At 44.0% G+C, this 229,671-nt stretch overlaps 1 protein-coding gene across 3 annotated transcripts; it reads right to left on the reverse strand.

Moving 5' to 3' along the window:
- Positions 1–51,717: 51,717 nt before the first annotated feature.
- On the reverse strand, positions 51,718–160,406 carry KCNK10 (potassium two pore domain channel subfamily K member 10). 3 transcript variants are annotated; one of them, XM_084884212.1, is made up of 7 exons: positions 159,910–160,406; positions 117,888–118,222; positions 99,335–99,452; positions 89,202–89,362; positions 64,330–64,516; positions 59,869–60,011; positions 51,718–57,763 (listed from the first exon to the last, which is right to left on the reverse strand). In XM_084884212.1, the coding sequence occupies exons 1-7, from the start codon at positions 159,950–159,952 to the stop codon at positions 57,140–57,142; spliced, it is 1,611 nt and encodes a 536-aa protein (XP_084740338.1). In that variant the 5' UTR covers positions 159,953–160,406; the 3' UTR covers positions 51,718–57,139. The 3 variants fall into 3 exon arrangements, with proteins under 3 accessions (XP_084740338.1, XP_084740340.1, XP_084740339.1); XM_084884214.1 differs by lacking the exon at positions 159,910–160,406 and adding an exon at positions 157,183–157,744; XM_084884213.1 differs by lacking the exon at positions 159,910–160,406 and adding an exon at positions 124,708–124,822.
- Positions 160,407–229,671: the final 69,265 nt, after the last annotated feature.

A 229,671-nucleotide genomic window follows, 5' to 3' on the forward strand; every position in this document is an offset into this window, starting at 1 on the left:
GTGTACATTTTAAGTCGTAGCCACAATAATCCGGCTGCATTTCCTTCCTTCTCACTGTGCTCTTCCCTCTTACCACTTCTCCTTCCCAACTTTGCCCTATTCTTGTCTTGAGGCTTCCATCTGTTTTCCTTTATGATGGAAGAGAGTTGCTACATCAACAAGGAGTTGATTTATCCATGGCTTTGTACAATTTAATTTTGAAGCAGAAACCCTTGAATTCTCCTTGGAAATAAGTCAGACCAGGGCAGGGAGCATTCTGTAACGGAGCGTCACACGACAGCTGCTCTACTGACATTTGGGGTTGGATGCATTTTTTTGTTGGGGGTGGGGGGTGGCGGGTGGGTGGTGGGTAGTGGTTGTCATGTGCACTGTAGAACCTTCAACAGCATCCCTGGCTTCTCCAGTAGCAACCCGGCCACTTCACTCTGGTGGTGACAAAAATGTCCCCAGCCAGTGCTGGTGCCAAATGTCTCGAGTATAGGAGGGGGACAGAATTTGCACACATATCCACCTCGGTTGAGAACCACTGCTGTGATGGGAAATGTACTGTCTTTGGAGCCAGGAATGTCGAGTTTGTGAGTGTTCTGCCACTTGCCAGCAGCATCTTGAATTAGTTTCTAAACCAGAGGTTCCCAAACTTGTTTTTGCCGTAGACTCCTTGCCATGTTTTTCGGTTTTGGGTAGACCCCCTACTTACCTGATATTGATTTTTTTGTAAATTTCTAACTGTAGTGAAGTTTAGTGTTAAAAACTTGAAATAAAAACACATGTTAAGTTTTATACATTTATTTATTGAATTTAAATTAAAACTACTCAAAATAAAATTTTGTATCTGTTATATAAAATATACGTAACATAAAATTTAATAAAAAATAATGTACCTACTTTTCTCCGGCATTCTCAAACAAAATAACACTGATTCACTATAATTTGTATGATAAACTACCAGTTTATATATTTTTAAATGTTTTCTCAGCACTTTCCTATTCAAGATTCAGGAAACGAATGAACGTATTTTTCTCACATTCATATTTAAAGAGTGACGAATTGAACAAGTTGGTGCAAGTTCGCGAAGCTTTGAGACAAAAATTGGCAAGAATGTTTACTGCGCGTATGCTTGTAACAAGATGATACTGGTATATCATTATGTGCAGGTTTTTATCCTACAACTTACACAATTTTATAAACATATATAATAAATTTTTTACTTCATAGGTACTTTTATAAATAATTTATGTTTTTATATTATAAGATAATATGATGTAAGTAAATAGGTACTATCAGTGTATGTTGAGATCCACTATCGTGGACCCCCATTTTCATTTCATGGACCCCCAAATTTTTTTTTCGCTGACGTAGACCCCTTGCAGGTTGTCATAGACCCCTGGGGGTCGATATAGACCACTTTGGGAATCACTGCTCTAAAATGTAAAAGATACAACTTTGTAGTTGCAAGCATTAATATATGCAGTGCCTGGCAAATAAAGCAAGCTGCTCGACAAATAATGGTTTTTCTCTCCTCTAAGACTTCTGTCTCAGAAGAACTGGAGTATCAGGGTATTCAGGCATAACCTAGTAAGTCAGGACCCTATGACAAAGGAATAAGCAGAAAACCTGTTATAGTTTTCGAAGTTCTGGTTCTCGAAGACTCCAGGAAAAGGAGAAAATTAGGTTCAATACCAAGGAGGGTGGAAGTCTGTGTGTGTCCCAAACAAGGGCCTAAATGGTATCGGGGCAGAAAAGTTCTTAGAGAACAAAAACTCTTACAGCCCTGGCTGTGTAGCTCAGTTAAGAGTGTCATCCTGATACGCCAAGGTTTCGGGTTCCATCCTGGTTAGGACACATACAAGAATCAGCCAATGAGTGCACGGATAGGGGGAACAACAAATTGATCTTTCTCTCTCATCAATTAAACAAACTCTTTTGCCTACCTACTCACTAATGCTTGATATCCCTACTTAAGAATATAAAGCCTTGCCTCGCCAGTATGGCTCAGTGGTTGAGCATGGGCCCATGAACCAGGAGGTCAGGGCACATGCCCAGGTTTTAGGCTCAATCCCCAGTAAGGGGTGGGGGGGAGGGAGTGTGCAGGAGGCAGCCAATCAATGATTCTCATCATTGATGTTTCTCTCTCCCTCCCTCTCCCTCCCTTTCTCTGAAATCAATTTAAAACAACATCTTTAAAAAGAACATAAAGCCTTTCATTGTACTACTAGCATCCGGAAAGTTCCTTGCATATAATAGGCATTCAGTAAACATTTGTTAAGTTAGAGCTAAAGCTTAAAAGGCAAACACCTCTGGGAGAAGCAAAACAGTGACTTGATTCACACAAAGGTGATGCCAGCTCCTCTTATGGAAAGCAGATTTTGGGATGAAAAGTAGGTTTTTCTTTGAAATAGGAAATGATTGGGAGAGAACAGCACAATGGGAAAGGATCCTGATGACAATATTGCTTGGTATCCGACTTCAACCGAAGCCATCACTTCATTATTTGTATTTTGTTTGAATTGTTTCAAGAAGTGCACACTGGGATTTTCTCTCTCTCCAATGTTAGCAGTGAACAGGTCCTAAATGCAATTTAATTTGTCCTTGGCCTCTACTCTGTGTGTATAAACAAGACGGAGAACTTCCTTCCGGGTTGTTATTCCCAAGAGGTAATCCATAGGCAGATGCACGGCGCCAGATATGCTTATTGTAGGTAGCTCTCAGGAACACCCTTCCATTGGGAGAATCGCCACAGCGCAGTGGTCTCGGAGAGAAAGTGTTCCTGAAGACCTCCTGTTGACTATTTAATATGAACTTCACTTTATTTAGAAATTATCCCAATGGTGTATTTTTGTGACTGATGTCTAGAAATTTGGATATCTGTATTTTAGAAGGAAAACCTCTTACTCTCCTTATAAGTTGGAATGAGTCCTTTTATGATTGGGTTTCTCTTTTTTAGTGACAGGAAGGCCAAAACTAATATTTGTGCTCAGTTGCAATAGCTATTCATAGCCGATTTTTCTATTTATCTCTTTAATGCTCTCTACTAGCAAGTGGCTTTATTCTGTTACTTTTATTTTAATGGCCCAGTTGCACCTATACTTTATAAGCCCTTTGGAAATGGAGATATAAAATAAATTACATATTACACATACCATAATAGTGATACACAGTTTATTTTAATACATATTATTTAAAAATGTATTGTGGTATTATATATACATTTGATCTCTACTATTATAGATGACCTTTAGTTTCATAACCCAGAACATTCCTGCAAGTTATATTTACTTGGACATGCTTAGCACCATCAATGAAAATTATCCAATAAATGCAGTAAGAACAATAAGATAAAGGCCAAGATACGAGGTTGCAGAGAAAAAGGAACCCTCGTGCACTGCTGGTGGGAATGTAGACTGGTGCAACCACTGTGGAGAACAGTATGGAGTTTCCTCAAAAAACTGAAAATGGAACTCCCATTTGACCCAGTAATCCCACTCCTAGGAATATATCCCAAGAAACTAGAAACACCAATCAGAAAGGATATATGCACCCCTATGTTCATAGCAGCACAGTCTACAATAGCTAGAATCTGGAAACAGCCTAGGTGCCCGTCAGCAGATGATTGGATCAAAAAACTTTGGTACATCTACACAATGGAATACTATGCTGCCATAAAAAAGAAGGAATTCTCATCATTTGCAGCAACCTGGATAGAACTAGAGAACATCATGCTGAGTGAAATAAGCCTGTCAATGAAAGAGAAATACCACATGGCCTCACTCATTTATGGATATTAAAAAACATTATAAACTGACAAACCAAAAGATAGATATAGAGACAGTAAAGCAACAGGTAGACTGTAAAATTACAGCGGGGAGAGTAGGGAGATCTGGGGGAGATAAGAGATCAACCAAAGGACTTGTATACATGCATATAAGTACAACCAATGGACACAAAACTCTGGGGAGGGAGGGTATGTATGGGGGGGGCAATGTTAAAATATGTACACAGATAATAATTTAATAAAAAAAGAAAAAAAAAAAGAAAAAAAAAAAAAAAGATAAAGGCCAAGATAATCTTCTTTCACTCAGTGGGTTATTAGGAACATACTTTAATCTTTAAAGTCCCCAAAGGACAAAACCGAAGAGCATTCAGGAAACATTTTTTAAGGACCACATACTAGGGCAGAATAAGAGAAACAAATAGTATATGTGCCCTTTGTAGTGCCTCAGCGTCAAAACAGAATCCCTGAGGTTTTACGACTGCCTGAGGAATGTTTAAGGAGTCAAGCTAATGATTATCTTATTCTCCAATCAAAAAGACTATCACTATTGATTCATCTAATCATGGAGGACGTGGAGCGTTAGAGCTTGGAGGTATGTTGTGAAGTAATGGATTAATTTGCTGTTTGTCACTAGAGGGGGCTTTAGGAAAGTTTTAAGTTGTTTCCCTGTGAGAGAGACTGCCAAGCCAAGGCAATATAAACCTACAGTTCTTACTCCAGCTGTGTAAAGAATGAGAAACATGCTGAAACCGGTTTGGCTCAATGGATAGAGCCTCGGCCTGAGGACTGAAAGGTCCCGGGTTCGATTCCGGTCAAGGGATGTGCAAGAGGCAGCTGGTCGATATTTCTCTCTCATTGATGTTTCTAACTCTTTATCCCTCTCAATTCCTCTCTGTGTAAAATCAATATATATATAAAATCAATATATATTAAAAAAAAAAAAAAAAAGAATGAGCCGAAACCGGTTTAGCTCAATGGATAGAGCGTCGGCTTGGGGACTGAAAGGTCCCGGGTTCGATTCCGGTCAAGGACATGTACCTTGGTTGCGGGCATATCCCCAGTAGGGGGTGTGCAAGAGGCAGCTGATCGATGACTCTTTCATCGATGTTTCTAACTCTCTCTCTCTCTCCCTTCCACTCTGTACAAAATCAATAAAAAATATATTTTTAAAAAAGTAAATAATAAAAAAAAAAAGAATGAGAAACACTTTGAAAAGTCATGCCAAGGTAAAGTTTCTCCAATTATAGTTGGTGACATACACTTTTTTTTTTTTTTTTTTTTTTTTTTTTGGTAGCTCAGGAAGAAATTACTGTATTATCTAAAGGCCCTTGATGGACTAAATAAATAAATAAATAAATAAAATAAATCATTGTCAACCTGTAAGTTGATTTTTCTTAATTTTGTTGTTAAAACAGGAGAGAATAGGAATGTCCATAATTCCCTATAAAGCAATATGTCCCTAACGAATAGACAAAAAGTACAGGCAGAAAAAAGAGTGGTAAGAGGATACACTGACCCCCAAATGACCATTTTGAGTTCTCTTAAGGAATAGAACTCTGATATCTGAACACAAATACAATCCATGGAAAATGATCATTCTCGGAACTCCACCACACTGAGTTTGCACTGCACTTTTTAACATGCTCCATTCCACATTTTAGTTTCATTTTCCCCACCGTTGAAAAGAGCACAAAATTGTGACGCTGTAGGTAGCTTAGCTGGCTCCTCTCTCTCTCTCTCTTAAAAAATATATTTTATTGATTTTTTTTTTTTTACAGAGAGGAAGGGAGCCGGATAGAGAGAAATATCAATGAGAGAGAAACATCGATAAGCCGCTCCTTGCACTCTCCCCACTGAGTATATGTCTGCAACCAAGGTACATACATGCCCCTGACCAGAATCGAACCTGGGACCCCTTCAGTCCGCAGGCTGACACTCCATCCACTCAGCCAAACCGGTTCGGGCTTAGCTGGCTTCTTGTTACAAAAGATTCCCTCATGTTGTGACCCTTTGGTGGAGGCTGCTGGAATCACAGGTAGCGAGCCCAGTAAGAACTGTCAGTCCTCCTTCACTCCCGTTTCTCCCAGCTGTGTCCTGTCAATCTTTTTGTCCAATTAAGAAAACAAGTCCCTGCGAACAGGATTTAATCATCCAGTGGTTACTAGGTAACCTGCCCCTGCAGCTGAAGAAAGGCATTTTCTTGGTCTTTCACTGCCAATCAGTCGTCACAGGACATCAGGGATGATGCTCAGTCTGAAGGTTTGATCATCTCCACCTAATGTGTCCATTTACAAGTGACTTCACTGTTAAAAATACAGCAAAACAGCAAGCATTTTACTAAGCCGTTAGTCTGTTCTGGTAATGTTCTTCTCACTTTAAAAGCAGAGTTGGGAATTTTAACAATTAATGGATTTCTGGGAAGTTGTAATAAAGCCCTTGTGAGTGCATCCATGATTCATAGACTGCCACATTCAAATCAATTTTGAAAAACCCAACAGCTTTTTTTTTTTAAGCCGCCAATGTAGACCATCCTTTATCGATGCCCTTCCAAGCTTTTCTAAGGGATTCCATTTCTCCTCCAGTCACATTTTATTCTTTGTCCTCTAGGATGTCTGCCTGCAAATGTGTCCATTAGGCTGAATGTCACCAAATTGCTATTTTAAAGATCAAAGTGGTCAAATACCACCGACAATATCGTTCGGTTTGACCTAATAATATAGTGTTTTGGAGAGCACCGTCGGAAACTTAGCTTTAAATTTAGGCTGTTAGCAGTTTCTTTTTCTTTCTTTAAAAAAACATTGATTTGCCAGCAGGAGCTCAGGGAGGGTAACTAGTCCACACAAGTCAGTTTTCTGACTCCGGTGCAGGGCTCATTCCTCTAAATGGGGACTCCTGTGGCGAGACAGGATCCCAGTGACGTCTCACGATGCGTGTTTGCTCTTTTATGCGTGTGCTGCCTACAATAATGGAACCACCGTTTTCGTGTGCCCTCATATACGAGTAAATGGGACTGCTCACGTTCTTTGCCTTCAGAAAACCTGAGTATGCTGTCCGAGATAAAGGCGAGTATGTGTATTTTAAAGTCATATGGTTTTTCTAAAGACCAGCATATATTATTATTCCAAAATGAAATAGAGACCAGCTGAGCTCAATTTTTCTCCTACGCTGGAGATGGTTACTGTACCGTATTCTAAGGAGACTATCATTTCCATCGAGTTTAGATATTTTACTTATTTATTTTAATATATTGATTTTTTTTACAGAGAGGAAGGGAGAGGGATAGAGAGTGAGAAACATCGATGAGAAACATCGATCAGCTGCCTCTTGCACCCCCCCCCCCCCCACTTGGGATGTGCCCGCAACCAAGGTACATGCCCTTGACCAGAATCGAATCTGGGACCCTTTAGACCACAGGCCTATGCTCTATCCACTGAACCAAACTGGTCAGGGCGAGTTTAGGAACATTTTACACTAAAGAGCTATCCCTTGCGTGGGGCAGCCTTACTTTTTCCAAGAATGAAAAGAACAATATTCGTAACTCCCTGTTAACTAAACACTGTCATCTTGTTACCCCCAGCATTAGTAAGCACGGACTACGTATAAGGACTGTGACTATTCAGCTCACGTTTCCTCCTCCAGTTCCACAGGACACCATCATATCTCCTCTGCTTTCCCTACAACCCTTCAATGATCCTCTAGCTTTTACCTGCTTAAAACACAATCACTGGCAGCCAGTCCTCTACAGGGATATGATAAAGTGTCAGGTAACAAAGAAGTCAATAGTGTTGGCGTCCATTTACTTTTGAATCTTGGCGCTACAGTTTCCTAGCTGTGTGACCTTGATCAAGGATCACATTTCTTCGTCTGTAAAATAGCATATTGTTGTGAGAATGGTAGGAGGTTAAGACAAATAAATGGCTTACCTCAGTGCCTGGCTGCCACCATTGGGATTCCCCGAGAAGCAGACCCTGGGGCAAGGGTTCAAATCCAAGTAGTTCAGGAAGAGCATTAAGGTATTACCCAGTTGTTGTGAACAATGCATTCTATTCTTAATGTTGCATTAAGGCCAACAGACTTGGTGCAGTTTATATCACCTCGTATCAAAAGCATAAAAATCCTTGATGGGAAAGGACTTGAGACAAGGGTCAGCCAAATCATAGAGTGCTATGAGGTCGGTATCAGTGTTGATAATGCCTGTGAACATCTCTTCACAATGTTAATATGTTATTACTAGAGGCCTGGTGCATGAATTCGTGTATGGGTGGGATCTGGCAGGTGGGTTGGGAGGGTGGAGGGTGGAGAGGTGGAGGGGATGCTGGAGGTTGGTTGGCTGGTCCTGCCCTCATCAGGATGTGCGGGGCTGATCAGGAGTGGGGCCAGCCAAGGGGCCAGGCCCCCTGGTTGAACTCCCAGGGGAGGGGACAATTTGCATATTATACTTTTATTATATAGGATTAGGACAAGATATCTCAGGGACACAAAGGTAGACACACTCCCAATTGCACACTGGCTAAAACTACCTACCTGGTCTCTGCGCCCATTAGACCAGTGTTTTTCAACCTTTTTTGGGCAAAGGCACACCTGTTTCATGAAAAAAATCACGAGGCACACCACCATTAGAAAATGTTAAAAAATTTAACTCTGTGCCTATATTGACTATATATAAAGTAATTCTCTTGAATAGGAATCAAATAAGCACAAAGAAAGTATTTTATAATTACTTTATTATGAAATATTAAGTAAACAAAATAGTGAAAAATTATAAAATTCTTGTCTTGTCTGCACCTACGGCACACCAGGCAACATCTCGCGGCAGAAAAACGCTGCATTAGACAACCAGGGTTTGTGGTGGCTGCCTGTCTTTCTGGACTGATGAATGATGTCTCTATTTTCAGGATTCGTCTGATGCTTGGATTATGCAGAAATCCTGCAGACTCTGTAAGCCACGGGTCTACCTACCTCTACCAAATTTCTACTCCAGTATTGGGTACTCAGGGGTAATCTTCCCAATCGTGTCATGCATCTCATTGTACACGATTCGACACATAATTACATTTTTTCATGATCAGTTCCCATGAGTAAATCATTATCAGTAGTTTAGTATTTTTATATTTTTATTTTTTCCTTTTTATTTGTATTCACAAATTTATTTTTAATAAAGATGCTTTTAATGCTGTGATTCATATTGTCATCTTTACAAACATGTGAAGAACATTAAGGAAAATAAAAATAAAACAAATACAAGAAGTTTATTTAGGAGATCAACCCAGTCTATACCGGTAGGGGGGTCCATAAGTGAGAAAGAGAAGGAAAGAAAGCCATCCAGGGGTGCTCTCATGCAAATGGTCAACAGGATCTCAACCCCTCCAGGGAACTCTGGGGAATGGTGCAGGATTCCCCATGGTGATCCTACCCAAGGTTAGGGATCTGGGGGATTTACTCCCCATCTACCATCAGTCCTTGTATAAGGGCTGCTGGGGAGGGTGTTTACTTCCCCGTGGGCAGGTACAGGGGGCTTCTGTGTTCAGAGGAAGCTCTGGGCAATAAGGAGCAGATATTGACATTGAATTTGGGATTGCAATGCAAGGTAGTGGCAAGGCTAAGCACTGATGGGATCTGCTTCTCTGGACATAGTAGTTGTCCAACACACATTTGTTCTTTGTAGTTTTAAATGTCATTAGTGACCTTTTAGGTTATTTTCAAATTGAAGATGCCTGGCACAGAGAGGGCACCCGTTGTGAACACTTATTTTGTTGACCCAGCATCCTTTCCCTTCTCTTCCTGTAAGGCATACACTGCATCTTTTTTTTAATATATATATTTTATTAATTTTTTTACAGAGAGGAAGGGAGAGGGATAGAGAATTAGAAACATCGATGAGAGAGAAACATCAATCAGCTGCCTCCTGCATACTCCTACTTGGTATATGCCCGCAACCAAGATACATGCACTTGACCGGAATCGAACCTGGGACCTTTCAGTCCGCAGACCGATGCTCTATCCACTGAGCCAAACCGGTTTTGGCAGTGCACTGCATCCTTTGTCCTTTGGGTGGTATTCTCTCAATCTTCCCTCCTTCCCACTCCCCACTCATCTCACTTCTCCTGCCCCTCCATTTACCACAGGAGTGGGGAATGTGACTCTCTCTGGCCAAAACATGTCCAGTCAGCTGGTTATAGGGATTGATTCAAAGGTGGGTGTGGGGGACCATTGCCAGCATCATAACCTATCAGTGTCTTAGCTGCTAGGGTTTGCTAAGCTGGGAGATAGAAATTCTGGGCTGCTGACAGCTACCTTGCTTTCTGTGGAAAGCACATGCACAAAGAGAGGGAGAAGGAGAGGGAGAAAGAAAGGGAGAGGAAAAGGGAGAGGGAGAAGGAGAGGGAGAGGGAAAGGGAGAGAGAGAGGGGAGGGTGGGAGGAAGAGAGAGAGAGAGAGAGAGAGAGAGAGAGAGAGAGAGAGAGAGAGAGAGAGAGAGAGAGAGAGAGAGAAGGCATCTGGAAGATGTTATTTGAGTCTCCAAATATAGTTCTGGTTTTTGAACTGGATCTTCCAGTTATATGAGCCAATCAATAATTTGCTTTTACTTGCAAGAACCCTGATACATTTGTAGCATGAAAGACTTATCTTTGAACACTTCACCTTCCAATATAAATTCCCAGTAGTTGTAAAATCTGCTAGTCTGATGTTGGAGGCAAGTGTGTACTGACAGTATCTTTATATTCCAGAATATTCTTCCTCTTGTTTGAAGTTTTGGCATTTCATGTTATTGCTCAGTCAGAGCATTAAATTGCTTGATATTATCTCATGAGAAAGTTCTCCCTTTTGCAATTCTTTCGATCCCAATTACATCAGAAAGTAAGCCTCCAGTTTGATACTGGTTTGGCTTTAGTGCCTCTCCCTTTTGCTAATCTTTCTAACAAATACTGAAGCCCAGGCCATAGTATATGAGGGCATTATTTTATCTTTGATGTGCTTATTTAAGGCAATTACTACCGTTTTTTTTTTTTTCCAATTGTAATTGAAAATGCTTAAATTTAAAAGTGACTAAATTGAAAGGAAAATCGAATAGTGTGGGTGGTGTAGCAATATGGCAAATGTCATCTCCGTGGCATTGAAAAGACTCCAGTTTGGGAATCACTTGCTTATGATAATGTATTCCTGCTTCCATAGGGGGAAAAAAGGTGGACACGGATCCACTCAGGTCTGGCTTAGGATAGAATGGCAACATTACAGAATGAAGTCTTATTAAATTGGATCCTTGGGCTGCAGGGCCTTGAATAAGACACCTCTCTGAGCCTCAGTTTCTAACCCATTTTAAAAAAAGTTAAAATGCAATAAATGTTGCTTTCAGTCCTTATTCTGTGAAAACTGGGTATTTTTAAAGGTAACTTTTTCCTAGTTTTCTGACAAAGGCCAAGTTTCTAATAACTTCGGAGTTATTTTAAAACCCAGGTATCAAGCTGTGTATGGAAGATGACACATTTAGTGTGAGTTCACGAAGGTTTTGTTCTTTAAAAAAAATTACTCATGGTCTTAAATCACATTCAAACACCTGGATTGTTGATGTTACCATTTGTAAAAATTGAGTGTCAGAGGGAGGAAGTCCATTTTCTAGGTGGTACCTCCTAGACCAGTGGGAATAAAATCGGTCTTACTCTCAATACTCTTGCCTTGGAAAGCAATCTGCTCTGTTCGCCTCAGGTGAATGCTTGTCTACCCTTACATAGCCAGAGCAGAAATAGACACTTTGTGTCTCAAACTGATGCTGTTATGGTAATCTGGTTATTATTTAACTGGAAAGGAGTACAGAGAAGACCAGATAATATAGATATGCCATTTATTCAGCTTGCTAATTTAACACTCTTCGAGTCTGTTCCCTGCTAATAGGGACTTGACAAAGGCAATAAGGACTGAGTGACATGGGAAAGTGCTTTCCTGTCTGTCCATCACACCTGGGAACAGGTAATTGGCCAGAATAGGCATGACCACTGCAAGGGTCCAAACATCTAAACTTCTCAAAAGAGGAAGTTGGAGCTCTCTTGGCTCCTGGCCTTCTTAGGGCACCTGTTGGGACATCCAGGGCCATGTGGGTGCCACCCAATGGACTAATAGACTTTAATTAACTGGATGCTGCTTGACTGGACCCGACTGCAACATGGAACAGAAGCTCTGGACATTGGCTTGCTCTGGCTTTACTGGAATCCCAGCTGCACCTTTTCCAGGACTTAAGGTTTAAGGTTGCATGGGACTTGACAACCTGAGGAATGTAACTCCACGCAAATAAAGTCTTCGACCACATCTCATGCTCCCTTAGGGGCTTCTGAAAACGCTCATTTCAGTGGTGCCCCAAGAAGCCCACCAGCAACGAGGAATCCCACTTGTGCTCTCCTCTGATGGTGATGCTACCACTGTCACTCCATGCTGTCTCAAAAGGTAAGAGATCCTCTTTTTTTTTTTTTTTTTTTTTTTTTTACAGCTGCATAATATTCCATGGTGTAAATGTATCACAGCTTTTTAAATCCACTCATCTACTGATGGGCACTTGGACTGTTACCAGATCTTAGCTATTGTGAATAATGCTGCTCTGAGCATAGTGGTGCATATGTTTTTCCTGGATGGTGTTTCAGGATTCTTAGGATATATTCCTAGAAGTGGGATCACTGGGTCAAATGGCAGTTCCATTTTAATATTTTGAGGAAAGTCCACATTGTTTTCCATAGCGGCTGCACAGGAAAAGAACCTAGATCAAATAGAAAAGGGAACCCACTGTATGTGCGAACATATTTGCCAATGTTACATCTAATAAGGGTTAATTTCCAAAGTATATAAAGTACTCATACAACTCAACAAAAGGAAAATAAACAACCCAATAAAAAAAATGGGCAGAGGAACTGACTAGACACTTCTCTAAAGAAGACGTGCAAATGGCCAAGAGACATATGAAAAAAAAAAAAAAAGCTCTACACCATTAATCATCAGAGAGATGCAAATTAAAACCACAATGAGGTACCACCTCACACCTGCCAGAATGGCTACCTTCAATAAATCGACAAGTGTCGATAAGGATGTGGAGGAATAAAACCCCTAGTACACTGCTGGTGGGAGAAATTATTTTATTGGGTCTTCTTAGTTTAACTAATAAATCACAACACAACCTCTCCTCCTCCGTTATTTTCCCTGAGAAGGAGACCCATAGCTACCTTGACTCACACAAATTCCCTTCAAAATAATTCACCCAATAAACCCCAATTTTCCAATATATAAGGCAAAACTTAGATAATGAGTACAGGTGTTTCAAGGACAAACCCGGTTCTTCTTTGGAAAGTTCTGAATGAATGGGAGTTATTTGAATCCATTCTTTTCAAATGCAAAGCTTCACCTAAAAGTCCAGGGTAGAGAAAAAAGTCTTTTCTCATAGGCCATCACACAGATTCCACCTCTTTGGGAACGAGGCCTACCTCTACCAGGATAAAAAAAAGTCATGGGAGGAGGTGACTGAGTGAATAAAATCTGCTTCAGTTTTTATCTCCCCATCTCTACTGGACTTCCCTTGACTAATGCCAAGAAATCCTTAACACTGTCCCTCCCTCCGCTCAGTCACGTGTCTGGCCCCAGCCTTGTGTGCTTTGGCCCCAGCTTTATGTGCTTTGATCCTTCACATGTGGATAGGTATCCTACCCCCAAAGAAATGCCAGCCAATTTTCAAGAGTGTTTCAGATACTTGGATGAGTCTTCTGAAAGATACTTGGATAAAGCACTGAAACATCACATAGATATATTACGAGATATAGAAAATCCTCAACCAGTAACAAATGTTAGCTCATTGGAATGAAATGTTTCTTCTAGCCTCAAAGAACACCATCAGAAGTAATGAATCTAAGGCAACCATGCAGACAAGAAAGCCATGGAACTTTATGAATAATGTCCACTCTCGGTTGTCCTCTTGCAATTGAGAGAAAAGTGTTCATCTTCTCCAGGCTCAGGTTGTGCCTGCCTCACCTGCCCCTTGTGTTGGAACGACATCAAGGAATAAAATCTAGCTTAGTATCACTCCCCAAAAGAGAACTAGACAGCTAATATGCTCAAGAAAAAAGCCACATTCTTCCTCTTAAGCAAAATACAGATTGTTTCCAGAAACAATGAAGTTGTTATGTTAAATTGCCTATGGGTAGCATAGTGAATCTGGAAGGGAAAAAAACAAAAGCATTGCACATGCTTGAATTTTCTTACACATCAAAGCTTTTGGCAGTTAGAGTGATGATGATATGCCATAACCATGGTATAAGGCAACTCTGGCCTTTTCTCAACGGGGGTCCATTCTGAACACTCAGAAAAGTAATGGGAGACCGTGAGAAGGATGTGGTTGGGTAGGAGGAGGGGGAAGACCTGAGCCTCACTCAGGGAACCCCCCAGGAGACTTTCCAGTCTGGGCCAGCTCCCTGCTATTAATGCAAGAAAAGAGGAAGCTAAGGGTGGCCAGCTCCACATGTCAGCTGACTGGAGATCAAGAAGGGATAACTATCTGTGGGGGCCTTGGCCAGAGTACCCTTGATATGAAAGGCCCATTTGCCATACACATGCGCCACGGCAACAACACCATAGTGTTACTATGTTTAAAGGCTCATTTGCCACATACATGCGTGAGGGCAATGACTCAGCAGTAGCACTATACTTACTGCGCAGGCATAACCTCATATAACTGTGTGAATGTAGCACCTACGTCACTAATTGGTATGAGGCCTCTTTTGTTTGAGCGAGCAGATAAGGTGCCACTGACCAGCGGTTGTGGGCTGCTTTGTTTGCAATAAAGCATGACCTACCTCTCTTCACTGCCCTCTGTTGAATGGAGAAGAGACCACCCAAGAGGCAGAGACCCCTACCCGGGAAACAACTCCAACTAGCCAATTGTGGAGTCAAATACAAATTTTATTACAGATACGAATCTGGGCTGCCGCTGCCAGGATGGAGCAGGCAACAAACAGCAGCAAGCAGTTACAGCTTTTTATGCACATTTCAAATAAGGGGGTGGAGGTCGTTTCTATATCGCTTAACCTTGTGGTTGCATGCATCGGCCAGATGGCCTAATCTCCCTTCTTGTTTCTTTCTGTTCTTTTAGCCTTGACTAACCCAGACTGTTGACTTGGCCTTCAGGTCCAGGAGGGGGAGGGAGGAGTAACTTTCTACCCTCCAGGCAAGGTCAGTAATTTTCCTTTCCTCAGCAAGTAATCGAAGGTCGAAGTCAGATAGCAAGGCTAAAATTCAAACAGCAGTTTTTACCAAAGTATGGTTGCCACTATATTTCACCCTCGTGTGTGGTCCTCCAATTCCCGGCGTCCAAAGGGGTCAAGTCCCTGGCAGAGGAACTTAGACCCGACACCATCCATATTCCAACCCTGTTCACCCTGTTCACTCCGACACCCTTCTGGACTCAATGTTCCAATGAGCTCTGGAACCACCTTCCAGCCAACTCTTGTTTCCTGGGTTTCGTGGGTCAATCTGTTTCAGACCATTTAAGAATGGCTCTTAAAGGCTCAAATTTTGAGAGGATTCCCTATTTTCCCTCTTCCCCCAAACTTTGGGTGGTCTGGTCAATTCCTCCCTCGCCATCCTATCCTCCTCCCATTGAGTGCTGTCAGAACTGGGATTGTTCCCATCTGAGAGAGTAACCTCTCACATATCCACATCCATTAAAATGCTATTCCTTTCCCAACTCTCTTGTTAAGCTAGGTGCAGCTGATGTTCAAAATATTTAACAATAGGTATATGATGCGGGTACCAATCAATCAGAATGAACACCAACCGTGAACAGTCTTCACTGAAAGGCTAGTGCACCCCCACTGAACATGGGCCCCAAAATAAGGATGAGGAGACACAGGTCTGTGTTGAGCAGCGGCTTTTCTTCCATCGTTAGCCTGGTGTTCTTCAAAAGCCCCAAGCTGTCTTCGGTAAGAGCTCGCTTGACTGAATGCATCCTTGAAAGAGAGGACAGCCTTCCCTATGTGGGAGCAGGACATGTCCTGCTTATATTTTTTATTTATTTTTATTTTTTGGGGGGGAGGTTTTGGTGTTGTTGACTCTTTTTGACATTTAGGTAATATCTTTTCATAAATAAACATCTCCACACCTAGAAATTTCATCAATTGTTTGTGTTCTGAAACAACTTTCCTTCCAAAGGACAAACCTTTCCGTGTTGCCATCACACCACAAACTACTCACAAGTTCCAAGGAGACCCATCAATCTGAACTGCGACTTCTCCTGCATTCAGGGGTCAGGGAAAACTACACTGGTCTTCACAGACTGGCCTTCTACCACCCCAATGGAATTGTGCCAACGGGTTTACCCCTCTCTAAGTAAGCTAGACAGATTGGCATCAGAGAGAGAAACCACGTCAAAGGTTCCCAAATATCAATTATATTTTGGCAGGCAAAATAAGAAGTCATATTAAGACACTAGCCATTTCCTGGGAACAAAAGCCCTCCCCAGAGGTGTATGAGAGCCCAAAGTATCACCAACACCAGCTAGTAATTAATCTCAGGGAAAGCTCTTCAAGTGTGTCTCTACTACAGGCTAAATATACCCTACATATACTTTGGATTCAGATGTGCTATCTATTCCTCATGTTCCTTAGGGCTGCCAGCGTAAGACCAGGATCCGTTCAGCAGCACTAGTCATTGAGAAAACATGCTGGACACAATGGAGCTCAGCTTAGAGATCGGCGGCAGTGATGACAAGACAGTTTATCTACCTCCTAAAGAGCATGCTCAAGGAGTGGCGGTTGCAGCCCTAAGTATGGGTGCCGTTTGGCAATTTACCATGGGAGAAAACACCTCGATTCTAACGGGGTTTGTTCTGGCATCCTTCCCTATGCTTTTACAGCATTCCAGGCTGGCCCTTTGATCCATATGTACATGACGACCGTGGAAAAAGAAATACTCAAGGCCAACTCCTTCCATTGAGTCCTTATGGTTATGATCTAAAGTCTGATTTAACTGACAAGATCATCAAGGGTGTATTAGCACTTCTCTTCCATGTAATCAGAAAGCCTCAACAAAACCTAATGTCATAGATAACAAGAAGATTTATCGCTCTCTACGCTGCTACTGTGTGCCCAAGTTTGCAGCCACCAATTGTTGACTTTGACCCTCTCTTGATTACAAAGCAGCAGCATCTTGGCTTGCATATAAAGGGCTTGATGTTGTGATGCTCAAGTTTCTTTTTTTTTGGTGAAGATCATCCCAGCATGGGTCCAACGGGAAAAGCTTCCATTGCCCAATTGAGATTGACTGCCACCTTTGCGGAAATGGCACCTTTTCTCACCATAAAGGCATTCTTCAATGACGGATACACAAAGGCAAATGACACTTCCAGGAGTTGGTGAAGAGATGGGCGCCTTTGCAAATGCAGGGAAATTACGACACAGTGAGGCTATGTTTCCATAATGCAAAATCCTTCGTCTAGCAGGCCACGAAGCTCTTGCTCCTGTCAACTTCCCAAACCTACGCAAAGTTGCAAACACAAGGAAAAGGAAGACCGATGGAACTTTCCGCGATTACAGGTCTACTAAGGAATCGTTGTCAAACCTCACCGATGGGGAGGTTGAATACACGGTCATGCAACCATCCATGAAGAAGAAGACTATGAGCAGTAGAGATATTTCAGGGATCAAGAAGGTGTTACCCCTCTTGGATGAAGAGATCACCGCAGGGTGCTCCAACCTGATAAAGTGCAAGCAACCTTGTAGTCCTCGGTAGAAGCCATGATTAAATCTGTTAATAATTTGTTGGCACGTTTCCCACCACCAAATTGACGGACAGGATCATTGACGTGGCTATATACTCTGCAAGTTGTTCTGAAGAACAGATACAAACTACCTCATATTTCTTTACAAAACTATAGTTAGGCCTTATAACTTGCTGATGTGTTGTTAGGAGCCTAACTAATAAAAAACATGACACCATGTCTCTACAGGTCCTTATCCGGGCTCTAGAGATAATAGTCGACAGATTTGGGGAAGGTGTCATCGACGATGTCAGGTCAAGCTCTGAGGATGAGAGCCAGCATGGAGAAGAGGACAACAAGAACAACTCAAAAAGAAAAGGAGGAAGAGATGCTGGAAGCCGGAGAAGATTTGAGGACTGGTACAAAATGGAAGCTGGCAATATCAACATCAGGATCTCCGGAAGTAGCCCAGATGGCAGCCAACGCAGTATCATGCAATCTGGACCAGTCTGCACTGGAAGAGATAGCCAGTCAAGTCTTTATGGAGGCTGTGCAAGTTCAGGCAGTGGAGGAAGGATGCTCTATCAGGAGCATATTGTTGCAGCTAGTGAACACTCTGAAGGGTGTGCAGGAGAGAGAAGATGGGTCGAAAGCTCTTAGTGGTAAACTAGATGCAATCTTAGCTGAATTAAGAGTCATTCATGATGATGTACATGAGATCAAAGCACACATGAAACATCTTCCTTTATGTCCAATATTCCACCACAGGGCCAGATGGACATTGCCTCTTGCCTTCGTCTTCAGCCTGTCATCAGTCCCACTAAAGAGACACCGAAGGATGACAGCAAGAAGACTCCTTCTAATGTGGATCATTCTGGATCTAGTTTCTACAGCCTCTTCTCTTAAAGGCTTGCTCTGTGACACTTTGTCTACACCTAGCTCCATTCGGTTCAATCTCCCTTCTCCACCTGACCAGAAATAAGCATGTGTCTCATGTGTCACAAGGACCATGTTGCTATGAACAGGTTCAATCAATGGACATCTCACTAGATGTCAAACTCAATACCTAAACCTCATGGGGTGTATTCCAGGACTGTGATTTTTTTCTACAGGCCAGAAATGAAGCATGCTAATTGCCTAGAAGTGGCTGAGTACCCCAAAGATTCTTGTGAGGATCGGTGGTATAATAGCAATCATCCTTATATATGATGGCCTCACAACGATATCATAGTATGCTTTGTGTCTTCCTGAAGCTGCAGTCCAAGTGGCATTGATCTATCACCCTCTTGGGCTATATTGTTCCTTTGATGATTGCTCTGTCTGCTTAAAGGAAGATATAATAAAGGGAAGCTGTGTCTTGTCTTCCTTCTCTATGTTGTCATTTGACCCGGTTACTAATGTAGACGAATACTCAACTATAACCCTTGGAGGAATACTAATAGACTATCCTTTACATGTGATGATTCCAGTGTTGCACACCTCCTTTCCTCTTGACGAGACTGTTTCCTTTGTGGATGATAAGGTCAAGATTACTTGTATGGATGACAAGAAGAGAGAAAGGAGAGATACCATCCAACAGTACATAGACGATCAAATCCAGCCTGCCGTGGACAACCTAACTGTATTTTCAACCCTGATGAACCTACTCTATAAGATGTTATTCTCGAAACCTCTGACAGACATGTCACGATTTGTTCAAGAGATTATTGGGAGGAATAATGTTGTTGGTCTTGTCAATAGGGACACCAGTCTGTACTGGCCAGGTACCAGGCAAGAATTTGAGTTTTTGTTGTGGAAGAATGCTACACTGTACCTCCCAATTCAAGTAGGAAATGACACATATTACCTTAACCCATTTACTGAGATCTTTTATGCTTCTTCACCTCTTGTGCCTAAGGGGTTATATGTTCTTATTCGTATTCAGGGTGAAATGGCCTTATGTGAGACAGAGGGCCTTTCTTGTTTAAGTCAGCATTTTGTGGGCATCTTTGGGGTAAAATGAGGCCAATCTGGTTGGATCAGTTCAAAGAGTGGTCCAAGCCTAACTGGGCAAACCCTAACAAGTCTTTCTTCTGCTCCTGCTTAACTCTGTTATCAATCACCACAATAACATTAAGCATTCATTTGTATGTGGCTATTTTTTGGACTTATGGGATCAAACTCTCTTCCACGGAGAGTCTACCGTGTAAGTTCACTATTTGAACTTACCCATAGAGTTTTTGACTCTGAACTCACTAGAGGACTTGAGAACATATATGCATTTAACAGATCCTACTTCAATCGAGGTTGAATCTCAATTTGATAAAGATGCATTTCAGCACCAGATATTAGTAAAGTCTAATACGATTTTCACACTTTACTCATTTGGGTTTGTTTAAACCAATGGAATAACTCCTTTAGGGGTTCTTAAGGATCTTTATATTAAGTTGTCTGAGTTTGGTGGATTCCTGTTTCTTGTATCCTCTGTTTACTGGTTATTAAGTCATATATGTTTTGCTCAACTGGCCGGTTCACTTGATCTTTACCAAGAATTCAGTCAAATATTTAGAAGAAAAAAGAAAACATGCTATCCTAGCACATCAGCATCCCACATCTGCCAAATTGGTCTGGACCTTTCGTATTTAAGAAAACACAAATTTCTCTTTGCTCAAAAAAATTCATAAATTTCTTGAAAATTTTATTTTTATTTTTTTATTTTTATTTTTTTACTATTAAGTTGTTAATAGCAAAATATGTTTAAATCAGGGCACTGAGATTTGTTGAAAAACTGCAGTTGTTATCTTTTCTATTTTTACCATAATGTTTTACTACTTTTGAAGCTTTGGACTGAAATACATACACATGTTTATTTAGTCAAAGTCGTCAAATAACCCAAAAGATCATGGGATCTGCCAGCTGAGACAAATTGATCACTGGGACTCTGGGGTGAAATGGCCTTATTTGGGAGCTTGTTTGGAGGTTCTAGCAGGGGAGCGCAGCTACTCGTATATCCTTGACCGAAGACCAGTCCTCTCCTGTTGGGGGAAAGTCGTCCTCTTTGACCGAGCGCGCAGCTTCGGGAGGGACGCACATGGATCGGTGAGGGAGGAGGGGGACACCCGCCTAGCCAGCCAGATCAGCGGAATCAACCCTGGCGATCAATGGGGTGACAGATGTCGCAGCCAGATTGCCCTCACATCCGAAATGGCCTTATTTGAGACGGAGGGCCTTCCTTGTTTAAGTCAGCATTTTGTGGGCAACTTTGGGGTAAAATGAGGCCAATCTGGTTGGATCAATTCAAAGAGTGGTCCAAGCCTAACTGGGCAATCCCTAACAAGTCTTTCTTCTGCTCCTGCTTAACTCTGTTATCAATCACCACAATAACATTAAGCATTCATTTGTATGTAGCTATTTTCTTTCTTTTTTTAAAAAAATATATTTTATTGATTTTGTACAGAGAGGAAGAGAGAGAGATAGAGAGTTAGAAACATCGATGAGAGTCATCGATCAGCTGCCTCTTGCACACCCCCTACTGGGGATATGCCCGCAACCAAGGTACATGCCCTTGATCGGAATCGAACCCGGGACCCTTCAGTCCGCAGGCCGACGCTCTATCCATTGAGCCAAACTGGTTTTGGCTGTATGTAGCTATTTTCTAACAGCCAAACTCTCAGCCAGAAAAGCTCCCAGCCTCACAAAATACTAGTGTAAATAATCTCTGGGTGCATCCAGACTCTCAGCCCAGCTCTCCATTTTCCCTGCTGTAGCTGGGCCTATCTAAGGCCAGCACCTCACCTAGTGTAGTTCCACACCAAGCCTGACTGAGCAAGTAAATGGTTGAGCGGCTTCAGTTCTCCCCTCTTATTCCTTCCAACCTCATGGGCCATTTAATAGGGCTTAGCTTTCAGTGTGCTTTGTAGACTGACAGGGGAGTGTGGGTGCCCAGCCATGGTGGCTAGGACACCTTCCTGTGACTGTAACCACCTTGGCTGCCATCCCTATCTGTGAGCCCCAGGACTGATCCCTGAGCTCCCACACATTCCTCGAGGCAAGTTCACTATCTTTTGTGTATCCATTCTAGTAATGAGGCAATCAGAGCTCCTGCGCCCTTGTGTACCCATATCCAGACGATCGTTATGTAACCCAAAATCATAGAACTGGGTTTCTGCTTTGTACCCTGTTTTCAATGCCTGTTCTGATTCCTCAATCTGGTTCTCCAGAACAGCTGCTCTAATTTTCTAAGCTCCCAGAAGCCCCGGTCCTAACCAACCACAACCATGTCAGGGCTGTTCAACCCAGCAGTGGGAACCCTCTGCTGGAAAGTAGATCTCCACTCCTCCTTCCTCCCAGCACTCGTTTGGGCCAGATCCAGATCTAGAGCAGACACCTCCTCCTTTGGATGCCTTTTTTGACTTTCCTCATCATAGAAAAGTGAGAAGACCTCATCCTTAGGACGCAGAGCCCCCATATTGTTCACATTCTCTTGTAATTTTGTTTCAACTTGACTGCCATGTCTAGCAGGCTGTGACCTCCTTGAAGGCTGGGGTAAAGTTTTGACCATTTCTATACAACCTTATTACAATACATTGCCTAGCACAGAGAAAGAACAAAATGTCAACTGCGAGAAGTTTGGATGGATGAATGAGAATGTGAATGAGCTTTCTTAATAATAGCAGCCCACCCATCCTTCTAAGCATTTCCTGAATTTCCAAGACCTAGATCTCACCTAGTGATGAGAGCTTCCCAAGAAAGCTGAGCAGCTCTAGCCACCTAGCTGAACCTCAGTTGTGGGGAATCTATTGTCAGTCCTTTAGTGCCCTGGAGTCTACCCCACTCTAGTGGTAGTGTTGGTGGTAGGATGTCTAGTGCCATCCCACCCTTCCTGACCACTCACTTCTTTGACCATGTCTCACAGAAAACTAATAGTCTGGTCACACCAACAAATTCCAGCATGTGATACAGAACCCCCTTTTAAGTGATGGCATAAATCGGTACCATTTTCAGAATGGCAGTAACATTATGTCTACTTAATTAATATTCCAATAGCGACTGACTCATATTTCAGAAACGACAAAGTTCACAGGCTATGGAAGAGAGGAAGAGCAAGGAGGGTGGCATTTTATAATGTATCCAAATAAAGGCCAAACCCTTTAAAAATATTTAACCACTAAACACCAGCAACTTATAGAGAGTGTGCATCTAACCCTGACTGTAGACAGGTTTTGCAGTATTCTGCATAGGTTGTCTCAGTGCCTCATGAGAGGGCACAGAAAAACGATCCAGGGACTTAGTTCAGGAGAGCCCATTCTATGGGGTGGGGGGAGATTTGAAGGAGTATCAGGGCTGAGACTCTCAGTATGAAACTCCACCAGTCTGAACTTTTCAGAACAATCCTGATTTCCAATATTCAGTTCTCAAAAAATATTTTGGCACTTACTCATCCAAATGGCATCTCCTGGGTTATCTCTCACACATAAGAATTCACGTGTCTTTTTTGAAGGTTGGTAAAGAGTGGTACACATTGGTACATCCCAGAAGAGATGTCCTCTGACATGAGCCTTTTATAGCTAGCGCTGCACACTCTGTGCAGAGCCCTTTGCCAAATAAATCAGAAGGGAGCTTCTCAAGCTCAGAATCTGTAGACAACACTCTCTCTCTGGCAGGATTGGGGCCAATACTAAAGCAGAAGGTTCTAAAGACTACCCAAATCAGCAGAAGATGGCTAGAGGTCATATGGCCTGGGACAAGTCTTATCAGACAGGGTGAGAAGCTCGAAGAGACTTTGGGCATTGGAAAACTGCCACCACTGACAACTCAAGTGGGGCTGCCTGCTGGGGTCACTGAAAGCCTCATCAGGGACACATCATTTCAAGTGAAAAGTACTAAACTATCCAATGAGATGTGTCCACAGAGTTTCCAAATTGGGTCCTCCAGGGACCCAGAACTCTCTATGAGAACCGTGGAGGAGGATGAGACCCCTTTGGCTTTTCCTTTATTGATTGCTCATAATCCTTGCTCTTTGGCATTATCTGTGTTAACACAGTCCATCTTTTGTAGTCATGAAGTTGACACATTTATCCTTCTGGGTCTGAGTGTTCTGACCTTTATTTTCTGAGGTACCCTTTCAGCTTTGCAGTCTTCCCTAATTCACTCTGCTGCCTCGGGGCCAGATGAGAAGCATCTGCTGGTAGGATTGCACCAGCTGCTACAGTCTGGAAACTGTGTCTAACCACATAGCTAGCAAATCCTCACCTTAGCATTCAGTAGTTGTCATTGTCCTCCTGCCACAGTGCAATGGACAGCTGGCATGGATTCTTGGGAAAATATAGAATCTTTCTATATGTTCCCCAAACAGCAAACCCAATCTTCCAATGAATGGGAAACTCACACAGCTCAACTGCATCCCTTTGTCCTGACCATCCCTTCTGACGTAAGCTCAGTCGCATCCCAATGTTCCCATCATCTCTTTGGTACCTGGCCAATATCTTACAGAATTCCTAAACACCTTCTTGTGTCAAAATCAGGATCCATGGGTTGGTATCAAGGGGCCCACAAAAACACGGAAATAGTAGCTTTCATCAACTCTCATAGGAATTCATGACCCAATTGATGTAGGTATATTCCAGTCAAGTAGGAGAGCCCTCTGGCTCTCCATGAAAATGAAAAAGAAACAATTTTGTGCCCAAACTGGAAAACCACTAGCAGGAGCTTTTGGAGGTAACCAACGCCATAACTCCATAGCCTTTCAGTTCTGTCAACCTCCATTCACAGGCCTGTACTCCATCTCTCCCAGGGTACTGCTGTATCTGACTCGAGTCCCGGCTTACTTCCCATACATTTTGGTGATTCAGCTTGGAGTCTCTGAGTTCATCGCTGGGGAAGTTTCTATTCCCATGGACACAATGGCCAGCTTTGGTACCTACTTCTTCCAGGAAGAGCAAGACCAGAAGGGCAGTTTCTGGGTGTCCCCATTCCCAACTCCAGCACACCTTTCCACTGGGGATCCAGAAATCATCTGTTGTGATGTGCCAGTAAGAGGCCACCCAAAGATGGGGGAGGGGCTGTCCACCTTGTCCCTGAACATTTAAATGCAACTATGCATTTCTCTGTAGAGTGTGTGTATAAAGACCATTGCAAGCAAGAGCACCACGAGTGGTTCACCCAGATCCGCTCTTCTCCTTGTCCAATATCTGGCTCTGCACCTCCCTCCCTTCCTCTGGCTCTTGATTTCAGCAGGGGCCCAGATGAACCATCTTCTCCGGCCCAATGAATTCTTCAGCTTTTGCTTTACATGCGACTTTACCCAGTTCTGGCCCTTGTAAAGAATACTCTAACACTTTGGCCATAGAGAGCTTCCTCTGCACGGTCCAGCTAAACTCCCTCACCTCCCACCTCCCGTCTCCTCAGATCTGCCTAGGTTGCAGGAAGAGTTATCATATAAGTTTTTCAGATGCTTGGACTATTCTGGGGGAAAGAAGGGCATTTCGAATCATCACTCCAGGATGTGAACTCGCCCACATTTTGCTATTTAAAAATTTTGAAAGCAAAGAAACTGGGTATTGTATTGAAGCATTATTTTCTTCCCTTTTCCCGGATAGAAAGTGGAGCCCTGGCCTCATGGGGCACATGTTTGGATGCTTCCTGGCTACCCTGAATGAAGCAATAACCAGGGAAGGCCTTCCTCTTCCCTGCAGGCTGGACTTCATTCTGACAGTTCCTTCTTTCCCACGTGGCCTTGGCGGCTCAGGGTGGCTGGTGGGGCACTCACTGTGAGTCATTTTCTGGCCCTGTCTCTCTCCCCCAGACCCCCACTGCCCACTTCCTCCCATAGAGCAAACGGTATGCTGTCCCTGGTCCTAACTTGCACATCCCTTCAGGCACCTTACAGTCTAAGTCTTTTCCTTCTTGGGAGCCATCCAAGACCAGATCCACCAAAATATGAGTTCCCAGATGAACAATGAATTAGACAGGAAAATGACCCACCCATGGAGTGATGAGGTTGGGCCCCCGTTACCCTGTTTCCCCGGGGAGGCAGATATCTGAAGGGGAGGGCACCCCATTCAGAGATCTGCCTTTCAGCACCCCAACTCTGTTGCTCATCTTTCAGAGCGCACCCTGTCACCTGCCTTCCCCTCCCCTCTTTCTAACCCCTCTGGCTCAACTCTTTTTTATTCCTTCCCTTCTTCTCCTCTTCAGCCCAATCCAAAAGTAGTTCTGGATCATGGGCAGGAAAATAGGGTGATGCTGAGTATAGGAAAGGGGGGATATAAGAGATTACACATTCTCTTTATTCTGCTGCTGGAAACAGCAGGGATCTGAAGTTTTATCCTGTCCTCCCCTTTAGACCATGGTTTGTTCCCCTTCCACTCGCCGGGAGAGTTTTGTGCACTTTGCTTTGTCGTTTTGTCAGGGAAGTACCAAACGAGAGAGAGAGAGATGAAGGTATAGAGTCACAGGACGTGAGGTCTATGTGAGAAGACATTTCAACCCCTAGCAACGGAGTGTGGGTGTGGCCCCAGTCACAGGCTGTGCAAATCCGAGTCCCTGAACTGTGCACAAGGATCACCACAACAGCGTCACCCCTCTCCCCCTTCCCCAGACCTCTCACAACCCTGGTGGGCTCCGAAGTGTTGGGACATGAATCCTAAAAAATTCATCTGATTCCAGATGTATACAAACTGAACTGATGCAGCCCTTTCCAAAGATCTGGCCTGGGCCTCGGTGCTTCAACATCGGATGGGGCGGGGCGGGGCTGGAGGTGTAGGGGGGTAAAGCTTGGCACCCAAATCTAAGAGTCAACCTCAAAGACAGAGCCCTTCATCAGCCAGACGCCATTCGAAACCTGAGCAGCCCTCTGCCAGGCTCCGGCGCTGGTTGATTTCTTTACTCTTCGTATATCTAAGTGGCTGTGTTTGTTTTATCATAACTCAGCAGACAATTCCCAAACGCATCCCGAATAAGAACACTGTGGGGTAGTCTGTGCAGGGAGGAGGCTGCAAAGGGGGCATTTAACAGGAACTGGGACTTTCAAAGGACCCCTGGAAAGAATAAAGAAGCAGTATGCCAACATCCTTAAAACAGTCTGATTTGTGAGCAGCTCAATCCATCTACTTGTTTCTCAGGAAAGGGAATATGCGTAGCGTCCAATGGACTGATATGAAAAACAAATGGCCCATGTGATATTTGCTACAAAGACAGAGGGAGGGGGAGCCCCTACTTAGCTCTGGATTTGACTTTTAGCCATTTGTTCTGCAGGTGGAAGAAGTCGCCAAAAATTCTGTCCTCATGCCGAGGCTCTGTTCATTAACTCTGTGGCATAAAAGGACAACGGTGGCCCCTTCTTGACTTTGGCCCTCCCTGGGCAACCATAGTGATTTTCCATGAGCAGTCATCCTTTCTGAGAACTGGACAACTTGCTAAACTTCACCATGGCATGCGTCATTCTGTGTGGGTGGCAAATCTAGCCACCCATGTACCCTAGGGGGCGGGGAGTGGGAAGAAGGACTTGACTGTGAGTGGTAACTTGGGAACTAGTCGGGAAAGCAAGGCTTTCTTCTCGAGAAGAAACAGGATGCCTGCGCACCTAGAGGCAGAAGAGGCAGCAAAGAAAAGCTAAGGCAAAACCCCGAGGCGACCTTCCTTCTCTCCTCTCCTCACAAGTTATTGGCACTGACGTCCTGCCCAGACAGAGCACACACTCTGTGTGAGAAGACATTTCAACCCCTAGCAACGGAGTGTGGGTGTGGCCCCAGAGGGAAGGAGGCAGCATCTGAGTTAATCAATTGGCAGCTAGAACAATGGAAAAAGAGTTCTAACTCTAAAGGGTAGGCTGCTCTATTTGAAAGTCTGTCTTTTTCTTTCTTTCTATTTGTCAAGGACTCATCCAAGGTCATGTTGAACTGAAGTCTTAAGTCATCAATCCATGAGATTTCCCAAGTTGCACACCCACCACCAAGCCTCTGGCCTCTCCCAGGGCAAAGGTAGTGAATCCAGGAGCCAAACTGCCAGGGGGAATTCCCAGGCTCCTCCGGGATTGGCAGCGCTGGGAGCCGGGTGCACAGCCCCCCAGCCCCCATATCCTTTTCACTCTCTCTCGCCCGCTGTCAACATTGGAAGGAGGGACACATTTCCATTTCAAACTATAAGGGACAGCAATTGCTTCTGCCTTCTGGGGGGATGTGGTGTGATCCGCCTGTCTCCATGGTTTTCCTGCTGAGGTACCAGTTTGAGGAGGCTCTTGAGATGAGGGCCACTGAGCTAGCTCTACTCGTTGGCTTAATCTGCATCCAGATTAACCGTTTTACTTAAGAAAGCAACCAGGATTTTGGTGCTGCCTGCAGATGCCACCAGTGAGGAGAGAATGATCGTAGAGGAAATGAGGAGATAGTGGTGAGGGGGCCTGGTGAGAGACGTGGCCCGGGAAGAAACCCCAGAGCCTGGGAGGGCCCGTGGGTTTTGTTTCCTAGTCTCTGTGGTGCCAAACCCTCAGCTCCACAAAGAGAAGTAGCTAAGTTTCATTCTGAAGTAACAAGGGCAAAAAAAAAAAAAAAAAAAAAGTAGAAGAAGAGTGAGAAGCAGTCCAGGAGGGAATTCGGTAGGATCTGAAATACGTAGAAAGGGAAGAACTAGAGAAATTTCAAGGCTCACGGAAAATCCTCGGATATATTTGAGGGTGCTAGGGCTCTTGGGGTTCTGGAGTGGGGATTCCAGCTGGTGACGTGGTTACAAACAAAGAGAGCCCCTGACCTGGAAAGACAGCAGGACAGCAGGACTTGAATTGCAGCAGAAAGAACGTTGACTTAACTTCCTCCCAGTTCATCTCATCACACCTGGGATCCTTCTCAGTCATCTTCCTGTCGCCTCGTGTGCATCCACGGAGTCAGTTACCCGCTGAGGCCTGCTCTGTGCACTCCCTTATTCTAACACTCACTTAGTCTCTCTTGCTGTCCTTAGCAATTATCTTGGTACCTTTTTTTTTTTTTTTTTTTTTTTTTTTGTTCAGACATTCTCATTCTCACCTCTCTTCCGCACCCCCATCAAGATCCTGCTCACGACTCTCTGGCTTATGTGGAGAGAATGCCTTCTCTTTCCCTTTGTTCTCTTATACCACGTGCAGCGGCCAGTCAGAACCAGAGCAGGAACATTGCTGTGCCCTCTGCACAGCTTTCCTGTCATCTGATTATGAAGCTGTTCACGGACATGAGCTTGACATGAACATTATTACATCTTCCCCCAAACTTAGTAAGTGGTGAAAACACGCAAAGAAAGATCCTTCTGTGCTCAAATGTCTAATGCCAACTTCCTTTCCTAGTGAGTAGGGGGACGTTGCTGAGACCCTCACCCAGGTTAGTCACTCTAAAGCTCTGTCCCCCAGCTATTGGACAGCCAGGAGGCCGCCTCAGGAACGCGCAGACCGGTGAGGCTAAAAGTCATCCATTCAAAGCAGCTTGTATTATGCCTTCTTCACAGGAGACACAGACTGCTTCCGGTTCTGACGTCTGGGTACAGTTTTTGTTTTTAAACCAGGGAACTCATTCAGAATCAGTTCCCTAAGGCTGTCACTTCGAAATAGTGTGTTCCATCTAAGCAGGAGAGACCCCACAGGGCTCAGGGCAGAAAGTAACTAAAAGAGAAGTGTCAAGTAAAACTGAAGGGCCCACATTGTTCTACGTAAAATCCAGTGCCTCCCCCACCTCCCTCCCCCGCCCCCGCGACCCCATAGCTTGGCCTGCCATTTCTGCTTCCCTAGTCAGAACACCGAAGCTGCGCACGAGGGTTTAAAGTAAACACACTTTCTGGTGTCAGGTCCACTTGGACTGCTTCACTTACTAGCCTTGTTTACTCAGGCGAGCTCCTCTCTTTTCTCCGAGCGTCAGTTTCTGCATCTGTAAAATGGGAATAATTGGTTCTACCTGGAAAAGTTCTTATAAGAATTGACTTCTATCATGTATGTCAAGGACCCAAAGGAGCGACAAGCAAAGAGTGGACCCTTAGAGAGGGTGACTGCCTTCCCCTCCCCCTTCCCCTCCTCCCATTTCTCCTTTCATCCAACCACACTGCTTCCCGTTACCCTCTGACATGAAAATTGTTTCCTAGTGTCGGGGAGAGGGTGGTTGTGAACAGCTTGGACCTTTTCTTTCCATCTCTAAAATGTCACATTCAACTCCATCCTTGGACACCAATGTATGGAGATGATTTTTGGCTGCCAAATGCCTGACAAGTAGGAGATGGGGAACCTCAGAGAAAAGAGGCAGTTAGAGCTACCTCTTGCCTCTTCTAGCAAGTGGAAGGCGTGTCAACCCTTCATCCGCACCACTTGCTGGAGCCCTGGGGTTTTCAATGAGCTCGAATGTCACCCGAGCTCCCTGGCTTCATACCACCATGACGTTTTGTCTGTCTCGGCAGAGCTGGATAGTGTTACCTCCTCCAGGAAGGAGAGTTAAGTCAACCAAAACAGCAAATTCTTCTATCATTGGACAGGAGGCCTCTGGTATAAAATTTTAGACCCTTGTGAAGCCCTGGGAAATAGAAGAGGTCATGACATTTGGAAGAGTGGTATTATCATAGACTCAACCCATCAGATCATGAAGAAGACTGGACCGGGTTTTTGTTAGGCAAACCTTTCACAGCTTAGCATCAACTCAGCTGAACGCAACTGCTCTGTACCAAAAACTCATGCATGAGCCAGTTCAACACACATATTTATTGAACACCTGCTTTTCCTGGGGCCCAGAGGATATAGAAACGAATCCAACAAGCCCCTCTCCCCACCCTTCCCCCCACCCTGTCCTCATGAAGTCCCTAGGCTCTTAGGGGAAACAACCACGTAAGCAGATAATGTGAATAAGAAATGGAGTTAGGAAGAAACTTCTGAGTTCACCCATCAAAGGAGGGAAAGCTGGGCAGGTCATTTTAGGCAAAAGGAACATTAAGTACAAAAGCCGACGGGAGGAAACAGCAATACACATTTGCAAGGCACGAGAACTTTCTTTTCCAGAGCTGATACCCAACAGCCACAGGGGAGGCTGGGAAACCAGGAGGGTCAAGGCCCCAAGGCAGGCCCGCGTCTGTGCCCAGGACAATGCCTGAATTCTGTAGGAGATGGGGAACCACAGAGAAAAGAGGCAGCTAGAGCTAGCGCTACCTCTTGCCTCTTCAGCAGTAGTGTGAAGAGTGAGCCAAGAGTGGGGACCACTTTGCTAGGTGTGAGGTTGGGGTTTAGAAAGGAGGAGCATGAGAACAAGGCCCAGAGCTGTCTTGTTCTGTAACACAGTCCTATAATCTACAGAAAGTAAAGCAGCGGGGTGGGGTGGGATGGTGGGGGTGGTGGGGGTGGTGGTGGTGGTGGTGGTGATGGTGGTGATGGTGGAGGTAGGCGCATGTCTATTCTGTTGGACAAGTTGCTAGAGGAGGTGGGATGGTGGGTACATGATGTGTCCTCAAGCTAAATCTTTGACTGGGCACGACTCCAAATAATTTTGTTAAAATAACATCTGAAAAATTCAAATGATGCCCCTATGGTCAAGGTCAGCATGGGAGTTCAGTCCAATGTGAGTCCAAAGAAATCCACTGAGACAGCCCTTGTCTCAATATGTTCGCAGGAAGGCTGTGGAAGGAGAGGCCTGGCCTGGCCTCTCAGACGTGCCTACTAAAGTCACCTGGAGAATGGACCAGAGAAATGGGAAGCTCTCTGTTTCCAGAGATTGTTATCCGACAGCATTTGTATGAGGGAAAAGCTCAGCCAGAGAGTGATTTCCAATTCACAGGGTTATTTCTTACCGGGAAGTGCTATGGGCTAAGAAGTGGGGTGTAGGGGGAAGCTGGAAAGACAGAGGAATCCAAGTGCTCTGCCCCCTGGCGGAGAGTCACAGTATCAGCTGTGCTCCTGGAAGGCTATCTGGTGTATCTTGACAGCCAAATGGCCCCAATCTGTGTAAATCACCTGCAAATTGCCACCCTAAGTAAACGAAGACAAGAGAGGACAATGGATTTTTTTTTTTTTTAAACCAACTGAGATCTTTCTTTTTCCTCTGGCTAGTGTCTCTCCCCGATAGTGTCTCTCCCAAACACATGTTAGCGCACGTTAAATATAACTTTACAGAGGCCAGCGCAGATCAGGTTTTCCAATAAACTGAATGGAGGAGTGAATGCAGGAGGAAGCACATGCAAGACTCAACCCATCAGATCATGAAGAAGACTGGACCGGGTTTTTGTGGTATTATCATAGACTCCCTATGAACTTTTCTAAGAAAGGCTTTGCACCTGAGTCTGCTTGGTGCTTCCAGAGGCAGACATTCGAACATCTCAGGAACCAGGAAAGGTCTGGAGCCCCAAATCCTTTTCAAAAAGGACCGATGGAGTCCAAGGTGTGCAACTTTACACGTGCCGTCACGAGATACAAAAACAAGAAACCAACTTGGCATTTCATCATGTGATTTTCCGATGGAAGTAAAATTTATTTAGTGAACGCATGAATGGGGCTTTTTTTGTTCTTGTTCTCTGTTTTAATTAGACCCGTAACTATAGTTACCCTCATTTCTTAGAGGAAATAAGCCCCATAGGGGGCAGCCAATAAACATTGTGTAGAAAAGGTTATTTATTACTATGAGAAAATGTAATGCATAGTGAAATGCAAGAGCAAGCACAAGGTCAACATGGGAACATTTTTGTATGCATTTATCTATATTTATAGGTAGATTTGAGGAGAGAAGCTAAATATAAATCAAAATGTCAAGTTATGTTTGCACAGAAGTCACTGCAGGCAATTTTTGTTGTTATTGCTTTTCTTCCTCTGAATATTACTAAAGTCTACTATTGAGCATGCACTTTTAAACCATGAACGAACTTATTTTTTAATCTGCACAGGAACTTGGGAAAAGACCCAAGGACTGTCATTTTTATTAGAAGAGACCCCTGAATCCTTTGTCTTTCTCTTTTTGAGCAATTTGGCCTTATAAGGGGTAAAAAAAAAAAAAAACCAACCCCCCAAAACAACATAACATTCAAACTTTCCTATTAACCTTATGCATGCCATGTCTTCCACTACTATCCATGAGGGCATTTTTTAAGGGTGTCTGAGAGATTTCTGCAAGTGATTAAACTCATCTATTGTAGCTAGAGCGAGAGGGGAAGAAATGGACCCCATGAAATGGACATGGATACTTTAAAAATGAAGAAAAAATGAGAAAATAAAACATCTAAGCCGAGGTTTTTGTATATTCTCACATGCTCCCCCTCCCCAAAAACTTAGTTGCCTACAAGGACCTTCTAAGTTTGTGGCTGTCAGAGTGATGTGGGTTTCGTCACCTGCTTCCTCACTTTCCAGGTCAAAAGCAGTGACACTGAATGCGTCTCACCACACCGCTACGCTAGCCCAGCACAGGAGAGAAGGGCTTCGTGGTGACACGTCATCACGCACCTAGGCCCTCAGACGGGGGCCACAGGCAATGTCCTGCCTGCAGCCAGCGCGAGCGTGGTTCCCCCCCCCCCCCCCCCCACACACACACACACTAATATCATTTCTTCTCATGGCCTTCAGACGTTGCTGTCCAAACAGATCTGCTAATCTGAAATAGTGTGACCAGGGAACTTAGGGGATCCAGTTTCCCCGACACCCGTGGGAGTGGGGCGGTTCTTGCTTTATCTTCGCGAAAAGAATTTTTTCTAAGACCTGTCGGGGAGAACGAGATGGGGCAAAGGGCTACTTTAGGTGCGTGGAGTTTCATTTCTCCATTTCCAGAATCCTGTGCCCCTGAACCCAGTTCTGAAAAAAAAAAAAAAAAAAAAAAAAGGTGTAGCTGGGGGTCCCGGTAAAGCCAAAGGGAGGGCCAGTGTCCAGAGTGTCCGTTCCCTGTTGCAGCCGTATCTGGCAGAGCATCAGGTCAACTAAAGTCCATTAGTCCATCGTGTGGGTCCCACATGGCTGTGGGGGCGCGGGGGAGCACATCCCCTGCGAGGGGAGAGCCGGGATCCTGGCACGTAAGACACAGCCAAGAGAGCTAGAGGGCAAAAACCAAGAGCCAGGAGAGCAAACTTCCTTTGCGCAGGAGTTTACATATTCAGTTTCCTTTGCCCTTGCAGTGGCCACCCCTCTTCTGGCCAGTGACCTGTTCCCAGGTGTGACTGACAGACAAGCACTTGCCCCCATTGCTCAGACCTTACTGGGCATGATTCCAAGCTGCTTTTGCCCAGTCCCTTCCCCCAACAATCATCAAGGAGCAGACTTGGGGGCGGGGGGGGGGGGGGGGGGGATGGGTGGGTGTGCTAACCTGTCGCTTTTAGGCAAAGCCTTATGCATGGCATGCCTATAGGAGCTAGTCTTCCCTGTACCCACTTCCTGTTAATTCACACCGTGGCAATATCTGGGTATTATTAGGGATTATCCAAAGATTTTTGTTTCTCCTTCATTACTTATCCTGGAAACCCATTGCTCATTACCATTATGGCCTGCATGTTGCATTCCTTAAGTCTTGGAATGCAAATTAGAGCTATCATACACGTCTTCTATCTACATGCTACTCTCTCCTCGGAAAGGAGTACTGGGCTAAGTTCCCAAAACATTGCCAAAGAAAGGCAGACGGCCACCAGGCCCACAGGGCAAATTCCCACGATGCTGGTCCCTCCCACGGGGTTTCCCTTTGTTCCTCTTCAACAGGATCTCAAAGGCCTCGATTCCTCTGGTCTGGATTTGAACACAGAACCGCCTCTGGAGTTGCCCACCCCTGGCCATTGGAGATCAGACAGGGCAAAGGATAAAAACAGCATTTGAGCCAGTGGGCTTCTCTTAGCATGCCAACTTGACCAGTGCTTTTCAAACTTTAATGTGTGCACGAATCACCGGGGAATCTTGGTAAAACGCAGATCCTTAGGCCGGGGCTGGGACCTGGGGTTCTGTATTTCTAACAAGCTCCCACGTGATGCTTAGGCCATGGCCGGTCCCCCAGTCTACACTTGGGTGCTCCAGGACCTCGACCTTCCCAGCTGTGGCATCTTCTGGATCCCATTGGTGGAGATGATTCATGATAACCAGCCTTGCCTGGTGGCAATCCAAGATAGGCAAAAGGTAATCAGGTGGCAAAGGCTATCACCTTAGCGCCCCAACACTTGACAGAATGTGGGAGGAACAGCGACAAGGAAAGCACCGGGGACAGCAATTGTCACAGAGGAGGAGGATTCATCCAAGGTGGCTCCAGAAGCTAAAGGGGCTTCACAATGGAGAGGGCAGCAGAGGACTTCCTCTACACCCCCCGCCCCTTCAAAAAAACAAAACAAAAACAAACACCCCAAAACCAGACACAAAAACAATTTCAGAAACAGAACAAAACTGAAATAGAGCTTTCATTTTATTTTGACTGCTTTCTCTTGGAATCCAAAATGTTGGGGGGAAAGTACAGATGAGAGGTGAGAATGAGATCACACTGTCCGTGTCTCTGGGTGTGGTTTATGCCTGTGGGAGACTTTGGGGAATCTGCGGCTGAGACACCAGAAAGGCAGCTGCGCATACAAGCAAATGAACGTGCTACGGGGGGCAGATTGGTGCGACAGGCTATGGCCTTGAGGCGCCCTCATTCCGAGTGTCCAATGTTTTATGATCACAGGGCCTCCATGAATTAAGCACGCCTGGGGAGCATACGTTAGCTCCTTCCTAATGAAGCACTCGCCCCTGGCTTTTCTGGAGTCTGTCAAAGGTTCCCATCCATCTACGGTCGCCATTCACACCAAAGGGGTAAGTGGGAACAGGCGTCCTCAGGCATCCCCACACCAGGGCACGTCAGGCTTAGGAGGGATCCCACACCTAGGCTCCCAGGCCCGCAAAGGACTCTGAGGCCCACAGTGACTTGTCCAGTTTGAGTCCCAGCGGAAGCATGCTCTACTGTGCCGGGAACGAGGTGTCGTCTGCGGAAGAATCACAGCAGCTCCATACCATTTGGATGTCTGGATGCTGCTTGGCCTAAATCCAGCTCTGATCCGCAACTTGTGTACTTCAGAGAAGAAGTAAAAAAAAAAAACTACAGGGGCAACTTTTAGCCAAATGTATACCTCTTCTGCTGCTTATAGAAAACCACAGCTCCCCCAAGAGGGGTGCAGAACCTGAGAATCCAGCTACGATTCACAGTCCTGGGGACCAGGATATTGGGTGGAGGAAGGCAAGCCAGGGACCAAACAGCAGGTCTCCGTGGCTGGCGAGGGGCCGACCTCTGGCGCATGTGAAAGAGCGAGCCATCCCTGGAAGAAGGACATTCTCTTAATCGTACCTGGTTATCAGAGGTAGAAGCAAACACTTAGGCCTTCCCAGCTGGGCAAGAATCTAAGAATTAAGGGAGACGAATGGATTATCATATATACAAGGTCTGTACCATCCCATAATTGTCAGGGTGACCTTTTTTTAAAAAATTAAAAAAAAATTTTCCCCCCCTCAATGTCATAAAAAGAAGAGAATGAAAGAAAGACTAAGGGACTCAGATCCATAAATGCCAGAAAAAGTCAGAGTGTTTTGGATGCCCTAACCTCCAACACCAACAGAGATTTCCTGGGGAAGCTATTTCTCCATCACAATGCAGAGAAATGTGGTTAGGAATGTAGTACCTACCAGCTTGAGCAAAAACCTAGATCAGTAAGATCTGCGGGAAAAGTCAGAACACTATCCAACAGCCAGACCCTCTGTGTGGACTTGGCTAACCCCTGAAGCAGCACCATCTTCTTTTGTGTGTGCTAGTCCTCACCTGAGGATATTTTTTTTTTTCATTGCTTTTTCAGAGAGAGTGGAAGGGAGAGACCGGGGTGGGGTGGGGGGGTGGGGGTGGGGGTGGGGGTGGGGGTAGTGTGTGGAGAGGAGGGGGAGAGAAACATCGATGTGTGAGAGACACACATTGACTGGTTGCCTCCTGCTTGTGCCCCGAAAGGGTGTGGGGAGCAAACCGGCAGAACCCGCCACCCAGATAACATGCCCTTGACCTGGGAATCAAATCCACGATTCTTCGGTGCAAGGGCTGACGCCCCAACTGTTGAGCTGCACTGGCAAGGGTGGTGCCATCTTTGAAATGTTAATTCCAAGTCCTGGTCACCATTGTCCTTCCAATGCTTCCCTGGCCCTATACGAGCTCTGAGGGCTCACTGATTCCGTACTCCTCCCCAGCCAATCCCCTTTTCATGACTTGCCTTCCTGTTCTGGAAGGACTCAGAGGGAATTCCTTTGCCACCCGCTCCTGACATTGTTGATTTCCTAGCTTCTTCTCTTTCAGCCCACCAACACCCATTGCCAGCCTTGCATGGGTCCAAACATGCTCTCCCAACTGTGTTCTACCCGTGCACTGGGGTGTACTGCTTGAGAAAGATACCGCACATGGTCTTCAGACTCTCCTGGAATCTCAGTGCCCTATAATATAGCAACCCTCTCCCATCCATAATCTCCCCACCTTACTAGATCTTCTGAGACTTCACCACTTTTACTAGACCCATCCCATTCCCAACTTCCTGCCCTTCTCAGACAGTCTTGCCTCCTACTTCAACTAGGAAGATAAAGCCCTCAAAAGGGGTCAGGCAAAGGTCCCCTCTGCCAATCAATGTTTCCAAATTTGCATCCACTGTCACTCCAGCTTCTTCAGAGAACAGGATCTATTATCAAGTTCAAGGCAATCTCATCACCACCAGTGCTCTACCTGTATCTCGTCTCCTCTCTTTCTGACCCAGGACCCTGTCCCTCTTTGATGGTTTCTCTCTCCCCTGAATTCTCAGCCTCGCTCATTAGGTTCCCCCTGCATAGCTGTGAAGTGCACCCCAGTGTGTGCCACCCTTGTGGAGAAAGTGAAGGTCTCCACTGCTCTTCCTTCCACCTTCTCGTGCACCTGCCCTGTCTTCTCCGCAAGCTGGTCTAGGAAACTGACCATGTTTACTTCCTTCACTGCTTCCTTTAGCTCCCTGCACCAAATGTCTCTTCCATTGCTAAAAAAAAAATAAATTAAAAAAAAAATGCCCTGGTAAAGTTTATAGGTCACCTGAGTAACAAACCCAGGCTCAATAGACATCTCTCAGACTTTGCGTGCCTGCTCTCCCACTCCTTTCTCGAAAATCCCCTTCTTGTAGCCATGGCCCTGGCTTCTGTGATCCTGTTATTGGAGAAAAGCGTGCCCAGTGTTTCTCCGTTGCTACAGAGTGGGGTTCTTGGGGTACTGCTGGAATAATCATTTCCGGAGGCCTCCCCTGGAGATTAAGAAGCTTTTCATTTCTGTGAAATTACACCCCTGGCTTTGCAAAGTCCCATTTCCCTTAGTCCGGTCATAGAAGAAGTGTAGCTGGGGTTTCAGCAGAACTAGAAGCAAAGCTAGTGTCCAGTGTTTCCTTTCCATGTTGGGGACAGGCCCAGTATAGCATCAGGCTAGCTGCAGACCATTAGTTCATTGTCTGTGGGGGTCTGCATGGCTGTGGACCACACCGGAAAATGCCAGGAAGCCAAACCTGAGCCAAGAGCCAAATGTGCCAAGAGAAACCAGGAGCAAGAGAGAGAAAACTTCCTCAGCTACGGAAGCTAAGTATTCCAAATCTCCACCTGTTTGCAGTGGTCACACCCATTCTGGCCAATGACCTCGATTCTCAGGTAACAAGTAGAATCATTCCTGTTACCCCAACTTTACTGGCCATGCATCTTCCCTTTGTCCAGTCCCCTTTCTCCAGTGTTTGGCAGGGAACATGCCTATAGTGTCTGGCCTTCCCTTTGCCCCTTTCCTAGTATTAAAAATTAGCTAATTACAATGGTATCACCCCCACTCTTGTTTCTTTCTCCCACCCCTGCTCCACTAACTTTTGTTGGTTTAGCTTTTTCCTTTCACATGCCCCAAAGTTCTAGTCTTTTCACTCCACATGCTCAGCTAAGAGGGCTCTTACTCAGGCTCATGGCCTCATTTAATCAATGGAGTACCCACTGTAACCAAGTCCTTTTCTAACTATCTTCTGGTCCAAGTTTTATAAAGAACCCACAGGTACCTCATTTTCTGGTTCACTCCTTCTTTCCCACAACTTTCAAGTCACAAAGAGGGAAAGGGGCCCACTAAGTCTGGGTGCCTTCATATAAGAAAGAATCTCAGTAAGTTAGAAAAGTTGAAGACTCAGAAAGAGGAGAAAGCTCTCCACAAAATCACGGAAGAATGGGATTATTGAGGGAAAAGTCGAGGGCTTAGCTTTGGAAATAACAAAGCTAACTTGTCTGAGAAAGACACCTTAGTATTTATTGAGTGTCTACAGGTTCCAACAAGTACTAAGCACTTGGCGTATAATAGCTCACTTTATGCTCCCAATAATATTATATTATAAGGGTTATATCATTCCTGTTTGACAGAAGAGGAAATACATTCCAGACAAGGTTGATTAATTTGCCCAAGGTTACAAAGCTGATAAGCATCAGTTAAGCCTCAAACCCAAACCGACCTTCTCCAAAGTCATTGTCCCTAAGGCATGAGAGAAAATAAAACAAGGATCCTGGAGAGAAAATAAATGGCCATGCGGAGAGGAGGGAAATTGAGAAGTGTGACAAGCTTCTGAATGTGAATATGAATAGAAAAAGGAATATCACAAAAGCTAATAAACTCAAAAGCTTTGTAGAATATTTTCCTGTGTTTTCCCATCATCTAATTTCTTTCTAAATAAAATTCAATAATCATAGGACTCAATAGTGTTTCCCTTCCAACTGGTGTTCCAGAAAAATGTAAATGTTAAATCTCTTTTGTGTTATTTTTCCTTATTTTATTGAATTTTTAAGTGGAAAATTAAGAAGGGACTTGAGATTCTTTGTGCTTCCATCTTATTTTTACTCTCTTTCCTCTTCCCCCCTCACCCTTTGCTTCCCCATTACTTGTTGGTGATGAAGGAATTTTGTACATTTCATATTGCTTTAAGTCTTGGCAGCCTGGGCACTCAGTGCTCACAATAGATACTCTCTGGGGAGCTTGTATCTATTTTTCCTGAGGCTTAATCTTGTTCACTATCTTTCACTCTCATTGCTGACATTTCAAATGAAAAATGTTCACCATAGCTGTAATTTGATTGGCCTCGTAGGGAAGGGTGGTGGGGGAGGATGGAGTAAGAAATCCATATATTTATTTCCTTGGCTTTTTATCTAAACTGACTTGGATTTTCTATCAGTTAAGAGAGTGATCCCTCCCTCCTCCGCTTAGCTTTGGAAATAGATTGTGAGGACCAGCAAGAACTACACTGGATGGCTTGGGGCTGGTAGGTGTGTATTATGTGATTAGCCATACTGTGTATGGATTGTGGGCTGAGGGCACTATCTCTGAGGGAAGGGCCATTGGAAACCTTCCCCCCAGGTTCCTCCCCTCTAAGGCAATTAAAATCCAAGAAACCAGGTAGTCTCTTGAAATATTATAGTGAGAAAGGGAAAATGATTCTGACTGATAAAAAAATCATAGTGCTAGTCCAATGACTTCAAATTGACTTCTAAATTTGGCTTCTGTCAGCTGTTCAAACAACACCTCTGCAGTGCAATGGTAGTTCAAAACATGTTCATCTAAATATATTGATAGTCTACTGTTTTTCTCTTTGTCTAATAGATGCCTCCATTAGACCTCAAGATTTTGGTGACATGCAGGGCAAGCACAGTGGTCCTTGTCTCCCTCCAGGCCCTGTTCAGCCACAAGTTGCCTTAAAAAAAAAAAAATCCACCTTTGTGCCAACTCCTCAAAGTAGCTTTCCCTTCAAGCTTGCATTAGAGAACAGGCCACTCATTCCCCTGGAAAACCTTTAATCCCAAGTTATCAGGAAATTCATACTGAAGAATGGACCAAAGCCCATAAAAACAAGACTAGAAGGGGAAAAATGATTAAAGTTAGAGATAGCAGATCTTATCTTTGAGAGTCAAGAGGTCATGAGGCACACAGAGAAGCTGCTGTGTGTCTGATGGGGATGCTGGTGTCCAGAGGAACAGCCCAAAGGACAGTTTAACTGAATGGAACCTTGGTGAAGGCCAAGTGCCACTGCAACCACCCAATCTGGGGGGAGGGGCTTTGGAGGGGCTGCAGGCTTTGGTTGCTCTCACCTTCACCTAGTGAACATGTCACTCTTGTCCCAAAGTCATTAGTCATTTTTTGGTTCTTCTCCCACTTGAGAATAAGCCACTTCATAGATCTCAGTGCCCCAGCGGAGCCTGGCAAGAAATATGAAGCCAATGAGCATGGAAGGAAGGAAAGAAAAAACCAAGGAAGGGGGGATGGAAGGAAGGGAGGGAGTGAGGGAGGAAGGAACGAAGCGGGGAGAGAGAATAGGACAACTGGAAAACCTACATACAGACACAGATGAAACAAAAACTTGAAAGAAGCAGCAGGACTTACCTCAAGCAGACAGTTGAAAGACCCAGAGGCTTGGGTGGAATTTCTGAAAAGTTCAGTTGGCTCAGCTCAGTGGAGCAGAGATCCAAAATGCCCCAGCGGCCAAGACAGAAAGGGAAAGGCTGAGGACTGGACCAGAGAACAGTGTCCCCTATTCTTTGTTCCCCTGAGGACCAGGGCCAGAAGGTAACGCAGAGCCTGGCGACAGGGGTTCCCTAGAAGCACGTTGAATGAATGTGAAGTTCATCTCTAAGGTCCTCTCCAGCTCTGACATTATGGGAATCTGCCTTTCAGGCTTTCATGTCACGGGCGAATCCCTCTCAGTCTTCGTGCTTGGGTCTGGCAACAGAGATAGGACTGAGAGGACAGAGTCCGAAGCAAGAGCTTGGCCTTGAGAAGCAGCCTCACTGGTCTAGCACAGAAGGCTCCCTGTACTGCTAACCAAACCAGTGTTTTCTGCAAGAGATCTTTCTGCCGATGGAGGACAGCAGACACTGTCCTGGGAGAAGAGCAAAGATTCAGACTCTGTGCCCTGATTACCCACTCCGTGGGTGGTTTATACCGCAGATCCTGGTTCCACATTTCCCCCACATGGGAGCCCTCCAAAATCTGACTGTATAAAGATTAGGGCTAGCTTCCCACCGAAGGCAGATTTCCATTCTTCTTTCATTGTCTTCTGTTCTTACTAATGAAGGAGCTCAGCCTGGCTGACCTCACTTAATAATTTAGGGACCGTCCCATACTTTCAGTAGAAGGAGTGCAGACCATGGTGGGAGGAACTACTGATGAGCTTTTTTCTGCATTTATGCAAGGGCAGTCAAAGTGGAAGGAAGGATGGGTGAGAGTGCAGATTAGGGGTGGGGAGGGAGGGAAGGAAAGGAGGGAAATTTGGAGGGACGTGGAGAGAGGAAGAAAAAGGGGAAGGGGGTGGGAAGGAGGCTGACCATATATACACACACAGTTGAGGACTGACTAGGCTCAGCTGCCTCTTTCTCAAGTCCAGAGCTAAAAACCACCAGACGTTTTGTTGAATTCATTTCTGAGAGAGCCAAGTTCTAAATGCCTAAGCTCAGATCTCAGGGCTGCTGTTTTGTAGCTGGGTGAGGAAGCCCCTTTCTCGGGATGGCCAGATGGCCTATTCCTTCAGCTGGTTCTGGCTTCCCAGACAAAGTTTTAATTGGACCCTCCTCTAAGGCCTGGCCCTTGCCCACCAACCTCCAGGGCACTCCCTTCTCCCCCCATGCCGCCCCAGCCTGGAGGATAAGTCCAAATTCCTCAACATGGTATTTGAGGCTACCGTGGTGGGCCTGGCTCCTTCATGTCCCCATCTGGGTCTTTTCATTCTAACAGCCCCTTGTGGCTCATAGCTCCTTGCACGCCCCCTGACCTGAGCCTCTGTGCTTTTGTTTGTTTCTTCTCTGCCGAGAACCTTTACCGAACCCCCACTCCCTGGCCAACTGCTACTCAGGCCTCTTCCTGAAGCCTGCTATGCATGACCTCTGCCCACTCACCCCTCGCTGCTAGGTGGCAGAGGTGACCCCCTACCCTGGGCATGCCTCTTTCATGGCACTGGCCACATTCTAAGACATTGATCATTTTCATGGGTTTCACAGCCACCCCCTGACCCCCACCCCCACTGGAGAATAAGATCCTTTTGGGCAGAAATGGACCTTCACCTTTGAGCACCATGCCCAGCACACAGTAGGCATTCAATAAATATTTGTTGAATGAACAATCACCTTCTCCCTGCACTTGAAGCCCAGGTGCCCTTTAGAAGATGGAAAACCAAGTTTGAAGCCACTCCATTTGTTGCTTTCTCCCTGCAATCTCTTCCTGGATCCGTCTTATTCCCCTTTGTCACTTTAATGGCATGCCAGCTCAAGTTCTGGCGGGCAGCAGTCCCAAGCCCTCCCCGAGCCCAGCAGCTGAAGTGAAACATGAGGAGTACCGGAGAGGGAGTCACTCGCAGGGGACTCTCAGGCTGATCTGAAAGAAACTTGAGGGGCAGGATCCCCTCGGGGCAGCTGTGGGCTGGGCCGGGCCAGAGAATTATGGCTGTGTGGTTGTGTGTCTCCCCCCTACCCCCCCTTCACCCGCACAGGACAAAAAAAAAATTACAAAAAAAAAAATGGCTCCCAGTTGAATGTTTGGGAGCAAACCATTCTGGACTCAGGAAAGTATCCAGGCTGTTGGTTGCGGCAGCAATGGTGGTGATGTGGGGCGATTTGGTGCTCGGGCTGCCAGGGAGAGAGCCCAGGGGAGCTCGCAGCTTGACAGCGGTGAAGGGAGAGATGACTAGTATGGGGACCGAAGAAGGAAAATCACTTTTCACTGAAATTGGCTAGTTGTGATAGGCAGGGCCTAGGTTTTCCTGTCCTTCATGGACCCAGGAAAGGGGGCCTCTCAGTACCTTGCCCAGCCCAGGGGCACAGGGGCAGGGCCTATGCCTGTGCCGCAGTCCTGTCCAGAGAAGGTCCTGGGCCCAGCCTGGGGCACCCAGATCCTTTTCCCCTAATCTCAGCTAAAGCCCTGAGTCCCAGAATCTTACCTTGCACCAACCCGAGCTGCTGTGAATGAACTCTTCAAGGTGCAAATGGCACAGAGCCCACATGGCAGCAGAGATAGAGACGCTGGTTCAGCGTTACCCACCCTTGGAACCCGTCGACTCCCCCAATGACCATTTCCTTCCACCAGCCAATCTACGATAGGTGGCTGATGGCCTGAGAGTGTCCCCCTGGATAGGGAAATGTCTGCAACCGAGGGCAAGTGCCTGCCATGGGGTCAGCCTGCTGTAAGCAACGGAGGTTCCCAACCAGCTGTTGCTTTCTCCCGGGGGGGAGTGTGAGGTGGAGCAGGGCTGGACCTCCGGGCTGGCCTGACAAGTCTGCTACCCAGGTTCGGCTGCCTGCAGCTCGAAAGCCAATAATGGAGAGACACGGGGGCTGGCAGCAGGAAAAAGCGGTTTACTCAAGAGCCGGCAGCTTGAGAGGATGGCGGACTCCGGTCCTAAAGACCATCTTCACACCTGGACTCGGGCAGGGGGTTTATCTGTAGAGCAAAGGAAGGAAAGGAAACAGAACAGTGGGTTTGAAGGGAGTGGGGTTCCCCGCTAGGCGCCACCCAGTCTATTCAGATAACTGGCTGAAGGTCGGCAAAAGGTTGGCGTCTGCTTCTTTGGAAGTTGCTCCCCAGAATTCTTAAGCTGGTGGGCTGCTCCTCTGCGGTCACGGGTCAGGGTCACTGGCCGCCATTTACAGAAACAATGTTAAAAGCGTGGTAGTTGCTCGCAGGTGCAGCCGCTGCCAAGAAGAAGCCGCTCTATTTGCTGCTGCCTCCCTGCAGCCCGTCCGGGGATGCATGTGTTGTGCCCCTTTCCCCTTGAACGCTCTCATTTCTGTCTCTGTGTGTAACGGACCACACAGCAGGTCTAAGACACGGCTAAGCCTCCCTCTGGAGGGAGAGAGCTCTGGGTAGGAACCCCCTGCCTCCCCGCTGTCGCCTCTCACCAGCTGCAGGAACACAAGACTAGCTTTTGGCGGCCACGTCTTGTTCTCAAACACACTGTCCCAAGCGGGGGAACCCCTTGGGGTCGGTGACAATCTTGGGCCAGAAAGCAGAGCCAGTGCACAGGGTCAGGGCTGTCTGTGATATCACCAGAGAAGATCAGAAACTTCTCTACTTGATCCAAGCACGTGTTAGGCCATCCAGGAGAGGTACACGTGCGTTATGGGAAAGACAAGGTGGGGTCTTCGCCACCCTCTTTACTCCTCTCTTTAGTAACACCGTCCCCACACCCCACCATATCTCTCTATGTGTGTCTGCCTATTCCATAACCGCACACACAAAAGTGTCCACCTCTCCCTCACCAGATGGGACCTGCTGTGTCGCTGGGGCGTGGCACGTAATTCAGTGCTGATGGACCCCTTCTGTCCTCACACTGCTTTGTGATGTATCACGTTGAAGCCAGGCAATTTCCAGTGTGTGGCCTTGAATTTCCCCTCAAGGTCAGAGTAGAGTGCCATTGGCACCCAATGGCAGATACTGATGGATGATACGTTTCATTTTGAGCGTTTTGGTCAGGCCCTTGAAGGAGCCAGTCCCATGAAACCTCCTCCTCTTCCTCCTCCTCCTTCTCCTCCTCCTCTGCCCCAGCCACATCTTCACCCCCAGGTGGGAGCTGTTGCTGAAATCCCAGGGTGAGGGGTGGGGGGTGGGGGTGGGGGAGAGCCTCCCAGATCCACCCATGATACCTCACACTCAGCCCCTGAGCCCCTCAGCTCAGTTCCCTTTGGGTCCTTTTCATGGTCTCAGGCCACTTCCTCTTGACTGTTTCAGAGATCATTCCTTGGAGATTTCTCACCTGTGGGGGGTGGGTATGGGTGTGTGTGTGTGTGTGTGTGTGTGTGTGTGTGTGTGTGAGGGGGGTTGGGGGGGGGGGGGCTGGCCGACCTTCCTCAAGCTCCTGGCTGCCTTTAGCTTCCTGACAAGCCTCTGTGCCTAGGACAGGGTATGGTCATGTCGGACCCCTTCTCCTCCTCCTCACTGCCCAGCACATTTGCTACACACACACAAACACGCACAGACACACACCCCTCAACCCCTCACCGTCACACACACAGTGTAGCCCACCCCCTGCAGAATTCAAGCTGCCCGGGAAGCAGAGCCGCCCAGGTGCACCTTGCAGGCACCACCGCTCCCGGTCTGGCCACTTCCCTTTCTGGCTTCTTCTTCCCTTTCCCAGGATGCATAGCTTCTTATGTCTCTTTGCTTCTGGATGATGACATTTCTGCCTGCATCCCGTGTCTTTTCTCCCTACCGGTTCTCATTATTCTCTGGGCGTCGCCCAAGGATTCAGACTTTGGAGAAAAGAAAACGTTGGGCTATTTCTGCTTTCCACACAGTCCCTTCCTCCTCTTGGCTGAGCTGGGGAGGGGGCTGTGTGCACAGGGAACGGACTGGGGGAAGGAAAAATGGGGGGAAATTAAAGGAAAGGGAAGCAACATTTTATACAGCACAGGAACCCTGCAGCCTCTTTTGTCATAGGCAGTCAACTTTTTGTTGAGGGTTCTGTCTTCTAGAAGTTGCCCTGAGGCCTGGGGAGGAGGAGGAGAGAAGGGAGGAGTGGGCAGCGGGATGCTTCCCCATTCCTCTCCCTGATGCTCGGGGGCCAGTGATAAGTCAGTCCTTTCTCCTGTTGGCCAGAAACCAGTCCTGGGTCCCACATAGTACTGAGCTAGTGACTGAGTGTGGCAAAGAGTGGGTGTGTGCGCGCGCATAGAATAGGAGGGTAGGCAGGCCAGGGCGGGCATGGAGTCTGGTTCTGTGACCTGGGTTGCCATGAGGCTGGCTGGACCCCTCTCTCCCTACAGGGAGCCCCCAGTTCTTCCCTCATCTCCCCTCCTCTTGTCCTGAGGGAAGAGATGAACCCTGCTTAGCTCTACCTTCCCACCTGTCAGCCAAGGTCGTTCCTTGCCCCTAGTGACAGGAATCCCCCTTCCCCATGCCTCCTCGGAAAGAGATTATTCAATCTAAGGCAATGCATGGATACAAAGTGTTTCTAGAGTCTTCCAGAAATCAGGGAGAATACTGATCTTCCGTTCCTGCCTAAGACATGCGACAATACAGGTTTGAGCCAAGAAGCATTTAGAACAGGGGGGGAAAGAGTACAGGGGTTCAAGAAATGGTGCAACTCTTTAGTTTCTTTAAATCAACATGATTGTCATTTCAAGCCCCCTCCTACAAGGAATGTGGGAGATTGGGCTGCAGTTGATGGTTTGAGCTGGGGTCCTGGGGACATGTTCCAGCCCACGGCGCCCCCTCTGGCAGGGCTAACCCACCTTGCAATTTCTTCACTTCAGGAGCTATACAACAGCTTCTTTCATGCCCCCTCCCTCACCCTCAGCTCCGTGTGGGGGCCCCAGACTTCTCTGTGCTCTGTCCTCAACCTGAGGAAATCTCTTTTGACTCAGGGAAGCCTCTTTCCCGTCTGTGTACTCCAAGTGACTCCGCTTGCTGACAAGTAAAACCCTCTGGTGGGCCTGGCTTTTGGGAAACAAAGGCAGGGAGGGGTACCCTGGCCATTATCTTCCTTCCTGGAGAAAATGAGGTCAAAACCCGGGATCTACTTGATGTGAAACCAGAAGGAGGGAAAAGGGAGAGAGAAGCTAATATCCTAATACCGTCTTCACCACTCTTGCTTTCAGAAGGAGTTACAATTTCTGTTGTAGTTGGTGACTGCTAGGGTTTCTCTTTTAAGCTTGGCTTGGAGTTGTGGCTTATTGTAGTCATTTGAAAGCATTCCTCCCTTATCGGAAAGTATCTTAAAACGTAGTGAGGTTTTGTTTGTGGTATCTTCAGAGCAAACTGAACAGTCCTAGACAGTGTTATGCTGAGTTACGCTTTGGAGCCATTCACGTTCTTCTGCTCCCTACATTCTTTTAATATGTCGCCTCTTACAGGAAGTCTGCTTTGACTACCAAGTTGTACTCCGTCCTCATGCTCTCTGAATGCGTAGTATTCATGCGATAATTCCTTGTGCTTTTGTACTGAATTCCATAAAGTCCTGTTGTTGTTCTTCCTCCAACCAGATTGCAGGATCTTACCTGAGATTCTTGAGGGCAGGGACCATGGCTTTGTCAACCCAGTGCCGCTTCTCAGGGCCTAACACAGAGCAGAGCTCCACTCGTGTTTGTAAAATGGATGGTTGTATGGATTGAACAATCTTAACCAATAACCATCACCATGAACTACTCTGTCACACGCCCCTTCCCCCAATAATTCAGTGGTGAAACTGTTTCAGAAGATTCATATTTACTTATGGATATACTAGAGTGGTTCATTATACGCACCCCCCTCCCCTGTCCCCCCATGGAATCAGACAAGAGAACAGAATGTTCTTTAACACATAGGTGAACACCCTATGTAAAATATTAAAATGCATAGCTACAAATTATGCTAGCTTATGTGCATTTCTATTTCTCACATCTGCAACTAATGTTGATTCCAGAATGTTAGGGTTCTCAAAGGTTTCTTTTTCAAAGTACATTTTTATCTCACTGAACTCTTACACTTTCTCTTTGTCTCTGGTGTTTGCAAATAATTCAAAAGAGCCATTGAACTAGGCAGTTTGTAGAGAACAACACGGATGACTATATTGGAAAATAATTTAATGGTATCTTATTCCAAGTGTGCAAAACTCTTATTCATCCTGCATGATTTCAAGTAATGAATGATGACCTTTAAATCTCTTTCAAATAGTGAGATTTTGACTACTTTTCAAACTGTGGGATATCAATATATATATTATTGATTTTTTACAGAGAACAAGGGAGAGGGAGAGAGAGTTAGAAACATCAATGAGAGAGAAACATTGATCAGCTGCCTTCTGCACACCTCCTACTGGGGATGTGCCCACAACCAAGGGACATGCCCTTGACCAGAATCGAACCTGAAACCTTTCAGTCCACAGGCCAACGCTCTATCCTAGGGGTGTCGAACTCAATCAGAGAAGGGGCCAAAATCTAAAATCCAGCCTAAATGGCGGGCCGAATGGTTTACTGAACAGTCATAAACTGACAATGTCATAAACTGACAGCGGAGTGCAGTGATGACAGCGTGGTGCGGGCCACATTGCAAGGCCTGGCGGGCTGGATTTGGCCCGCGGGCCTTGTGTTTGACACATGTGCTCTATCCACTGAGCCAGACCGGTTAGGCTCAAACTGGGGAACATTTTAAGTACTCTTATTTTAGTCTTAGATCCTTACAATGCATTTTTAAGTTTATTTCTAAGAACAAGTCATGGAAATTTGAAATATATTTCCCACAAAGACAGTGGAAGGATGTTGACTTATCTGCTATGTCCTACAGCCATGCACATACGGGCATTTCAAAACGGGGAGAACTCTGTGGTAAGGGTGTGTGCGCCACTTGGTGTGTGCAGTTGATGTAAGTTCACAGAAGGGCCGGGTGCCAGTTGCCATTGGGGTTAGTACCTTGTCCCTGGAAACCTTCCAAGGTACTCTCTATTCGCCTGGGTCCCTGATGACCCTCTGCCCTGGGATCCCCTCACACAGGGCCACCTTTTACCCTCCCCTCCAGCTCACCCAGATTTGGCCTCTCTTCCTCTGCTCCTACTCTCCCCCAAGACCCTCTACTCAACACATGGGCTCAGATTTGCTATTTATCCGACACATAACTTTTGAGCTCCTATCACGTTCCATGCACCGGGCTAGGTCCATGAGAACAAGGAAGGAAAGAGAGCTCCCTCAAGGAGTTCTCATTATGGATAAGATGAACAGTTACCAAAATGGTGTGACTGTTGTTACAAAAAAAAAAAAAAATCATTGGGAGGCCATCAAATCTATTTCTGGATGGGCAGGGGGACTCCTGGAAAGCTTATGGTGCAGTGGCCAGGAGCCAGTGCCGCCGTGAGGCCCCTCAGGGCTACCTGGAGAGGAATCTAAGGAGCTGGACCACCCCAGAGCAGCTGGGCAGGAATAGAGAAATACTGTTTTATGGCTATTGTTAGATCCATTCCTACGAGGCCAATCAGAGAGCTCCTTCCAAGAAATAGATCTAGATATTCTGGGGTTCTCTAAGAAATGCAGGTTCATGTACTATCATCTTGGAAAATTCTTTCCAGGAAAAGGTGTCATATGGTCTTGCCTCTGTTCTCTGAGCGACTAAAGCTACTCAACTCTAAATGCTGTACACATGAGAGAATGACATTATTCTCAAAACGGTTCTGACCTCATGGATCCCATGAAAGCATCTCAGGGACTTACCAGGGTCACTGGATCGTATGTGGAGAATTACTCACCTCAACTATAGTCTTAAAATGCATTCCGAGCATGCACCTGAGTTAATGGGGAAGAAATTCTGTGATTGATAAAGATATCTGCCTTGGGCATGGGAGTAAGGAGTGGTGACACATTTGTCATACATTTGACATCCCCTTGAAGCATAATCTCATATTTCGTTGAGTTCATGGACATTCAACCTGCCTATGATAATAATAATGGTTTTAAAAGAAATCTTGCATTATCTGTACATCAAAATGAGAGCTATTCTGCAGAGCAGTGATCTTTAGGGACTAGCTATTTCAACAACTATCACTGGGATTAAAATCTTGCAGTTAGTTGTATACCCAAAATGCAAATCAAACTGATCATTTTGTAGACAAACTTGGTTTTGACCAAGATGACACTTCGGAGCTGGATACATTACTTACTTCACCAGTCGTGGCTCGAAATGACTTCCAATTTGTGAACAAATAAAATTGGCCTGGAAGGATGCACACACATTATCAATAAGGGAATTCAAATTATTTCACCAATAACTTGTGTGTCTATATTGTATTAGTTGCTGTGTTCAGAGCAGGAATGGAAAGAAAAGGCATAATTCCTGCCATGAGGAGCTTATAATCTGCATCTGATAGACAAGGACAGCAGCAGTTAAAATCCCACATAGCACGTGTGATAGCTGAGGGGAAGACAGCTAACTCTCTCTGAGGGGATAGAGAGGAGTGAGCTCAACCGAAGGACTTGAATGCGTCAGGTGGCGGTGGAATGGGGGAAGGGGGCACCTCAGGGAGGGGGGCTTTCAAAAGGGAAGTCCTGGAGGCGGAAGACGATAGCATGGACCATCTGCACAGCTTGCTGGTAATTCAGCAGCGCCGGCTGCATAGGCTGGCGTACAACGAGGCAGAGACGCACACAGGCCTGATAGACCAGCGCTGCTGGGTTTTATCTTGAAGGCTAAGAAATTTCATGACCAGTTTGCACTTTAGCAAGATCACTCTGAGTTCCTGCCATGTGCCATGTACTGTGCCAAATCCATAAAAACAAATAAACAAGCGAAGAAAATGAGCCAGATCCGTCCCTGCCCAGCCCATGACCAGTGGTCATGGCTGGGTCAGGCAGGGTGAGGCTCTTGGCTTTGACCCGTGTTAGGCCACTTGAGCTGGCTCAGTCCCACGGCCAGGCATTCACTTCTGACATCAGGGCTCGCCTCTCAGACAGATAGGAAGGGAGAGACAGGGAGGACAAGTCAGAAGGCACCTCGCCTGTCACCTTGACTAGAAGAGCAGGCGAAGCACGCGCCCCACACAGCTGGTGACAGACACTCAGCTTCGGAGCTGATTCAATGGGGCTGGACGCTTCCGATTCCCTCTAAGCCTCGGAGTCTTCATCCACAAAGCGGAGAAGTGCAACTTGCCTCACTTGGGAGACTAACGTTACGGACTAGTCTGTAAACTGCCTCGAACGGTGCCTCATACATACTCGATGCTCAAAAATAGTAGGCACTTCTCTGTAAGACGCATTACTCCAAGCCCAGGGCTGGTGGACACACGGCAGAGGGCAACACCAAATACAGCTTGGAAGTGTGGGCACCTGAGGAGCTGTTCATTTTACATTGGCAGGCTTGCCATAGTGTCCAAATTGAGGGTTTCGCCTAGATCAGTGGTCGGCAAACTCATCAGTCAACATAGCCCCAAGTATCAACAGTATAACGATTGAAATTTCTTTTGAGAGCCACATTTTTTTAAACCTAAACTTCTTCTAATGCCACTTCTTCAAAATAGACTCGTCTAGGCCGTGGTATTTAGTGGAAGAGCCACACTCAAGGGGCCAAAGAGCTGTATGTGGCTCGCAAGATGCTGTTTGCCGACCACGGGCCTAGATGATGTGACACCATGCTGTCCAACCTCCAGGGACATCCTATCAGGATCAAATAAGACTGTGGAGGAGGTGCAAGTAACGACAATACGAGGTTGTTTTAAGATGCTCTTTCAGGGTTGTGGCGGGCTCCTGCGCCTGCAAGACCGAGAATTTCTGCCCGATGACCACGTGTGAGTGCCCAGCCAGGCAAGAAGCCTGTCCCCAGGGTCGGGTGTGAGGGTGGGGGGCGTGGTCATCCCATGTGCAGATTCCAACCCACCCGCTATCACCCGCACTTGTCCCCCACAAAAGAAAGGAAAACAGGAGAGACATTGGATTGGGTCTTCCAGAAGGTCTTTGTTGCAATTTTCTCCATCATTGAGAAAAAAAAAATTACATCCAATAAAGACAGTAGCAGCACGGCATATTGAAATGTCACAAGCAAATTTGCTTTTGTACTTTTCCTAAGAACATTATGAAATTCCCTCCTCCCCACCCCCCACATTATTTTCTGTAAAATGCCTTTTATTTTATTTTTTTAAAGCACCATAAAATCCTAGAGAGAAAAGTAGGTGAAACACCTCCACTCATGGGTTTATCATTGTCGTCTTTGTCGTCACCAGGTCCCTTGCGTGTGACTCTGGGACAGGAAAGAGGCCTGAGGCTCGCATGTGGGTGGGTTTGCATATCTCTTCTCCCTTCAAGCTCCCTGACACCGAAGAGGTTTGTCAATTACCTGCTACAGCACAGGTCTGCGATGGAGTGGGAGTTCTCGCAAGGATTTTTTTTTTTTAACGCACAGGGAACTAATTGAGATTTTTCTCTTAAGAACCGAGAACAGAAAGCAGATTCCAAATCTCTTAGGCACCTGTGAAAATGGTGATGATCAGTAAAATCAGAGACCCCTCTTATTTCTCCTCCATACCGCCATGTTGATGTCAGATGACTTAGGGCCCACCCTTGGGGGGACTGTGGAAGGGGGACCGGTGGGTGAGGTACGAGGCAGCTGGTTTATGGTGCCGGGACAGAGGGCAGGGCTTTGTGGACGGCCACACCATTGGCCCGCTGCTGCCGAGTTTCCTTCTGGAGAATGAATCGAGCCTACAATGCCTAAGTCAAGTCCCCTTTGCTTCTGAGAGTTACCGTTTGTGTTTTTCTAAGGCCATGACCAACTTGCTCCTATACCCCCAGATGCTCCCTCTGTTCACGCAGCCGCTGCTTTGCACACAATTGCATCATCACTGGGAGTGAGATGTGGAAAGCAGGGACATGAAGTGCAGGACTGGCTTTTTCTTGGCTCTTTCTTCAGAGAGCCTCTGCAGGCTTGTTTGTTTTCCTAAGCCTTCCCTTCCGTGGCACCCACTAGATGATCTACATTCTCACCCCGTCCAGTGAGCAAAAACCCGCCCTGCCCACGTGCCGGCCACACTCTCACTTATCCCCAAAGCCAAGGTCAACAGCATGGACTCGGCTAGGAAGTGATAGCATCTCAGAGAGACAAGGGGGCGGTTTGTTAATGCCTAGCATAACTGGGGCGTTCAGTGTGAAATGGTCACCATTTCCTGTATGTGTGTGCACATGTGTGCATGTGCGTGTACATGTGTGTGTGGATGAGCAAAATACACACACACAATAGATGGCTATATAATAAATGAATCCATGCAGCAACCAAAGGGAACCTTGACTACAATTGACTGCAAATAGCAACAGCTTAAAATTCTTCATTAGTCTTAACACCATGCAAAAAATGCCCGCACAGCATGAGCCCCTGGGTGACAGTGTGCTATAAGGGAGGGCAGACTGAGCCTACAGCAGGGCACACTCCTAATTTGGACAGCATGCTCTCAGATGCATCTGGTCTCCATCAATCATCCAGCACACAAATCCCAAGGAGCGGGAGATGAAGCTCTCAGGTTAGCCTAACATGAGCGGGCGCCCCCACTAGGCAGCGTTCATATATCCAGCTAATCAGCATGCCTAAGACATTTAAGTTGGAGACCAGGGACTGTTGGTTAGAGAACTGCAGAACTAAAAGGGACCTTGAACTAAAAGGGATCTTTGTTCAGCTTCTCAGATGTGCTGATGAGGTAACAGAGATGTAGGCAAGGGGACAGGGGCCCCCACAAACCCAGGCTGGGACCGGTAGAGCACAACCAGATAGTCCCACTCACCTTAACTGTAGGCCAGGGACACATTGAGGCCTGACCCCCAAAGTGATACATTTCTGGAGTTCCAGTTGGGTTAGGACTGTGTATTGAGCTTTAGTCTCTTCAAATAAACCCTTGGCTCTCACCAGTAAACCTCCAGATTTGTTTTGGAACAAAGATTCAGGACCAGGTGAAGCAAAAGACACTGCCGGCTAAAGATTCGGAACAGGTGCCCTTTCTGTGTGCAGAGTCAACACGCCTATTCCAGGTTTTCAGTGGGGTGTGGGGTGTGGGGTGTTGGGCAGAGGTTGGAAGGGCAGGGCTGTGCTGCTGGGCGTTAAGACTTTGTAGCAGCTTTGCCTTACCCACATGTTTTCTACATGCTATTTGACCCCACCTTTGAAAAGTAACATTCAAGCAACTTCAAAATAAGTGCCCCCCCCCCCCGCCCCCCAAAGTGGAGTCCAACCTTCTATTCCCTCTCAGTGTCTCCTTTGGAGATCACATTATAGTTTGTCAAACACTTTGCCCACACGTGTTTAGTTCAAACTCCTGAGGGGAGGGCTCTTCTTTGATTTTGTTCATCAGGGTTTAGGCCTCATCCGTCCTCAGGGAGAGGGTTACATACATGGGGGATGTTCCCACTCTCAGTCAAGGGCCATTGCAATCCCTTTGTCCTACTGTGATTTAACGCAAATGGGGATGCGTCCGCACACACCATCACCTGTTCCATTTGGTCAAGTGTGCACTTTAGTGCTGTGACTTGTTTATTCCTGCTGTGTGCAGAGCTTCTGCTAGGTAAGTGAGTAAAGTGCAAAAGAGTGCTTTCAAAGGGCATTTCTAACAACACAGAAAGGGTGCCACACACAGGATTCCTACAATCAAAGCCAAAAGAACGAATGCACAATCACTCTGCAAGGCCAACATTTGCGGCCATTTTTACACAAAGACCATGAATTCTCTTGGTGGTAAAGATCTCCCCACCTCTGTGTGCTGTGTCCATGAAACTAGAAAGACATACACGCATAGAACGCACACACGCGCACACATATGCACACATACACACACGGATGCATTGTAGCAAAGTCGAAAGCAGACTTTGGTCAGACAGGCTTTGAATAGCAGCTCTTCTTGCTGTGTGCCATTGGGTAAGTTACTTAGCCTTTCTGAGCCTCCGTGTCTTCATCTCTACAAGGGGTATGCAAACACTTCCCACAGAGTGTGGCTGCTATATTCCTATGGTTTAGTGTTCGCATACTGCCTAATCTCATGCCCGGCCCATGGAAGCCACTGGATAAGTGACAGGGAAGCCTCTCTGCCAGATTGGCTGTCGGGGGACTAGAATTTCATCACACCGCTCTAAAGAAAGTACCAAGTCACAGAGGGTGGATACCCAAATGAATGACATCCATGAACGGTTGGATCAGGAAGCTTTTAACCTTACAGAATGAGAGAGTCCCAGTTATCTACCAGTTTCTTAAAGCACCTCACTTCAGGCTGAAGTGACCCCAGGATAAGGACCATTGCCCACACCCGGCCAAACATCGCCTCCCGAGCGCCTGTTTATTCCTGTGGGGACACAGGACGTCACCCGCGCGCCGAAGCTCCAGCCGCTCGGAGCCATTGCACCACACCTGCCTCGGACAGGGCGGGCCTCATCAAAGTTGATCTTGCTTGGCAGCTGCCCCAGAGCAATGCCCAGCTTGACAGCCTCCAAGTTTGGGCACGGGGAGAGGGCGCCGCCTGTGCTCCAGGCAAGGGAAGGCTGCCTCCCACGGCACCAGTGGTCAAGGACGGACGGGGTGGGTATCCTTTTCCCTGGAAGTCCGGCTAGTCCTGGGGTCTCTTGATAAATGCACCCGTGTGACAGTCACGCGGATGCCCCCAAAAGGGGGCACTGAGCAGCGGAGGCCCAGGCCCATCCAGTCCTGCGCTTGCCAGACCCCAGTGCCTAAGTGTGAGGCCCCAATAGCGAAGCCGGAACCAGCCCAGGAACCAGCCGATTAGGGAAAAGGCTGAGGCGCCCACGGCATGGTGCCCCTTTCAGATACAAATGCATTTAAAACCTTCCCCTCCAAACATACGCTCAGCCATCCCCCCACTTTCCTTCACTGAGGTTCTCACCTCACCAAGCAATTACGTATCGCATGTTGGTTATTGTTTGCCTTGAAACAATCGCCTCTGTGCTCCGACGGGTGTCGCAGTAGCAGGTACTGGATAAAGAAACGAGCAAGGAAAAGGAAAGCTTTTCAAAATAAAGGCAAAATATTGGAAATGCTTCTTTTAAGTATTATTATTTTTTAAAATGGCATTAATGGCACTTAAACTGCAAACAAAAACGACTCCGTTTTCTTGTACAAGGGTTGGCTGAGGGGTTCGTTTTCCCTCCTGTTTGGAGACAGCAAGATTGGCTCTTGCCACTATGTCTACCCTAAGACACCCAGAGGGACAGAAAGCCCTGAGATGGAATGATGCCATGGTCCCCCTGGGGATGTCTCAGACATGCAGGATGCCTATTTGTTTTTTTAATAAAAAATTTAGGATCAGCTAGACAGAACAGCAAGCTGCTGGCATCATGCAAGGCAATAGTTTTGGTACTTTCTCCCTCCTCTTATCAAAACGGGTAACAACCGAAGTCCTGCTAGAAAAGCGAACGTGAACATTTCAGAACCGGTTTATTTCAGCATGGCACCCACTGAGGGAAAATGCATGATTCTTTGCCCGTAACCACACAGCGGTTGAGGTTGAAGTTTCGCCAAGGCTGCAAGTCCGACTGGACTACCTACCCCTGTGAGAAAGACCGAGTTCGGGAGGCTTCTGGCCTTGGCTGAGGTGATAGCCACAGTGTGATGTGTGCGATTATTTTTTCTTCTTCTTTTGTGATGAGGAAAGCAACTGCACCTTTGAATACGTGTGCTCTGATCCGCTTCCAACAAACTGCGGGAGCCCTCGGGCCTCCGCGCACACTCGTTGGAGCTGAGAAGGCTTGGGGATGCGCTGCTGCGTGGCTTGGATCGGAATTCAAGCTCAGAGCAACATGCCCACATGTCCACTCAAACGCTCCTTACCGGTCCCAGGTCACCCCCAATCCGGTCCCCTTCTGGCTGTGCATGTATCACAGACGGGAGGCTCAGGAAGTGAGACTCCGTGTAAAAGACACCCCTGCTTCTTTCTCAGAAGGCTGGTCAGGGATTAGCTGCCCTTGTCTATGTGCCCTCCAGGGCGGCGCTGCCCAGGGGCACAGCACCGCCGGCCACTCGGCCTTGACCCTCGGTGGCTGGGACCTCCAACGCTTGCAAACACCTCCCCGGGGGGTGTCCTGCGGTTGGTTGCTCATCAGAAGCGAAAGTCCTGGTTCTTTGATCCCTTTTGGCAGAGCAAACTCTCTCAGTCCTGTATGGCACAGTGAAATATATTCTCCAATGCTATGTAATTTTGGACTAAGGAGAGGTCTGTTTTAAGGCACGTGTCTCGGGGTGAATATAAAAAACACACACAAAGCTTCCTCCAGCCCGGTCCCCGGGCCTCTAGCTCCTGTCCTCGAGCAGCGCGTTGTTCTCGTGGTCCCTGTCTTTGGTGTCGGCGGCGGGGACCATGCCGTTCTCCGCCCCGGCGGGCGGCTGCGCGCAGCGGGTCAGCATGGCCGTGCTGGAGTGGTCCGAGTTGCACATCTTCTTCGTCTCCTCCTCCCTCTTCTCCTCGTCCAGCGAGTAGTTGCGGAAGGTCTTGTAGATCTTCTGCACGTCCTCGGGCAGGGCCTTCCTGGCCTCCTTGTTTTTCCTCTTGGTGAGCCTGGCGCTGGAGCCGAACTTGTTGACGATGTTGTCCTCGGAGGCGCCCTGCGCGTGCTTGTGCAGCGGCTCGGGGCCCCGCAGGCGCAGGTTGTTGGGCCGGTTGTTGATGCTCTCCTGGGAGGAGGCCTTGGCGCGGCCGGCGTCCAGCGCGGCGAACACGGAGCGCTTCTCCGGGGACAGCATGTCCAGCGAGTGCGCGCGCTGGTCCAGGCCCAGGCGCCGGCGCTCCATGCTGCGCAGCGTGGCGGCGCGCTGCAGCTTGTCATGGATCTCCACGCTCAGCCGCCGCCGCGTCTCCCGGAACTCGGCCGTCACGTTGGCCTTCCACTCGGCCGCGTGGGCCTTGATCTCCCCCACCTGGCGGGACACAGAAGGGCAACAGCACGCTGAGGGATGGCGCTCTGCCCTGCGGGACCCCCTCCCCCACCCCCACGCCCAGCGTCCCCCGCTCTTGGGTGTCCCCACGGGAAGGCCCAGAGGGGGCGCAGCAAGCAAACCCCTTTATCTCCCCCACCTGGCGGGACACAGAAGGGCAATAGCAGGCTGAGGGATCGTGCTCCTGCCCTGCAGGACTCCTCCCCCCCCCCGCCCCCCCCCCCCCCCCCCGCAGCGCCCACCGCCCCTGGGTGTCCCCACCAGAAGGCCCAGAGGGGGCGCAGCAAACGCCTAGGGCCAGGGGTGGGTACTGCCTCTGCCTTGGTCTCTCTGCAGCCTAAGTATGTCTCTAAGGGGCTCCTGGCTGCTGTGGCTCAGGGAGGGGCCTGTGCTGGGAGCCAGGGAGGCCTGGGGTTTGGAGATGGGCCTGGGGAGAGGCAGGGCAGCATTGCGGGGGAGCGCGCAGTGCGCTGAGTTGGACAGGCATGCAGGGTTCCAGTGAGGTGCCCACGGCCTTTTCACAGGATGGTCTCATTGCTCGGACCTTGCTGGGGGAGGCAGCTCTAGCTGATGGCTTTTAGTGTTCCGTCAGAGAAAGATAAGCGCCTAGCTCAGACCTGGGCACAGAGCAGATGGATGTTCAGATCTCTTCCCTTTTTTCCCGGTCCCTCCGCTGCCTCTCTGGGGAGGGTTGACTAGCCTGTCCCCAGTCAGCTGGGACTGTCCTGGTTTTAAAAGGGAGAGTCTTGTATCCCGGCAAACGGGGACTGTGGTCACCCTGCATCTGGGCCATGCTGTGGCCATGTGCCCTCAGGCTTATCCTGGGTTGAGAAGCGCCTCCAGGGTACTGGGTAACCAAATTTCGTCAAGTTCCGCATGGAGCTCATTATCAGATCTACCGGCTCTTAGTCAACAAGACTAAGAGCACAAGTCCCATGTTTTCCTAGACAGATGAGGAGCTCAGATTTCAGCTGTGAGGAAAGTCAGTATTGATGTGGTACTTGCTCTTTCGTTACAGCTGATTTTCAGCAGGTCCGCTAGTTTTACCAGAGGGGAGGGGGGAGAAGGGGTCAGACTGGCGGGTTTTTGTAGGCCAGGAGAACTGCTAGGGTTTTTGTAGGCCAGGAGAACTACAAGGTGCCCAGGACAGAGAGGGCATGCTTCTCTACTTGGCAAGCTTCTCCTGGACCCTTGCATGCAGAATGGCTGTACCTGGGAAGTACACTGCTTTCTTCAAGAGGCTGCCCCTCTATCTATCTATCTATCTATCTATCTATCTATCTACCTATCTATCTATCTATCTATCTATCTATATCATCTATCTAAATCTCCTTTCCTTTCTTTACTTCTTCCCTTGTCTCCTCTTATTTCTTTTCCTCTCTTCCTAAAAGAACTGTATGGGCTTTTGTTTTTTAAACTCACAAAGAATCTACCTTTCCTTCCTAGACTTTCCCTTGCTGGCCTCTGTGTAGGCTTTCCCCGCACATTTAGCCGCGGAAGTAGAGGCTGCATGCTCTGGGATATACCTCTTTCTACAGATGGGACCCGGAGGGGGTACAGGTGAAAGGGGCCCCTTGGGTTCGCTTTCCCGTGTCGGCCACTGCTCAGTGATTTCCGTCTCACTCGGAACCAAGGAAGATTCATGATGTTTAAGTGCATTTCCATTCAGGCCCTGTGGCCTGGAGGACAGGCGGGCTTTCTGAAGCTTTTGATGATTTTTCTAAGCCTCCCCATACATTTGCTGACCGGGCAATTGTACACCTCCCTCGACCGCAGTCTACCTCTGCTGACTATTTCTATATGTTCCCTTTCATTCCGTTTTTTAAAACGAAGTTGCTGTTTACTATTCTTTGCAGGATCTGTGGGCTGGTGTCTGAGTCACCAGAGTCTCTCACCTGCCACAAAAGGATCCGCAAATAATCGCTATTCCATTTCACTTGGCTTTTAGGCCATGATTCCAAACAGGGAAGCCTTGTGAGCCCTCCATTTAGTAAGAGACACTCCAGCCCATAGAATAGAGAGAGGGAGTCCTTGACACGAGCTCATCTGGTCTCAGGACCATTCGTAGACTCTGGAAGGGGTCCTACCTCTTCTTTGGTCTTTTTGGACAGAACCCGTAGCCAGTCTCCGATCATGCTGAGGACCGCTGCGAAGTAGGCAAGGCCAACAAGGATCCAAAACCACACGAGGGGCTTATACCACTCCCGGTAGTTGATGCCAGCATTTCCCCCTGAAAACAAGGAGACGTTACTGTAAGCAGAATCTAGCAGGTGGTCTCTGCAGAGCAAACGTATTCTGGTCCACGCAGCCGAGATGCCAGCCCATCACCATCTGATGTTAAGACGTCAGGCCTGCTGTGTAGGAGATGTGATGGCAGTTGGGAGACAAGGAAAAGATGTTTCCGTTCCTGTGGCTGAACTCCCTGTGATTCCTGACCGCTCACGGCAGTACCCACAGCCAACTCGTCTTGAACTTGACAGTGTATGACCAGAGCTAGAGGACCACAGATCAGGCCCAGTTCTCAAGTGTTTTTCTTAAACTTCTTTAAATGTAATACAAATAATAAAAAAAAAACACTCCATGAAATCATCCCTCATGGTTCAGAAGTCATGAACCTGTTTCCTTCTTAAGCGCACATGCATTTACTAAGAGCGAAGCGCAAGTTTAGACTTTCTGGCAGTCCTGACACTTTGATCCAAGCCGCTGTGATTTAATGCTGAGGGCTCGTGTTTACATGATGCTAATCCAAAGGGTCCATTAAACCGAGTAATTAGAACCACCTCGGCCACGCTCGAACTAAATGGGACCTTCAAGGCCAGCTAGTCAAATCCCTTTGTTATAAATAGAGATTACAGGAAAAATCCATCAACCCAAATTGGCCAGTTGCCTGATTGCATTGAACCGACCGGTCATTTGTTCCAAATAATAAGCCTATTTATTCTAGCTCTCCTGCGGGCACTGCCGAAGGTAACCGAGCGAAACAGGTTCCAAGCCCAACCCCCCGCCCCCCCCACTCCCCCGCCCCCTGCCTCTCTGAAAGATGTGGGGATGTTCTCTGAAATAATGGATGTCAGTCTCATTCTCACTCTGTGAGATGTGTTATCCAATGAACCAAGCAGGTGGTGATTCCTAAGACAACCGACATTAGCAATGTGTCAGTAATTATGCTATTACATGATGAATAATAGTCTTTCCCACTGGGTTATGGTTGTAACCTCATCGAGACTGCTGAATCCATACGGGAACTCTTACGGTATCAGTTGTATTCCCCAAAGACAGCAGGCCAGGTGCTGTGGCCCGTGGTTCTTCTCAATGCAACTGAACCCACTTAAAAAAAAATTTCATCCAGCCAGTGTAGCTCAATGGTTTGGTGTCAATGCACAAACCAGGAGATCATGGTTCGATTCCCGGTCAGGGCACATGTCCGGGTTGTGGGTTCGTTCTCCAGTAGGGGCATGCAGGAGGCAGCCGATTGATGATTCTCATCATTGATGTTTCTATCTCCCTCTCTCTCTCCCTTCCTCTCTCTGAAATCAATAAAAATATATTAAAAAATATTTTTTTTCCAATGGTGGCTTATTTTCAATATTATTTTGTATTGGTTTCAGGTGTATAGCTTAGTGGTCAGACAATCATATACTTTACTCTGTTCCCTTCAATATTTCTAATACCCAACTGATACCCATACGGAGTTACTGTAATATTATTGACTGTATTCCTATGCTGTACTTTATATCTCGGTGACTATTTTGTAACCACCAATTTGTTCTTAACAACTTCACCTCTCTCTCCCAGTCCCCTAACCCTTATCCCCTCTGGCAACCCACTTTTCAATGCAACCCATGAGATCTCAACAGCTACTGCCATTTATTAAAATTAGAATTCCAAACATTGCTAAAGGGCTCCATGGCCAGACCCCCTCTGTTTGGCCGTTTGGTTTAGCTGCCTTTATTTTTACCCTTTATGTAACCCCTCTCCCCCTCCCCTCCTCCCACACCTGCAGCTTTTTCTCTAGGATGCTACTGGAGTTCATGCAACATTAAGTGGTTTTTAAGCTTTCTCCTTGGGGCTATTATCTGAGAGCAAATATTTACCTTAGCCAGTCACCATCATCCAACAGGATTGCCACTAGGGTGCGCTATGGAGCAACACATTAATCATCCTCCTCCCTCTTGATCAGCGGCTTTGTCCAGAGTTTGGAGCTTTCCCTGTGCTCCCAGTCAGAGCTGTGAAATGCTATAATGTTCCCTGCCCTAAAGCGAGCCAGCTACTCAGTAAACCAGCACGAAACCTGTGTGGTGATCGGTGCTCCGGTGATATTTTTAATAGAGTTGATATCTTGTTAAATCACAGCAACCATCAACTCTTGTTAGTATACCTTTTCCTTCCCTGTCACTCTGAGAGCATTGTCAAAAAGACTATGATAAGCTTCCAGTCTTTGAAGGTGGGCATTCTTCGGACCAGTCTGTGTAAGCCTGGGAACTGGAGAAGGGCCTGGCCTAATTGCAGCCGGCTCTGTGATTAGAAGAGATCCCTATCTGTGAAGACCTCAGGACATAGGAAATACTGCTCAGTGGTAAGTAAGGGAATTGAAACAGGACCATGTCTGTGACTGTGGAGGTCACGCCCTTCCTAGGTAAGTGAAGATAAGGTCAAGTGTTAGTCTGTGCTAAGTGCTCACAGTCCATGGTGCCTAACACAAATGAATACAAGTCGTGAAGTTTTAAAATCTCATGTTCCCAGGGCTCTGCTATTTGTGCCCACAGACGAGCAGATGGACAGATGGAACTGAACAACATTAGAGTAGGGGTCCTCTAGCAGGCAGCCTGGGGTTAGCACAACTAACTAACTAACTAACTAACTCTGAGGCAAACTATGCTTGGGGTGGGAGAGTGGGGGCGGGGTAGGGGACGTAAAGATGTTTGTGAAATGGTTCTAAACGCCAGCCGCCATGACAGCCTTCATTGGAACCTCAGGTGAGTTTTCCCACAGACCAGCTCGGAAGGATGCGAAGGAATTAACTCAGGGGTCCTCAAACTTTTTAAAGTGGGGGCCAGATCACGGTCCCTCAGAGAGCTGGAGGGCCGGACTATATGAACTACTAATTCCTACTGTAACACCTCGGCTGCGCTCACTGCCCAAAAAACCTGGCGGGCCGGATCAGACTCCTCTGCGGGCCGCATGTGGCCCGCGGGCCGTAGTTTGAAGACCCCTGAATTAACTGGACAACCGTTCCTCTTCCTTTTCTCTGCTTCTCTGTGGTTCCTCTCCGGAGCGTCAAGCCCCTCCCTAGTCAGGTGGCCCCAGGGGACTTGTCCCCCACGGTGAGGAACTGCACAAGGGGCTGAGCTCTGTGCATAAGGAAAGACTGATGGGCTCCCAGGCTTTTTATATACAATGTTCAATCACTTCAGCTTTGCCATTCTTAGCCCCTAATCAATAGGAAGGAAGACACATTGAAATTGCTATTTCTACAGTGGGGACATCAATCTTAGCCTGGCCGGTCGCAATAGCTACCAGGTCACTGTTATCTGTATCACAGAACTGACCCGTGGAGGAGCCTTCACAACCTCCTCCCAGACTCCCCTGTTTCCCAGATTCCCAGGTCCCTGTCGTCATGGGCACCGTATGCCATGGAGAGGCCAAGGCACAGCCAGGATCAAACGCCAAGTGAAGGACAGTCGGCCTGGAGTGCTGCTCCCCTGAGGCTGCTGCTACCCAGGGACTGGTCAAGGCCACCTAGACTACCCACCATTTTGAACTTATGATGGAGGTGTTCACTCAAAGCACTCACTGCTTGGAGTAAAAGAGGACCAGTCAATGATCTGGCTCCAGGGAACTATCCCGTTAGGAGGCAGTAGGGGGGCCTCCTCCTCCTGTTCCTGCCTTCCTCCCACACTCTGGGAAAGTGGTAGGTACTTGTAAGAGGCTGGATCCCACCTCACTTTCAGCTCTCTCTGTCTCTAGAGGAAAGTGATGGTGGTTTTCTTTTGCTTCCATAAACCCAGCCCATGGGCATGGATGTTCACACTGAAGGCTATTGCTTCTGTACACATTCATGCAGAATCTGTTACACTATGTTCCCTCAGGGGGCAGCTCTCAGCTCTCAGTTGTCCACTGAATCCTAAGCCATGTGGTGTCGTAGGAAGCTTAAGCTGCAAGTCATGCAGGCTAGGCTCTGTGCTAATCTCTTCAGAGTCTCACATCTGCCGCTTGCTAATCGATTGATCCAAGGAGCCTCAGTACAATTCAGAAGCCCAACATTCAATGAGAAATTCATTTCACTCATGCATAATTCATATGAGGATAGGGGTGCTATGCATCCTGGGAGGAAGAGGCTGCCTTCCCTCTCACGTTGGAAGCCTGATGCTGCTTAGATCACAGAGGATCACAGCCTTGAAAGAGCCTATGCACAGTAGCGGGGACCCTGGGCCTTTGTTGTTCGGTTCTCTCACAAGTCCTTTCCTCATGGAGTTGAAAAGCACTGCCAACAATATCTCCACCGCCCTCAGAGGCCCCCCGGTGACTGGGTTGCCTGGGGCGCTCACCTGCCACGTAGTCGCCAAAGCCCACCGTGGTGAGAGTGATCACCACAAAGTAAATGGACTCCAGGGCCGTCCACCCCTCGATGTATTTGAAGATGACGGCAGGGATGGTCACAAACACGATGCAGCCGGCCAGGATGAACAGGATGGTGGAGATGACCCGGATCTTGGTCTGACTCACTTGTTTTTTCTGGGAACAGCAAAGGAGAGAGACAAGTCAGTTTCATCGCCCTGGAACCAGGAGACAGAGAAACAGAAGAAAATGGTATTCTGCCACAGGCTTTTTATTTATTTAAAAAAATATATATATTTTATTGATTTTTTACAGAGAGGAAGGGAGAGAGATAGAGAGCTAGAAACGTCGATGAGAGAGAAACATCGACCAGATGCCTCTTGCACACCCCCTACCGGGGATGTGCCCGCAACCAACGTACATGCCCCTGACCGGAATCGAACCTGGGACCCTTTAGTCCGTAGACCGACGCTCTACCACTGAGCCAAACCGGTTTTGGCTGCCAGAGGCTTTTTAAAAATTTAATTTATTGGGGATGACATTGGTTAATAAAATTATAGAAGTTTCAGGTGTTCAACTGTAAAACACATCATCTGTATATTGTATTGTGTGTTCACCATCCCAAGTCAAGTCTCCTTCCATCACCCATTACTGCCCCTCCCCCTTTACCCTCTCTTCCTATTTCCCCCTCCCTCTGCCCTTCCCCTGTAATAATCACCATACTGTTGTCTGTGCCTATGAGTTTTTTTTTTTTTTTTTTTTTTTTTTTTTTTTTTTTTTAATATTCTATTGATTTTTTTTACAGAGAGAAAGAGAGAGGGATAGAGAGTTAGAAACATTGATGAGAGAGAATCATCGATCAGCTGCCTCTTGCACAACCCCCACCGGGGATGTGCCCGCAACCAATGTACATGCCCTTGACGGGAATCAAACCTGGGACCTTTCAGTCATCAGACCGACGCTCTATCCACTGAGCCAAATCGGTTTCAGCTGTTTTTTTTCTTAATTCTTTCACCTTTTCACCCTGACTCATAACCCCCTTCCCCTCTGACAGTTGTCTGTTCTCTATGCGTCTGTTTCTGTTTTGTTAGTCAATCTCACCCTTTGCGACAGCATGGATGGCCCTGGAGAGCATTATGCTAAGTGAAATAAGCCAGTCAGAGAAGGACAAGTACCATATAATTTCACTCATGTGTGGATTCTAATGAGCAAAATTGTCAGTGGCTTTTAACCTCTCTTCGTCCAGGAGCAGCTGTGAGAGAATCTGATAAAAGCCGTGGACCTTCTCCTACAAAAATGCACCTGCAGGTGTTTTCAGGTGTTCTGGGTGCTTCCCAGGCCCCACGGAGCTGGTTCATGGACTGGACCAAGCAACCCCATTTGGCTCACACCTCAGCTGCCCTCAGCGTGGCTCATGAGTGCAGCCAGCCTGTGATCTCCCCTCCTCATGGGTGGAAAATGTAAGGAACTCCCAAGTGGGGCTTGCTGCCAGTTTTCATGGCGGCCGGGTTTGGGACTCTCCACAGCGCTGGTTTCCTTTGCATCAAAGAGATGCTGCTGCTACCCCCCCCCCCCCTAATAAAAACCAAACAAAACACAACACCAAAAAAAATTGACCTGACACAGGCCAGAATGTTTGGCTGAAGAGAAAAAACCACAGCCATCCCCATCCACATTTGTGACAGACCCTAGGCAAGTCTCTGTGTGTGCCCTCACCCTCCGTCCCCTGCTGAGATTGGACAGTGTCACGTGTATTTCTTTTAAAGACACATGTCTGAGCTGGCGCTGTGGTCATCGTGTTTGTTGCTGTATCACCCACGAGGGTCTGGACAGGAGTTGAAGTCAGGATGGCAGGGTCACCGTCTAAAACGGGTAGTAGGCAAGCCAACTCCCATCAGCTTTTGAAGGCGTCAATAATGAAGATGCCAAAGTGCATTTGGAAGGGCAAGGACGCTGATGGAGGTCAGAGGTGGGTCAGAGGCATCGGTGGTGTTCCCCTGGAATGCACCCCCGACGATCTTGGCATTGCCTCCAAGCTGAATGGTCCTGAGGGTCTCAGAGCTGCCGGAATTGGCACCCGAGACTGTCTTTGGGAGACCCTGGTATAACAGCCTCACCAAAACAGTATGCCGTCATACAGTATGCCGACACCAGAATGCACGTGCCTTGCCCCACTGCTTGGATTGATTTTCTGCAAAAGCCTAACACGTGGAGGGCAGTCGATGCAGGAAATTCTCACCAGGTGATTCTTTTTTCCAGCCATTGCCTCCCGGTGAATTAGGAGGCAGATGGCCCAGAGTGCAGGAACCTGTGCACTCAGAAACCTCACCTCCAGATGCCAGAACAGAAGCTAAAAGGGGTGAAGGGGCTTGCATAGATGCTGCCGCTCATTAAGGGCAGAGCTGAGAATAGGATTCTGAGGTGATTAACTCAGCGCAGGGAGTCATGAAAAGAGTCCAAAAACAGCTTTTTGAGTCTTTCAACAACTCAGCAGCTCAGACAAAGTTGTCAGAGTGGTCCCCTAACAACAGAAACCAGACTAGCCTCCATGAAGAAGAGGCCACCAGGTTCCCTCCTGGGAAGGAAGATGGAGAATACAAAGCTGCGGCTGGACCTCCTGCTCAGGAACCCCGAAGCTTCAGTCCTGGCAGTGACACCTGGGCCCGGTTCCCAGGTCAGACATGGTCAAGAGATTCTCCTACCACCGGCCACCTGGCTCCACCCCGGAAATGACAGCCAAGGAAATGACTAGGTCTCGGAGACAGGAAGGTTGATTACGGTTCTGTGTCCCTTTCTCCCACCCTTCCTCTTCCTCCCAGATTTTTTTGGAGAAACATCGGTGCTGTCTCTTCACTGGAAAGCTCCAATGAACAAGAGCTGAAGTGGTGGTGGGGAGTGGGGGGTGGGAGATGGGGGAAGCTGCTCTCACCTGTGATCACACCCAAAAGACGCAGCCCCACTTGGCTGGGGTCCTGAGTCCAGGTAGAGTCAACATAGCAGAATGGAGAAGGCAATGAAATGGGTAAGAACAATTACAGTGGAGAATGTTATCTGCACCAATCAGCACTATTTATAATAGCACTATTTATGCTCCAGTTCCCAGATCAATATATATTCCCTAAACACGCGTAAGGAAAGCTAAGAAACTACAATCCTTCTTTATAAAAAAAAGGCGTGTGATCTAACTCCCCAGAGGACACTCAGTATGTAGAACAGGGAACAATAATTGGGTTTGTGCTCTTATATAGGCCCTGCCCACCCCTCAGAAAAGCCATCTGGGGGAAAAAGGTATTTTAGAAACTGTATATGAAATACAATTTCCCCCCACAAATAAAAGTATCATGTCAGGATAAATTCCCTGAGAACCCCAGGGAATGTTTCACCCGTGGTATGAATTTCCACATTGGCTATTACAGGAGGACTCTCAGAGCCCCTCTGAGAATCCAGGAAGGTAGTTATGATTAGCCTAGTTTTGTCTGCAGATATGAACAAGACTCCAGAGCCCAAAAGCGGATCTTACCGGAAGTTAACTAATTGCCGGCAATGGGAACACCCTTCCCCGCCCCACTCATAAGTCGTCCTCCTCAAACGCATAATGAAATTAAAGCAAATTAAATGTTGTGAGACACCTGTTAAGTCATAAATCAGGATGTGAATTGCAACTGCAGATGGAATGAGGCGGAGGTCAGGGAAGGAGGACTGCCAGTCTGGAGGAAGCTGGAGAGACTCTCAGGCTGCAGAGGGTGGGCAGAGGGAAGGTGGCACGGGATGGCACTGGTCTGGTGGCAGACAGGGAGAAGTGTGACAAAGCCCAGACTGCCTGGTGGAGAGTGTCTGAGCCAGGTACACCAGTCGGCACTGCTCACGGCCCAAGCCAGCCAGTGCGTCTGTCCTGGGCGGTTTCCTCCAGACTCCTTGGAATGATGCTCAGAGGAGAATTTAATCCCTGGGGTATTTTAGGGATTTAAGAAATCAAGTGTCTTTTGTGCTCGCACTTGTGTGTGTGTGAGTGAGTGTGTATGTGAAGATGTGAATACCCATACTTCAGTATAAAAGAAAGAGGTGTGGGCGTGGGGTTTTTAGCAATATATGTTATTCTAGAATCTAGAATCTAGATACTCATGTTTTTGCTGCCCTCTAGATATATATTTTTTTAAAAGTTGCTTTATTTGAACATTTGAAACTGTGGCTTTCAGGCTAGAACCACAGACTATCTTCTATTTCATTCGGCGATCTTGGGCTTCTTAGTCTGGTTGGCCCTGCAACTGTTAGATATGCTGTAAGGCGGTGCTTGAGGGCCTGGAGTCCATGGGCAGACTGCCTGCTGGACACCTCCCGTCCCCGCTGCTAAACAGCTGAGTGACCTCCGGCAAGTGTCTCACCTCTTCTGTGCGTCTTATCTCTGTGGAGAAAGAGAATCCATCTCATAGGACGGTTTGAAAATTACACAAGTAATTTCTAAGTGCTGATTGTTAATGGCTGTATTTATTTTTTGTTAAACCTCACCTGAGGTCATTTTTTCCCATTGGTTTTTAGGCAGAATTACAGAGAAAGAGAGAGAAAGAAGAGAGACAGAGAGAGGGGGAAGGGTGAGATAAAATCGATATGTGAGAGACATATTGATTGGATGCCTTCAGCACTCACCCCAACTGAATCCAGGGATCAAATCTACAACCCAGGTACGTGCCCTTGAATGGGAATCAAAACTATGGGTCAGTGCTCTAACCACTGAGCACACCAGCCAGGGCAACTTTTATTATGTAAAAGTTCAAATATTTCCTTCGATGTGGCCACTCCCAGACTGGATGCTGCCCTTTGCTACTGAGGCATGTTCCCTTGGGCTGGCTTAAGATCATTACTTTTTTCAGTAATTACTTCATTTTCATTAAGAGAACAGTCTTCATTGGTTCTTCTATGCTGACTCCAGAATGAGCTGCCAGACAATCTTGAAAGCATTTATTTGCCTTTCAGTTAATTTCCCCTAGTTCTTGATCATCCTTCTGAAACAGCCAAGAAATTGCAGATAATGTTGGTGACATCAGGAACCAGTGGCAGAGGGACCTGAGAGGTGGGCGTGGCTTTCCTTACCCGGCCCCCACCTCACCCACCACTTAGGGAATCAAGCTGCGTTTCCAAGGTGGGGTTGCTAGGCAAAACCTCATTACTTATTTACCAGCAAGCAGAGCCGCTGCAAAAACCTTGGGAGAGTCCAGATCTGACTGAGCTAATGTGTTCTCGGACTGACAAAATTGTTACCCCAGAAAAGATGGTTTGACACAATATTTGGGCAGAAGTGATAGGATTGTTGTGGGCATCTGTCCAAATCTTGTTTTCCCACTTTGTTTATTAGGCAATGTTTTCTTTCCGTCTCCTTGTGCAAACAGTAGTATGCAAAACTATTTCCTGTGTTCCATTGATGCTAACTGCAGGAATGTTTGAAGAACTCAAAACCTACCTTCTGTGGAGTTTATTTAATTCTCAAAATCACACATGCAATTATGTCCGAGAGCGAAATAAGCTTCATTAATCAGGAGGCAGGGGGGCCAGCTCTCGGAGCACCCCTTGGAGAAAGGGATGTATGCGTGGACCATTCTGGAAGACCTCAGAGGGCTGAGCCGCATGTCCAGGTCTCAGGAAGCATAACGCCCTGCCTGTGTTCGTTTACTTCCATAAGCTTGTGTTAGAGAAGAAGTCTCTTTCCATTCACCTGTGGGCTATTGCTTTACTTGATTTTTATCCCCTCTCCAGTAGCCATGCCTTTTTCTTCACTTTTATGTGATTTCTTAGAATTCTGAGAATAGCCACCCAAGTTGTTGCATCTAGGTGAGAAATGGTGCACTTGTGGTTTATAGCCGGACACTTGGGATTTTATATGAAAATGAAGATGCCAGGATAAAGGTCCTAGGACAGGAGCTAGACATGACCAGCTGCCCTTGATGTTTGGGTTTGTTTTGTTGAATTGCAGACATGTTGCCAGCGTAATACCATTGGACTGAGAATAAGTTTTCCAAATGGAAAGATAGTAGGAACTGCCTCACAAAAGAATTGATTTTATTTTCCAAAATTGTGATGTTTTCCTCAAATATTTATTCTTAATAGGCCAGTTCTAATACTACTTTCAACATCACAACAAATATCCGTGTAGCACCACATAGATTATGAGACTTTTTATTTATTACTTATTATTATTATTTTAAATAAATTTATTATTTATTAAAATTTTATTTTATTTATTTATTTAATTTAAATTCTCTATTGTTTAATGTATTACATCAGTCTCCTTTTTCCCCATTGATCTCTTCCCGGCAGCCCCCAACTCTCAATATATGCCTTCCCCCAATCTGTGTCCAACCCTAACCCTAACCCTAACCCTAACCCTAACCCTCACAGGCATGCATACAAATCCTTTGGTTAATCTCTTACCCACTCACCTCCTAACTTCCCTCATAGGTTGGACAGTCTGTTTGATGCTCGTATAACTCTAGTTCTATTTTTGTTCATTAGTTTATGTTGTTCATTGTATTCCACTAAATGAGTGAGATCATGTGATATTTATCTTTTTCTGACTGGCTTATTTTGCTTAGCATAATGCTCTCCAGGTCCATCCAAGCTGTTGCAAATGGTAAGAATTCCTTCCTTTTTTACAGCAGTATAGTATTCCATTGTATAAATGTACCACGGTTTTCTAATCCATTCATCTGTAGATGGGCAGTTAGGCTATTTTCAAATTTTAGCTATGGTAAATCGTGTTGCTATGAATATAGAGGTACATATGTCCTTTCAGATTGGTGTTTCTGGTTTCTTGGGATATATTCCTAGAAGTGGGATTATTGGGTCAAATGGGAGTTCCATTTTTAGTTTTTTGAGGAAACTCCATACTGTTTTCCTCAGTGGCTGCACTAGTCTGCATCCCACCAGCAGTACAAGAGGGTTCCTTTTTCCCACATCCTCTCCAGCCCTTGTCATTTGTTGATTTGTTGATGATAGCCATCTGACAGGTGTGAGATGGTACCTCACTGTTGTTTTGATTTGCATCTCTCGGATGATTAGTGACTTTGAGCATGTTTTCATATGTCTCTTTTGGCCTTCTGTATGTTGAGGAGACTTTTTAAAATAATCCTTACTTGAAGATATGTTTCTATTTATTTTTAGAGAGAGAGAGAGAGAAAGAGAGAGAAAGAAATATTGATGGGTTGTCTCCTACTTGTGTCCCAACTGGGGATTGAACCAGCAGTTCCCCTGGTGAATGGGATGATGCTCTAACCAACTGAGGGACCTGGGCAGGGCAAGGAGACTTTTAAAATACCATTTGCATATAATCTCCATGGTAGAGATACTGTAACCACACATTAGTGAGAATCATGCAGCAAAATCTCCATGGAGACTATGGGAAATGTCCTACTCAAAACCTGAATACACAAATAAATAGTAGCTATACAAAAATAAATAAATAAATAAACAAACAAACAAACAAACAAACAAATAAATAAATAAAGTTATAGCTAGCATCTGACTCTCTAACATTGGCCAACTTTTGAAAACACTTCATAGGTTCTATTAAATTGCTTTTATCACTGAAATGCCAATATAGGTGTATCTGGGATTGATAAAACCTTAAATTGACAAACAATAAAAATTCTCAGCTGTTTCGTTCCATGAACACCTCAATTAAAATCTTTGAAAGTTTTCTGTTCTCAAAGTAAGTGGCTTTTATATATAGAAAGCTAAGTGACCGATCATACATCCGTCTAACCTAACATACATCCATCTAACTGCTTTTGGTGGGACAGTCCTGATTTCTAACAACTTTTCCCACTTCCTGCGGCGTTTTTAAAAAGTCCTGACACTGCAGGATGCAGGAAAAATTGTTAGAAATCAGGACTGTCCCGCCAAAAGTTGGATGATCTGGTCACCTTAGTCTAACCATCTGACTGACTGACCAACTGATTGGCCAGTACATATGGCATGCACTGGCAAGCCTACCTAATAAAGAGGGGATATGCTAATTGACCCTCACACCATCGCAAAGATGGCGGTGCCTACAGCCAATAAGGAGGAAATATGCTAATTAACTTCCCCTCCCTCAAAGATGGTGGCACCCACAGCCAACAAGGAGGGAATATGCTAATTGAATGCCCCACCCTCAAAGATGGCAGTGCCTACAGCCAAAAAGGAGGGAATATGCTAATTGACTACCCCTCCCTCAAAGATGGTGGCACCCAGTCCCCTCAGCCTCGCTGCATGCCTCCCTCTGGAGTTCTCCAGTTCCCTTAGACCACATGTGTCAAACACAAGGCCCGCGGGCCAAATCCAGCCCGCCAGGCCTTGCAATGTGGCTCGCACCACGCTGTCATCACTGCACTCCGCTGTCAGTTTATGACATTGTCAGTTTATGACTGTTCAGTAAACCATTTGGCCCGCCATTTAGGCTGGATTTTAGATTTTGGCCCCTTCTCTGATTGAGTTCGACACCCCTACCTTAGACCCTAACCACCCAGGGCCTGGCCAAGGCACAGGCAAGCCTTAGATGGAGGCTGCCCAGCTGATGCCTTAGGCTCAGGCAAGCCTCAGATGTTAGCTGTCCAGCTGCCCAGAGCTGGCCCAAGGCACAGACAAGCCTCAGATGGTGGCTGCCCAGCCACCCAGGGCCGCCGGAAGCTCAGGTAACCATGGCCGGCCAAGACTTGCACTGCTGGCAGTGGCAGGAGCAAAGGTGTGATGGGGTGTTGCCTTCCCCTGATCGCCAGGTCACCTCTCACCCTTGAGGGCTCCCATACTGTGAGAGGAGGCAGGCCTGGCTGAGGGACCCCCTCTCCAGTGCATGAATTTTCATGCACTGGGCCTCTAGTTTAAAAATAAACATTGACTTGTGCATGCACAATACATATGAAGTTCTCACTGGTGCCAATCACACACATGAGTTGCTTTCTCTCAAGTTCAAAGAGCATGTGATGTTAAAGTTGTTAAATACGTCACACAAGGGAAATTAGTCAAGCACTCTGAAAGTGTTTTTACTCTTAATGTAGTATACAGGGAGATAGTAGAATAAGATTAACCAATTTATCATTCATTGATTTTAATCAATGTTCTTTTTATATTTTTTATATCATTTCTTTGTTGTTATATCATGTTGTCATTGTTTATTTAATAATCAATTTATATATTATTTTCACATACATTTTACTAAATTTCTTTTATCTATGACACTTCTATTATAGAGAAAGGGTAAATAGCAATATTGAAATATTTCTTCCAATTAATTTCCTTTCAATGTGCACAAATCTGTGCACCAGGCCACTAGTTTGAAAATAATACCCTATCAACACACAAGATTTTGCATTCAAAATTCAACCAATTAATACAGCACATAGTTGCAAGGGACACACCAGTTTTTAAAAAAAGAAAGTTTCTTCATCCTGCACACAAAGTCTGTACACAAAGAGAGTAGGTGGGGGGCAGGGACATCTGAGTCTATTGCTAAAAACATGCTTTGTGGCACTATCCTTGGTCTCAAGGTCATTTTCTATATCAAAATGTCCGAGGTCGTATCTACTGATGCTCATCCATTCACCAGGTCTGGGAGTCAGGCCCTGAGCTAGACACTGCTGACCAGTCAGACAGGACCTCTTCTCACAGAGCGCTCGGGCTGATGAGCACAGCGGGCATCGGACACATGCCTCCAATCAGAGAGATGAATGCTATTCCGGGGTGTGCACGGTGAGATGAAAGGGAAAACGTGCTGGCCACACTGAGGCGTGAGTGAAACCTCCCTAAAGAACTGACACCCACCCCGAGAGCTGGAGGAGGATGCGGACGGTTGGAAGCTCCATGAACATAGGAAAGTCTGAAAGTGACAGGCTATGATGTGTTTAGAGCACACGCACAGGCCTTTCAATTTCCCCTGTGGAAACAGATTTCTCCTCACATATGACTCGTGAGGACCTTACTCTGGAAAAGAGTGCTAACTGTGAAACTTTTAAATGTTTGGTCCATATGAGCATTCCACAATATCTGATCAGTGGGCTCATTTCTGTTGTTTTCCTAATCATAAGAAAGAATTTGAATTCAAGCCATTTTAAAGAAAGATTATGAAAACTAAAGGCCTGGCCCTAGCTGGTTTAGCTCAATGGATAGAGCATCAGCCTGTGGACTGAAGGGTCCCAGGTTTGATTCCAGCCAAGGGCACGTGCCTGGCTTGTGGGCTCAGTCCCCAGGAGGGGGCATGCAGGAGTCAGCCAATCAATGATTCTCTCTCATCATTGATGTTTCCATCTCTCTCTCTCTCCCTTCTTCTCGAAAATCAATAAAATGTATTTAAAAAACAAAAAACTAAAAAACTAAAGGCCTGTGCTAATTTTAAAAAATAGAAGCCCAGCTGGCATGGCTCAGTGGTTGAGCATCAACCTGTGAACCAGGACGTCATGGTTTGACTCCCGGTGGGGGCACATGCCCAGGTTGTGGCAGGCTCCATTCTGGTGTGCTGGAGGCAGCCGATCAGTGATTCTTGTCATTTACGTTTCTATCTCTCTTCCTCCCTCCCCCTTCCTCACTGAAGGAAAAGAAAGTAGAAAAGATGGAACGCATTTCCTGGTCAGAGGGCGATCGCAGTAGCCCTCCGCTCCCGGAGAGAGGCTCCCAGGAGCAGGTGGCACCTGTCTGCATGGCCATCTGGACAGGCCCCCTCCTTTTCTCCCATGAAGAAGAGGTGGAAGCACCTCCAAAGGGTGGATGGGAGAGAAATAAACCTAACAGAAAGGCAGAATCAAAGGACTGAGGACAATTAAGAATTTTTAAAAGCGGAGCTAAGCAAGAAGCAAAGCGAAAAAAGAAAGCCAAAGAGAAAGTGGTAATAGCCCTGTGAGAAGACCACATGGCATTTATATGCCATGCATCTCATTCTAAATGTCACTATTTGCTTTCTTGTTAGCTTTGCTGCCAACTTTGTTACAGTACTCAGTAAAATTCAGTTTAAAAAAATCGCACAGAAGCCTTCTCTACTCTGTCCTTAAAATCAAACATAGATTCCTTTCCTTTTTTTAACGGCATGATAATATATCTATCTATATCTATATCTATATCTATATCTATATCTATATCTATATCTATATCTATATCTATATCTACATCTACATCTACATCTACATCTACATCTACATCTACATCTACATCATATCTATATCTATATCTATATCTATATCTATATCTATATCTATATCTATATCTATATCTATATCTATATCATATCCATATCCATATCCATATCCATATCCATATCTATATCTATATCTATATCTTTATCTATATATCATATCTATATCTATATCTATATCTATATTATATCTATATCTATTTATAATTGACTCTTCAAACTAAACTGCAATGCAGTGTTAAATTAAAAGAGAAAGTACCGATAATGATAGGGGACGCCCAATGCATTGGTTTGTGCCAACTTGGCAGTAAAAGGGAACCTGGGGGTGGGGGCGGATAGGTAGACAGACAATATCAATAATAATAATTTAAGCCGAAACTGATTTGGCTCAGTGGATAGAGCGTCAGCCTGCGGACTGAAAGGTCCCAGGTTCGATTCCAGTCAAGGGCATGTACCTTGCTTACAGGCACAGCCCCAGTAGGAGGTACAGAAGGCAGCTGATCAATGTTTCTCTCATCGATGTTTCTAACTCTCTATCCTTCTCCCTTTCTCTCTGTAAAAAATCAATAAAATATATTAAAAATAATAATAATTTAACACGAGCCCTTTCAACCATTCCCAGGCTCTGGTAGAAAGTTAGTTGATGTTTACGGCAAAATTCACTTCTGACAAGGACTGGAAAAACTAACTTAGGGGACATCGCTCCGTCTGGCTGGCAGCAACATGGCAAGAATGCAGCATCTGACCACAAGTGCAGCAAATCCTCTCCTGAGGGTCCCCCTTGATATCTGAGGGCCAGTTTTCTTTTGGGAAGAATGTCTAGGAGCACGTTAAGGCTTGATAAAAATATGAACTGGCCCATGTGTTCAAGATCTAGTAAGAGCACCCACAGGTTGAGAGGCAACCCCCACAGAGCTAAAATAAATTCTTCCTCATTCTTTTATCTCCCTTTTAGTAGAATAGTAGAATATCATGGACACATCTGTGTAAACAGTTGTAGCCCTTTAAGTGCAGCTGAGAAAGCGAGTACCACCTCCTCTCTTGCACAGAGGACTGGTCGGGGTACACTCAGACCTGCATTCTTCTTGGCTGAGTCATGACCAGTGCAACTTCTCCTCCCAGGGCAATGACTACTGATGGGAGTTGAGTCCCCCCACCCCAAGCCCTTCCACCCCGCAGGTAGGACTCAGAGTAGCATCAGCAAACACCTTCTTCACTGGGGATTGTCAGGGGTGCTGCATGGTTTGCACACCCTGCGTGTGTTAGAGAAATCTAGTCCATCTCTCTCTCATCCCCAATGAATTTGAAATCAATGAAGTATTTACTGATCACCTCCAAAGTGCTTAGAGTTGAGCAGGGGTACAGGGAAAGAAAGACATACCCTGTTTCCCTGAAAATAAGACATTGTCTTATATTAATTTTTGCTCCCAAAGATGCGCTAGGTCTTATTTTCAGGGGATGTCTTATTTTTTCATGAAGAAGAATAGGGTACACATTTGTTGTTAAATGAAAATAAAGGAAATTTATTACCTGTATATGGTACGGTAGTACGGTAGTTGTCAACACAAACCAGACAAACTGTGAATCCTACAGTATCAAGAATTTACTCATTTATTCAATGACAATCATGTCATCATCTTTTGGAACATCATCATAACAATCCAATTCCTGAATTTCCTGGTGAATTTCTTGTGACTTCATTTCTTTCAGAATCAGTAGACCAAATCTCTCATGTTTAGCCTAAGGGGAACTTATTTTCGGAGAATGCCTTATATTTCACTCAGAAGGAAACCTGTAAGTAGGTCTTATTTTCGGGGAAACATGGTAGTAGGCCTTAGTTTCAAGACCCTCATGCTTTACTTAAAGAGAACAATCCATTAGCAGCATAAGACAGGTGCATCACCGAAGATGTGGGCCCTGTCAAATACGCAAGCTAGAATGCACAGTCCCTCCTCTGAGCTTCCATGGCTGACAAATGCCTGTCATAGCCATGCTCACCACTTATTGAGTGCTGATGGCAATAAACATCAGCTAAGTACTGAAAGAGGTAGGTACGGAATTTATCTCCATTTTTCAAATGAGGAAACTGAGGCACAGCCTAAGGTCACATGGCTTAGGCACTGAGGCAGTGTAACCTCAGAAGCTGCCTACCCCAGCTACGGTCTCACCAGGTACATTGTTTTTTCTTTTTTTCTTTTTTTTTTTCTTTTTTTATCCTCACCCGAGGATATTTCCTAGAGAGAGTAGAAGAGAGAGGGAAAGACTGGGAGAAACACATTAATTGGTTGCTTCCTGCATGAGCAGAGCCCTGACCAGGGAGGAGCCTGCAACCAAGGTACGTGCCCTTTCCTGGAATCAAACCTGGGAATCTTTGGTCCACAGGCTGATGCTCTATCTACTGAGTCATGGCTAGGGCAACATTGCTCTCTGCATGCCGGTTTCCTTCTTGGGTGAGAAGACTGTCTCTTGTTTAGTGCTATATACCCAGCGTTGCCATTGCAGAAGGCGCTATTTGATAATTGCTCATTAAACTGAGCTGGGAAGGGTCTGAAGGAAAAGCTCGGAGGGGGAGCTGGAGAGGGAACCATGAGGTGAATAAAGGGATTTCAGAGCAGTGGCAAGGCAAGGGGGAACCCAGAAGTCACCAGCGTGCAGAGGCCCACTGTGGCCTGGCGTCGGGCTGCCCTCCCTCCCAGCAGCTCTGCTGCAGTGCCAGAGCTGGAGCAGGATGGGAACAAGCAGGGGGCATGGCTGGAGGTGAGGACAGGAGGGGGCAGGTACCAGAGGGAGGCACAGCATGGGGCCCCGCCTCTCGCCTTAGCCCCCAATGTAACAGAATGGCAGCTATCGGAGCAGCTAAAACAGAAGGGACCATCAAATAGCAAGTTAGCCAATGCTGTCTTTGTGGCCTGTGGAAGCTGAGGAAGAAAAAAGAAACAGAGAAGGCCAAGTGTTGGAGAGGCTGTGGCGAAATTGGCACCATTGAGCATCGCTGGCAGGAATGTAACATAGCTCAGTGCTCTGGAAAACTGTATAGGAGTGCCTCAAAAAGTTAAGCACAGACATACCATACGATCCAGGAATTCTACTTCTAGGTACACCCCAAAGGACTGAAAGCAAAGACCTGCACAGATTTTTCACACCTGTGTTCCTAGGAGCATTATTCGCAGTCGCCAATAGGTGAAGCAACTCTAGTGTCCATCAACAGATAAATGGATAAACGAAATGCAGCTCATACATACAATGGAATATCATTCAGCCTTAAAAAGGAAGGAAGTTCTGACAAGCTGCAACATGCATGAATCCTTAAAGACGTTATGCCGAGTGAAGTAAGGCGGACACAGAAGGAAAAGCACTGTGTGAGGTATCTGGGGCCGTCACATCAGTAGGACAGCGGTGCCTGGGGCTGAGGGCATGGCGAGAATAAGTTCTCATTTTATGGGCACAGACTTTCCATTTTGGAAGATAAAAAACATTCTGGAGATAGTGGTGAGGATGTTTGCATGACAAGGCGAATAAGCTGAATGCCACTGAATCGTATATTTTTAAGCAGCTAACATGGTACATTTTATGTAATGCATATTTCACCACAACAAAAAGTTAGGGATAAAGTTAAAAGCTGAAGCAGGCTTGATAGCACCCCAGTAATTCCTGGGGTTACCTCAATTGAGAGTCTCTTTGAAACTATGTGACTATGGCCAGGACAAAAATGTTAATTCCATGGGGAAAAGGGCCCCCAAACACCATAGAAACAGCGCTGATGGGAAAAGCCAGCATTGCTCTATCCCTTTATATTCCACTTTTCCTGAGGATGGGAATCCTTTTTGAACATTAAAAAATATTCCTCAATCCCCACAGAACAATAGAACCTTTGGTACCCACTCATTGTGGAAACATATCAAGAGAAAAATATACTATCGCCTTTTAAAATGAACTTAAGCCGAAACCGGTTTGGCTCAGTGGTAGAGCATCAGTCTGCGGACTGAAGGGTCCCGGGTTCGATTCCGGTCAAGGGCATGTACCTTGGTTGCGGGCACATCCCCGATAGAGGGTGTGCAAGAGGCAACTGGTCGATGTTTCTCTCTCATCGACGTTTCTAGCTCTCTATCTCTCTCCCTTCCTCTCTGTAAAAAATCAATAAAATATATTTAAAAAAAAATAAATAAAATGAACTTAAGTGATGACAACCCCCCTTCTATACATTGGGAAAAGGGCAGTACATGTGTGAAGGAGACAGTCTTTATTCTCTCTGCCAGCTATGCTAGATGCACGAAAGGATTCTCGGGTCCTTTAAAACAGCATCTCAGGCTCCTGGGGACCCACCGCCGCCAGAGGGAGAAACACACCTCTATACTAACGAGAGGCTAAAATTCAGCAGTAAACTCTAAGACACAGTTCAAAACCGTTAGGTCAAAAATGATGTGATACACAAATGCAGCTCTTCTCAGAAAATAGAAAGCAAAGCATTTCCCCCCAGAATTACAGAGTGCATTTCTTCTACCTAGGCTGGATCCATGCCGGCAGACAGCTCTCCTTTACACAAAGTCACCAGAGCCCGCTCAGCTGTGTGACCAGGCTGTGCCTGGCAGGCTGGCATCTCCCAAGGGAGCTGCCTCTTTAGGGTAGAGGTTCCAAACACTGGCACGCCTCCCAGTAATGATGTATTCTAATCATTTTCGTTTTCCTAAAGCGAAAGTTCTAAAGCTACTTTTTATGGACTCCTGACACACCAGTCATTTAGAAATATCACCCTAGTGCAGTGGTTGGCAAACTCATTAGTCAACAGAGCCAAATATCAACAGTACAACGATTGAAATTTCTTTTGAGAGCCAAATTTTTTAAACTTCAACTTCTAATGCCACTTCTTCAAAATAGACTCGCCCAGGCTGTGGTATTTTGTGATAGAGCCACACTCAAGGGGCCAAAGAGCCGCATGTGGCTCGAGAGCCGCAGTTTGCTGACCATGGCCCTAGTGTAAGCCTGTGGATCATATACCAGCTCAGTGATGGGCAGATGTGACTAGATAAAGGCATCTCTCAATTTTTAGGAACCTCAGTTTCTAGAAGCTACACTAGAATGGTTTATTACTTGCTTGGCTGACACATGTAGCATGGGGTTAGATGTAAGAGAAAAACTTGTTGTTGTTTTACATTGATAAATGTAATTTTTTATTTTATTTTATTATTTTTTTAAAATAAATTTTTATTGTTCATATTATTACAAATGTTCCTCCCCCCCCCCCCTCCATTGCTCTCCTCCACCAGGTTCCCACCCCACCCTCTGCCCTTTCCCCACCCCCCATTGTCCTCATCCATAGGTGCACAGTTTATGTTCAGTATCTTCCCACATTCCCCTCTCCCCTTTTCCCCAAGAATCGTCAGTTCACTCCCCTTCCATACCTCTGATTCTATTATATTCAACAATTAATATTGTTCATCAGATTAAAAAAAATTTTCCTTGGTTTTTAGATTCACTTGTTGATAGTTACGTATTTGTTGTTCATAATTTTTATCTTTATTTACTTTCTCTTCTGAAAGAACCCCCTTCAGCAATTCATATAATTCTGGTTTGGTGGTGATGAATTCCTTTAGCTTTTTTTTTTTTATTAGTGAAGCTCTTTATCTGACCTTCGATTCTGAGTGATAGCTTTGCTGGATAGATTATCTTTGGCTGTAGGTTCTTACTATTCATCACCTTGAATATTTCTTGCCATTCCCGTCTGGCCTGCATGGTTTCTGTTAAAAAATCAGCTGACAATCATATAGGTGCTTCTTTATAGGTAACTACCTTCTTTGCTCTTGCTTCTTTTAATATTCTCTCTTTGTCTTTTGCTCTTGGAATTTTAATTATGATTTGTCTTGGTGTGGTCCTCTTTGGATACCTTTCGTTTGGAGTTCTGTGCGCTTCCTGGACTTGTAAGTCTAATTCTTTCACCAGGTGGGGGAAGTTTTCTGTCACTATTTCTTTCAGTATGTTTTTGCTCACTCTCATCTTCTGGGACCCCCATAATTCTGATGTTGGTTCGCTTGAAGTTGTCCCAGAGGTTTCTTACATTATCTTCAATTTTCTGGATTCTCTTGCCTTCTAGTTTCTGTGGAGGAGTGTCTTCTGGCTCTTTATGTTCCAAATCTTTGTCTTGATTCTTGTGATCTTCCATTCTGTTTTTAGGATTCTGTATAATATTTTTTATTTCAGACAATGTATTCTTTTTTTTTTTTTTTTTTAACATATTTTGTTGATTTTGTACAGAGAGGAAGGGAGAGAGATAGTTAGAAACATCGATGAGAGAGAGTCATCGATCAGCTGCCTCTTGCACACCCCCTACTGGGGATATGCCCGCAACCAAGGTACATGCCCTTGACAGGAATTGAACCCGGGACCTTTCAGTCCCCAAGCTGACGCTCTATCCATTTAGCCAAACTGGTCTCGACCAGACAATGTATTCTTTATTTCTTGTTGATTCCTTATTAATTCTAGTTGATCTCTTTTCATATCTTCATAGGTCTTATCGATCTTTCCTAGGAAATTCTTGAAAAACCTTATAAGCGTAGATTTGAACTCTATATCCAGTCGCTTTTTGTCCTCCATTTCTTTCGTTTGTGATCTATTTCATTGTCGCATTTTGCAGTTACAGATGGGGCGGGGTTTCAGGGCGGAGCCTACAGCTTTGGCTTCCGTCAGCCCCGCCCTATGCGGCTCCTGGGTCTCAGGGTCCTTCAATACTTGCTGCAAGGGCCTCTGAGAGAAAGGAGCCCTCAATTTTCGCCTGCTACCAAACAGTCTAGGCTCTCCTCCAATGAGCCCGGAACTGGGGTTCAGTTCAGTTGGTAGTGGGATTGGAGGTGGCGTTCAGAGCAGTCTGGAGCCCCTGTCTCCTTCCTGTCAGGGCAATTCCGCGGCACAGCCAACCGTCCCTTCTCTGCGCGCAATATGCGCACCACCAGGACCTCCTTTCGCCGCTCCCCCGGGGTTCCGCCTTACAACCCAGCTCCCTCTGGATGAGCCTGGGTCCCCGGGGTCTGGCCTAGAACTGGGGTTCAGAGCAGTCAGAACTGGGGCCCACAGTCGGAGCTTTTATCTCCTTCCCGCTAGGGAACGCCAGCCAGGCACTCAGCCTCCCTCCTCTCCGGCTCTGTCCTCTCCGCGCGCTGCTTGTCTCCGTACCTTGGGCTTTTACAGCTCCTCTGTGCTTCCTTCTGGTTTTCTCCTTGCTTCTCATTGTAGAATTTCCAGTCAGTCGACTTTCCTGTAGTTCTGGGTAATGTCCATTTTATATTTTAGTTGTATTTTATTGAAATTGTTGTATGCGGCTGCGGCTAGGTGTTTACTTGGGCAGCCATCTTGGATTCTTTCTCAATATTCTGATAAATGTAATTTTTTAAAAGTAGAGTTCTACAAGAGGGCAAAGGATTATTATTCGATGACGTCAGCGGTGCCTTGCTGAGGACCCACAGGTGGGTGGTGAGGGGTGACTATGGGAAATTGTCCACCTGGTAAGCTGACTCTAGGATACTAATAGAAATGAGTGCTCGTATTATTCTTGCATCAAAGTTGTAACCCAAAAGTACCTGGAAGTTTTAGAAACAGGCTACCGTGTGGTGGATTGAAAACATGTGGTGGCCCCCAAATGCAAAGATATAAGCCGCTTTAATTACTCAAACCCATGGGATCGTGTCTTCAGTGGGCACAACCTTGGAGAGAACGAACCCAGAAATATTTCAGAGACTTTCCTCTAGTGGTTTTCAACCTTTCTTTCTTTTTAAAAAAATATATTTTATTGACTTTTTACAGAGAGGAAGGGAGAGAGAGAGAGAGCACTAGAAACGTCGATGAGAAACATCGACCAGCTGCCTCTTGCACACCCCCTACTGGGGATGTGCCCGCAACCAACGTATATATGCCCCTGACCGGAATCGAACCCGGGACCCCTCAGTCCGCAGACCGACGCTCTACCACTGAGCCAAACCGGTTTCGGCGGTTTTCAACCTTTCTAATACAGTTCCTCTTGTTGTAGTGACCCCCAACCATAAAATTATTTTCGTTTCTATTTCATAACTGTAATTTTGCTACATTACGAAAATGATTTTATGGTTGGGGTCGCCACAAGAGGAGGAACTGTATTAAAGGGCCATGGCATTAGACAAGTTGAGAACCACTGCTCTATTTGGGTGACAGCTTTGGAGGAGTTTCTTCACCACGTTCCTTGAGTTTAGGACTGAGTTAAACACCCGGTGGGAATTAAAACCTTGGTGCTGACTCCCTCAAACTCCAGGTTCTCCACCCACTGAAGGAAAGCGCTGAGGCAATCCTGGGACCCAGAAAAAGAAGTGTGGGTTTGAGGGCACCACCAGCTGCCCGGGCTGCCCCAGGGCTGGGCTGTGAGCTGTGTTTCCTCTTATTGTCAACAATGAGTGGGTTGTACGAAGTGGACAGAGAGCAGGGTATTCATCAACTTCTCTCTTCGAGGTGGGTCAAAACAAGTCAGCTCTCGGGTAGCACCAGCCCCTTTTAGAAGCCCACCTTCACATTAGTCACATCGTGGACATGAGCAAGGAGGCATTTAAATCCTAGATTGAGCCTGGCTGCAGTGGCTGAGTGTCGACCTATGAACCCGGAGGTCACAGTTCGATTCCCAGCCAGGGCATATTCCCGGGTTGCAGGTGGCAGCCGATCAATGATTCTCTCTCATCATTGATGTTTCTATTTCTTTCTCCCTCTCCTTCCTTTTTGAAACTAATACAGATATATCAAAAAAACTAAAAAATTAAATCAAATAAATCCTAGATGGATCTCCAGGAGTAGAAACATCAAGAAAGAGATGTTTGCCAAGAACAACCCAGTATTGGGAGACAGAACAGGTGTGTAGGAAAGAATCGGAGGCTATGGTCAACTCAATGTATGGCCTGATGACACAGGGCCAATATGAACGTGTTCTCATCTTTATCTGTCCCAGATCATACCAACCTTTCACAAAGACTCTTTTGAGTCACCAGATGCTACCCCTGCCTCACAAGAGAAAGATGGAAGGAAGGAGAGCGGAAAGACTCAGTCTGGCTTGAAAACCCTCGCTCTGTTCCTTATGGCTGGGTGACCTTGGTCAATGTGCACCTCCTGGTCTCATACAACGAAGAGGGTGACATGGCCGTTCTGAGAGGATTGCTGCACAGCTTACTCTCAGCAAAGCCCACAGCCAGAGTCTGGCATAGACTAAAACCTCGAAGCAGATTTGCATCTTATCTCTAGACTCTGAGACAGAAGTGCCATAGTATTCAGTCTGACCTCAGTCAAATCCTCTTGGACAAGTGACAAATCCGAGTCTCCCTGCAAAACTCCTGACACACAGAGGTTTAGGATTGACTTCCCAGAAGTTCCACACACTTTCTGGGGCACTCGCAGCCCCACCACCTGGCTTCCCTCCATACTTGTTTAGGCACAGCCCTGATGTGCATAACTAATTCCTCAGGGAGCATGTCCTCTGCTATTAGGACTGGACCTTTGAATCCAAAGAGCTGAAAACAAGGGTTTTGATCTTCCTGAAATAATAATCTCTTAAAGTGAACCCCAAGCTAGCTCAAGACTCCTTGTGAGGAACAGAAGCCTCCTGCAAATGTGTCCTTCAAATCTCTCCTCCACTCACGGCAGGCCCGTGGCCCAGGCCTCCAGGAGTCCTTGGCTCCCCCCGCCAGCCCCTTCCTGCAATCCACAGTGATTGACTAGCTCACTAATTGAGCATCATTAGCAGATTGAGATCGTAGTCACCCGGTCTTAAGTCTTAAGCACTTGGCAGGCTCTGAAGTCCGCAGGGAATCGTGGCACCAATAAACCTAGCCTAATGTGTGATTATGTGTCAGCTACACCCCCGGCTCCTTTGGCTTCAGAGGCAAATGAACATTTCTGCGGCGTCCTTGGGGGAAAAGGCCAAGGAAGAAAAAAGGGTCCCTTAGTTACAGAGGCAAAATCAGAAAGCCCGCTGACCCGCCAGGGAAAAAGTGGCAGCTGCTTCCCACCAGAGGCCGAAGTGCAGCTCAGAGCAAGGAAATGGGATCCAGTCCAAAAGCAGACCAGTTTCCCTGCAGCCTCCTCTCCAGTGACAGTTGGCCTGGCCCCACAAAGGAGCCAGCCCGCAGCAGGAGACACAGAGGCTGCCCAATCTGCTTTGGGACCCAAGATCAACCCTTCGGAATCCCAAATCATTATTCTTCACCCGCCAACTGCCCAGATTGCACTTGGAAACCTGTGCAATTATTTTTACTGTGTATGACATAAATACTCAAAAATCATCTCCAGGAATTCGAATGGTATATTCACATACACCTAAACTCCACGTTGGACTTGTGGCGTGGACTCATACCCCTGACAGTAAGTATCAGTGGCCCACCTGGATGAGGAGGCGGGATTACTGGTCGGGGTCCAGACTGTGTCCCCAACTCACTGTGTTGCTCAGGCAAGTCACTGAACAACCCGCAGGCTCCAATCTTTGGGTGCGGGATGAGTCACGTTCCCCTAAGAGCCCTCTACAGGTCCTCTGTTCTAAATGCTAGGGAGCCCAGGAATAGTCCCAGGGGACAGGCCCAGGAGATGACTAGTGCTCACCAATTTCCCACTCCGCCCCCTTCCTGGGGAGCAAACCAAACCTTTCAGCACCCCCTTTGCAGTTGGGTGGGTCCATATGCTTAGTTCAGGCCAGAGGCCAAAGCCCTTAAGAGCCAGTGTGCAATGCCTAGCTGCTCCCCTCCCCAAGCCCTCCTCTCCCCCAAACCCATTAAAGCCTTGAGAGCTGCCTGGGCCGCAGCAGACCCTGGCAGAGGGTTATTTGTTACCACAGCACAATCCAGTCTCCCCTAAGTGATTCAAGGACCCCAAAGGTCACCTGGCTTACGACAAATGGAGGGAGGACAGCTTCCCAGTAAGTGGCCCGTATGGCTAGTGTCTGTGACCCCTGTGGCCCATGCTGCTATTTGTTTCCCCCCGCTAACTTCTTTGCCGACAGAATTCAAATTTAGCTCATCACAGGGATGCAGTCTGCCCCAGAACTGTGACATAACAAATCAAGTGGGTGCTGCTTTTTAAGCCTCTGATTGCCGATCGTTTGCTGTTCAGCAATAAAAATCCAGCGACGGGTGAGATAGCGAAAAGTCCCTCCATCACCAAAGCTAAAGCTACAACCACTGATGAGCTTATCAGCAATAAAGTGGACACTTTAATCTCCCTATGCTTATTTCCATGTTTATTTCTCAATTATTAGTTCTGAGCTTCAGAGGACAGAAAGGTGTTTTCTTTTATTCACCCCGTGCTAACCCCAAGCATTTTGTCGCTCTGTAGCCAGAAGCATTCCTACATAATACAGACACCCTCAGCAACGCCGCAACATGAGGCTCAGATGTGGGAGAAGGCCCTGAATCTTGTCACTTCAGAATACAGGCAGCTGGAAGGCTGACTTTATATTTTATCTTTACTCCAGGAAAAATCCTCTCTATCAATCGCCCAAAAACCACAAGAGATGAAGTGACTGGCTTAACAGTCACTGAGCAGGTGAGAGAACAAGAACAACGAGCTTTCTTCATGGGAACCAGAAATCCCCAGCCGGAGTTTTGTTGTTTTCAGTCCTCAAATAATCACCTAAGAGTAACTGGCCTTTTAGACGTAGTTTAAATGAATGGCAGGAGCTGGGAGGTTTTCTAGCAAGGCGGCATGCAGCAAGCCAAATTGCTGTCTGTATCTCCAGGAAGTGCGCTTCTATGGCTCCTGGAACTCATCATTCCTGCCAACAGCGCCCTCCACTGGGCTGCAAATGTCTACCTTGTATGCTGCCAATTCCATGATACGCCACCCTCAGCTTCCTGGAACGGAGTGGCATCAGCATAAAAATGAAATGTGAGATTTTTGAGGCTGTCCCAGCGCCTGTTGAACTAAGCATGGAGAGGCAGCTTTCAGGGGAAGGAGAGCAGTCCTCTGCTTGAAGTTCAAAATACATTAGGGGGAAACGCAGTCCCTGGATTTGGTAGCTGTGTCATCAAATAATTGCAACCTCTTTCCTCGATTAGAATGCAGTCCCTCATTTTTTTTTTATTTTTTTTATAAAAAAGAATTTCAAAAGCTCGTAGTCTAATCAGTTGTTTTACAAATAAAGACACCATGATCTAGAAAATTTACTTAAATATAAAAATGCTGAATCTCCATTTGAATCCTGTTCGTCTGAGTGTCTGCTCCGCCAGGTTTACTTTTCTGTAGCCGTGAGGGCTAGAAGGGCTCCTCTGAGACCTGTTCCTGGAGCCAGGGTTGCCCTGTCTGGTTCAGGCAGACCTGAACCACTGAGAAGCAGAGAAACTGAGTTCTGGCGGTTTCCATGGTGACCACTGAGCCGGGTGCATGCTCTAACGAGGCTGGCTGACTAGCCCGCACTTAGGGAGTAAAGGTTGTGGGGCATTCCGGGAAAAACCCACATGCCGCTGAGCTGCTCGGATGGCATGTGAATGGGCGGCTGATAGACACACAGCTCTGAACTCTATGTGTCTGGCCTCATGCCAGGCTCTTTTCCATACATTAATTCATTTAATCATCACCAAACATTGTAACACAGATTAGAATTCTATCCCCTTTTGCTAAGGAGTAACCCGAGGCAGCTCACTCAGGATCACTGAGCTTATTATATAAAGGTGATCCTGATATATAAGCCTTATTCATCCACTCTGACAAAGTGGAACTGTTATCACAAAACTAAAGTAGGGAACTCCCGGTATGCTTCTAAAGAAAAGCTGGTCATGATTGCTTGTCTCAGAGGGAAAAACAAGTTCAGACTTAGAGCTAACCACTGACCTACTAGATTCTGAAAATGATCTCAAAATGTCATTTTAAAATATTAAGTCGTGAAGAGAATTCCCCAGTGGAGGTTTGGAACACTTGAACATTAGGTCAATAACTAGAAAAAGAGCAGAAATGACCCTACACCAAAGCAAAGCAGGTATTCTGTGAAAGCATACGAATAGGTGTGCGTTAAAGGGCCTTGGGAACCTCAGTCCAATCACATCTATGTCAAATGATTGTCTTTGATGCCAGGAATGCCATATTTAGTAAATAAATTTTGCTTGAGTTGAGACTTTTGTCCCTTGTTTAAAGGTAAGTATTCTTAGAAGGAAAAAACAAACAAACCACCAACACCATAACAGTCATCAGCGCCTTAGTATCGTATTGCTGAGGGAACACAGCAGTGGAAGGAGAAAGAGGGAGGGGCCACGGGGAGACAGATACAAAGGTGCCCAGAAAAGACAGGCTCTGGAAGAGATCCCAGAAGCCAGGATCATCCTGACGACACCGAGCTGGCCAATAAAATGGAAGAAAGAAATTCCAAAAACAAAATGGATGAATTTACAGTTTTCTACTTCATTGCAAATACACTAAGGACTCATCTTCATCTTTAAGAAGAAACGGAGTGTGCTTCATGTCTTCACAAAGTCTGTGCTGGCAAATCCATACTTAACCCTCTGTGTTGTGGTTCCAGAGATACCGCTCTACAGAAAGTAACTACCGAAGAGAAGAGTTTCGGCACAGTGCTCCTGCCTGCCATCAGCCACACAGGAAATGTGATCATAACATCGGACTGTTCTCTTAAAAGTGGTAATGATATGACAAGACCCTGATGATCCCTCCCGGATCCCGCCGGGCTGAAGCCAATGGGGTCTCCGAGGTCAGGGTGGACATAGAGGCAGTACTCACTCGAAAGACCTTCTCCACTCTTGCAATGCTTTTCCCAAAGATGGTTCCAAGTTGGTCTCCAATTCCAGCCAATAAGAAACCAAAGAGTGGAATTCCAAAGATGGCATATAAAATACAAAAGATTTTGCCTCCTTCAGTGCTCGGAGCAATATTCCCATACCCTGGTGAGAGATATTAAAAAGAGAGAGGGAAGAGTGGTGAGGTAGCAGAGAAATTAGAGTACAGAACCAAAGACCCTACAGACCCTTTCAAACCTTCCTGCATCCCCTCCCCAAAATGTGATGAACTTTAGGAAGTGGCACCTCGTTTTCAAGGCCCGTACACTTCAGAACACTGTCCCGTCGCTCCCTTTCCTTCTTCGTTATCAACAGTTTTAAGGAGATCCAGGTTTCTGGGATCTAATGTGTTTAGTTAGATTACTTTTTAGGAAATGTGTGGTCACCCAAAATTGCATTTCTAATGGAAAGCGGAAGTATCCATTCTAAAAACACCAAACCTCCTGGGCCTGTCTGGTCTAGGAACATTTGCACACCTAAGAAGGGTTTGCCATTGTCATTTTTAGATTGGAAATGAGCCCCTCCAGACTGGCTGCCTTCAACACTTGCCTTCCCAGGGTCATGGGTGCTCCCACTAAGGAGGCCATGAGGTCTAGCACAAATTCAGAAAAGGACCCAGGGGCCACACAGCCCTACCTGGGGAAGCCTGAAAACAGTCAAGAGTTGGGAAAGGACAGTGGCTCTTCTTCTCTCTACTGGGAATCCTGCATCACCTCTGAATCCGGCCTATCCTCCCACCCACTTCTTGCATCAGGGGATGTCAAGTGCTAAGTAAATGTGTGCTGGTGGAATGGATGTTTACAGATAAAAGAAACCCTTCATAGCCAGATCTGCTAGTATGTTTGTCAAATAATGCTTTGAAAACACCAACATCTTAAGACTGCAGCAATTACATACCAGTAAGTACCTGAGGTATAGTGAATAGTGTCCTTATTCCATATGGATGGGACTAAAGACAGTGGTGTTGGAAGGAAATGGCTTATGGCAGTAGCACAGTTTGTATGGAAATGAGTCTAGATCATTTGTTATTCGTTTTCATGTCAATGATTATCTAGGTAGTCACCTAACTATCCTCCGATATCGGGGTGACTCATGTGAGGTCTGTTTCTAAAGCCGTCAGTGGGTGAGTTATTGGGTTCATGGTTATCAGCATGTTGTGGGTGCAGCACAGAAAAGAACGGCGTTGATGATTGGTCCATCAATCCTCCTCCTATGCATGTGGTGAGCTCACTGGTGCTTTCCGCCCTTGAGCAATGAGTCACCTTGCTATTTTCCTTTTCAACTTTCCACTCGGATTCATTCAAACCTCTTATCACAAGCATCTAAATCACAGTTGCTATTTCATCAGGGAGTGTTCAGCCAAGTCTCCTAAATCTCCATTTCTTTGACTCACCACCATTTTGATTTAATGGCAAAAAAATCAACAACAACCAACCCTTGGAACTTTTTTCTGGTGCTTGGACACAATCCTTTTTCTCAGCATCCCCCTCTACAAGGATCCAATTTACATAACATATCCCTCTTGGAGAGGGAACAAATGTGCCTATACAGTTTCACATTATGCAGGTTTAAGGTTCCCTCTCGGAAACATTCTAGTACCTTCTGGAAACATTCATACTCTTGCTTGGCTGTCTCATAATTGCCTAATTACTATCAGGGGATCTAGATTTTCTTTTAGTCTAATAACTTGGAAAAAAATATACTGCAGACACCAGCAAACAAACCTAGGCTTAAAACCTGCTGACTATGCATCTTTGCAGCCCTGACTAGTGCTGTGCACCCTTCTTCTTCCTCTCAGAGAGGACCTGCCCCCACCCCTGGGTCAGGGGTCATCCAGGGTCATCAGGAGCATGAGAGAGAAGTAAGAAGACAGAGGCTCCAGATCCAATTCACCTCACTCTACCCAGTTGTCCTGAGACTCACTTAGTCACAGCAAACCCTGGTTGTGGAGGGATTCAAGGACAACATGGGGGGAAATATCAATGAAGTGTCAAGTACCATAACAATGCAAAGTAGTATTATCATCATTGGCTCCTTATTTACTCAATGTTTCACAGACAGGAACACTAAAATAAAAGTAAAGCAAAGTTCTTAGGTTAGGGCACTAGTGAAGTGATATTTAAGTATATCTCTAAGCATATTTAAGGGCATAGAGCCATATCAGACACACAGTAATCGCCATTCCTGAGTGACGCTGTACTTTGTGCACGGGTGTGCGCATGCGCATTTCGGTCCCCTGCCTCCAATGAACTCTCTGGGAGCGACTGCTGCAGCTTGACCGTCAACACTGTGACTCTAGGCAAATCCTAGAACTTCCATTTTGGAACTTTGAGGCGATAGGAGGCCCACATTCCTGGATTCTTGGCTCCAGTTCTACCCGGCCTGTTGGACTGTCCTGCCCAGCCTTCCAGAATGCTTGGGAGTACTTTGAAGGGAGGCTTGAGGGCTGTACGTAGGTTCTGGAATTAGAGATAATGTGCATTCTTGTCTGGTTCTTCCGCTTATTAACTCTCGGAGGTTGGCAACCTCCCTAACCTTTCTGCCTCCTGCTCCTCATTTGAGAAGTGCGGCTACTCGATAGCACTCACCTCACAGCGACTGAAGGTGAAATGAGTTGCCTGTGAAGATTAAATATGTGTATGTGAAGCCCGAAGCACAGGAGGCGCTCAGTAAGCATTAGCGATTATCAGCTCGTGGTTTCCAGTAGGAAGAAATCACTTCTCAGCCATATGTCTCCAGGAAAACGAAGCCCCGGGAGAAAACAGATGGTTGGCTCCTACTTCCCCTCCGGAAGCTCTGCTGTTCTCCCACAGTGCCAGGGCACAGGACAACATGTACCTCGGGGGCTGGCTTACTGACCTGGGCGGGCCCATGGCTGGATTTGGGGTGCGGGCACCTCTTGGTGCAGCCAGGGGCTTGTGAAAGCTGGGAAATGAGAGGGGATACACAGCCACCAGAGGAGCAATCAATGAGGCAGACCGAGCCCAGAAGACTGGAACTGGATTTAAGTAAAACAAAAGACATCCAAGGAGCTACTCCATCAGCGGGCTTCTGGTGACTTTCAAAGGAGAGGAGCCCAGTGAGGACAGTTTGTGATGTATGAGAAGGACCAAGGTGGGGCCTGGCGTCATGGACCCCCAGCTAGGAAACAGTCCCATGAAGAGAAGGCCGATGTTTAGGGAGGACGTATGCCCCAGGAGCACACAGATGATGCTCCCATTTGCTATTTACGTACCAAAGTCACACCTTTGCCAATCCACATGCTATGCAGGCCTGGTGTGTGGTGCCAATGTGTGTTCTAAAATCAGAATGTCTTTGCACACAGGGCTGGCTTGATGGGTGTGCAACCTGTGCAATCAGAAGCCCCATTTCGAAGGGCCCCGTGCTGTGGTAGTGCTCTGCTGCTACCATTTTGACATTCTTATTCATTTCTTAGCAAGGGGACCACATTTCCTTTCTTTCTTTTTAAAAAATACATTTTACTGATTTTTTTTTTTTTTTTTCAGAGAAGAAGGGAGAGGAATAGAGAGTTAGAAACATCGATGAGAGAGAAACATCAATCAGCTGCCTCTTGCACACCCTCCCACTGGGGATGTGCCCACAACCAAGGTACATGCCCTTGAATGAAATTGTACCTGGGACCTTTCAGTCCACAGGCCAATGCTCTATCCACTGAGCAAAACCGGCCAGGGCAAGGGGACCACATTTTCATTTTGCACGGGGTCCCGCACATTCTGTAGCTGGTCCTGCTGAATGAAGCTACTAAACTCCATTGCTTCCTCACTGTGAGATATTGGGCACGTTACTTAATGTCTTTGGGCCTCAGTCTTCCCATCAGTAAAACGAGGCTAATAAACAGCACCTGCCTCACGTGGTTAATGAGAGGTTATGAGAAGGCGTGTGGAGCACAGAGCCTGGAACCTAGCAAGTGCTCAGTGAGCTCAAGTCACAATGTCTATTTCCAAAATCATGGGTTAAATTCCCAATCGAGCGCTGGTTAATTAGAAATAGCTGCGCAGGTTCCTTGGCAGGCATAGCTCTTAAATGAGGCCGCCAGGCAAGTAACACAGTTCCTGGCTGCCATCTGGAACCTGACTGCGGGCTCTCACTGATGTGGGCGGAGTCCGGTGACTCAATCCAAAAAGGCCTCAAATACTAAACTCCAGTTGCCCTTGGGAGCTGCTGGTCAGAATGCCATCACCTGCGGCCCTTCTGTTTGTGATTGTTTATGGGGAAGTCTGCACACAAGAGTGAGTGTCATGGTTAGAAAAGCTAGTTACTGGGTTATCTTGGTAGATAACCAAGCCAGGAGTCCACATTCAGGGGCAGGTGGGGCTTTTTCACATCAGCATTCGTTAGTGAGAAAGGAGACAGGCACAGGGCAACCTCAACAAAGACAAAGCTGAGTCCATTCTTCCTCGCAGCGGGGCTCCTGGCTTGGAAAATGACTAAATGTGTTCCCTTTGGCCCCTTATAAATCTTTCTGTATGTCTGAGTATAAGAAAGCTTTCTAAAAAAAAAAAAAAAAAAAAAAAAAAAAAAAAAGACGCCCTTGATCCATTCAGATAAAAGAGGCTTCTGATACTGAGTAGCATCAGTAGTATCGCTGCGTCTCAGAAAAGAATCTATTATTCCTCCTATCTCTGCCTACATTCTAAGCAATGAACACGTTTTTGTGGGTCTGAAAAGTACATAACCTCATGCAGCCCATGAAAGTCATTTTGGAGAGCAATTTGGGGAGCCAGTTTAAAAGGTCCGTGACCTTTGATGGCAATCCCTTGGGGATCTTTCCAAAGAAAACAACCAACGATGAAGACCACACCTCAAGTACAGAAGTTTTCATGGTGATGCTAAAGGAAGAAACAGCTTCAGCCTCCAACAATATGGGGATGGTAGAAGCCATGGGACCCACCAAAGATTGCTTTTCAGAGAAGCTTAGTAATAGGGGACATGTTTCCAGTAATATGTTGTAGATGAACTCAAGCAAGCAGGCGAATGTTTGTGCTTCACAAACAATGAAAAGACAGCTCCTCAGCTCCAGCTTCCCCCTGCCTGCTTCCTAAATTGTGAAAAATTTCCCAGGAAAAACTAAAAGGATCAGCGAGTTCTGATTTTCCTTAGAAGCTTTGCTACCCCACATGTGATGAATGATGAAAAAACCCATTATTTCCTCACCTATTTATTCTACTAACATTGTACTATAGTTCTCTTTAGAATTCTCGAACTGTGTGACTTTATAAATATTCTCCCATTTGGAGTTAAAATGTAGCCATTTTTTAGCCAGCTAAATGGTGGCCATCTTACAATACATTACTTTTGCAATGTATTTAGAAAGAGGGACAAAATAGCCTTTTTTCATTGAATGGAACAAGGACCCAATCTCTAGCACTAACACTGAGCCATGAGAATGAGGTAGGCTTATGGTGTGGGTTGGTTTTATAGTCGTTTCTTGTTCAACATCCACCTTCCTTCATATTTTGGGGAAAGGTCCCAAGCCTTTGCCTCGGTATGACACGGTGTCCTGCCTCCCTCTATAGAGGCAGTACCTTTCCACGCAGCCAGGACACAAGCACAGAAACCCAGAAGCTTATCCCATGGGATGCTCTGTCTATGACTTTAAATCTAGAGTAAGTGGCCCACAGGAGGTAGGCGATGGCAACTGCAGTGTCCAGCAAGGTCAGACATACTGTCTGGCCCTCTGTGATCTCTGACCCATGAATGTGTGTTAGTTAGTATTTTTCAGTCCCGGATAATAGAAAACCCGATGCAGACTGGCTTAGGCAGAAAAGGAAATGCATGGAGCCTGGTAAACAGGAGTTTTAACATTTATTTTGTAACACTTCATAGATAGCTCCATCCAAAGCTCAAAAGATGTGAAAAGAAGCCTGTTTTTCATATCCTCCCCCCACCCCCACTGCCCCTTTCTTACTCTGCTTCTTTAGCTGAATTCCAGGCATAGCAATTCATTAAAGAAAGAAAATGACTGGCAGGGTCTTGGGCCCATCTCTTTCCAGATTTACTTCCAGTAAGACAGGAAGACATTTCCTCCAAAGGTCAAGTAACAGTCCAGCAATTGAGGTTCTTATTGGGCTAATCCCAATGAGTGAAGAGATCTCATGTCCATCTCTTAACTAAGGACGGTGGTCACTCACATGCAATGTAATGGATTTCTTAGTCTAGAGAAGGTGATTCTTCCCCTGAGACGTGGAGGCCAAGAGAGGAGAAAAGGACCATTGAGGAAATGGTTGTCAGAATAAGTAAATGGATGCCAGGCATCAGAAACCAAGGACTACGTGTCATTTGCACAAACTCAAAGATTCTAGAATTAGCATATTAAAAAGGCAGGAAATGTAACATATCAAATGTTTCTCAGAAAGACCATTCCTTTATCACATAAGGTCTTGTGGGCCAATGAACACAGTTGTTCAAGAAACCAAGCCCCTGGTTCCTAAGGAGTGGACGTGGTAAGTACCATAAGGACTCATACCAGTGCAGCTGTCGTGTTTATCAATGCATCATACAGACCCTGATTTAGCCATTTTTACAAAGTGAGAAAATTTGAATTTTTCCTGCTGGGGCTATGAGCTTGTCTGGAGTGTCTGAATAGGCTTCTAGACCACAGACCCTAGAGTAACACACACCTCTAATATCTGTAATAGCTGATCTTAATAGATAAGCAGATTTGCAAGTGTGAATCTGACATATGATTAGATCAGGATTCTTTTTAAAAAGAACAGTTCTCTTTCATTCCCAATTTTCTTATGGCACATAACTTTCTTGATTGCACCAATGTAGAAACAACACAGGTCCTAAAGGCTAGGTCTAAACACAAAAACAAAATGCTGTGCCTCTAAAACAACCCTTAGCCTCCTAAATGTACACCAAGAAGATGTGGATCATCAAAGCTGTGCATCCCGCCAAGGGAGGCACACCCATAGGCACCTACTTAACATGTGGTCATGAAGGACAAGGGAGAGAAGAGCCTCCTGATGGCGTAGCTGGTCTCGGAGAGCAGCAGATGGGGGAGCTCCTTGCAGGTGCTAACGAAGGAAGCCTCCCCTTGCAAGGGCAGAGGGGCCTCCCAATGCCTGCCCTTCGTTTCTATAAATGGGCGCTGCTGTGCGTTTCCCATTCTTTGGAATGAGAATTTTTATTGACTTCACTATTGTGTTGGGGAAGATACCTGTCCAACTCATTTTCAGCAGAGCTGGGAGAGGGATATCATCTAGCAATTCCACCATTTAGGAAAAGAAAATAAGGAGAAGAAATACAGAGAATGGCAAAAGAACCCGTCAGTTGCAAATCTCAGGAAGTGCCAGCAAACATTCAATTATGACGGCGAGGGTGTTGCCTTAAGCTTCGAAAGAGATGCCTTTTGTTTGTAGCAGGTGTGGATATAGGTTGAAGAGGGATAGCAGCTTAAGCCTCCCCACCCCCCACCCTGCAACCCTCCCTGCTTAATCTGGTCCAAAAAAACAGATGAGGCAGAACTATTCATAGAAGAACACAGATGGGCCTGCCGTCGCTTTGGCAGCAGGAAGGAGAGTCTTGGGATGTGCTACCTGAACAGCTAGCTACCTGCCTCTCCCTGCTCGCCTCTCCCCAGCCCCATTTAAGATTCAGCAGATAGCTGATACAGGAAGATCCAGTTTGTTTGGTGTCAAGTATTTAAAAAAAAAATACACAAAAAAACCTGGCCCAGGATAAATATTAAAATTCCCTTTTTAAAAAGAATGTGAAAAGAGCAGCAAAACTTACCAAAGAATGGAAGACATTCAGTAGAAAAATGTCGCCCCAACCCGACAAAATTGTAACAAACTGTGAAGTCATCGCCTCTGAGCATTTCCACAGAGAAACCACAAAGCAGCAATGCAAGAAATGAGGAAAATAGTAGCGGGGTACCTAGTGAAGATGAAATGGGAGCTAATGGAATTCAGGAAGGGAATAGGAAGGAAAAAAAATCCACTAATGATCATGAAATGATAATAAAATTGGAAGGAACAGATGGCAGAATAGGCACTGTGAAGAACACACAGAAAAGGGATAGAGAAGACAAAATTACCAAAATGAAAACCAAATCTGAAGCGTTGAAAAGGCACAGAGGAAAATTACAGACATAAAATACAGGCAGAAAAGTGATAATATATGTGGAGTTGGAATCCCCAAAGGACAGAGCTAAAACCATACAACAGAGAAAACGTTTAGCGATGACAATCAAGAAAACTTTCCTAAAATCAAAGGAACAAAACCTAGTGGTGTTATCAGATGAAAGATAAAGACATAATCTTTTGCGTAACTGGGCAAAACATCGAGTTACTTACAAAAGGGGAAAATATTGGGCTGACATGAGATTTCTCCACAACAGCATAAACATCAGTTGAGAGTGAAACCACCTACAACACCTTTGAAAAACATGTGAACCAAGGATATCATTTCCAGCCAATCTGCCATTCAAGGGGCAAGTTATTTTGAATAGCACAACACCCTAGGGAATATTACTCCCATGAGCCATTCTTAAGGCAACTATTTGAAGATGAATTATAGCTAATCAGGTGAGGATGAGGGAAACCATGGCAAAAAGACTCAAGATGAATACTGACATTTAACTGAGAACTACAACTAAAATAACTATCAGGAGAACAGAATGTAAATGATATACCCTGATGTTATAGAATGACACAGAGAGTAATAATAGATAGCAGAAGAGGGAAAGGAGCAGGATGCTAAGTTTACGTTATATTACAGCTGAGAACCAAGGGGCATCATCTAAAGAGGAAAAATCAGCTGAAGTATATTTAATCATTTAAAAGTAAACAGTAAAAGGATGGTGTCCAGAGGGCGATGCCATTGTCCATAATAGGGAGGTATTAGATATTGCTTAAAGATTAGAACACTAAGTTGTTACATATTATTATAATTATAAAGTTAATCCCTAAGATAAAAATACAAAACTCCCCAAGTATCAGAAAAAAGACACACAAATATTATACAACAAAAATTGCGGCAGGAAAGAAGTAATTATAGATCACCATATGATCAGTTGTGAAGAGCACTTATCTAGTCCAAGAAATGCAAATGTTCACTTTTGATCTAATTAAACGACAGTGGGAGGACAGGAGGATGGGAAGAGAGCCGTCTCCAGCGGAGTGGATGAAAAAGAACTAACTCCTCACCTTCCCCCACAGGAAGTCAAGACATAATCCCTAAACCTGAACATTCAGGAAGTGGCTACACGAGTCAGTCATGGAGATAAATATCGAAACAACCGAGCAAAAGAGAATAAAGTGGTTGCCCTGGGGAGGCGAAAAACTGCTGTTTTTCATAAACAAACTTTCTAGAACATTTATATGGTTCTTTCATATATACCATTAATTAAAAGTACAATTTTTAAAAAGGAATTTGACCACAACTGAGCAGTCTGAGTTCAACTGCTTAATTCATGATTCATATTTGGATTTTTTCACTCGAACCTTGTCATGAGGTCCTTTCAAACTAAAGGTTCTTGAGTCTCCCACTGTGTGTGTGTGTGTGTTTTTTTTTTAAAAAATATATTTTTATTGATTTCAGAGAGGAAGGGAGAGGGAGACAGAGATAGAAACATGATGAGAGAATCATTGATCGGCTGCCTCCTGTACACCCCACACTGGAGATTGAGCCCACATCCTGGGCATGTGCCCTGCTCTGGAATCAAACCCATGACTTCCTGGGGCATAGGTCGACACTCAACTACCGAGCCATGCTGGCCAGGCTGGTTTATTTTTTTTTAAAATGATTTTGAGAGAGAGAGAGATTGATTTCCCCCCCACTTACTCATGCATTCATTGGTTGATTCTTGCATGGGCCCTGACTGGCCACTGAACTGCAAACTTGACTATCACCAGGACACTAACCGACTAAGCTACCCAGCCAGATGCCTTTTATTGAAAGCCACTACTACCACTGCATGAATATGACAGTGTTTCATAAGCCTCCTTGCGGCTTTAAGCTGCCACGTATTCTGCGAGGACAGAAGTTTGACAAGCGCCATTCCTCAGAATGGCCTGCAGAGGAAGCGAGGTTGGCAAGCAAACGGGTTACCTATGGTGGTGATGACAGTTCCAGCGAAGAAAAAGGCACTTCCGAGGTCCCAGTGACTGCTGTTGTTGGAGGAGTTTCCTATGGGACTCACCCCTGCGTTGTCAGCGTCAAGGGCATGCTGCAAAGAGAGAGAGAAAGCGTGAGGCTCGGGTAAAAAAGTTAAAGGAAAAGAATTTTCCGGCTCAAGAACCTGCAGGGAGTAATATTCCCTGAGGGTACAGTCACTAAGAGAAACACTGTACATGCACCAATTAAAATGAGAAGATGCGTTGTAAGTGGGGAAAAGTTAGGGTATAGAGCAGTGTTTCCCAAACTTCTCTCATGAGGAGAATGACCTGGTGGAGTTGTTAAAATACAGATTCCTGAATCCCAGCTACGAAGTGCTAAACTAGAATTTTTGGGAACATATAGGTAAAATTATATACTTAAGCTTAGAGCACTAGTTAAGTATACGATTTTACTATATGTTCCCAAAAATTCTAGTTGGGATTCAGGAATCTGTATTTTAACAACTCCACCAGGTGATTCTCCTCATGAGAGAAGTTTGGGAAACACTGGTATAGACTCTATACTAACATGCCATTTGTGTATAAATTGTAGGCACAGGTTTATGCAATCTAGCCCTGGGTCATACAAATTGCATGCATATTGCTTTGCAAAGGCATAGAAGGGTTGACTAAAGATTGTCACCCAAAGTGGTCATTCCTGAAAGACAGGCTTTCTTCAGCTTTTGACTCTTTTCTGTTTGTTTGAATGTCTTACCTTGAGCTTGTTTCAGGAGCACAGGAGGCAAGAGTTTGGGCTGCTAACTAGCCCACCCCGGCCCTGCCTTTCTAACTTCAGAACCTTGTGGAAGCTATGGAACCTCTCTAAGCCTAACTCTTCTTTGAAAACCGGGGATGATAATACCTTCCCCACAACTGGTGGGATTAAATGAAATGGTCCCATGTAATGTACTTAGTTAGCTCCATGCCCTCCACCAAGTCAGGGTTTAACTACAGCCAATGTCATTTCACTGTCTCCCCAACACACAGACACCTATTGCTTCTTTTAAAAATAAACAGCAGTGACTCCTAACTGACTCACTGGATTTGGAATCCCACACCTCTTAAAAAATTCCCCCCAAATTGGCCACATTGATGATACTACTAAATCCTCCAGCCCGGGCAGGACACTGCATGAGACAGGCCCTCACACTCCTGGGCCTTTGTCCACGCCCTCCCCAAGCGTGCTCATACTTCAGGGTCTAATCTGGGTCTGCTTTTTCCGGGAGGTATGTGCAGAATAAAGTGAAGATCTCTCAGCAGCCCTTCTAAGCTGGACCTGGTCAACCCTTTCAGGCCAGAGGAGAGGGGAGAACAGGGAGGAAGAGCAAGCAGGTGAGCTGGGGAGAGGAAGGAACAGATGGCATTAGCAGAGGGAGGTGACATAGAGCAACTTCTAGACCAACTAGAGATCCTGTTCCTGGCGTAACCCAGGTGGAGTCTACAAGATGCGATTAAAAAAAAATAAAAAAAAAATATATATATATAAAATATATTTATATGTTACAATGTACAGATGCCTCCCATTTTCTCCCTTTTTGCCCCCCTTCCACCCAACTCCCGCCCCACCCTAGGCCTTCCCCAAGAACCAATATTGACATGTGATTATATAGGGTGTCCTGAAAATGTATACACACACTTTGAATAATTATAACGGCAGTGTTTATTAAAATACATTTCATTTTCAAAATTGAGCTAACAGCTATTAAAATGGGTATACATTTTTGGGGGACACCCTGTATTTATCCTTAAATAATGCCCTTTAAGCTTTGTTAACACAGACATGGTTGCCACAGAATCAGATCACAAGTGAAAAAGTGAATCAACCTTATATGTTGCCTTTATGAACCTGGGATATTTCAAACTCTTTAGGTGAGGGATCAGCAACCGTTTTTCATAGAGCACTAGATAATAAATATTTTAGGCTTTTGGGGCATATTTATCCTTTCAGTTTACAAACCCTTAAGTAGGCAAAGACCATTCTTAGTTCACATGTTGCACAAAAACAAGCCATGGGCTGGATCTGGCTTGCCCCTGGACGACTGACTGGACAATAGAAAAAAAATCTCCTTTTGTTAAATCTTTAGTTGATTCTTCCCTTTCTTTAAGAACATGAAGTGCTATGCTGGACACTGCTTCTAACATTAACCCTGGCACCCCAGAATTTAAAATCCAGCTGCATGGTGTGCATAGAGGCTGTCTTTGCCGATGGTTTAAATTGGTCTAATTGACAACAATCATCAGGGGCTCTGCTCTGTTCTGCTGTAGAGAAAAGACAGATGGCAATCCTTTCTGCTAATAAAATATCCATTTTCCCTACGCTGTGAGTGCCACCGGGTCCAGCAATAGGCCCCAACTAGTGTTTATCTCCTCATTATCTATTCAGCGCTGATGGGCCCACCTGGGCACAATACCTCAGGAACAGCTCTGGGCCTCAGGCACTTAGGTGACCTCACATCACGCCATCAATAACTAACATTTCCAACTTCTATGAAGCTGCAAAGAGAGCTTGGTTTCAACCAAGTCTCCCTGTGCTGAGTATTGCATACAAACATCATAACAGACCCCGTGCTGCATATAAAAATACAGATTTGCAGCAAAGATAAGCAGAGAGGATTATTTGCTTCAAAAAAAAAAAAAAAATAAATCTGGATTCCTTTTCAGTCTCGTTTTTTTTTTTTTTTACCCCTGAATTATGCAATTTATAAACAAGTAATGTAAAGTATTTATAAATGCAATCTCTCTATATAAAACCCTAATATGCAAATTGATTGAACGGCAGAACAACTGAACAACTGGTTGCTATGACATGTGCTGACCACCAGGGGCACACTCAAAACATGGCAGGCATCGGCTGTGTTGGGATGGTGGAGCAGGTGAGCGGGGGCATCAGACCAAGGCGAGGCACCAGTTGCTGACATTGGGGTGAGCCTCTGGTGGTTCCTGAAAAGTCTTTGTTCCCATGCACTATGGTCCTGCCTGGCACTCGCACCCACTGCCAGCACCAGCCTGTTTGTACCCACTGCTAGCACCAGCCCCAGTCCCGATTGCTAGGTGCCATCAGCAGGTGCGAGCAGCGACTGCTGGCCCCAATCGCCTCTGAGGGCATCTCCATCTCCCCCTGCTCCTGATGAGTGATCAGGCAGCAGCTGCCACTTGCACCCACTGACAGCGCTGGCCCTGCTTGCATCCACTACTGGTGCCAGCCCCAACTGCTCCACCATGTCAGCAAATGCGAGTGGGGCAGGCACTGCCGTCAGCATATGGGAGCAGTGGTGGTGGGAGCCAGGCTGCCAGAAGACCGGACAGGGCCGCAAAGGGAGGGGCAAGGCGAAGGCATGGAGGATGGGCCAAGACCCTTCCCTGTGTCCACTGCAGCCTCGTGAGGATCATCTGTTTCCTCATGTGGCACCAAAAAGGAAGCCGTGCCTTACCACCAGTTCCTTTCAAGGTGCACCAATTTGTGCACTGGGCCCCTAGTTTACAAATACTTTAAGGAAAGTATCAATTGAAAGGAAAAGAAACTAACATTTGTTGAGTGTTTACATGGAGCCAGGGACTATAGGAGTGTGATTTCATTTTATCCTTTGCACTTTTTAAAAAAAAAATATATTTTATTGATTTTTTACAGAGAAGAGGAGAGAGGGATAGAGAGCCAGAAACGTCGATGAGAGAGAAACATCGACCAACTGCCTCTTGCACACCCCCCACCGGGGATGTGCCCGCAACCAATGTACATGCCCTTGACCGGAATCGAACCTGGGACCCCTCAGTCCGCAGACCGACTCTCTACTACTGAGCCAAACCGGTTTCGGCCCTTTGCACTATTTTTGTGTTATTCTATGTTATCCTTTCTACAACTTGCAAAAAAGTAAAATTATCTCCCACTTTGGTGGTAAGAAAACATACTCAGTAAAGTTAAGTAACTCACCTTAGGTGACACAGCCAGGAAGTGGAGAAGTCAGGATTCAAAACCTGATTGGACTCAAGCCATGGTTTTCCCTTCTCCTTTGCATGTGGTACCCAGAACACACTCCTCTCCCACAGCCATGCTGGCCTCCAGACAGAGATGACGGGGAAGGACTGCCATCGTCTAAGAGTTTAGGCAGAAGGGACCTCCCAAGGGATCAGTTCTAATTAGATGAATTCCTTGAAGTGGAAACACCAAGCCTTATTTGGCTCTTGGAGCTGGTAACAGCTTAACTGTGCTGCATTAAAAATTAAGTTTAAAAATAAATAAAAAAAACATTGGAACAGGTTGATTTTATACTCTGAGAGGGAGGGAACAGAATAAAGAGAGAATAATCCCTGAAAGGGACAAAGGAAAAAGAGAGAAGAGGTGTCAATGGACACGTGGGAGGTTCCAGGTCAGTTCCAGCATTGCCTGGGACTTAATTTTTTATTTTAATTTTTTTTAATTTGAGAGAGAAAGAAAGGGAGAGAGAAACACAGATATGAGAAACATGGATTGACTGCCCCCTATACACACGTTGACTGGGGATTGAACCCCAAACCTGGGGATGTGCCCTGACTGGGAACTAAAGACTCGACCCCTCTATTCATGGGACGACACTCAGCCAACTGAGCCACACCAGCCAGGGCTGCCCAGGATTTTTGCCAGTATCCAGCTTTAACTATGTTGTAAATTCCTCTCTTGTGCCCTCAAGTCTTCAGTAAAGTGGGTCTACAGCCGAATGCCTTTGGGAAGTGGTTCTGTGGAGATTAAATATAAGCACTGTTATAGGCACAGTGGGGCCAGAGTGTGATTTAGAACCAGAAGGAAGAAGGAGACAGATAAGCCCCTCAGTGAGTCACTGAGCTCTTGCTAAAGGCTTATACAATCCCTGGTCCCGGGAATGAGGTTTGACTCTGACTAGATCTGATGAGTCAGAAAGACTCCAACAAACCACCAGCATGAAAACGAATCAGCACATTTGGGTTATGTACATACAGGGAACACCCAGCACAAACAACTGTTATCACTTGAATTAATAGCGTCATTTTTAGTTCAATAAGAATATTTCTGATTGAGTTCACACTTCTAACTTTAATCATCTTCTAAAAGGTTTTCAAATGAGCTTCATCCTTGGAACTCAAGAAAACATTTTAAAATTAAATGTATTTGCTTTTAATTTCCTTCTCCCCTGCCCCACCCCCCTCTCTGCATTCAGGCTGCAAAAGAGAAGATAAGCCAGCCCATTAGAAATGTCTGAGCACACAGATAGTGAAATGAGGTAACTGAGCTGTGTACTGTTTGGCTTAAAGATCAACCAAAACTCTCCCTCTCCATTCTCCTCCGCCCCAACTACCCTTATGCTTTAGGAACACCTGGAAGCTATAACAGAAACTGCCACCTCTCCCAAGTGAGGCGGGCCTGAGGTTGATGTGAAGGAAGAGTGACAGGGGTAACAACCACTTGGACCCCCCCTCTCCCTCCCATCTGTCCCCAGTGCTGTAATCCCATAACCCGAAGCCTGGCTGCGTAAATCACTCTCCGGATGGCATGAGACACCGTCACAAGTGCTAGCTCGACTCGGAGATGAACAATGACCCACAGGGGACCACTAACTGTCTGTGGCTTTTCTCCTATGATCTGTGTACTCGGTGAGATCATCTGTTTCCTCACCAACAAGAAAGCCGTGCTCTCATCATTCAGCTTGTCTGAGGCTGGCTAAAGAATGCCACAGGTGGGTGCACACTGGTGATAAGGGCAGTCATTTGATTTAAGGCCCAGGGGAGGATGTTTGCAGAGTACAAGGCGGCTCTGTTCCTAATCATGTTGGGACCACGGGGCAGGCGCAACCCAGCATGGATGGCCACTCTCTTCATGGCTCACACCACTGGGATGAAACAAAAAGACCCCTCGTTGGAGGGCACAGAGGTGGCTCTGTGTGTACAGTATTCTTAGTCCCAGTCGGCAAAGGGATTTATGGAGTAGACAGCTAGCCAGGGGTTGAGGCAGGATGATGGGGTGGCTGTGAAAGTGGCTTCATAAATGTATTAGAGGTGAGCATTCTTCCAGCCACTAATGGATAGAAGGAGAGCCACAGACCTGGGAGGCGGACAAAGGCACATGCATTCAACTCAAAAATGCCCCTAATAATGCAAAACCCTGGCAGTGTCCTTCTACCTCCTCACACACTAGGTAGGTAATGGAAGGATGGTATTAATTAGATGGCCACAGTTGCTTTTTATTTCTCCTGCTTCAGAAGTGTTTCTCATATAAATATTTCACTGAACCAAAAGTGAATATCCTGGTGTTGGGGGAGGGCAATTTCACATCCACCAGCATGGTCCCGAGGAGAGGAGAGGATGTATGCCCTGCTGTCTCCGCACTTTAAAAGCCACATTATACTATTTCAAACAGGTTTGGTGGTGATGAACTCCTGTATTTTTTTTCTTGTCAGGGAAGTTCTTTATCTGTCCTTTGATTCTAAATGATAGCTTTTGTTCATAACACCAAGCCAATATTATATAAAATATTTAAAAGGTTTTTTTTTAAAGAAGAAGAAAAATATATAAACAATAAAATGGCAATGAATACTAAAAACAAAATAAGTGAACAAGCAGAACAGAAACAGACTCATAGATACAGAGAAACATTTTGATAGTTGCCAGATGGGAAGGGGGTAAAGGAAATGGGTGAAAAGGGTGAAGGGATTAAGAAGTACAAATTGGTTGCTACCGAATAGTCATGGGGTTGTAAAGTACAGCACAGGGAATATAGCCAATAATATTGTAATAATGAATGGTGTCAGATGGGTGGGAAATTTATCTGGATGTTCACTTAGTAAGTTATGTAATGTCTAATCACTGGGATGTACACCTGAAACCAATATAATAACATGTCAGTTGTAATTAAAAACAAAAAAAATTATTAAAAATAATATTTCAAACAGCAGTAGGAGGGCATCAGAGAGAAAGTCTGGACTCCCCCCAGCAAGGCACTTCTGGGACTGATTCCAAGAAGTCTTTGCTTCAGTGCGAAGAGGTAGAGCATGGAAGCAACACGTGTTGAGCCCATGCAAGTTACTCAACTTCTCTGAGCCTCAGTTTCCTCATCTGGAAAATGAAGGACCTTCCAGCAGGGATTTAAAAAAAAAATGTGTATTTGATTTTGGATAGTATGCCTTGTCATTTCATATCCTATATAATAAAAGGCCAGGGACCATAAGTGTAATGACCGGAATGACCAATTGACCAGTCGCCACTGCCCTCCCCTCTCACTGCCCCCCAACGAGCAGCAGCTCATGGTAGTGAGAAGGGTGGCTCTCGGCTCGTGGCGGCAAGCAGCAGCAAGCTATTGCATTCACGATTTCATACGCTGGGCCTCTAGTATAATAATATTAACAGTATTACAAAAATACTTTCTGAGCCTTTACTAGTACACAGATTTACTCAGTTAACCCTCATGATGACTCCTCAAGATGGGGATGGCTAGCATCCCCATGAGACACATGAACTTGAACTAGCCTAGTACCTTACCCGTGGTCACACAGCTTGTGGACACTATTAGAATTGTCAACAGGAAGATGGCCATCCTAAATGCTGGGAAGACAGCTTCTTCCCCACCCTCTGTGTTCTTCTTTCTTCCCATCTCAGATCCTCTGGGGAGAGAAGGCTGGTTCCCACCCAAGCTGGGCAGCTCCAGTATTTATGAGAAGTGAAGGGAGAAAGGAAAGGGCATTGATGCCCATGTGTCTTTGCCTCCCACCCAGGCAGATGACTTATGTGGTAGTCATACCGGGGCTGGCCAGAGTGGACTGGGCATTCTATGGCCATACCACCTCAGAGGCTCCAACAAATAAATGTTCAAAAAAATCAACTCAGGCTGTAGACAAGCAAAGAGAAAAGCGACTTCAGGGCCACAGTGAGTATTATGATGGTGTTTATTTTTCTGCTGTCCTAAGTATCAGTTATGTGCAAATATTAGCCTTTCATCAGGCCCCTGGGGGAGCCAGGAAGCAGGCTTTCATCAGAACTTCACAGCCTGGTTATGAGTCTATAGTAGAGCCCAGCTGCAGAGTGGACAGGATGAGCAGGAAATCTGTTTGGAGAATATGGGAGGAAGAAACCCGAGGTTTCTGGACCACATATTCAGAGCCGATGGTCTTCGACAAGCTCACTTTCCTTGTTACCACCAGTTAACTCTTTGGGGGTGAAATGTTCTAAAAATCAACTCATCAGCATCTACACTCATGACTAATCTATCAAACACTATCCAGCCATGTTTGGGGGAGCTCCTTAACCGTCCAAACCGTGCCTAACAAGGTAAAATAAGGTTTCTCTCTCTGACTACATGGAAGGATGAAAGAAGAAATTTTTAAGCCACGAGGAAATTATCAAGTCTATTATAAGGAAGTGAGAATATATGTTGTGCCAGGTCAATAAACTTTCCCACTGTCACCACTCATCCCAGTTTGGACTCAACCTCTACAGACTCTTTAACAAATTTGCAGAGTGATGCTGAAAAATCAGCCTGGTTCTGAGGAGTGTGTATATGTACGCCCTGCTGTCTCTGCACTTGAGATGATTCCTATCAAAGATGAGTCTAGCCAATTTCTGGGCTACAAAAGCAGCTATAGGAATTCCTGTTCATTGCAGCGTGGGCTAACTCAAAGATCACCATTCTTGCCATTGCTGCTGCATTGGAGAGAGTCTGAACTTTAACTGATTGCTGAAATCTTGATAAAAAAAAAAAAGATGCTTTTGCTACCTTGTTTTATTGTAGCTATTTACTGAAACTCTTTCTTGCTCTTGAGTGTTCAATATTAATCTCAAATTAATATTTCATTTCCTCTGCACCCTTGGAGAATGTCAGCACCTACTGTCACCATCTCTCTGATGATCAATAATTGAAATGGTGGCAGACACAGAAGTGAAGACCCAGAAGCTTTAAAGAAAGTTCTAGAATTCTCTTCAAAATAATCATAATTGCCAGCATTTGCAATGTGCCTTCTTATCTTAGTCAGTACTCACAAAAACTCCTGTGATAATAAATCCTATTTTTGTTCCCATTTTCTAAACGAGACTACAGAAACAGAAGTCACTTGACTACTCCTGCAGTAGTTAGTGAGCGCCAGAGTGGGGATGGGATGAAAATCTTGGCTCTAGCCTTCCTCTCTCTCCCACAGATATCTGTCTGCCCAGCTTGCAAACATTTTTCTAAAGCTCATCTGTTATGTCACCTTCTCCCACCTGAGAAAATGACAGTAAGAAAAGTAGAAATTTGTACTTCTGGTCCTCATTTTTCAAAGAACAAAAGACAACATGCTCATTTACTCAGTGGAGTTAACCTGCACCAGCAAGCTTTTAATTCCTTCTGCCCATTTTCACTGAGAAGAAAAGCTTTTCATATAGACTGATGCAGACCTGAGTGATCCCTCATGTAGTTTAGTTTTAAAGAGACTGTATTGACTCAGCCTCAACACCTGGGTGAAGATAAAAAAACTACACCCCTCTAGAGCACAGCCAAAAGGTAATCATTATACTCTGGTCTGGTCACAGGTGAATGGAGTTCCTTTTGGAGGTCCCATAGGTTGAATCAGAGACTCCTGCTCTATGCACAGCCCCAGTCACACTGGGCTCAAACTAACCACTCAAGCCAAGTTCGTCTCCCCAAATAAGACTAGAGCCTTGTGGTTAAAAATATGGATTCTGGAGCCTGAGTCCAGATCCCACTTTCACTTCTCACTTATGCTTGGGCAGGTTATTTCGTTTGTCTGTTCCTTGACTGCTTACCCCCACCTCAAAGGATCAATGTAAAGATTAAATGACTTACAATGCAAATAGCATGTAGAGCAGAGCCTGGCCACAGTAAATACCATGCAAATGTAGTTAGGGACACTATTGACACTAGACAAAAGTTCTGGGGGACAGGAAGTAGGCATCTTGCACCTATTGCTATGTTTTTCTGATCACTAGAGCTTAACGCAGCACCTGCTTCTGGACAGGCATTCAGTAAATATTAGCTATCAAAATGAATACATTTGATTACAAGGAATGGAAGTAATTGTACCAGCCACACACCATCAACATCTTGCTAAAAGAGATTCTCGCTTCATTCTAAAAAAAGGAGCAAACACGTGCACATTTATGTATAGTTGTAAACACAGTAGCGTTCATTTCTGGGATATGTTTTATTTTTATGGGCTTGGTTTTTTTTTGAACACTGAATTCTCATTTGCAAATTAATTTTTCCAGTGACATGCCAATTTCCATTAGCTCTTTAATTTCTGGCTTAAAAGCTTTAGCTCTTCTTCACTACACAGTGATGGAATCAACAACTCCAGGGATAAATACAATAATAATAATAATAATAATAATAATAATAATAATAATGAAGTGGAGGCCTGTAAAGACAGGCAAGAAGCCACAGGCCCAATCTTGTCCAAATTGAACAAGATTGGCTGGAGGAAGGGCAGGCCTCTGACTTCAGGGCAATAGCTGGGAGGAGATGCTTCAACTCATCACAGCTGCGTCCCGAGGCAGTAAGAACCCATACCTCCACTCACCAGAGGTCACCTGCCACCTGAGATATGGCCTAAACTTCCTGCACAAAGGCTGCTGGGAAGAGGGGACGACCCAGAACAGGAAGGAGAAAGCTTATCTGGCAAGGATTTCCACAGGCTGATGAATGGGTGTCTCAAGTGTCACACTTTCCTTAAAACCATTACATTTCTAACCATGTAAGCATTGGGGGCTGGATACACCAAGAGAATCTTCTCCTGCCTAAAGGAGAGAGGAAGATGGTTCAAAAAGAGTACTCTTAACAAGCAGAGTGGAAAGAGAGGTCTTATGTTGCACAGAAACAAAATCACGTTCTGCTTGATCTCTTGAAGGTTTGAAAGGCATCTTGAAGGGTGCCTGGTCTCCAAAACAGATCTGGAAAGCCCCCTTCATTCATTTATTCCTCAAACCTTACACATTGTCCTTGAGCCAGCCAGTGTGCTGGGTGAGGGATTTACCTATGAAAGGCACAGATTCAACCTGAAAGAGTTCAGAGTCATAGGAAGGAGACAGATGAGATCAATGATGATTATTCAACAGATTCTAAAATGTAGAGGCTAATGTAACCCATGTCCTCCCTGGTGGGCAGCTCACCTTACATTGAACCCACCCCCAGGAAACTCCCCTCCTGTCCATGTGGTGATTACCTGGAGAAACCACCACCATGTGATCACATGCAAAGTCTTTGAACGTTTAAGAATTCACAGTGTGAGAAAGGAGATCACAGATCCCTATCCACACAGACACAAGCATTCGTGCTGTCCCTTCTGTCAGTGAAGCCGCCTCGTGATTTTGTCTTTGAGCATTACAAAAGATGAACGTCTACTGCTTTCTTCGAGACTAGTCATGACAGAGTCTCTAAGACAACTGCATTGGGGGCAGGGGAATAATCAATTTTGGCACGGGAAAGCATCGGACAAAGAAGTTCTTGGGATGGCATGACTATCAAATCAAGTTCCCTGCAAAGGCAATTTCAAAAACAACCAGTTTACTTTATTCCACTGCCAAAGAAATGCAAGTACTCCAGGTCTGCTTATCATTGTTTATTCCGTTCTGTTCCCTGGACTTCATCTTGAAGAAGAAAGATGGAACAGGGCGAATGTGTCCTAAATGCTAGGCACTTTATATGGGTTCTCTCATTCACTCCTTCTAGTATTCCGAATGAGAGGGACTATCTAGTCCCTTGATAGGTGGAGCCTGACATTCAGTGGGATAAGGGATCAGGCCTACTTGATTCTAGTGTCCCTACTTCTCCCCTTCCTGGACACCCCCTTCTTTGAAAGTGCAAGAGTCCACATTTGGAGTGCAATAGTACCATGTCAGACAGCCCAGGTTTCCCTAATATCCCTCCTTCTCCCTCCAGTCTTTTCCTTGGAATAAAAGCTTTGGGAGAAGGCCCAGGTGGAGTGTAGTGAACACTCACTAGGCACACAAGTTAGTGGTATAACACAATGGTCAGAAATGTGGGCTCTGGAGTTCTGAGGCTGAAATCCCAGTTTACCCACTTAACTTGGGAAAACTGCTCAATGTCTTAGAACTTATTTGCTCATCCATAACATGGAATGATGCAGACAGAACTACCCATCAGCTTGTTGCAAGGGTTAAATGGGTTCAAGGAAAGAAGCACTTAGAATGGCCCTGGAGGAAAGTAAAACCACCATGAGACATAGCTATTTTTTAAATATCATAACAGCTCTGTGGAATTTCCCTATTACAGTCATCTAGACTCCTTCACTTGTCTCAGGGGTGAGATTCTAGAGATGAATGGGTCTTACATGCCCTCTATGGGCTGACCAGCTGAGACCCTGCTTTAGTTAAGTAGCTTGCTCCAGGGCACAGACTAGAAAACCCACGTGCCTCACTGGGATATGGGGAAGCCAGGCTCAGAGGATACAAGTCCCTTGCCCTCAGTCACATCTTGAAATCAATGGCCACCACATTGTTCAGGTGATCTGCTCCTTGGGGGCTTCCTGAGCCTTCTGGGCCCCTGAGGTTCCCTGAAACTGTGTCTCAACCATGCAGAGAACCGTCAGGAGGAACAGAGTTCAGCGGAGCCAGCCCAGGGTCTACCAGATAGATATGAGGCTAAGTGTCCCCATCAAAGCTCAGCATAAAAAAGATTATCTAGGTGGCCAGAGTAAGTCCTCTAAATGGAATAGAAAACTGCTAAGTGGCTTCCCTGGGCTTGAGCCATAAGACACAGCAGCTCGGAGGAAGCAGCCCAACCCAGTACTCAGGGGAGCAATTTCTGTGAAGAGGACTTTATAGAAGCAAAATAGGGAAATTGGTCAATTAGAATATTTAGGATTTGAAGTCCCAAAGGGCATTTCAGGCACTTTCTTCTCTTTCCTCTTAGCAGAACCCCAGGATGCCACTCCTCAGGGACTTTCTGGTTGCTTTTTCTGCCTTCCCTAACAAATACCTGGTAGCAATCACATAGCTAAAAGCAACTGAGCTCTTTAGTTTAATCCTCAGAGCACCCTAACAAGTGAACACTGCTATTAGGGCAGGGGAACTGAGGCCTAGGGTGACTCCCCAAGTCACAATGCCCAGGAACAGTGCAGAGATCACTGGGAAGGTTAGCTTCCGTCTGGGTGCTGACTGCCAGGCTATGCTGCCTACGTGGCCTCTGCTTGGACAGGGACATGGAGAATGGAACAGGCATCCGGAGATCTTTGCTGAGCAGGGAATGAGTTGTTTTCAAGTTTATTTTGCCAGGTTATCTTAAATGTGTCTCTATCTCTTAGCATCTCTCATCTATGATGTTACAATATCCTTCTAACTGATCTTCCTCTGATTTCTCCTTCCTTCAGCCGAACTTTCCCATTGCTAAAAGAGTTATCTTTCCAACAGAAAACTTCCATCATGTCACTACTTTGCTTAAATCTTTCAGTGGCCTCCCACTTCCCACAGCATAGAGCCTAAACTCCTCAGCAAGGATTTCTAGGCACCTCCCAAATTTAGTCCCCACCCCAGTCTCCAACCTCCAGACCATCACTTCCCACACCTCTCAGCTCAAGCCACAAGGATCACTTGCAGACCCTTCATTGGCCCACACATGTCCTTGGGATGCTCTTGACCATGGTCTACTGAATGAACCCCTCCCATATTCCACATTTCTGTTCAACTGTTTGGTGGTTAAGAGTCTTAAGATACAAGATCTTCCACTTACTAACCATGTAATTTTGAGCATGTAACTTTACTTCCTGCTGCCTCAGTTTCTTCATCTATAAATAGGTACAAAAGACTATCATCATAGGCATAAAATCTTCCCCGTGTGCCTCACTGGGGCACCAATTTTTTCACAAACTTCAAAAAGCCCCATGCCAATTAATTCTAATGATTGGTTTATATGACTCTTCCTCCAGAATTTCTCACCCTGTTGACATGTTAGTCTGGGTAGTTCTTGGTGATGAGGGTCTATGCTGTGCATTGTAGAGTGTTGGACAGCATCACTGGCCTCTGCCTCCTAGATGATATAGTACTTCCCCAGCTAGGACAACCAAAAACATCTCCAGACATAATTGTTAGGTGTCCCCATTAGGAACCACTGCCTAGAACTCTGAGCAACTTGAATAGTAATACAAATAGCAGCTGCGATAGCTATCATTTTTTCTAGTTATCACCAGGTGTCAAGCACAATTCAAAGCTCTATGCAGGAATTATAGAATTTAATCCTCTCAATACCCAAAGGGTGGAGAATTTTAGGTACATTTTATTGATAAACTGGATCACACAGAGGTAAATAACTTCCTCAAGGTGTGTCTTATTCTCATCTTTTCCAACTCCAATAACTACCGTGTTTCCCCGAAAATAAGACATCCTCCGAAAATAAGACCTAGTGCATCTTTGGGAAAAAAAATTAATATAAGACACTGTCTTATTTTCGGGGAAACAGGGTAGCATGTCACTTGATACCACAGAAGCTCATTAGCAATTTAAGGAGTTGAATGAATGATTGAAAGAACAAACAAACAAACAAACAAACAAACAAATGAGATAGTCTCTTCCACTACAACAATCCATGTTTCTTCACCTTTCAGAGACAATGGCATGTCAGTCTCTTCCAGAGTCCCATGGTACCCCATAAAGTAGTTCAATTCATTGGAAAATTCCTCCCCAGCAATGACTCTTCTAAGCTATTTAGCAATTTCTTGGGTTTATGCTATTCTGGATACTCTGTATTTATTACTAATAGCCTTAATAACACCTTCCAGCTTAGCTTTATGCAGAGATCAATCAATCCAGACAAGAATACTGGTATTATCAGATAAATACCATCAATTTAATTTTGACCTATCAGTCACTTCTTTCAGAACTTTAAGAGATACAATAATATTTTCCAGCTTAAGAAACACCACACTGAAAAACCTCCCAGATACTGTGCTTCTTATGAACATCATGTCAGAACTGCTCAGAGGAATAACATGAGAGAATGCTACCTGCCTGGTCTGTAAGAGTGGACAATTTCATCCAATGAAGAAGCGAAAGGCAAACCATAATGTTTGATTCTTGATCTATACAGGTTCAGCATTTAAACCTACTTAGCCTACAAAAACTAGAGAGAAACATGAATATAAATCCTTCAGTCACAGCAAATGGAGATCTTAAAATTCCCCTATCCAGGACTGACACTCAAAGGCTAGAAACGTTTCTGTTATAGAGCAAGGAACTCCAATGTTTCTTGACTCTGATCAAATTCTATAAAATATTTCACCTAAAACAAATATTTAAGAAAGAGTGGAACTTACGTTTAACCAAGACCTACTTAAGGGCTCATAGACTCGCCAGGAGAGGCAAGGTAGAATCAGACAGACCTCACTTTAATATCAGCTCTGCCCCATTGACCATTGAAAAGTTATCCAACCTCTTTTAGCACCAGTTTCCTCATCTGTAAAATGGGCATTGTAATACCAACTTAGAGGGTTGTTGGAAAGATTAAATAACATAATGGGTATAAGGGGCCTAACTCATGACAGGTACTTAATAAAAGGTAGTACCTTGTTTCACAGAGAAACCCCTCAGCTCAAAACCTGGGATGAGTCTTAATTGGCAGCACCAGAATTAGAACCTCTACACTCCCCTGTCCTGTCCTTCATTCTGGCCTCTGAGCCTTTTCTTAAGGATAGAGCCAAAGATTAATCCTGAAACAATAAGCAAATGCATGAATAAGCTCATTTATCTCGCAGCATCACCAATGTTATAGATTTAGTGTGATATCTCATTCCAAAAGCACTTCTCTATTGGTTGATACTTAGATGCAAAGCAAGGAATAGGCTATGCATGGATATACAAAGATAGACATCATCCTTTTCCTCAAGATCTCACTAAGAATGAAAAATTCAAGCATGAATATTCAATTCATAACCACCATTTAGGTTATTATATGTATTGTAACTAAGTAAAAAGGATCTCACCACATATTTACAACAACATGGAGTTGCATTGTTAGTTGAAACTATTTCATGATTATGTCCTCCATTCCTATTGCACCCCAGGCCTTAAATCGGGAACATGCTGTCACCACTACATTTGGTAACATTTTCTCATGAAAATAAATAAATAAATAAATAAATAAATAAATAAAGGACAGAGAAGACCATCTAAGAATGAGTGATACTAAACATTGCCTTTGAATGTTAGCATTTAAAAGTTTTATTTATTTATTTATTTATTTATTTATTTTACATAAAAATTATAGGGCATAGCCGAAACCAGTTTGGCTCAGTGGATAGAGTGTTGGCCTGTGGACTGAAAGGTCCCAGGTTCGATTCTGGTCAAGGGCATGTACCTTAGTTGCGGGCGCATCCGGTGGGGGATGTGCAAGAGGCAGCTGATCGATGATTCTCTCTCATTGATGTTCTAACTCTCTATCCCTCTCTCTTCCTCTCTGTAAAATCAATAAAATATATTTAAAAAAATAATAAAAAATTATAGGGCATATGTATAATATCATATTACTCCCAGGTGGAAAATATGTATTTTTATTTATTTAAGAGTCAGGTCAGATTATGAAAACTAATTTAAAAGAATACCATTACTATGAAGATGTCAGGTTATAGTGACCTCAGAATTCCACTCCTATCAATGCAATTTGAAATGGATAAATAATAAGCCAGCCCAGATTTTCAAATCCTGCAGAATCTTGAATTGTAGTAGCCATTAGAATTTAATGCAGATAATCCAGAGGGAAATGCAGAGCCAGAAGGAATCATGGAAGCTGTCCTTTAAGTCCCTGTGCTTTCCAAACTTTAGACACTCCAGAAAGATGAGACTCTGCCTGGCCAGACTCTGACTGGAAGGTCACCACCTTCCACCATGACCAACTTCTCATGGTTCAGGAAGGTGTGTAGGAGAGGAAATCAATCTTCAGCCTCAGAAGTAGCCAACCTCCCTCACCTCCAAGCTGGGCTCCCAACCATTTTCATTTCCTCAGTTCTCTCTTTGCCGACTTTTTTCCCTTAATATCCAGGGTATGCAAGGACCTTAGCACACAGAAAGTGTCCACAAACAGAAACCTTGATTATTACTGATATTCTTAAATTTTCATCCCCATAAATCCACCAAAATGGTTGCTCCACATCTGGTGGTTTTATTCTTTGCTCCATCTTCATTGATCTTGACAGGTTAAAGCATACCAGCTTGTTCAAAACTCCTTCTTTATTAGAATACTAGAGGTCCAGTGCATAAGGTTTTTGCACTCAGGAAGCGGGGGAGCCCTTAGCCCGGCCTGTACCCTCTCATAGTCCAGGAACCCTCAGGGGATGTCTGACTGTCAGTTTAGGCCCGCTCCCCTGTGGGAGCGCACTGAGTATATGCCCCCTGGTGGTCAGTGCACATCATAGCGACCAGTTGTTCTGCTGTTTGGTCAATTTGCATATTAACCTTTTATTATATAGGATATACACCTGTATGTTCATTGCAGTGTTATTTACAATAGCCAAGATTTGGAAGCAGCCCAAGTGCCCATCAGTAGATGAATGGATAAAAAGCTGTGGTATATTTACACACAGAATGCTACTCAGCCATAAAAAAGAAGAAAATCTTACCCTTTGAGATAGCATGGAGGGACCAGGAGAGAGTATTGTGCTAAGTGTAATAAGCTCATCAGAGAAAGACAAATACCACATGATTTCATGAATATGTGGAATCTGATGAACAAAATAAACTAACAAACAAAACAGAAACAGACTCATAGATAGAGAACAGACTGGCCGCTGTCAGGGGGGAAGGAGATTGTGGGGTGAAAAAGGTGAAGGGATTAAGCCAAAAAATAAACAAACAAACAAACAAACAACTCAAAGACACAGGTAATAGCATGGTGATTACCAGAGGGAAAAGAGTGGGGGAGGTAGAAGAGGGTATAGGGGGATAAACAGTGAAGGAAGGAGACTTGACTTGGAGTGGTGAACAAACAATATGATATACAGATGAATTATTATAGAACTGTATACCTGAAACCTATATAATTTTCTTAACTAATGTCACCCCAATAAATTCAATTAATTTTTTTATTTTCAAAAAATAAAATAAAATAAAATAAAATAAAATAAAATAAAATAAAATAAAATAAAATAAAATAAAATAAAATAAAATGCCTTCTTTCTTTGGCTCTTAGGGCACACTCTTACCCCAGCATCTCACGTGGACTTCAGAACCAGGAAGTTAATCAGCGCACATGGGTGGACTTGAATTTGGAAACCCACGGCCTTTTTTGCCTGCTGTTGCTTCTGGTCACCACATCCAAAAGCAGGTGGTGCAGGTCACAGCCTGCTCCTACATCAGGACCACTGTGTATGGCCCCTCTGCCCCCACATTGTCACATGTCTTATTCTCTGGTTTCTTTGAGGTCTCGGCTCAAATGTCACCTCCCCAGAGAGGTCCTCTCTGACCATGAGGAGCATCATAACCAAAGGCAGGTCATCCCAGAACCAGAAAGACAAGATCGGTGCTGTCCTCTGTCCCCACAGGTGGCTCTGGTTGACTCCCGCCCTGCTCACCTGGATCAATGTCTCCAGCTCCTGTGGGCTCACGCAGACGTGGTCCCGCAGGAACTCTGCTTTTTCCAAGGCGATGGTATTCTTCTGGCTGCTCTCAAAGGGCTGCTCCAGAGCCCGGAAGACGAGACCACCCGTGACAAGGTAGACCACCACCACCACGAAGATGGCAACCACGGTTTTCCACTTCATGACGGTCTGCAGGCCCCCCTGGGGCGCACCTTCCATCCTGGCTACCACTGTGGCTCGGGAGGAGATGGACAGGCGTGGGGCCGGGTAGTGCCCGTTAGTGGCACCCTTGGGCTGGCACACTGGGGGCGCTGCTGCGGGAACGGCCACTGGGAAACAGGGGGAGGAGAGGAAAAGAGAGTTTGTTTATAAACACAGAACACAAAACTGCTCAGAGATTAAGCACAGATGTCTTCCTCATGCCAGCTTTCAAGCACGAGAAGTATGGCTCACCAAGACGCATTTAGGGAACGTGATCAGTATTAGTTTTTTTTAAAAGTTATTAATTGCATTTGAAATGCTTCTATTTTTCTACAAGGGTCCAAATTTGGAGCCTGGTCCCCATTATTATTCATCTCCTCTCTCCTTGTTCAAACAATATGTAAGATACACAGCAAATCACCATATTGGAAAAACAGACATTGTTCCACGTGGACAGGAAATAAATGAGAGATGGATACCCAGCTACTCTGACCATGAACTGAGGGCTTGCTGATACCAAAAAGCAGAGAGAAGGTGAATGACTAGCAAGTTTAACAATCACTGTTAGCGAGGGCTGTGGTCAAAAAACAAACAAAAGAAGAGTGAGCTGGCTGCAAGGATGATGAGGCAAAAATGAGACACAGTTGCCCTGACCAGTTTGGCTCAGTGGATAGAGTGTTGGCCTGCGGTCTGAGGGGTCCCAGGTTCGATTCCAGTCAAAGGCATGTACTTTGGTTGCGGGCACATCCCCAGTGGGGGGTGTGCAGAAGGCTGATTGATGTTTCTCTTTCATCAGTGTTTCTAATTCTCTATCCCTCTCCCTTCCTCTCTGTAAAAAAATCAATAAAATATATTTTTAAAAAATGAGACACAGTCAAGAAAGTTTGGTTTCTGAAGATTACTAAAGGCAAAGAAAAAGAAAGGTGGCCATAGTGAAAGAAGGAAGCAATGGGTGATATTAATGCCAATTAACTTGGTTTCCTGAAGAATATAAGAATACTAAAATGCCTCCTAAACATACCTCTCAACAGATAATGTGATGACTCAGCTGTAATCACTCATGACCTATTAATAATAAAAGTTTTCTTCTATTTTCCTTTAATAAGAAGCCACTGAGAAGAAAATTTCCCTTGCTTTTCACACATGGAATTCTCCAAGGTCCCTTATCTCTGTGAGAGCAATCTCATTACCTTAGAAATAAATGTGTGAAGCTGGGGTCTTTTCTGGAATGGCAGGAAGTTGAGGGTGGTATTGCACACACAGTGCTATTTCAGAAAACAGCCATTTCCCTTTGGGTTTGTCCTTCCTTTATTGTACTAATGCTTATTATGGTCTCTGTCATGGTGCAGCCTGACCTTTGTGTAAATAAGGTATTAAGAGATGACAAACCTCATTACCTAAGTGCAGCAAACGACCTCACTCCTGAGAGCTAAACTGCTCAGTTTCTTCCTTGGGAAACACCAGTGACCCTGACAATACCTGGCTGGAAGGATTACTACCTCAAGGAATCTAGGTTTGTACATCAGCCTTTCCTCCCAGAGCCTCAAAATCTACTTTTCTCTTTGGAAACCAACCTGAACAACTGCCTTTATTATATACTAGAAGCCTGGTGCATGAATTTGTGCACTGGTGAGGTCCCTTGGCCTGGCCATTGTACTCTCTTGCAATCCAGGACTCCTTGGGGGATGTTGGAGAGGCAGTTTTGGCCGAATCCCTGCAGGCCAGGCCAAAGAACCCCACCGGTGCATGAATCCATTCACCGGGCCTCTAGTATGCATTTAAGATCTTTGGTTAATCTCTTCTCAGCCTCCCCTCCTCCCACCTTCTTTCTGAGATTCATCAGTCTCTTCCGTGTTTCCATGCCTGTGGTTTCTGCTCCTGCAATGAGCATCTTTCCCCCTGGTGGTCAGTGTGTGGAGTAGCTACCAGCTTAGGTATATATATATATATATATATATATATATATATATATATAGTATATATATAATATATATATATACACATACATACATATATATAATTCAATCAAATAAAGTCATTACATGTTACATTTCCTTCTAAGTTACATGAACACTACACAATTCTTGAATATCTGATTGAGAGATTCAAGAATCACCACCGTCCTCCTTAACAAGCATTCATTTAGTACTGCATGGGCATGAGGAGCTGTATGGCAGTGGGGCTAAATCTCTGTCTCTCCCAGTGTGGGGGTGGAGACAATCTACTTAAGGAACACAGTCCACAGCCTTAGGTAGCAACTATGAGGATGGAGCCCCACTGGGTGTGAAATGATGGGCCTGAGCATGGAGGCCAGCTGCTGGGTCCCCTTTACTGACTCCCGCAAGGATGATTCCAGGGTTTTTAGGACCCCGAAGCTGGGCAGAAGTGGGGTTGAGAAAGGTCTTTCCAGGCCAGTTTATGGTACCAGTTTGCTAAGAGGCTGTCCCTTGGAACAGAGTTAGAAAAGAATCCACCAAACCCTGAGTTTCCAAAGCATTAGGAGCAAAACCCAGAGTTCTGGTCCCAAACCTGTGAGTATCTGGGTGACCTTGAAACCACCTCTTAGTTTCTGTTTTCTTATCTGCAAGATAGGAATAATAATGGCCAATTCTTCATCACCTCCACAGGGTTCTCAGGAGCAGCAAATGAGGTGCCCTGGTTTAATGACTGCAGCACTTCATTTCTTGAACTTAACTGTTCTAGAAGTGATTTGTCCTAAATTTTTGCCTATTAGGAATAATGTAAATTGAATTAATCTGCTTCAGACCGCCAAATGATTCCCTGTCACAGCACATGTCTAATGTACTGCTTAATTTATAAATAAATATTTCTTTTCTTAAATTTGTAGAACTACCCCCTATGAGCTTTAAAGGAATTTTTCATATATCACTGCCTACAAAATGCTATCATCAGCTAACTGCTTTTCCTTTATCCAAACAACAGTTTTTCCACTTATTCAATTGCCAACCATGGCTGTTTTGTGAGCACTTTCACACCCTTAGCAACATTAGCACTCTTGCTGGCCTCTTTGTGTTTTAAAATTGTGCTATTCCTCAATTTCATGAGCAACAAAAGCATTCTCTCCTTTGCTTGTTGCCTTGGAGAAGCTTTTTGTCATGTTGGGGTATCAGCATGAAAGGGCTGTCAGGTGGAAAACTGAAGTTTTGGTCAACAAGGAAGACATTTTTTTCTGTGAACAACTTGGTAAAAAATCAAATTGTTTGCCGAAACCAGTTTGCTCAGTGGATAGAGCGTTGGTCTATGGACTGAAAGGTCCCAGGTTTGATTCTTGTCAAGGGCATGTACATTTGTTGCAGGCACATCCCCGGTAGGGGTATGCAGGAGGCAGCTGTTCAGTGTTTCTAGCTCTCTATCCCTCTTCCTTCCTCTCTGTAAAAAATCAATAAAATATATATATTTAAAAAAAATCGAATTGTTTGAGATGGGAGACGTTCGAGAAATAAAGCTTGACTGTATATTTATAGACACCAGGGGCACTGGCAGGGACCTCCACATATTACAAATCTTTTGTGTAATGGACTGAAAAATGGAGTTGGATGCCTTAGCAAAGTTGGCTGCACATTTCATTGGCTGACAAGAGACTTGGTTTGTGTCTTTTGCTTTAATTGGACACATTTTTAAAGGGTGTTTTGATTAATCCATTTCTTCTCCTCAGGAGCCATAATGGCTCTCACTCTAATACAAAGTTGCCATGTGACCTTGAATGCTGCTTGAGCTTGCTGTGCTTGAAGCCAGCAAAGAAGCAAAATGGCCATGTGATGATGAAGGTAACAGGATATCCTATCACTTTCTTTGTGCCCGTCACTCTTATAAACCCTTTTCTTTCATTGTTGCATTTGGTCCTTAGCATGAGGTATGATTGCCATGTCTTCCCAGAAGCAGACACCAAGATGGAATTTTATGCATGGATTTTATTAGGGGAAATGCATGTGTGAGAGAAAATGGGAATCCTTTTGGGGCTAGCGTAGCCAGCAGAGACACTGTGAGTCTGGTCCTCAGTAAAGGAGAGAGGGAGGAAGGATGGATAAGAACATTCAAGAGCCTCTGCAGCCTAGGGCAGATTCAGCATGGCAATTGAGGAGTTTTTGAGCCAAAGTTGGCCATGTGAGGAGTCATGTGTCTTCCCAGAAGACACTCGCCTTAGGGCCCTGCAGCACTCAGTCCCCGCTGGGAGCAGCCCTCGGGAAATGTGCCCACAGGGCAAGCCCACCATGGGTTCCACAGCAGCAGCTCAAGCTCTTGGTCAATTATGCTCCCTCGCTCCCTCTTGCTCCCTATGGGTGTTGGAGACCTGCAAGGCATATGCTTTCTCATGGCCACTACCCACCCCTACTTCACAGATGAAGAAACGGAGACCCAGTGAGGTTCAATGACTCGACTGAGGCCAAGAGGGGCGAGAGTGGTGGGGCCGTGATTAAAATGAGAGGAATCTGACTTCCAAATCAAGTCTTCTATGAAGCATAGATACAGAAAACTAGGAAACAAAGAAATTCCAGGTGGAAAGGGCCCCTTTACCCAAAACTCAGAAAGGCATGGGTCTCTGATAGCCATGAATATATTTCCCCGTCTATGAGATTGACCACTATAGTTTCCTGGAGGCGATGGAGGTTTGCCCATTTAATGAATCAATAGCTGGTAGGTCACATCAGTCACAGCCTATGCTGCCCATGACTCCAACTGACAAGAGAGGAAGGGCTGGAAGACATATCCCTCTGTTGATGCTCATTTTAAAACGCTTCCTCACAAACATTAGCCCATTCATTTTTACCTAAATGTGGGTAGATAGGAGGGCTCATGTGGAGATCCACTTCTTCATGGTTGAATGAGTTCTTAGTAATTTTACATGATTCAGGGTTTCCCATGTCCTGTATACTTCCCCGCATTATTCATTCATGCATTCAATCAACAAACATTTGAGTTTGCTGGGCAACAGGCCTGGTGCTGGGGATATATAAGTAAATAAACGTATCCCTGCCTTCGGAGTTGGCGGGAGAGTTAACAAAGATCTTATCATGTGGGAACCTAGTTTATCTTCCCAAAAGGGTGGTGTCATTATCTATCTCCCTTTGGCAGAAGGGGGCACTGACTAGCGTATCACAATCTGGATCCGTCTTCAGACACTGCACCCCGAGTGCCTCCACTCCTCCCACTACACCAGGAACAAATATCACCCACAGGCGCAGGGTCTCTTGGAAACCTGAAATGCAGCCACTTCAGAGGTGCCACTGTCTCCCGGCAACGCGACTCTGCCTATTGACCCAGGCAGAGTACAACTGTGACCACAACACAGCAGCGAGAGGCAGAGAACACCTGCCTTCATAAACCCCTCCTGCCCCCACAGGCCCCCTCAGGCCTGAAATTGTACCAGGGCCACCTGCAAGGCAGCTCCAGCTTTCACAGAACCCCAGGTTACAGCTGTGCCTGGAATCCCCAAAGACTGCCCAGGGCCTGGGCTGGTGCTGGGACGGTGTGGAAGCGGGTGTGTGTGTGTGTGTGTGTGTGTGTGTGTGTGTGTGTGTGTGTGTGTGTTGGGAGAAGGAAAGGAGCAATGAGGAGCAGACAATTCCAGCCCCACCTGCCTGCGCTGACACAGCACCTGGTGTCAGCCACGACCTGCCTCTGCGAAGAGCAGAAAGAACGCCTGTGCTCCCTCTGACTCTAAACCTTGTTTTTCCTGTTTCCAGGGCTCAGCTGTTTCTTCAAGGTGAGCGAGCTGGTCCTGGTAAGAGTTCAGTGGCAGCTCAGTCTTCATACAGTAAATGAGCAAGCCATGTCCTCTTACCAGCCCCCAGATGCCACCCCCAAAAAGGCTCTCCCCCTGGGGTTCATCACTGCTTTCTCATCACCCTCCCTATGACCCCAGGCTTTGTTTCCAGACGGAAAAGACCAAGGTATCAGGAAATTTCTGGGAAGCTTCAGAGACAGCCAGCCAAGAGGAGAGGAAACGAGGCTGAGAGGGGAGGAAGGGGGAGCTGAAAATATGCTGCCTCCTTGGTTCACATCTGTTCGGACCCTGGTCTCACCTGAATCACCGAGACAACCTCCTTTAAGTCCATCCTCCACAACGCAGCCAGGCGGCAATCTTTCAGGTGTGAATCTGATCACATCCACTTGGTCCTTAAGCTCCCCCGGGGGCACCACGGAGATTCAGAGTAAGTGCTGGCTCCGTGGCTTGCACCAGACTCCCTTTCAGACCCTGGCGCCTGCCTGTCTCCCCAGCCTCTACCGCTGCCACGCCCTTTCTCTCAACCTTCGCCCCAGCCAAACCCAGCAGCACCCAGGTCCCAGAGGAGTGGGTCTTATTTCCCAGATTCCTTTCTCCTCCCCATTCTTTAGCTGCCAACTCCTCCTCACACTTTAAACCTCACTTCTTATGTCACCATCTCTAAGAAGTCCTCCCTGACTGCCCCCTCCCACTCCCAGTGGGATCAATGCTCTTCCTCTATGCTTTCTCTGTGTCTCAGTGTGGAATGTAGCATAGTGCCTACATCTGGAAGGCTCCTAGTTCTAATTTGTTCCACTCCTGAATCCATTCACCCATCCCTCCATTCATCTGCCTGGAACTGGCATTTAGGATATCAAGTTCACACACCTGCTCCAAAGAACATGTAACTGCAGAGGGCTCTGAGTCTGAAGATATGAGCATTCTGGTACTATTGTGTTTGATTTTTTTTTTTTATTCCACAGACAGATATGCTGAGCCAAGGTGTCAAGTTCTCAGAAAGTCAATAGTCCAAGTGGAGCTCTTCACGGTTCCATTGTCAATTGCTAGGGAGGACCAGAAAGGAGACAGAGAAGTAATTCACTTCCCGGTGCTCCAAACACTCTGAGCTTTCTTGTTCTCTTCACAAAGGGCTAGAAGATTATGTTTTACCCATGGATACAAATATTCCTTAGGTTGGAAAAAAATCTATTAAAGGGCATGAATCAGCCTCGATGAGTCACTTTCCCAGGCCAACCAGGCAGAATTCCCCTCCAGTCCGCTTTCCTGGGGTCCTTCTGACCAGTACCAAATGGCATGATTTGGAGTTGAGGACCCCAAAGGCTGAAGCCCTGCTCCCTCCTTGCACCATACCCCTGGGGGGCACATCCACCCACCCTGGGGAGAGTACAAAGGTTGCTAGTTCATCTGGGGCTCAAAGGACCAGGGACTTTCTTCTTAGGACTAATAAGCAAATGGTTTCTCTTGACCTCCCCCAAATCTCTTGTATTTATGCTTGGTACACAGTCAGAGTCCTTCACCAGCACAAGGGCCCAGAGAATGAGGATCTTAGGATTTGGGCCTCAACTTAGGCAGTAGCAGAAGAGGTGAGGAGAGGTCAGAGACAAGGGCTGGAAAGCCTCCATGAGAAGTGTACTGAAGGCAGGGTCTGGGCACCTGGCTTGGAAGAGCATGGTGTTCTCCAAGACAGAAGAGACAGGAGACTTAGGTCTGCAGCTTCTGGAGCGCACCCAGGTGGAGATATCCAGCAGACATTAGGCATAAGGGACTGGGACTCAGGGTGGGGGTGGGGGGTCAATCTAGCTGGAGCCTGGGTTTGAGAGCCACAAGATTAGAAGTGGAATGGAAACCACAGAGCTGGGTGAATTGGTCCAGAGGGAGATGGAGAATGAGAAGATACAAAAAGATGGTGCTCAAAGGAGCAGCATTCAAGGAACAGCAGAGGGGAGAAATGCACACAGGAGAAGCAGGATGTGGTATCCTGGGCATCAGGGAGGGCAGCTCTTATACCACCTCCCTATTTACAGTATCGTTCACAAAGCCTGGCCTGGGAGATTGCTGGCACACAGCATGATTAATGGCGATCTCATGGACCATTTTCTCTCCCTAGCTGCCAGGAAGCTCTCTTCAAAAGAAAGTCTGTTCCAGAATTGCTGGATATTGAAGGTAACACCTGAACCAGGTGGGATGCCGTTAGGACTACAACGAAAGGGACCCTCACCCAGCCGCATGTTTTAAAACTGGGGGTCTTAGGACCCCCAGTTACACAAATAGCCCAGAACCAGACTTAGTCCTGATGCATGCTGAGCTGGTCAGAACAGCCCTGGTGTTTCCCACTGGACTGCTCATCTTTTGGGATCCAGGGCTGCCTACCTCGTGGTTCTCCCAACAGGCCTCAGATCTATTTGTCCTGACTCCATGGTCAAGGCCTACAGGTGCACAGACACAGCTGGGGTTCTTTTGCCTTGTCCCCAAAGCTACATGAACACCATATTTTGTCTCTTGCCCTAAAATTTTTCCTCCACAATTTAAATTAACCAGAACATTAAAAGGAAAGACATTCCCGCGCCCCCCCCACCCACCCATTTCTTTCGGATTAAAATTAATATAAGCAACTGCAGCTCCCAAATAGATCTCCTTTACCCTGGAGCCAAGTGCAACACATCCTTCTATCAGGGCCCATTCCTTCCAGGGAGAGGTTTGCCTTTCCCAGGTCTTGCTAAAGCAGTTACCTCTCCTCGCTGGGCTCCACACAGAGCATGCCCCAGAAGCAGGCTGGAACAGGTGATCCTTCTAAAATCCCAATCTCGCACCTGCCTCAACCTCACAGTTACTCCCATGGCTCTGCACATGGCTGCCCATATACCATGTACTCAGGGCCAGGCTTGCTTCTTCAGCCCTACCTCAGCCTCCCCATGCTTTCCTCCATCCACAACAAACTCCCATCAATATCAGCAGTCACAAATGCATGCATGGTCGAACCAAGCTAACCAATTCTTTGAAAAGATCCACAGTAGAAAGCAAAACTGAAAAATGTGTTATCCCCTTAGGGAGACAGCTCCTATGATTAAGTCCATAAGCTTGGCTATTGTCTGATTCCTTAACCATAGGAGCTCTGTTTATTGCATCCCTCCTAATGATGGTGAGAGTAGCTAGAGGTACTGCAGTAAGTTTCAAGGTTTTCTAAAAGTTCCATATTTATCAGAGCATAAAATATATAGAAGTGAAAGGTGAAGGCAATTAGAAATTGCTGTGTCATGCTTACTCAGCTGGTACGTGCCAACTATGTGCAGTGTACAGTACCAACCTCCACACTGTGCCCAGGCTGCCAGGCTGCCATCCACCAGGAAACCAGAGGAACCAATGTTTTAAAGAAATGTGAGGCCAGTGAAGCCACGGAATGTAAGCTCCCTGTGGACTCATCTCCTTTCCCATAGCCTTGATCCCTCTTCCACTCTCTGCTTCCTCTGCTCTGATGCAACTTTTCTCCCCATCCCAAGCCTTTTCAAAACATCTCAGGACCCCCAGTTACCAAAGAGCACCCCTACTTCCTCTGCCTTTTCGAGGAGCCTTCCTCCACTTTGTTCCCTGTCATCTGGACTTCCCCTGAGGGCACTGTCCTCTGCGTGTGGCATTCAGGTAGAGGTTGTTCAGTCTCCCTGACCCCCAACTCCAGGACCATCTGTTCCAGGAAACAGTCTACACTCTGTGTCAAACTCCTTGTTCTTTTGAGACCCAAGCCCTCTGGCTCTTCCACTTCCCCCTTTCCCTCGAGGCTGCTGGTGGAGACCCCGCTTCTCTCTTAGAATCGCTGAAGCCTTCTATCCAGATCCTGCTTTCCTTCTGGGTGATTGCCCCACGGACAATCCAACACCTGCACTCCCATTGCCTTGATTTCATCACCATTATCAGCATCTTCATTCCACTTCAGCTAGTGTCTTAAATCAGATTCCTAAGTAGACCTGTGGATAGATCCTGAAATCAGCATGGGTTTGCAAGCTATTTATCTAGGAAGTGCTTCTGGGAGAAGGCCAGGAGGGAGTGGGAACACAGGGTAGTACAGGGCAGGAACCATGCAAGGGTGTGATTCCAGGTGAGGCCCCATCTCTGCCTGAGCTCTTGAGGAGCCCTGCAGCACATATTATGTCTCTGAGTTCACCCCACCTTGAAGTAAGGGGGCTAAACATTCATCTTTTTATCCAGTCAGTCACTTCAAATGACCCCCTGGGAATTTAATCACCAGGACCATCATGGAAGAGTTGCTAGCAGACCCAGGAACTGCAAGGCTGGAGGGAGGCACTTCAGGGAAGCTCACAGACTCTGGAGGTGGGTGCCCAGGTCCAGGAAAACCATCAGCGAGAGCTGGGAACACTGCCAGCATCCACTGCAACCACCTCCTCTTCCAGTGGCCACAAAACTGCAAGAAACGGCCCCGCCTCGGACCTGCCCCACTAAGGAGAACACTTTGACTTGAGCATCCTCTCCTTCCTGCTCTCACCCTCAGTTACTTGCCCTCTGTCCTGCCCTCAGCACGTCAATCCCTTTCTTCCTTCCCCACCCGGCTCAGATTCCGTGCTCAACACTTCACTCTCCAGCTAACAGACTCAACTTCCTTTGTCCTTTCCTGGAAACTGTTATTCTTTCTTTCTGCTCAGGGTCTCATCCTGGCTGCAGCAGAGAAATCCAACAACCAGGGGGATTGCTGTTAATCCTCATCCAGTTCTTACTCAACTGCCCTGGATGCCACGCTGTAAGCCTGCCCTGTGTCCCTGCTCAGAGCCAGCAGTCAGGACACGCCATGAAGATATTAAGGTGGAGTCTACTATAAGCAAACCTGAAATCATATGCGGAAATCCCTCTGCAAACTATATATTTACTTTGCACAAGAATTTTCTGCAGAACTGGTTTAAACAGATATTTCTGTGTGCATATCAAATGGGCTTTGGCTTATAGCTCTATTGTTTTAAGAACAAACTGTTGGTATAGAATGAGGTGTACCCTTGCTTAGTCCTTCTCCTGGGGCCACTGAGATCGAGTCTCAATGCCCCAGTGCATGCTGCTCAGCAAGCAGTATCAGTGGCTTCATTGCTCAGTACTGCTGGGCCATTTCATAGCCATCCAAACCTCCTACAAAAAAAAACTCAGTTGGGGGAAAACATGTTATTTTAGGTGGTCTTCCTTTGCTGTGCCTACTAAGTTGCAAAAAAAAAAAAAAAATGAGATCCATCTAAGAAAGAAAACAGTGTGTACAGAATATCCTAGAAAACAGCTCTGCCTTTTAGCATCGCCCTCCAGGATCATTCCCTCCAAGGTGGCTCCTCTAATGCAGCATCACGGCTGCTGACATCAGCATTTCCAATTTCCTGCAAATGCAGCTCCCTGGCTGGCAGCGAGTGCGGTGAGCGCTGAACCGAACAGGGAAAAGAATGCCTACATTGTTCCTCTGGAGGCTGGGAAGAGAATGCTGCAGAAAAAGGACCAGCCCATTTCTCTGAAGACTGAGAAGTGCTTTTAAACCATTATCAATAGTTTTAATGAGTGACGTCTTCAAGGAATCAAGAGACTTACTGAAAAATTGGGGAAGTGAATGTTGAATGTCAAAAGGCAGGAAGGAACACTTCCATAAACCAGCTCCGTGTATTTCAAGTGACACCTGGGTCTGGGGGATGGGATGAAGGCAAGAGTCAGTGCTGCCAGGGGAGCTGCAGGGGAATTGTTCATGCCAGAGAGCTGCTGAATGTAGGCTAGACCTGGCTAAACAACCTCACCCTACCCTCCAAATAGCTACAGTCCTTTCTCACTAGTAATTCCTACAGCTAGAAGGTCAATTCTTCTGCATGCCCCTTGAACATGGTCCCTTTGTCCCAAACCCAGTGTATAGCCTACAAGAGAAGCTCAATAAACGTTCACAGAATGGATTCGACAAGTGTCCATCAAATATCTATTGTGCTTCAGGCACCAGGGGACACAAAAGTGATGGAGCAGCACACCCACTGTCCAGGAACTGAAAGTTGGGTGAATTGGGTGGGATGGGGGTGGGGGGTTGATGCCTTCAGAAAAGACCCAGCACTCAAGGATCTAAGCATGCCTCCAAAATCTCAGAAAGTAGATAGCTCCTTATATGGATCCATGGATACTGCCAAACTGCTGTGCTTAAGCTGCTCACCAAGAAACAGTGCATAAAGCAAGAGTATACTGTCATTCATTTTCAAGGCTTAAATCCCTCTTCCACACGATCAGCCTCAGACCCAAATCTGTTACTTGGGTAAACTCACTATGTGATGGGTAGTCACAATTAAGCAGCCACCATAAGCAGAATTCCTTTCAAGGAACTGCCCAGTTATAAGAACTATGGGGCATTATTTGAAAATCTAATTTGCTCAAAACACAAATTAGATATTGAATACTGGCACACAGTAGGGCTCAATCAATCAGTGTAGAAAGCAAATATGGCATTCAGCTTGCCATGCAAACGAACATTAACTGTGGATTCAAGCTTCTTGTAAATAGCAAAGCTCCAGGAAAAAAACCACAAAAGAACAAAACCATTTTCATAGATAATTAAATCTAACCTTTGGGTTTCTCACGTTTTAACCAAGGAATATTATCTTCATAGGAAGTCCTAGCTGGTATGTAATTTGTCCTACCTTTCAGATTCAATTAATTGCTTTGAATTGCCTTTAAAGGGGTCATTGGAAATAGTCTTGTGGCTATGGCAAAGTAAGGCAGAGAAATTGCTGTAGCCGATTAAACTAGCAAATGACTCTGACTGGCTGTCTCGGAATTCGTTGGCATTTCCAAGAGTTCCCTGCCTTTCAAAGATTTTTAATGGCCTCTCTGAAGCCAGCTGCATTTAAGCTATAACTCGGATATCCAGAATTCAGCAAAGCCATTTGCTCCAGAGCCACAGGGCTAAAATAGGTATGTCCTGGAGTAAGTACTCCGTGCCCCCAGCACAGCCACCAGTGCTACATGACTTAATTTCCTGAGAACTTTCACCTGAGGCCCATTGAGTCCTCTAAGTAGTGTGTCACAGGTACTGAGGAACTCCTTTTCATGAAAGTATCACTAATTTTCCATTAAACTAGCTTTTGATAAGTGCCTACTATGTGCTTCACACTCTTGTGTGGTGCCCTAGGGGACCTGAATAGAAGCATTAGTGATTCCCAGAAATAACATCCCTTGAGGTTGGCTTCCTTACTGGCCCTAATGGCTCAACCCAGAAGCAGAGCATGTGGTCGCCTATGTGACAGTCTAGTTAGGGTAGAGTTGTGAGATTTGTGAGTGTGCTAAAGTTCACACAATACAAAATCCATGATTTCTACCATTTTCAAAGTGTACAATGAAATGTGGGTTGCCAGACTCAGAAAAAAGAAAAAAGGACAGCCAGTTAAATTTGAATTTCATATTTAAACAACAACAACAACAACAACAACAACAACAACAACCATTTTTTAAGATAACTATGTCCCATGCAATATTTGGGACATACTTACATTTCCCTGTACCCCCAAACTTCACATTTAATTGTTTGTCTTGTGTTTTATCTGGCAACCCAAAACCAGGTAGACAGAAGAAGCACAGCCACCAACCACTCGACACAACCAGCCAAAATGTAGGAAGGACTACACTGGTTGAGGCCACCCAACTGCTTCTCGAAGGATCTCTACTCTCTCCCATTGTCAAGTGCAGAGGACACCATCATGGTCACGTTTGACTTGGCCACTCAGCAGCACTTCACACAGAAGGCCTTGCTCCTGCTTAAAATGCTCCCCCACTCTTGACACTTCTATGATACCGAACTTTCAAGATGTTCCTCCATTCTCTCTGGATGTGCCTAAATTCCCTCTGTGGAGTCCTCATCCTAAAAATTAATAAATATTGGACTTATATTCTGTCTCTGAGTGACCTCTTCTAGGCCATGGTTTTAAATCCCACCCACTTGTTGATGACTACCAAATCTTTATGCCCAGTGAAGCCACAGGCAAAGTCCAGCAGAAGAAAACTTGGGGATCTGGGTGTAAAAGGTGCAGGAGCTCCAGGGGTGCTGTGTCCCCAAGCTCTGACTAGGTGCTAAGCCAGGCTGACATTGCAGGTGTCCATACCATTCTGCTGCTGAATAATGAGGGAGCTCAGCTGGCTATCAGTTATGGGAATCCAGAGGCCAGATCACCACAGCCATCACCAGTAACATCTGGCTGTGTAATGAAGACAATCTCAAACACATCCTCATGGACCGCACGAAGGCCATGCAGCTTTCAAGTGGCCAACCTTCCAAGGTCATATGGGCTTTGGAATGCTCAGGGCCAAGGCCAAGCCTTGGGGTGGTACCTGGAGAAGCCCCTCACCCAAAGAACAGAATTGCAATGGGCGTTGGTGGAAGTTGAGGTAAGAAGAGAGAGATGATCAAATACAGTATAATGTATATAATGTAACATATCTCAAAGGCTATTGAGAAGTTTTGCTGGAATTTAGAGTCTGAGTCCAGAATCCTATGAGCTTTGCCTCCCTCTTAATCTTTGTACTGGGTCCCAAGACCCCCTTAGGATCTCGATGATTCATTGAACACTATTAGGAAGCAGGAGTCTGTAGAAAACAACACCAAAGAGAAAATCCAGAACTTGGAGTCTTGTTCTAGCTTTGCACACATACACTAGGAGGGCAGAAGACCCAGGTACAAATGCTACCCTGGCTCACTTAACCTCTCTATTAATCTCTCCCTTCTCTATAAAATTGACACAGTAACCCACTTCATTGGATTACACTGAAAATTAAATGATATCATACTTGTAACATTAGTATATTGAATGGTTATAGTAAGTACTTAATAATTGCCAGTTATAATAATAATTAATTTGATAAAACTATAGAATAAGAAATATATTTCTGAACATGGAGTACAATTCTAACTGAGTAAATTTCCATTAAACTCACCTTGTGTTTTGTGTAGAGTACTTTTATTGTAATTATAATTAGGGATGTCAATGTCCTTCTTCCTCTCTAGAGTGTAGTTAATTGAAAATCAACTGTACTGGTCTTCCTTAGAGCTTGTTGACTTCTTGTGGTATCTCATTTCCCCCCCACAGCTATTAGCACAGGTCTTGCACAGAGTAAGTATTGCATCAGTGTTTCTTAAATGAATGAGTGCTTACCAGTTCTAATGGGTCAACCTTTGAACTCTAATACAAGCTAGGTCAAGAACAGTCAAGTCCTTTAACAAATAAAAGAGACCCTGATGTCAGGACATGTTCAAAATTTAGAAGTAATTGAGTCCTTTAAGCCAATTAGTCTCATAAAAGGTCTCCTGATTAAGCTTCATGGTAGACTACATGTTTCCCAAACTGGCCATAACCTCTTCTCTCTATGTAACTGCTATTCCTCCCATAAGAAGGTGATATCTGTGCTCCGTCTCATTGAATCTGGACAGACTGTGATTAAGGCAGTAGTGACATTATGTGACCTCCAAGCTTTCATAAAAGTCCTGGCTCTTTTGAGACATTCATTCTTGGAATCCAGCTGTCATGCTCTGAGAAAGCCCAAATTAAGCCATGAGATCCCATGGAGAGTTCATATGTAGGTGTTTCAGCCAACAGCCAAGCTAAGATCTCAGATGACAATCACAGGAACAAAGATGTCTCGAGCTGATTCTAGCTCTCCAACTCTCCATCCCATCAACATTTGTAGTCTTCACATCTTTCCAGGTACAACCCCAGACACCCTTGCTGAGTCCTGCCTAAAGTCCTAAACCACAGAATCTATGAGCACAATAAAATGCTTGTTTCCCACCAGTAATTTTAGATAGTTTGTTATACAACAATAGGAACACAAACAGGTTTTAATCTACATTATACTAGACGTGATGGAGAGACCCACAGAGGGAATCCGCTACAGCTACGTAAAACATTGCCTTGTCACCTCTGCCTGCCACCTGCCTCTGGAAGAACCAGAAGCCACAAAGCAATTAGGGAAGGAATTTGAACAAGGAGAGAAAGAACAAATGGGCTTCCCTTCCCCCTGCTGGTCTGCATCATCTCAGGTCCCGCCTGACCTACTGAGGAAGGAGAGCTTTGAATCCGATGAGAGGTCATTTGGATTTAGATTGCAATGGACTTTTGAAGACCTTAAAATAATTATTTTCATTTCTATTCTATTTTTATTGTGTTTTAAAAGTACCCTGAAATGCTGTGGGAGATTCCTGGGAAATCATCCAAAGTTGGCCTAACAGAACAAGTATGAAGGTAGAAGTTGAAATTTCCACTCAGATACCTGACAGGCTTTGCAAGTTCCCATCAAGACAGAATAGCAAGGTTGACTAAAATAATAATACAATAAAATCAAAGTAAAACCCTTTAGTTTTCCTATCTCAAAAAACTGATACCACTGTTCTTCCAAGTTGTTCCATTCACAAACATAGGAGTCATTTCTAAGTCACTGCCTTTTTTTAATCACCTTTGGCAGGTATAGCATCAGCAAACCCTGTGGATTCCATTTACAAAATATAAGTTAAATCTGTCAACCCCGCTCCATCTCAATGTCACTTTCTTTATCCAAACCACAATGAGTTCTTTACTAGACTTCAAAAATCGCCCAAATAGTATCCCCTCTTCCATTTTCACCTGCCCTGCCTCTCTACCCCTTCCATTTGCTCAGCATCAATGACGAGCCATGTTGCAGCAACAGTACCCTGATTTTGTTTAGGAAACCACTCTCAGCTCCATTCCCATTCCTTATAATTACCTTCACTCCAGAGCTCCAGGATGAAGCACATTACCCAAACTAAGCCAATCAGCACGTTGGATCCCACTCCCCGCCATGATTAAATAAAAGATGAGTATCTGACCTTAGACTGGCCAATCAAGACTAAGACAACTGAACTGCAAGACTTTTGTTTGAGCCTTAGAAAATTTAGCTTTATTTTCCCTACAGTCTGTGAATCTGGAAGGATGAAACCCTGGAACTATTGGCAGCATTTTAGAACTACCAGGAAGGAACATGCCTACAACAGAACAATGCAGAGAAGAATCAAGAAATGAAGAATTGGCCCTGGGTCATACTGCTCAGTGGTTACAATGTTGACCTGTGCACTGAAGGGTCTCAGATTTGATTCCCAGTCAAGGGCACATACCTAGGTCTCAGGTTTAATCCTTGCCAGGTCAACCAATTGTATTTCTCACATTGATGTTTCTTTCTCCTTTTCTCTTTCTCCCTTCCTCTTTTCCACTCTCTCTAAAAATAAATGGGGGGAAATATCCTTGGGTGAGGATTCAAAAGAAGAAATGAATTGTAATAATGATATATGGTGTCAGGTGGGTGTTAGACTTATCGGAGGGATGGTTTCATAAGTTATCTAAATGTCTAACCACTATGAGGTACACCTGAAACTAATATAATGCTGAATGGTGTCTGTAATTGAAAAATAAAACAATTCAAAAAGCAAAAATAAAAATAAAGGAAAAAATGAAAAAAAATACTCGGTCCTTGATGTATTTAGTCTTGAGTCCTAGAATGGGCTGGATCCCACTTGGGCTGGGCTCTCTGTCACTTGTAGTAGAAACCATCCTAACAGATACACTGGCTGATTCAGTGCCCACGCTTATGCCCAGAAGCTCAAGTCTCAATTAATCCTTGGACACAAATGGCCTTACACTGCAAAGGCTGACACGAAGCTCTGATGGGTCTTCAGGTCACCAGTTTCAGCAGCAGTGTTGCCATTAGGATCAATTCCCAACCTGAAAATACCAGCTTTCTCTTTCTCCACCGAATTTAACACGCAACTTCAAGGATACAATTCCAACCTTCCCCTCTTGGTGCATTATTATATTGCTTTCAACCTTTAGAAAACACTTAACCACAGTCACCTATGGCCAGTGGTTAGGTTATACATCTCTCACTGTGCATTCAGAATAATCTAATTCTTTCCAATATATTTCTTATATGTATTTCCCCATATGTTTGTTCTTATGTTGGAAACTCTAAAAGACAGGGAATGAGTCTCTTTGTGGGACACGCTGCACAAGGCAATGAGTAGATAGGTACTCAACAAATGTTTATTGATGACAAACAGTGGTGACAAGGGTGACATTGGTTGTGTTGTATCATTAGAAAGACAACTTTTCTGACCATTCATTGGAGGTGGTTCTTCTAAATTAATATAATAATGTCACCTTTGTAAGAATAAACTAGTTGTTAGGTGAACAACTTAGAATTCTTCCTAGTTCTTAGGGTTGAATAGCTACTTTTGGTGTGTGTTTTTAAAAAATATACTTTTATTAATTTCAGAGAGGGAAGGAGAAGGAGAGAGAAACATCAATTATGAGAGGGTATTATTGATTGGCTGAGTCCTGCATGCCCCCTACTGGGGATCAAACCTGCAAACAGGGCATGTTCACTTAACTGGAATTGAACCTGGGACCCTTCAGTCTGCAGGCTGACACTCTATCCACTGAGCAAAACCAACTAAGGCTACTTTTGGTGTTTGAAAGCTTGGACTCTTTCTTATAATTTATAAAATTCTTGTTAGCTATTTGATAACTTTAAGTAAAATAAAATAGTGATTTAAAATAATGAACCAAGACATTTTAAATTTCCTTGAAATCTGCAAAGGATCAAAATCTAAAAGAAATCTATTGAGGGCATCATTACAAATATTAGAACCAAATTAAAATTATTCATCAGTTTTCAGCTATGGACTGTAAACTCATCTCTACAGCAAGCTCCTCTTGGGATCATGAGCATTATTAAAACACTCATCACTGAGTTCTGGAATCCTAGCTACAAGAGCACGTCCACTCTTTGGGAGTCTGGTTGAAGTAAAGTGTAAATTTTTGAACCTCAGCACTTAACTCACCTGGCTACCAGGTACTTCCCTGGGCCTTCTGGGCACTCACCCCCTCCCAATCTGGTCCATTCCATGTACCTGTGTCATAGCACACAGGGAAGTTACTCAAGACATTGGTGGACTTCTGCTCAGTGGCCCTAATTTTGGATTCTGATGCTACTATATGTACTTGTCCATGAACTTCTCTGAGACCTCTCATGATTGGACATAGGGTCACTGCATGATCTGTGACTTTTTTTTAACCCTCGCATGGGGATATTTTTCCATTGGTTTTTAGAGAGGGTGGAAGAGAGAAATATCAATGTGAGAGAAACACATCGATTGGTTGCCTCCTGCATATGCCTTGACCAGGGCCTGGGCCAAGGAGCAGCCTGTAACTGAGATATATGCCTTTGGCCAGAATCAAACCTGGGACCCAGATGCTCTATCCACTAAGCCAAACAAGCTCAGGCTGATCTGATACTTTAGATGTGTGCAGCATGTTGGAAGTGGAGTGGACTTTGATGCTCCATAATCCAAAGCCTGCATCCTGGTGCAAGGACCACTTACCCTCTCTGAGCCCCAATTCCACACACAAAACCAGGATAATACTGGCATCCTATAAATACCTATCTTACAGGCTTGTTATAGCACCTCTCCCTGTTAGGATGGCTATTATAAAAAAGACAAGAGATAGCAGATGCTATAGAAGACGTTGAGAAAAGGGAAGCCTGGTGCGCTGTTGGAAGGAATGTCCATTGGTACAGGCACTATGGAAAACAGTATGAAGATTTCACAAGAAAGTGATAATAGAATTTCCATATGATTCAGTAATCCCACCTTTGGGTGTATATCCAAAGGAAATGAAGCCAGTATCCTGATGAGATATCTGGACTCCCATGTTCATTGTAGCATTATTCACAATAGCCAAAGTGTGGAACCAACTTACGTGTCCATCAACGGATGGGTTAAAAAATGTTACACACACACACACACACACACACACACACACACACACACTGGAATATTATTCAACCTTGAAAGAGAAGGATATCCTACCATTTGCAACAACATGGATGAACCTGGAGAACATTATGCTAAGTGAAATAAGTCAGACAGGGCAAGACAGAAACTTCATGATATATAGAATCTAAAAAAGAAAAGAAAGAAAAAGAGTTGAACCCACAGAAAGGGAGTAGAATGTTGGCTGCCAGGGGCTGGGGAATGGAGGGAACAGGGAGAATCTGTTCAAAAGGTACACACTTACAGCTATATGATGGCTAAGGTCTGAGGACCTAATGACTAAATGGTGACTAGAGTTGATATCATTGGAATTTACTAAGAGAGTTGAACTTTGGTGTTCTCACATAAAAGGGCAACTATGTGAGGAGATGGATGTGTTAATTAACTCAATGGGGGGGGGGTGTCCTCTTGTAATGTGTCCGTATATCAAATCATCACATTAGTCACTTTAAGTACATTGCAGTTTATTTGTCAATGTTACCTTGGTGAGCTAAAGATAATGGTATATTTGAAATGAGTAATAATAGTGCACGCGATAAAGGAATGTCGCTATCATCATTGTGACTTCACTTTTCACTTTATGCACAGACTCTAGCCTTCCATCTCCCACGCTGCAGCCCTGAGTGCCATTTCTCATTCCTCCAGCTCCATTCTGATGACTGGAAGACTCTGACCACAGTGAATTTATGTGGCAGCCCAAAGAGGGAGCGAAGAGGCAGAGTTGCCAGGCATGGAGACTTTCTCTCCTGTGCAGCTTGAACCACTGACTCTCTAGCACCTTCTGACTTTTTCCTAACCTGGACATCCTGACACCCAAATTCTGACATCCCTGGACCAACTACAATGCCTAAAACTAGAGGCCTAACATTAGTCCTAAACCCCAAATGGGGTCATATATTGGTTGTGCAAATATCTCCTATCAAATCTAGCATATCATCAGGTACAAAATACATCATCATTTTTTGGTACTTCTGATTAATTAATGATGCCAATTGAGTGATTATATACCATTGGTAGTGAGACACAGTCTGATTTCAGAAATATTATATAATGAAAATGATGCATCTTAGAATTAATGCGGTGCAACAGAACAGTTTTTCTTGGAGGAACATTAAAAAGCACAAAGCATGGCTCTTATTCTTGTTTTCAAGAGTACTGCACAGAGCCTGGCAGGCGGTAAATGAATATTTGTTAAATGGATAAATGTATGCATGAATGAATGCACTTCCTAACAGCCGCATTAGGAGGTTCTGTTATTTAAAAAGAAAATGTGATGCAACAGGCAAATCATGTTAAAACTTAGACACGTCATTTCACCAAACCTTCCACTTGAATTCATTTGTAAAATAAACTTCACTCTGAACAGTTGGTTGCGTCCTTAGCAAAAGAGAGACCTAATGGATTCAAAAGTCTAGTGTCTATTGAATGGCCTGTTTGAAGGTAGACACTATTGTTAAATGTGTGGTAGCTGGGGCCATAAAACATAAGGTGTCTATTCATATCCGTCTGGCAGCTTCTTCAGGGTACACTTTGGGTTTCTATCAGCTAGGACACAGCATTGCATCTTTGATAACTGGCAGACAGATCCCTTTAGGAGTGCCTTCTTCTTTCTCTTGTACCACTAAATTGGCTATAGATTGTCTGGCACCCAGCCAATCCCTGCCCGGTGATGGGGATGAAGGTGAGTGAGTCACAGTGGTCAAAGATGCTCCCGTTAGGAGAATTTAGCATTTGCTTCCTGCCAGAGCAGCTCCCAAGAGTTGCTTTGCCCTATTCATTGCCATTAAAATTAATGCATTTCTCTCTGGCCTGTGTGGCTCAGTTGGTTAGAGCATTGTCCTGTACATGGAAGGGTCACAAGTTTGATTCCAAGTCAGGGTGTATACCCAGGCTGTGGGTTCAATCCCCAACAGGGTGAGTGCAGGAGGCAGCCAATGGATGTTTTTCTCTTCTCTTCTCTTCTCTTCTCTTCTCTTCTCTTCTCTTCTCTTCTCTTCTCTTCTCTTCTCTTCTCTTCTCTTCTCTTCCCTTCCCTTCCCTTCCCTTCCCTTCCCTTCCCTTCCCTTCCCTTCCCTTCCCTTCTCTCTCTCTCTCTCTCTCTCTCTCTCTCTCTCTCTCTCTCTCTCTCTGTCAATTTAAAAAAATTAAAAAATTAGTGCATTTTACCTTATGGGCTACAGAATAGATATAATATAAAATAGATGAAAGGAAATATAGATGGATGTTGGAGATTCAAAATGTAGAAGTTCCTCTGGGAAAACTTCTGGTGACAGGTGTCACCAGCATCAGAGGACCACTCTTCTCTTTGCTCTGAATGTAAGCCCCTGCTCTAGCTAAACCTTTGTCTGCTCTTTGCATGAATGCATTCACTCCAGACTTTTCTCTGTGTAGAGGGAGGACTGCATTCACAGCCAATAGGAAGTCAGTTCCTTTGCAGGTGAAACACAAGGCATTGGAATAGAGGAATCCTGCCCATAAGTGTTCCGATGTGCGGGGAGATTTCAGGGGAAATGACTACTTTGGGGATCACAACCAGTCACTCCAATGACTTTTCACAGAGACTGTGAACCAGCTTCCCAAGACACGCTACCCTTGTGCAAGTCAAGAGCAATCATGTCCATTCTCAGTGTGACCTAAATGACTCTAGAGTTGAAAAGCCTGCACAGACATGATACAGCTATTTATCCTTGGGGCTACACAAGGACAAAATAAAAGGAATCCACAGACAATGGACCTGCCTGCTTCTGTTCTTTCACAGCGAAGAATTATCCACCAATCCCACCTCCCCTTCACCCATCCTCGTCTTCTTTCCCTATAATCATGTCCCCCAATATTCCATACCTCACGGATGACACTGCTTTCCTTATAATTTAAGAGAAAGAATTAACTCCTCTATGCTGGTGGCCAGTAGATCCCTAGACCTTTCTTCCTCACTCCCCCAGTGATCCCTCTAGCCCAGACCTCTGATAGGATCTCAATATTTTTCATCAGGTTGCTGCAGTTTCTTCCCGATAGATCTGGCTTGCCATTATTCCTGCCTCCAATACACATCCCGTCTCATGTCATAATTTTAATTCCTTGTGCCATCAGAATGGAAATTTCTTAAAAGTAGAGAGCATCTAATGATCATCTCAGAATCAATCGCCAAGTCTGACACACTTGTTTGATAAACATTTTAAATCGGAATGAAGTTCCAATGTAATGGGATTAAAAAAAAAAAGTAAACCCCATATTACTCACAGATTCTAGATTTGCAAATCCTCATTGTTAAAATTCATCTGAAACCCCAGATCAATCCTGATGGTACTTTTGCAGACGTTTTCAGAGCAACAAAATGCTTGAGTCGTTCAACACACCTGTTCCCAGGTGCGGTGGAATATGGCAATGTGTTGCCTTCTTGCACCAGCTCTCATACTGTGTCTATTTAGTACCACATTTTTTTTTCCATTTAGTTGTTTAAACTGCACTAAGCACAGTGCTGAAGTTCTGTCTAGTGTTTCTGATGCCTATGGAGAAAATACGTGTACCAGGTAGGTTCCATCATGCTCAAGTTACGGTGTGCTGTGGCCATGGGGTCAATGTTAATGAATCAACAGTGCATATCACATAAGGTGTCTTTAAACAGAAACACACAAAACAAGGTTGCGTACTGATCAGCTGATGAAAACGTGGTGATCAGAGGCCTGCAGGAACCTACCTCTGTATTTTCCCTAGAAGCAGTAGTTGGTGTTCAATAACTCAGTGATCGCAGCCGCTGTATAGAATACAGCTACCGCAAATAACAAGAATCAACTGTGCTTCCTTTTGCCATCTTGTCAGGAGGAGGATTATGGGAGCAACAGTTTGATGAGGCTGAGATGAGTCTCATCAAGCCTTAACCTCTCTTTTCATGCTTTATGGATTACTCATCAGCACAGGATTTGTGCTGAAAATGTCTTGGGGAGAAAGCTGCTGCTTAGCTGGAGACGGCATCCCCTGAGAGCCATTAGCCTGCCTGGGCAGCATCTGGGGCACCACACCCTGTCCTCTCCCTGGAAGCTAGCTGGCTGGGGAATCAGGCAGTGAAGCCAGGGAAGAAAGCTTTACCACTAGGTCTTAATGTGGGTTCCCCTAAAAGCTGATCCAAGATAAGGACTTGAGTACAGTAGTTGTTTGGGAGGCGAAGAAGCACCCGTAGGGGAGTAGAAAAGAAAGGGGATTGGAAAGCAGCCAAGAAAACCAATAAAAGGGGAGTATCTAGCTAGCTACTGTGGGAGAATGGAAGTTTTCCCCCTGGGGAAACTGGGACCTCACGTAGAGCATATTCCTGAGTTCTCCTACCATGGCTGAGGGAATTGGGGTGTTTTTACACCATCTCCCATGGGTCATTGGTCGAGGGCGGCTCTGGGGGTGCACTAAGTCCACTGCACTTTCTGCCTGCCATGGGAGCAGCAGAGATAAAGGCAAAAAAGGCAAGACTTGGCCCTTAGAAGTCAGCCAGTTTCCCCTGAGTGGTAAGAGCCAAGGGATAAGGAGGGGCTCATCTATGACATCATCCTGGGCTGATGTTGAAAGTCACATAAACCAAGAGGAGGAAGGAGGCCACTTCCATGAGAAATCTCAAAAACAAGCACATCCCTCCTTCCTAAATCCTGGGGTTTCCATGTACTGTCAGCTAGCTAGCTAATGCAAAGTCCAATTCCCACCAGTTTTTAGTCAAAGTAAAGTTGAATGGTGTTGCCAGAGGACCTGGGAGGTATATCTAGTTATTTACCTTCTTTAGTAGATGATGGGAAGTTCATTTGCTTTTTAATGATGCAATTGGCCCTTTCCCTGGACTAGCATGAGGGAGAAGAGCAGGACAGAAGCAGTTATTAGAAAACATGGGGAATCCAGCTCTTCACGGGATGGGCTGTGTCACCATCAGAGACTAGTTAGTTCCCTGATGCACATCCAAGGAAGACACACATCCCTGCCCAAGAGTGCAGTTTTAACCAAGAGCCAGCTGGTGCTAGGCTTTTCCTGTTCACAAACACCAGCATGGGGGTGGCAGAGCTGGGGACAAACACGCCTCCTCATTACACGCCCTTCATCTCCATCACAGAATGGCCATTGTTACCGCTGTCAGCACCACCAGGCAGGGTTCCCCTCATGGCTAGGACCAGTTTACAATAGAGCAGAAACCTCTGGGAGCTGCTGGATGGCTGGCTCCTACAGGTCTCTCCCAGCCACTCAGCTGAGAATCCTAGCAGAGAAAGTGTGTTCTTACCCCCACAGTGCCGCAAACTCCCGGAAATACAGCTCCCTGGATTCACAGTCTCTCCCTGGATGTTAGTAGTCATCCCAGCCAGTCCTCCCTGGATTGGTAGATGTTACTCCAGCCAGTCCCTCCCTGGATGGGTAGTGGACCCCTGCTGCCTCCTTAAGCCCTCATGACCCAGGCTGGCATGTTGGAGTCACTGTTGACCTGTCTGCCCCAGTACCCCAAATGTAGCAAAGAGACTATCAGGCTCATAACCAACAGGAACCCTAATTTCCCCTGTTCAGAAGACGTGTCAATTTAGACACTTTGGAAGTCACATTTACCAGAAAGTTCTCATCTGCCAGAGAGAGAGAGAGAGAGAGAGAGAGAGAGAGAGAGAGAGAGAGAGAGAGAGAGAGAGAGAAAGAGAAAGAGGCTTTTAAGTAGCTACCATTTAGGCCTCCTGCAATTGCAATTCCTCGGAGATTAATTTCCATGACATAATTCTGGGGAGACTCAAACTCGTCACATGCCAGCGATACGTGCACAAGCCACACGGTCCTAATTAACAAAGGTTCTTAATAAAATGTCAACACAATCGAGGCAGTTCTAAAGCCTTGAAATCACTGAATTTTCTGACAGAATACTGCTGCATTCATCAGGATCAACCTTCCTTTCCTATTCAATTATCAAATGAAACTTTTTTTTTTGAGAGCAATAACATCAGAATGGTCTTATTTTCATCCTCATTATTACATTTTTTCAACCCATTTACTTGTGTGCCTGACAGAGATTTCTCAAATGTAGAGGAAATGGTCTGAGTGGCTGTGAGAGCAGCTGAGCTCTGGCCAGGTGGCAAATTTCAGGAGGCAGGGACTGTACTGTCCGTCCATCCTTGTGTCACCAGGCATGGGGCAGCGCCGGGCACAAGGCAGGTGCTCAGTAAATATTCACTGATTCCCAGCTAGTGTGACTCAGTGATTGAGCATCAACCTATGAGTCAGGAGGTCATGGTTCAGTTCCTGATCAGGGCACATGCACAGGTTGATCAGGGCACAGGTTGTGGACTCAGTCCCCAGTAGGGGGTGTTCAGGAAACAGCTGATCAATGATTTTCTCTCATCACTGATGTTTCTAACTCTCTCTCCCTTCCATTCTGAAATAAATAAAAATATATTTTAAAATATTCACTAAGTAGGTGAATGGATGTCTTCTCCAAGAGGCTGACTATACACTGAGTGGCCAGATTATTATGATCTCTGAACACATAATAATCTGGCCACTCAGTGTATATCCTATATAATAAAAGGCTAATATGCAAGTTGTCCCCAGCAGACAGGCCGGCCAACCACCCATGATGTCCCCCCAACGCCCCTGGCCAGGCTGGCCGAACCTTACCCATACACCAATTCATACACTGGGCCTCTAATACACACACACACACACACACACACACACACACACACACACACACACCGTGGTCAGATGATTATGCATTCAGAGATCATAATAATCTGGCCACTCAGTGTATATTCACATCTATACTTGTAGACTTATGGAGGACAAGAACAATATCAGAGCTAATACAGGCTCTATACAGCTATAGCTCTTTGTTAATTCTTCCCAAAGGAAGGGGGAGGGAAAGACAGGACCTGTCAGCTTTATCATGAGAGGTGATGTCAAATAATGGAGGTTAGCAGATAAGGGCTCAAAGATGTGCTCTGTCTCCTCTGCCACCTGGGCAGGGGCCAGCCACTTGACCTTTCTAGACTTCAGTGTGATCTTTGAGAAGCCTCAGAGGGTTTAGGTGTCTCAAAGTCCCTTCCAGTTTCTGAAGTGAGTTCAATGTAAACTGGGTGACATTTACATGAGTGACAGGTTGCTGTCAGCGCTTTTCTCCTCTATTGCACAACCTCTGCCTCTGCTCGCCTCCATCCCACCTGCCCCTATCACACAACTGTACAGGTAGCCAGGGCCCTTGCTCTGCTCCCTACACAGCACCTCCCCAAGACTGTCTTCCATGCGCCCAACTTTTCCCTTCCCACTTTATTCCAGCCCATCGATATGTTTTGGCCCCGAGTTCCTTCCCTTCATGGCCCCGCTCTCTCATAGAAATTTGATTAACACGGCTGTCCCCAGGGGTAATGGAGAGCTCATATGTTATCCAGAGGAAATATGTTTGCATTTTAACCAGATGTGCTCGGGAGATGATGCTTTAATCCACGTCTCTATCAGTGCATTGATCGTGGTATATGGTAATACTTGTTTATGCACCTGTTTGGGTGGCTAACTGTCACTTTTCTGGGCATAAAAACCTCATTTCCTTTTCATCTTTCTCAGTCTAGTGCCTAACTCAATTTCTGTGGGCACTCACTCAGTAAATGTTTATGGAATAACCACATGGATGAATGAAAGGTTGATGAATAGGGTAACGGATGGATGTTAGGCAATCTGATAGTCATGAGAAAGAGTGATGGGGGTCACTTGTAGACAGGGGCTGATACGCTTTAATCCCACCCCCTGTGGCTGTCGGCTCAACCTGTCTTTAGACTGAGTCTGAATGCAGAGCATCGCCTGTCGAGCAGGCATTCATGCTGCTATAGAAGCTGGGTTCTCACTGCATCAGAGAAAGGGATCAGCCCACCTTTGCCTCTCATTAATTCAGGCTTCGGAGCCGGCTTCTGAGCTGAGACCACAAGGACTCAGCTAGCAGGGGGCCCCATTGTAGTCAAAGAAGAAATACCCCGATGTCACAGTGCCTCCTGACACACCAGTAACAAAGTGACAGAGGGTATGGAAGGGATGCCGGCAATTTCTATGAGGCCCATTATGCTGGATGCTTCCAAAAGGCATGTGAAGTACAATAAAATATGGGTGCACCATAGTTTTTGGTTCATTGCTGGTTGACTGCAGATATGTAAATTAACACAAAACCGAAGGCCATGTAACAAAGCCAGGGAAAAAGTAATTTTAATGAACAGAAACTGAAAATGCAGTGGCCCATTGCTTTAAGATACACCTCCCATTTGCAACCAGGAGTTTGCAACCAAAGACATAAAAAAAAAAAAGCTGTTTTCCTGTCTAAATATTTTTAAAAATTCCTATGATTTCTTATAAGAAAACTGAACCCCCCAGATGAGTCCTGCCCACAGCACAATGCCTGACACATAGTAAGTCCTCCATAAACATTTGCTGAAACAATGTTATGAGTGGTATAAATCAATTTTTTGAAATATATTTTTATTGATTTCAAAGAGGAAGGAAGAAGGAGAGAGAGAGATAGAATCATCAATGATGAGAGAGAATCATTGATTTGCTGCTTCCTGCACATCCCCTACTGGGGATTGAGCCCACAACCTGTGCATGTACCCTGACCAGGAATGGAACCGTGACCTCCTGGATCATAGGTTGATGCTCAACCTCTGAGACATGCTGGCTAGGTTGTATAAATAATTGTAAAAATATAAATCTGATTGCATCATTTTCCTGCTTCAAACCATTCAGTGCCTTCCCACTATTCTCAGAAAAAAAAAAATTTCCTTTACAATGCCTACTCTACCTGCATAATCTGGCCACCACCCACCTCCCCACCTTCAGGTCACCATGACACACCTCAGTCTCCAGCCAATACCAAACTCCAGATCTCCTGGCCAGAGTCTTTACTGTACCTCGTTGCTTTTCTTTGTTCTGTTATAACACATCTGAAACTCTGAGATCTAAACCAGACCGTAAATGTAGGAGTGTTGTTTGAAACAAGGAGTGCCATGAGCCACCATCATTATGCACAGCTACATTTAAATCTGAAGTATGTACACTACATGACTTAAGTTCAATTTTTCATAGTAGAAATTGAAACACTAAGGAATCACATGCATATGGCTTAGACTGGGTCATAATGAAATCAGTTGTAGGTCCAAGAACTGAAAATGAAGAATCAGTGGGAAGTTCAATCACCAGTGTAGAAACCACCCTGAAAGTCAGTCACTGTATGGGGCCAACGGGCAGACTAAGGAGGAAAGTTTCTGGATAAAGGAATTGAGGGGAAAACAACAGAACCAGAGGTGGGTACAATGGCTTAGCCACAGCTGGACAATTTTTCAGCCCATGGTTACTATGGTTACAGATGCCATGAGAGTTGGCCCAGGCAGCCTCAGTCAGCCTACTCTCCCTGTGCCTTGGGGCTCATCTCTCTTTGCCATTTTGTGCCTGGACAGTGACATAGTCAAGAAAGCCCGTGGTGGCAGTAACAAAAACTGTATTTTCCTCTGCCCAACACACCGAAGCTCCAACACCATCTGCAGAATATGAACTGCCTCAGAAATAAGCCAGGCATTCAATGTTTGGCAGCATGGGGACCTTGAAGCTACCAAATGCATCTGGGAAATCATTTTGTCTTTCAGAATGCAAAGCAAAAGCTATAAGGTAGTAAAAAGATGTTTACTGGGCCCTGGCTTGCGTGGCTCAGTTGGTTTGAGCATCGTTCCATATATCAAAGGTTGTTGGTTAGATTCCCAGGCAGGGAACAAACTTAGGTTGCTGGTTCCATCCCTAGTGGGGGGCATGTATGGAAGGCAACTCATCGATGTTCTCTCACATCAATGTATCTCTCTCTCTCTCTCTCTCTCTCTCTCTCTCTCTCTCTCTCTCTCTCCTACCTCTCTCTTTAAAATAAATACCATATCATCAGGTGAGGATTAAATATATATATATATTTACTGGAAATAGGACAAGGAGGGCCAATAGTCCTTTACCAATGGCTTCTGCTTATGTATGTGACATCACTCCCAGGTGACACTATCCCTGTCATCTTAACTACATTCTGACTTGTCCTTAGATCATACCTCACAGACAGGAGGGCTGCTACAAACACACAGCAGACATCCACCCCTGACCTTTCTGCTGCTCAGCCTGAAGGATGTCCTATTCTTTTTGGCTTTATCCAAGGAGGCTGGGTTTTCAGTCACGAGTATGTAAAGGAAGGGGGCTGTCAAAAAAGGGGACTCAGGTGCATGAGGCGTCACTCTCAACTTCTCAATTCACAGTGAGAAGAAACAGATTACATCGTGTGGTCATTTTTGGGTGAATGCTTTACAGATCTATACATAGTATGGTGTCTCAATGGATGCTTCCTGTATTTGAATAATCTGCTTTGAATGGAAGGTATGCTGTTATAAGACTATATATATATATATATATATATATATATATATATATATATATATATATTTAAACATAAATCCTGTCTTTCTAATATACCAACTCGAGCAGTGGGCAATTGGAAGGGTAAATGGAGTTTAATGAACCATGGCTCTGTAAGTAACTGGAAAAGCAGGGTTAAATGAAATCAACCAAGTTTATTTTCTTCAGGATTATCAGGGGAAGGGTACAAGTTAGAAGTGAGAGTGACAGCATTAGCCGACACCCAAGTTCAAGTCATAGAGCTATAAGGTAACTTGGGCCATGTTGCTAAGCTCAGGGATAATGATTTCACTTGCTTCTTTGGCCTAGAAAGAGTAGTATAGGAGATAATGACTATAGAGTTCTTATCACAGTGCCACGTGCTTTGTATATGTTCCATAAGAGGGGGGAAATGCTTATGGTGATTTTAAAATGTGCTCTAGTTCTTTCCCCCCTTCCAGAGTGAGCCTACTCCACCTCCCTTCCCCAAGCGAGAACTAAACTTAGGGACTCTCATCTAATGAAAAGAATGTGGTGGTAAATCCATTTGCAACAACATGGATGGACCCTGAGGGCATTATGCTAAGTGAAATAAGTCAGACAGAGAAAGGCAAATACCATATGATTTCACTTATATGTGGATTCTAAGACAACCAAATTCATAGAAATAGAGAACAGATTGGTGGTTACCAGAGGCAGAGGGTTCGGAGTGGGTAAAATGGGTGAATGTGGTGGAAACGTTAAAGAAGATTAGAAAGTCAGACTTCATTTTCAGTTCACACTGGTCAGTTTTAGACACTTGCGAGGGAAAAATGAACCTCACACTTGGAAAACCACAAGTAAGTGTTCTTAAGTAAACATGAGGTTTCTGTTTCTCCATTCTGGGTAACAGCCATGAACCTGATGTAGAAAAAAACAGTAGCTTCCACTGAGAGTACCACTTAGACGAGAGCCAAAAAGAGGAAGGTCCCTTTGACCTCCTTAAAGAAAAAGGATGTTCCGAAGACTGTCTGAGCCATGATTTGGTTTAGACTTCTTTCCTGGTGGTGTCAGGGGAGCATCATCATCCCTCTGCAATCCCAGTGATTGCAGGGTAGACTCAAGATTGGGCAGTTTGATTGGGAACATCTTTTCTCCAGAGGAAATCTGTCATGTGGGTGTCACCAACATGGTGCTGGTGCCATGTTCAGGGAGATTCTGAAATGAAGTCTGAGCCCCTAACCAACTCTGACCCTGTCTGGTCATCCAGTCAGTGTCCTTTAGGACAGAATCTGAGTGCAGCAAAAAATAGAGGAATTAATGAACAACATAAACTGATGAATAAAAACAGACCCAGAGAAAGAGAAGCAGCGATCAGACTCTCAAACCTCAGAGGAAAAGTAGGGGAGGGTGGGGGTAAGGGGTAGAGATCAACCAAAGGACTTGTGTGCATGCAAATGGGCCTAGCCAGTGGCCATGGACAACAGGGGGGTGGGGCGTATTTGGGGAGGAGTTTGGGATGGGAATGGGGGGATGAGGACAATTATGTGATACCATAATCAATAAAACTAAAAAAAAAAAATTCATCCCTGATATGCACCCTCCTGCTTCAGCCATGGGAGCTGGGCAAACCTCCAAATTGACTATCAATACAATTGCTTCATTCTGTTCATCATTAAACATACTCTAATTCCCTATGGAATTAGAAAGTAAAAGGAATCCACTATCCAAGACATGTTTCTTGCTGACAGTGGGTCCCTAGCTCTGTGCCTCTATTAGATACACTTTCTCCTACATCTCAGTTGTAGGGATATTGGTTGAAGTCTCCCAAATTTGGGGCAAGATGTGGATTGTTTTTTAAATGTATCTGACTTAAGATGATATTCATATAGAGACTGCTATGGAGTGAAGGATATCTCCAAAAAAATTCATGTTGAAAACTTAACCCCAAAGTAACTGTAATAGAAATGGGGCCTTTAGGAGGTAATTAAGGCTAAATGAGGTCATGAGGGTAGAGATGTAATTTATAGGGCTTGTGCCCTTTTAAAGAGAGGAAGAGACAACAGAACTATCTCTTTCCACCATGTGAGGGCACAGCGAGAAGGTGGCCATCTGTAACCCATGAGGAGGGCCCTCACCAGACATCAACCCTGCTAGCCTTTAATCTTGGACTTCCAGTTTCCAGAACTGTGAGAGAAGACATTTCTACTGTTCAAGCTTCCCTGTCTATTGTATTTTGTGATGAGAGCCTAAGCAGACTAATACAGAGCTAAAGCACAGATGTTTTGGAAATGGGTGAAATAACAAAGTCAATCTAGCTAGTCTTAATTCTACCAAAAAATCACTGGGATTGGTAAAGGATGACGATGCTCCCTTAGACACCCCTGGAATAGAAGCCTGGATGAAACCTTGGATCAGACGGTCTTTGGAACATCTTTCCTCTCTACTTTCTAGGATAATTGTGGTGATTTTGGCACATTATTAATCCCATTTGGAAAGCTCATCTCTTGAAAGTTGGATATTAAATCAAAACAGATTATTTTCTTTCCAGAAAATCTAAGCTACACAAATGAGTTTGGAAACACATTAATGAAGATGGCAGCCAAATGGCCTTGCAAGTTGAGCATGGCTCCCATTCACAAGAGACCAGAGTCTCCTTTTAGCCAGGAGAGGAGTGGGATCTCAGAGACTTTAACTGGATTCTTGGGATGAAGTGCAACCAGTGCAAACCCAACCTGCAGAGAACAGCCATCGACTGAGAATTTGCTGATCAATTGAGAGCCTTCCTTCCCTTCCCGGCCCCCCCCCCCCCCCCAAATCCTTTAGAGCAACCTCTGAATACACTTTTGGATAAGAAGAAACAGGGGAATGTAGAAGGGAGGAAAGCTTGAGAGAAACTTCCCTGGACAGAAACATCAAAAGGCCTGGGTTGGTCCCAACTCTACCTGTTTGCAGTCCTGGACCCTCACCCTCACCCTGCCAAACAAGTCATTACTCTTTCTACTGCCAATAGTACATCTATCAATAGATCCAATGTGGACAAAAAGAGGGCTGCTTAAAGAACAAATGAGACAATTTGTAAAAAGTGTTCTGTAATCTGAAAATGCTACACATACAATACAGGCCTCTCTGGAATTTTGCATTAAAATATGTACTAAAAATGCAGGTTTTTATTTATTTATTTATTTATTTTTTAATCTTCAGCTCTGCAGCTTTGATTTAAATTCCTCAAAAGAGTTACACACCAATGGCCAATAGGAGCCAAATTATTCACTGGACACCAAGCAGATCTGTGTTAGCTCACCTAGCCATCCCCATCTCATGCCCAATCTGCCCTTTACTCCTGGTGAACAGATGAACAGAAGGAAACAGTCTGTTGGAGGTGGGAGAGAGCTGGGAGCCTGCAAGGAAGAGAGGATATTGCTGTTCTTTCTGATTCTCCGTTATTTAGAGATATACTTTCCTTCTCCTCAGTGTACTTTGCCTTTTGTAGCTTGGGGAGGTCCTAGAATTTCCATCCTGCCTGAAGACTGAGAGGTCCTTTCCAATCCATTTTTTCATGCATCCATCCATTCAGCAAAAGGTAACTGAGTTAGTGACTACTGTGTGCCAGGCACTTCCCTGGGCACCGGGAAAGTTCTTGCTCTTGGAGCTCACATGCTAGTGAGGGCACACGAGTAAGCAGGATGGCTTCAGATCAGGACAAGTGCCAGGAGGACAACTGAACAGTTGACATAAGTGACAGGGCTGGAGAAGGAGAAGAGGGGTCTTCAGAGGGAACAGGGAAGTCCTCTGCTAATGAGCTAGCATTTGAGCTGAGATTCAAAGGGTTGAAAACAGTCAGTCATGCAAACATGCATTATATGCTCTGGGAAGTGCAAGTGCCCAGGCCCTGAGACAGGAACAAGTGTTCTCTATTTGAGGATCAAAAGGAAGCCGAGTGGCCCAAAGGTCAGATCCAGGGGGCAAGTTGAAGAGGTGGGTCAAAGCGGCCAGTAGGGCCATGTCTCCCTTGTGCATGGCAGGAAAGTGAAGTCCAAAGAGCCTCAATGAGCAGCCCACAGTCTAACAGCTTACTGCAAAGCTACTTCTAGCAACTCATTCTTTTGCCCCCAAATCAAGAGTTTTTTAAGCCATATTTATCAGCTTCTCTCAAACTGTAGGAATACTGTTTGCTGATTTTATTGTGTGTGTGTTCTTTAAAGCCCTTAACACACATAAAGCCAGCAAACCAATCCCATTTTTTAGCGGAAAAACTATCAAGCAACCCCAGCCATTTAAAACACACATAAGTTCTGCTATGGAACCTGAGATTTAGTGTCAATCTGCTTTTGTATCGGTCCTACACAAACAGGAGCTATTTGTTAAAGGTTTAGCTTTACAAATAGGAGGGAGGCCAGAGCTCACCAGAGAATAATCATTTCACCTTTAGGTCTTAATTTGACACCTAAACCTCTTGACGGTGCTTTGCATAATTCACCCAAGAGCAATCAAAACCAATCTGTTCTCAATCCACCTTCATTTTGAACGATTAAATTGTCAGGTGCTGTAAGCAAAACATCATAATTACAACTTTCCTCCACAGTCTGTGAGCGCCTCCACCTGAAGGTTCAAATCTGTGAATACCCAAATCCTATAGTGCGGTTAATGTGAATTGCCCCTGTGCTTCTCTGGTATAATTCTAGGTTTCCCCTTTATCTTTGTCCTTCTAAACACACTTGCCCTGTGTAGATGCAAACCTCCAAAGGACAGACTCAAAGTCTGTCCAGTGACCAGGGACTGGTCTACCAGAGGAAGATGCAGAGATGCTATCTGGCTGGGATTAGTGGGAAAGGCTCATTCATTGCTTGCCTCTCCTCCTCCTCCTCCTCCTCCTCCTCCTCCTCCTCCTCCTCCTCCTCCTCCTTCTCTTCTTCCTCTTTCTCCCCCTCCACTTTCTCCTCCTTCTCCTCTTTTCCCTTTTCCCTCCTCCCCCTCTTCCTCCCCTCTTTTTCTTTTTCTTTTTTGAAACAAGCTTCTCGAGTCTCTGAATTCTGAGAGCCTCACAAGGCAAGAGCCAGAGGTCCCAAAAACGTAAGAGATAGACTTAAAGAGTACTTAAGGGCCTATATATAGTTCAGTGGTTGGCAAACTCATTAGTCAACAGAGCCAAATATCAACAGTATAACGATTGAAATTTCTTTTGAGAGCCAAATTTTCTAAATTTAGACTTCTTTCAATGCCACTTCTTCAAAATGGACTTGCCTGGTCCGTGGTATTTTGTGGAAGAGTCACACTCAAGGAGTCAAAAAGCTGTATGTGGCTCGCGAGCCGCAGTTTGCCGACCACTGGTATAGTCCATCCCCACCACCTACTATCACTATAACCTTGGACAACTTACTCAACCTCTCTCTCCCTCAGTTCCCTCAACTGTAAAAATAAGAACAGTATCTTCCTCCTGAGATTAAATAAAGAAGATTAAATAAATTAATCATTTAATTATATAATTAATTTCAATAATTTATTTATTTAATGCATGTAAAACTATATGACGTCTGGCACATAGTTCTATATAGGTGTGAGATATATCACCCTCACTCCCACTCTTCTTCTGCCTCCACCCTCTTAGCTAGGGAAAACTATTATCACCCCAGCTTCAGGAACATTTGTGCATGACGGCCGAGCACCTTACTGGTAGCAGCTCAGGGGTGTCCTAGTGCAATCCAGTGTCAAATGAGAACAATCACACTTATATCATCAGACAAACATTATGAGAATGATTATCCTATATAATAAAAGGCTAATATGCAAATTGTCCCCTCGACCAGAGTTGGACCTGGAATTTGACCAGGGGAGTTTGACCAGAGGCCAGGGTCAGCTGGCCAACTGCCTGTGGCCCCTCCCCACAGCTGGCCAATTGGCCAGATTGGGGTGGGCTGTCCAAACCCCACCCATGCATGAATTCGTGCACCAGGCCTCTAGTATGAAATAATGTACAGAACACATCTGGCATGCAATGATTGCTCATCAAATGCTGTTGTTTTTATTAGGGTCTTTTCACTTTTAGCATCAGTGGTTGTGATTGTAGATGCTACTTGCTTGCTTCTTCACTGTGTCAGGCTCTAACATGTGGGATTCATCTGTGTTTATCACTGTGGCATAAATATCTAGAGAATGCTAGTCATATAGAAATGTAGTTTAAAAGCCAAGGCAAGCTTCACGGAGGCAGTCCCACAGTCCTCCCTATCAGAGCTCCTTGAAGATCCCAACCTGACTCTTTATACAGCTGCCCACTTGACACACTTCTTGATGGACACAGGGACATCTCTCACTTGGCAGGTCCTGGACTGAACTCATGAGCTTTCTGTCAAGACTGGTCCTGCCCTGGCTGCTGTCTCAGTCATTCCAATTCCTCCACTTCCACAAATTCTTCACTCGAAGCCTATAGATTTTGAGTCCTTGGTAGCCCCCTACTCCATTCACTTCTCCTTCCCTAACCCTTGACACCACGGTATCTGGTCCCTCACATCCACAAGAGCTACATAGCACTTGTTTTGAAACTTGAAACCCTTCAGTGACTTAAGGTAATACTATGGTCCTCCTGCATGCCACAATCACACCCTACCTGCAAGAACAGGTGGCTTTGAGGTCTGATCTTGCAGATACCCCAGCCACACCTCGAAACACACACTCCCGTGCTTTCTGCTAAGGCCATAGAAACTTCCTTTCAGTTCCTCAAATACACATCTGCCTCGGGGCCTTTGCACTGCTGTTTCCTCTTCCTCCTTAGTCATTCAATCCCTACATAGCCTCCAGGTCTCAAAACAAGCATCTGAATGCATTCCCTGACCACCCGCTTCCCCAGATTCTTGTCAACCTCTCCTATCAGACACTTTCTTAAAACACGGCTGCTCTCCTTCATGAACATACATAAGACTGTAATTGTGCATTCCTCAGTGCAATTATTGGTTTAGGTCTCTCTCGCTCATTATAAACTTTAAGAAGGCAGAGCTGTTGTCTGTGTCATTCTAACTGTATTTCCGGTACCTGGGATAGCAGTTGTTATGTAGCAAGTATTCAATGAATATGCTTTGCAGGGAATTAGAAGAACAAACAAACAAACAAACAAATAAAAACAAAACCAAGGCACACGTCCATATTTCCAAAGATCTAGAGACAAAAGAGAAGCCGAAAGTCATAATTAAGGTGTAACAGCCTCAGGGTTAAAAATTGGCACTCTCTTTCCACTCTTCCATAGCTAGTCAATCCATAAGACATTGACTTAAGGAATGAGTGGGTTTCCTCCTTTCTAGTCTGGAGAAAAGAAAAAAAGTACTCGTAGAGAACACTAAACACGCTCTCACACACGTGCACACACACACACATCTAAAAAAGAAATTACAACCCCAATATGTGCAGAGGTGTGTCCAAGCCAGAACCAGCCTTTAGATAAGAGAAATGTTAAATACAGTATTCTTGTCAAAACTGGACACTAGCTTTCAACTTATCCTGCTCCATGTGATCTCAAGAGGAGCCTTAGCATCTGTGTGCTAATTACACACACAGTGGCCAGCTCCAGGCGCAGCAGATCTGACTTGCGTGGAGGAAACATTGTCCAACATTCTTAGCTTGCAAATGACACTACGGCTTGAGCTGCCGCCTCCCCAGCCCGCCCCACCCTGTTCACAATCCACTCCCCCTCCTCTTTCTACTCAGGTCAGAGCCAAACTAGCTGCCTGGTTTGGTAACAAGATCGAGGGAAGACTCAGAGGCCCAGTGGGCTCCATTATTACGCACGCCCTGCAAGAAGGGCCACCTCCGGGGACTGTTGCTGCAAATCTGAGCTCCACTTGCTGCCAGGAAACCTTTCCCATTGAGGACACCCTGGGCACGCAGCGCAGCCCCAGGTCCAGGGGGAGGCACCCCACCCATCTGTCAGAGAGACAAAGATCACCAGAAACAAAGGACGCGCGAGCACACACACACAGAGACCAGCACGCACCAAGTCAAAAGCAAATACCGACACTTGGTGCAATCTCAAGCCAAACAGCCAGCTTGAGGTGTCTTGAAATAGATTTTGAAATGATCCAGGAGGGACAATGACTATAGGATAATGACAGGCACTATCTGGGGTTTGGAACCCACTCTGCCTCCACCCTCCTCCCACCCTCACTGCTGTTCCCAGGCGCATTTTTCTGCCTCAGGACACACGCTGCCGGGGGCAAGAGTGTTTCCACTCACGGAGGCGCGCACACGCCGGAGGTGGAGGCTGGGCGAGGGGTGGCCCAGAGTAGGAGATACTCACCTTTCGGATCCCAGTTAACCTGTTTCCTTGGAGTCTCGATTGGAAATTTCATTGCTCCGTTGCCCAGATGGGGAAGAAAAGGGAAAGAATCGAAACGATCAAGTCCTCAAGCTCTCAACACCTCGGCACAGCAGTCCAACAACAACAAAAACAATCTCCAAGGAAGGGAGAGCCCTGGACTGGCTCGCGGAGGAACCCCAGAGAAAGACAGATGAAAACCACTGGCTTGGGAGAGAACTGGAGACATGCCTGGGATGTTTGCACCGGTGGAGGGGGTGTCTGGCCGCAAACCCCCTGGGCACAAGGAAAAGTGTGGTCCGCGAGGGGAGGATGGAGGAGGAAGATGAAAAGGCCAAGCTTCGCCAATGCACGCGGGCGGGTCGGGGCTGAGCGGCTGGCGGGCCCGCGGAGGAGGGAGAAGCCCACTGCAGTGTCACCCCGGCCCCCGCGGCGGGTGCACACACGCCGGCACACACACTCTGCGCGTCAGCCTGGCTCGATGGTGCAGAGCGCACGCCCCACCCCAGCAGTGGCTCCTCGCCTGCAGGCGACGCCCCCCACTCCCCACCCCCGAAAAGCCATTGGACAGAGGGGTGGCGCGGCGCTCGGGGAGCTCGCGGCGACCCTCCCAGCGTGCGCTCGGCTCTGCAGAAGCCGCGCCGAGACTGGAGAGATCGGGGAGGGTGGGGATGCCTGGCCAGGGGGTGGAGATGCCTGGCCAAGGCTTAGCTCCTGGCCCCCGGCCTGCGGCGGTGGCAGCGGCAGCAGCAGCTGCGGACTTGCCCGCTGTGCGTGCGGTGCAGGCGGCTGGGAGCTGCGGGGCGGCGGGCGCTCAGCTACTTACTGGCTCGGCGGGCGAGCGGGCGAGGAGGCAGCCGCGGCTCTCGGTGGAGTTGCCTCCGGAGACACGCTCGGCTGCCTGGAAGACACTGCAGGGGGTGGAAGGAGAGTCGAGGTGGCCCTGCCGCAGATCTGCGCTTCGGGGGTCACCCCTTGTCACCGCTCCCGCCCTGGGCGCGCCCCGCTTCTTCTTCTCACTTCATTTCCCCCGCCGGCGTCCTCCACCCTCGCCGGGTGCTCCCGCCGGCGGCGCCCTGAATCCACATCCCCGGCGCGCTCGGAGGAGGCAGGTGCCAGCCATGAGCCTTTTGTTCTGGGACCGTTCAGCAGCATCAGCTCTGCTCTCCCGCCCGGGGAAGCTGGCTCCCCAGGCACAGCTCCGTGTCTCCTCCAGCTACTACCTGCGGGCGGCAGGGGCCGCTGGTGGGAGGCTGGGGAGGAGGGTGGAGAGAGACGCGGCGGCCCCAGAGGAGAGCGGAGTTGCCAAGACCCGGGGCCCCAGGAGGCAGTCCCAGGGCCCTGGGGTACAGGTGCGCAGGGCTCCAGACACGTTCAGGCCTCTTCTCCCCTCCCCCACCCCCCCGCATACCCCCCCTCCCCCCGCTTTCCTCCTGAAACTACGCAAGAGCTTGAGGTGGGACCTCAGTCTCCAAAAGAACCCAGTGGGCTGAGATGGTCCTGAATTGGCCGCTGGAAGTACCGATTTAGAAAGGACTTTGGGTGCCGGCATAGGAGCCCTGCCCTGGTACATGCTGGGGAGATACTCTCTAGACAAGGCAGGAATTGCATACAGCGGTGCTGGCGAGGAAGTAGTTTGAGTTACTGTCCATTCACTGTCCATGCCACGCAGATCTGGAACCCCTCCTAGGTGCCATCACTGCGCTAGGTGCTGGTGATATGGCGAAGAACAAGATAGGCATGGACCTGGCCGCGCATGCCATGAGGTGGGGTTAGACGGTCATTGCCTTCATTTAGTGACTTCCGGGCTCATTCCCCAGCCTGCCAGCTATGGCCCTAAACCCTACACTGAGTTTTGCTCTCTGAACTGCTTGAGGCTTCTGAGGAGCCTTGTGTCAGCAGCATCCTTTTCATCATCTCTTCTCCATGGTCACATCTATTCTCCACGGTTTCTGAGTTCCAGGGCAAGATCCACAGAGGGCCACTGGCACGGGTTGGGTTAGTAAGTGCTTTGTCACTGACCCTACAGGCTCCCATGGCTAGAGCCAGAGTTCTCTGCAAACCTTGTTCAGAAAAAGCTGGTACCAATCTGACAATGCCACCATCCTCCGGGCAGGTTCCCAGGCATGCCAGAGCTCCTAGAAGGCTTGAGAGCATGGATGTGATGGGAGGGAGACAAGCAAGGAATTCCTGCTTCCCCAGCCATGCCACCAGAGGCAGCAGTCTGTGTGTGGAATCTGCTCCCTGGCCCACAGGGATCTGCTGGGAGCTCCCAGAAAGCCCGCAGAGCCTCCCCTGCCCTTTCCTCACGTGCTCATGGCCAGGAGTGCTCCAGGCCACTCACCGCAATGCCATGTTTCACCTGCATCAGAGAGAGAGAGAGGTATTCCCAGAGAAAGATACCCTCTCGCCTGAATCCTCTGACGATAGGGATGTCAGACTAACATTTATCAAATGCATCCCTCACCTTCTCACACTTCCCTCCATCCAGCTTCCCTACATCTTTCCTCTGAGGAAGCCCTAACGGATCCCATTTTACAGGTGAGAAGATCAAAGCTAAGAGAGATACACACACACACAACCCCCCCAAAATCCCACAACACTCCCAAGGTCACAACACGGATATTCAAACCCAAGTGAGCTCATCTGGTCCATGACCCATGGATCTGACCCTGAAGCTGTCTCATGGGTTCTGTTGGGTAATGATGATCTACAGACTACATTATCCCAGACGCCAGCCCCTCCGTTGCAAAATGAGTTGCGCTAACCTTGTGCCCCGGGGTCTCCATCAGGGAATTAGTTCACTGTCCAAGGCAAATTCCTGAGGCACAAAATGCAGCCTTAGGCTGCATCATTCAGCCACTCAATGAACAAATAGCAAGCACCCCCTGTGTACAAGATGGTTTGCAGTTTTTCTTAAAAGTTATATTGGGACCTGGAGAACCTGGCCCAGAAAAGCATCAGCAGGACAATCGATGGGTTGTTTGGAGGCTGGGAAGGATTGGGATGGGCCAACCGGGGTGAGGGAGCAGGACCAGGGCTGTGGAGTTCTCTTGCTGTTAAAGACTTGCACTAGTCTTTGGCCCTTAAGATCCTCTCTGCTAAATCACTTGGTGCCTCACCACCACCACCACCACCACCACCACCATCACCGCCACCACCACCAAGAACAACCTCTGGGCTTTTTCTCATCTCTGCTTTCACAGAATAATGTAGACAAAGAACGTTGTGTGTGTTGAGGGGCGGGGGGGGGGGGGGGGGGGGGGGGAAGAAGGGGAGGAAGGAGAAGGCAACTTCAGCAAAAATTAACCAATTAGTTAATGAATCCCAGCACCCCCTCCTCTAACTGGCCTAAATCAAGTCCAACTCCTAACTTGCTTAGTATTTGGAATGGACAGCTGGGGACTGGGGGTGGGGTGTAAGGGATAGGCCCCCTCCCCTCCCCCCAACCCCAAGTAAAACAACTTAGCACATTTACCCTTTGTGCTAGTGCCATCCCCTCCCACCAGCTTCCATCCTATGCCTTCGTTATCGAAAACTAGGTTGCACTTACCCGAAACAGGAGTGAAGAAGAGGTCGGTGTGGAGGGAAAGCATCCAGAAGAGTTGCCGCTCCAAGCGGTTCCCCCTCGCTCTGCGCAGCCCCAACTTCCATGGCTAGTGCTGCCGGCAGCGGGCGAAACCTGGAAGGAAGAGACCACCTAGGGCTCCTGCGGCAGGAAAGCAAAGCATCCTGGTGCAAAGTGGCTCAGCTTCCCGCCTGCAGGCAGCTGCCTCCCCTGAGCGCTTTCCGCAGACGCAGGTCCTTGCCCGGAGGCGTGGCTGCAGGTCCCTGGGTCTCAGCAGCTCAGAACCTGCAATCCTTGCGGCACCGCTTTACCGATCGCCCGGTGGCCTGGCGTGGCGTGGGAGGGCCGGCGGGGGCAGCGCAGAGACCCCAGTCATCTCCGGGGAGGAAGTTTTCCTCAAGTTGGATCCCTTCCTCCCTCCCCACTGCGCAACGCGGACCGGTGTGAGAGCAGAGGAGAGCTGACTGCTTCGTGTGGGGTCTCTGAGTGGCTGCCCCTGCACGGCTCAATCTGAGAATTGCTGAACGCGGATCCCAGCGTGCGCCAGGAAAGATCCTTGCTGGACAGGGATTCCGGGCGGGCGGGAGAAGAGTCCCACAGGGAGAGATGAAGCAGCTTGGGGAATCTTGCTTAGTTAGTGCTGGTTCCACAAACGGAAGGAGAAGGGGAACAGATCTGATCAGAGTCAACTTTAATTCACGAATATCAGGATGCATTCATTCATCTGCCTCGGGTTGTTTCCCCTTGAGGTCCAGAAGAAACCCCAGTCTTCCAAGATCTTCCCCATTCCCAAGACACCTCCAAGCCTTCTTCCCAAAGAGAATCACCTCATTTTGTGAAGAGAACCCTGTGCAAACCCTGTGTAGAGTCCTGGCGGAAAACTGATGGGGTCATTCTGCATCAAAGTTAACTTGAACTTCTTCCACCAGAAATGTTTTATTTCCCTAGTGAAGTTGCCCCTGTGTTCTCAGCATTGAAGCACTCCTACATTTGTCTCCGTGTCCAAACCAGAATCTGCAGAATCACACCCTTAAATGTATGTTGCTCTAATCTTGGGCTCTGCTGTTTTGGGAAAGGCTGGAGGCATGGGAGCAGCTCTAGAGCAGAGGGTGTCAGATGTCAGACTCCTACCCTCCCCAACCCCCACCCCCAACACACACACACACAGTGTGTAAATCCTGCAGCTTTATTGCCTTGACTCAAAACTCTGAATTCGGGTTAATGAAGACAACATACTCTGAACTCCAAAGAAGTTGTAATTAAACATTCAGTCGATGAACATGTTTCATAACCAGGAACCATATCCTCTTCTGCTGTGAGTTTCTTTGTTTTACATTTTAGCCCTTGAGAAAATATAATTTAAGCACCCATAAATTATTGTGTCAAGCATTTATCCAAATTGTGCAGAGTTTCTTATAAAAAAAGTTTTAAGGTGATTCTCTCTCTGAGTTATTAGCAAAATATAAACCCAGATTTTATTTATTTATTTATTTATTTATTTATTTATTTTTAAAGCTGGAGCTAGAGTTGTTTTGGTTTTCCCTTCAATTTTTTTTTTATTTTGAAAAAAAATTCAAACACACAAAAATGTTATGCTCACTTAGTAAAAATCAGGATCCACTCAAAATTTGTACCTGTTCTATATATTTAGTGTATTTTATTCTAGGAAATTTCCTCAGTCTTCTTTTGTTTTTTTGTTAATCCTCACCAGAGGATTTTTCCCCCCTTTCCATTGCTTTTCAAAGAGAGTGGAAGGGAAGAAGAGAGAGGAAGAGAGGAAAAGAGAGGAAAGAGAGGGAGGAAGTGAGGGAGGGGGAGAAAGAGAGAAAGGTGGGAGAGACACATCAATTGGTTGCCTCCCAAATACACCCAGATCTGGGACAAATTTTTAACCCAGGTATGTGCCCTTCACCAGGAATGAGCCTGTTACCTTTGGTGCATGCCAACACTCAACCACTAAGCACACCAGCTAGGGCCTCACTCTTTTAATTTAATTTAATTAAATTTATTTATTTATTTTTAAAAAATATATTTTATTGATTTTCCACAGAGAGGAAAAGAGAGGGATAGAGAGCTAGAAACATTGATGAGAGAGAAACATTGACCAGCTGCTTCCTGCACACCCCCTAGTGGGGATGTGTTCCCAGCCAATGTACATGCTCTTGACTGGAATCGAACCTGGGACCTTTCAGTCTGCAGACCGACACTTTATCCACTGAGCCAAACCAATTTCAACTCTTTTTATTTTTTAATGACATTGATTTTTTTTAAGAGTCCAAATTCATTTGCTGTCTGCTAATGTTTAATGTTATGATGTAGCTAAAGATCAGTTGAGTGAAATCATGAAAAAACACATGATTTCCTGACCACAGCAGGACATTAAAATAACTCAAACCCTTCTATAAATGTGTGCATGCCAGAATCCATGAAACAGAAAGTAGTTAGTTGTATTCCTGCTCATTCAAGCTTCTCCCCGGAATTAGCCCCAGTGTTAGTCAAAGTAGTTATCTTTGTTTCTTATTCATCAAACAGCCCTGTCTCAGGAATGGATGAGCATTTTCACACTTACACATCAAGTTGACAGGCACATATGGTATTTTACTGAATTTAAAAACAAGAATTCAGCAAGGTTACACACTGTAATGAGTGAGCTCTGGTTTTCATGTCATTCTAGGAAGGTTTTAATTTGAACCAAAATTTTAAGGCATGTAGAAAGCATTCATGCTTTCAACAACCTATTTATTTATGAGCAATCCTTAGTCCCAGAGTCTTCTGGCAAAGAGTAGAGCATCCTTTTGAAGGCACCTACTATCCTGCCAAAGAAGTTGTAATAAAACATCCAGTTGATGAACATGTTTCATAACCAGGAACCATATACTCTTCCTCTGACAAAAGCTCCTCCCAGTCAGCTAAGGAAAGACTTGGGATAGTCTGACCAATGGTTTTGTTCAGGAAGAGGTGGGACATAATCTCGGTGTCCAATGGGAATGTTTGAAATAAATGAATTTCATTTTGGAAGCAAATATGTGTTTGGTTGAAAACGATTGGACCAAATGGAATGTTACAGCTTCCTTTCTTACCACTAAGTCATCTAAAAGTTGGCTGAATCATGCAACCAGATTTGGAAAGAGATCATGTCAAGATACTTCCTGGCTCAGCTTTTGATCTCTAAAGAGCATTCTAATTTGTATAACCATCCAATATTTCTAAATATACCTAGTGGAAGAGATTCAAAACTTGGTATTGTAAGCTTTCCAAATTTTGAGAAACTTTGATTAGGCCAAATATTTTCTTATTTCTAGTCTACATCTTTCATCTTTAATTTCCCAATACCTAAGTGAAGATAAAGACCAACCAGACCTTTACAATAACTTTTATCTTTTAGAGATTAAATTGTCCAACATCCTCTTTTTCATGACAAGTAACTCTTTTTACCCCTTTCCCAAAACATACAAGCATTTTGTCAACACATTTTTCTTTTTTTAAAAAAAATATTTTTTATTTCAGAGAGGAAGGGAGAGGGGGAGAGAGTAGAAACATCAATGATAAGAGAGAATTGTTGATGGACTGCCTCCTGCACACCCCACCTTGGGGGATCAAGCCCGCAACCAGGGCATGTGCTCTGACTGGGAAATGAACTGTGACCTTCTGGTTCACAGGTTGACATTCAACCAGTAAGCCATGCCGGTTGGGCAACACATATTTTTTTAAAAAGCATCTTTTCACTAAAGGTTTCAGAAAATAAAATAAAAATCTCTCTAAGCCTTACTGAGTTTCTCCATCTATAAAATAGAAAGAAGTAATTACAAAGTATTTGGCTAACTTACCCATATGGTAGCCAGCCATCCTCCTCAGTAGGAAGTACATCCAAGCAAGTGAATTGTGCTAAGCCTAACTCAGTTTCTTCTTCTATAAAATGAGATACTACATACCTGGCTAGTTCTACCTACAGGGTTGCTTAAGAAGATAATAGATGTGAAAGTACTTTTAAAGGATCAGTCTTATAATTACTTGCTTCATAAGATTTTTCTTATTCTTTGCCAGGCACAGAGCAAGCATATTAAGATGACCTCATTTATTTCTCATAACAATCCCAGAATAACTCCTTATCTGTATACCTATTGAGGAGGGGATTGGAGCTAGGAGAGGCTAGTGACCAAGTAAACGTAGATAGTTAGGGGTGGAAGTAGAAATCAAACCAGATCCCCACTCATCTGTGAATGAAGCAGTTATATAACCAGAAAGTTTAGTTATCTGAAACTTCTTGTTTCAGATGCATTATGGTTAAATAAGCATTTATGAGACCCTTGTCCTTTCTTTGCTGAGCACATTCCTCCAACCTTTCCTCTGATTGGTCCCATGTGCGTGATTACGGTTTATGGATCTCCCTTGGTAACTTTGCATCAATCATTATCTGAATCATTCATGTTTCTTGATCAGTACTTTTCTTCTTAAAACTTGTATCAAACAAGACATGTCTCCCTTGTTGACTTTATATGGCACAGTTACTTCCCACACTATCCAATTTATCATCCTTTCATTTTTTTTAAAAATTATCTTTATTGTTGAAAGTCTTATGGGTGTCCCCATTTCCTTGTCATTGACCTCCTCCACCCTGCACCCTCCCAGGCCTTCACCACTATTGTCTGGGTCCATGGATTATGCATAGATGCACAGAAAGTCTTTGGTTAATCTCCCTCCTCCCCCACCTTCCCTCTGAAATTCATCAGTCTGTTCCATACTTCTGTGTCTTTGGATCTATTTTGTTCATTAGATTCCACATATAAGTGAGATCATGGGATACTTGTCTTCCTCTGAAGACATTTTCATTTTATTGCTCTATTTCTCTAATCCTGTGTGTCTAACTTTAATTCATTCTTGTTTATACAAATGCTAAGTGTTTGCATATGAGACAGATGTTATAGAGTGAAAAGGCCATCATGACAGAGATTGGGACTACTAATTTCTAGTCCCAACTCTGTCACTAACAAACTGTGTGACCCTAAGCAAGACATTTAGCTTTTCTGAGCCTCTGTTGCTCAATGAAAGGGTTAAACTCTGAGATTTTGAGTCCTTTCTATAGGTCTGCCTTATCTCTTCAAAGAAAGAAGGAAAGGAGGAAGGAGGAGGGTGGGATGGAGGGTGGCTGGGAGGAAAGAAGGATAAAAGGAGGGCGAGAGGAAGAGAGGGAGGGGAAGATGGGAGGGATCATCTTTTCTAATTTATTTTTATTTTCACACGGAGCCTATTTCACAAAGCTACATACAGTGCTCACTCAGTAAATGCTGACACTTCAATCATTGGTCTAATTTGACTTTCCTTCTACCACAGATGGTGCATGAGCCACACATATCTGATTACAGCTGACCTTTGTTTTGGTAAAGACTAAAATAGTATTAACTGTGTGTCTTTCCAGTGGCATTATCCTTGCCCATGAAACTGCGCGTCCTATTCCTCAGGCCTCCACTTTTGCCATTAAAACCAAACATTACATCCTCATGTCCCTTTTATCTGACAGGTTCTTTTTAATTTCAATGAGAGCATTCGTAATTTGGGGGTATATCGTATTATTTACTCATATCCCCAATGGCCTGGTCTATTCACATCTTTCTTTAGAATTTTAATTTGCAATTAAATATCTGGTTTGGTTCATGTTGATGTACTGTTTTGCATTTTTTAAGAAGATACTTGGTCTCATGATCACAACCATAAGCACATTTATTTGTTTTGGTTTTCTTTTTTTAAAGTAGCTCTTAAAACATATGGCATTTTATCACATATAAAATCACTTTGTTCACCCAGTTAATCCACACTTAAATACACTAACTTTAAATAAACATACGATAAAAAATAATGTAAAAGATATGGAATGATAGGAAGTCACTCAAAGTTCAAAATAATACTAAACATTGTAGAATTAAAATGTGCAAGCTTTCAGGACCTTGGACAGTTAAACAAGTATTCTTGATGTAATCCCTGGTAAAACCACATAAGCAAGCTTGTGGTACATTTGAAAATCTATAGGGATATGATACCTGGAAATATTTTGCTGTCTTTTTTCCTTCAGATGAAGCAGCATAAATGAATGAATTCCAGTATTAGGTACTGTTTCCCAACACTTTTTTTCTGAACTTAATACAACAGAAAAAATCATTACTGAATATTCTGACACAGAAAATTACTTGAACTCTGGATTGAAACCTGAAGATGATCAAATGCCGGTGGCAAGTTGAAATTGTTGGCCCCAAGGCTGAAGCTCAGTTTCTAAAGCTATAATTCTTGTTTCCCCATATGGATTTCCAGAAAATATAATCAAGAAGCTTTAAAACAAATTGTGGACAATTTTCCATAATCCACATTTTACAAGGAGAGAATAAAGACTTCCCCAGTCAGGGATATGAAGCTCAGGCTATAAGCCCAGATACAGGAGATAAACAGCTGAAGGCATTGATGGAAACTATGGAGGTCAGAGGTGGCAGGGTTGCTGCAAGGCTGTGCTGAGCAGTATGCACACTCTTCCTTAGTTGGTTTGCTATTTCTTTTTAAAATGTATCCTAGCCAGCATGGCTCAGTGGTTGAGCATCAACCTATCAATCAAGAGGTCATGGTTTGATTCCAAGTTAGGGCACATGCCTGGGTTGCAGGCTTGATCCTCAGTAGGAAGTCTGCAGGAGGCAGCCAATCAATGATTCCCTCTCATCACTTATGTTTCTATTTCTCTCTCTCCCTCCTTCTCCCTTCCTCTCTGCAATCAATAAAAATATTAAAAAAATAAAAAAGAAACCAAACAAGCTAACACTTTAGAATACACAATTATAAGAACTACAGGTGAGCAGTATCAGAAGCAGAGAAAGTGCTACCTTACTGCCATCCAAGAAATGCAAATTGAAAGAAAAATGGGATGCTGGCCTTCATCTCTCAGATCGGCAAAGATTAAAGGGACTCCCAGGGATATAGGGAAATGAGCACAGTCATGCTCTGCTGGTGGGAATGCAAATTGATGCAAGTCTGGGAACAGGGTGGTTATGAAATGTGGATCAAAAGCTTAAACAATAATGATGAAGCTATATATGTAATAGCATGAAAACAGATCATCAGTTCATTGTTAAGTAGAAAAGGTAGGTTACCAAGTTCTATAATCACATTTTTATGATATTTAGACATACATTCTGAAAGGACATCAACCAAAATGGCATCATACTAGAGGATAGGATGGTTGACAGGCAGGGGAGCATATTTCATTTGTTTACATGTTTTTGGATGTGTCTGTATTCAATAGGAATTGGTGTTCCCACTTTAAAAACAACAATTTATGTACTATCAATAGAATTCTGATGATAATGACTGACTGATTCCTTTGTGGGGGTAGGGAGGGAAATCTACATTTGGTGGAATTGGATTTGTCATGTTTAACATCTACAGGGAATGGCATGGACAGTTAAAGTTAGGCAAGGTGATGGCCCCAGATAATAGTCAAATAGCCAAGGAATGAATTATGCCTGGCCTTGTTCATGGGATTTTATTTGGAAGCAATGGACCACTGTTTCAGGGATAGCACAAGAAAAAAGAAATGATTAGACTTGTGATTTTTGTTTTGTTTTGTTTTCTTTTGTTTCTAATTACTCTGGCTTCTGTGTGAAGAATGGTAGGGACTGAAGCAAGATTAGAAGCCAGGAAGATGCGTGAGATGACCATTGTGGGATATGGTAGATGAAATTAAGGCACTGAGAGTGTGGATGGAAACAAAGATTTGATTTCAATTTTAGAATTTAAAATGATGGAGCTTGCCTATGCTCTTAGGTAGAGGAGAAGAAATCAAGGATATCTTACACATTGAAATTAGGGATAACTCTAAGTTATTCCTTAGTATAAAATTTAGAAAGGCTAAACTACTCCTTTATAATATTAGTTTTCAAATCTTTTTATTGAAGTATATCATTGCAGTGGGTTGAATGGTGGCCCCCAAAATGATATGTCTATGTCTTAATCCTAGGAACTTGTGAATGTTACCTTATTTGGAAAAGGGGTGTTAGAGATATAATTTCAATTAAGGATCTTAAAATGGGATTATTCAAGATTATCTGGTGGACCCTAAATCTAATGACGGAAGTCCTTATAAAAGTGAGGTGGAGAGCCAAAACCGGTTTGGCTCAGTGGATAGAGCATTGGTCTGTGGACTGTAAGGTCCAGGTTCAATTCCGGTCAAGAGCATGTACCTTGGTTGTGGGCACATCCCCAGTAGGGGGTGTTCAGGAGGCAGCTTATCAATGTCTCTCTCTCTCATCGATGTTTCTAGCTCTCTATCCCTCTCCCTTCCTCTCTGTAAAAAAATCAATAAAATATATTAAAAAAATAAATAAAAATGAGGTGGAGAGAGATTATAGGTGCAAGTTAATGGGACCTCAGAGACAAAAAATGGGGGTGAGACAGCTACAGGTTAATCAGTGCAGTAGCCATTGGAAGCTAGAAGAGTCCAGAATGGATTTCCCCTTAGAGCTCCTGGAGGGAGCAGAAGTTTGAACTTCTAGATTCCAGAACTGTGAGAGAAGACATTTCAGTTTTCATCCACCCAGTTCCTGGTAATTTGTTATGGCAACCACAAGAAACTAATAAAGACATAAATACAAAAAACATGTACAAACCATAAGTGTGCGATTTAATTATTGCAAATCATTTATTACTCTTTCCTATTTTTTAAAAAAATACCCCACAATACTTAATTGTGAAAATTTTCAAACAAGCATAAAAACTGAAATTAGGGATAACTCTAAGTAACACAATGAACCTTTATGCTCCCCAAACCCAGCTTCAGCAATCGTCAATACATTGCCAATCTAGTCTCCTTTATATTTCCATACACCCCCTGCCACATATTATTCAATTTAAAAATACTTTAGGAGATGGCTCTAAAAGATAATAACTCCTTTTTAACATAATAAAAATGTGATAGATCACCTAAAATTATCAAAATGTTCTTAATAATATCAGGTAGTTCTTTTCAGTATTTAAAATTTCCCAAATATGGCAAACGTGGTTTCTTTTTTTCAGTTGGTTTGTTTGAAACAGGACCCAGGGGAAAGTGGCATTCTGTCTTTGGATCATATGCCCCTTAAGTCTCTTAATCTATGAGTTCCTCTCCTTCTTTTCTTTTTCCTTCTAATTCATTCCTTGAAGAAACCAGGTCAGGCCATTGGCACAGTACGAGTCCCTGGATTTTAATCCATCTGAGTGTCTTCAGGATTTCTTATCTTCCGTGTTTCCTGTACACTAGCAATTGAATCTTGAGCAAATCCAGCTTCAGTTGTTTTGTAGAGAATAGTTCTCATGAGGGGAAGGGGGAGGCATGGGAGTAGGGGGGGTGGGGGGAGGGGTTTGTGCTTCCATCACATCACATTCATGCCTGGCTCCCTTTTTGTGTGATGCTAGGGCTGATGAGTGGTTGCAGGTGTTGTCTGCCTAACCTATGCATTATCAAAACCCTAATTGTTTTAGATGCATTTGTGCTCATTACTCAGAGCCATTATTTGGGGCTGCAAAATGATAATATTCTAATTCTACCACCCCTTTTGCATTTAGTAGCTGGGTCTGTTATTAAAAAAAACTCCCTCATAAACAGTTTTTTAAAAAAATTCTCACCCGAGGGATATGTTTAGAGAAAGGAAGGGAAAGCGAGAGAGAAACATGGATGTCGATCAGTTGCCTCCCATACACGCCCAAACGGGAATTAAATCTGCAAACATTTTTGGTGTACGGGATTTCACTCTCACCAATTGAGCCACCCAGCCATGGCCCCTCATAGGTAACTTGATTACCTTGATGTGCAGTCCATACAGAAAAGACAAGATAGATGCCCAATTCTTTCTCTATAGGTACCGTTTTCAGAATAAGGAGTTGGTTCTTTAGCCTCCTCCAAAAATGACAAATAAATGAGGGTAGTATGGGGTTTTTGTTTATCTGTTTTCTGTTATTAGGAAATCATGCATTTTACTTGTTACTTTATTTCTTATTTAGGGGTATTTGATCAGAAGCCACACGTGTACTATCTCTTTGACTGTGCCTCTGGGCAGCCACTGCTCATAAGTGAATCCTAGACCCACTCACCAGTTTCTCTGTATGCATTCTTGGTTAAACGGAGGCCAGGTGTCCTGGCAATATGCCAAAGTAACTCACCTGGTGAGTAGCAGGATGCAGGTGAGATCCCTGGCCCATGCTTTCCCACTGGAAGGTAAATGAGAGAGCTAAGTTATTAGGTTGGTGAATATTGCTCTGCCAGATGCAGAGGAACCACAATAATTACATAGTTGACACATACATTTGGCAAAGAGGAAGTAAAATTTGAGCATCCTGTGGTTATATGTAAGACTTGTTACTGTGGTTTGTCAAGAAGGTCAGTAAATGGCAATTTGTGCACCAAAAAATATAATAAAGGGGGTGGGTGGGATTTGAGTCAATTGTGAAATCAAAGTACTTGAGTTTAGTTAAGAGAGAAAAGCTTTTGCCTGTACTGATACTGAGAAGAATCTGCTTTGCTTACATTTTAAAGCAGAACACGAAACAGCGAAGCTAGACAGCTCCCACACTTTGTTCTCCCCAGCGTTGTTTTAATTTAATGCTATTTTAATAAAAAATAATATTTCAGTATTAAATACAATATAATATGCAAATCTTAAGTTTCAGATTAACAGCTCCATGGATTCCAATAGAACAGGGCTCCAATTGTGTGCCCCTCCCTCCTCAGATATAACTGGTGATGGTCAAGTGCAATGTAATACTCCTGGAGCTGCAAGGGAAGGAGTATTCCTGGTACCAGATTTATCAAGTAAGTGATTTTAATAATTACTTAGTGGTATCTGTTCTCTCATTTAATAACTGAGCCTGGAGACTTTTCACATATGAAACTGTATTGAAGGCAACGTATGTCCTTAAATTAAATCTTTATGTTTTAGTGTATATGGTGTGAGTGGCAATAGAGTTGAAGGAACTAGAAAATTTTAACTCGAAGAAGACAAATAATTGCTAGTTTCCCCCCCCATCTATTGTACCAACAACTAACTATACAATGGAGTTGATATTCTCTTTCTGGCTCCCTACGAAAACCAGTATGTGTGAAGAACAATAACATCTACAGAGAACTCTGGGAACACCTTCTTTTCATTTTCTTCTTCACAATTAAAGCATCCAGGGAGAAAACAGGAATATGAATACACTTTATTTTTATGTATAGAAAGCTCTGATTCCTTAAAGATAACATTAACATAAAGTTTTTTCCCCCTGCCCCCACCTCGCAGTCTTCAGTCCTTTAGCAGTTACATTGCTTGAATGGCCTGTCTGCATCTCGCTCTCCCTTCTCTTAGTTTTCTCTCCTACCCAGTTTCTTCCCTTGCCTGGCTCAGAATTCCCAGAGGAAGGTACCCAGGAGGTATCAGTGTCCCAGGGCTGGGTGGATGTGGGTAAATCCTGGAATCAAGCACTGGTTCCCCAAACTTGGAGTTTGTTTACTACTGCAGATTCTAGACATTATCTCACAGTTAGTGATTCTGATCTTGAGGAGTGGGTCCCTGAGATGTGTATTTGCAACAAGCTTCCCAAGGAATTCTGATAGAATGGGTCTAGGACAGGTGCCTGGGAACCACTCTCATGAAGCACAGTGATTTTTCATGACCATAGAAGGGGGCACACATTTCTCTCTTCCCATCTACCCCCACCAAATGAACTCTATCCAAGTGCTATCACAATAGGAAACATTTAACTCCACACACAAGTCCTTAAGAAACTTGAACTCTTAAAGCCATTATTTCAAGCAGTATTAGCCTTACAGAGAGAAGGCTTTGCTTAAAAGCATATCATTCCATACTTTGTTTATCCCACCTAATGTTGAGAACCCCACCTGGGCTAGATATTTGCATCGACTAAGATACTTTAGGTCTCAAGTGTCAGGAAAATCAATCCAAGCAGACAAGGAATTTGCTGGCTCACATTCCTGAAAAGTCCAGATAGTATGGGCTTCAATCATAACTTGGCCTATAGGGCTCAAAATATTATTCCAACTCCACTTCTCTCTGTCTGTGTCTCAGCTTCATTTCTTCTGAGCTGGCTCTGTTTACGACACATTTTCCTCTCCAGTGTGCAAAGCGGTCTCTGGAGTCCCACATTACATCCTTCTCAAGTCAAGTCCCACCAGAGAGGCTTCCTCTCCCTCTGGGTTTCCAGCACAAGTGTACTTACATATCATTGGTTCTCACTGGTCACATGATTATCCTTGAACCAATGACTGTGACCCAAGGGATATGATGCTTAATTTTCCAGGTCTGAATCAGCGGCAGCTGCTCTCTGCTGGAGCTGATGGTAGATTTGACACATAGGGACCAGCTGTGATCAGGGTGGCTCTCAAAAAGACACAGGGTACTATTACCAAATGAACAGACCGGACAGACAAAAGTGGCAGAAAAGAAGCACTCGTAAGCTGCAAAACCGAAATCCAAACCAGTATTTTTAACTTTTTATGAATTCCATGATAGATACTTCCCAAAATGAAAGACTTCATGATCTATTTTAACAAGTTTAAAGGAGATCATTATCCCCTCCCATTGATTACTTTGTCCTTTCTTCAATATATATTCAATTTTAGGCACTGAATCAAACAATATAAAAATTCCGAAAATAAAAAATAGGTTGTGCATGTAAAATATAATTAAATAATGATGATCTCTATTATGATAGCTATAATAGTTGCAGGCAGCACTCTGATTCTGCAATGCGGTTACTTTTTCTTTCTGAATGTTGTTAGAAGCCTTTCAGACCTGAATGTACAGTAGCCTAAGGTGCATAGTAAATAGAGTAACTGAAAACATAAAAACATACCTAACATAAATCTGCACACTTAACATCACATTGCGCAAAAGAAAATGAAGAAAATATCCAGCATATATAAAGAACTCTGAGAACCCAATAAGAAAAAGGTAGACATTCAAGAAAAAAGTGGGCAAATCGCTGAAAAGACACTTCACAAACGAAGCTATGCAAATGACCAATACTTATGTGAAAAGGTGCTCAACTTGCTTAAGTCATCCAGGAAATTAACTTAAAAGCAAAATGTGATACCACTTACCACCCCCCCCCCCCCCCCCCCCCCCCGCCCCACCACAAGAAAATATATAACAAGTGTTGACAGGCATATACAGTGATCTTATCCACTACTGCTGAGAGTGTAAATTAGTACAATCACTTGACAGTACCTATTCATGTGGACATGTACTTATTTTATGACATAGTAATTTCACGCTTAAATATATACCCAAAAGACATGACCAAGAATATTCATTAGAAGAAGTTTGTAGCAGTCAAAACCAAAAAACTACCAAAATGCCCATCAGTAGCAGAATGAATCCTTGTTGCAGTCTAATATTCTGCAGCCAAACGAACAAACAACAATTACAAAAAACAACAACAAAAAATAAAGTTAAATGAAAGAAACCAACCCAAAAAGAGCACCTATTACATCATTCCATTTATATAAAATAAGAGACAAACTAAACCAATCAATGCAATTAGAAGACAAGACACCAGGAGACCTTGGGAGGTCAGTGACTGGAAGATTTAGGGAGTTTGGGTCAGACTTAAGGTGACCAGGTGTCCCGCTTTTGGCGGGACAAATTGTTAGAAATCGGGACTGTCCCGCCAAAAGCCGGATGTCTGGTCACCTTAGTCATACTCCGTCTCTCTATATGAGCGCCAATGAAACCAGTGTGTTTACTTTGCGAAAATTCAGTGAGCTGACACCTATATGCATTCCTCTGAATCCATATTACACTTTAAAGGTTAAAAATAAAAAGGAAGGCATCAACCTGTCACTTCCAGCCTATCATTTCCTACCATTACCAATTCCTTTGCTGTTTTATAAGGCTGCCTCTCAGTGTTAAAATACTTGCTCTGTTTTAACAAGGGGTGGGCGGTTGATGTGATGGCGCTATAAATAGTCTGCAGAGCGGTTTGGGAAACATACTATAAATGCTTGTTTTAAGCCTTAGGGGGTGTGCACAGTATTTTTTCTCAGAGGGATCGCATTATGAAGTCATAGTACTTTTACTCGGTGTTATACTTTATCTGTGAGCGCTGCACCCAGAAGCCCTCATGATTTCCAGCTGTGGATTATAGAACAATTGATTCCTATGTAGACCACAGCTACAAGGGACATTACATTAAAGTAGGGGTGTCGAACTCAATCAGAGAAGGGGCCAAAATCTAAAATCCAGCCTAAATCGCGGGCCCAATGGTTTACTGAACAGTCATAAACTGACAATGTCATAACTGACAGCGGAGTGCAGTGATGACAGCGCGGTGCGGGCCACATTGCAAGGCCTGGCGGGCTGGATTTGGCCCGCGGGCCTTGTGTTTGACACATGTGCATTAAAGCAAGCATCAGATAAAGCCTTCATTGTTGATCCCGAGAGCTTGTTTGAAATAATGAAGAAACCCTGAGAAGATTTGCTGACCTTTTTCATATTACTGCTATTTCCCATGAGTAGCTTATATGTAGGCGATTAGGACAACCAGGTGTTAATTAAAAAAATCTCTGGTTTTGCCGAAACCGGTTTGGCTCAGTGGATAGAGTGTTGGCCTGCAGACTGAAAGATCCCAAGTTTGATTCCGGTCAAAGGCATGTATATACATTGGTTGCGGGCACATCCCTGGTGTGGGGTGTGAAGGAGGCAGCTGGTCGATGTCACTCTCTCATTGATGTTTCTAGCTCTCTATCTCTCTCCTCTCCCTTCCTCTCTGTAAAAAAACTCAATAAAATATATTTTAAAAAAATCTCTGGTTTGAAGCCCATTCAGCTTCCTCCACGTGAGCCCACCCATCTTTAATCCGACCAGAGACCTAAAGGTTACAACCTCCTCTGTAAATAAAAGTGAAAGAGATAATTAATAGGTAAATACAGATAGAAGCTGGACTAACATTGAGAATAAACAAGTTATCCTTATGAGCAGCAGCCTGTTATTCAGAATTACAGAGTTTATGGACCATGCACGGCCATAAAAAATCCAAAAGAATATAAAAATCTTCATATTATGACACAATGAGTTAATGCGGAGACATTGTAAACAGACAAAATAGCAAAGGGGATGCATCAGGCAGTAAATCATGTTATTCTCAGACGACTCACACAATGACTCCTGATGTCAAATACCGGGAAAACCAAAGCCATCATTTTCCTAACCCCTAATGTTGAAAATAATAACTTCTACTTTTTGTAAGCTGTTATAGTTTATGATTGTTGGTATAACATGGAGGATTCAAGCTTCTATTATAAAATTTAAAAAAAAAATATTTTTATTGATTTTATTACAGAGAGGAAGAGAGAGGGATAGAGAGTTAGAAACATCGATGAAAGAGAATCATCTATCAGCTGCCTCTTGCACACCCCCTACTAGGGATGTGCCCCAAGCTTCTAAAATTTTCTTATGGCATTATATTTTGAGATTCCTCAGGACCATAGACTGGCTTTTAAAATTAAATGAGACATTTGCAGAAACCAGTTTGGCTCAGTGGATACAGAGTCGGCCTGCAGACTGAAAGGTCCCAGGTTTGATTCCGGTCAAGGGAATGTACCTTGGTTGTGGGCACATCCCCAGTAGCTGATCAATGATTCTCTCTCATTGATGTTTCTCTCTCTATCCCTCTCTCTTCCTCTCTGTTAAAAAATTAATAAAATATATATTTAAAAAATTTTTAAATTAAGTGAGATTTAATTTAAACCAATGGTCCTAGATTGTGTCTAGGGAGCCCTGGGGACTCCTACTTGGTATGTCCTGGGGGTGGGGGTGCAAGGATTGGTTAGAGAAGGATGAAGAGAGCAATACCCCAAACCCTCCCCAACCCCAGACTAGCATTGACAAGCAGAACTCCACTTCTTCTTTTTTCATAAGGGGCTTCCACTTGTTTTTGTTTGAAGAAAGCATTAAAAAAATAAGAACTTTTTATTAAAATTTTTTTTTTATGTTGGTCTGATTGCTGGTATCCCCTTTCCCCCCCTCTCTTTGCTGCCCTCTATCCTCCACCACCCCCACACCCACTTTCTTGTCCGTGTTCATGGGATATGTATATGTGTTCTTTAATAACATCTTTTAAAGTAGACTAAAGCATCTGGTCCAAGTATTCTCAAAATATAAGAGTTGACGATCAAGGAAACTGTGTCCCAAGCAGTTAAAGGACTTGTCCCAAAGCCCAGAGCTAGCCGGGGGGCAAGACTCAAACTGGAGCTTTTGTTTCTTGATTCTGATTTGGATGGGATGTCCAGACCACCAGATGCCCATCATGGAGCCTCTGAAGTTTCCAAAAGGAGGGGGTGGAAGTCTTGAGCTGAAACTGTTATAACCTTATTTATTTTTTAATTTTATATATTTCTATTGATTTCAGAGAGGAAAGGAGAGGGAGAGATAAAAACAATGATGAGAGAAAATCATTGATTGGCTGCCTCCTGTACACCCCCTCCTGGGGATCAAGCTCACAACCTGGGCATGTGCCCTTGACTGAATCAAACTGGGGAGCCTTCAATCCACAGGCTGATGCTCTATCCACTGAGCCAAACCAACCAGGGCTGTAACCTAATTTATACAGCCTTTATATGTTCCCTTATCTTCCATGTGAAAGCCCTAGAGACAGACCACCTGCCTTCTTTTAGAAATAATGCACGGCACACTATAAAAATAATATGGTTAACAGAAAGAAGGATAAACTATCAAGAGTTCACTGCCTGTTTGCTGCAAAGTACTATTTGCAAATGGAAAGAGAAATTAGCTGAAAAGAACATGAAATTGATTGCAATTTGGGATTTTTCAATAGTGTAAAGCTGCCATGGGAACGGACTAGCTGATTTTAAAGCTTAAAAAGCCTTTAAAATATATACATATATCTCAGGTTTAAAAAAATACATCATGATGTTGGTTTTAAAATGATATCTAATTAGACACCAGCTTTCTCTCGGTCATACTAGCTTTGTTTTCTAAAAAGACTCTACTGCAATTAATTTATTTATCCAACTCTGTAGCCAAATGGTTCATCAAAGTTAGAGACCTCTATTTTTAACTGTTACTATAGCCCACCTCCCATTTAATCTAAAAACAGCCATGCCCTTTGCACCATTTTTAAGCCTGCATAGCTGAGACTCATGCCTGTCTAAATTAAGGATGAGCTTAAATAGCACATCCTCAGGCAAAACCATGGCAACCACTACACAGTAAACCACTCCTGCATCTTGCCTGGTAGTCCTTTAGCATTCTTTAATCACAAGACAGGAAATCTGTTTGGTTTGGTTGTCATTTCAGGAGAGATTTACACTCTAGGATGGTCAACCATCTGCTTTCATTTAGGGAAGAAATGGACTTATGATAGTATAAGCTGTACAATTAGGGAGAGACAGGAATAATTTTATTTATTTATCTATGTGTTTATTAACTGGTTGCCTTACTTCAGAAAGAGTTCTGTGGTAAGTCCCAGAAACTCCAAATAGAGGAGATGGAGAGAGTGAGAAAAATGATTGGAGTGTGTACAGTTATGATCATGTACACAACGGGTTTGGCAGTCAGGTTAAATAATAAAGATAAAATTGGTTTCTGTCCAGCAACACTGCCCAAGTATCAGTATTAAATTGGGAAACATAAAGGGATTTTAATTTTTCTGGCTTTTTTCAAATTGAAAAGATCTTTATGATTTTTTCCCCTGATTATAAAGTAAATACATGCTCAAGTAGTTAATACATACATTTAAAATTTATCTTTATTGTTAAAAGTATTACATATATTCCTCTTTTCCCCCCTTTGACCCTATCAAGCTGGCACTCCCCACCCCCCATGCCCTAGGCCTTCACCACACTGTTGTCTGTGTCTATGGGTTTTGCATAAATGCATGCAAGTTCTTTGGTTGATCTGTTCTTACTCACCCATCCCCTCCTTCCCTCTGAGATTCTACAGTCTGTTTCATGTTTCTATGTCTCTGGATCTACTTTGTTTATCAGTTTATTTTGGTCTTTAGATTCCACATATGAGTGAGATTATGTGATACTTGTCTTTCTCTGACTAGCTTATTTCACTTAGCATAATACTCTCCAGGTCCCTCCATGTTGTCTCAAAGGGTAAGAGATCCTTCCTTTTTACTGTTGTGTATTGATAGTATTCCATGGTGTAAATGTACCACAATTTTTTTTCTATCTACTCATCTACTGATAGGCACTTGGGTTGTTTCCAGATCTTAGCTGTTGTAAATTGTGCTGCTATGAACATAGGGGTGCATACATTCTTTCTGGTTGGTGTTTTGGGTTTCTTTGGGTATATTCCTAGAAACTGAGTCAAATAACAGCTCCATATTTAATTTTCTGAGGAAATTCCATACTGTTTTCCATAATGGCTGCACCAATTTGCATCCTTACTAGCAGTGTAGTAGGGTTCCCTTTTCTCCACATCCTCGCCAGCACCTCATTGTACTTTTAATTTGCGTGTCTCTGATGATTAGTGACTTTGACATTTTTTCAATGTCTCTTGGTCATCTGTATGTCTACTTTGGAGAAGTGTCTAGTTAGGTCTTTTGCCCATTTTTTTTTTTTTTTTTTTTAAATTGGATTGTTGTCTTCCTTTTTAGTTGAATGAGTTCCTTATATTTTTGGATATTAACCCCTTATTGGATGTATCATTGGCAAATAATATTCTCCTATATGCTGGGCTCTCTTATCATTTTGTTGATGATTTCTTTTGCTGTGAAGAAGCTTTTTATTTTGAAGTAGTCCAATTTATACTGTTTGGAGAGATGTCTGAGATTTTGCTGCCTATGTTTTCTCCTAGGATTTTTATGGTTTCATAACTTACATTTAAGTCTTTTATTCATTTTGAGTTTATTCTTGTGTATGGTGTAGTTGGTGGTCTAGTTTCACTTTTTTTTATGTACCTGTCCAATTTCTCTGCACCATTTATTGAAGAGACATTTACCCCATTGTATGCTCTTGCCTCCTTTGCCAAGTAGCTAATCTATGCATTTTAGAAGAGTATAAAATTGGGAAACATAAAGGGATTTTTATTTTTCTGACTTTTTCAAATTGAGAATATCATTATGATTAGGGAGAGACTTGTGTGCCTTACTAAATGCATAGAAATAAAGTGCTGATCAGCACCATGTTTTGTGATCTGCTTTTCCCATTCAATTCATTGTGAAGACTTTCCATACCAATTAATATAGATTAATCATACACTCTACTGCATAGATGTACCAATAATTTATTTAAAACCCCCCTATTTAAGAACATTAAGAGTATTTCCAGCATTTTGCTATTATGAGAAACACTACAATAAAGATTAGTTTGCCTACATATCTTTGTGCAATTGGGCAATCATCCAGACTGCATCCTGGGAAAATTGAGTCAATCTATATAGGGTGCCCCCCAAAATTGTACACACACTTTGAATAATTATAAAGGCAGCGTTTATGAAAATACATTTCAGCTTCAAAATTGAGAGATCAGCTGTTATGGTGTATATCCATGTTTTTGGGACACCCTGTGTAGGCTTGTTAGGCATGTGAATAAAGTCTCTCTACACCACATGTGTCAAACACAAGGCCCGCGGGCCAAATCCAGCCCGCCAGGCCTTGCAATGTGGCCCGCACCGCGCTGTCATCACTGCACTCCGCTGTCAGTTTATGACATTGTCAGTTTATGACTGTTCAGTAAACCATTGGGCCCGCGATTTAGGCTGGATTTTAGATTTTGGCCCCTTCTCTGATTGAGTTCGACACCCCTACTCTACACCCTCACCAATATTTGGTTTCTCATCCTTTTTTTTATATTTTCTCATGTAATAGACAAGATGTCATCATGTTTTGATAGTAGCATCTCTTCTCCCATCAATTCATAACCCAAAGAAAAGGAAAAATATAATTAAATTCAATGCGATAGTTGAACTTGATGATTTTGAAAGGCTTTCCCAGTTTTAACATTCTACAATTCTACAAAATGTCCTTTGTTCATTTCTCTATCAAGCATCTATTATCAGCGAGTTCCCAGAGAAAGAGAAGCTACCCTTGGGCATCTAATGTGAGTAGAAACAACCCTCCGAGGTCATTGCTTTTATACTTATTATATAGAGGGAAAACATGGGGCTCAGAAGAGGTGAAATGCAGCAGAACCAAAGAAGGCTGACCTGATTGGAAAGCTGAGCTATTTCCCCCATACCCTAAGTTTTTCCTCATACCGTGCTGTATCTCTTTGGAGTTCCTGTCCTTCAGGAATACACAGTCTGTTGAGACAAGTGTGGGAATTGCAGGAGACATTATACTCACATTAAATAATTCAAGTCACATCTGCTGATTTCTAAGGTCAGGCCCACATCTTCCCCCACTTCCCCCTACTGACATGCCACTTTGTGCCATTTTTCTAGGCATTCAATATGGCGTTTCACATATAGCTGATGCTCCGTAAATACTGTCCATGCTCCTCCCTAACTGCTTGACTACCTCACTGATGGGGTAAAATGTTTTCATTTTGGATAAGATGGTTCAACTACCTGTACCATCCAATGGTTGCTTGGTAGCTAGAAAACAGCCAACCTCGGACCGGTCTTACCATCCAGCTGGGAATCCCTCCCCTCCCCAGCCTGACCAAGCTTGGTGCCACAAACCCAGAGGAACAGAGTAAGCTCCACTGATGGAAAGACACTCAGCTGCAGGGTGCAAGTGAGGCACTTGTGCTCTTTCAAACTTCTGCTTTTACCTGATGAAATTATTATTATATTACATACCTTTAAGGCTTTTTCTCTAGCCCTTTGACTCTTTTTTGGAGTGTCTTTAGACTTTATCAAGGTTATTATCATACTTATTGTTATTGATCCATCCTAACCATAGGTAACTTGCATTTTCTCTGGTTCAGTGGTTTAAAACAGCACATCTCAACTACTGCTAGTCAACGTAAAGCGTGAGCAATGGCATAGGCCTCCAAAGTTACTGAATTCTAATTAGTTACCATCACTTGTAGTCAACAGTTACAACATTACGGCTGATGTGCACTCACAGTGGGGAAGGAACGAGACTTGCAAAGGAATCACATAGTCCATGCGTTTTATATTTCACATATTACAAAAAGTGTTTTAATTTGAATATATGACAAGCTGCCTTTCAATGGTTTCTGCAAGTGAATTATCCTCAAAAAACAGCAGGGAAGACATACACATTTGCGTCATAGACTTCATATAACCTCACCTAGGGCACAAAGCTCGGCCACATTACTATGCAATGACTAAGTGTTCCATGTGCTTTCATTAAGCTGAGAAAGTGTTTTCTTCTTTTGTTTTTGTTTTTTTTTCCTTTGTTTTATTTTCATTGTTTACATTATTATAGATGTCCTCATTTCCTCTCTTTCCCTCCCTTTGCCCATCTTCACCTGGCCCTCACCCCCTCTCTCTCTCCCTCTGGCCATCACCACACTGCTGTCTGTGTCTATGGGTTATGCATATACTTTCTTTGGCTAAGAAATGTTGGTTTGGATCAATGCCTGTGGTTTTTCCAGGATCTTGAATATGACAAGCCCTCCATTGTGAGATTAGCCTCTCTATAGGAGAGACAATGGCCATGGGTGAGGATATTTGGGCTATAATGACAGCCCATCACACAAAGGAGAATGGCCCTATTATATTTGGGGTAAGGGACTCATGTTCTCTTTTCTACATTACCATCTTCTACCCCCGCCCCCAAACAAATGTGTTTTATTCAACAACAACAAAGGGCCTGACAAGAAGCCTCAGAGCTTTTCCTACAGAGCAACATAAAAGCAGGAGATGATGAATGCTAAGTGCGTTGCAGCTTGATTTGCTTTAAAGAGATCACTTCCAAGAAACATTGAGCTCAGAACTTGAGGAATTAGAGGTGCATCCAGACAACTGAGTTTTATTGGAACACGGCTGGCTTTGTTCTCTTTGATGTCCATTTGTACTGCGTTTGTCGTCAGTAGCTGCTCATGCAGAGGGCAGAGCGGAGATGACACAGAGTCACAGCAGAGAAGTGAGAGGTTCTTTCTGACTAACACAGAGGAGGAGTTCTATTTTTAGTAGCTGTTGCTAGGACTTCTAGAGTGCGGAGTCCAGTCTGTCCCTACAAATGATTTCATGTTTGAGCATCAATATGAATGTACACAACCAGACCCATAACCCGCTCTTCCGGTACTCACAGCTAGACTCCACTTCTCCACCTCCCTTGAGAATAGAGCTAATAGGTTGTGAGCAGAGGTGATGTGGGCCACTTCTGGGCCTGGTCTATAAAAATCTCCATGGGTAATCCTCTGCACCCCTGCCCCCTCCCTCAACACCCCATCTACCAGCTGGATGCCCAGGTAACAATGCAGTCATGTTCAAAGAGTAAGCCAGATCCTTTAATGGGTATGAAGCTCAGCTCACCCACACCAATGCCTCTGTCAATTGATTGAAAGCAAATACATTGTAAACTTAGCTTTCTGAAGGAATTGCTTTGACAAAAAAAATTAAAAAATTGATTAAAAACAACACCTCAACCAGTTTGTTAACTAAAACAACCCCTGCACCCAAATCTTCACAACTAGAAAAGAGTTTTCAGAGGCTCTATAACCTCCCTCCTAAAGGGACATGCTTGCCAACACTTAGGTCAGGTGTGTCCAAGGGGAACAAAGTTCAGAGTTCCTAAAGAGAAAAGGGCCACAGAGAATGACAGCCAGAGGCAGAATCAGGGCCCAATCCAGGAACTTTCCCTGCCCCCAAGGGTGGGAGCCCTCCCAGTACCCAAGGTATTTATGCAACTGATGATTTTTTTTTGTTCTTATTTCATAAATTTCCAGACTAAGAGGGTAAGAACCAATGGAGAGTATTGCTTTGGCTTAAGTGGCTAGGTGGTTAGATGGGGCAGACTTGGCAGAAGTAATGCTAGATATTTCCCCTCTCCATTTCTTTCTCCTGGCACACAGGAAAGCTACATGCCCCATGCCCCCATGCTATTCTGTGGGTCTGATGTCTGAGTTCTGGCTATCAGGAGGTAGGAAGAGATTATGTAAACCATCAAAATATTTTAGTGTTATAGATTACCATTTTAAAATAAACTATATTGTTGCATTATCGAGGACACTTGGTCTGGATATTTTAGTTGTCACTGAATTTCAATATAACTGGGTAAATTAGAGAAATAGATGTGCTTTATTGGTATGAACACTACTTCTCTCTGGACTGCAGAAAGGGATGAGTTGCTAGAAGGTTTGTTCATGCATTTATTAGACACTTACTTTCCTTCCTTGAAATCTACTTAGACAATTTTATTCAATATTCATCATTTCATAAGAAAATACAATACCTTCAGCCACTTAAAAGATTAATTTGTATTCTATTACCAAAATGTTTATTAGCTTGATATAGATATATAACATTTCTCTTTCCTTTATACCTTATCTTTAGGGAAAATGGCCAAGCAAAGCCCACCAGTACTTATGCGGAAAGATAGAATATGCCTTACATATGCAGTGGGTCTCATGTCTTAAATACTATGCTTCCAAAGCTTTATTAGTCTATCTCCTTTTAGTGGTAGAACACTATTAGACCCTCCTACTGTGCATCCCTTCCTAACTTTGCATTCACTGATGTCATATTGGCAGCTTGAATCCTGGTGGGAGTTTTTAATGTCCTAGAAATTGATAAACACTATAAGTCAGGTCTTTTATTTATTTTGTTGATTGTCTAGACCAGAGGTTGGCAAACTATAGCCTGTGGGCCTGAAATCTGTTTTTGTAAATTAAGTCTCCCTGGAATACAGCCCCATCCATTTATTTACATAAATGTTTATGGCTCCTTTCATGCCCCAACGGGAGAGCTGAGCAGATGCAACAGAAACTGGATGACCTACGAGCCTAAATCTTCACTATGGGTTCCTTTAAGAAAAAGGTTGCAAAGTCCTGGTCTGGATTTAAAAAATGAAGAAATTGTTAATAAGATTAAACTTAAAAGAGTGCTGTGTTGATAGCTGTTATACTGTGAATGGCATAAAATATTGAGAAAATATTCTTTCAGTATTCAAAAACTAGTATGCTAGTCAGCAAAGAATTTGCTCATATCATTGATGCATGACTGAAGTTCTGACACACTTCTTCATCGTTTGTCTCTTTACTCCTGAATATAAATGAAAATATCATCACCCCATGTCGGAACTGCATTTGATCATCAGTTGTAACCATTGCTTATCTATGGCTAGAAGAGTTCAGCAAAAATCAAGCAAAGCAATCATTGAAAATCAATGGGTCATATGGAATTCACAATAAAGAATATTGCCTGTCACAAAAGGCCATATAATGTTAGATTCCACTGATGTGAAATGTTCAGAATAAGCAGATCCATAGAGATAGAAAGTAGATTGCCTGCAAAAAGCTCTTTGATCCAGTGGTGTTTTGAGTATATTTATAGAGTATTATAACCTAATCTAATTTCAGAACATTTTCAATTTCTTCAGAAGAAACCCCATTCTTATTAGCAGCTGTTCCCCATCCCCACTCCCCACTTCCTCCACCCTAGGCCCATAAAACTGTGGCAATTTATACAGAACTGTATAAAGCTAGAATAAAATAAAGAGAATATTATACATTTTGTTATTATTTGTAAAATGGGGTATCGTATCCTTTATAATGTACTAGGGGCCTGGTGCACAAAAGTCATACACATTAAAAGGGAATTAATTAGAGGAGATATTTTAATATTGCTATTTGCCCTTTCTCTATGATAGAAATGTCAGATGAAAGAAAATTAGTAAAATGTATATGAAGATCTCCCTCCTGTCAGAGTCTGGGGTGTGTCGAGGAACCCAGAGTCAAGTCCCTGTCCACCCCATCTGCACCTCGAAATTGCACAAGACCCAGACCCACCCCCTGCCAGGTGGGGCATGCAGCCTCAGGTCCCTCTCCCTCCCTCATCCCCGGCCTGGCACCGGGGCTAGGGTGTGAGGGCACAATGACCATTTGCATATTAGCTCTTTATTATATAGGATAATAAAGGTAAAATGTATAATATTCATACCTTTTTTTGGGGGGAGGGGTAGGGCTAGGAAAGATAACCAGTTCTTAGGTTTTACCCGCACACCACTGGGCAGATCTGGGTGTAAATGCCTAGTGTAGGTAAACCATTTAGCCTCTTTGAGCCTCAGTGCCCACATTTGTGCTCTGTGACAGTGAGAAGCTGCTAATATTATCCACTAGATAAGAAATTAGCAAAATTTTTCTATAGGAAGCCAGATGGTAGATGTCTTTGATTTTGTGGGCTATCTGGTTTCGGTCACAACTGCTCGACTGTCACTGTGGCATAAAAGCAGCCATAGATAATATACAAATAAATAATTATGACTGTGTCCAATACAATTTATATAAAAAACAGACAACAGGCTGAGTTTAGCCCATGAGCTGTAGTTTGCCGAATCCTGCACTAGTTTTTATGTTCCTGAGAGTGGTCCGGCACCTCTTGAGAAAACTCCTATCCTTAGAACTTGGCACACATGGCAAGAAATCAGTGAGCACTTGTTGAATTGTGAATACCGACCAGCAGTGAAAATGAAGAAGCAAATGCCACTTCAAGCCACATCGCTGGTCCACACAGACATGACGTTGAACAAAAGACGCCAGAGACAAAAGAACACATGGCTTGTGGATCCATTTTTATCAAGTTCAAAGCACGCAAAGCTAGCCTCCCGCTTTCAGTCTTGATTGGATAGCAGATCAAACTGACCAAGCAACTAAAGGAAGCAAATCAAAGATATGATTTAGTGTTTTGTGACACCGGGCACCAGGCAGCACTGGCCTGTGATCTCCGAGAGAAGGGAACTGAGCAAGGTGAGCCTGGGAACATGCAGTTTGCAAATTGCAGTACGGGAAGAAGGAGCCCAAACATAGCCAGTCAGTCTTTCTGAGTGAAGGACAGGGACAGGAATTTGGGAATGCTGATATGGCTGAAATCTGGAGAGGAGGGAAGTAAACAGGAAGCTCCAGAGATTGTAGGGGAAGTCTCCTTGAGCCTTTGGTTGAGTACCAGGCTGCTCACGTGTGAGAGGACACTGCCCTGAGCCAGGAAAGAAACACACCATTTGGCCCAGCTATTTTACTCGTCAGCTGCCATCAATGTTTGTGCACAGGTTTTCTGTGGACATAGGGTTTCACTTCTCTTACGTATACACCTAGGAGTGGAAGTGCGGAGTCAAATGGTAACTTTGTGGATTCTACAGGGGTAGGTAATAACTGATGATGGGAAGCATCATGTAGAGATAGAAAAAAGAAAAAGTTACATTTTTTTTTCAGTACAGAACTAAACACAAATGAACCAAATGACTGTGTTCTGTTTTAAATCATCCACTGAAAGGACGCTGGCAACATGCAGTCAATCCCAGTGGAATGAAGAACTTGAGTGAAGGGTGCTTCAGATGCCCTAATGTGCCTGGCCTGGGAAAGTGTCGAAGCCTTATTTCCTTTTATTTTATTTATTATTTTTTAAAGTCTTATTATTCAGGTTATTACAGATGTTCCTCCCCCCGCCCGCCTCCCCCCCCATAGTTCTCTACCCGGTTCCCACCCCACTCCAGGTCTCCCCCCTCCTCACTGACCTCGCCCATAGGTATAAGCTCTTTGTCTAATCTCTTCCTGCACCCCTCACAACCTCTTACCCCCGAGAATAGTCAGTATGCTCCCTTTCCATGCCCCTAATTCTATTACATTCTGTTCTGTTCATCAGGTTTTTTTATTCATTTGATTTTTAGGTTCACTTGTTGACTTATTTCCTTTTAAATTGTTTTCTTGGAGTCAAAATACAGACAACCTCCTCCATTTTGTGGCTAATAGTAGATTCAATTCAATTCAATGTTCAAGGGCTAGTGGAGTCCCTAATCCTGAAGAAGGTGACAAGATCAGGTGTCTGTCAATTCTGCTCCAGTTGCAGCCTGAGAAAGATGATTGGCAGGCCGGCTGGCTGCTCTCTGGGCTCTCACTCCTGAGGCCTCATCTTTCCATATGGACACTGAACAGGTCTTGTGCAATCCATAAGAGCCTTCCGATGAATGTCTTCTTACTCACAATAATCACATTTCGAATGTGTTACAGGAAAGAGCTGTCACGTTGCATTAGGTTAGCACTGGGGCTCACATGGAAATTGTCAGCTAACTCAATTGCCAAGCCCAATCATTCGCAGGCAGAATTTTACCTCATGTAGAGTTAAGAGAATGAATGGTTAATAAAAATGTCCTATTTGGGATTGTTGAAGGCAAGCTAGGAACTGGGGTGCATCCAAAGGTTTTCAGGAGCTGTGGGAGCTGACTGCTAGAATGAGAATAGGTACCCAGAGAAATACACCAGAGAAGATACCCCAGAACTGCTTATGGTTAATTTAAGTTACAAAATGCTCTACAGCTCACAAATCACTTTCATTATAGCCTCTCTTGAGTCTTAGGGCAGTTCTGTAAGGTAGGCATTGTTATCTCCATTTATACTAAGGATCCAAAGCAGTACCTCATTCAAGGTGACATGGCTGGTTTGTGATAGAATGGGATGAGAAACTGACCTAAGTTCTCTTTGTACCCTCCTTCCCGCCAATTACATGTGTTCAAGTCCTAACTCTCAGTCCTAACTCTCTGTGACCTTATTTGGAAATAGGATCTGTACCGATGTAATTAGTTAAGACAAGTTATGTTTCAGTAGGATGTCCCCTTAATCCAATAAGACTGTTGTCCTCATAAGAAGAGAGAGAGGCCGCATGAAGAGAGGCAGAGATTGGAGTGATGCATCTAATATAAGCCTAGGACTGCCAAGGGTTGACAGACATCACCAAGAGCTGGGAGAGAGGCATGGGATAGATTCTCTCTCACAGCCTCAGAAAGAACCAACGCTGCTTGGACTTTTAAGCCTCCAGAGCTGTGAGAAATACATTTCTGTTCTTTGAAGCCACACAGTTTGTGGTGCTTTGTTATAGCAGCCCTAGGGCAAGAATCCAGCTCCTAAAGACGATAAAAGATTCCATTTATAGTGCCCTGACTGTGGGCTGGGTACTTTACACTTACTACCCTGAAACATTTAGGGATTTTCAAGGTATATTATTATCAATGACCTTCGAGTGACTTAACTAGGTCAAATAACTAATGAATGGCAGTGTTGGGATACCAGTCACAGGCCTGAATTTAACAGTCCAATGTATCTTTAAGCCATGATGGTGTCTAAAAAGCTGTGGCAGTGTGAGAGGGGACAACCTGCAAATCATTTTGGTCATGACTTGATTCTATGTCTCTTACTGACTCAATTTGCTCTCCACCTTGCTAACTTGCATGCAATTATCATGAACTAGTAGCCCTGCACATGAATCCATGGGCCAGTAGCTCGCCAGTAGCTCGCTGCTGCCCTCCAGTAGCTTTTTGCCTGCTGCCCCTCCCTCCTGTAGCTTCCGCTGCTCCCCTGCCCCCCCCCCCCAGCTTGCTGCCCCACCCCTTCCTGTAGCTCTCCACTACCCCCCCCCCCCCCCCCCCCCCCGCCTTGTAGCTCACTGTTCCACCCTCTTGCTGATCTGTGATCTGGTTGTTAAGCAGTTGGTTGTTATGCTTCATGGCGTAATGACCATTTGCATATTACATCTTTATTATATAGGATAGTTGCAAAAACAGTGCCTGACACACAGAAAAAGCTCAGTATTTGTTCAATGAACAGTAATAAAAACTCCTGAACCTGTCAAAGTGCTTCAAAATTTACAAAGTATTTTCACATAAATTCTTATTAGATTGTTTTAAAAATAACTTGAAGGTGCTTTAAGCATATCGCTGTCTTTTTACCTCTGAATTTTTTTCTTTTGATTTTTTTTCATGTTTCCCCCAACCAAATAATAAATTTCTAGAAAGGTAATCACTATTTTCTTTTCTTTCTCCTTGAATAATACTAGTTCTTCAACGAGTTTCACTAGAAGTAGACTTATGGTTTTGAAACAGTCACCCGTATAATTCTGAATATAATTATAAAGAATGAATTGGATGGTCCCTACATAAAAAGCAAGAACAGAGCTTTTAATTTTTATATTAGAAATTATAGAAATCATTGCCACTGTGTCCTGAGAGCTGCTGTGAACCGTTTTAAGTTCTTTCCCTCCTTGAAGCAGACTATGAGCGGAGCACTAACACCATCATCCCTTTGCTCTATGGGACTCAAAGGTGGGAAGTGATCAGCCCACCAATCCAGCCCTCCATGCATTGTTGGGGTTCTGGAAGATGAGACAATTCTCCCCAGAGTGGTCACATAGGCTAGGATTGCTTTTCCTGGGTCCATGGAACATGCTATGATGTTTGTCTTTTTTGGTTGATCCATTTTCATGTTGTGGTTGATTTAAATTTTCTCCAATATTAGTTTTCAAGATGTCTTTGTTTTTTCTATAGACCTTCTAGGCAGAAATAGAAAACCTAAATCAACAAGTTCAGATTTTTAGTGATATGGGGAATGTCCAGAAAAAACAATACCACTAAGTAAAAATAATCAGATAAGAATAGATGCAGTGTAATCCCAGTTTTCTATTTTTCTTTCTGCTACCTACAGATGTGTGACTTTGGGCAAGTCACTTTCCTCTTTGAGTCTCAGCTTCCTTAAATATGCACAATAATATGTGTCTTGCAGGGTTAATGTGAGCATTAGAAGTGATGCATTTGACAGATTTGTAAATTTTGATGAGTTACACCTTGTATTACTTTGCTGGCACTGCCATAACAAAGTCCTACAGACTTGTGGCTTAACCAATAGAAATTTGTTTCCTCACAGTTCTGGAGGCTGGAAGTCCAAGATCAAGGTGTCAGTAGGGTTCTATCTTCTAAGGCCTTTCTCCTTGGCTTGTAGATGGCTGTCTTCTCTTCTCTGTGTCTTCTCTTCCCTCTGTGCCTGTGTCCTAATCTCTTCTTACTAGAACACTAGTCATAATGGATTAGGCCCCCTCCTAATGACCTCACATTACCTCTTTCAATGCCCTGTCTCAAAATATAGTCACATTCTGAGGTATTGGAGGTCAACGTATTAACCTGGGAGACATACATCCCGCACAGCCCACCACCCACTCCACTGCTTCTATGCTCTTCTTCCAACCCCCGCAGGAACTAGTTCCCTCTGCTTGGAATGTCCAATTGGTTTCTTTGGAAGATCCAGCCTTCCATCCTTTCCAAAGTCTAGCTCAAATGTAGGAATCTTTAGGAAGAGTGTTCTGATCCCAGCTATGAGGAATTCATCTCCCTCTCCAGGCCTCTGGCTTCTTTGCTGCATCTGTGCCAGAGCAAGACTGTATGCTATTTACTTCTGCATTCTCCCAAAAACCTAGGGCAGGATCTGACACAGAGTAGGTGTTCCAGAAACAACCTGATGAGTAGCACTGAATGCCAGTTAATTAAGGCGATGTTTTTCGTTTGACTTAGCTGAAAATATTCATTTGACCAGTAGCAGAGAACTCTGAGGGGAATACAGATTATGACCCCAAAGATCCATTAAGACATGTAGAATAAATAAGATGATTTATCTTTCTTCCAATGTATTTTATGTTTAAGAAACCTATTCCAGGATATGTTGGAGGCAGTCTAACATTTATGGATGTTAACATTGAATGTAAGAGATTTTTCCAGATATACTTTGAATTTTAAATCTATACGAGAAAAACTATTCTACTAAGGAAGTCAGGGATAGCATGAAGAGTGATTATTTAAACTGCTTGTGTAGGAGGATAAGCATGCAAAAAGAACTGCTGTGAAATTGTGCAGAGGTTATTTAAACAGTGTTGTGTTTTAGGATGTATGGAGTGTCAACTGAAGGTCGTTGGCACCAATTCAGTGCCAACAGGAACCCCCAGTTTGGCATGTGCTGAAGAAGGAAACTTTAATCAGTGCAAAGCAGCTCCACTGTGGTACAGCAGGGCTGTGAAACAGCACAGCTGCGAGGCAGCCCTGGGCCTGGCTCCTCTCCGAGAGACAGCTCTGTGCTGGTCGGCCTTGTGCTGGACATTGGTCTGCTCAGCTGGGCATTGGTCTGCTCAGCTGGGCTTTGGTCTGCTCCATTCTGGGTCAGTCCGCTCTCACTATTGATAACTCCTTTCCTCTTGTCTCCTACATCCTATGACTAAGTACAACAGCTTCTCTCATGTCTGTTGTCTCTGGTCCATTCCCTCTGCCCCCATCTCAGACCACCTCCTTTCACCCAGGCAGCAGCATCTTGTGGATGTATGACGATCTAGGTGTGACTGCATGTAACAGAGACCCAAAGTAACAGTGGCTTAATACACAAGGTAGAAGCATTTCTCTCTGTCACATGGTCAAACAGGCTGGTCTGGGCTCCTCCTTCCTCTGCAAGGGTTCAAATTCCTTCTATCTTGTTACTTCAGCATCTTCAGGTGCTGATCTCATCTGTGTGGTCCAAGATGGCTCACCATCAGGCCTGAAGTCCAGGAAGAAGAGAAAGATGGGAAATGAGACTGCATGTCCCTTTCCTTTAAGGCAGAACCCAGAAGTTTCACAGTTTAAAGTCAGATCCTCTTGGGCAGGATTAGTCACGTGGCCTTACCACCCTGCACAGAGATGGCTGGGAAATGTAATCTTCACTCTGGGCAGCCTGACGTCCAGTAAAAATTCTATCCCCGGATAAGAGAATGGATTTTGGTGGACAGTCTTCAGGCTTGGCCTCTTCTCCTAGCAGACTCCTCTGCTTCCAGCTTTCACAAATTGCCCCTTTTCTGCAACTCACATCAAAGGCAATCTGGACACACCTCTTGCTGCTCAAAAAGCACTCAGTAAACTCATTACTGCCTGAGATAAACTCTTGGTTCTCAACATGGACTGAACAGTCTTCATGTTCTTCCTGCCCACCTCACCTTTTATTTCTGTCCTCTGCACCTTAACAGTGATGAACTCTGCCATTTTTCCATGAATAACATGGTGTTTTATACCTCAGTGCCTTTGCACATGCTGTTTCTTCCTTTAGAGATGTGTTTCCAGCTGAAAGATGTCTATTTGACTTTGAGAACTAAGCTCAGAAGTCACTGCCATTAGGAAATCTTTATTAACCTTCCCCCTCCAGCCCTTTATCAAGAGAATTTGTTGGTTAATCCTTAAACCTCATACCTGTACTTTCCTGTTCCATTTTTTGGCCCTTCCTATATTAAAGCAGTCATTTATCTCCTCTTCTACACTATGAGCATTGTCAGATCACTTTTATAATCTCAGAGTTCAGCACAGTGCTTGCCACAGAGCAGTTCAATAACTGTTTACTGTTGATTGAATGAATGAATGAACAAATGACAGAATGAATACATCAGTAGCAGTCCTTTCTTAGCACCTTAATATTTTATATGAGGTTTTCTTTTAATAAAAACTATTACTGAGCCCTGACTCTTTGATTACATTTATTTTGTTTGTGTTAGGGTATTAACAGAATGATCTAATTTAATCCTTATAAATAGCTTTGTGATGTAGGCATTATTATTCTCCTCATTTTACAGATGAAAAATTGAGACAGAGAATTGAAGTAGCTCACCTCATTTCTTTCTTAATTTTATTGACTGTAGGGTAAGTGGAAGGTGAAAGAAAGTTGAGTTTTGCATGGTATGTCATATGTCATGCTGGAAAGTATATTGGAATGGCAGTTACTGGGCTCTTGTCTAATTCTCTAATTAATTCACCTAAATGACCAAGGACTTTTCCCTATTTGTGATTTAGTTTTTTCATCCTTAATAAGAGGGGTTGACTCAATGATTTCCAAGTTTCCTTCCAGACCTGAGAGTGAGTGATTTTCTTACTTTTCTAATACAGCATGTTAAAATGTAACCCTCCTCCACACCAATATGCTACATTCCCACAGCTGTGATTTTGCTAAAAATGGACAATTTCTAAATGTTAAAGCAGTACATGGTAGAAAATAGTCAGTTTAGATCCCAAAAATCCCCCACCCTGCACAAGGATTAACTCTGAAGTCCTGGATCCCTCTCAGTGGAAAACCTCCCCAGAATGGAGGATGTGAACTGGTCCTGCTTTCACTGGAGCTCTATAAAACATGCATCAAATATCCTTAGCCACCAAATACATTTTGGGTCTGGGAGTATTGCAATTGAAATGTAGCTACAAATGCACCCTGGATTCTTTCTATGACATGAGTCGACAATGTGGGGGAATCTATACAAACCCTCTGTGTGTTGACAAATACTGTGCAGATCATTTTTTTTTCTTTGACAAAAGAAAATATATACTGGAAATCTTGAAGTTATATAATATCATCATCCCTCTTCCTCACCTGGATTCTGAAACTATTCAAGACAAAGTTGTTCAGCAGGTGGAGATAAATATTTAACACCTATGTGGTGTTAAAGGCGATATAGGTGTTAAAGCTGGAGAATGTGGCTTCTAGTTGTGGCCAAGGAAACTTCCTAAAAACTTTCTAAACCCTGGAATCATGCAGACATCTTCCCAGTCCTGTTAGATTAGGATGAATTTTCTTCCCAGGAACTCTATTAGTTAAGTATGCCCAGTTTTTTCCTATAAACGCACTCTGACAGACTGCCAGTTATCCCTAAATCTCTCCTTTCATTCTTCTACAGTAATATAACCCCCACTTTTCAGTGGGTCACAGCGGTTCCCCATCATAAAGACTACATTTCCCAGCCTCCCTTGAATCTGGGTGTAGTCCTGTGACTTAGTTCAATGGGGTGGGTAAGAAGTGCTGGGGTCAATTTCTGGAAAGATTAAGGATCTGTGTGTCTCCTCCGAGCTTTCCTTCTCCCTTCTGGGAAGAAAAGGAGCTGGAGTGTCCATTTGAACCATGAAATAGAAACTGAATTTTGAGGATGGCAAACAAACCAGAATGATCCTGAGGCTTTGGAGATATCATACTAGTCCTGGGTTATTATATTTATGGGAGAGAGGGGATCTTTATCTCATTTAAGCCTCTATTATTAGGAGTTTCCTGTCACTTAAGGCTGAGTGCAAATCTAACTGATACACTCTCCAGTCAGATCAACCATTCCATTTCCTCTCACACTGAATGAGGAAAGGAGTGAGTAAGATGTAGGAAGCAGCTGGGAGTATTACACTAATTAATGTCCCTCCACATGGTAGAGGGTGTGAAGGTGTAGAAAAAAAGAGTTCCTCTCTTGAAAAGCTTGTTAATTCAACAAAAAATGATATGTCACTTGTTATGTCAAGTACTGCTCTAAGTACTCTATGACTATTTATTTAATCCTCATGAGAATCCTACAAAGTAAATATTAATATTATGCCCATTTTGCAGATGAGGAAATGGAGCCACAGAGAGGTTGGAGAACTTGCTACAGGTCACATTGCTTAGAAAAAGTTTAATTATAAACTCTCATTCATTACATATTTATTGATATTATTATTGACTAGAGGCCCAATACACGAATTCATGCATGGATGGGGTCCCTCGGCCTGGCCAGCAAAGGGGGAAGGGGCCCAGTCGGGGCTGTTTTGCCTAGGGGCTGGCCAGCCAGGAGTAGTGACCATGGGAAGTTGGCTGGCCATGGGATGTTGGCTGTGGGAGCACACTGACCACCAGGGGGCAGCTCCTGCATTGAGCATCTACCCCCTGGTGGCCAGTGTGCCTCATAGCAACAGGTTGTAATGTTTGCATAGGCATATATATATATATTTTACATAGATTTGCATAGGGCTTGCTTTCATTTATTTAGTTACTTATTAGTAACTTAATCCCGGTGGACTGTATTTTAAAACAAAGGCTAAGATTTTGACAACAATCTTTATCTTCCTACTTTAAAAAAAATCACCACAAACTTAGCACCTTAAAACAACACCATATGTTATCTTACAGATTTTGTGGGTCAGGAGTCTAGGCATAGTGTAGCTGGGTCTCCACTTTGAGACTTATAAGGTGTTAGGAAAACTGTGATCTCATTTTAAAACTTGACTAGGGAAGCTATCTGAGGTTGATGTCTGAATCAGTTGCCTTGAGGCTGTAGAATTCATGAAAGCCGCTTCTTCAAAGTCAGCAATGGAGAGAAAGAATCTTTTCTGTTTTGAGTCTCTGACTACTAAATCCTCTTTGATGTGCTCACCTGGTTAGGTCAGGCCATTTTGGTTACTTAAAGTCAACTGTTAAAGACTTTAATTACATCTTCAAAATCCCTCCACCTTTGCCATTAACATAACTTGATCACTGTTGTGATATCCGTTCCTTTTTAACTGCTATACAATAGTGCATTAAATGAATTTTTAAATATAGTATATTCTTTCACTCTTATGTTGCTGGGAATTTAGGTTGTTTTATTGTTAAGAGTGCTGATACAAAAAGTTGTTTCCCAGTTGTAGGTGGATAAAATTATATTCTGAGAATATACACAGGAATGAACATAATGAATGTCCAATTTTAGTATTGTAGATAATGTCAAACTTTTCCAAATTTACATTTCCATCAGCAACATATAAAAGATCATATGGTTCTCTTCATCGCCAATATTTCTCATAGGTAGGTCTTTTTATTTTTGCCCATCAAAGTCATGTAAATTGGTACCCCATTCTGGATTAATTTTGTATTCCCATACTCTCTAATATAATGTCTCTTTATACAGTTATTAGCCATGTATTTCCTCTTCTGTGAAATATCTGTTTATATTTTGTCCATTTTTTTTTATCAAATAGTTTATATTGCTTTAGTATTTATATTTGTAAGTATTTTTTATATTCACACACTAAATGAACACTAAAATGAGATACTAGCTTGTTTTAGGATAAAATAAACTTGATAATGATAAACATTCAGCTTTGAATAGAAAGGCAGTATAATGTGGTGATGAAACACACGGTCTTTTGTTCCAAGTTGCCTGGGTCCAAACCTTGACTCTGATATTTAATAAGACTGAGGCCATAGGTGATTTATTTAACCTCTATGCCTCCATTTCCTTCTAAGTCAAATGGTGATAGTTATAGTGTGCACCTCATAGGGATTTTAACGGATGAAATAAATTAAATATGGGCAACACTGAGAACAGTGTCTAGCACATAATAAGCACTATATTGATATTTGCTCAGAGTTTTATTTGACCTGGATTTCCAGGTGCTTCTGGGTGCTGGATGGCAGTGTCCTGCTAACTAAATTTGAAAGAGTTGTTTTTACACATCCCCTTATGTGTATATTCTTTTACTTTGACTCATTTCTAACAAGTCAAAATAAATGAATTTTTTTTCTTTTGTGCATTACTTTCCCTGAGTAATGAATTAATGGCTAATGGAAAAATATTAACTCAGGCCACTAAATGGTACTAGTGCATATAATAATATAATACAAAGAGTGCACACAGTACTTCATAAAAGATAATATACATACAGCGTATACTTCTGAGTCTAGGCTTTCTTTCAGCTTTAATAGCCTGTGATTCTGTAAGGATGTTGAATAACTTATTTCAGACTGGCTGAAGCTTGACTACAAGGCATGATAGAACTTAAATTGCACTGCTTTGTTGAGTCTGAAATCATATTGGGAGGCAATAGCCATTGTCTAAGTAACATGGGCTGCCAATTATTTGAATAAAGAGAAGTCATACTGTCCTGTATTAACTATCTTCCCCTGTCCCCATTAATAAAGTTCATTTGTTCCGATTTGTCTGTCTCTTCTTTGTTCTGCAGGGCCTTTCTTACTGCAGAATCCATAGGTGCTTTTATCCACTCCAGACAGACTGAAAGAGTCTGACTCTTTGAGCGAATATATTTTTAGCAACAATTAAAGCTCATGTCTCCTGCCTTTCTGAGTGACTGGCATCCTGCAGCATTCGGAACCACCTGCATTCAGCCTTCAGGGAATGGCCTGCTTTGCTGATGGTTCAGCTATCAAATGGAGGCATAAACACTGCTGGCTGTGTGTAAGCTGGAGAAGGGAGCTCATTATGCTAAACAGGAGTATTAATAATGCAAGATGTGCAAACAAAAACACTCTTGCCAATTGCAAGGCGTGATTCCTCCTCTCCCTCTTCCTGCTCCCTTGCTCCTCAGCACCAAGGCATCTGAAGGACATGACTGTAGCAGGGGAAGTGGGTCTCCTCCAGCAGATACTGGAACCTGAAAAGGAGATAAGATTGACAATGAAATTGGCAATTTCACTAAGAGAAATACCACGTTTGTCTGCCTCGGAGTTGGATTTTCATGTAGAGTTGGAAACTTTAGAAAGGGTAGTTAACTGGAAGGAACTGGTAAGGTCTCCTATAGAGGCTTAGGTCAAAGGTCATGGAAGAGCTTGTCAGAGACAATCTAGGTCATTTCTCTCCAGCTTAGAAGAAGGGAAAAGTTGTCATGTGGGCAGATAAGGGTTGGCTCCATTGGGAGGGCCAAATTATTCTTTCCTGTCCTCAAGTAAGAACACTTGAATAAAGTTGTTCTTAGGAGATCCTGCCAGCTGAACAAACCTAGTTCTACAATATTAGGGTAAGTCCCCAAGCGAATTTTAATATGGTCTTTGTGAAACCAGACAATCAATGGGTCTGGGCTGCCTGTCACTGCGTGAGCCAATTAAGAAGAGACTGAGTTGAAACCTATATGAGCATTTATTCCAATAATGACAGAAGTATGGGAGGGGAGCAGGTCACCCACAAAAATCTGCTCTCTAGCCTAAACTGGTTTGGCTCAGTGGATAGAGCGTCGGCCTGTGGACTGAAGGGTCCCAGGTTTGATTCCGGTCAAGGGCGTGTACCTCGATTGCTGGCACATAACTAGTGGGGGTTGTGTATGAGGCAGCTGATCGATGTTTCTGACTTTCTATCCCTCTCCCTTCCTCTCTGTAAAAAAAAATCAATGAAATATTTCTTTTTAAAAAAATCTGCCCTCTAACCATCAAAGCCAGCTACTTATATTGGGTAGAAGATCAAAGATTATATGGGGAAGTAGGCAAAAGGGATAAGAATGAGTATGCAAAATGGGCAGTTTAAAGGCAATGTGGGCTGGGCCTTTGAAAAGTGCTGGAGGTTTGCAAAGGGCTGGGTGTTTGCAAAGGCCTTGGGGTATGCAAAGGGCTGGCACCTCTGGTTTCTGCAATAAGGTGGTTAATGTTTCCATGATAATAGGCAACTCCCAGATGTGTCTGATTGGCTGAATTTCCAGGTTAGCTGCCAGGTCCTACGTGCGCCTCCCAGCCAGGTTGAGCTGTGCTTTCTTTAATCAGAACAAAACAATCACAGTTAACAGAGCATGATTAATATTATTATAACTACAGCTACCCCCCCTCCCCCGCCGCCATATTCTATTTCTGCCCCTAACAGTTGGAAAGTATTCTAGTTATCTACTGTGGTGTAACCAACCACTCCAAAATGTATTGCCTTAAAACAATTTATTATCTGTCATAGTTCTGTGGGTTGAAAAGGCTCAGTTTGGCAGCTTTAGCTTGGGATAGCACATGCAGTTGCAGTTAGATAGCTGCTGGGGCTGGAGTCATCAGACTGTAGGATGGTCCATTCATTTACTGACCTGGTGCCTCAGTGCTCTGCATGTGATCTCTCTTCTCTCTCTTCTCTCTCTTCTCTCTCTCTCTCTCTCTCTCTCTCTCTCTCTCTCACACACACACACACACACACACACACACACACACTCACACACACATTCACATATCAGAATCCTGTAAACTGGGGCTTGAGAACTGCTGGTTTGGTTGCTGTAGCATAAAGCATACTGGGCTGACATTTGCAGCTATAATATTTTGGATTTTTTTGAATGACTAATCTTTGATGAGAAGATTAAAAAGAAAGTGCTACATTTTAGATGTTCATAGTAATGAAAAAGTGAGAGTTTGTGTCAGAAAAGCTGGGGTCTTCAAGGGGTTAAAAAGCTCATAAAACATTCCTGACATCAGAGCCAGAGGTTAAGGTTTGTCACTTTTGGACCTGCTCGCATTTCAGATTTTGGAGGCCCATCTCACCCTTGAACAAGCTCTCTACATGTTCCACGTAAGTTTTTATTAGATGTGAATAAAACGGATTTTGTTCTAAATGTGAAGTGATTGGAGGGTTTTGAGTTGGGGAGATACATGATCATGTTTACATTAAACCATATTCCAACTTGGACTACAGGCGTTTAAGAATAAAGCAAGAGACCAATCAAGATGCTTCTGTAATCCGCTAGACTCCCAGCATGGGGAAAGGACAGAGACTAGAGGTGAGTGGCTAGAAAAATGAAGGGGATTTAAAATCATGTCACCGTTGTACTTTAAAAAGCCCAGGAAGGCTTAGATGTTTCAACTGGGAATAGGAGAGATGCCTTCCAATATAAGACTGGCTGTCATGTAAAAAGATGGATTAAATGATTCTGAGTCCCAAAAGCCAGATCCATGGATGGAAACTACAGGGTGTGAGATTCGTGCTCAGAATAAGGAAGTGTTTTTTTTTTTTTTTTCCAAAGAATTGCAAACATATAGAAGGGGCTGCCTGGGGAGTCAGTGAATAGAAGGGGCTGCCTGGGGAGTCAGTGAATTCTCAGCCCATGACTGTGGAGAGCAAGGGCTGGAGGACTGTGGGAGGAGATGTGGAGAGTCTAGGCAGGGGCTGTGGGACCAGGTGATGCATAGATTCCACTTGGAAATGCACTCATTTTGGAAACTCACAGATGTAGCAAGATTGAGACCTGTGGGTATTTTCATTTGCAAGTAAGCACCACTACAATAGAGGAAATTCATAATTGTTTTACTCATTTTGGAACGTTTTAGAGAATTCCCAAGCATATCCCAGGTGGGGTGTAGCAGCTGCTGACCCATTGAGTAGAGGGGTGTGAGTTTTTCTTCCCACTTCTGGGCCACGTTTCTCAGAATATTTTTCTCTAATCTTCTTTAGAGAGATGGTACAGGGCAGTGGTTGGCAAAAGACGGCTTGTGCGGGCCACATGAGGCTCTTTGGCCTCTGGAGTGTGGCTCTTCCACAAAATACCACGGCCAGGGAGAGTCTATTTTGAAGAAGTGGTACTAGAAAAAGTTTAAAAAAATTTGGCTCTCAAAAGAAATTTCAATCATTGTACTGTTGATATTTGGCTCTGTTGACCAATGAGTTTGCTGACCACTGGTAGGAAAAGAGTTTAGGCTCTGGATTAGCTAAACCTAGCTTGAAATTCTCAGTCCACACTTGCTAATTGCATGAGTGTATGCAAATTATTTAATGTTTCTGAGCCTCACTTATTCATCTGTTAAGTGAGGATTACATTACCTGTTTTCTATGGTCGTTATAAGAGATAATCTTTACTAAGTTCGCAGCACCTTGTAGGATTTTAATACATAGGAACCATACTCAGAAAAACAAACATCTTCTTGTGCAAGTAAATGGAGCTTCGTACTTATGTGACGAGGAGTCACAGTGATCAAAGGGTTAACCCGCAGAAGGAAAAGCTCACTGATTGAATCAATGGAGTCCTAACTCCAGGATAGTATTCATTTTCCCCTCTAATGATGCATCTTTAAAGAAAACCATTTACACGAGTTCTTAAAACACTCTGAGAAATGACAGTTCAGAGGCAATGATGTATAATGTTAGGAGCTTTCTCCAGATTGGTGCTGGGAAGCTAGAGGGAGTGATTGAGCCTCTCTGATGAGTGTTTCTTTCTGTGAATATCAGGGGTGGGGGTGGGGTAATTGGTTTTCAAATAATCATGATTCATAGTTTAGTGGAAAACTGCAAAGCTCCCCGTACAAATTGAACAAGCAAGTCAGTTCATTATATTGTAGTTATTGATATTGCAATCTGCTCCCAATGAATGCAATTACAAATCCATTTAGGAAGGAGTGTGATGGGGGGATTTCTTTTGCTTTCATTTACTCTTCAGGAGCCTGAATGATGTTTTTGTACATGAGACCTGCCCCATTTCCACTATCTTTGGGTCGTGTTCATATCTCCTCTGGCACTGGTCACAGTGCCTGGCACACTGATAATTGCTAGTTAATTGTAAATGCCCTTGTTATATGTCTCTGGTGTGCTTTTGCCCACTCAACAAAGGGCTGGTAATAAAGTTACCCTTATGGGTGTAACCACTCTGCAGGCCCCAACACCAGCACTCTGGTTTTCAACTAGTGCCAACCTTGACACGCCTTCATATCTCTTTATGTTGACAATGAATGACCTGTGTGTATAACCTGCTTATCTGTGAAACTTTCTCTGTTTTCTCAATTTCCTGAAAGCCCAAAACTGAGAATAGCAGATAAGTTCCCCAATGAAAGAGAGCTGCCAGACATTCCTTTATGACTTCCTAAGATAATCTGTTGATCCTGTCTCTCTCACCATTTACCCTTCAATGATCTTGTATTAAGTGAAGATGGGACTTTTGAAGGGAGCTCACCGAATAGTTTAGTTTAGGGGACTTTAGGCCTCGTGGGGAGTGCTGTGGCATTCTCATCTCCAGGTTCCAAGAAAACTGTCATAGAGGTTTGAGGTGGATGCTTCAGGAAAGGGAAGCTGACATTTCACTACCTGGCTGGAAGCTGGCTGAGCTGAGAATGATGGCAAGCATTCCAGCTCTGCCACCAGGGGGCAGGAGAGAGCTCTTGGAGGGCTTGACTCCTGGATGCTGGCCTTTAGGAGGCTTTCTGAATGAATATGGAAGTGGAGCTTAATTACAACCTGGAGAATTCTAGAGATACGAGGGTGAATGGCACAGCCTGCAATGGTTGGGAGGAGGAAAAGGAGGAGAGAGACAACATTTAGTCTATATTTTCCTTGACACAGGTGATCAGGCTTAATCCATTGTCTTAGTCAGCTTGGGCTGCTGTGCCATAGACTGGGTGGTCTAAACAACAGAAATATATTTCCCATAGTTCTGGAGGCTAAGATCAGGGTGCCACCAAGGTCAGGTTCTGGTGAGGTCTCCCTTTCAGGCTTGCAAAGGGCCACCTTCTCACCACGTCCTCCCATGGCAGAGACCAGAGAGACGAAGCAAGCTCTCTCCTGCTTTTTTCTTATAATCCCACTAGTGGCCCGGTGCACAAAATTCATGCACAGGGGTGTGGGAGTGGAGGGGAGAGTGTCCCTCAGCCTGGCTTGCACCCTCTCTAATCTGGGACCCTTGGGGGATGTCCAATTGCCGATTTAGGTCTGATCCCTCTGGACATCCCTCTTGAAATCTGGGACTGCTGGCTTTTAACTGATAACCTGCCTGCTGGCCTGATTGCCCCTAACTTTCCCCACTTCTGGCCTGCTCAACTCCAACTCCTTTCCCCCCCACCCCTGCTGGCCTGCTTGCCCCCAACTGCCCTCCCCTGCTTGCCTGATAAACCCTAACCACCTCTGCCTCCACCATGCCACCATGGCTTTGTCTGGAAGGATGTCTGGAAGGTCTCCTGGTCTAATTAGTATATTACCCTTTTATTAGTACAGATCATTCAGGCTATAGTTTCATGACCTAATCACCTCCCATAGGCCCCATCTACAGATACCATCACATAGAAGATTAGGGTTTCAACATTTGAATTTTTCTCAAACACAAACATGCATTCCGTCACAGCCTTTCAAAGGAATCTTCCCAAGAGGGTAGCATATATGGTGAGGGAGACTCAATCGGAGGAGGTCCCATAGAGGGCAGGAGCTCAGAGATTGTTCAAAGAGAACAGATTACTTCCTCCAAGAACTGAGCAGTAGAATGGTTCCCATGACTGAAGAATCTACACATGTGTGTCCCACAAAAGGCAGCTTTTGAATGAAGGCAACACAAAAGTGGCTACTTGGCATCAGTTAAGGAAGAAACATACCAGTGGCCCTTTCTCTAATCTATCTTTTCCAAGCTTGTCCCTGAAAGAGCAAGAAGAAGTGAAATAAGATAGAGGAAATGTCATATTTAATTCTTACTGTAAGTCCTAAAGCCAAGGTTAGGCCTGACTGGGAAAGGTGTGAGCAATGGAGGTGGGTATTGGGAAAAAGGGGGAGGGAAGGAGCTTGGAATTAAATATGAGGTTTACATTTTGTTTTGTTGGGTGGGACTTTACAGTATCTGAAAATGAGTCTTTGTAATTGTAAGGAGATTGTTCATGAAACCAGAGATTGGAAGGTCACAGGATCTGCCTGAAATGTCATCAAAGGTAGAGAAAGGCAGATTTATCAGGACATGCTAGAGATACGTAGTGAAAGAAAAAGAAAAATGTTTCTGTTTGTCTCATTGCTGAGTTCTGATTATTTATTAAACTGCTTACCCATGTCACACAGACATTCATACGTGAGATGGAGGACAGGACTTACACTACATAAAGCGGACTGCTTCTCCAAGCTAATCATCATTAAGTGTGCTTTTCTTTCCCAAATTGCCCCCAACTCTACAGATCTAGTGGTCCTGCTCTCCCTCATGGTTCTCACTCTCTTTTCTCTGGCTGCAAACTTGCATACCCCTTCCTGAGGCACTTTAATGATTCATTCCTCCATGTGAAGGGCATGCCATCGAGGTTGGTATGCATGGAAGGCGGAAGGCATTATTGCACTCTCACCCTTGACTTTCTTTTTCTAAGAAAAAAGACTGTAGTTAGGTTTACAGGTTGATCTCAACCTAATAGAACACACTTTCCTTTAGTTGAAATTAAGCAGGTATTGTGCTCAGAAAGAAAATTACAGACAATTTCTTAAGGTAATCCTGGATTCTCATCGAAACGTCCAGTGGGGTACCTTGGTTTTAGACATGAAAGGCTCACAGTGACATCTGGTATGTGCTTTTTATACCCTCTTTCCAACCTTCTAGCAAATTTTCTATTTTGGGACATTGTCTCCACCTAGTTGAAAATTGCTGAGCTCTAACATTATTTTCCAGATGGTTTTATAAAAATGATTTTGAGTTCTCATTTGCTTTTAGTAGGTGAGATCATTTGGAAAAGAAAATTCAAAAGAGCAGTATTAACTGACAAAAATGACAGCAAGGGGCCTTTCTGTGGAAATCATAACAGGATCATACATTATTAGATGGAGGTAAAAGAAGCCTTTGATCTGATATCTCCATGGCAGAGCTGTGGCACAGAATAAATAACAGCCTTTGTGACAGCCTTGGACAGTCTCTGCTCCCACTATGGTGTCCTTGGGTACAATCTTTGAAGGTAGGGATTTTAATCCACTAGTGATCCTATTGATTATATCTCCAAAAATTATTTCCAACCAGTTCCCTTCTCTTCATCTCCATTGTCAACACTTTAGTCTGGACATCTAAGTGGTCTCTTTGTTTCAAATTTGCCTTTCTTTCACCCATTCCCCACACAGGGATGAGATCGTAAAAACAAATGGGTGAAGATGGTGAATGGAAACCAACTCACAGAACTTCTCTTCTCTAATACCTAGTAAAGGAGAACAGGAGAGTACAAACCAGAAAAGAATATATCAACAAACTGGTTGAAAAGACTTAAAACAATTCTCTTTTTCTGTTTGTATCTTTCCATATTTGAGAGTATTGGGGAGAATGTCCAGATGTTTGTGGCTCACCAAAGTGGCTCTTGGGGTTTGCCTGGTGAGTTAGGAGCAGGTTGGGCTACAGTCCTATCTTCCTGTTTACACTACAATCTCCTCTCTCCTTTTTGGCAGATAAAAATGTTTTGTTTGTAGTAGCCATGACATGTGCCTCGTAATCTTGAGCTTCTTGCCATGGTCTCTGTCCATCAGGGTAGTCTGATTTCTTACATGCAGACCTAGAGTTTCAAGGATGAGTAGTTATGGAAATAGGAAAATGGAAGCTACCTAGACCAGAAAACTGGCACAACATCACTTCTTCCATATTTTATTAGGTACTCACAAAGCCAACCCAGATTTAAGGGGAGTCACCATGGACCACCACATAAGCCCACTCACAGAGTGATGCAGGTGATGTCTAAATTCATGCTCTGAGAGGGAATACTGGCTCTGCTTTTGAAAAGACATACTCTTGCCCTAGCCAGTTTTGCTCAGTGGATAGAGTGTCGGCCTCCTGATTGAGAAGTCCTGGGTTTGATTCTAGCCAAGGGCACATGCCCCAGTTGTGGGCTTGATCCTCACTAGGGGGCATTCAGGAGGCAGCCAATCAATGATTCTCTCTCATCATTGATGTTTCTCTCTCTCTCTCTCTCTCTCTCTCTCTCTCTCTCTCTCTCTCTCTCTCTCTCTCTCTCTTCCTCTCTGAAATCAATAAAGAAATATATTTAAAAAAGAAAAGAAAAGACATATTCTTTAAATCTGTTGTTTTGACTCCTGATGGCTTTTACCATTCAATGTGGAGGTCATTTATCTGTAAATCACAATGATAAAATCTGAGGTCTCTGTGTGCTCTCTAGAGAAGCCAATTCTTGGAATGATTTATTAAGACATTACTTTTAGAAGGGCCTTAAATCTTCATGTTCAGAGCTCAGTAATAGATGGGTCATTTTTGTTCAACCTCATCTCAACCACTTTGGAACTTAAAAGTTTGGGTCCACATGGAAGGGCACTGGCCGGGTGAATAATTCTATCAAACTAAAATACACTGATTAATCATTGATTTGAATCTTAATACTTCCACATAGCAGTGGAGTTGTATTGTGCAAGATTTTAACCTATCTAATCTCCAATTCCCTTTTCTGTGAAATGAGGATACTGACAATACTTTCTTTTTAGGGTTGTTATATGAATTAAATAAAATAATGTGAGGTTCTTATCTCAGTTTCTGGCAAACAACTTGGAAAACATTAGCTATTATAAGGATCAGAAATAAAATGGGAGAGGGAGAATCTGTCAAATTCCATTTGTTAACACAAAAGCTGGTAGAATGACTATATACTTGGTATAATTATAGATAATAAAACTGTTTTGGGAGAGTATATAACCTTAACTTGGAAGACTTCAGTGAATTATTTTGTTGTATAATAACATTGAACATAATAAAAGGTCAAATTTTAATTTTCTAAGGATGATTCCAATACTGGCATAAATTACTTAGTATAACTTTTCTAAGGGTAGACTATTACAAGAATTTATTAAGCATAGACATAAACAAGCACCCATTAGAAAATAGTTATTTTTATAGATCTAGGATATGCATTTTTCTCCAGACATTTCAACTCACGGTGGAATGTCTCCCTCCCACGTTCTACGGTTGAAACTAAGCCCCTGCATCTGTTTTGGTATAAGTAGAATCCCAGGCCTTCTTCTTGCTATTTTGAATTGTGACTCACGTCTTCCTGTTCCTTAAAATTAGGGTCTCCGTGTTAGATTTCCTGCAAACTTTGCTTATTTGAGCTGAGTGGTCATCTCCTCTCAGTTCCTGTGAAGAAACATGTATTATTAGCCTGAAAGGTATAAATCCTCCAGACATGCAGTTTCATCTAGAGAAATTCCGGCGATGATGAGAAGTCTGGGGTCTGATGGGAAGAGGAAAGGGCAAGCTCTCCGGAGTCAGCCAGATCTGGTCTCCGACCTTGTTCAGACTGTGGGGTCATGGGCAAGTCCCTTTCCTTCTCTGAGTCAATTTCTTCACTTGAAAAATGAGAAGACACTACATGACTACAGACATGTGAAGCCCTCAAAAGACTTCCCAGTTTGTAATGCAAGCTCAGTATATACTGTCTCTGATTCTTAGGATTATAATTACCCTCCTGGTTATTGTGATCTGATAAGGCCATTGAGAGAACATGGTGCTACAATAACGCATGCAAAGCAACTAGCACTTACTAGCTCTAGTGCCCATGGAAAGTCTATTGGTTTCTCACATCTTCCCTCACTCTGTAGCTGGCCACAGTGTTTGATGGATCAGTGGGCAGGACAGGCAGTGGAGGCAGCAAGATTAGATGCCTGAGATCTTTGTGTGAAAAGAATGGTGTCCCCGAGAAGGGAAAAGGTGCTAAAGTACCAACTTCAGGCTGAATTCGCCAGTAGGCACAGAAGTAGTGTCTAGGTTACCGGACACATTTAGGGGTCCACAAAACCATTTAATTTCTTTTGAAATAAGAACAAAAATTGGTTCTAATCATAATAAACCTATAATAATGAATCCATTCTGAATCATATTCACCTTTATACCCACACTGCCATAAGGTTTAATTTTTTTTAAAATTTTTAATTTTTTTACTGGGACAGTTTTTATTTAGAAGTCATTTTGTTCATCATGGATTTTTTTTTGCATTAATTTTGTTTTTTAAATAATAAGGTTTAATTTTTAATATTATTTAAAGGCGGCTCCACAGGCAAAAGTGCCCACGCCCACGGAAGTCATAATGCAGCCCCAAGCAACTTTGCTGACTTTATAACCTAGTGTTGCCTCTGACATTCATTTGTGGTGAATTAGGTCATCTCCTTTCTTCTCTCAGCCTCTGGCTCTCCTACTCTTCCTGGGTTGACCTGGTGGGAGGCAACCATAACCTCTAATATTAAGGGGATTGTGGTCCAGAAAGTCTTATCAGAGGCTCCTGACAAGGCCAAAGATAAAATTATTTTTCAACAAATAATTTTTTACAAGGTTTCCCCAAAAATGTATATACCTAATATCTATAGATTCTACCACATTTTGAAAATGAAATGCATTTTAATGAACACTGCCTTTATAATTATTTGAATAGTGTATACATTTTTGGGGGACACCCTGTTATTGGTTCAGCATTTGAGGATGTTTATTTGGACCCAGCAAAACTGCCAACATAGCACAGCATCTGGAAATAAGAAGTGCTGGCTGTATAGTGAAGCAATTAGCAGCTACCATAAACGACTGCGTGGATGAAGTAGCCGGGGGGGAAAAAAAGGGGGGGGGGGCTCTGAGTAAGGATTCCTTCCCTCCCAAGGCCACTAAGAGGAGCAAAGAAAGCTTATCAGAAAACATTTGGGTTTGCAGACTCCTTTCCCAACAGCATAGTCTTTGTTCTATAGCAGTGGTTGTCAACCTTTCTAATGCCATGACCCTTTAATACAGTTCCTCATGTTGTGGTGACCCCCAACCATAAAATTATTCTTGTTGCTACTTCATAACTGTAATTTTGCTACTGTTATGAATCAAAATGAAATTTTCTGTATTTTCTGATGGTCTTAGGGGACCATGCTAGCGGTTCTCAACCTGTGGGTCGTGACCCACAAAGTTGAAAACCGCTGCTGTAGAGCCTATGGTTGGGGGTCACCACAACATGAGGAACTGTATTAAAGGATCACAGCATTAGAAAGGTTGAGAACTGCTGAAACCGGTTTGGCTCAGTGGATAGAGTGTCGGTCTGCGGACTGAAAGGTCCTGGGTTCGATTCCGGTCAAGAAAGGTTGAGAACCATTGTTCTACAGTAAGTAGAGGTCTAATTTGCTTTAGATATAGCAGAGCATCAAACTGGAGAGTTTCTCTACAAGAATTTTAGCATTTTAAAGGAGGTTAAGTTCCTCTGAAGCCCTCGATCTCTAGGGGGTGATGATGGGGGATGCAGGCAGAGATGAAAATAAGTACTTTTTGTCCCCAGGTTTTCCCTTTGGAAACCACTTGCAACCAACACACAATAAGGCCCCAGTGTGCAGGAGATGGAACTAAAAGCATGCATGCCCTCACCCCACTCTACTAGAACAAATGCTCTATTTAATCAGATTCTGCAGGCAGAGTTTATCACATTAAGTCATTAGTCCATTCATAGAGTCCTCTCAAGTTCTTTGGAAGCTCCAGATGCTGTGATGTAAATGTGAATGAAATGTCATCTCTGTCTGCTTTGCTGACACCTTTCTTCATAGCCATTTACTTGTTTAGTGTTTCTGCCTCCCAGCTCCCCCTGCCCCAATAAGGTTGTAATCTCCCCGAGAGCAGGGACTTTGCTCTTTTGTTTTCTGCTCAGAACTTGGTGCTCAGAATGAAATTGCTAGATAAATATTTGTTGCACGAGTTTGCTGAATGAATGAGATTATTTTACAGTAATTCTTAATCCTGAACAAACAGCTAAAATGAAAAGTCCATGAGATCCATTCAAAGCAGTTTTTATTACGATTTCCCAAGAATTTGATTCTTGAAAGCACATTAACATGGGAACATTAATATGGGAACACCAACACTTTTCTTTAATAAAAACTTGATATAAATATATAACAGGGCACTGCCATGCTCTATCTAAACCTCTTACAAGTTATTCATGGTTGAGGAATCTGTATTTCACTTGAACTAGCAACTGTCTTTAGTAACTTCTAAATATAGCATTTGCCAGCTCAATAGTGCAGCTCATTTTTTAGTTTTTTAAAATAGTATTTCCTTCGAATAAGACTAGATCTCTTCCTAGGAAATATTAACCTGTTTGCAATAATCTCTGCACATGTTTAAAGCCTGTTGGCCTGTATTCACATTTAAAAAAGAAAATAGACTTGGGTTCTGGACCAATTCAAACAATGTTCCCAGAATGAGCCGTATGGCTTTGTAAAATAATCTGATGTATGGAATTCAGCCTCAAGAACAGCAGGTATAGGAAATTACTATGGGATGATTGCTTCTTGATGTCTGGAATTCCACAAAGTAATTCTTTTGAGTTTCAACAGCATCTCAATCTTTTGAGTTTTGCCCTATAGATTTAGGAGAACTAAAATACTCCAAGCCATTATTTTCTAGCCATAAGCTTCGAAGAACCAGGCAAAATTATGAAATAGGAAGATGTATGATAATAGGGGACCATGAACTATGGATGCCTGCACCATCCAATTTCTAGCTAATGGCAACTTTAGACCTTTTATTTAGCAGGATGACCATCTAGCTGGGGGTGAGGGAGGGATAGGGGAGCTTGAAGCTAAGCTTGCATAGCAATTTATATAAAATGAACAAAACCTCCATAGTTCAGAAGGAGTGAGGACAAAGTACTGAAGGAAATTGTATAAGAGGAATAACTAAAGTTCTCCTAAGCTCTGTCTTTGGGCTATACTTGGCTTAGGAGTATACTCAGGTCCATTGTTGCTCTGTGGGAACTGGGCCTGATATTGTCAGAGCAGTTGCATTTTCTAAAGAAGCTGAAAATCCCAATTTTTAAGGGAAATATTCTGGTGGTGGGGGTGATGGGTTAGATCTGGTAGTTGGAAAAGGCCTGTTTGATAAAGTGGCACCTGAGTACAGTCTTGAAGACAGTGAGAGAGTGAGCACAAGATAGCAGGAGGTAGAATCTTCCAGGAAGAGGAAACGAATGCATAGCTCTGAGCAGGAGTGTGTCTGAGAGTCCACAAGCAGTCATTGTGTCTGGAAGAATGAATGGAGACAAGAGCAGAGTGGAAGCAAGAGGGACGAAGTACAGAAATGAAGCTGGGTCTAGTAAGGGCTTTGATGGGACTCTAATGGGAGTAGAGCCACTGGAGAGCTTTGACCACAAGAGCAGCATAAGCCAACCTGGGTTTTAAAGATCTTATTCTGGCTGATGCTATAGGGAGAATAGTTTATAAAGGGGTAATAGCGGAAGCAGAGGAAAAATTAGAAGGCATATTGGTTTGGATGAAGTTCAGCAGTGACAAGATTAGCCAAGTAAGAGTGACTTTAAATAGAAATTGGTTTCTCTCTCACTCATAAATTTAGGAGTCTGAATATAGAGGTATATGGCAGTTCTATTGATCAAGTTCTCAGAGATTCAAAAACTCCACCTCAGTTCTGAGGGATCACTCAAGGCATAAATACAGATAGCGAAGAGTAAACATAAGGGCGCCTCTCTGTGGGATAAGAAATCATGTGTGGATGGAAACAAGATGAAAAGATAAAGAGGAAGCTACAAACTGTAACTTGCAACTGTCGCTTAAGGAAAGTGCCCAGAAGTTTCATAGACATTTCTATTTATAACCCCTTGGTTACACCAAGCTGGAAGAAATGTAAGAAAATCTACATTCTGGAAGACCAGATACCCAGTTCAATTTCTATTAGTATAGAAGGAGGGGGTATAGATATTGAGAGGTAATGATAAGTTTTGACTCCAGGATGCTTTTGAAGTAATCTGGATAAGAGATGATGGTGATGGAGGTGGTGAGAAGCTGTTGGATTCAGAATACAGTTTGAGAAGTGGCAAGAGGAAATGCAGAAACAATGATTGTTGGGTGTTAGGGAAAGAGACTAGTCAAGGATGATGATGGATTTGGCTAAAACAACTGAAAAAACGGAGCTACTTTGAGAAGTCTTAAGAGTAATAATAATAAGTTTAATTTGGGGAAAGTTAATTTTGATACCCAAATATAGATGGCAGTGAATACAGTGTTAAAAGCTCTGAGACATCAAAATCACTTAGAGAATGTGTGTGTATATATCTGAAAGAATAAACATAAGATACTGAGGCACTCTAACATTTAGAAATTGGGTAGATAGAGGAGTGACCAGTAAGAAAGTCAATCAAGGGAGGGATCAGGGTCCCTGGAAGCCAAGAGAAAAGTATTTCAAAAAGAATGATATATTGTATCAGATTCTGGATGAGTAAGATGAAGATTAATAATTGGCTATTGGGTTTGGCAACATGAAGCTCATTGGTGATCTTGATATGAGATGTTTCAATGAAATGGTGAGGGAGAAAACCTGCTTGAAGTGGATTCAAGAGGGAATAAAATTAGATAAAGGAAGAGAGTAAATATAGACAGTATTCCCCCCTTAGGATTAGACCTATGCTGGCAAAGAAATGAGGTATTAGTTAAAGGAAAGGATGGAGTCAAGTTGTTTGTGTCTTAAGATGAGATGTATTGTAGCATGTTCTATGTGTTGATGGAAAAGATTCAGTGTGAAGGAAATTTTGATGATGCAGGAGGGGAAGAAGAGAATTGGAGTAAGATCCTTCAGAGGATGAGAGGGAATGGTGCCCAGTGAGCATATGGACATTTTGGCTTTAGAAAGGAGCACAAACAATTCACCCAGGAGGGAAGGCACATTACATGGGAACAGATGCAGGTAGGCAGTAGAGGGGGTGGTGGGAGTTAATGTAAATTCCCCCCTGATTGCTTCTGTTTTCTTATTGAATTTAAATTCGTACTCATCAGTTGGGAATGAGGAGGAAGGAGAAAGAAATAGATATTTGTGGTGATAAAATAAAATGTGAAATAACTAAGAAATTGGATGAGTGTGTGAATTATGGATATATAATTTCTGGACCATACTTTGGACCTATTTTATATCAGCAGTCATGAATTTAAAGTTTGTGAGTGAAAGTAGGTTGAGAATTGGATGGCAGAAGAGTTGGAGATGGAGACACAAAGATATAGAGTTAGAGGGAGAGAGAGAGAGAGAGAGAGAGAGAGAGAGAGAGAGAGAGAGAGAGAGAGAGAGAGAGATAGCGAGATAAGAGGGTGAAGGGATAGAAGAGATTAACAGTGCATTTATTTAAGGGTGTCATAAGTGACCATGCAATGACATAGTGCAATGAACTCTGATTTGGTCATAAAGGTTTGTAATGATGGTGAGAGAGTATGTCATGTATTCAATGGGTCAACTATAGTCTTTCTTGGAAAACTTAGCAAATTGTGCAAAATAGGCATTGCTACTTTTTAATATGATGTATTAGAGTATGCTAAGATGCAATGAAAATAAAATCCAAGTTTCAGTGGTTTAAAACACAATAGCTATGATAATAGGGTTCAAGTTGATGACAACATTCTTCCACACAGTCATTTAAGGACACAGGTTGAAGATGGCTTTGCCAACTCCAATGTGACATCTGGAGGTCTTGCAAAACCTTGTTACATTAGTCAGCCAGCAGTGGAAAAAGGGCCTAGTGGGACATGCTTAGAAGTGGCATATATCACTTCAATTCTATTTCACTAAAAGAGAACTTAGTCATTACTCTGCAGAAAGAGATGATAAATGTCTAGCTGTGTGCCTGGGAAGAAGGAGAAAATGGCTTTTGGTAGACAGCTGGCAATTTCTATCATGATTAGACACTTTGGCCAGCACCATCAGCCCTTACATTAAACATATTCACATACTCCTTAAGGGAGAAAATCCAAAATGCCATTCAATTGTTGCATCAAACTCAAAGACTAGGATCTCCAGGAGGTGCTCAGACCCCTCCATCAGGTCCAGATATAGTTCTGGAAGGTCCAGCAGCCTTTGAACTAAAAAACAAGTTACCTGTGCTCCATCTGCCCATGCAGTATACAAACATGGACAGGATAACCACAATAAAAAGTCTCAAAGCTGTCCCTGCTCCATAGCGATAATGGAATTCTTTTGGGGAGGTACTATGAAGACCCCCAACCCCTAGAAGAAAATGTGTTAATAGACTCTGGGTTTGTCCTCTTTAAGGAATTCTTTTACATGTTCTTGGTGGCCCCAATAGGCTTTCCCACCTGGAGAATATCCTTGTCCATTATCCCCATGATTGCAGAGTATGTTATTAGGAGTTGTATCCCTTTCATAGCCTACTTTCTTCTGGTGCATGAGGATAATCTGACAGACACAGGCTTGTGGTTTCTGAGCAAAATAGTTTGCTCAAAAACTTGACAGGCTTCTGATCTTCTTCTTTCTAGTCAGTTTCATGTAGTTGCAAATAAGTCCCCAATTCTTTTTCTAGATTTCTCCTAAGTCTGCTTTTCTTGCTCAGCCCATTCACCTTGCCTTCCTGGAATCTACATTGACATCTCCAAAAACAGACGTGGGTGGCAAGACCACATCCTGGGCAATATCTTTGCCACTGAGACATGTCTTCGTTTTTTATTTTTACTTTTGACCTACAAATCATATCGTCTAGCATTTGAGGTACAGAACCATCAGTTTTTCCAGCCCTGTGTAGCCCTAAATTTAAAAGTATTTTTATTTAGTTCTATTTCAACTAGTAAAATATTTAATTCTTGCCTGAGTTAATCAATTTCTTGTAATATTTTGCTAAAATTAGTAAATAGCTGCCAACATATACTAATATTTTTTTCTCTTTTCAGCTCCTTTCCCCAGAACTACAGACATAATAGGTTCTTGGATTGCTTTCCAAGTTATCATAGGTGATAATTATATGAGATGATAAGTGTACCAGTTCTAGTTTTCCAGCCTTTGATATCCATTTTCTTCCTTCTTGCAGTATGAATGCTAAGCTAAATACCATACATTTAGGTGTTTGTTATGACATGTACTTTTAGATATTAATTTTCAGATAGAATAGGAAAAATGGCAAATAAATAGATCCTTAAAATTCAGTGGCTAAATTTTTTTAGTTCAGCAGCAGTGACATAGTTTCTTAGGGGTTCAGGTGTGATAATGAAACTGCCATTTTTTCACACATAGCTGCCAAGGTTCCCTTTTGGTCATCTGCACCATCAATTAGAAAGAAGAAAGGGCATGAAGGAGCCTGGATGGGAGATTGTAATGAACTTGGCTTGGAGTGGAACATGCTATTTCTGTTCACATTCCAATGGTGAGAACATAATTGCATGAAACCGTAAGGGAAATGGAGACACAAATTCTAGCCATGGTCCAGGAAGAAGGAAATAATGGACTTTGGTGGCTAGTTTGTGATTCCTAAGAACAAATAAGGGGACAAATTATTCCTATAGGAAGACTTAACATCTTTGAGGTGTCCTTGCATGGGGAGAATGAGAGGGTGTTATAAAATCTATAGCAGAATTTGAGGGCTAAATAGAGGACTTTTTGAGAAATCAATGACTAATGTTGGTTATAACAAGTGTCTAATCAAGATAAAAGTTTATTCAGTTTCATCTGATTTGCAGCAATGAAAATAGATGGGGAGACATGTCTTTGGAAGGCTGTTGGTTTTTTCATTTCTAGAAGTTGGGATTTCCATTGTTTTAAGAAAACCCCAAGATAGGATTTGATTTTTTAAAAAAAATCATAAGGGGAAGCTATTTTAAAGGGGAAAACAGTGTACCATACATCTCAACTTACATTTTAGAATGAAGTGACAACACTTTCTTTATGCCATGAATTAAGGTCTGCCTTCACCCGTGTATGCTTTTGAAGAGGAAATAAATGATTTTTTCCTAACTACATACCTGACTCAGAAGGTGGCATCCCCCATATGGTGTTATTTAATATTGAACATCTCAGACTGTGAGAAATACATGAACAGTCATTGTGATTCCTTTGCTTCTCCTAGGTCAGATTACACATTAGTGGAGCTGAGCATTTTCCTTTGAGGAAATGGATGTTCCCACTGCCATTCATACTGGGGCAGAGATGAATAAATAGGTTTTATTCTGGCAATAGACTTATTTGTTCTCAGACCTCCTCCTTTACAAATGTGAAAGGGTAGGAACATGAAATGTTAAAGAGTATTAGCTATTTAACTATGTCATTTGAACTAGGTTTTCTCTCCTGGAACCCAGTAGGAGTTAGGAAATCAAAGTTTAGATTTTGGCTGTGATTCTCCCAAAGTAACCAGTTTTAGTAACACTTAGATTTTGAATGGTAGTACTATTATCCCCTAAGCACCCAATAAAGGTTTCCCCCCCCCCCCCCAAACCTTTTCATTGCAAAATAAAACACAGATATAGAAAACTCTATGCTATGAAGTTACACTTGAATGAATCATGAAAAGGCAAGTAGTTTTGTAACCAAAACCAAGTCAAGAATTAGAACTTTGCCAGCTACCTCAAAAGCCCCCCATTTTTCAGTATTGACTATATACCAGAATTGACTAGCAAGAACCCTATCTAATAAAGAGGGAATATGCTAATTGACTTCCCCGCCCTCAAAGATGATGGATACCACAGCCATAAGATGGCGGCACCCAATCCCCTTTGCCCCAGCAGGCGTGCAGCAGCTCCACATGCCTGCCTCTGGATTCCCCCAGTTCCCTCAGCCCCTCAGCTGCCCAGGGATGGCCCAAGGTACAGGAAAGCCTCAGATGGTGGCTGCCTAGCGCTCAGGACCACCTGAGGCTCAGGTAAAGGGCTGGCTGAGGCTTGTGCTGCCAGCAGTGGCAGCAGCAGAAGTATGATGGGGCGTTGCCTTCCCCTGATTGCTCGGTCGCCTCCCACCCCTGAGGGCTACCAGACTGTGAGAGGGGACAGGCTGGACTGTGGGATCCTCCCTCCAGTGCAGGAATTTTCATGCACCAGGCCTCTAGTATATAATAAAACTGTATGGCAATTACCACAGTGTGATAATGTGCAGAAATATGCACAAAATCTTATGAAGAGAGAAAAGAGTGTCCATACCAGAACTAAGGAATATGGGAAAAGTGGTATTGCATAGTAAAGAAGGATGGCTATTCAATAAATTGTACCAAAAATTGGCTTCCCATGTGGAAAAATATAAAATATAAAAACTGTTTCCAAATACACATCACTCAATTAAAATAAACTTCAGTCAGTATACTGATTAATGCTATTCTTGAATGTCCAATCTGCCATCAGCAGAGATCAGCCTTTTAGTAGGAGGTTGATTACAATAGACGTCTTCTGCTCTGGGGGTATAGAATTGGTCTTTATAGGAATTGATTCTTAATAACTGTATATGGGTTTGCCATATGTAGAGTTTGCATATTGCAATAACTATGGCCCAACAAAGACAAGGCAAATAAGGGCTCAGACTTCTCAGAGGTCAAGGTCAAAGTCACCCCATGAGGACACCAACCTAGATCAGTTTCTCTTTTTTTAAAAAAATATATCTTATTGATTTTTTTACAGAGAGGAGAAGAGAGGGATAGAGAGCTAGAAACGTCGATGAGAGAGAAACATCGACCAGCTGCCTCTTGCACACCCCCTACCGGGGATGTGCCCGCAACCAATGTACATGCCCTTGACCAGAATCGAACCTGGGATCTTTCAGTCCGCAGACTGATGCTCTACCACTGAGCCAAACTGGTTTTGGCTAGATCAGTTCCTCTTGAACACTGAGACAAGAGTAATCTTCCTAAGACGCACATTTGGTCATATAATTCACACACTTAAATCTTTGTAATGGCTACTTATCGATCTTAATATAGAAGTCCAAATTACTTACCTTGGTTAAGAGACTCTACAATTTAACTTCTGCTTCTTTCCATCTCTTAATTTTTGCCACTTTCTCCTTCAGAGTCATCTTTAATAACACTGAACTACTTTCATTTCCTGAAAATGGAGCCAGACCTTTGCATGTCCTGCCTCTCAACCTGAAACATCCTCCCCGACTTGCCTACTGTCTATTCAGGCTTTCAATCTCAGAGGAGACAGTGAGTGCTCTTGGGACATTTCCCTGGATTTACCCACCCTTCTTACTTAACTCTTACTATAACACTCACTATACTGTAGCTCTCACTGTTGCTTGTTCCCGGATCCCCTATGAGATTATAAGCTTCCAAATACTCCTAGCACCTAGCAAAAATGAGACACTTGACAAAAGTTCATTGAAAGAATTAATAAAGTGCTTTCCTGTCTATTAAATTGCTCACTATCCATTATAATATCATTGAAAAAGATAAGTGCACATTTTTTTTTCTCTCTCTCATACACTTCTCCTATGTACTTAAGAAGTAAAATGATATGGAATATGAATGACATGAAACTGCTTGGGAATTTTACCAGAGGTAAAGTTTATTATCATTGGGATTAACCTTTTATTGTCATCATTTAGCAAAAGCTGATTAAATTCTGTATCTAGGTTCTCAACCATTTAGCATTCTCCTAGATTTTTATATTAAAAGAATCCCGTGTTATATTTGTATCACAATAGGGTGTTGCAAAACTGAACACACCGACTCTTGACCACTTAGCTCACTGATGACCTTGAGTTTTATGTGATATCATAAGAATTAGAATTTAGATTTCATAGTGACTGATAGAGAACAGAATTTGATACTGTTGTTCCTTTCTTAGCTGTTAACATGCGGTCCTCGGGGGACAGTGAGAGTTTTCCCAGTGAAGTATCTGCAATAAATCTACAGTGTGTGCACATGTATCTCCTGAAATAAGAGGAGCATAACTCCCTCTGCACCTTGATTTAAGGGAGATTGATTCCTCCGAGGCAATCAATCAGATTTTACTGTAAGGGAGAAAGAAAGAAAGAAAGAAAGAAAGAAAGAAAGAAAGAAAGAAAGAAAGAAAGAAAGAAAGAAAGAAAAGCCTGCTAGAACAACTGGGAAATGATAAGCTATATCATTTAGTATGGTGATTGTGGTCACAGGCTTTGGACTCAGACATTTGGGTTTGAGTTCCTGGTCTGCTTTTAGCCTCTCTAAGCTTCAGTCCTTTCATGTACAAGAGAGACAATCACATCTATTGCATAAAATTGTTGGGGGCAAATTAGTAAACTATTGGATATAGAGTTCTCAGCACACAGTCCACTCTCCAATGAACTCCTGGCAGCTATCACTGATACATAGAAGTCCAAATTATTTATCTTGGTTAAGAGACTCTATGATTTAACTTCAGGGAACTGGGACAATAAGGGAATCTGATCGAAAGAGTCTTAGCAACCAGGATATGCAGAGGGGGTTGGGGTTGAGGAGAAAGGGGGACGCGTGAGGGGAATTCTGTATAGTGGTTTTTATCAGGCACAGCTTCCAGTCTGGGCTTTAGAAATCTAGGCGGTCAACCTAGGAGTCAGCAGTGCGGAAGTAAATTGTGACAAGCCTGGCTATATTATGGAAAACGTCCTCAGTGAACCTCAGGGGAGAGATGGCAGGAAAATCCATGGCCAATGCGCTGCCTTTAACGGACTCCATAACTCAGTGGGACACGCCGCTGCTTTGGGCTTAGCCTGCTCATAAACAGATAATAAGCACAGTGACTCACTTGTCAGGCAGAAAACTTGATTAATTTTTTCAGCAATAAGCAGAATCACAGAAAATCATTTCCTTAATGCAAGCCCGGAGTACAGTGGAGGTTAATGTGTCATTAATTCATTTCTACTTTGATGCAACAAAATGTTCCACCACATATGGAATGAGTCAAATGATAGCCGCATGTTAACGGCTAAGAAAGGAACAGCAGTATCAAATTGCTGTTCTCTATCAGAGCTTTTTTTCTGGTGAAAATTTATTAAAATTCATAAATAAACTATATTAATAGATTTTTTTATGCTCTCTGTGAAGGTTGAAATGCTCAATATAAAATTAGTACTTTTGCCCTGGCTGGTGTGGCTCAGTGGGGTGAGAGTGTTCCTGTGTACCAAGAAGTTGCTGGTTCCATTCCAGGTCAGGGCACATGCCTGAGTTGTGGGCTCGATTCCCAGTAGGGGGCGTGCAGGAGGCAGCTCATTGATGTTTCTCTCCCTCTCCGTTCCTCTCTGGTCTCTAAACATCAATACAAACATTTTTTTAAAACGTAGTGCTCTATCACTCTCAATACACTTTTATATCTAATATCTCATTCATACCGAATAAGAGATAGAGCACCAGAAGGGTAGGGGGAATATCTTTATATGAAAGATGAGAAAACTCGGTATCTGAGAGGTTATCTTATTTGTTCAAGGTCACACAGCTAGTAAGCAAGGAACAAAAACTAGGACAAATCTGATGACCCGAAGGCCAGAAGAAGCCCCAGTGGACCTCACTGATTCTGTTGCCATAGGTGCTTCCATGGATTTTTATTATAAATGTTTAGCAGGCAATGTTGCAGGGCAGGAATTTAGACAAGGGCATGTGTTCAGACAGCTCATGGATATTGCCCCACTTTGCCCCATGACTAGAGTGTAAATATAACTGAGAAATTAAACAGACTGTTCCTCTTCCGACGCACTCTTCCACCTTCTCCATTCTGCTCTGTGTCCCGAGAGGAACACCTATGGCAAGCACCTATGGCAACAGAATCAGTGAGGTCCACTGGGGCTTCTTCTGGCCTTCGGGTCATCAGATTTGTCCTAGTTTTTGTTCCTTGCTTACTAGCTGTGTGACCTTGAACAAATAAGATAACCTCTCAGATACCGAGTTTTCTCATCTTTCATATAAAGATATTCCCCCTACCCTTCTGGTGCTCTATCTCTTATTCGGTATGAATGAGATATTAGATATTCTGTTGCCATAGGTGCTTCCATGGATTTTTATTATAAATGTTTAGCAGGCAATGTTGCAGGGCAGGAATTTAGACAAGGGCATGTGTTCAGACAGCTCATGGATATTGCCCCACTTTGCCCCATGACTAGAGTGTAAATATAACTGAGAAATTAAACAGACTGTTCCTCTTCCGACGCACTCTTCCACCTTCTCCATTCTGCTCTGTGTCCCGAGAGGCTGGCCTTCTCAACCACAACAGGGTGAGTTCTCACATCATGCTTCATCCAGTAGGAAGCTCCTGCAGAAAACTGGAGGAGGGAGGAGAGGAAGTTTTGAGTATATATTTTCCCTCAGCTTCTATTTTAAGACTCTATCTTTGCTAAAGGGCCCAGTTCAGTTCAGCTGCCTTCTCCAGGCAATTCCCTGGGTCTCTGGGTTTGGGAACCAAGCCTTCCTCTTGCCCTTTGGGGCCAGGGGTATCAGTGCGCCCAGATATTACTGCCCCCAGGTACTGCACCATCCCTGTGACACCCCTACCCTTGTCTTTGTAAATATCTCTCTATTAAACTTCCCTCGTTCTGTCTAAATTTGAGTGACCTTTCTGTTGCCTGCCAGGATTCTTCTTGATATTCCCTTCCAGGATGAACACTGTGGAAGGTGGGTATTCTCTATGCAAAATTTCTCCCCTTTTATAAAATTAAATAAACTACCCTTCCTTTCAATGAAGATTAACACAAGGTGTGTGTCTGGTGTCACAGGCCTAGAAGGTTACGGTCATGGTCATAGTCATAGCAACAGACTCTTTTCCTCCTGATTGTCCTTTGAAAAGCCACATCCTCCTTTCAGTCTTATGGTTAGGGTGTGACTGCACCCCACTTCAGGAGCACGTGTGGTCTCTGGGAGAAATGAGACTGTCCACTTCTAACCACAGCAGCTGGTTTAATTGAGGAACAAGGGCAGGGGAACCAGAAGTATCAGTGAAGAGACTCTCTCATTCTACTGGATTTTCCAAGCTGTGGAAGCTAAGCCTGGAGATGCTTGAAGCCATTTTTGACGTGACAGCAGAACAAATGAATGAATGAATGAATGAATGAATGAATATTTAAAAATAGCAAAGGTAGATCAGGAAGATGGTTAAAAATGTTTTCCTGGCAACAAGAGTTAAGCATTTAAATCCAGCTGTACCTGAATTGCACCTGGACTTTTCTTTTATGGGCCAATAATCTTTTTTCCTCCCTCTGACAGTTTGATTAATTGCTTGCAACCAGAAAAGTCTGCAGCAAAGGAAAAAACTCCTGATTTGGGAGACTGGAAACGTATTCCAGTTTCTGTCACTTAACATTGCATGACCTTTGGTAGATTATTTTCCCTCTTTGGCTCAGACTCCTTACCTGTGATGGAAGCATTGTTTTGCTAGGTGTTCTTCAGATGCCTTTCCCAGAGCTGAATATGGAAGGGGAGAAACAGTGGCCAGTGTTCCCTCACAAAGAGGACAGAGATGCGGCAGAATCAGCCCACGGTCTGCTCCCAGCACAGTTAGGACAGCAGACAGGGTGCTGAGCTCTCCAACCAATATAGGCCCCTGCAAAGAAAAGCCATCCCCAGCCTGATTCACCCCATTCCTATTTCTAAATCTCATCCAATCTTCCTCATTTCAATTGAGTCAACCAAGTACACAAGGTAATTTACATGATATTCTCTCCTCCAATGTAATCATCACATCAAATGACCAAATAAATGTTTAATGCCTACTATAAGTAAGATGTGGTGCTAGGTGTTACGATTATCAACATTCTGTCTTTATGGGTGTCCTCCCCGAAAGGGACCGAATAATTTTAGCAAATAAATGCCAGAAAAACAAATGTGTTTTGAAGTAAAGAGACAGGACAGTAAAGAGTACTCAATCCTCCTTATTGTCCATCCACCCACTCTTCCAGCACCCAGGGTTTCTGGGTCATTCACAGTAGCTCTGTTTTCCAGTAGATGAAACTTCGGCTTAAATAAACTAGGTTTATATAAAATGAATATAACAGCAATTTGCCAAGCATGTGTTGAGTTGGGCGGTCCCATTTTCGCCTACTGCATTTGGATGTGGGAAACAAACTATTATCGCCTTGCCCTGAAAACCCCATTCACACTGGTTGTGAGAAAAAAAAAACACCTTAAATTTGCACTTGGAAAGTATGTCATCTCTGCTGGCTTAAACAGTCTTTTTTATTTTTATTTTTTAAATGACTCAGTTAGTATCTTTTGGGTGCTCAAATTCAAGTCTCATATTTCCTCTTAGAACAGATATCTTCTTAGATTTCGAGTCAAGATGGCTCCTGGGTGGAAAGGCAACTTCATTCTCTCTGTCAACATGTTGGACTTGGTGCAATCCTCTGAGAAGGATGTCTATCTGCAGGAGCTTGTGTCCCTGAGGTTGGGTGTGTCACCCTTCGGGGTGGATCTATTCGCCAACCTGGAAGTATTCCAATCCTGCGCTTTTGGAATTAGATGGAGGTTTTCTCATGCAGGCATGATCCATTATTTGCCCCCTCTCCTCCTTGGAGGGTGGTCAGTGGTGCTGAAAAGGCTAATCTAATCCCAGGTCATCCAGAAGCCATTCAGCAACCCACCTAGTCACCTTATTCAAGCAAAGACACTCCTCCCACCCAGGAAATGACAAGAGTTTCAGGAATTATTGTCAGGGAGGGGTAAGAGATCAAATATTAGAATAAGAGATGCTCCTAGGGCTCTTATCACTTAGGAAGTTATGAGAGTTTTAGGAGCTCTGTGTCTGGGGACAAAAAATAAGAATATTTAAAACTAAGGTTCCCAGGTGATACTTAGAAACATTGAAGTTTGAGAACCATTACACTAATTATTGGACCTATGGTCAACCCAGCCTATAGGTCACAGGTGGACAGAATTATTTTAAAGAGAGAAATGTTTTGTTTTTTCTCTCTCTGTTCTGGCAGGCAACCTCCAGTCAAAGCTTAGACATCTGAAAGACAATGACCACAATATGATTCAATTGTACTGGAGTTTTATTTCTCAGTACTGGTCTATTCTTTCTCCTGAGTCACCCATATGCTGGATAGTAGGGTTCAAAAATATTGTTTTACTCCGTGAGTTAAAAATAGCTCCATCTCTTTCTGCTTAAACTGACTCATTTGGTTAACTCAGCTACTTCGGGGTATTAAATGCTCAATTTTTCAGATATACTCCACCTCTCCTAGCTCTTCTAATGATGACTCTGGGGTAGAAGAAGCTTACATGGCCTTGTGGTTATTGGAGAGAGGCAGGTCACATGGCATTTGATGCAAACTTGGAGAAGATGACAGGTTTGGACAATTGCCATGCTTATCTTGTTAGAACACTTTGCTGCCATATACTCTAAAACTGCCATAATAAATGTACAAATCTACTACGTCTGTGAAATGAATGGTGCCCCTTGACATGGATTTCTTGTGCTGTGCTCTATCTGCACAATTGTATTTTAATCTTGACTTTTGTACCATGGAGATGTGCATCTGGATGAATATGGCGTTTGTAGCTGCCTACAGGCATAGCAAATGACAAGCACTGACTATTCTTCCCCATCCATGCTGGAAGTTCCTATGTTCCTCAGTCCATGAGGTCCCTGATGAAGAAGTCTCCTAATTCTTCCTTGTCTCCTTCCCACAGTCCACTGGGGACAGGAGGTCAGATTTTTGCGTGTTCTTGCATAACAGGAACTTTGTTTTTCACTTCCTTTGAATTACAGAAAACTCCAAATTTAAGACATCCAGGCCTGGGTCATTTTTAAAAAATTCTCACCCAAGGATAAGTTTTATTGATTTTAGAAGAAGAGAAAGGAGAAGAGATAGAGATAGAGATAGAGATAGATAGAGACAGAGAAACATTGATGTGAGAAACAGCAATAGGTTGCTGCAGGCACATCAACCAGAGAGTGAATCCACAACCTAGGTATGTACCCTGACTGGGAATCGAACCTACAACCTTTTGGTGTTTGGCATGATGCTCCAACCAACTGAGCCACCTGGCCAGAGCCAGGCCTGGTTCTGGATATGAAATGGGAGCCTAAGAGATTTTAAGATTTTTTTCTTTCTCCATAATGTCTGCCTTTTGAAACTATTAACTCGTGACTCACAAATAACATCAACTTCTTTTTTCTACCTAAAATTCACTCTTTTTAAAACACACTGCTTAGATGGGCCTCTTGGGAGGGGGAGGGGTGCAGCAGTATTTTCCAGATTTGAAAATACAACATGGAAGCCCTCACAAAAACAATGCATTATTTTACCTTCCCCTTGCAGGCCTGATTGAAGGCTGTATAAAAAGAAGCCCAAAGACACCAATGTTGTACTTTTTCCTAACAATTCCCTGATGTGAGAGCCTTTTCTGGTAGGCATTTTCTGAGTCCCAGGATGTAGCAGGGAACAGTTCAAGCAGTTATTTTGCTACCATCATTTAATAACAAGGCCTACTAACTTCACTTCTCCATCATGCCTCTTCAGCCTATTCAACAATCTAGACTCTGACACTTACATAACCTTCACTTCCATGTTCTACATTCCACTAGGACCTTTGGGGTTTAAGAAAGAAAAAAAATTGGGCTCTGATTTAAAGAACAAGGGGGATGCCCTAACCGGTTTGGCTCAGTGGATAGAGTGTCGACCTGCGGACTCCAGGATCCCAGGTTCGATTCCAGTCAGGGGCATGTACTTTGGTTGCGGGCACATACCCAGTAGGGAGTGTGCATGAGGCAGCTGATCGATGTTTCTCTCACTGATGTTTCTAACTCTTTATCCCTCTCCCTTCCTCTCTGTAAAAAATCACTAAAATATATTTAAAAAAATAAAGAATAAGGGGGGTTATTAGGTTCATGTCCCACAGACCTTTTTACAAAAAAATATTTTTATTGATTTTTCTTCTTTCTTTTTAGAGAGTGGAAAGGAGAGGGAAAGAGAGAGAGACATCAGTGTGAGAGGAAAACATTGGTTGGCCGCCTCTTGCATGCCCCCTATCCAGGATCAAGCCCACAACTTAGCCATGTGTTCTGACTGGAAATCTTGCAGTGCACAGGATGAACACCCAACCAACTGAGCATCACTAGCCAGGATGGTCCCATAGTCTTTTGAATGCAGTGTGACACTCCCTTTTCTTGGGTGAACTGCCAGAGAAGCACTGAAGGCATTTCCCAGAAGATTCAAAACAGCAAGTGTCATTTCCATGAGTGGGTGAGTGTATGAGAGATGATATTTCTGATTATGTGTATTTAAAAAAAACTAGTCAAGCCTACTAGAGTTGACAGATATTCTGTGCACACTTCTAAAGGCCCACAGTGCACCTCTCTGTGATATTTCTACAGAGGCACTTCTTAGTCTACTATTGCAGTCCTATTAAGGGCTCCATTTAACTGTCTAAAAGAACCAGGGTTTCCAAGTTAATCCATTTTTTTTTAGTAAGTGTCAGTAGTCCTGGAGCCAAGACCAGAAATCTGAACAGGAATCTTTCAAAAGAATGTTCACAAGTTCAATTAAATATCTAAGAATGATCAATAGCTGCTGAGAACTGAAGTTAATATTTTCCACAGCATTGGCAAGTCAAGTCATGGCAGGGCAAGATTTCTTGATTATATTTAATTTAAAATTAATTGAGCATACATTTTCTAGATGACAAAATTTATGATTATTCTAAAGCTTGTGCTGAACAATGATGTGAAGACTTCCACAGCGTATTTCTTTATTTGGCTTGCTTTTTGAACACCTAATTGCAACATTATTTAGAGAATTATAGCCTGTTTTTTAAAAATCCACTGGTACTTCATAAAGGGCTTAATAAAATAACAGGGAGAAAAAAACAGATTACAGGCCATTATATGTTTAATAATATGCAAATGCTGTTAAATTAGAATATGATTGCATTACTGTTCTTTGGAGAAGAACAGATTTAAACAATTCAAAGTAACAGATGTAATTTTTTAGTGCTGAGATTTAACAATAATAAATTAGAAATTGAAAATCATACATATATTGAATTATATCTTGACTTTTATAGATAGTAATCTCATCATAGTAGGCAAAATTGCAAGCAGCTAGTAGTTCAAATGTTTTATGCTTTTATTTATATGAAGGGTAACTAGTATTTTCTTATCCGAATAAGATAACTAAATAAAAGACAAGTCACCAATGTTATATCCATAATCTTTCAGAAATAACACAATTTAGCCTATGTTCTCTTACATGTGGACTGACTGATTTTAACAGGCTGGAAAAAAAAATACTGAAATGTCATTTGGAGTTTAAACCAAATGAAATTATCTGATGATTATTGCTGAGTTTTCCAGAGAGCAGAGAAATAAATGATGCAAACTGAATTTCAGCATCTCTCCCCTTTCATTTCTAACTCATGGAAGAGACTTCTAAATTGTTTCTTGGATAGAAAAAAATAAAATGTCTCCTTAAGCTCCTTTTTGCTCTTGAGGAGCGCCAGTTGGCTATGAACTTTAAAGTTCCAAATAGAACATGATCGTCACCTAGTGGCCACAGACAGGGTCCCTGTGTGATCTTTCTTGGCCAGCAACAAACGATGTATTATAGTAAGAAAAGGATCTTTGGAGGAGAGGAATCTTAACTTCCACATCACTTCCCCTCACCCAAATTTGATGTGATTTTGCCATCATCAGCTTATTCCTACAAACAAGGGGCTGATAACATGAACGTGGTCACGTTGCATCCATCTTTAAGCTGTGAAATGGCAAAGGATAAAAACAAATAGTGTTTAAAAATTTCTTTTACTTGAATCGAACCAGGTGTTTACACTATGATAAAACAAACAAAAAACAAGGCATTCTTGCTTTCTTTTAAATTAAACTTCTGTTATTTTCCCTCAAAGGTATCTACCCAAGAGATGCAGATAAAACATCTCAGTCAGAACTGGATTTGTCCAGGATAGTAGAGGAAAAGAAAAATGTAGATAAACATTTTCTTACCATCGCTCTCTTGGCAGCCACTGTTGGTTGGCTGGGGGAGGAAGGAGGGAGGAAGGATAGGGAGGGAGAATCTTAGCAATGTCCACCTGCGGCTGCTGAGTTAGTAAATAAGAAAATGAAAATTCTCATATGGTGCATTCTTTCAGAAATTAAGGCAGTGAGGTGTATTGACTAGCTGGTATTAGATATTTTACAGTACAGGCAAGTGCTACAAAGGACCAGGTATTTCTTTGTTTGTTTTGTGAGATGGGGCAGGTTGTCTGTGTGTGTCTACGAATATGTGTTTGTGTGTGGATGTGTCTGTTGGAGGAGCAGCCTGCTGATTCATGGCAGAGTCACTTGATGGACCTAGACAAAGAAGCCTATTATCACAAAGGCCTTTGTGGGACTGGGTGTTATAGTAGCTGGTGTGTTTCCATAGCAACCTGTGGATGGGTTCAACTAGAAAGGATCCAGGGGCCCTATGCATAAATGACAGAATGAAGCCCAGGGCAAGATAAAAGTGATGTAAAAAGAAATGCCTATATGCTATGTATCACACATTCTGTTTTAAAATTGGTACATCTGCTTAACAAAAAATCAAGTTCACAAGGCCAGCTGAGGTAATGGATGATTATTATTTATTTGACCATGACATTAAAGAATAGAAATAGAAGGTCTTGGGAGGAGTTTTCAGCTTGGGTGGAAAAGAGAAAAAGGAGTAAATCAGGTTGGGTAAGCAGATTTTCTCAAGATGCTCCTGGGGAGGTGATGCTGAATAACACGAACCAAACGAGGTGGTGGTGGTGGTTGTATTTCAAGTTCTTAATCAGAGGTTTTATATTTCTGTACCAGTCACTTCCCTGGCCTATCCAGAGGTCTAATTGAGTTCAGTAAGTAAAAAAAATTATTCTTAATAAGAAAATAAAAAATAAAAATTAAAAGTAGATATTTATCTGCATGTTTATGATAATGTCCTGAGCATGTCTCCTCAGAATTGTGAACTCCTGTGAGCAGGCATATTGAGGATGTCCCACAGAAGCAGGAACAAGGAGGCTCTTAAAGTGCCTCAGTGAATGTATTTAACCACCTGGAGGAAGTAACCATAGCAGTGCGTGCCAGAGCCAGCTCCTACCAGCCCACATGGCTACATGCCTACCCCACAGTGTCCCTGCAGGGACTTTTCTATGTCTCAATCCTGATAAAGATGAGAATAGTGATAATGAACATTAAGAAATCTCAGGACAATGCTCTAGTCAAAATTTACAAAGTATTTTTACATCTACTTGTTAAAAGCAAGTGTTATTATTGTCCTTGCAGTTTATAGGGAGAGCACAAAAAATAGCCGGGGTAAAAAATCTCAGAGGTAAGTGGATCGGTTGTGTCCCAATGTAGGTCTTCTGACAACAGAGTCCAGGTGAAGTCTTATTCTTTTCAGAGTACTTTTAGTTTTTAATGGAGAACTTTAATCAAGAGCCTAAAAAGCCTTTTAAAACTGCAGGCTTAACTTCCCTATGTTGGGAGTATAGATAATCTTGGATTGTGTCTGGAAGCTTTGCACTCAATCATCTGAGTATCCTCCCAGCATGGATTCTCCGTGAATGGCCCTGCTCTCATAGGAAGGATAGGCTGCCTGAAGATTTTGGCAGCCTGGTTTGTATTAAACTTATCTCACAACATCCTAAATCAACGGTTTTGCTGTTAATCATTAGGTAGAGCATTCTTTTTCTTTTTGCTATAGAAGGGAAAGGGAGAGAGAGACAGAAACATCAATGATGAGAATCATTGATTGGCTGCCTCCTCCACACCCCCCACTGGGGAGGGAACCCTTAACCAGGGCATGTGTCCTTGACTGGAATCAAACCTGGGACCCTTCAGTCTGCAGGCCAATGCTCTATCCACTGAGCCAAACCAGCCAGGGCTCATACATTCTTATTAAAGGTGCCACACGTATGTATTTGCTACATCTCTTCATATAGCAAGGTAAGATACTTTTTTTAAATCCTCAGTCAAGGACAAATGTTCCCATTGATGAGAGAGAGAGAGAGAGAGAGAGAGAGAGAGAGAGAGAGAGAGAGAGAGAGAGAGAGAGAGGAGAGAGAGAGAGAGAGAAGGGAAGGGAAGGGAAGGGAAGGGAAGGGAAGGGAAGGGAAGGGAAGGGAAGGGAAGGGAAGGGAAGGGAAGGGAAGGGAAGGGAAGAGAAGAGAAGAGAAGAGAAGAGAAGAGAAGAGAAGAGAAGAGAAGAGAAGAGAAGAGAAGAGAAGAGAAGAGAAGAGGAGAGAAAAGGAGAGAAGAGAAGAGAAAGGGAGAGGGGAAAGGGGAGAGAAAGAGAAACATCAATTGGCTGCTCTCTGTATGCACCCTGACCAGAGATTGAACCTGAAACTTTTTAGCGTATGGGGTGATGCTCCAAACAGCTGAGTCATCTATCTAGCCAGTTCTCTGTAACAGTTTAATTAAAATCTATAGGATTTGTTATATTCTCAGAGGTATTCATTAATGAAACAATTCTCCTTTCCCCCCCTCTTCTTGACCAATGCATATGTCTTTAGCATGCTTGACAAAAGAAATAGTAGAAATGTTTAAAAAGTAAATAAATAAACAAAAGGAGCAAAGCAACTCTGGACAAAAGTCAGGATTCTTAGGAAGTCTTGTCATCTTGGACAAGATATGAGACTTTAACAAGTATTCAACTCACATGCTGCTAATAATTTGTCAATAATAGTCAAACAGTCTAAAGCATTTTAATTACTTTTTAAAAAATTAATTCGAGAGAGAAACATTGATTTCTTGTTCCACTTATTTGTGCATTCATTGGTTGATTCTTTTACTTATTTAACTAAAAATATATTTTTATTGATTTCAGAGAGGAAGGGAGAGGGTATGAGATAGAAGCATCAATAATGAGAAAGAATCATTGATCAGCTGCCTCCTGCATGCCCCACACTAGAGATCCAGCCTGAAACCCAGGCATGTGCCCTAACAGGGATCAAATCCGAAACCTTGGTGTATGAAGACAATGCTC

Source organism: Pipistrellus hanaki (genome assembly GCF_964339955.1).
Source record: "Pipistrellus hanaki genome assembly, chromosome: 1".
Taxonomy (NCBI): domain Eukaryota; kingdom Metazoa; phylum Chordata; class Mammalia; order Chiroptera; family Vespertilionidae; genus Pipistrellus; species Pipistrellus hanaki.

Excerpts from the sequence above, each read along its gene's own strand:
- KCNK10 (XM_084884212.1), bottom strand. The coding sequence starts at position 159,952 with ATGCTTTCCCTCCACACCGACCTCTTCTTCACTCCTGTTTCGG. Across the intron at positions 118,223-159,909 it reads CTTCTTCACTCCTGTTTCGG|TGGCCGTTCCCGCAGCAGCG; the intron begins GTAAGTGCAACC and ends CCTGTTTCCCAG. Across the intron at positions 64,517-89,201 it reads GAGTGGAGAAGGTCTTTCGA|AAAAAACAAGTGAGTCAGAC; the intron begins GTGAGTACTGCC and ends TGCTGTTCCCAG.